Source organism: Myotis myotis, unplaced genomic scaffold (assembly GCF_014108235.1).
Source record: "Myotis myotis isolate mMyoMyo1 unplaced genomic scaffold, mMyoMyo1.p scaffold_m19_p_11, whole genome shotgun sequence".
In the NCBI taxonomy this organism is placed as follows: domain Eukaryota; kingdom Metazoa; phylum Chordata; class Mammalia; order Chiroptera; family Vespertilionidae; genus Myotis; species Myotis myotis.
In genome coordinates, this window is record NW_023416315.1 from 54,195,060 (window position 1) to 54,424,883 (window position 229,824).

The 229,824-nt window shown below is 49.9% G+C and overlaps 2 protein-coding genes and 1 long non-coding RNA gene across 8 annotated transcripts; 2 read left to right on the plus strand and 1 right to left on the minus strand.

Moving 5' to 3' along the window:
• The first annotated feature begins 3,192 nt into the window (after positions 1–3,192).
• Positions 3,193–4,572, plus strand: LOC118666633. Its single transcript, XR_004970993.1, has 2 exons — positions 3,193–3,277; positions 4,274–4,572. It is a non-coding gene; the product is annotated as an uncharacterized LOC118666633 (long non-coding RNA).
• Positions 4,573–5,150: 578 nt separating this feature from the next.
• HIPK2 (homeodomain interacting protein kinase 2) lies at positions 5,151–183,917 on the plus strand. Of its 4 annotated transcripts, none has more exons than XM_036329012.1 (15): positions 5,151–5,555; positions 61,541–62,624; positions 134,771–134,894; positions 135,149–135,268; positions 137,864–137,950; positions 139,715–139,899; positions 144,767–144,929; positions 148,275–148,482; positions 149,347–149,468; positions 153,917–154,059; positions 157,177–157,356; positions 160,485–160,766; positions 167,333–167,577; positions 171,766–171,926; positions 172,973–183,917. In XM_036329012.1, the coding sequence occupies exons 1-15, from the start codon at positions 5,537–5,539 to the stop codon at positions 173,624–173,626; spliced, it is 3,777 nt and encodes a 1,258-aa protein (XP_036184905.1). In that variant the 5' UTR covers positions 5,151–5,536; the 3' UTR covers positions 173,627–183,917. The 4 variants fall into 4 exon arrangements, with proteins under 4 accessions (XP_036184905.1, XP_036184906.1, XP_036184908.1 ...); XM_036329013.1 differs by having other exon boundaries at positions 148,356–148,482; XM_036329015.1 differs by having other exon boundaries at positions 5,152–5,555; positions 173,013–173,612.
• Positions 183,918–190,242: 6,325 nt separating this feature from the next.
• CLEC2L (C-type lectin domain family 2 member L) lies at positions 190,243–208,234 on the minus strand. 3 transcript variants are annotated; one of them, XR_004970991.1, is made up of 6 exons: positions 207,821–208,234; positions 198,827–198,964; positions 196,489–196,655; positions 195,612–195,712; positions 193,923–194,139; positions 190,243–191,531 (listed from the first exon to the last, which is right to left on the minus strand). XR_004970991.1 is itself a non-coding variant. In XM_036329073.1 (6 exons), exons 1-5 carry the CDS (start codon positions 208,008–208,010, stop codon positions 194,028–194,030), a joined length of 708 nt encoding a protein of 235 aa, XP_036184966.1. In that variant the 5' UTR covers positions 208,011–208,234; the 3' UTR covers positions 190,243–191,531; position 194,027. The 3 variants fall into 3 exon arrangements, 2 of the variants coding, with proteins under 2 accessions (XP_036184966.1, XP_036184967.1); XM_036329073.1 differs by having other exon boundaries at positions 194,027–194,139; XM_036329074.1 differs by having other exon boundaries at positions 194,027–194,139; positions 198,890–198,964; positions 207,821–208,232.
• Positions 208,235–229,824: the final 21,590 nt, after the last annotated feature.

Here is a 229,824-nt window from a genome sequence, read left to right on the forward strand (position 1 = left end):
TGTCCAGGTTTTCCTTCTCCCTCCCTCCCTGCCCTCACAGGAGGTCCTTTCTCCTCCCCGCATAATGTCCATCCCGGTGCTCCTCGGGGCTCTGTCTCAGCCCCGCTCCCTTCCCGCCCTCACACCCTCCTTCCGTGGTATGTCACTGTTGGCTTTAGAGCCTGCTCCCCCTCGGCTGCAGTCACCGGGGGAAGACAGATAGTCGTGCTCAACCTGCCAATTCATGACCAAAACATCTAAATTCATGTAAGTAACATTTCCACCTGTGTGATGTCAAGTATGTAGCTCAACTGAATGTCTTTTAAAAAAAAAAACAAAAAAAAAACCACGTATTTTTATTGATTTCAGAGTGGAAGGGAGATAGAAACATCAATGATGAGAATCATGGATCAGCTGCTTCCTGCATGCCCCCTACTGGGATCCAGGCCTGCAACCCGGGCATGTGCCCCTAACCAGAATCGAACCCAGACCCTTCAGTCCGCAGTCCGGCGCTCTATCCACTGAGCCAAACCAGCTGGGGCTTGACTGAATGTCTTTTACTGAAATGGAGCCGCACATAGGTAGGTACAGCTTTAGTCCGGGGTCTGAAGAGGAGGTGGGGCTTCTCTGGCGCCCTCTTCTCTGGAGGCCACTTTCAAGGTGTTTTCAGTTCACACGGGTGATCTTTCTTCATTTTAATATGTTTTTATTGATTGATTGATTTTTAGAGAGAGAGGAAGGGAGAGAGAGAGAGAGAAACATCAACCGGTCTCCTCCCACACAGGCCCCAACCAAGGATCAGGTCTGGAACCCAGGCATGTGCCCTGACTGGGAATCAAACCAGCAGCCTCCTGGGGCATGGGACCACGCTCAACCGACTGAGCTACCTGGCCAGGGCATGGTCTTTCTTTATGCTAATTCACCTTCTATGGGGTGCATTAGTTTGCTAGGGCTGCCATAATACAGCATCACAGAGTGCCTGGCTTCAACAACCGAAATTTAATTTCTCACAATTCCGGAAGCTAGAAGTCTGAGATCAAAGGACCAGCGGGCTTGGTTTCTTCTGAGGCCTCTCTCCCTGGCTTGAGGACGGCTGCCTTCACCCCATATCTTCACGTGGTCTCTCCTCTGTGTCTCCGAGTTCTAATTCTCTTCTTACAAGAACACCAGTTATATTGGATTAGCCTCACCCCCACCCCAATGACAGTTTAACTTAATTACCTCTTTAAAGAACCTACTTCCTAAAACAGTCACCTTCTGAGGCACTGGGGGCTAGGATTTTAGCATAGGAATTTTGAGAGCACAGAGGGGGGTGCCTGAGAGTGAAACTCATGGTGCATGGGACAGACTGGGGAATCTCAGAGGGAAGGGGGGGGGGGGGGGTGAGTGGGAAGAGATCAACCAAAGACCTATATGCATATATGCCCCATGGACACAGACAATAGGGTGGTGAAGGCCTTGGGGGGCTTGGGGGGTTATAAAGGGCAGGCTGAAAAAGGTCAATGTGGGGGAAAGGAGACATGTAATACTTTCAACAATAAAGATTGTTTAAAAAAGGAAAAGAAATCCATGGCTTGGCAGAAACTGGGCAAAGTTAGAGGCAACTATTGAACACTACTCAGTGCAGGTCCTGAGCTGAGGGACATCCAAACAAGAATGCCATGGGCCTGGCCCAGATGCTGCCAACCCAGCTGTGGGGACAGGGCACCTGTACAGAGGAGAGTCCGCCATCTAAGCCGAGGTATGCGCCATGGGACAGCAGCGGGTATGAAGGCAGCAACTGCTCTGGAAGCCTGGAGAAGAGGAGATAGACATCAATTGGATGATCATGGTCACTGGGAGGTCTTACTGATGATAATAACCACCTTTTATTGAACTTCTACTACCGGCCAGCGCTCCATACAAACTCTAATCTAATTCCGCCTCAGGGGCTGTGCGGGGAACTATACCACATTCCTTACATCAGGTTCCTAGTGTTTTGCTTGGCACAAGTGAGGTGCAATAAATGGCAGCTATCATTCATTCAACCAATGTTTGTGCACTGCCTACCACCTACCAGGCCGTGTGCTTACTGCTGGGGATATGATGACATGCAGGAGCAGCATGGGTTCTTCCCTGGCTGAGCTTACCGGTTAGAAGTGCACCGTCCAATTATGGTGGCCACTAGCCACACAGGACAATCAATTAAAAATGAAAAATTCAGTTCCTCAGTCACACTGGCCACATTTCGTGTGCTCAGCAGCCACAAGTTGTTACATTTCCAGCATGGCAGAAAGTTCTATTGTGCAGCACGGGAAAGGGGAAGAGAGATAATGCCTTTATGGTAAAGGTTGTGGACAAAAGAGAGGTGGGGTGGGGGTGGGGGTGTTCTATGGGAAGTAACCTCACAGGGTGAGCTGATCATAAATTTCTAACTGGGCTGGTCGTGGTGGGTAGTCACACCCAGACCTACATTTTTAGTGAAAGGTTTTAAGCCAGCCCTGTCCATTGTTCGTGTGCATCTAGGACAGGTTAACACACCTTTGAGATGCCAGAAGTAATACCCCAGGAAGAGGCATTCACCCTCAAGATGAGCACATAATCTTGTTAACTGTTAACTATCCTGTAATCCAAGCCCCGCCTAGCTTTCTCCCACCTCCATATCATCTTCCGTATGTTCCCTTCTTAATTTCAAATGCATGCAAGAAACTACAAAACTATTATTCTCCAAAGTATCTGGGATCTTGCTCCCCAGCATATGCCATCAGTTTGACTCAAATAAACTCGCAGAAAAGGCTTGGACATTTCTTACATTGACAAGGTTGTGATAGAGACTTTTAAGTACAAGAAAAGGACATTATCACTATTCTCACTATAACTGAGACACAGGAACTGAAGGTCTGAGAAGTTAAGCAATTTGACTAATTCACACAGCTACTATGCAAGAGCTGGGATCTGAACCCAAGTCTGTCCTAATCTCATGCTACCTTGGGCACAGGTAGAATCTGGTTAAAGAGCGAAGTTGGAGAAGGCACCATTGGTAGGAAAGTAGCAGCCTGGGCAAAGACAGAGGCCCAGATGGCCTAGGCTGGCAGAGGACCACGAGTAAACCAGTCTGGCTGGAGGGGCAGAGACGTGTTGAACTCATGTGCTTGGAAAGGTAAGTCAGGGCTTGCCTGCCTTGACTGAGAGCCAAGGAGCCAGTAACCTCAGCCCTGTGTGCAGAGGTTGAGTCCTTGGCACATGTGAGCAGGAGCCTGGCATGGGCAGAGCTGTGTCAGGAAGGTGGCGGTGCTTATGTGAACTGTGCTGAGACCAGGTAAGAGTGGCAGGGGGGGCAGAAAGGAAGGGATGAATGAATGGTGTGAAGCAAAGAGCACCAGAGTGGGAGCCAAGAGATGTGACCCTAAGACTTAATACTGTGTAACACTGGGCATTATATTTCATTTCTTTGGGCCTCATTTCTTCAATTTTAAAAGGGTAAGGCTGGTCCAGAGACCTGAATCCTGTCCTAGCAATGGTTTCTAGGAACCTGCAAATGTGAATGGCAGGCTAAGAGAAGCAGTAGGAAGAGTAGCATTGAATATGGGGACAAGGAAGATGGCAGCATCTAAGGCAGGGGTGGGCAAACTTTTTGACTCGAGGGCCACAATGGGTTCTTAGACTGGACTGGAGGGCCGGAACAAAAGCATGGATGGAGTGTTTGTGTGAACTAATATAAATTCAAAGTAAACATCATTACATAAAAGGGTACGGTCTTTTTTTTTTTTAGTTTTATTCATTTCAAACGGGAGTTTTATTCATTTCAAACGGCTGGTCTAAGGTCATCTTGATATGAATTGGGAATGATGTGCCATTAACAAAACTAGGATGCATGAAAGGGCTTGTCTTTTTTTTTTTTTTTTTTTGAGGCATTTGGGGAGGGTGGTCACAGGGTATGGAGGTTGGGAATGACAAGTGGTAGTGAAAATATAACGGGTTTGGTTTTAGGAAAATAGTGCCATATTAGAAATCATTATTATACACCCCCAAACATAGATTTTAAACTTTTTTCATCCATGACTTTCAGTATTAGGAAATACAATTACATCATAGTACAGTACTGTTGTCCAGTATATATAACTGAAACAAGAGATTTATGCAACCAGTTACCCTTACTAAGGGCAATGGATCCTAATTTTTTTTTATTCTGATACATTTCTTTTTTTAAAAAAGCTGATTGCCATCTACTTAATTTCTTTAATGATGGATTGTTGTCACGACCCACAGTTTCCAAAGCTCTGCCTAACAGGAGACGCCTCTTCTTAATTTGAAGGCCATGGCAGCGCGTCCTGTCACCAAATCCAGGAGGGCCTGCAGACGTGAACCTGGAGAGGCTCAGGGCTGGGGAGTTTGGAGGTTTCGTGGAAGGCTTGATGGGAGAAAGCAGAGGCCTGGGAAGGTTCCGCGGAGAAGGGCAGAGGCCTGGGAACGAGTCGGCGGGGACCGTCCAGGTGATGGCAGAGCCTGTAAGGCCCCTGTGGGCGTGAGACGACGTGGAAACCAGGTTCCCGCAGCCACCGCCGCGTGCTGCATTCCTTGCGCGTCCACGGAATGAATGGCTTCTGCATCTTTGACCTGCTATGGATTTCTTTTTATTATTTTTTTCTTTTCGTTTTCTCCTACGGATGTCAAGCTGCTCCACTCATCCTCCCTCCGAGGACGGCTGGCGCCCGCTCCTTCACTCATTCCCTCCACACCTCTGCCGGGGAGCGCCAACCAGGTGCGACGGAGGGAGACACCCCCTTCTAGTTTGCGCCCCCTCCCGCCCCAGGGCGCGCGCGCACACGCGCAAAGTTCTGGTTGCTCCCTTGGCCCGCCGGGTCCCCTCCGCCAGTCAAAATGGACCTGTGGGCACCCCTCGCCCTCCCGAGCCTCCTTCGCTCCCTTTAATCGCGGCGGCCCGGCCCGGCCCCGCCCCCGCCCGGCCCCGGCCCCGGCCCCGGCCCCGCCCCCGCCCGGCCCCGGCCCCGCCCCCGCCCCCGCCCGGCCCGCCGCTCTGCCCTCGGCTCGGCCTTCCCCGCCTCGCATCCGTGCCATCGGCGCTCGATTGCGCGCGGACTCCGCTCCCCGGCTCGCTCGCGCCCCGCCGCTCCCCGCCCCCCGGCCCCCGCCCCCCGCCCCTCCTCCCGGCTGCTCCCGCCCCTCCGCCTCCCGTGCAACTTTTGCCGAAGCCCCCACACACAGCCATGCTGAGCTGAGCTCCGGCCGGGGACTGGCCGCGCGCTGCCCGCCCCGGCTCCCGCCCCACCGCGGACCCGCTCGGGGGCCGCGGCCGCTCGGCCCCTCGGCCTCCGCCGCTGCGCCCCCCGGCCGCCCCGGAGCCCCGCGCAGGGCCCGGGCCGCGGCGGCGGCGGCGCCCGGCTCTCTCCCCCGGCGCCGGCCAAGTGAGGCGGTGATGCGGGCGCCAGCGGCCCCGGCTGCGCCGAGAGCGGAGACACAGGCTCAAGATGGCAGATTCCGACTGAGGCTGGGGGGGCCGAGCTCGCGCGCCGCGATCCCTTCTCCGTTGCCATGAATCGCGGACACCCCGGCCCCGATGGCCCCCGTGTACGAAGGTAAGGGGCGTCCGCCCGCCGACCGGCTCGCCCGCGGCCCCCGCAGCTTTGTTCTGCCCGCGGCCCCTCGCCGGGCAGCCCCCGGTCCGCAGCCCCGGCGCCCGGCCCCCGCGCCCCACCCCCGGGCTTCACCGGCTCGGACCCCTCCCCTCCATCCCCTCCCCTCCCCTCCATCCCCTCCCCTGCCCAGAAAACGGCCGGGATCCGGAATTTAACAGGATCTTATTTCCAGGGTGGAGGGGGCGGGGGTGCGAGGGTGGGCTACTGCCCGAAGAAAAGAAATGGGGAGGGGACGCCTGGAAAAGACGGATCCCGTGATTGTGCTTTTTATTTATTCGTAATAAATAAAGGTGATGGGTGTAGCTTTCGTCCCCCACCCCCCGAAGATTACCTTTAGGACGATCTCCTTTCCACTCCGTCCTCGCAGCTCCCTTTTCCATTTGTCTCCACTCCCACCCGCGCTCCTTTATCCTCCGCGAGCCTCGGGTTGGGGGGCCTGTGGGGTCGGAATGCGCGGGGCTAGGTGAGGAGAAGGGGGTCGGGAGGGAAAGTCCGGGTCGGACCCGGGCAGAACAATGAAACAGCCTGAAATCCCCCCGCATCGACGTGTGTAAAGAGAAAATGTAGTTTAGGTTTTCAAGTTGGGGAGGCGGCCAAGACGTCTTTCTGGACGGGTCCGGGTGTTCTGCGTGGCGCACCTTCACCTGGCGCTGGGTCATTTTGTCGGGTTCGACTGTCTTCAGGAAGAAAGAAAACGCAGGGCGAAAGCGCTTCGCTTCCCTGCCCTCCCTCCCTCTCGTTTTTCTTCCGTCAGTTCTGTCAGTTTCCAGCCAGAAATCAAACCAGAATCAACTAAGTTTTTTACACTTCGGTGTGTTTTTGTGTGCCTGTAGTGGGAGGGATTCTAGAACCAAGAGGGCCTGATTTTTCAATCTTTTCATCGTGAAAATGTTTTTCTCATGAAATCATTGGAATAGCAGCCTTTACATACTTTTAGCGGCAGTCCATCTGGCTTTCGTTCGGTTTTGTTCAGAGATTCAGTGGATGAAATGGCAAATGAGAGGGGAAGAGGTTTGTGTGAAGCAGAGAGGAGGGGTGAGGAGAGGCGATTTTAATCCTTCCATAAATCCAGAGAGCAGTGGTGGCGAGTGAAACAGGGAACGCATTAATAGTTTTATCTTTGTTGTAAGAGGCAGATTTAAAAAAAAAACCCACTTATCTGCAAAGAAAATCTGTTATTAGTTCCAAGGCTCCAAATGAATTAGGTTTCTGGGTGGAATAAAGTTACCAGTCAGGCCCTGGATAGCGAGGCTGTAAATAACCTATGGACTGTAAATATTTTTTTTCAGACTCTCTTGGAAACAAAGGGGCTGTTTAGAAGGCAACAGAGAGATGTTATTCCAGGGGCTTTCCTCTTTGATTCTGAAGAACACAAGGTCCATTTAACCATTCGACAAAACAAAACGAAATTTCTGATCACTCCACCACGCAGCATAGAAGGAGCCCGTGGCTCTGTGGCCTGCTAGGAGAACCCATGTTGGGCATTCATTGTTCGTCTGTGTCTCTGGGAGGGGGCTACCGTCAATGCTCCCACTGTCTATGGAGTGTTAAAATGAAACAATTTTCTCTTTATGAAGTACCTCCTTGAGACTCCCTCTGCTGGACACACCGGGTGAGCATTAGAGAAGGAACTTGGCATTGAATTCAGAACTACAGTAAACCGGCTGCTTTCCCTTTCACAGGGGCTGAGTGTGTGGGTTGGGATGTATTTTGTCAACTTTGTGGAAAGCCATCTTGGGAACGGCACTGTTCTCCTCCTGTTCCTTTCATTCTAAATCCATGTGGAATGTAGGCCCGACCCCTGGGGCTGAGCCTGGGCACTCCTGTTCACCCCAGATGCAGGACTGTGGGTGTGCAAGGTGTTATGGTTGAAGACTCACTAGGGACCTCAGAGGTCTCAGGAGTGCAGGTTTTGTTTGCAAGCCTTCCCTCCCTGTCCCAGGTGATCTCCCTGGTCACCGCTTTCAACCTGGGCTTCCCTCCGTCTTGTTTGTATGCTCTCTGAATTATTCCTAGGCTTTGTACGCTTTGATTCTTCAGTGTCTCTGTGCATCACTGTCATCCTTTTCCTAGTCTTCCTCTTCTCCCCTCCTCAACCAGTTCAGCATCCGTCTGCACACGTCCAGGGTCTTATTGAAAGAGTCTGTTGGTCACGCTCTGAAACAGACAGGTGACCTCCAGAGTCAAGGATTGTATCGCTGGAACCTCCACTCGCTGTGCTGAGTGCTTCTGAGACTCCAGTGACCTCCTTTTCCCTCCTTGGCGATACCTGCTGGATTCAGTGAGCCTGATTTTTACCAGATCCCGGTCAGAACACGAGGACTCCCTGTGTGTGTCCTGAAGGAGCAGGAATTTTCCCGTGGAATTCTCCAGGAAGAGTGATTTCTAGTAGTTTTTACGCTACTAAAAAATCGGGCCTGGGGTTCTTCTCAGGAGACAGGTGAAGGCGTTTCAGCTGTCATTCAGGAGAGTGCATTTGTTTAAATGGGGTGCAGTCGCCCCAAGCTGGGACATGGGCTGAAAACCCGGATGCACGAGGGGAGCATTCTGAGCTGCCCGATGTGTAGCGAGAAAGGCTGTCTTCCAAACAGGGCGTGTTTGCTAATGCGAGTTACTGGGTGGCGGAGTGTAATCAGTCTTCCACAATTTGCTTCTAAGGATAGGTTTATAAATAGCACATTAGTTTCCAGTGGCTCGGTCCTGATTAGGTTCAACTTCTTTAAAAAGGTTTGTTTTCTTTAGAAGGTTAAACATTTGCCTCACAATTGTTGGTTACTCCATCGACTTGCTTAGCAAGGCTTTTTTCAACATGTAGTGCAAAGGCCGACCGAAAAGATCTGTGTTGCCACAGGCTCTGAAGGAGAAGACCCTAAGTCCCAAGTTAGTTATGCTCTGCTGTACCTGAGAGGAGCCACGTTGACGACTTACACCAGTGGTTCTCAACCTTGGCTGCACAATAGAATCACCTGGGAATCTTTTTAAAAGCCTGATTTCTGGGCCTCATCCTCCGGAAATTCTGTTTGTTATGGGGTGAGGCCACAACATTAGTAACAAAGAAACAGAATTTCCGGAGGACGAGGCCCAGAAATCAGGATTTTAAAAAGATTCCCAGGGCCCTAACCGGTTTGGCTCAGTGGATAGAGCGTCGGCCTGCGGACTCAAGGGTCCCAGGTTCGATTCCGGTCAAGGGCATGTACCTTGGTTGCAGGCACATCCCCAGTGGGGGGTGTGCAGAAGGCAGCTGATTGATGTTTCTCTCTCATCGATGTTTCTAACTCTCTATCCCTCTCCCTTCCTCTCTGTAAAAAAATCAGTAACATATATTAAAAAAAAAAAAGATTCCCAGGTGATTCTAATGTGCAGCCAAGGTTGAGAACCACTGGCTTACACAGTCAGACTTCCCTAAAGTGTTGAAATCTATCATCGGATGGGCCTGAACACACCTACCAAGATGCCTACCAAGAAATGGGTTCTGAATCATCTTCCATTAAAATAATTTGATGACACATGTTCTGAAATATCTTTTCTTGTGTTTGTGTGTTACGTGTTTTAAATGAGTAAGTATAAATATTGTTTTCATTCTCCCCACATTTGAGCAGTGAATCAAGGCTCATTAATGTCACCTTAGTTCCGGGCAGTGGGTACAGTATCTGAATCAGAGGGAGCTAGCGTATGTCTCGGGAGGTGTTGCCGAACTTCTCACTTCTCACGAGTGGATGGAAAGTGCCTGGCTGTGGTGGGCATTTTCTCAGTGTGTGTTAAATCCCGCTATCTTTTGAGCTGCTTACAGGCATGATGACTCCAGGGAAAGAATAACCCACAGTTTAGAAAACCAATAATAGCAACATTTCAATTATTAATCTCCTGCCATTCCTTTTCCAGTTTGGGCACCAGCAACAATAAGCCCCCTCTGGCCACAGAAGAAAGAGCCCTTTTTGACCCCCTCTGTGACCTTCCCAGATCCGGGATTCCCACTGAGCTGCCGCTGGTTTCAGGTGGAGAGTTTCTCATCTGCAGAGGCACATTCTGTGCTACTTTAAAAACGAGGAGGCGAGCCTGCAGAACAGTTTCGAGGCTGCAGCTGTGCCTCCGGGAAAGCATCCCAAAGTCTGAAAGGTATGACCTTTGCCCTTCATCAAGATCCATGCCTGACCCAGGCAGCAGGCCAGGGCAGGAGGGCTGGCTTACCAAGGGCCTCCTCCCAGGGGAGGCCCCCACCCACCCACCCACCCACCCACGAGCCAGTGCCTGCAGGCTCACCTGCATGCCACATCATTTTCCTACAAAAGAAACTTGGTGCTTTAAGCACGCTTCAGCTGCTCGTAGTCTTCATATTTTATTCTGTATGTTCTCTCATTTCTCCCTTCCTTGTTCCTCTCATAGAAACCAGTCTTGGGGAACCACCTTCGAGGTTTAGGTGGAACAAAGTAGGGATGATCAAGAGGATATGATATGTGAACCTTTTTTTGTTCTCGGAACAGGTATTTTTTTATTGTTCTCCGAACAGATATTTTGCCAATGCTTTCTGGTAGTCTTATGTTGACAATTCAAGCACTTCAGGTTGCTGTCAAAGACAGGATTCAGAATAATGCGAGCTGACTGTAATAATCACCACAAAGTGTGAACCTGAAAGGCCCAAACTCGTAATGTCAGGTTCGTAATGTCAGTACCCTATTGGGGGAAAAAGAAAAAGGAAATTGAGAACCTGGAGTGAATAGGAGGGTCTTTATTTTTTCTCTAAAAGAAACGACATGCCTGAAGTTCACAGTGATAATTGTGACTCAGACCCCACTTAGTTTGTGCTATACTCTCTACCCGCAGACCCAAGAGGTGGGCACTGCCACCTTACTTTACAGGTAGGGCACTGCTTGAATGCATTCCTTCAACAGACATTTATGTGGGGTCCCTGTCCTCGAGGAGTTCAGCGGGTATGAGAAGTCAAAGTCAGGACTAAACAGGGACTCACCAGCCCACGGTCTGACTCCAGGTGCTTGTTTTCCTCGTGCGTAGGTGTGTGTGCCGGTTCATCATTTTCATCTGTTAATGTTTCTTAAGGTGTAAAGCAGGAGTGAGGAATGTCCAGTGCATGGGCCAGATACGGCTGGCCCTGCCAAGGCAGGAGGGGTGAGTTAATGAAATGTTTGACTAAATACAGCAGGCTAATTTTTAAGTTGGTGGTTTTGTATGGCCTGCAAGTGATGTTATAAATATCCAAAGGGCCCTTGGCAGAAAAAGGTTCCCCACCCCTGGTAGAAAGGGAAGATGCCATTTCCCTCTTTTCTCTTGAAATGTTTTCTTTATTTGGAATCAGAATTTATCACCGAATGTACAAAATACCTAGGACAGATTCCCTTAGAAATGACCACCTCTGATTTGCAGATTGCGTCCTCCTGTTTCATTACTTACCGTTTTATATCCTTATAAATGCAAATATATTTCAAATGCACACATGCTGCTTGGAGACTCTTAGTTTTTGGTATTTAGCATCCCAGGCTGTTGGGAACCGACCCTTGCATGATACGTGGCTGCCGGAAGATTAATTCCTGGCTTTGCTGCCTGGCTGAGGTCCTGCATTCCAGGTAGTTTGCGACACTTGTTGGTGGAGGTATGGATTGGTGGTCGCTCAGCAGATCACTCAGGCCAGGGGTTAAGGAGAAGAAAGCCCAGGCCTGCCTCTTGGGAGCTGGAGCCAGAGCAGGAGAGGACCTTGGGAGAAATATGAACATTCAGGAAGGTGAATGTTCTTGACTGAAATTATCAGGTTATCAGAAAAAAAAATTCCAGGAAAAGGCCACACTACTAACTCCCTCTGACCAATTCCAGGATTCTGTTAACCAGATTGTCAAGCAATTCCCAGCCTGAAACCTCGCCTGCTGTCCTCCAAACCTGTTTTCTTTTACTCGATTCCTTTCTCTAAAGCCTTTCCTACGCTTGAAGATAATAACTGCGTCTCTAGCTCTGTCCTCACAGGGCCTGTGTTGTGTTCTCTCCCTCCTGAAAGCTCCGGTTTCTCCACATTAAATACAAATGGTGGTGATCAGAACTGAATACAGGTCTTTAGTACTGGTCTCATTAGTACACTGTGTGCAAGAAAAATGACTTCAGGGTTCTTGCATCAGTGTGAGCCCCTGGAGGGCAAGAGCCAAATCTGATTCATCTTTGTATCCCCTACAGCAGCAGGGCAGTTCCTTAAACCCAGTAGGCGCTTCATAAATATTTGTTCAATTGACTTCCTTTAATATAGTACCTAAGTAATAACTGATAATCCCACCAGCCCTGGGTTGGTGACCTCTGGTTACCTTGCTTTCACCTCGGTCCTGAGTATTTTTCCTGTACTCATATCTAAGCATCCCTCACCCCAGATAATGCCGTCTTCTTGCTCTTTGAATCTAAGCTTCGTTACTTTGAATTTCACCCATCTACTTCCAGCTCTTAGTTTCCTCCTGCAGATCTGACAAACAGAATACAGAGGACATAAGTTTAAGAACGTGAACTACTCTTGAAAGAGGAGGAGAAGAGCACACAGAAGAATCTTAATGATTCAGCGTAACATCCATTCATCCAGACTTAAGACAGTCAGTCAAATTCTTTACAGATTTGGAGTCAGCTAAAGCCATACCTGTTTTACCAGGCTCTCTGCCGCAAGTGAGCTAGGTATCACGAGAGTGGTTACAAGTCAGACTGGCAGTGGGAGTTCCTCCCTCTGGTCTAAAGCCAGTGGAAAAGGCAAAAGACGTGACAGACAAAGCCATTCAACTTGGGATTCTCTAACGGATGACTTTGCATTAGAAAGTAAGCTAGTATAAAATAGTTGCCAACTTAAAAAAAAAAAAAAAAAGGAGAAAGCCTTTGAAATTGCAGAATCCAATTTTTTTTTTTTTTTTTTTTTTAAAAAAGGAGCAAGCCTTTAAAACTGCAAAATAATTTTGTGGTTTTATAGCCACTTATTTCTACACACAGCGCTGAACAGATTTGCAGTGTTTTAGCAATTCTTGCCTAACTTCTTTTGCTCTAGTAGGTTCTGGTTAATTAAATGCCACCGCGTTTGAGCAGAATTACTAGTAAGATTGATTCACTCTTGCATGTGCTAATGCTGCAGACGTTATAAAACCTTTGTTCTCACAATAAGAATGCAGTCTAATATATGAGTGGACAAGGACTCCCCCGACCCCCACCCCCGCTCCCTTCTCCACCCCAGGTTATGCTCTCCATCCTCAGTGAAGGATTGTGGAACTTGCCATCACATTGGGTGGAAAAAGCACTTTGGGTTCACGTAGTTACAGATTGCATCCTGATGAAATAAGGCTTGTTCCTGTATTTTTACCATTTTCCTCCATATCAATCAATATTACCTCCTTGGTTCAACCAATAGAATTGTTACAATGTAAAATGATTTTTCCAAGGGCTTAGCATAAGCAGAGGGATCCATCATGCCAGTTCTATATAGAACTTCTCATTTCATAGCATTAAAGGGGCACATTTCAATGGTATGTGTTCCTGGAATCCTGTTGAAAGTCACATGGTAAGGAAATTTGGAAAACTCTGGCTTGTTGCTATTGTGGAAATGTGTTCTTTTTTATTTTTTTATTTTTTTTCTCTAATGAGGAATTTATAGACTGACAAAAGCCAGCATGTAAATTCTTGAAATTATGCAGAAAGGCAGTAAATTACACCCTCCTGGAGAGTCCTCTGTAATGGCACCTACTCAAAGAACCTAGACTGACAGCAGGAGCTTCCGTGGGAAAGTCCATTTCAGAGGCACTATAACAGGTGAGGAGAGATGGAGACAGCACACATGCACATACACACGGCTTTACCCCCTGAACCACTTACATCTCCAGCTCCAGCACACTGTGGTTACTGTTATTCATTAAGCATGACCTGCACCATCAGGAAGAGATTAATCGATATTCATTAGATTCTGTTAACGGAGACTGGGAGGTTCTCTAATGTATTAGAGAAATGTGTCCATTAGAAAATGGCTAAAATAAAAAAATCTCTTTCATTTGATTATTCCATGACTTGTTCCAAAAAGGAGTTAAGGCCACTTTAAAGGGTTACGTTTCTGAAAGAAAGGGAATTAATTTATGTAGATCAGTTTTTGTGGTGCAGCTGATTTCCAATGAGGTCAGATAAATGAGGTGTTCCTATACAAAGAGACACAGCTCTTGTTCTGGTTTAACACGGTGAATAAGCAGAGGGCATGATGGAATTCATTTGCAGAGTAATTTTTGCTTGGCTGGAGTGGTAAGCACAAAATAGACCAGCAGATGAGAACACTGAGTGTTTGGGATCAGCTGTTGAAAGGTTTAAAGGGATTCTAATTCAAGAGACTTTTTATGGTGTAGAGGGAGAAGGGGACCAATATCATCAAAATCATACTTGAACAAGATAATTTTTCCTGGCCTGGCATTAATAGAAGGAATAAGGCAGCCAAGAGGGTGAGCCATGCTGGGAGGCCGTGAGGTGCGCTGGAAGGCGTGAGCATCGTGGCGATGGAACTGAGCAGCTGGAGGCACAGGAGAAAATGCACAGAGCACTTCTCAGCATGCCTGACCCGGGGGTTCAGTAAATATTTGTTCCTTTCACTCCCCTCCCCACCCCTTATGGTGGCGATACGGGGTCAGGGAAGCTTGCTGATGTTAGCTATAAGTGGTATTTCTTCTACAGAGCTGGTAGGCTTTCCCCCCAGGCCCGTAACAGGGTGCTGGGTCCCTTGCAGCCCACAGTGCCTCACTGAGCCCAGCCAGAGGGAGGATGTCCCCCTTGTCCAAGGAAAGCAAGGCCACACACGCTCAGCACCAGTGTTTAAAGGGTCTTCTGTTAGGAAGTTGTTCTTTATGCTTCCCTGAGAAAGTCACAGCTTGTCACCATGGACCACTTATTAACAAGGAAAAAAATCACGGAAGAGGAACCAATACCATCATGACATGAGCCACCGAACCACAGAGCCCTTTCAGTCACTGAGCGGCTTCCCAAGGTACCTGTGAGAGTCGTTCTTTCCATTGACATGACCAACAGTGGAGATCTGTCCTGTTCCAGGCATGACGTTCTGACCCCAAATTAGATCCTGTTGGTGTGCTCTGTCCAGAATAGTAAACTAAAGAAGTATTTGAACACACAGATACACACTAAGGGACGGGCTGGCCCTGACATTGGTGAGTCCTGGGACTGCAGTGTGAAACAAGGTTCCCAGTCTGCGACACACCAGTTCTCTCTGCCCCTGGTTGGGGTGTCCAATCTGTGGCCCTGGGGAAGGCCTGCTCAAGCCAGTGTGCACCCAGCGGCCCTGGGGAAGGCCTGGGAGTGGTTACGAGGCCTTTTGGGCTGGATTCCCAGGGACCCAGCATGGTAGGAATGGGCACACCTCCTGACTGGGGACTCCTCTCCCTTGGGGAGAGGTGTGGCTGGCACCTTGGAACTATGGGGTCCATGGTTGGGGCCCCTGATGCCCTCTTCTAAGGGTGGTGCTGAGGAGGGGGCTTCTTGCTGTGAGAACTTGAGCAACAGAGGCAACTTGAAATGCTTCCTGTTTATACAAGTCATGGCTGGTGATTGCTTCACTGGATACACTGCTCTGCCCCCTTTTCCCTCCTCAGCCTTGACCTTATACTTACGGTTGCTCCATAAAGCAGAGTTGATGAAACAGACCCATTTCCTGTTGCCTGCTCAGAAAAGCTCAATACATTTATGTTCCTCTCACAGTGAAACTCCGTGGAAAAGTGGTTCTCCAACCTGGCTGATTGTCAGTCACCTGGAGGGTTTGTTCAACCAGACCCCTGGCCCCGCCTTCAGTTTCCTGTCCTAGGTCTGGGGCGGAGCTTGAGAATTTGCATTTCTGATGGAGAGCCCCTGTTTTAGAGGAATGCACTTAGAGTGAAAAAGCAGGCAGTATTTCAAATCAGAAGGAGTTGTTTTTATTAAAGCTTTCCTGGCATTAGCTGCAGCTCAACTGCCTTTTGTGGCCTTGACTTCTTGAAGCCATAGGACATGGTACAGATCCAGCCTCCGGCCTTCCAGCCTCTGGCTCCAGGAGAGTGGAGACCCCAACTTCTCCAGGGCCTGTCGTAAATGCCGGATCTACTTTCTCTTCTTCTCCCAGAGCCAGTCAGTCTATAGTTCATCCATCATGGCCCTGGGTCCCAGAATAGAATGGGCAGATATCATACTCACAATAATGACATGTTATTATTAACTACCATAAAGAGCTCTGTGATTTTCTCTGTTTATAGGAGGGGAAATTGAGGCTTAGCGATATTAAATTACATGTCCAAGGTCTCATAAACAGTAGCTGGTAGAGCCTGGGCTTGAACCCACCTGATACCAAAGCATGCTCTCCTCTTGAGTGGCCGGTTGCCTTGCTCCCCACAGGTAAGTTACAGTGGTCTGTGCAGCATACAACGAGACACATGATTGGGATCCTTAGAGCAGGGGCTGCTGCGGTGGGCACTGATGGGGCTGGTGTGGTAATGTCACAAACACACGTTCCCTGAGGCCCTGCTGTCCCGTCTCTCTCCTCGTTGCCATACAGGATCACGCGAGAGTGAGTGCAAAGCACTGAGGCCAGTGGCTGGCACGTAGGAGGGGTTCCGTAAAGGGCAGCCAAGCCACGAACCCCCTTTGAGCAGCAAAACAGATACAGTATCTGAGGATAAGCTTCCTGAGACCTCTAAGGAAAAAAATGCCATGAAAAGATGCTAAGAGCTGATACTTCCCGAGCCCTGGCGATGGCAGTTCTGTTCTCAAGGTTCACGTATATTAATTCATCGAATCCTGTAGTGATGCCGCCAGGAGGACCTGCTGCAGTTCTGTGTTGCCGAGGCGCAGGGGGGTGCCACAGCTCACAGGGGGCAGAGCTGAGATTGGCCCCAGGCAGCCTGGATCCAGAGCTCAGACCCCTGACCACAGGCTCTAGCTACAAGGTGGAAAGTCTTCCCAACCCCTTCCTAGATGAGGGAGTGGAATGTGTAATATGCTCTTCTTTGGCTCTTCTCTAAATGTGTTCTTTGTTTCAATCAAAATCTGAATAAATGTTTCAGAATTCAAGAAACGGAGTCCTGCCGGTCTTAAAAGATAAGGACCTGGGCATAGAATAGTCAGGTTTGAAAGATGAAAAGTAGGAAAGGGGCGAGCTCTCTACCATGTGTTCCCACCAACTGTAAAGCTTCCGGTCTGGCCCAGATGGACAGAGCCCTCACTGAAGGGCCTGTGGTCTGCAGACCCTTAGTGCTGATGGAGGAGGTGCCTCGAAGCATCGGGGGGAGGAAACCTGATTTGACAAATGGGAAAGGGACTATGTGATAGCAACTTGAAAAATCTCAATGGGTATTTTCACCTCGCATCATCATACCAACATAAATTCTACATGATTAAAATGTTAAATTTAACAAGAGTCTGTTGAGCACATGAGATATTCCAGGGACTGTTCTATTTGCTGGGGGTTCAGCAATGAATGAAGCAGGTAAGAACCCTTACCCTGAAGCAGTGTGCATTTCAGTAGATAAAATAATCCATTGTTTTAAAAGCTCGAAATAAGTAGAGGTGGATCTTTATTAAACGTTCAGAGAAGTTGAAATGTCTAAGTTTAGACTCGGTAGAAGAAATCCCAGAGGAAAAACAAAAGTTTTTCAGTGTAGCGTTCCCCAAATGTTAAAGCTCTTGCTGTTATACTCATGAGTTATTCTCAGTGTTATTCCATGTAGTCTTAAGGGGTGTCTGACTTTTAGGGTAGGTTCTCCAAAGCATAATTACTGGATAGGGAGTGTGAACATTTATAGAGTTCTCTCCATATATAACCATATTACATTCCTCCCCGAGGTATTTCTATATTAAGTCAAACCACCTAGAAAGAGATTTAAATTCACCCATTGGTTCACTCAAGGAGCCCAGCTCCTCTTCACTCTCAGGCCTGGGCCCTCTCTTCCCTGAGGACGTGAGATTCCTAAGGGCTTTTGACACCATCTCTATGGTAGTGACTCCCAGCGTTACATTGTACCTAGACTTCTTTTCTGAGCTCCGGTCCTAAAGCCAACAGCCTGCTTGACATCTGTCTTTGGAAAGCTCACAGGCATCTCCGACTTAACACGCACAAAGAAAAAAACCTTGGTCAACTCTCTGAAATACACGTCTCCTCCATGACCCTTTACATCCATACATGGCATCGTCTTCCCCTCGTAGTGCACGTCAGAAACTCAAGAGTCATCCTTGAATCATTTCATTTCACATGTAATCCACCCCCAAATTGATTGATTCTGCGTCCTAAATATAGCGATTCTTGTTTTTCACTGTGGTTATGCTCTCTAAAGTCGCTACAAACACCGAATTAGCGAATACGGAACCATTGCTCCTAGGTTCGCTTCCTACAAGCCTTTGGTCATAGTTTCATCAGCTGATCCACACACAGCCTTATTTTATGTGTGTTTCTGGTTAAAGACCCCTTATTTAATCCACAGTTGATTCATGAACGTTGAACTCGAAGCCAATTCCACCGCAGCTCAGGCCTGAGTTAAGTTGTCTAGGACACGTATTTTTCCGTGAGGCACATCGCCGCTGATTTGTGCTTAGAAACACGAGGCAGCCCTTTAGCACTCTGCTTGGGGGTCATTTTTCAATCCTGAACAGCAATGTGATGGACATGGTACTAACTAGGCTGTGGAAAGTACACTTGCCCCGTGTATAGCAGAGCTCACAGGAGAGCAGAGCCTTGTGTGACCTCAGCTGGGAGCATGTGCATCAGGCAGCCCATGTCTCGCCACAGTTTGCACATGTCCACGAAGGGCTGAAGGCACCTTCTTTAGTATGTATTCTGAGCTTACAAACAAATTTCAGAGTCCGTGAACAATGAATGTCAACTGTATGTGGTGAACCTGTCCACCTCTCAACTGCCATCTGCTGGTCCAGTGGTCAGCAAACTCGTTACGTAAAGGGACAGATAGCAGGGATTGTAGGCTTTGTGGGCCAGATGGACTCTAGCAGTCACGTGGCTCTGCAGCTGTGGAAGCATACATGCATAAAAGTAGATAATGCATGAATGAGTTGGCAGGACTGTGTAGTAAAACTTTACAAAAACAGGCTTTGGGCTGGGTTGGCCCTCGGGCTGTAGTTTGGACCTGCCATAGCCCAGCCTAACCCACCGTAAGGTCTCATCTGACTGCCCTGACCTATCACCCACGTCCATTCTTGAGCCTTTAGCCTCTTTCCATGGTGATATTAAGTGTATTAGATCTGATAACTCCTACTATAGATGCCCAACTGTTTCCCCTCACACTGAATAAAATCCCAAATCCGGAACAGCGTGGCTACAGCACGGCCCCTGCATGCTCTCCAATGTCCTGGTAGCCGGCCTCCCCCTCTGCGCCCCATCCTGGCCTCCTCCAGGCCTGTGCTGTCTCCAGCCTGGCTCGCTACTACTCACTCTACCATCATAACCGAAATGTCACTTCCTCCAACGTAAGTTAGACACCCCTCTTCTGATCTCAGGACACCCTCCTTTCCCTTCATAACACGTAGAGTTTTGAGATACCATTTATTAGGGCTCATTTGCTTTTCCCCTGCCTCCCCCACTAGACCGCAAATTCTAAAGATAGGACCGTGTCTGTGTTCCCGTGTGGAGTTCAGAAAAACTGCAGACACTTCCCAAAACTTGTTAAGTGGGATGTTTGTACAATGTAGTTTTGCTTATACGGGTTTATGTCTGAAGCTACAATAGAGAAACCTGAAAGAGTCGCCATTTAGAGCATACAGTACATCTTCTAAAGTTGAGAGTGATGACTAAAGGGAAAAGCCATCCTGGTGAGTTTATAAATGGGTGTGAATGTGCGTCTTTATTGTCAAAGGGCCATTCTGCTAACAGCTCTATCTAGTTCCTTGTTTTCTCCCTGGGATTTGAATGCGGCCTTAAAGCACAGGTGAGGAACCTTTTTCTGCCAAGGGCCATACAAAATTACCAACTTAAAAATTAGCCTGCTGTATTTGGCCGAACATTTAATGAACTCACCCCTGATGCCTTGGCAGGGCCAGACGAAATGATTTCACAGGCCTTTACAGCCCATGGGCCGTACCTTCCCCACCCTGATAAAGCCTGTTAGCCTCCCTTTTCGCCTACGGGTCCTTTGCACATGGCTGGTCCGGTTTTCACACAGGGAATTGGGGCACTGTGTGCTTGAGGAGGAATTTTGGCACCGCTATATATTATTTCGGAGCGGGAGAGGGAGAGAAACATCAGTGATGAGAGAGAATCCATCCCTGGTGTGGGGCTCTCTTTTCTTCTCTTAAAAATTACCCTGTTGCAGCCTTAGCCGGTTTGGCTCAGTGGATAGAGCGTCAGCCTGTGGAACGAAGGATCCTGGGTTCCATTATGGCCAAGGGCACATGCCCAGATTGTGGGCTCGATCCCCAAGAGGGGGTGTGCAGGAGGCAGCCGATCAATGATTCTCTGTCATCATTGATGTTTCTATCCCCCTCTCCCTCTCCCTTTCTCTCTGAAATAAAAAAATATATTTTAAAAAATTTTTAAATAAAAATTACCCTGTTGCACCCCTTTTCTATGCATATATATATATATATATATACTAGGGGCCGGGTGCACTACATTCGTGCACTGGGTGGGGGAGGGGGGAGAGTGTCCCTCAGCCCAGCCTGCCCCCTCTCACATACTGGGAGCCCTCAGGCATTGACCCCCATCACCCTCCAATTGCAGGATCGGCCCCTTGCCCAGAGGCGTCAGGCCTGGGCAGGGGACCCTCATTTCCCCCCATCACTGGTTCTGCCCCCAGCCCAGGCCTGATGCCTCTGGCCCAGGCGTCAGGCCTGGGCAGGGGACCCCCAGACCCCTCCGATTGCTGGCTCTGCCCCTTGCCCAGGCCTGATGCCTCGGCCAGAGACGTAGACCCCCATCACCCTCCGATCGCCTGATCGGCCCCTTGCCCAGGCCTGACGCCTCTGCCAGAGGTGTCAGGCTTAGACAGGGGACCCCCATCTCCCCCCGATCACTGGCTCTGACCCCTGCCCAGGCCTGAGGCCTCTGGCCCAGGAATCATGCCTGGGCAGGGGACCCCCATCTCCCTCTGATCACTTGCTCCACCCCCCGCCCAAGCCTGACACCTCTGACCCAGGCTTCAGGCCTGGGCAAGGGGACCATCATATCCCCCCAATCCCCGGCTCCGCCCCCCCAGCTCCCCACGGTTGCAGGCTCCACCCCTGCCCAGGCCTAACGCCTCTGGCCTGGGCGTCAGGCCCGGGCAGCGGGGACCTGCAGCTGCAGCGGCCCCATGATCGTGGGCTCCGCTTTAGGCCCAGGCAAGGGACCCCTAGCTCCCGGGACTGCCAGCTTCGACCATGCCCAGCTCCCATCGCTGGCTCCACCCCTACTTCCTGCTATCACTGGCCAGGGCGGCAAAGGCGCCTGATTCTCCAATCATGGCTGGGGGGCAGGGCAAAGGCGGCCCCCCAGCTCTTAGCTCCCCCCTGGGTTTCAGATCACTGTCAGTGGCAGGGGGCTTCTTCCTGCTTTCCCTTTCGCCTCCCTGCATTGTGCCTACATATGCAAATTAACCGCCATCTTGTTGGCAGTTAACTGCCAATCTTAGTTGGCAGTTAATTTGCATATAGCCCTGATTAGCCAATGAAAAGGGTAGCGCCGTACGCCAATTACCATTTTTCTCTTTTATTAGTGTAGATATATATATATATGTACTTTTTCTTTTTTCTTCCCCCACCCCCCAAAGTGATATGCTTCCAACCTTGTATGTCATTAAGGGTCATCTCATTCCTTGTCTGTATTCAGATTTCTGTAATTGGCCCCCAAATGTTCTTGGAAGCCAGTTTGTTGAAATTGGTATCTCATCGAGGACCACGCAGTGCATCTGGCTGTAGCTTCCTTTTAGCCTCTGCACCCGGCACAGTCTCCGCTGCAGAAAAGCGCCGCTCGGCTGCCTGTGGAAGCTCGCACCTCCGGCTGAGTGGGGCCGCTGGCTTGGGGCGGTGCTGAGCGTCACCCCCATCGCCTGCACTGCCTGTAGCTAAAGGCTTGACTAGTAAGCTCATCATTTGGGGCTAGAATATCCCAGAGGTGACTGCACTTCACTCACCTCCCAGTGACTCACTATTAGTGAAGCTACAATGGACCCCCTGGCAGGCGATACCAGAAAGGGATCTGTGCGGTGTGACTGGCACAGCGACCATTTCCTGAATGGTGTCAGCACCAAATGTTAGTTCTTGCCTGAACTCCTGTGATCATCAAGTTTTGTGAAAAGATGTTTTTCTAATTCTTCCGTTTCTTGGCTAAAGTAGAGCTTTCCCTCATCTCTCGGGGCTGACTGATTACCGTGAAATAATAGTTCTAACTGGAAAGGCAGGATCTTTGCTAATGCTTTCCCTTTAATCATTAATTTTCAAAGTAAGGAATTGTGTAATAGCCATTTAAATAGTGAGAAATTAGTTTTTTCTTTTTTCTCATCATACAGCCATAGATTTTGTTAAAATTGATTTGGTGTGTTTTAATCGTTCATCTTTTTGTTACAAGTTCAGGCAGTGAGACCCCTTCAGCTAGCTCCTCGACCTTTCCTGTTAAATGGCTCGATTCCCCCGGTTGTCTTGGAGTTTTCCATGGTGTTGGACAATGGTATTAGAGACCACAGTCTGTAATTAGGGGTGGTGATTGCAGCAGAGGTGACTTCTTCCCAGGGAGTTTCAGTGGACAAAAGCAAGAAAATTTGCAGCATATTGTTGCAAATTAAGAGTCCGATGGACATGTCCGATGTAGTTGTTGTTTCCCTGTGCTTTCACTTCGTTCCCTCGTATCATTGTAGCTCCTTTCTCTATTACAGAAAACCTTCATTTCCTCTTTAACCTATAAATGTAAAAATCAAGTTTCAAAATACCAATATTTATATTACTATAAGTATTGAAACTGCGGAGAAAATTTAATACATCTTTGTTATTTTTATCTTGTCCTTAGCATGCACCCAGCTAAGGATATGTAATTAAAAACCTTGTTCTAAAGTCCCTAAAAATACATTCTTCCTCAGAGTGACTATGTCACCACTTTGACATATGGTTAGGCTCATATCTTTCAGTTTCTTTTCAGTGTAAAACATTTTTGTTGCTGTTAATCCTCACCCAAGATATTTTCTCCATTGATCTTTAGAGAGAGTGGAAGGGAGGAAGGGAAGGAGAAAGGTGGGGGAAAAGAGAGAAACGTGGTTGTGAAAGAGACACATTGATTGTTGTCTCCCGCACATACCCCAACCAGGGCTAGGGATTGAACCTGCAACCCAGGTACATGCCCTTGGCCAGCAACCCAAGCCTCAACCCTTCAATGCGTGGGCCAATACTCTATCCACTGAGCCAAACCGGCCAGGGCTAAGACATTTTTTAATTGAGTTTTTTAGAGATAGGTATTGCATTTACATGACTGAAAGGGCCAAACTATCAATGTAAGATCTAGATGACAGGTATATAGGAATTTGTTGTTATTCTCTCTACATTTCTTTATGTTCAAAAGTTAAAACAGCCCTAACCGGTTTGGCTCAGTGGATAGAGCGTCGGCCTGTGGACTGAAGGGTCCCAGGTTCCATTCCGGTCAAGGGCATATACCTTGGTTGCGGGCACATCCCCAGTAGGGGATGTGCAGGAGGCAGCTGATTGATGTTTCTCTCTCATCAATGTTTCTAACTCTCTATCCCTCTCCCTTCCTCTCTGTAAAAAATAAATAAAATATCTTTTAAAAAGTTAAAACAATTAAATGTAAACTATATATAAAGATAGCTGTAATTGCTCAGCTGGTATGGCTCAGTGGTTGAGCATTGACCCAGGAACCAAGAAGTCACCAGTTCAATTCCTGGTCAGGGCTCAATCCCCAGTAGGGGTGTTGCAGGAGGCAACCCATCGATGATGTTCCTTTCTCATCGATGTTTCTGTTTATCCCTCTCCCTTCCTCTCTCTCTAAAAATCAATAAAAACATTTTAAAAAAGATATCTGTAATGAAGTCTTGCCCTTTTTACTTTGTTCCTCCTAGATAATTATTTTTATTAGTGTCTTGCTTAACCCTTCGTGTCTTTCATTTTGCGGATTCTAAGTGTGTGTGTACTCTTATTCTCCTTTAATTATACAAAAGGTAGTATACTATATGTATTGTTTTACATCTTAACTTTTTTTCTTCTCTTAACAATATGTTTTAGAGCCCTCTCTATATTAGTTCATAGAGATTATCTTCAGTCTTTTTTATGGCCATAAAGTACTCCATTTTGTTGACATGCCATGGTTATAAATCATTAACATATTTTGGATTGTGTCCAGTTCTTTGCTCTTTACAAATCATCTGTAATGGCTAACCCTATATACAAGTCACTTCATACTCATGCTGGTGCATGCCTGTGATGGAATCCTGTAAGTGGGACTGTATGGTTAAAGGGTAAGTGTGTCTGTAATTTTTTACAGATATTGACAAATTCGACGTGTTAGGATTTGTGCCATAGCTTCTCATGCAAGCAGTCTGTTTACATGCCTATCTCCCAAGAGCACTGCTTCAAATCTATTGTCAAACTTTTGGATTCTTGTGGGTGGGTGAGATATGGTCTTTTGATGTAGTTTTAATTTATATTTATTATAAGTGAGCCTGAGCATCTTTTCGTTTGTTTAAATGTCATTTTATATTTATTTTTAGGTGAGCTTTATGTTTTGAACTTTATACATTTTCCTACTGTGTTGTTGGTCTTTTTCTTCTTTGTTTCTAAGAGCTCTTTATATATTGTCTGTAACATTAGCTGCAAATGTTTTTTCCCAGTTGGTCATGTATGTTTTGATTCACTTGTGATGGTGTCTTTTGCCCTTCAAAAGTCTATTTAATTTTGTATTTCACTTTATGTTTTTGGTTATGGCTTCTTTATGTTGAGTCAGAGTTAGAAAGACATTTCCTATTTCAAGGTTTTTAAGTTCCTTCTGGTACTTTTGTAATTTTATCTTTTCCATTTATATCTTGGTTCATTTGGTATTTATATCAGACTATGTTCTGAGGTTTGCAGCCAAATTTATATATTTCCAGTACTCAATTGTCCCAACACCATTTATGAAACACACAGTTTATGTTTTCCCGTAGGAGTTTATAATAAATTTCTGGGCTCTATATATTTTTCCACTGGTCAGTCTGTTGTTAATTATTGAGGTTTATATCTGAAAGGACTAGTTCTCCCTCATTGCTCTTCCTTTTCAGAGTTTTCCTGGCTATTCTCTTTGTGTGTTTTTCCGTATGAACTTTAGAATCAACATATCTTGATTTCAGAGAGAAACCTGTTGGTATTTCCATTGAGATCACATTGTATTTATAAATTACCCGGAAAAGTAACATTTACAAGGCTAAGTCTTCTTATCTAAGATCGTGTTTTCTTTTCATGTGTTCTTTTCTCAGTGTACTTTAAAGTTTTCTGTATATAGTTTATCTATCTCTTAAGTTTATGCTATAAATAGTCTTTCATTGTCTTCTGTTGGTTGTTTGTATAAAAGAAGACTGTTGATTTCCGTATGTATTTTTAACAGCTTTATTGAGATATGATTTAAAGTGTACTGTTCAGTGGTTTATGGAGATTCACAGAATTCTGCACTCATCACCACTATCTAATTTTACAGCATTTCATCACCCCACAAAGAAACCCCGGCCCATTAGTCGGCATCACCCAGTCCCACCCTCCCCTCCGTCAGGAGAAACCACTAGTTTCCTCCTGTTCTGGAACTTCGCATGAATGGGATCGTTTGTACCTGGCTTTTCTCACTTCGTGTTTCCAGGGTTCGCCCAGGAGCATGCGTCTTTCATCCTAGCCATCCTCGGGGGCTGAAGTGGTATCTCAGTGTGGTTGCCATCCTCGGGCTTCCATATGTATGTCATTTCCTTCTGCTGCCCACTCTGGCTAGATTTTATGAGGGCAGGAGTAGGCTTTTGATTCTAAATCTGTGGTGCTTACGGCAGTGCCTGGCAAAACTTGGTATTCAGTAAATGCTTAGTGAACGATTGATTGGCCTATTATAGGTCTAGGCCACCTCTACTTCTTAAAGTTAAAACGTGATTTATAAATCAATTTAATTCTAATTTTAATGTTATAAATTAATTTTTGTTTTACCCTGGGCAAAACCTAATTAGAGGGCACCTTCCCTTCCCCCCAGGAAAGTCATGTGTGGATCCAAAGTGCCAGATGATACGGCGTTTGTGACGATCTGCGTGACTTTTTCTTACCTTAGAATGAATGCCTGGGAATGGCTGGTACATGTCTAGGAGACTCGTTCTCTTTTTAGGAGGAGGATTTTAGACCCTAAATTTTATTGTTACTGAGACTACTTGGTAACATATATAAGAGAAATTAGGTAAAGGTGCTCTGGGTCTGGGAATATGGAGTTTGAATGAGATCGATCAACTTATACAGGTGTCCCCCAAAATGTATGCACACGCTAACAAAAGTATTCATTTCTCTAGATTCTTTTAAATTTTGAAAATGAACTATATGTTAATAAACACTGCCTTTATAATTATTCAAAATGTGTGTATACATTTTTTGGAGAATATATATTTGTAAGGTGGTTGTGTGAACAAAGATCACATTTAACAATAGAGAAAAGTGCTATCAATTAAGATTAGGGTCTCAAGCTAGCCTTAAAGAATACTTAAGAGAGCATAGAGGAAGCATATGTGAAGGCAAGGGGTATATGGGCTATCTCTGGACCTCTGCTCAGTTTTGCTGTGAACCTAAAACTGAAGAAATATGGCTCAGTGAGAAGTAGGATTTGTTGTACTGAAGATGACTTTGGAGACTCATGGGCTCAATATCTAAAGAAGCCTAGAAAAAGAGTCTTAATAAAATTTTTTAAAAAGAGAGCATATCTGAAATACATATATTTTATAGGAAGAGGGAAATAATTACATGTCAAAAAAATAATATTAAGAAATGATTATGTAGCTTTAAAGTCAGTATATGAAGAAGGCTATTTTAAATATAGAAGTAGCTGAGGGTGTGTGTGTGTGTGTGTGTGTGTGTGTGTGTGTGTGTGTGTAGGAGGCGTGGGCCCTGTCCAGAGATTTAGAGGCTGACAATACTGGATTTTTATATTGCCACCATTTTGTTCAAAATATGTGACTTTTAACATGATTATTACCCTTATGAGGCATGTCTGGGTTCAGGGAAGGAGGAAGAGTGAGAGGTTGATTCATCCACTGATTCGTTCCTTCCTTGGTGATGGAGTCAGATTGATTTCCCTAGTGTGTGGGCCTGAGAGATGGGGAAGGGAGAGCATGGTTCAAAGAATACGCATTTGCTGTAAGGAAACATTTGTCAGGAAGGAATTAATTAAGAATTGAACTGTACGAAATAGAAGCAATATCTGAAGGGCAGTTGGATTAAAGAATACAGGTAGCGGTGGATTCAGCTTGAACCGATGATTTAAAAGCCACTGGAAGCGCAGTTGATCCAGCTGTGGGAAGATGTGCTCATGCCGAATCCCTCCAGGCGGGCAGTCCTGGGGGACGGGTTCCTTCGGTCCCGGAGGGGTGCAGGATGAGCACCTTTTGCTGGGACTGCTGGACAGTCGGGTCCCGCAGAGCATGGATGGTTGGACGAGGTGACCTTCACAGTTTCTCCCCAGAGAATGGAGTAGTGCTGGTGTGCTGGAACGTCTGTTCCTCACCACCCGCAGGAGGCCTTGCCCCAGAGCAGGTGACAGCGTTCATGGAGCATCGACCATTTGTGCTTCTATCACGGGAGACTTCGGCAGAATCACTACCGCCTTAAACTGGCCCTGAAGTTAAAGGACGAGGCCTTGTGAACCGCACGGCCTCTCCCCAGCCTTCAGGTCAGGCCCCTGTCAGCAGCTTTCCCCGTGCTTCCGATGGGGGTCTCAGGAGAAGTAAACTCAGAAACCAGGACTGGGTCGTAAGCTGGAGCAGACAGCAGCTGGGCCTCAAGCTGGCCCCCTGTCCCCTGCGGCCCCCTACGGTCCCCCATAACCCTGCCCCCTCCCCCGCCCCCCCTGGGGTCCCCCATCCCCCTCCTCCCCCGCCCCCCTGCGGTCCCCCGTCCCCCTCCTCCCTAGCCCCCCTGCGGTTCCCCCCTCCCCATGCCCTCCCTCCCCTCCCCCCCCTGCCCTCTCTCCCCCACCCTCCCGCAGTCCCTGCCTGGCTCCGGGTGGCGCCTGTCCTTGAAGCCAGGTTGAAGCCAGCGGGCAGGGCACGGCCTTCCTGTTCCTTGGTTATTCAGTGCAACCTTTAGTCTAGGAAAAGTGCCAGTCTTCATTTACAAGAATCATATCTCCCTAAATGGGGCAATCTGCTTTAAATGCCTTCTCAACTGGCGCCTTCGCCATCTCACGATTGGCATAATTAAAGGAACAGGCTCACCTTTTAACTGCTTGTACAAGCTAGGTCAGGGTGGGTGGCTGGGGGCCACGTTGGTGTGTGTGTGTGTGTGTGTGTGTGTGTGTGTGTGTGTGTGAATTCGCGCACGCAAAGATCAGATTCTCGGATCAAATCCTCGAGCCCTCAAAGTGGTGATTTTCCGGAGTGCCAAGAGTCATAGGTATGCATAAGTTTACCTTTGCTTTTTCCCTATTGGATATTTTTAGAGCAAGCCTGGTTACAGTGATACACAGGATTTTGGGATCTTGCTGGGAGAAATGCATGCTGAGCCAAGAGAGATTCTTCTCTCTGCATGGTCCCCAGACGGAATTGACTTTATCACTCATGACACTTAGTGTCTTTCGCCTCTGCTGTTTCCCCCTTTCTCCTCCCGCACGGCCATCTCAGGTGAGCGCCATGGTGTTCTTCATCACCGAGTCGGCGCTGGTCTGCGAACCATATGACATGTAGGTCGTCTCCCGTGGTGGCTCGTCCTTTCTGCTTTCCAGGTCAGCTGACAAGCCAGCCCCTTTGATTAAGCTCCTTGGGAACCTGGATTTGCATTCCTACCTGCCGCTTGGTTAACCCAGACACTCCTCCCAGGGCATGTCTGTGGCTGCTGCTACCCTCGGTTCCATCAAGGCAGCCGCCGTTTCTGAGCGCTTCTCTCTCAAAAGTCAGTCTTTCAGCAGCATTTGAGGCCACTGTGTGTAAAGCCCTGGGGACAGAACAGAAAACACACCAGGCCTTCGGGAGCGTTTGAAGAGGGGCGGAGAACCTTGGACAGATGCCCGCCGCGCCCTCCCAAGCACAGATAAAGACGCCCTCTTGTAGGATGTGAACTTGGGGTTGACTTCCTGGTGGTGGGGACAGACTTGTGCGCATGTCCGCCTAGTGTGTCATCCAGGTCCCCTCTGTGACTTCAGCCTGAGCTGCCAGAGTTCAGCCTGCAGCCGTGGCATCGACTAATGTTGGCAGTTCAGGCGTTTTCGGGCTGGAAAGCCCCTCGCGTTTCAGCAGAGCAGGTGCGGCCAGTTCTCCATGTGCTTGGCAGAGTCTGTTGTTTTTGGTTCGTTCTGCCGTGAGGAAATACGGCTCAGCGAGAAATGGGATTTGCTTTGCAGAAGATGACTATGGAGAATCATGTCCTCAAAAAGCAAAAGAAACCTAAAGATATGGGTCCGGAGGGAGTATTGGGTGTAGCTGTCTAACCCCAGTAAGTTAGCGTTGGGTGCCTGGCTTTTTAGCAGTTCAGCAGCCAGGCGGAGCTGATGGTGCAGAGGGAGTGAGATGAGAGTGGAGGTGAGAAAATCGCATGCAGACACCGAGGAATGAGGAGGCTGACAGACGTCACACACCAGGAGGGACCATGCAGAACCCGGCAGTAGGAGCTGCTGGAATATAAAAGAACATACTTTGTTTTTCCGTGTGCGAGACCGATTGGAGAATAAGAGCTCTCTGACGCATTACATTCCAGGTGTCTCCAGGACATCTACGCAAGTGTCCTTGAGGTGCAAGAGGAGCAGACTCAGAGCGGGAAATAACTGGCATTGGGGGCAGAGCAAGCGGGGAGGCAGGGAGGACGGAGCCGGAGCCGCAGCGCGGCTTGCACTTCAGTCCCTGTTCAGCCAAAGGAAGCTGTGTCTGTGCGGGAGGGGGTGGGTGAGTGGCGGTTGGAGAACATTTGAAAGAGTTTCTGCGTGTGTGCGTGTGTGCCCATGCGTGTCTGGTGTCCAGGAGAAAAGGCAACATTGTTAGAAAAGGCAACACTGTTGCCTATCTGAGAACAGTTGCAATTCAGGGTGGAAACAGTTTTACCTGGTCCAGAGAATATACAAAGTATACTTTTGAAATGGGCTAGTAGCAAGCTTTCCTGCCTCCCTCTCCCTTTCTTCTGTGTTCTTTTGCGGATGCACAGGAGCTATACGTATAAAGTGGTGGAAAATATAGTTCAGAATAGCACTTATCAGAGGTTAACCTTTGAGCCCTCCTGTAGTTCAGGAGAGGATCTGGGCAGCTGCATTTTTGTGGAGTGTTTTCAGGAGCATTTGAGTTCTACCTCCTTCAGGCCTTTGTCATTTCTCATTAATCCTTATATCTCTCAAAGTGTGCAGTTCAGTGCCTAGCACCTAACAGTGGTAAAATTAATATGTGTGGTTGACCCAGCAGAAATACATGTTCCTTCATCCATCCATCCATCCATCCATCCATCCATCCATCCATCCATCCATCCAGTCAAACAAGGCAACCTTCACCAAACACCCCCAGCTGTTCACTTCCTTCTTATAGGTAGAACTGGTAACATGCCCAGCTCAGAGCAGTTCCTCCCAACACAGGAAGTCATTAGCTCAGACTAATCAGGGATCAGGAGAGTCAAGAGGGGGAAGGTGGGAGGCGGTTGGAGGTGGTGTTGGGGGTGACATCTGAACCAACTCGGGGTTCTGCCAGAGGAGGCAGGAATGGCTATTAGGAAGGCAACTTTGTCTGCTTCAACATGTTAATTTTTTTACGTTTTTACTCTGTATCATTTTTAAAACTATAGCATATTGGCTACATTTGCAATGGTAATTATTTTAATTGAGTTCTAGTCAATCAATTATTTATACCTCACCTTGTTCTATAAATTATGATTTATTTTATGGTGTAAGCACTTATATTACAATAACCAATACAGTACAAAGGGATTTAAGAACCAGACCAGGAAAATGCAAATAAATATAAAAAAGTTCAGAGCCGGGAGGAAAAGAATCTACAGATACAAAGACAGCGAGACCCCACATGACTTCATCCGAGCTTCACATTGAATCTGGAGCTTCCTGGGATCACAGGGGAGGGGATGTGGTCACTTCAGTAATTCTTGCTCCAGAGGAGGCACACCAAGTCCTCAAGAGAAGCAGTGTTTTCGTTCTTTTCGATTAAATTTCCTTTTACCTAGGAAGACTGCGTGGTGTTGCAAGCAGGGTGCTCAACAGCCCCAGAGCCAATGGAAACTGGTTCCTACAGCCTTTCCCACAGCAGTCCTCCTTGGAACCTGAAGGCAAAACATCAGAGTGCAACGCAGAACGGGATTGTCCAGAGGCCGGAACGACAGGTCTAAGCACTTAGCTTTCTGCTGGTGTGGTTGGCTGCAGCGCTAGAACCCAAACACCAGAACTGCTGATCTGCCTGTGCACCAGGCAGTCTTTACAGCCGTTATTTCCGTTAGCTGGCGCATGTGTGTATGCGGGTGTGGGCAGGCGTGTGTGTGCCCGCACACCCGCATGTACTCATGTACTACTGCGGGTCTAGGAAGAGGCAGTTGGAGGTTCTGTCCCATGGCCCGCCATCGTGTGTCGTATTGTCGCTCACTGACGGGCATTAGAATTGACCTGGTACGGTTGACACCATCTGTAGAAATTAAGGGCTCTGTTTGAAACGCTCACAAAGGAGAGTTCTATTTTTGTAAATAGGATAATTGGGTGGAAAACTGTGCTAATATCTGTCTTTATTTAACCACTCCCAGGGACAAAGCCTCTGTTAAAACCACCAGGCCATACCAAGAAACCAGCACTTACCCAGCGACAGTGCCATCCATATGCGGGCTAAGCAGTGAGAAGGAGTGGGGGCGTCAAGGGCCAGACCATCCCGGTCCATGTTACTGTCCCGAGTGTGTGAGCAGAGGTGAGAATGAGCAGGTGGACAGAGGCAGGCAGTGTGGAGAGGGGAGTGGTCGCTGACACGGGCACCAGCTGCCAGGGGTGCTACGTGGGGAGAGGTCCTAGAAGAGGATTTGGGGACATGTCAAATGAGATTGTGTCCTGATAGAAGTGACATTTATTCTAAATGACCGTGGACAACTTGTCCCTGTGCAGATTAGAGGCGTGATCGGCGGCAGCACAGCACGGATTGCTATACAGTGTGTACAGTACCAGAGGAGGGGGGAGGGGGGGAAGCAGAGGGAACAAGCATTTATAGAGCTCCTACTGTGTACAGGCATATCACGAAATGGTTAGGAGTGTGGCTTTACAATCAAAGAGGCCTGACTCTAGGATCTAAATGCACGTTTCCTCATTCAGGAATGGGGACAATGAAGGTACCTTACCCCACATTCGCTGGGAGGTGTCAGAACAGCATCGGCGCTCAGTCAGTGTTAGTTACTGGAATGGTGGCCACCAGTCGGTCTGTCTTAACATACTGTGAGGTGACTCTCATGCTCCCCATTTTACAGATAGGTAAACTGAGGCCTAAGGAGGTTAGCTACCTTGTCCAGTATCTTCCATCTGGTTAGTGTCAAAGCTGGGATTCCAACCAGGTTTTCAGGCCCTGGAGCCTGTTGGTGGGTCTCGGTCCCACGCTGCCTGCATTTACCGTTAACGCTCTGGTACCTGCTAACTCCGACGCGGGCTGTGGCGCCTTCTGGGTGCTCTGTGCTGGCGGACAGCTTTCTGCGTGATGAGCTCGGGCAGCGATTGGTATGGCGATTGGGAGGCCCAGCCTCTGTGTTAGGGAGTCTGGTCTGGGGGTGTTTTCCCATTTGCGTCTGCCATGCTGCCTGGAGACCATCCCTGTGCGAGGAGGGGTTCGGCCAGGCCAGCGTGGAGGACTTCGCCCTGTATCTCGTGAGCGTGTCTGCTGTGACAGTTTTCCTCTTGCACTTCCTTTAACATCAAGGTTTTTGGTTTGGGGTCTGGACCTCGTTAATCTAGTACAGTGGCCTGAAGTGACTGGGTGTGTAATGGAAATAGCCTTATGTGGTCTACGCTTCTGCTGGGGTCACCACCTGCTCCCACAAGCTGAGTAGCCAGTGGCTCCTCACAGATCTTTTCATATTAATGGAATAATGGAGGACAGATGGCGCGCCAGGAGGACGGCTTTGAGGGCCTCTTAGGGGTTGAATTGTGTGCTCTCCCTCTCCCCCTTGCTCCCCCCCCCCGCCCCCCCCACCCCCCCCGCCAAGCTTATATGTTGGTGCCCTAACCTCCAGTACCTCAGAATGTGACCTTATTTGGATATAGGGCCACTGCAGATATAATTACATAGTTCAAATGAGTTCATGCTGACGTGGGACCCTAGTCCCTTATGACCGGTGTCTTTATAGAAGGGGAAACATGGACACAGACACGCACACAGAACTTCATGTGAAGATGAAGCCAGAGACCGGGGTAATGCACCTACAATCCATGGAACACAGAAGCTGGGGAAGAGCAGGGGACCCATTCTCCCTCCCAGCCTCAGAAGGCACCCTCCTGAAGACACCTCAATCTTGAACTTGTAGCCTCCAGGCGTGTGGGCTAAAGCATTTCTGTGTGCCACCCGCTTCTGGTGTGTGGCACAGCAGCAAACTAACGCGGGGCTCACGGAGACATGGTGGCTCATCCCCCCCGACGAGAAGCGAGAGTCACTGGCAAGCTCTGGCCCGGGTTCCGCTCGCCCGTGGGGGGTGCACGGGAGGCTGAGAGCAGGCGGCGGGAGGGCGAGGAGCAGCACAGGCGAGCAGACCCACCTGGGAGGAAGGGGAGCGTGGAAGGGATGCTGCTCTGAGCGACTGTCCACCCGGGTTCCTCAGGGACAGCATCTGCCCATTGGGATTGGGAATCTGTTTTGTGCAGGACCACAAGGTAACTTACAAAGGAAAAGCCGCCGGCAAGTTTAACTTCCCCCGTCTAGAACCTTCTGTCCTGAGGATAATGTTCTGAGCTTCTCTCTCCCAATGGCAGCCACTCGCTGCATGGAGTCGTTAAGCCTCGGAAAATGGCTGGTGCAGCTGGGGAACTTCGTTTTTAATGTTTTAATTTAACTTTAATCGCCACTTGTGGCAAACGGCCACTGCATTGGACCCTGGATCTAGAGCACAAGGACAGCAGTGTGCTTGGGCCCAAGGGGAACATGGTGTGCTCCCCTCCCCCCCCACCCCCAAACTTACACGTTGGTGTCCTAACCTCCAGGACCTCAGAATGTGACCTTATTTGCATTAGGGCCATTGCAGATATAATGACAGTTAAAATGAGTTCATACTGATGTGGGACCCTAGACCAGGGGTGGGCAAACTTTTTGACTCGAGGGCCACAATGGGTTCTTAGACTGGACCGGAGGGCCGGAACAAAAGCATGGATGGAGTGTTTGTGTGAACTAATATAAATTCAAAGTAAACATCATTACATAAAAGGGTATGGTCTTTTTTTTTTTTTTTTTTAGTTTTATTCATTTCAAACGGGCCGGATCCGGCCCACGGGCCGTAGTTTGCCCACGGCTGCCCTAGACCCTTATGACCAGTGTCCTTATAGAGGGGGAAACAGGGACACACACACACACACACACACACACGCACGCGCAGAGGTGCCGGGGTTTTGACTGAGCGTGGGCGGCCGGGCACCTGGTCCCCTGGATTTGCTAGTGCGCATGTACGTGCCCTTGTCCTCGGCTAAAACGGGGCTCTGGGGGGAGCAGGAGTGAAGTGACGCAAGCAGGATTTCCTAGGCGTTTTACTAAAAAGATGCACCCTGCGGGCTTTGTTGGCCATTGCTTGTCGGAGCCCGGATTGTCCAAGTTCAGTGGTCAGGAGGGAGCTGGGGCCAATGGTGATGTGAGGAGGGAGTGGGGAGCCGGGTCTGTGGGTCCCTTGGCTGCGGGGACACTCAGGGGTGTGTGCTGGCCCCGGGGCACCCGCGGGGCCTTGAGTCCCAATGTCAGGAGCATGGGACGCCCAGGTTAGACGCCTTCTTTGAAGGCAGGAGGGTCGCCTGGGGGATGTTTTGTCCCAGAGGTGGTTGTAAATGCTGCTGGAGCCCAAGCCCGAGGAGTGGCCAGAGGAGGCTGTTTGGAGCGCACGGGGGAAGGGAGCACCGTTGGGCACTATTGGCTCCAGTTTCACGCTGCGGAAGAGCAAGTCCCTGAGACTGTTTTGGCCAGCCCGGGACAAATGACCCTTGTCACTGTGTCCCCACCGACTCTGGCGCAGTGGCCCCTATAATTTAGAATTGGTTTCTTTTTCCAGCTCTACTTAGTTATCATTCTGATTTCTCAGAGAAGTAAATGGCTCAGCAAGTCTTAGGATTTTTCTAAACCCTGAGGCGAGCGAGGGGTGTGGGGCTGAGCCCTTTGTGTCAGCTTGGTGTCTGCCCCTCCGTGCCCCCTCCGTGCCCCCTCCGTGCCCCCTCCGTCCGCATGCAGGGCTCTCCCCGGTGCTGGGCTCTCCCCGGTGCAGGGCGTGTCCTGGGAGGAAGCAGCGATTCCGGAGCTGAGCGGTGAGCAGGCGGGTGTTGGCCTGAGTTCTGGGTCTCCGAAGGCAGGGGTTTCAGGTGAGAAGAGAGGTTGAGGGAAGCCTGCTTGTCCACCTTCAGCACATCTGGTAGCTCTCCACGTGCATGGCCCGCCTCCTGCTCGGGACGTGGGGACACCGATGAGAGCGAGCGCTAATAGTGGCTAACGCTCTGTGGATCGCATTACAGTGTGGAAGCCCATTGAAGCATGAGGCTCCCTTCTCCAAAAACTTAGAAACCCATCGCAGAGGAACTTAAACCAAGTAGCACCATGGCAGGCGATTCAAGGTAATACGTGACGACCCCCATCAGGAGGGACAGAGAGAAGCCCGAGGTCCCGAGTGACCGGGTCTCTGTTTGGTCTGGTCTGGAAGGATGGCCCTGGCCTGTACGGAGCCTGAGGCTGCTGCAGGCGGTGGTGCGGGAGGCACGCGGGGGCAGTGGGTGGCTACCTTGGAATGCCTGGAACACGTTACAGGTCACAGGTTTTTCCATTTGAATGTAATTATTGGATGTGGTGGCTGGTAGTGGCCGTCAGCAGATGGAGAGTTCAGAGGAACTGCGCTGAAATAATGAATAATTTGCAGGAGCCCGGTGTCAGCGTGCCTTCTCGTTCCAGCAGAATCCACGCAAAGAGCAGCTCACAGCCCATCTGCTCTGCTCGTCCTGGCTCCGGCTCTGATCTAATAACCTCCCTGCGACCGGTCCGGGTGACCTCTTCATCCATCCACCCCCTTCCCCCTTTCTTCCATGTGTCAAGCGTCTCGGCTGCTGCTTGCGGGGAAGGACATAACTAGTGGGTGGGGTTGGCCTGGGTTCAGCGAGCATGTTCTGAGTCTAGGACAGGACCTCAGGGAGTGTGCGAAGGATGAGGTGGATTCTAGCCCCCAAGTTCACGAGGACTTAGACCAGTGGGCCCTGGAGACTTCCGTGGAGAGGGAAAGTGTGTGGAAGGTAAGTAGGGCATCTAGCCCCGACCCCTGGGAGAATGGTGATGAAAGTGCAGTCATGGGGGAAGGGGGGGACAGGAGGAGGAGGAGGTTTGTGGGGTGGGGAACAGGGTAGTGACTTCAATTTGAGACAGACATCCCTGTGGAGACATTAAGCAGGCGTTCAGAAGACCTCCAACGTAGAGGACTCAGCACCCCGTAGTGACAGTGGGGATTCTTCTGGCCTCAGCTGTCCTTCCCTCCCCGGCTCCAGTGGTCCCCGTAGAGTCATTTCCTATGAGGGAGAGTTTCTCCGCCGCCTCCTCGTCCTGGAACGCCAAACCCAGAGCTCAGTAGTTCAGAAGCTCTGAGGGTCCTTGGGACAGTGGCACCCTGTGGGACTCTCAGAGCATTGCGGAGGCGGGAGAGGAATTTGGGGACCTGCAGGGCGTGGGAGTGTCACTGTGAGTGATCTCCTGGCTGGGCTGGGCCGGCTGGAGGCTGGCATTTGAAGGTTGGTGACCACCCGCTGACCTCAGTGCCCCAACTACGGGAGCCCCACCCGCCTTTTGATTCCGTGCTCATGGCAGTGCTTGTCTCTGTAACACGCGAGGGGCCAGTGTCCCCACCAGCCCAGCCGCCTTGGTTGGGCAGGTCGGTGGCCTGCCGTGAAGCGCCACTTGGTCATCTGGACACAGCAGGACCTTGCTAGATGCCCGTTAGCGTGACTTCGAACACCAGCGTTTTATGTCAGTGAGTGGCTCTCTGTCCAGGGAGTGCTGTTTTCCCACAGAAACCATTCTTCAGTTGCTAGCCTCTTGGCAAGAACGGGTGGTGAGGGGGCAGTGTGGCCTCTGGGGGCAGCGCCCCGAGTTGAAATCCTCTCTCACGCCAGGCCAGTTGTGTGGCTCTGGGCAGCCAGCTAGTCCCTGCTAATCCTCCTGTCCTCGCCTGTAAAAAGGGGATGAGAATATGCATTTCATGGATGATGATATGTATCAAGCATCTACCACTGTGCCGTTTTTTTAGACAATTTTTTGAGATATAATCCCATAAGTTTTGCCCTTCTGAAGGGTACAATTTATTGGGTTTTTGTATATTCACAGAATTGTGCAATAATTACTACTGTCTAATCCCAGAACATTTCCCTCACCCCCAGACCCCATATCCATTGGCAGTCACTCCCTGTTGCCACCCCCCCCCCCCAACCCCACCTCCCCCGGCCATTCTCTAATGACTAACGGTGATGAGCATTTTTCTTGTGCTTATTGGCCATCTGTATCTCCTTTGGAGAAATGTCTATTCAAATTCTTTGCTCATTTTAAAAGCGAGGTTATTTGTCTCTTTATTGTTGAGCTGTAAGAATCCTTAGTATAGTCTGGATACTGTGCCTGGCTTTTCTACAGGCAGCGACCAGTGTGAGCTTCTGCTCCCGGGTTTCTCCCAGACGCCTGCATCGCCTTTCAGGAGGCCTCTAGAGCTCATTGCCCGGCACGGAACCCCCAGTGCCCTGAGTTCTAAGCCCTTACATCTTGGCCAGAGCTCTTAGCACAGGGCCCTGAGCCATTCTGATCTTGCAGCCCAAGTCTGGGGCAGAATCCATGGGGGCAGTGGTGATTTCTAAGTCTTGGTTTTTCCAGAGGGAGGACTTGGGGGTAATTATGCAGCTTTCTTTTTCTTTTTCTTTTTCTTTTTCTTTTTCTTTTTCTTTTTCTTTTTCTTTTTTCTGCTGCTGCTGCACCAGGATATCCTCCATCCTGGTCTGCGGGCACCTGGATGGGGGGCTGAGGGCGTTGGCTTCTTTCCACAGTGCCACTGCCAAGATGAGTAACATATTTTCCAAGAGTGATCTGGCACTTCTAAGTCATATATTAAAATGCCCCAAGGAAAATCATGGATCTATTTTAAAGGAGAAGGACGTTTTATGGGAAACCCTCGAAGCTACTTGGAAGACCTGGAAAGTGTTCTGTTCTGAGGCCTTGCTCAGTGTCGCTCTGTACTTTGCTGCCCCTTGGTCCTTGCGGGCGGCATCCTGTCTCCATCCCTCCCACCTGGTGTGTATAACCTCCCTCAGGGTCAGCAGGTCTCCTGCCCTCCCAGAAGCCTGCCAGCAGCACCTCTGTAGGTCGAGCCTCTTCCTGCCCAGGAGGGTGGGGAGGTGCCTGCAGAGAAGTGAAGGCTTGGGCCAGGCAGGCTGGACCGCCCACTAGAGAGCCATCCCCACGCATCTGTGAAACAGTCAAGCCACCAACCTGCCCGAAAGACTGGGCCTTTTCTTCTGTGTGGATTTCAAGGATCATGGACAGATATGTTTATTCTTCATCTTAAGCCAGTCAAGGCAGTTTAAAATCTCTTAAAAAAAAAAAATTATATATATATATATACTAATTTTAGAGAGAAAGGGAGAGGGAGAGAGAGATAGAAACATCAGTGATGAGAAAGAATTATTGATCAGCTGCCTCCTGCACGCCCCACACTGGGTATTGAGCCTGAAACCTGGGCATGTGCCCCGACCAGGAATTGAGCCCTGACCTCCTGGTCCATAGGTCGAGGCTCAGCCACTGAGCCACGTCGTGGAGCTGCATCCCTTGGTGCCCAGGGAAACTTGTTTGGAGGACAACGCCAGCCCGGTGGCATTCGGCTGGTGCTTACTTGTCTTTAAAGGGCAGGAGGCACCTCTCGGTGTTTTCTACAGAAGTGAGTGTCCGCAGTGCAGCTCCCTCTGGCTCCTGTTGCTCCTCTGACCGTGCGGACCTGCCTCTCCCCGGCCGCCGTCTTGATTTCCTGGGAAAGCCCGGCTCCTTTGGTCTGTGATGGAGCAGCGAGTCACCACAGGACTTCTGTCTTCTCTGCAGAAGTCTTCCTCGCCTCGCCAACCCATCACCCGTCCTCAGACGTGCTTGTGTGGCTTTGCAGTGTGTACCCCCGCCTGGGAGTTCAGTCCAGGGCCCTCACAGGAAGCTCAGCCATGCGTTCCCCACCAGCTCGCAGGGGCCACCTGCTGATCCAGGCACCAGTTGCATCGGTGGTGGGCCTGGCTGCTTTCCTGGGCGCCAGTCCATGCCCGTCTCAGCCCTCGCTCTGGAACGTGTCGGACTCACAGGCGACAGGCCCCGCAGGACCAGCCTCTTTGATATCTTCCTCGTCTGGTTGCTCCCCGATTGCTCGGGGCCCTCGCCCTTTCCAGGTTCTCGCTGCCAGTTTCTCGCGGGCGCGATTAGGAGCACAGTCCGTGGACGTTGGTAACTCGACCCGAGGCTTGACCAGCAGCGCAGACAGCTTCGCCGTGGCGAGGGGACAGTCGGAGGGGGTGCCAGCTTGCACCCTGAGGCAGCTGCGTGCGCACAGAGAGCCTCTTCATCTGGCACCAGTGGGCACTGCCAGACCTCGTCTGCCATGCCAGGTGCTGGCTCGTTCTCCGGGACGACGCGAGGCTAAGCATGCGGCTGGCACCGAGCAAGTCACAGCTTCTCTCATTTATTTACCTCGAGTCAAACAAACCCTGCCTCCCGCTTTGGATGTAGACGCTGGTGCTTCACAGAACGGCAGAAGGGCTGCCGTTTCACAGAGCGGCCCTCTGGGCTCGGACTGGGACCACTGTGTGGTGCGACTCTCGGGGACTTCAGGAGATCACGCAGGAAAACAGCACGGTGGCTTCTCAAAGCGTTACACCTGGCATTACCCCCCCAGCCCCAAGCAGTTCCTCTCTTAGGTCTTCACCCAACAGAAACGCAAACATTTGTCCACACAGACTCTTGCACAGGATTTTGTAGTGGCCTTGTTCATAACAGCCAAAAAATAGAAACAACTCCAATGTCCACCAGCTAATGAGAGAATAAACTGGCCCGGCCGGCGTGGTGTAGTGGCTCAGCATCAACCTGTAAACCAGGAGGTCACGGTTCAGTTCCCAGTCAGGGCACATGCCCAGGTTGCTAGCTGGATCCCCAGGGTAGGGCGTGCAGGAGGCAGCCGATCAATGATTCTCTCTCATCATTGATGTTTCTATCTCTCCCTCTCCCTTCCTCTCTGAAGTCAATAAAAATACTTTTTTTTAAAAAAAAAAAATAGGAAGGATAAACTAACGTGCTGTAGCCATTCCATGGAATATTATTTGGCAATAAAAAGGAATCAAATGCTAGCACATGCTGCACGTGAATGAGCCTTGAAAAAAGTGTTAAGTGGAAGAAGCCAGACACAGAAGGCCACATGTTGTATGATACACTGTTTACATGGAACGTCCGGAACAGGCCAGTCCATGGAGACAGAGAGTAGGTTAGTGGTTGCAGGGGCTGAGGGGAGGAAGAATGAATGAGGAGTGGCCCCTGAGGGTGCGGGATGATGAAAACATTTCGGAATTAGTGATGATGATCTTACACGTCTGAATATATTCAAGACCACTGAACTGTACTTTTTTTTTTAAAGCTTTTTTAAAAAATATATTTTTATTGACTTCAGAGAGGAAGGGAGAGGGAGAGAGAGAGAGAGAGAGAAACATCATGATGAGAGAGAATCATTGATCGGCTGCCTCCTGCACGTCCCACACTGGGGATCGAGCCAGCAGCCTGGGCATGTGTCCTGACCAGGAATCAAACCGTGATCTCCTGGTTCATAGGTCGACGCTCAACCCCTGAGCCACGTCGGCCGGGCTGAACTGTACATTTTTAAAGGACGGCCTTATGGTATGTGAATTATATGTCGATGCAGCTGTTGTTGAAAAACTGCCCTGAACTTGCCATTGCAGTTGAGTCCTTCGTGGGCATGTGCCGGCTCTCGGGGCCAAGGGGCGGAGGTGGGAAGGCCGTGGTGGGAGGATCCCGCCACTGGAAAGAAGCACCACGTGGTGGGTTAGGAGGAGAAGGGCTCTGGAGACACGGGGAGTGTTCTGTGGGATCCACAGCGTTTGTTCAAATTTTTGGAATGCCTTGAACTGCCTAGTTCCAAACCCTTACCTACAAATAAGTTCCAGGAGGACCCTGTTAGATTTCATTGATTAGCAAATAAATGTTCACCCACGTGCATTTAAAAAAAAAAGGATTTTATTTGGGAATAATTGTAAACTTACTGATAATTTACAAAAATTAAAATGATACAAAGACTAGCTCCGCACCTGTGACCCAGATCCACGGGTCAGCATTCGACCCCGTCGGCTTTCTCATGTGCAAGCACTGGCCTGCACACTCTCACTTTCACCCTCTTCTTCTTCTTGCAGGCGTGTGTAGATATGTGATTTGAGGGTAAGTTATCAAGGTCATGGCCGTTCTGCACCACCCTATGTAACAGCCACTAGCCACAAGTGGCTGTTTAAATTAAAATGAAGTCAAGTGTAACAGCCGGTTCCTCATTCACACGCGCCACGCGCCACGGTAGCCACCTGGGTGCCTGTGGCGAGTATGTTGGTCAGAAGAGGTTACAGAGCATTTCCAATACCCACGGAGTTCTGGGGGGCCCTGCTGGCCCCCAAGTACTTCCCTGTGTTTCCTCGGAACAGGGTGCACTCCCACGTAACACAGCACAGTTCCCAACCTTAGAGGGTTTCACACTGATCAGTACTTGTACCGAGCCCACCGTTCACACGCCGGTGCTGTCCGTTGGCCGAGGACTGTTCTCGTTTCTTCTGGAATGAGGTCTTCAGTCCTGTTTGTGGCCCAAGTCAGCTTGGCTTGTGCTCAGAGGAAGTGTCTGGACTAAAGGCTGTCAAGCTTTGAGGCTGTCCCTTCCGTGTGGCCCTTCTCTCCGCAGACCCGAATCCTTTCCCCAGCGCGGCTTCCCCGCCTTCTGCACTGTCATTGATTTGGTCTCCGGGCAGCTGTGGCTCTGCTCTTCAATCAGCAGGAAAGATTTCCTGTAAGAAAACAGAAACTGGCCGCCCCAGCAACAGCACTATTTTTCTTTGTTGTGATAACTTTTCCCAGGTTTTAGCCCGCAACTAAAAAAGGCTTGTCTTGCTCCTCATTGGCTTCTGTTTTATGGCCGAGTCGTGGCCCCGTAGCCCTGAATCACACCATGTGGTCCAGGACCAGTGGGGCCTGTGTGGTGGGGCCGGGCCTGCAGGGCCCTGGGCTGCCCGTCCGCACACAGTCCCGGGCGCTGGGACTGGCCGTCGCTGGCCACTTCCTCCGGTCCAGGGCACATGCCGGCTCCTGGCGATTTTCAACCACGCTCTCTCTGAATGGAGAGAGGAGAAATGGGGAAATTGCAGCGGTTCCTACTGTGAACTAACCGGTGTTAGAGCTCTTCCTCCAGGGGTCCCTGTGACTGAATGGGATTTTGTGGCATAAGTAAGTGTGCAAAGCAGGTTCCTGGGTGGCTGACTTCACTTCTGCTACCTCCTCCACCCCCACCCCCACCCCCCCAAAAAAAGTTGTTAGCATTTTGTGGGAGTAAAAGCTGGGAAACAAGAAATCAACAGCCTTATTATTTTACCTTCCTTATGTTTCCATTTGTCCCTTAGAATGTATTCTTACACTTGCTCCTCCATTTATTTTGAGTCTCCCTCTCTCAGAGGAGAAAAATACTCAGCAAGGTAAGAGTCACCAAAGACCTCGGAGGGAAGCCTGTATGAGCCATAGGTTTGGAGCCAAGAAAGGGAGATGGGTTCCTGCGGAGAAAGGAAACAGCTGGTAGCTTCATCTTCTGCTCAGCTGAAAAGGCGTGGAAAGGGTGTGGCTTTCAGGTCAAGGCCACGAGGTGAGCAGCAGAGCCCTGTGTGCTGGACGGGCAGACAGTCCGCCCTTCACCACCTTTTTGAGAACTGCCGCACTGGGTCCGCTTGGCTCAGCTGAGTGAATCGAGGGTGTTCGATGCTGGCAGAAGGACCAGAGCGCGGCCACTGCATCCGGCCATCAGAATGACCACGTGAACCCGGTGCTCTCCGTGAACCTCGTACACGTGACAGCGGGCACCCTCCTTGGCCAAATGGTTTTGATTGGCCCTGGGCCTCTGTAAGGGTAGCTGTGTGTTCACTCCAGGGGTGCAGGTCTCTGTCCCAGCTTCAGGGAACCAGCCTGAGAGCTGATTGAGTTTCACGTGACCTCTGGCCTTGGAGGGAAACTCACTGAGAATCAGGCCGGCTGGCGGGGCTTTACCAGCCTGTGTCCTCTGCTATCTGAGTTCCCTCGGGGCAGCACTGTGGCCACTGGTCACTGCCGTGTCCGAGCTCTTTCCAGCGGCAGAGTTCCACGCCCCCAGGACGTGCCTTCCTCTGCTACTCCAAGCCAGCGAGGCCACCAAAAAGGACCGGCCTTCTCGCTCTGTCACCTGCCGCCGTGACTTCCACGTTGTCATGGACTCATGTCTTGCCCTCTCTCTTCCCCCATCCGTGGCCAAGGGCTTCAGCTCGCTCCTTTCGTCTCTTGTCTGTGGCCTTGCTTTACATTCCCACCTTTCACTCGGGTTCTTAACATCTCACAGATGCTCCTCCGAGGCGGGCGGGCAGCCGAGGCCCTCGGAAGCCAGGCGGATCCCCTCCTCCCTCCTGAACCTCCTGCGACTCCTGGCTGCTGCCTGGTAAAACCGACAGCATCGCTGAAATGGGGACCAGGCAGGGCAGGCCCTTCCTTCTCTCCTGCCTCCAGCCTGTCTCTCCAGACGCTCCCCTCCCGTAGGAGCCCTCGCAGTCGGCGTCCTTACTCTTTCTTGTGTTCCATTCCCCTTCCGATGGGTTCAGTCCTGTGTTCTCAAGTTGTTAAGTTTTTATATCGTATGTGCCAACTGCTTGCTACTTCAGGCCCTGTGGAGAGTATGTCTTATAAATCCCAAGTAAATGGATCTGGCCCCTGATGCTGGCGCATGTTCGTGTCTGCTGCCTCTGTGCTCCAGCTCACCCCTCCTTCCTCTCGGGGTGCCCTCTCCTGGCTCCACCCACCCTCAGGGTCTGCAGCAGTCGATCGCTCATGGCAGTTACAACTGCCTTATGTGGTCAGTCATCTTTTCTCCTGTCACCCACCTCGCGTGTTGGCCTCTTGGAAAGCAGACAGTACTGGTTTTCACGGTGCCCGTCGCCTTCCCTCACCTCTCGGGGTGGAGCTTGAACCCAGCAGTGTTTCCGGATCTCACCATGGCCTCGGGAATCCTCAGTTTGGCAGAGCTGGGAATTTGACTCATAAATTCATCAAGGACTATTAGGCTCCGCAGGACGGGTTCATAGTAACTTATCTGGAAGAAGACCGACCGATGGGTCAATCCGAGTCGTTCAGAGAGAGATCACCAGCATCCCCGAGAGGCCAGGGCATTTCCTCCTTAAGCAGAAGGTCCTTTCTGGAACCCCAGCCAGGGATCCGGAGTTGCTTATTGAGCACAGGATTTGAATAATCGGCATTATATGCCCTGAGCTGGAATCTGCTGGGGATCAAGCCCGCAACCGGGGCGTGTGCCCTTGACCAGAATGGAACCCAGGATCCTTCACTCTGATGCTCTATCCCCTGAGCCAAACCAGCCAGGGCAGCATTATATGCTTTTAATGATACCTATAAATTATAAAAACATTCTCTGCTCTAGGGGTGGTATTCTCTAAAGAACCCAAATCAGGCATCTAGAGTGAAATACCCTCTTAACAACGAAACATCTCAGGCTCTACGTCATAGACCACTAAGACAGCTCACTTGTCATCGAATCATCGGCCCTCTTTGTTTGGGTATGTTCAGCATTTTATGGTGCCCCAGTTTATTACATTCTCACTAATTACACTTTAGACTGATCATGTTTGAGTCATAAATAAGGGCATCTAAAATCCTGGTTTGGTAATTTCTGAGGACTCCCTCTCTTAGGACCTGCAGATCTCTATTTACCAGTCAGTGCAACTCAGCATCCCACTCAGGAGATGACACATGCCGTGCTCAGCTCCAGGCGTCTCGATCTAAACCCCGTGCCAGTAAGGAGTCCAGAATAGTGTTTGTTCCCATTCACATTAGTGGGACCCTGGGTGTGTGAGCTGAGCTATTTTTAAGCCCATTGCTGACTTCAGTGATAAAGAGGGGACAGAATGTGCCGGGCCAGGCTGTGCGCTTACCGTGAGCCATCCACGGTTGTCATGATGTCAGAACTCGAGTATTCTTCACCAAGAGCATCACGTTGCATCACGCACCTGGGCGCAGGGCGCGAAAGGCCCGTTTTTCTCAGAGAGATCAGCAGCCTGGGGCATAAGCTGGCTCTCCCAGTTAGGGCGCCGAGGCCTGAATGCAGCAGCACTGAATCCATACTGTCAGTTTGAAGAGCAGCTTCCCATTTGAGTCACCAGAAGGTCATTTGTCTCCAGGTTTCCAAGGCAAACAAAAGGCATTTGTGGCAGACGAGCCTTACCTCCCACGGGTGCAGGGGAGCTCGCGGGCGGGGGTTGGGGTGGGCACCCCGGAGGCCACTAAGGGCGGTGAGGACCAGAGCTGCTCCAGCCCTGGGCACGGGGAGTGGTGAAGCGTCCTCACAGGGCACGGAGGTGAGGCCTAAATGTGGAGGCTGGGGACGGAACCATTGAGAATTTTTAAAGCCGCCTCTAAAGGTGTGCGCCCTGGCTCGGGGGTGAGCATGCTGAGCACTGAAACATAATTCCATGCAACCTCCTTAATCCAGACCATTGAGGAGGGCCGCTCTAAGGACGGGGCAGCGCTGGTTAGGACGGGCCACGTCACAGGGCCGCCACCAACAATCCCCACCTCTCAGACAACCAAGGTTTGTCTCACATTCTTGCTGCCTGCCCCCACCCCCGCCCCCGCCACTGGGGTCTCTGCTCCTTGTCACCCTCAGTCCGTGTCCAGCAAAGGAGCCCCCAGCCCTGTTAGTGCAGCAGGAGAGGCTCCAGGCGGCTAAGTGCACTGGCCTGAGAAGTCTCCTCCCAGGAAGCGCGCTTCCCACCCATTCTTATCAGATGGCCGAGACCAGCCCGAGCTGCTGGGCTTGGGCTACTTGCGTCATAGAAGGGTTTTCAAAGTGAAGGGCTCCCGACAGTTGATGTGGGAATACAGAAAACTGTAGAATGTGTATATTTTATCCATTCTTTTACATTTTCTATTTTCGTGTTTTTAGCAAACACTCTATAGTACTAAAGTAGAACATATACAATGTATTTAAAATAAATATCACATGTATTCGTAGCGTTCTGTTTGTTTGTTTTACTGATTAAGAGCACAATCAAAAAAGCTGAGGTCATAGTTCATACAGTAGATAGAAGTCGGCAGTGAGCATGTTGTACTTAGAAACCGGGTCCAGTTGTGACCAAGGGTGGTGCTTTGGGTTAAAATGGTACATGGAACAGAAATGTGTATGTTTTCATGGTTAAGTGCATTTAAAAGAGAGTTTGTCTGTAAGTGACTCAGGGCGCAAAAATGTCCTCAGAGCAGACCAAAGAGCCCACTTTATTTATTTTTTAATATATTTTATTGATTTTTTACAGAGAGGAAGGGAGAGAGATAGAGAGTTAGAAACATCGATGAGAGAGAAACATCCATCAGCTGCCTCCTGCACACACCCCACTGGGGATGTGCCTGCAACCAAGGTACATGCCCCTGACCGGAATTGAACCTGGGACCCTTCAGTCCGCAGGCCAACGCTCTATCCACTGAGCCAAACCGGTCAGGGCCAAAGAGCCCACTTTAATATGCACAGCTGACAATGGACCACACGGCATTGCCAAGGTCGCCGTCTGTGCCAACTGGTTTCCACATCCACAAGATCCGCACACAAATCCCTACTCAAATACCGTCAATGAGACCGAGTTGCGTTCTTACTGCACTTCATCGCTACACACATCACGGCGTCACTTCGTCACTCTGTGCTCCCAATGCAGTTTCACTTGCTGTTTTCTCCCTTGTCTCCATCTTTGCTTTTTCCTTTCCTTCCTCCCCTCCCCCCTCCCCCCTACCTCCCCGCCCTGCTTTCCACACAGCGCCCCCCAACCCCATAACCCCCCCCAGCCTTTCCCCCATCCCTCCCGCTTTTCTTCCTCTGCCTTCCCCCTCCTTTACCCTGGGGGGGCGGGGCACTTCCTGATCCTTTCCCAAGGTAATCTCTAATTGAGTTTTGTCAGATGTCAGTTAAAGGCAACTGCGAGCAGTGAAAAAACCCTCCAGGGAACAAGGCGCTGTAATGTAGAGTTACTGTTGTAAACAGCAGGTGCCATTTAAATCAAGAAAGGATGGAAGACGGCTTTCAGGGGAGGATGGAATGAATCCGACTTGGAGAGAGCCCAGGGGACCGGGACCGGAGGCACGGGCATCGCTGGTCTGCCCAGCGTCTCTCCCCGAGTTTCCTTTGCGGGTGGAAGACCCCCCAGCAGGGGAATGTGTGGGAAATAGGCACCCGCGAGTGAAGGCCGCGAGCAGGGGCCGCTGAGAGCAGCGTGCCGGCGGTGGGCCTTTGTCCTGCTTCTTTGTGTCACCGAGCAGTTGGGACCGGAAAGGGCAGGTCTGAGGAGGGCCATCCCGGGACTCCTTGCCGTTGCTGGAGCTGGAGCTGGAGCTGGAGCTGGTGAGGACAGACAGCTCTCAGTTGCCTCCCTCCGATCACGGTGAGCAGATACATTTGCATAAAGAGAGGAGGTGTCAGCAGCCTGGCAGGAGTTGGAACCGAGGCACGGAGTCAGGGGTGCTTCCATGGCTCTGCAACCCAGAGGCGGCGCACACAAAGGCTGCAGGGCAGCCTGCCATTTGGCCCGCGCGGCTCCGCGATGGTTATAAATACTTTATCACAGCTGGAGCACAAACACGTCTTTTCAATGAAATACATCCTGAATTATATTAGTGTCTTAGTTTCCGCGGGCTACGGTAGCAAAGGGCCACAGACGGGGTGGCTTACAGCACAGACCGTATTCCCGCGCAGTCCCGGAGGCTGGAAGTGCAGAGTCCAGCTGGCCCGGCCGCACTCACACTCTGGGGAGAATCCTTTCCCTCTTCTTCTCAGCTTCCCGTGGCTCCCGGCTCTCCTTGGCTTCCAGCGGCATCACCGTCTCTGCCTCTGTTGTTGCGTGGACTTCTCTCCTGTGTCTCTGCCTTTCCTCCTCTTCTTATAAGGACACCGGTCATACTGGATTAAGACCCCCTGAATGGCCCTGACTGGCGTGCTCAGTGGTAAGAGCATTGGCCCACGAATTGAAGGGTCTTGGGTTCAATTCCAGTCAAGGGCACCACATACCTAGGTTTCAGGTTCCCTACCCCAGTTGGGGCGTGTGCAGGAAGCAACCAATTGATGTGGCTCTTTTTTTTTTTTTATTGCTAAAAGTATTACAAAGGGTATTACATATGTGTCCTTTTTTTTCCCCTGCCCTGTGGCTCTTAATTAGATGTTTTTCTCTCTCTCCCTCTGCCCCCTCTCTTCCACTCTCTCTAAAATCAATGGAAAAAATATCCCCCAGTGAGGATTAACTTAAAAAAAAAAAAAAAAGGACCCACTGAATGGCTTTCTTTTAACTTGATTACATCTACAAAGACCCTATTTCCAAATAAAGTCAGTTCACAGGTACTGGAGTTAGAACGCCAACCTATCTTGAGGGGACGCATAGTAAAATAATTTACATATCTGTTGGTGAAGAAGAGAGCTGGTAGTGGCAGAGAGTACAGCAGGTTTCCGGCTCTGACTCTGAGTGTGCAAACATTGCTGAAGCAGAACCCTGAGTGAGCTCAAGTGACAAATCAGTTGTGGGCTGGGCATGGGACTGGGGAAGCATTATGTAAAACATATTTCACTTTACCAATGTAAAAATAGCTAGTTCTTTTCTGAATAAAAAAGAAAAAACCTACCAGACTTTTTGTCTTGATTTGGACTTTTCTTTCTTCTTTTTTTTCTTCTTCTTTTTTTTTTTTTGTAAGAGAGAGAGAGAGAGAGAGAGAGAGAGAGAGAGAGAGAGAGAGAGAGGGAGAGAAACATCAATTGATTGCCTCCCACACCCAGGGATTGAACCCACAACCTGGTATGTGCCCTGACTGGGAATTGAACCTGCCACCTTGTGGTTGGTGTACAGGACGATGCTCCAAATAACTGAGCCACACCGGCCAGAGCTTGATTTGAACTTTATAAACGGATAGGAAATTTCAATCTGAGGCTTACCTGGCACTGCCAGACACCCATCCTCTCTGACCAGCTCAGCTTTTTGAGGTTGTCAGTAATGATCTGAAACGGTAGTGGGCGGAGGGGGGTTGGTGGGCCAATGACGGGGAGTGGCCGAAAGACTCGGGGACAGTGCTTTTGAAAAGATTTGTGACTCAAACACCTGAAAATTAATCCTGTTGAAACTTTAACTGCCTTCTTTAATCATTTCAGGGACAAAGTGAGTGGCCTTCTAGATCTTTGAAAAATGTGGATTTCAGTGGAATCCCTGTGGGCTGAAGCCAGAAGGATGGCTGGGTTTGTTTTTATAAGTTTGTGGGTGTTCGCCTTTTTCATCCCACCACGTTTGTTTATAAGGTTCTTTTCTTGAGATCCTCCCTTAGCAGGAAAATGCCAAGTTGAAAAATGTAACAGGCTTCACGGCCTTTGGAATCAAAGGGCAATGAAAAAGAGAATTGGGGTGCACGTGAGAAAAGGGGGATCCGAGCCTCTTTTTTTAACACAAACCTCCTAACCTCCCCCGTCCCATGCCAGCCCCCCAGGACTCGTTTTGAGCTTCCTCACGTGCTACTTGAGAAGCGTTTGACACCCTCAGAATCAGAACTAGAAGCTGCTTCGCTCCTTCCCACTGGCTGTTATTAATACATCAGCGCCTTTGTGTGTATTAGCTGCCTGCCTGCATGGCATCTCCAGAAGTCCTGTAAAGTAAAATTATGCAGAATTTAATTTAAAATAATCATTTTGCTTTTGCTTGTTTCCATATGTGACTAATTGAAATGCCCTCCTAGGTCCTTGAGGCAAGATAGAGGGAAATCACAAAATGAAATGTCTTATCTCCACAGAGGGAAACATGCAGACAGTTCTTTTTTGGAATATCATGAACTGTATACCCTGAGAAAATTATGCTTTAGTAAAATGCTTCAGTTTCCTTATACCTATTGTCATGGGTTCAATTGTGCCCCCCCCTCCCACCTCCACCCCCCAAAAAACAACACCGCTCATATGTTGAAGTCCTAACCCAGTACCTCAGACTGTGGCCTTATTTGGAGACGGTCTTTACAGAGGTCACCAAGTTACAGCGAGGTCGCGAGGGCGCCCTAATTCAGTAAGACTGGTGTCCTTATAACAAGGGGAGACTCGGGCACAGGCACATACGTTGAGGGAAGCCCAGGTACAGAGAGACACGGAGAAGATGGCCATGGAGAGGCCCCTTCCTCGCAGCCTCAGAAAGCGCCAGCCCTGCCCACACCTCGATTTTGCACTTCCAGCCTCTAGAACCTCGAGACAACTTCGGTTGTTTAAGCCACCCAGGCTGGTACCTACTGCACCTGCGTTTAGAAGGTTGTGTCTTTTTTTTTTTTTTTAATAAATAATTAAGATTCTTAGTTAATGCAGCTACTGTTTCACAGAGGAGTTTTTGAGTTGTTTTGCTTTCATGGATCCCACCAATTCCCTGGAGAAAAAAAAAACAAACCTGAAAATCACGGGTGTCATATTGGCGTCACTGGGGACCTCACCGGAGTCGCATTGGATTGGTGCTGTCCGCCATGTTTAGGAACGCTTGGTAAGGTGGCCCCCGATCATCAGCTTGGGAACTCCATGTGCTTAGCTACTTCAGTGAAAGGCTGGCTCACCGGGGAGGCTTATGGCAGGCACTGGAGAGAGGCCCGAGGCTGTTCTGGGTGAGGGCAGCAACTTTCAGAAGGAGAAGCAATCCTGAACACGGGGAGGCGCTGGTTTCAGTGAACAACGGGCCGGTAGGTCGAGAATATGTGGGGAATTTGCAAATGGTAGGACACGGATGTTTTCTCAATTGAAAGAGAAAAAAATACAGTTTATGGTAGCATTTGCACATTCAAGAAAGATGACGCCAAAGGCTTTGAAAGCCCTTAAGGGAGTCACATTTCTTGGAAGAGCAGGAGGCATAACGTGACGCATTGGTTTCTCTTCCCAGGAGCTCCCCCCGTCTGTCTCTCCCCCGGATCCTGTGGGAAAGGGGGGGCTCCTGGGTTATTCCCAGCCAGGCCCAGCCGCTCCTCCTCCTGTGTTCATTCTCCGGGATCAGTTCCTTCATTGTGCTTATCATCATCTTGTCCTCGACCTTCCCTGTGACCACCCTGTCCTCCCCGTGCTATTTGACGTCGCTGCCCCAAGGATCACTTCCGTTGCCATCTGCTCTGCTTTCTGCACCGTTTCTCCCGGGAAACAGCTAGCCCACGTGGGGCTCCGTTTTCACCTAGGTGCTGCCGCCCGCCCTCAGGTCGGCGTCTCCAGCGTGACCTCTCGCCCCGCATCCTGTCCTGGTTTTCGTCTTGGCACACAGAACCCTTCCTCCGCGTTGTTAGTGACGCCTCAAATGAGGCCTGTCCCAAACCGAACTCTGCCCCCTGGACAGCCGGCTCTGCTCGCCCCGGCGGCACTTCCCCTCTCAGCCTCTGGGAGGTGAACCTTTGAGTTGAGGTTTTGTACTTTTGCTTCTTTTTCTCTCTTTTTGATTTCTTTGTCTCTCTGACCTGCTCGTCTGTGTCGAACACTAATTCTGGCGCTGCCCTTTGTCTGTGGCATTATGAGTGGACTGGCTCAGGGTCACCTTGCCCTCTCCCCATCTGATTAATCCTGTGCAAGCTTAGCTGATCCTATTGATTTTCATCCTCTTTTCAAAATGGTTTATCTTCATTCAGGATTCGGCGCAAGTGGGAGCTGGATGCTGACTGTCAGTGACCAGCGGCTCCTGACACTTTCACTTTGGTAAATGAAGCAGCTCCTTGCCTCCTGTCAGTATAAATAGTTGGACACAATGTTTCAACCTGGATATCCTGCCAATGTTTGGAATTCAGCTTGTTGAAACCTGTTCCGTTATCCCTCACCGCCCCCCCCCACCCCCACCCCCACCCCGAGATGGACAAGGTTTTAATACCAGTTCCCATCTTCCCTAGCGCCCTCCGTGGAAGCCCACTCCTTCCAGTCCCCGGACATGCTCGGTTCCTGTCTCCTTCGCCCTTGCATCCCATCTGTCAGCCTTTGCTCCTCGGCAAAGTCTTCTGTTTCTGCTGCTTCCTTTCTGCTTCCTCAGGCAGTGCCCTAGTCCGGACCCTCCTCCCTCACCCCTGGCTGCTGTGAAGCCGCAGCCTCCTACTCAAGGCCAGTCCCTGTCCATGTGCCACTATGCACCAGTGAGGGAAGTGTACCTCTTTAAGGAGGTGAATTTCTTCTGTTTAACAACTTTGATTGGTTATGTTTCTCAAATGTCATCATAACCAGAGGATGCAGAAGTGAGAGCGGACTGTGGGTGCCCGTTGTGGGTGCCCGTTATTGACCAGGTGGTGTCCAGTTGGGGTGCCCACACCTCAGATCTGCCTCTTCTCACATATCAGCTTCTGTGTCTCTTGGCCATTATTGCACCTGACTCCCTGTTCTCGTCTGAGAAACTAGAGAATAAAGAAGAAGAAGGGTGAACAGCACAGACGTGGGAGTCAGTCAGACTAGGAGTAGCCGAGTGGCCTGGGACAAAGCATGTCATCTCCCACAACTCCACTTCCTTACCCATTAGAGAGCTACAACTTGTTGTTCATTGTGTTAGATGACACTCAGTAAGACCCCAGGGAGTGAAAGTGGGTCGCTTTAGTGGTAGGGCTTCACTCCAGCTGCTTTGACTATTCAATAATTACTTCTAGAAGAATCGACGTATCGGGAGGTAGTAATTCTGGGTAAGTGGGCTCTTGGCGCACAGTATAGACGGGTGGTTAATAGCTTTGCACCTGTGATTGCATTACTGCTGTGTAAATGCCCCTGAGCTGTGGCTCCCAGCAAAGCCTATGCTTCCTCAGGACAGAGGCCCTTGTGGAGGCTGTCCCCACCCCATCCCCTGCTCACACCCAGTGAGCAGGATCCAGAATACTCTCGTGCCTTTCAAAATATACCCATCTCTTTTTTTTTAATCCATTGGTTTTTTGTTTGCTTTTTTAGAGAGAGTGGAAGGCAGGGGGAGAGACAGAGGGAGAGAAACATTGATATGAAAGAGATACATTGATTAGTTGCCTCCCGCACGCTCCCCGACCTGGGGCCGGGATCAAGCCTGCATCCGAGGTACATGCTTCAGTCAGACACTGTATCCACTGAGCCAAACCAGCTAGGGCTATCCCCCATCTTTCTGATCACAGCTCTAACCCTGGTTCCTCCGTAAACCCTTGCCTAACCCCAACCCATAGTGATTCCTGCCTCTGAACTCTTCTCGCGTTTACTTTGGCAACTTGCTTATGTTGCTTAGACTTGCCAGTTGTCCCTTTTAATTTGCAAGGAACTTGGCAATCCCATGAGATTTAAGCTCTTTTAGAGCAGTGCCGATGTCTTAAATGTCTTTGTTTCCTTTTGTGCCCAACCCCAGTCTTTTTTATTTAGAGAACCCTTGATGCAATCAATAGTATTGTCATTATTGACAAAAGAATTCTGTAGAGCTTGCGGTTGATCCTAACCTGTGTGCCGGTGGAATATACTATATATGTAACATTACACAACTAGTGGACTTTTATTGAAAATGGTAGCAAAGCCCCATAGACATTTGCTATACAGTATTTTGGAAATGTGTCATTTAGAAATGGTGTAATCTGAAATGATCTTTGCACTACTTATGAAATATAAACTTGACAAAATGATAGTGATTATCATTAAAATTTTAATGAATATTGTCTCGTATGCCAGTGAAGACATTTTTTTCTAGTATTTTTTAACCCCCAAAGGCATCAAATTAATCATGTTTTACTGGTTACTCAATGGTTATACAGAGTAACCCTTTTCAGATGTTTAAAAATGTCCATTCAGATGTGTATTTCTAATATTCACATACATTTGACATTTCTTTTGTATGTTCTATGATTTTGTTATGTCTGATGTGCATAATGTGATAGATAAGACAGATATGACATTGCGTTGGGTATGGAAATTAATTCTTCCTTTGAATTCTTGATCACAAAAAAAAAGAAAGATCTGTAGCTTCTATCAGATACTCATTTTTCAGCAGAAGTGTGTGTCTGATGGATTTTAGGCAGTGGGAGAGTTGGTACCTCTTAAACTAAGGTGTTCATGGTTGTGTTCCCTTTAATAAATGTAACTGGATTCTGAGTGATAATCTATTTCATACCTGCCAAACCAAAATTAAATTTTATATACTGATAAAAACGGTGCCACTGTTTTACTTATAATTCCTTCCCTCAAGCTTTGATAGAATTCAGTGAAATCGAATTCAATTTAATTTTTTGAAATCAGAGTTGAACCCTCACTCATCCCTGTAGTTTCACCAGGGTCCGATCTTCCAGGAGATAATTTGGAGTGGTGAAACGGAAAGAAAAGGCACTCAGATGTGAAGCAACTTTTCAGTTTATCTAGTTGTGAAATATAAAGTTATGAAGAAACAAAGCAAAAGAACTAAATAAGCCAACCCTTCAGTAAATGACTTTTTTTTTTTAAACAGAGTTAAGACTTCAGTAAAATCATGAAGATTTTTAGTTACTTTTTTAAGTGGAAAAATTTATTCTCAACTCTAGAAAAATGAATTTTTCATTAAACCATTAAGACAAACAGGAACATAGACTGTTCTGGGTCAGGATCCGGTTTGTTCACTTATCATAGGAGCCTACACCCAGCACTGACTTCCTAGCTTTCAAACGAGGACCCTTGTGAGAAGGGAAGTTCAGAGGATGCTCTTACCACCTGAATCGGCACAAACAGGGTGATTCCAGACAGTCCCTGACGAAGTTAGGTGTGGGCTTATCCCATCCGTAATCATCTGGTGTGGCTCAGGTGGTTGAACGTTGTCCCTGTGCACCGAAAGGTCGTAGGTTCGATTCCCAGTCAGGGCACAGGCCCAGGATTCGGACTGGATCCCCTAGGGGGTGTGCAGGAGGCAGCCGATAAAATGTTCTGCTCTTCTCACATCCAGTAGAATGTTCTGTTCTTCTCACATCGATGTTTCTCTCTCTCTAAACATAAATAAACTAGTCTTTAAAAAAAAAAACAAAAAAAAAACTGGGCCCAGAGCCTGGTGTGTATTAGATGCTCAAGATTTTAAAATCTGTGGAATCATGAGAATCATGGGCCATCGGGCTTGAACTCAAGTGTAATAGCATTTTATGGACATAAATGGCATCTATGATAAAGTTTAGAAGGTAAATATTTAAAAATCAGTTCTTTGAAATGCAGACTTACTTACATTTTTTAAAGCAAAATGAGCATTTGAATAAAGTAGCCAAAAGGAGGTCAGTTGTCCTCATTGCCTTTAGCATCCGGGCTATTAAAATGCGCCCTAAGTAACTGGGGAAACTGAATTTGTTTGGGGCACAAAAGAGACCGTCTGTTGTCTTTGTGGTAATAAGAAATGACTTCTTATAAATAACGGGCTTTAGTTCTGCTAACTGAAGGATATATTTTAATATCAATTTTATAGGAGCTGTTTTTCACTTGCCACATGCAAGGAGGAATATATTGCATATGGTTGTATAAGTTGTCTTAAATTTTAATAAGTATCTTTTTTTTTTTTTTAATATATTTTATTGATTTCTTACAGAGAGGAAGGGAGAGAGACAGAGAGTCAGAAACATCGATGAGAGAGAATCATTGATCAGCCGCCTCCTGCACATCTCCCACTGGGGATATGCCCGAAACCCAGGCACATGCCCTTGACCGGAATCGAACCTGGGACCTCCCAGTCCGCAGGCCGACGCTCTGTCCACTGAGCCAAACCGGCTTCGGCAATAAGTATCTTTTTAAATGCTTTTTACTGATCATTTTTATAACATCCTCATAAACTTGTATCAGTGACATTAAAAGGCATGTAAGGCCCCGATGTATATCTGACATTCAGGGGTCTAATTTTGACCCGCGTCAAACATGAGTAGCAAGGCGATATGCAGCCTTTAGAAGCTTTAGTTCTAGATCGTCGGGACTTGCTGAGTGCAAATAGGAACGTCTTGCCAGGTGCTACCTTGGGAGGCTACGTAAGCTTTTGTGTCCAAGTCTGGGTCTGGGGACCCCTTTGGAAGCAGGTGTGAGGATCGCAGGTTTACCCTGCAGTGACTCTCCGGATACTTCGCACCACTCGCGCCCCATGGGCTCAAAACCCCCCTCACTGTTGGCTTGTAGCCTCCCGTTGTTCCCTCAAAGAAGAGCAAATCCACTGTCCTCCAACGACAGCCCGTGAGGAAGGGCAGCGATGACCTACAAAACAACTGAGATTCTGCCAGAGGACCAAACTGAAAGTGTGCATAAGCCCTTGGCTTTCCAGAAAAGAAAATGGACAGGGAAGGAGGGGAGCAGGCCTTACAGAGCTTGGAGGCCAACACAGGAATGGGAGTGGGGAGCAGAAAGGTGCCCCCTCCTGGAGCCCAGCGCTGGGGTCTGAGAAACAAAGTGAAAGATGCGGGCTTGACTCACGGCGCTTATTCCAGAAAAACACTCTCAAGGAGCGATGTTCGGAAATACCTTTGATTGTTGCCGTGAGATTATCTTAGGATTAAGCTATGCAACCACCAGTAGTGTTTTATCCCTTATAAGGTATATTAGAGATTTTTAAATAATAACAGTAATAATAATAATTTGTTTCCTAGACCAAAAGGCCTCTGCTACAGAATAATGGTAATGAGACTGTATTACCAAACTTCCAGTTGTTAGAGAAGTCGGCTGTGGGATTTAGCATACAGCATGGTGACTACAATGAATAATACTTGAAAGTTGCAGAGAGAGTAGGTCTTAAATGTTCTAACCACCACCAAAAAAAGAGAGAGGTAATTATGTGAGTTAATGGATGTATTAACTAACCTTATCGTGATCATCAATCCACAATATATACATGTATGTAAATATATACAAATCGTCACACTGGGCACTTTAAACTTACACAATGTCATGTCAGTTACATCTCAGTCAAGCCGGAAAGAATCAGGCTGCGTCGGAATGAATTGTGTCTAGTTCTTGGAACGGTAGCTGTTGACCTTATCAAAGGAGCAATGGGACCGCATGAGGCCAGGCCAGGGTCTAAGGCAGCCAGTGGTGAAGGGCACTTCCAGCCATGCAGGGCCTCTCCGCTGCTGGCATCTGTCCCCGGACGTAGCCAATGATGATTTCCACAATTTTATGACCCTTGGCCGTCATCCCAATAAGTCATAAGCCATCTTCTTCCCGTCTGTAAAATTCCACTTCTACACCCTGGCCTTTCCACCAAAATCTTTTTGAAACAGTCAAAATAGAGCCACATCTCCTTTATGTAACTTCAGCATATTCTCCTACTGCAGCCCTGACTGACACGGCCCCCTCCCCCTCCCCCTCCCCCTCCCCCTCCCCCTCCCCCTCCCCCTCCCCCTCCCCCTCCCCCTCCCCCTCCCCCTCCCCCTCCCCCTCCCCCTGAAGTACTTGTGGTTGAGGAGTAAGGGGCAAGCTAGATGCCAAAGGATAAAGAAAACGCTTATTTGCGTTGCCTCTTCAGTGGGTGAGTTAGTTACTAAAAGCCAAGGGATTGGTCATTTCTATATTAGATACATCATCTAGAACCGTATGGATATTTAATACTGGTAAATAGAGAAAATCATTTTCTGTGTTATTATAGAATTAGGGGGAGGTTGACTTGAACAAAAAGAGCAGTGGGAAGAAACAGGTCAAGCACAGGTTCTGAAGAAGCAAACCGAAATAGTCCTGTGAGCGGAAGGAGGCACAGAGAAGTGTAGTCATATCACACATATTGGAGTTCAGGATCCAGACAAGTAAAGAGGCCTCTGTCAGATCTAGGGGATCAGGCTCCAGGTAGGGTTCAGAGCAGGTGTAGGGAAGTCAGAGCATGTCCAGGGAGAGTACAGGCAGAACCTGAATGCTGACTGTCCTGAGTTTTTGAAATGTCTTGCTTAGGATGAAAAGGTTTTAGCAGGTTTTTCCGTACTTCCCGGAGAAGTGCGTCCAGGTTCAATAAGTGCTTGTGACTCTGTAGCCAGAGCTAAGCTCGCTCTTGGAGACCAGGCCAGTTAGAGAACTTTCTCCTATCAACTGCGTGCCTACCATGTATCATAAACTCAGCTCAGTGCTGGGGAAACCACAACGAAGTATTAGGTATGAACTGTAGTTCTTGCCCTCAGAATCTAGCCTGGTTATGAAAACAGGACCTAAATGTGTAAAAAGTTAAGCAGCACGAAAGATAAATGGTTCAATCCAATAAGACAAGAGAGTTTGCAGGGCAGAAATGCATTTTGTGACCAAATGGGTGGTACATATGGTAGATGCCATAGGAAGGGAGAGCTGAGAGTAACCACTGTGGCTTGGCAAGGTCTGGGAAAGGGAGGGATCTGAATTGTCTTGTCTTTAGATAAGTTGAGAGAAATAGTGAAGTCGTGCCAGATGGAGGAATGGTGTAAAAGTGTGGAGGTAGGAAGTTTGAGAGGCATTTAAAAACAGTAAAACAGCTTAATTAGAGTTGAAGATTGAGGAAGGTTAATAGTTGGAGATGAAGCCAACAGGTAGTTGAAATAAAAATGTGATGATGCTGAGTGAAAGAGTCCTCAACTTTATCTTCTAGACACGAAAAAGTCATTAAGAGTTTTTGGACAGAGGAGTGACATGCTTAGAAAAATCCTGGGCAAGTTAGTCTGGTGGCTGAATATGGCAAATCAGAAGAAGAAAGATCGCTCAGAAAAAGCAGGTGTCTATGTTCGCTTTAATTCTACTAGAAAGTGGTAAATGTTTTAACTATGAAATAGCAACAAGAACAGAAATAAAGAGATGGATGTAAGAGACATTTTGAAGAAGGAGAGGGTAATAAAACTTAGCACCTTCTTCTTGTCCATGGAGGCAAAGAAGAATCATCAAAGGTAAATGCATAGTTTTGGAACCAAGTGACTAGAAGACTATTTTATGAACAGAAATGGGGATGACAGGTTGGAGGGTGAGGTGGCTACATTTTTAAGGAAAGATAATGAGTTGACCTTTAGATGATAGTCTTTGATGAAGCAGGAGGCAGAGATATATTACTGGAAGGTACAAGGGAGAGCCTCGCCTGTGCTAAACGTGTGGGGGTCGCCTGCGTAGAGATGACTGTTCTACCTGTTTGAATGGATTCTATCTTCTAGAGAGAGAAGAGTCAAAATGTTGGAGATGCCAGCATTTTAAAGGAGGAAGCGGAAAGAAGCCACCCCGTGCGCAGCGTGCAGTGAGATAGGGAGGAGGCGACAGATTCGAGTAGACGCAGATAAGAGCATCAAGAAGGAAGCCCGGTCAGCAGTATCAGATGTTGCAGAGAGGTCACCGAGAAAGGCTAGGGACTGAAGAAAGGCCACTGGGTTAGGCAGGAAGTCATTTATCTCTAGGACAGTCTCACAGGGTGTGTATGTGGGGTGGCGGGGAAGTGGATTAAGGACGGAGCCTTAAAGAGCAGGGGTCTAGCGCTGATTACAGGTGAGAAGAAAGAACAAAGCAAAGGGGGGAATATGGCGATCACTCCCCTTGCCTTCCAAGTTGGGAATGTGTATGTGACACACGAGAAGACAGAAGACAGAGATTAAGCCACTGATTCATTAAGGACTTGGATCCCATCAACAGGAAGAAATTAAAAGTTGTAGGAGAAAGAGAGGACAGTGGAGGGAATGGGGTTCAAGAGAAATCGGAAAGGGTGAATCATGAGAACAGGGGAACTTTGGAAGTCGGAAAGGAGACACCTCTTCCCCTGAGACGGAGAGGAGAGAGTGGAGGATGGGTGTAGACCAGCCGTGGGCAAACTACGGCCTGCAGGCCGGATCCAGCCGTTTGAAATGAATAAAACTAAAAAAAATTGAAAAAAAAGACCGTACCCTTTTATGTAATGATGTTTACTTTGAATTTATATTAGTTCACACAAACACTCCAACCATGCTTTTGTTCCGGCCCTCCGGTCCAGTTTAAGAACCCATTGTGGCCCTTGAGTCAAAAAGTTTGCCCACCCAGGTTTTGAAAGGAAGAGAATAAAGGTGGAAAGCAAACTGCTGACCTTAGGCTTCTGGACAAAGTGGAAGGTGGGTGGCCTGCTGAGAGAGAGGCTGGACTAGGGTGATGGGCAATGGGGCGAAAATGAAAATGTTAAATACCACTCTGGGTAACATGAGGGGGTCAGAGAAATGCGGACATCAGGATGGCTGAACACCAACAGTGCTTGATAGGAAACCCACTTATAAGAGATGTTAATGACTGCAGCTTAGAAGATGGCACTGTGTTTTTCTACTGTCACCTTTAAGAACTTATTCTTGCCCTAGCTGGTTTGGCTCAATGGATAGAGCGTCGGCCTTCAGACTGAAGGGTCCCAGGTTCGATTCTGGCCAAGGGCACATGTTTGGGTTGCGGGCTTGATCCCCAGGATGGGGCGTGCAGGAGGCAGCCAATCAGTGATTCTCTCTCATCATTGATGTTTCTATCTCTCTCCCTCTCCCTTCCTCTCTAAAATCAATAAAATATATTTTAAAAAAAATAACTTATTCTTCCTCATTGTCTTATTTTTCCTAATACATTTTCTATGAATTTTTTTTATTTCTACTATCACCATAATTATAACTTGCACAACTATTCCAGAGTTATGCTGAGGTTATCTAAATTGTGGGTGAGATGTTGGTCTGGAATAATACTTTCTAGATGAATTAATTTATTGATATATGCATTTAGCAGAAAAAGTTAGTGACTGAAACCCACGAATTATATTACCCACTTGCCCCAAAAGGTTGTTATAATGCTTTAGACTATCTAAATGCAAACGCTGAACCAACTGCTTATCTACTCAACCCTATAGAATTCATCTAAGAGTAACTTAAGAATAAGATCCCAGGGGTAATTATGGATCTTCCAGAAGCTAGCAGGTCTTGAGTGGTTCCATGATTGGACCTTTGTGGGAAGATGTTTCTTCATATGGCTGAACCAGACACTCAGGGACTCGGACAAAGAGTAACTGACCATGGAGGACAACACACATAACAATTGCATAACAATACACCCTTCAGTTTTGCTGGGATTGCAACCAGTGAGAATTGAGGAAGAATTCATTTCTATCACAAACATTTTTTGTAATATATATAATGAACAAAGTCCTGACATTCAAATTCTGTGTCTCCATCTTAAATATGTTCCTGACTCTGTCAGTCTCCCACCTCCTGGTGGTGTCAGGTAGAACAACAAACTGCTTGGCCCCACAAACTGAGTGACCAGATGTGCTTCTGGAGGGAATAGATTCACCTCTGCAACCTTGTGTGAGTTGGGGGACACGTTCTATAGCCCCAGCCACTGCTTAGAACGGAAATGAATCTGCTGAGTTTATTCATGCGATGGCAACTAAATATTAATTTTCTCCTTTCTGTCTCTTGTAGGTATGGCCTCACATGTGCAAGTTTTCTCCCCTCACACCCTTCAATCAAGTGCCTTCTGTAGTGTGAAGAAATTGAAAGTAGAGCCGAGTTCCAACTGGGACATGACTGGGTACGGCTCCCACAGCAAAGTGTATAGCCAGAGCAAGAACGTGCCACCTTCTCAGCCAGCCACCACAACCGTCAGCACCTCCTTGCCCATCCCGAACCCAAGCCTACCTTACGAGCAGACCATCATCTTCCCAGGAAGCACCGGGCACATAGTGGTCACATCAGCAAGCAGCACTTCTGTCACTGGGCAAGTCCTCGGCGGACCACATAACCTAATGCGTCGAAGCACTGTGAGCCTCCTTGACACCTACCAAAAATGCGGACTCAAGCGTAAGAGTGAGGAGATTGAGAACACAAGCAGCGTGCAGATCATCGAAGAGCATCCACCCATGATTCAGAATAATGCCAGCGGGGCCACTGTAGCCACTGCCACCACTTCGACTGCCACCTCCAAAAACAGTGGCTCCAACAGTGAAGGCGACTATCAGCTGGTCCAGCATGAGGTGCTGTGCTCCATGACCAACACGTACGAAGTTTTAGAGTTCCTGGGCCGAGGGACGTTTGGGCAAGTGGTCAAGTGCTGGAAAAGGGGCACCAATGAAATTGTGGCCATCAAGATCCTGAAGAACCACCCGTCCTATGCCCGGCAAGGTCAGATCGAAGTGAGCATCCTGGCCCGCCTGAGCACAGAGAGTGCTGACGACTACAACTTTGTCCGGGCCTACGAGTGCTTCCAGCACAAGAATCACACGTGCTTGGTCTTTGAGATGCTGGAGCAGAACCTCTATGACTTTCTGAAGCAGAACAAGTTTAGTCCCTTGCCCCTCAAGTACATTCGCCCAGTCCTCCAGCAGGTAGCCACAGCCCTGATGAAGCTGAAGAGCCTGGGTCTTATCCATGCAGACCTCAAACCAGAAAACATCATGCTGGTGGATCCGTCCAGACAACCATACCGAGTGAAGGTCATCGACTTTGGGTCAGCCAGTCACGTGTCCAAGGCTGTGTGTTCCACCTACTTGCAGTCCAGATACTACAGGTAAGACCCTCTGCACTGAGACCGGAGATGCCGGCTGCCGGGGGCAGCCACAGGGAATGTGCAGTGCTAGTCACTGCGGGGGAGACAACTTTCTATGCCTGCAGTGCTGCCTTCTGGTGAGCAGAACTTAGTCAGGAAATCGGGACGTGTGCACATGGGAATGGTGATTGGAAGCCATGTAGAAGGGAGCCAGGTAAGGTTCTTGGCACACACGTTCAGAGTTGGAAAGGGCTCCTGGGGGGTGCGGTGAAGAGCAGATGCAGAGCAGGGTCCTCATGGATCCAGACATGGGTGGAGGAGAGGGGGGGACGTGCATTATTGAAGTCACTGTGGCAAGAACATGCAAGATTCGCATCGGAGACAAGGAGGACCCCTTCCTGGCCAGAGCAGAGCATCTGGGGGTCGTGGGAGCTGGGATTGAAAGGATAAGTTGGGGCAGGATTGTCTTAAATACCAGACTAAGAGGATGCAACTGTGTCCTTAACGATGGAGCAAGCACTAAGCGTTACAGCAGCAGGGGGTAACAGGACGAACATGAAGCTCTGAGAAGGTGGCATTTACATGTCCATGTTTGAGGGATCGAAGGAGGGACAGATGCCTCGGGCCCGTTGGCTTGCTCCTGGCGAGAGAAGGCCAAGTTTTGGGTCAGGATGATGGGAAGATGGGGGGAGAATTGTAGGGAAGGGCAAAGCTTTCATTCCTTCACTTACTCCACAAGGAGACTTCACTGCTCACCTGAGCCAGCCTCCGTGCTGGTGCCGGAATCTTGGGGTCTCCAGCATGCTGGTTCCCACCCTGGCTACACAGTAAAATCACCCCAAGACTTTTAAAAGTAACCCAACTTGGGTCCCAATCTCCACAAACTGAATCCACATCTTTTTGGGGATCCCACTGCCCAGCCAGGGTTGAAACCCGGTGCTGCAGGGTGGAGGGTGGGGGACGGGACCAGATGAGAGCACTGGCTTTGGAGTGAGAAGCCTGGCTTGACCCTGATCCCTGCACTGACTAAGCTGTGGGACCTGGGCTTGCTGCCTCATTTCCCCGGGACTCCACTCCCTCACCTGTACACTCGGGAAATCGGTCACCAGCCCGTGGGGTTGTTGGGATGGTGGCACGTGGTGACACAGCTCCGTGGTGGGCGCAGGAAGGAGTGGGTGAGGGGGACAGGACGGGCTGTTCTGTGGCGGTGGTGAGGGGCTGTGCCTGGAGTGATGTTGAACAGTCCAGTGAAGGTGGAAGGTGCCAGGAAACAAAACCAAACTCCCATGAGAAGATAGGGCTGACGGCCCTGTCAGAACCCCAGGCTCATCTTTGACGCCGCACTTCCTTCCCGGCCACAGAGAAACGGCTGGAACGCAAGCGAGAGCCGGTGGGTGGCACGTTGGCATCACCTGGACCTCACCGGCCAGCTCCCCTTGTTACTGATGCACTGACCTTCGGGCCAGTCCCTGCACCCAGCCCTCAGCCTGCAGCCTGCAGCCTCGTGCCTAGCCTGCAAGGCAGGGTCCCCCACGCGCCCCCCTCACCTTCCTCACCTCCTGACTCGGGTCTCTAGACCCCTCACCTGTGCTATTCGTCTCCCCGCCTAGGCCCACCCTCCCCTTAGGAGGCATTTCCTGAGCTACAGCAGCTCCCTTTCGAGGCCCCTGGTCCGTCCTTCCCACCATTCCTCCCCCCTCAGTGCAGGTGCGAGCATCTCCCGGGAGGAGCGGGCTTGCCGCTGCCTCCTGCTCACTCCCTTCCTGTCCGCTCCCTCTGCTCTGGAGCAGGCGATCCTCATCACAGCCGAGGCCCCTGGGCTTGAAGGGAGAGGGGGGACCCCGTGTGTCCCTGGGGGCGGGGGTGAAGGAGGGCGGGCCAGCGCGGGTTCTCTGAAAGCAGCGCGGTGGCGTCATTGCGGTCACCATGGCTCCCGCTGCCGAGGTCGCTGAGCCGTTAGGTGGCCGGTTCAGCGTGCCACAGGCTGCTGCTTGCTGGGGCCCGGCCTGAACTGAGGGTGAACGGCGGGCTGCTCGGCTTTTATGATTTAGCTATACCCGGTGTTTTCAGTGAACAGAACGGGCTTTATTCGAGTTACTGAAAAGTGAGCATGGCCGCCTGTGAAGACTTTAACCAGCGCCACTTGACAGGCAGTGCACACTCAGGGCAAAGCCTGACGAACCCATGCGTTGGCTTTGGGATCCTCAGGCGCTCTCTCTTCTCACCCTGTGTCCATGTGACGCTTCCCGCCCTGTCCCAAGATGGGCGCTGTTTTACTTTGCTTGTCTGTCTGCGCCTCGTGCCCTGTACCTGGGACCCCCACTCGGGAAATCGGGGGCAGGAGGGACATCTCCGGGGGTGGTGAAGGCCTGCTGGCTGATGCTCCTCTCCTCTCTCTGCCCCCACTTTCCACCTCTGCCCCACTCCCTCCCAGGCGCCCTGGTGCCGCATCCCCTGCCTTTCCCCTCAGTGGCTGTTGCCCAGCATTCTGAGGAGGAGAACCTCTTCTTCGTGGTTGCTTTGGCCTAAAGAGCAAGTGTCCACCCTTCTGGTCCTCATGCCCCTCACCCTCATCATGCCCAGCTCTGGTTCCAAGGGCACAGCCCAGCCTTTCTGCTTGAAATGATGCTATGTCTCTGAATTGGTCACTGTGTCCTATTCCTCCATTCTGTGCCCCCCCCCCCCCCCCCCCCCCGCCCCGGGCCCTCGTCTGAGCCCCAGGGTAGCTGCCGAGAGTTTCAGGACAGTCTCTGCTATGTCTGCACAGTCCTGGCTGTGGGACAGCCAAGTCTGGGCCACATTTATCAAGTTGGTTTTCCCTGATTGCCTGGCCTCTTATGGGGGAGAGGGGTGGGGTGGGGTGGAGCACTTCAGTTGTCCATTGTTAATCTGCATCTTAAGAGAATGTGCCTGTGCTTGAGCTGCCTGGGGTAGAGCTGCCTGGGGGAAGGTGCCTTATGCTACGGATCCAAGCAGACACCAGGGCTTGGTTTCCCAGGATCCCCCATGTCTGAGCTGGGTGCACCCTCTCTCCCCCCATACCTCTCACTTTCAAAGGGGAGAGCATTTCCGTGTCCCTCCCTGTTTTACATGGGACAGTATCAAGCGTCTGGTCCCTGCCTAGTGATGTGGAAACAGTGGATATAAAGAGAGGTTCCTGTCCGCAGCCTGGGGCACCTGGACAAGCAGGTGGGGCGGAGGGAGTGAACTGTTTCCCTACCTGTTAGCCATTTGCGTGGCCGAGGTTGGGGGCATCTTGCTGTAGGTATTCTGTCAGGCAAGCCTGGTTGTGTGTAAAAAAAACAAAGGCTGCATTTTTAGTTTTTTAAGTTGATGCCTGGGGATCGTCTTCCAATTTGAAGGTCAGTTACAGGGTTAAGTGTCATCGCCCTGGTTCTCAAGCTTTATTATGCACAAGAATCACCTGGAGAGCTTGTTAAAAACAGATTTCTGCCAAGGTCCTGCCCCAAACCCAGGGCACCAGCCTCTCCAGACGGAGTGTCCCCTGAGAAAGCGCGCACACACACACACACACACAGAACTGAAGGTGAGGTGGTCTGCCTTAGGCCACTGTTTGAGGAACACTGCTCAGGGGAGGAAGGGTTTTCTCAGTGGTGTCACCTTTCAGGTGTTCTCCCTAAGGAAGGAGGTGTAGGTGATCCTGTTTGTCACCTCACCTTGGAAGCCCTCGCCATTTCCCTATTTGACTCTGCATTGGTGCCAGTTATGTTTTTGGAACAGAGACAGTACATTGATATATATATTTTTTTAAATATTCTTGTCTAGCCCAGCCGGCATGGCTCAGTGGTTGAGCGTTGACCTATGAACCAGGAGGTCACGGTTTCCAGTCAGTGCACATGCCCGGGTTGCAGGCTCGATCCCCAGTGTGGGCATGCAGGAAGCAGCCAACCAATGATTCTTTCTTATCATTGATGTTTCTATCTCTCTCTCCCTCTCCCTTCCTCTCTGAAAGCAATAAAAAATATTTTTTAAAAAGTACTCTTGTCTAGTATACTTAATTTGAAGTACTTATGATCATTACTAGGACACACCCCCCCCCCCAAAAAAAAATGGGCATCAAAATTTAGGACATAAAAAATGGCCAGCAACCTACTTTTTCATAATAATCTAACCTTTCTGTCTGACTCTCTTGCTTGCAGAGACTATCTTCAAGTTGATTCCATGGTTGTTTTAGGTGGGGGTGGAGATATATAATTCAGTTCAGTTCATCTGATGTCCATTGGGTTCCTACTGTGTGTCCTGTGGTAGATCTACTGCAGGGTACGAGATAAGGCATGAGCTCTGACCTTGAGGCGTGTACGCTCTCTCTGTGGAGGTTAAAGACACGAGCAGACTGCCTAGAGTCTAATTCGGATGTTTTGATATTGCAAATGTTTGATCAGGTCATTCAGCAGATATTCATTGAGACTCTAGGGAACCAATGATGAGGAAACCAGTTAAAGAATTCAAAGTCAAGGATAGATTTTGCAAGATGGGTCAATAGGGAAGGGTTATAGAGCAAGAGCTACATTGAGGTAGGTCTTAAAGGAAATGCGAGATGGGGTTGGGGGACCTGGGAGCCAGAAGATTGGAATAAATAAGGGAATACGGGAAATGGTGAGACCTGGAAGGAGTTGAAGGCTTGAGCTGGAAAACAGGGGTTAGGTGGGTGATGTCTGACCATGGCGCTTTTGATGAAGGCTTGAGGAGCTTGGATTTAACAAGGAGTAATTTCATGAAGTTAAGGATATTAATGAGGTTAATCGATTGGAATGGAAAAAACAAAAAGACATTAGGGCCGAAACCGGTTTGGCTCAGTGGATAGAGCGTCGGCCTGCGGACTGAAGGGTCCCGGGTTCGATTCCGGTCAAGGGCATGTACCTGGGTTGCGGGCACATCCCCAGTAGGGGGTGTGCAGGAGGCAGCTGATCGATGTTTCTCTCTCATCGATGTTTCTAACTCTCTATCTCTCTCTCTTCCTCTCTGTAAAAAATCAATAAAATATATTAAAAAAAAAAAGACATTAGGGAGAATTCAGAGGCTAGGAGGCAATAAAAGTAGTTATTCGGGAATAAAGGGAAGAGGCCCTAGATTATAATGGGAGACCCCCCCCTCCCCCCACCTCAAGAATAAATGTGAACACTTAGTCCTTTTAACTGTTCTGTACTGTGATTACAGGGGTGGCCTAGAGGGAATCTTTGTTTGTTTTGCTGTCTTTTGTTTGTTGAGAAAAGTTCTGAAGCTCTGTCACTTCAGGACCTGGTTTTGGATCCCACCTCAGCCACTGAGTAACAGGCTCTGCGGAGTCGGGCGACTTTAGTTGCAATCCTGGCCCTGTGTGTCCCCAGCGAACTGTTCCACTGAGTCATTATCCACACGCCTGCATCTGGACCCCATTATGACTGGGCTGTGTTTATGAGACAGTTGGCCAGGGTTCAGTCTGTGGCCAGAGGACAGTTTTCTCTCCTGCGGGTTGACCTTGGCCTCATTATCCAGACTGGGAACCATCCGTGATCTCTTCCCCATCAACAGGGCACATGGCATATTCCAGAATGGTTAGCAGGCGGACCTCTCTTTATTGCGCTCCACTTTATTGCGCTACACAGATGTTGCAGTTTTTACAAATTGAAGGCAAGAGCAGAAAAAATGACAACTCTCATTATTACTACACTCACTTTATTGCAGTGGTCTGGAACCAAATCTGCAGTATCTCCAAGGTGTACCTGTATTCTAAGTCACTTCAAAAGAGGGGCATAGCTTTATAAAGCCGTATGGTAGTTTTAAAAACTGCATAGCTTGTGCAGATTATCTATATACATAAAAGCCTAAGCAACTGAACAACCTGTCGACCGGTCGCTATGACGCGCACTGACAACCAGGGGGCAGACGCTCAATGCAGGAGCTGCCCCCTGGTGGTCAGTGCGCTCCCACAGCCAATCTTCCATGACCCCACCCCACCCCCCACCCCGCCTGCCAGGCCCCATCGGCCCCTCCCCCCTGGCCAACCTCCCATGGACCTGATTGGACCCAATCACAGGCCAGGCAGAGGGACTCCACCTGTGCACAAATTTGTGCACCAGGCCTCTAGTAAAGTATAAAGGGTGACTGACTAGAACAGTGGTTCTCAACCTTGGCTGCACATTAGAATCACCTGGGAATCTTTTTAAAAGCCTGATTACTGGGCCTCATCCTCTGGAAATTCTATTTCTTTGTTATGGGGTAGGGCCACAACATTAGTAACAAAGAAACAGAATTTCCGGAGGATGAGGCCCAGAAATCAGGATTTTAAAAAGATTCCCAGGTGATTCTAATGTGCAGCCAAGGTTGAGAACCACTGGACTAGAAGTTCGGTTTGATTCAAAAGACCTGAAAGTTAGATAATCCATTGCAGCTGTTAACTTTTAAGTTGGAAGCTCTGCATGTATTTGAGTGTATCTCTGCCCAGGTGCTCCAGTCCTCCCTCTCTCTCTCTCTCTCTCTCTCTCTCTCTCTCTCTCTCTCTCTCATAACACAGTGTAAACCCACACATGACATACACAGGCATAGGTGTAGGTGTACTTGTGAGCACGTTGGTGACAGAAGCCAACACTCAGTTCTAACAGATGCTGACCACGTGGAGGGAGGCACACAGACACATGCAACAAACATACATACATGGAAGGACACACACGCACCACTTCAGAGACATTGAAATACCTTCATGCCTTCACACGTCACATGAGCCAACCTGAGGTCCCCAGAGACCAAGGGCCCAGGTTCAGAAGTGTTAATGCCCCAGAAACTTGGCCCAATTTTCTGCCTTGCTGCCCTGCTGCCAACTACATGGCCCCAAACCTGAGGACGGTAGGGCTGGAACCACTCTTTGGCTCAAGGCATAAACTAGTGGTTTTCAAAGTGCGATCCCAGGACCCTCCTGTCCAGAGCCACCAGGTGCTGGTTAAAAATGGAGATCCCTGGGTCGCAAAACAAATCTAAGGAACAGGCTCTCTGGGGTGGAGCAGGGACTTTTAAACAAGCTCTGCAGCTAATTCTTTCCCGTTTTCACGTTATTGGGGTATGATGGGCATACAAGAAGCTGTGGGTATTTAACGTGAACACTTGGTGAGCTTGGAGATAGGTGAATATCCATGAAATCATCACCACAATCTATGCCTTAAATAGAGCCATCATCTCCAGAAGTTTCCTCCTACCCTATTCATCATTGTCGTTGTCATCACCATCACCATCATCTTTATCATCTTCTTCTTCACCATCCTATCCTCTGAGAACTGTTGCTCCAAAAGGCTTGGATTCCAAGTCCATCACCCACGGGGGTGAACTGAATGCCACGGCGGGTGAAGTGGGGCCACTGGTGGCAGCCTGGCTTCAAGCTGTTGACCTTTCTTCTGGGTGGTGGGTAGCCCCTCTGGGGGTCAGCTGTTACTTGTGGTCCGACCCTTTATGCCCCATTGGTGGTGACAGTGAAGATCAAAAATAATTGGTGAGCCCGGCTGGTGTAGCTCAGCGGTTGAGCGTCAACCCAGGAACCAAGAGGCCACTGGTTCGATTCCCGGTCAGGGCACATGCCTGGAATTCAGGCTCGATCTCCTGTGGGAGGCATGCAGGAGGCAGCTGATCGATGATGTTTCTCTCTCATCAATGTTTCTATCTGTCTATTCCTCTCCCTTCCTCTCTCTCTGAAAAAAAAAAAAATCATAGTTGGCGAGTGCACTGAGAGGTCATGTGGGTGGGTGAACTGGCCAGTGGGTGGTCTGAGAAGGGCGGAGTTGGGGAGGAGAGCAGATGAACACGAGGGGAGACATAAGTATACACTCCTTTCCGCATAATTCACAGTTGATGTGGCCCCTTCTGCTAAGTAGCTATTGAACTCTCCCTGTGGCCACAGCTGCTTTTGGAGCTATAATCCTCATTTATGCATCGAACGAGTAATTTTTTTAATTCCGAAGATATGCCAGGCGCTGTGCTTTGTGCTGAGGTTTCTAGAAATGAGTAGGCGTGCCCTGGGCTGTGCAGTTCTGCCCCAAAGCTGTAATGGAATGAGCGGTCCCCGGGGAGCCGGCAGCTGGGCGTGTCGGCCTCTGCTGTCCTCTCGTTAAACTGAGAAGGCAGAGCATGGCATCCTTGAATGGCTTTGCCCGTTCTCCCTGGCTCTTTGGGCCACGTGTGTATCCTACGTCCTGGGTGCTCTCCCTCCTGCCCTTGCTTCTCCATGACAGCGGGTCTCTGCATCACCCTGGCACATGCCAACTACATGCCCAAACCTGTTTGGCCATCCTTTCCCCTCCCTCACTGAGCTCCCCAGAGGAGAAGTGAGCGGCCAGCACAGCTTTTCTGAGCTGGTGAAGTTCCCCTTCTCCCTCAGCCCCATCGGCTGCTGGCTCACCGGGTCTCAAAGCCGATGGAGGATCATGGCTGCTGGCGTTGGTATCGGGGTATGGCCCTGGTTCCTGCACAGAGATGGAGATGGTGACATTGTGGCAGTGATTGTCTGAGGTTGGGTGTCCCCAAAAAAAGAGCCTGACACAGGGCTTGGGTACAGGTGTCTATTTGAGAGAAGATTTCCTGAAGCAGGAATAAGGGAAGGGGGGCTGCTCCAGTCTACCTCCAAGGGCATCGTGCCCCGAAGGGTGGGGGACTGAGGGCCCTCGAGCAAGCGTGTTAACTCTCCCATGCCTGTGCGAGAGCCGAGCCGTGTGGGAGCTGGGGTAGGGGGTGGGGAGGCTGGAGCAGACTCGGGGAGCCTGTGGGGCAGAAAGCAGGGTGCAGTGGCCACAGGACAGACCCTGAAACCAGAGTGACAGTGGCATGCGTTTCCGGAGGCCTTAGAGCGAGAGCGTCAGCACTGTGCCGGGCATCCGTGTTTGTCCGCCCACCCAATCACACGTGACACATGCGGCCCTGCAGATGGGAAGGGGGTCAAGGGGAAATGCCATCCTGGGCAGATTTAAGGACTGTAGGCTCCGAATTCAGAGATGACCTTTGGTTTGGGGGAGGTTGGGGTCTGACATAAAAGGTAGCAATAATAAATCTTGCCTCTGCCCCACCCTCCTTTTTTATCTGGCTGGCCTGCCAGCGAGAGCGGGATTAGGCTGGGCTCTGAGGGAGAATGCCCGAGCGGGGGCCAGAGGGCCCGGAATGTGCGTTTGTCCGAAACGGGAGGGAGGTGGAGTGAACTGCTCTTCTCCTGTTGTAGACGCCGTTCCCCAAGGCTCCTCTGTGGAATGAGTGCATGACTAACTGGCGGAATGAATGAATGAGTGAAAGAATGGGTGAATGAATGAATGAATGGTGCCAGTGGCCTCATCTGTTTATAGCTTAACTCACACTGTCACACACCAGAAACTCTCACATGGTCGGTTTCCTGTAGTCTCGCACACAAGTCCTTCCTCTGTTCACCACAACCTTGGGCACATGGCACCTGGCATCTCAGAACCCCGGGTCCTCCGGGCCCGACCATCAGCCTCTTGGGGAGCATATACATCTCGCCAAAAATGTTCATTCTCGTCTTTTCACCTGTGAGATTTCAATTTAAAACCTGAAGACAGCTGACTCGGCATTTAGCAGATTAGTTCCCCGAAATCAGCCAACACCTGTCATGTCCCATTCTCCCTTTTCAGGAGATGAGAAGTGACTTCCCGGCACAGAGCAGGGCTGAGCGCAGGAAGCCCCGACCAGCAGCCTTGAGGGCCTCTGGCCTCTCATCTGCTTTTCTGCTTTCGAGACCGTGGACATGCTAGACGTGTGCCCTGTAACTCTGTACTCATGAGCACAGATCTCCCACAGAGAATAGGGCTGGCTGCACTGCCCCCCGTGTGCCTGGCACACGGAAGCGCTCAGTAAATGGTAGCTGCCGTTATCACTTTTACTGCTGCTGCTGCCGTTGTCATTGTTCTTATCACCAGGACTATATGTGGCAGACACACCTGGGCTTGAATTCCAGATTCGTTGCTTTATAGCTGTGTGACTTCAAGCAAGTTCCCAAACCTCTCTGAGGCTCTTTGCTCTCTTATGACAGCAGTTCCTGGGTTGTTATAAGGATTCAATGAGCTCAGCACGTGTGCATGACTCACCTGTGTGCTCCTTGCCCGGCACACAGCCTGTGTGTCGTTAACAACCATCGTGCTTGCCCTGGGCTCCCTTCACACTTTGTGTGCCTGTGGCTTAGCATTTCTTTTATTTGGCCTGGTATCATTATTCGCCGCCGACACCCCCAGCATTCCCAAGCTTCTTGGGATCATGTTTCATTTCTTTTTCATCTCGGTAGACACATGGAGGCCCAGCACTGTACTTCAGGCTCATGAGGGTCCACGTGTTTGGAGTGAGTTTAATGAGTTTCCTCCGGTGTCAGGAGGGATGGGGTCCAGCCCAGCAGAGAAGGGGTTCACACCTGAGGAGAAGGGGACCTCTCTCCCCTGGGTTGGGAGGGCGATGTGGGGAGAAAGGCCGCAGCCGGCCAGGCACACTGCAAGTTTCACGGTGAAGTCTGTGCTCTTGGGCTGGCACAGAGGTCTCAGGAGAGTGGGAGGCCGTGCCCTGGAAGCCTCCTGCAGTGACATGGCGTTTGATACCCGCCGTGGCTTCCTGCATCCACCCCATCTCTGCCACATCAGAAGGGTCAAGGCGCCAGGACTGGAGTGATACTGAAGGCTCTCTGCAAAGGCTCCCCTGAAGGCAGCGTATGTCGGTGTGCACTGCACATGTGATGTGTGTGTTGTTGTATGATGTTTGTGTTGGGTGTGTGAGTATGTGTTGGATATGTGTGTTATGTGCGTGTGTGGTGGATGTGGGGGTGTGTTCATTTGCAGCAGGTCGACTGGTCCCTAAGCTCCCGCATTTGGAGCCCCTTCTGCTCCTGAGTCATGTGACTGGGAAGTGTTCCCTCTAGGCGACAACCTTATTTATGTAAATGTTGACCACAAAAAAAGGGGGGGAGGGTTGGCCAGAACATGAGGTACAAACTCATGTTAGTGCCAGTTTGCCATCCGGTGACCTCCAGCGGAGTCCTCGTCCCTTTGTAAATTTGAACTTATGTTGGCAAATAAAAATGCACAGAGTGTGACCCCCTAGAATGCAAATAGCTCTGGCACCGAGAGTCAGATGTTCTCACTGTGAACGCCGGATGTCTCCCTAAGTGGCAGCCAGGTGATCCTGGGGCGAGGGGGCTGCTCTGTCCTGATTGTGGTCACACAAATCTACACATCGCCTGACATTCATAAAACTCACATCAGAAAATTAAATTAGCCCTTGCCTGTGTGGCTTCATGGGTTGAGCATTGCCCCATGCAGTGAAAGGTCGCTGGTTCAGTTCCCGGTCAGGGCACATAGCTAGGTTGTGGGTTGGATCCCTAGTCAGGGTGTGTACAGGAGGCAGCCGATCAATGTTTCTCTCTCACATTGATGTTTCTCTCTCTTTTCCTCTCCCTTCCCCTCTCTCTAAAGTCAATAAAAACATATTTTAAAAATAAATACATAAATCTATGGTGGTCTTATCTTTAAAAATTAAATTAAAAGAATCTTTTTAATTTGAAATCTGTTTACCCCTAAAGACCTCTAAGGAAATTGTTGATAATATTAAATCCTTAAGCCTTATCTTGCCTAGTTTTCCTTCCTGTTTTTGTTTTGCTGTGTGGCATTTGGGTAAAAGAGATATCTTTGTCCATCCTGTAACAGGATGGCCAGCGGGTAACAATCACTTCTGGAAACAGCTCGGCAGGGGAACCAATGGAAACCAGTCTGAGAATAACCAGCTGCTGGTGACGGAAATACTGCTATCAGGCAGCTTCTTTACTCTACATGCTGTTTCACTGTGTAGGTCACGAACTTGTCCTCTGAAAGTTAGGGGCAGCAACCATTAGAAACAGAGATATGACAAACTGTTACCTCTGACACACCAGGACTTTGGAATTCCAGAAAAGAAGAGTAAGTCTGTGTGGAGTTGCGCATCTAGCCTTTTCGTGCCTACAAGGTCCTGCCCTTGGCTCTGACATTGTCATAGTATGGCCAGCACTCATGTATGAAACCAGATAGTTTTTCCAAAACCAGCCTTTCCCTGCAGCCAGTCTCCCATGCAAGAGGATTTTCATGGTTATCACAGAGAAGTAGCTGGTTTTGCAGGAATAGGATGCAATAGGTTTGTTCTCAGTGATGGGCCATGGAGAGGGGCCCCTGCATCGGCAGCTAGATGAGGCAGTTCCCAACAGAATGACCGAGGCCATGCACCCCAGTAACTGGGCTGTGGCCCAAGCGCAAGCTGGGCACAGAGCCACCTTCCTCCCTCTCCCTCCCCACTGACAGGAGCTTGAACTTCTTTCCTTGGAAGAAGCAAGGCGGTCCGCAGCCTGAGACTGTCACTCCACAGAGTCCTCTGCAGATCTGAGCTCATGGCCACATCACCGTGTGGGCCTCGCCACTGACCCACCCATCGTGGACTCGGGCTGCGCTCTCTGCGTTCCTTCTGAGGAGCGTTGAGACTGCCTGTCCTTGCTCTTAAATGCCCCCCCTCCTTTCTCAGGAGACTCTCCCCGGAACCCCTCCCCTGACTCTGCTGCTTCCACTGTCTCTGCTCGGGCTCCCACATCCCGGTTTCTAACTGGAGTTCAAAGTCCTGATCTGCAGGCCCCAGCCTTCCCCTCACCCCACGTGGCTCAGCACCCAGCCTGCCAGGAGCCCGCTCTGCTCCTCGGCTTAGGGTGCCCCCCCCCACCCCGCCCACATCCCAAATCCAGCCCTGCCCCACTCACGTGCCCAGTTTGCCACAACCAGAAGTGATTTCTTCTCCTTCAGAATATTTGGACTTGGTGTAATCTGTCTTGTTAGTCATTCATTCATCCATTTGCTCTCCACGGAAATTGTACACTTCCTGGGGTGCCATCAACCAGTCTCACGGTGAGCTGACATGACTGGCCGCCACCAGCTTAATCTAGGGAAGGGGCATGGAGACAGAGGCCTGGGTCTCAGCACCCGCCAGCTGGGTAACAGGATGAGTCTCAGCCTCCCAGAGGTGCTGTTTCCTCAGCTCACTGGTCAGATGGCCTTCCACACCAGGACCTTGGCCACCGCGAGGGTCTGCTGAGCTTGAAGCACGTGCTCAGCTTCACGTAGCCCCTCCGTGTCCTGTGCATAGTGGGGACCGTAAATATATTAGTGTTTCTTGCCATGACCTGCGGCCCCCCCTTTTCTATATCTGGCTTTTTCTTTTTCTCCTCTTCCTTACACCTGTTTGCATTCCCAAGGTTCTCCCAAGCTAATCCAGGTGGACACATCAGCAGGAGATGAGAAGCCTCCAGGCATCGCTGTACTAACACACCAGGGGGACACCGTTAAGCAAACATTTGGCTTTCAGAATGTTGCCAGTTAATTGCTTTACTGTCATATGCCAAGGCTGCCCCTGCAAGAAATGTATTTGTGTGTGACTCCCAATTTGGGGCCATGCAGATCCAAATGAGGTTTCTGCTGGCGCTGACAGAACCAGTAAGGTTTAAGATAGATTTTTTCTCTGAGAAATGTGCCATTAAAATGTTTTCCAATGTTTTATGTTTAGATTCTGTGTCATGGTTTGTATAGAAAGCCCATATCTTCCTCTCATTGCTTTGTTTCCGACACTGTTTTCGGCGAGCGATATCACACACCTACCTCGGGTGTGACCCTGCAGATGCCCCCGGCCACCACCCCTGTTTTGGGGGCTTGTGCGGCAGCCTCTTTGGAAAGAACAGCTTGTGGGCACACCCATTTGGGAGAAAGTCTCAGGAACGTGAAGGCACCAAAGAAATTAGCAGAGGTGCCAAGTGGCCACAACCCCCTCCTGTGAGGGGGAATAATGTCCAGAAAGTCCCACATGAGAAACAAATTAAGAAGCAAGATCCTGTTTAGGCCGACATTGGTGGGAGGTTTAACTGTAGAAATGCAGATTTCAGAAAATGAAGTGTATACTCACCCACAGGAAATAGCCATTTAGTAAGTTGGGTGCATAGCTCTCTATGTGAACTGAACGGAAGTTTGAACTAGTATTTGCCGGGGCCTTTGGTTACTATGGTGACACCTTTGGAGTGTTCCAGGAGCTGGCTTTATGTGGCTATCATTGTGTCTGAGTGTAGATCCTGCAGCATCTCACTGTGTGGTCAGTGCCTTGCCTGGAATCACCCATGTGCTAATGACCAAGCCATGAATGCAGCCTGTGTGTCCCACTCTGTCCAGGCGACTTCTGACCCCTGCGGAAAGCTAGGGGCATCGAGGACCCTGGGCTGAGGCGAAATCCCGAGAATGCAGAGGGATAGCCTCTAGTCTAGCCAGTGGTTCTCAACCTTCTGGCCCTTTAAATACAGTTCCTCATGTTGTGACCCAACCATAAAATTATTTTCGTTGCTACTTCATAACTGTAAGGTTGCTACTGTTATGAATCGTAATGTAAATATCTGATATGCAGGATGGTCTTAGGCGACCCCTGTGAAAGGGTGGTTCGACCGCCAAAGGGGTCGCGACCCACAGGTCGAGAACCACTGCAGCCCCTCTGGACAGGCCCAGGAATGTGTTTGATCTAAGCAGTCGCCTGTCTGTCCTCCTGCCTCCCACCCTCACACAGAGGGCGCCCAGCAAGTGTTGCCCCTCGTGCTGGGAGGCCCTGCTCGGTTCTGCACAGACACGATTTGCATACCAGTCCGTTTTGCATGTTGCTCCCTCTCTCCCTGTCGGGGTGGGAGTGCAACATGGCGGCCTCCACGTGCTGGACAGCCCTGTGGCTGCGCCCCCTCGGAAACGCAGAGGCTGTGGCAGACCCGGCGGCGTGGACGCACAGCCTCAGTGCACACGTGTGTTGTGTGTCGGCGGGGCTGCCGCACCTCTGCGCATGCCCCGCCGGCTGGGCCCGCAGCGGATTCAGGCACGGTTAGCCTGAACCCCAAGAGCTTACCCCTAAAAACAAAAAGGTTGGATGCAGGTAACTGCCATGCCAGGTGGAGAGCAATCCGTTCACAGGCTCACTGAAGTTCAAGCGCTCCGCAACCTTAGAACAGGGTGGTCGCCCGGTGCGCGGCGCGGAGGGACCCGAGTGGGGCGCAGCCAAGCCCAGCGCAGGCCCTGCCTTGCCCTGCCCTCTGGCCGCAGGCTGTGCACTAAGTCGGACTTCTTGCTGCGGAAGGAACGCACGCTCAGCCTAAGCCTGGTCGAGTTCGCCCGGTGCTAGAGAGGAAGCGGGGAGGGCCAATGCATATTCAGGGTATTCCGCTTTCCATCGGGCAAGACCCACCACGCCTAAAGACTTTCCATTTTGCCTGCACACTGTGAGAATGGCTGGATGTGTTTTGCCACAGAAATTGAACATGTTTGAGGAAACATGACAACATTGCCTTTCATAGCAGGCGGAGGGGAGCTCTTCTGCGGGAGATGTGCCCCCCACAGCCCTCGGGAAATGAGCCGGTGCCTGGGCTGGCGAGGGAGGTGGAGGATCCGGCTCTTCTCTTCGCGTCTCCCTGTCACAGTGCTTGCTGCCCACCCCCCGCGCCAACAGAGCCCGGCACCCGCATCCTTAAGGCAGGACATTGAATCTGATCGAGATGGGCTGTGGGCCTCAGTGGTCTTCGCCGGTTATTGTCTTTCTTATCACACCCGGCCTTCGGGTCTCACTCAGCTTCCTTTCTCTCTCCGTCAGTGTTGGGCCGCTCCGCTGTCCACGCGTCTCTCCCTCTCCCTCGTCTGCTGTAAATCTTGCTGCATTTCAAAGCTGTACTTACGCTCCCTTGCATTTGAGGGACTCTGGGACTTACGTTTGTTTTGTAATTGTGTCCTGGGTTTTAGTCCCGGGCAACGAGCTAGATTGTCAGTGTCTGTGTGGCCCTGGTGGTTAACATATTCTCCATACTGGATGGTGGGGTTGGAGGATTAGAGATTTCACAAGGCCTGTGAAAGGAAAGCTATTATATAAATCCCCTAAGCTTCTTATGAGCCACAAAGGCCAGCATTAATGAAAATCATTTCAGGAATTTTTTTTTTTTTCATAAATTTGCTGTATTTAAAAGAACTTTGTCAGGAACCTTTATACATTGCTGGTGCAGCCTCCCGTGGAAAACAGTAGTATGGTGGTTCCTCAAAAAATTAAACATAAAATCACCCCATAACCCAGCAAGTTCACTCCCAAAAGAATTGAAAACAGGGACTCGAACAAATACTTGTGCGTTTATTGCAGTGGTATTCACAGCAGTCAAAAGGCGGAAACCGCTCACCTGTCCATCCGTGGGTGGATATTTAACAAATTGTGGCCGATCCATACAGTGGGATATTAGTCAGCCATCAAGAGGAATGAAGTGCTGACACATGCTACAGTGTGGATGCACATTCACAGCACGTGCTGAGTGAAAGAAGCCAGGCACAAAAGATCACATGTGTGATTCTCTGTATATGGAACATCCAGGACAGATGAAGCCATAAAGACAAAATGCAGAGATTGGTGGGATTGCTGGGTGGGGGAAGGGTTCTGTTCCGAGTGAGAGAAAAGCTTTGGAAGTAGATAGAGGTGGTGGTTGCATAACCACGTGAATGAACTGGATGCCACCGAATAGTTCGCTTCAAAGTGGTTCATTTATGTTATGTGAATTTCACCCCAACAAATTAAATTTTAGAAGGAGAAGGAACTTTTCCAGGCTGAGAAGTTGGCCTGGGATGAGATTTCCCTGGGCATGGAGATTCAGGCCCTTTTTGCCTTATTTGTAATGGGACCTAGAATTGTTTAAAATGCCAGCTAGACTGTCAGTAGCTTTGAGAGCTGTATTGGTGTTAGTAGCTATAAGAGCTGATTTAAAAATCCCTACAGAAGCAAAATTTTTAGGATGATTTATACTTTCCTGGTGCTAGGGTAAAACAGTAAAGACATTTTCCCCCTGGATTTGAAAAGAAAGAACAACTTTCTCCTAGCCTTCCTTGAGGCCCTGGTGTGTAAAAGCGAAGGTTGTGTTGCTCTGATGAGCATGATAACACCTGAATAGCAGGTGCAATGTGTGCAATGAGCCAGGCATTCCCAGAGCCCGGCCGGCCGCCTCTGTGGCGCAGTGTGCTCTCCCCCTTACCCTCCTCCCCACCCCACCCCTTCTTCCTCTGTCTCATAAGAGACACTAAACTTTGTCTGGGGGGGGGGGGGAGGAGGGTAATATTTATGGTATTTTAGTATTTCTAAAGTATATGGTACAGTTGATTTCAGAGTTGGCACAGCTGAGCTAAAATTCAGCAGCTCACTGACTGTGTGTCCTTGGGCAAGTTACTTAACCTTTGTGATCCCTGCATCAGGGGTAATCACACTGTCTTATGAAATTCACATATGCAGTGCCTTGCCCGTGGAAACGCAGAGAAACACTAACCTCTCTGAAGAGGAAATGCTGTGGAAGTGTGTCCCCTGTAGGGTGTCACCACCTGGGAGACGCCGAGTGTTCCCTTCAGTCTCGTGTTCGACTCCCCCTCACCCGTTTCACCCTCCGTTACATCTGTGCCCCTCTGTGCCACACCCTTTCTTTGCCCCACCTTTAGAGGAAGTGCAGAGTACCTGGGTTTTGTTTGTTTTCTTGGACCATCTTCTCTAATCAGTGAAGACTGCGTTTCCCCTCCCCCACCCCTGGATTGCCACATAGACAATTATACTTGATCTCCTCCCCACCCCCACACCCCTCCTCCCGCCTTTAGATGAGATAACTTTGCATATTACCACAGAGGTATTTACATATTGGCTTTTTCCTCCTACTGTCAACAAAACCAGCCAAAGTTCGGCAAGCATTATGGGACCCATGGCCTTCCGGGCGCCCTCTCCTTGCCGAGCGGCCTGTTGGTCTGCAGCCCACTCCCCTCTGCCAGTTCTCCCAGGGCTCAAACGTTCACAGTGTGTCTGCCCTTCTCCTAATCTTGAGTTGTTAGTACTTTTCTCTCCCCCTTCTCTCTCGGGAAACATGTTTTGGACCCTGTTATAAGCAAGGCAGCGTGCCACACGAATCCAGAATGGGCCTGGCCTCGGGGAGGATCCAGCACGGAAAATTAGCCACCACAGGGATCACAGTTAAGCTGGGTTAAGTGGGACAAGACTGCATTAAACTCTGTTTTCGTAGCCATTTTATTCCCCAGCCATGATCCGGGATAATTTGTCCCAAACATTCCTTGCAGAGTGTAATTCATGGCTGTGTGTGATCTCCCTCTCCCACAGTTCTCTCTCGAGGGCGCGTGCCTTGGCCTCCGGGAGGGTGTGGCCAGCTGCTGGTCCTGGGCATCTTCATAGAAGAGCAGAGTTTGTCCTGGGTCTTCACTCTCCTCTGGCCCCTGGGAAAACTTCTTCATGTCCTCAGCTCAGAAGGGTTTCTCCCGGCAGCACTGGCGCCAGGCCATGGGTTGGCGTATCAGCCCCTGCTGGTTGGGGTGGCCCATCAGCCCCTGCTGGTTGGGGTGGCCCCAGGAGGCGGTGGTGTGGTGGGTCCCCCAAGGCCACCCCCAGCCGGCACCGGCATGAAAGGTGGCTCCCCACCTCTTGGTGGCCGTGCAGTTATATTTAGCTCTTGGCCTGCGCCCGGGAGCCGCCCGCTGTGGGGGGCACTTTGATGGCGAGGACCACTGTCCTGAGACCCGGCTGCAGGCCGCCTCCTCTTCTGATGATGGAGCACACGTGGCTGCTGCCGGTGGGGTTCAGTATGAATATTAATACACCGTATTTCACTTTTATTACTTTTTTATTGGGTTCTCATGGAGATGGTGCTTGTGAGTGAAGTCCATGCACTGAGCTATAGTATAGACAACAGACGGGCGTTTTGTCTTCTTGACAAAACAGCCAACCTCGCAGCTGGGCAGGGGTACACTTGGGAGCAGCGAGCTGGGGGACGTGCCAGCCACCAGGGCAGGCCGTAGAAAAGGGGTGAACCGGTGACTGTTCGGTTGTCTCTGTCACCCAAGGCAGATACAGGCCATCGTCCAGCAGTTTTGCAGGGAGTTTCTCAGGGGACAGCAGCCCGCCCCCTGCCCAGGGGATGCCCAGCCCGGGGTTGGCATGGAGCTTTGCCTCCCCCCCACTCACCGCGCCGCTGAGCCCTCGTCCTCCACCTTCTCTGCTCATCCAACACCTTCCCACCAAACCAAAGCGGACCCTCCCCGCCCCATTCGTACTTTTCACCACCCGCGCCTGATCTTGTGTGACCATGAACGGCCCTGGAAGGTGCCGGAATGATCAGATGTGTCCAGACCTGGCATGGGCCCTTTAGACCCAGGTCACCAGGACGGAGCTGCCACGTGACTCCAGAGGCAGGAGGTGGTCCTGCCGGGGAGGACACCCTGTGGGGCTCTGCGGTGAGTGTGGCGGGATGTGTCCGGGTCAGCCCATGACCTTTGCGGTGGAGGGGGTGTTTCTCACGGGGCTGGGTGACAGCACCTCATCTTGTCACGGCTGGAGTCTGTGGGGCGCGTGAGTGCCTGTGTCTCTGGGAGAGTGGAGCGTGGCTGTGTGAGAGTCGTAGGGGGCAGATTTAACGGAATATGTTTGTTTCATGAGTCAGGAAGATCAAATGGATTTCTGCTAACTTGAAATTAAATCGTCTACTTCAGCCAGGTCAAAAGAGAAACCTGAGAAACCCACAGTACTGCCTAATGCAGGACGCTTAGACTGGCCATCTGGATTATTTACTGAATACGGGGAAAGTATGTTCCTGCTTTTTCAGCTCCAGACTTTTTTCTCAGTTTAGGAATAATTCAAGGAAAAACTGCATTCTTTTTTAAAAAATATATTTTTATTGTTTTCAGAGAGGAAAGAAGAGGGAGAGAGAGATACAAATATCAATGATGAGAGAGAATCATTAACTGGCTGCCTCCTGCACACCCCACACTAGAGATCGAGCCGGCAACTCAGGCATGTGCCCCAACGGGGAATTGAACTGTGACCTCCTGGTTCGTAGGTTGACACTCAACCACCGAGCCATGCCAGCCAGGCGAGACTGCACTCTTTATGCACATAGAAGTTGCTCATGTTTAGAGTTGGGTCATCGCTCCTTGCACGTGTTCAGTTTGCAGCAAGCATTTATTGAGTGCCTACTGCGTGCTGGATACTGCACCTCAGTACTCTGATGAATGTAGGTGTTTTTATAAATGTTCTATGTGTCACACGATATTGGAGAATAAAGAATATCCTATGTGTATAAGTTTTCCAAGTGATGAAATGTGTCCATTTCAACACCATACAATCAAACCTTGGTTCGCCAATGTCTTCCATCTTGAACAATTCGATTCTCGACCAACCTGTTCATAGAAAAAAAATGTCTGGGTTGTTTTAGACCTGACAACCCATTCATGCTGATACCTCAGCATGACAAAAAGGGTCTCTCGGGCAACAACAAAGGAGAGAATGCTTTTGTTGCTGGCAAAACCCACAGATTAGCACAATTTTAAAACATAAAGAGGCCATCAAGAGTGTTAATATTGCTGAGGGTGTGAAAGTGCTCACAAAACAACAATCCCAGGCCATTGAAAAGTAGAGAAACTGTTGACTGGATAAATGAAAAGCAGTGAGCAGGTGAAAGTATTTCAGAGGCAGTGACATATGAAAAATTCATTGAAGGCTGGTAGAGGGTGGTTCGATAAACTTAAGAAATGTACAGATTAAACAGTACATTAGATTACACTGTATCTAAGAAAGGCTAAAACAGGGAATCATTAGGAATCTACAACAGATTGATTCCATTTACATTATTTCTGATGGGAAAAAATGATTCGGTTTTTTAACGAATTGCTTCTCGAACAGCCTTCCAGAATGAATTAAGTTCAAGAAACAAGGTTCCACTGTACTTTAAATGTTTTCATTTTTCTGGGCAGAAATCAACAAGAAGTCACCATCACACCCACTGCCTCCTGATACAGAGTGGAGGGCACAGGGAGATGACTCTGACATTTCATAGCCATGGCCCCACCTTTAACCCTTGCGACAGCCATCATTATCCCCACTTAGTAGATGAGAAAATTGAGTCTTAGAAAACCAGTTGCCAAGTGACACGTGGCTAGTACATGGATTCAAACCACATGTGTCCCACTCCCAAACACACGCTCCTTCCACCCAAGGGTGCCCTCTCTGCACCTGAGCCTTTTCTCCATCCCTCAGGTTACCAGCATGGGTGTGATGAAATGTGTCCAACTACAGAGGCGCACTTGTGCATTCTATTTAGGTGTTTAATTCTCTTTGCTCCAAAGTTAACAGGCTCCTGTTATCTATATTCATTGAGTTTTTAAAAGAATAACTAGAGCTGCTGTTTATTAAGTGCCTATTATGTGCCAGGAACATTACATACATTATCTCTATTCTGCAGAACTCCAGTAGCTATAGATAGTACCCTCGTTTGATAGCTGACGAAACGAGTTCAGAGAGGTTCAGGAAACTGCCAGTGATCGCCTGACCACCAAGCGGCACGGCCGGTGTTTCTACCTCCAGAGCTTTCACGTCTTCTCATACTACTTGACCTCTGGTCCTCTCGGGGTTCAGCCACCCCTGCCCCCCTTCCCAGGCGATGTTCTAATCTGTTCATGACTGCGGAGTCAGGTAACCAGACTTGTTAGAGGTAATGAAAAAATACTGGCGCAGGAGCCAAAGGACCTGGATTCCAGCGTCAGGCTGCACATGTGACCTTGAGCAGGTCACTGACGCCTGGATTTCAGAACTGTAAGCCCCTAGTCCCGCTTCCCTGCCTGCGCTGGGCGTTCATCCCAAGTGTAGGAGAATCTGTATGCTCCATCCACACTCTGTGCACAGACTGGATTATGTTCAGTACCTATGGACACAACTTGTATTTTTTCTGATGTAGATAGATATTCTTGTAATTCATATATTGAAAAACATTACTTGGCTGCTATAGTTTGTTGGCATTTTGTATTTTCTCAGTTGGAAAATAATTATAAAAGTACAATTCCTATCACGTGGTCTGACGCCCCCCCACCCCCCCTCGGTTTTAAAGAGAGGACAGAGTTGTACTTAATGTCCAGGCCACAGTCCCCACCACAGGGAGAGGCCGGCCCTGCACACCTTAATAGGCTTGCTGTGCACGTCCAGGATGTGGAAACACTGGGCAGGGGGCACAGAGCCAGCTCCACGCCGGTGTCTGTGTGAATCAGGCTCCCCCAGAGGGCCTGGCGCTTTGTCCGTGCCAGCGTTCATGAACTTGGTGCGTGGACCCGAGGACGTCTATTTGTGGTGCACAGAGGGTTTTGGAGTTTACTTCCAGGTGTTCTAAATTATGTTCAGGTAGTTGTTGATGCCAAAGAAATGAGCTCCAAATGCTATTAAATTTATAAATCTCTTCTGAAAGGAATATACTGTTTCAGACACTTGGTAATTAGAAATTGCACTGGGATTGGTCATTTTACTGAGCGCTGGCTTATTTTAAAAAAAATTTAAGTGTCTGTTTGTAGCTATGCATGTTGGCACTTTAAAAGCCTTTCTCCTTTCTTAAATTTGATTTTTTAATATAATATTTTTTTAAATTTCTCTTTTTCTATAACCTGATTATGATAGATTGAGTACCTTCTCTGAAAGAAGAAAAAAGTGTACCATGTGGTTTATTTCTATTTCTAAGAACATCTGGATTTGTTTCATGGAACACAGTTCTTAATTCATTATTTGTTTTTAATATATGAGCATAATTTTATACTTTACGGAGCACGATCATGTATACGGTTTCGTTTAATCGCCAGACCAGCTCCGTTTCAGCCCCACTCACACATGTGAAAGCTGAGAGCCTGCCCTGCCGGGGACGCAGAGCCAGGAAGGAGCCGAGCCAGCCGTCCCGGCCCCGGCCAGCTCTCCTGACTCCGGCTTCCATTTAAGCCCTGCTCCTCGTACATAAATTGTGTTCCATACGGTAGTGCCAGGTCAGAGTTTAAATAATTTCAAGCACTGTATTGCTACTGGGGGAGGGGGAATCTTAAAAACTCGGGGCACGCCTCGATCCATTTGTTCTCTCGAGTACTGTTGTCTTATGGTACGAAAAGAGGACATTAGCCCTAACTGGTTTGGCTCACTGGATAGAGCATCGGCCAGCAGACTGAAGGGTCCCAGGTTCAATTCCGGTCAAGGGCATGTACCTTGGTTGCAGGCACATCCCCAGTAGGGGATGTGCAAGAGGCAGCTGATCAATGTTTCTCTCTCATCGATGTTTCTAACTCTCTATCCCTCTCCCTTCCTCTCTGTAAAAAATCAATAAAATAATTTTTAAAAAAAGAAAGAAAAGAGGACATTAGTTCGCTGGCACTCCCTCCACACACGAAGGCTGAACTTTGTTCATTGTAATGGTCGAGGGCTCGTCCCAGTGCCAAATGACCAGAACTGCAAGGTCATTGGCTGCTCGGTGTTATCAGCAGCAGTGCCAGATGTTTGCACAATAGAAGCCATAGAACCATAGGACTGTAACCGGGCTCTCCGCTAGCCACATGTATCGCCAGCGCCAGCCTGTGATAGGAAGGAGGGCAGCTTCCTTTTGTCTAAAGGGAGCCTTTCCCACAGAATCCCAGCAGTGTGGCGCCGAGCGCGATCGTGGTGATGATCTAATCTCACCTCCCTCAGTGCGGAGCCTGCTCAACACATTATGTCCAGGTCCTCGGCCAGGTGCTGGGAGGAGCTGAAGGAGCTGTTTGAAGGCCTGAGTGGCCGAGATTGGCCAGCTTGGTAGGGGCCGGGCATTCACAGAGGGCCTGCCTCGTGTCCCTGCTCTTGCCCCTCGTCCAGTGAGCAAGACCAGACCCAGGACCAGCTCTCCTGACTCCGTGTCCAGTGCTCATGACACAAACCAGAGGCAAGTGGGCCTTGGGTTGATGTGATCCCCATTCTTTTTGTTGTTGTTGTTTTTTAAGAGAGAGAAACATCGATGTGAGAACAGAACATTGATAGGCTGCTTCTTGCACACTCCCTACTGGGACCCAGCCGGTAACCTGGGCATGTGCTCTGCTGGCGGAATCCAACCGGCAACCTGTCCTTTCAGGTCACATGATGACTCTCAGCCAACTGAGCCACACCCTCGAGGGCAGTCTCCATTCTTTAAACAGGACAGACCACAGCGCACTCCAGTCTCTGGGGTCCTCTGGGCTCCTTTCCAAGTACTTGCTCTGTCGCCCCTTTAAACCCTTTGTTTCTGCTGCTCCATTTCTCGGGTACCAGGCATTGGGCCCCCCATGCTGCCTCTGTCCCTGTCCCCGTCAGGGAAGCTCTCAGGGTTACATACTCATTTCTCCCATCTTTTCCTCCTCATCTTTTTCTAACTTCAGAGTGAGAAATCTCTAGATCCCAATTAGTCCTGACTCTTCTCTAGCAACGTTCCATCGTAACTTCGGAGTTCTGAGCCGCATGATCAGTTGTCAGCCAGACATTCCCCTCGGACCAGCTGGGAGCTGGTGACGGGCAGCGATGGGCAGGTTCGTACAGGCTCTTTAAATGAGAAACATTTCTGAACAGCTCCCTGCCACACTTAGGCACCTGCATCAGTGCAGCTAATACGTATAAATGGCATTGTGGGAAATAATTCTGGGCTGTTTCACAGGAAATACTTACTTTCATTCCAAATTGGATAGCGAGCCAATTCTTTCTCATAAGAGAATAAGTAACGTAAGTTAAACCTTAAGGTCTTAATCCTGAGAACTGCAAGATTTCCTTGCGTGCGTGAACTTTGTTGAGTTAGGGAGCCCCATTAACCCAACAGAATGCGATCACTTTTCTCTGATTGCACGCGCCCGACTTGGCACGCCTTCCCCTGCAGCCGAGCAGCCTCCCTGACGAAGTCCACGGTGTCCGCAGCTCTAGGAGAGGAGGCCACAGGGTCAGGGCTGCTTTTACGCCCCAGGCAAATGCGGCACGCAGGCCTCTCCAGGCTGCAGCGGGATCAGTCCTCAGCTATTGCTCCGCTCGCCAGCTGGCAATTAGGAATATTTCCATTTTGAGAATCTCTCTCCATTTGCCTTGTGAATATTGGGGTTTGACTTGCAATGACACCATAAGACATGAACTCCTAATAAAACTGAAAGCAGCATTGCGGTATATTTTAATACATAAAGCTCCTGAAGTTCCCCTGGGGTCTTTCGCTAACACTTTTTTCAGGTTCTGGGCTGGGAACAGGCAGGATGCTCCCTGTAAAGAACATGAGTGTTTGTAAGTTAGCCGTCTGGGTGTTGGTTAGGTGGGAGGAGGGAAAGTGACTTTGCATGGCAATTCATCTCTGCTGTTTAACACAGTAGTCACTGGAGACATACGATTGATACACAAATATCATCCCATACCACGGTTTTCAGGGAACATTTGATGCTAAAGTCGTAGGCTGTCGTGAAAGGTAAATAGGCCAGCCCTCTGAGATATTTACCTGTGGCTGGTGTCAGACACAACCCCAGCGTGGGCCTTGGAAGAGAACCAGGTGGCAGCCCTCAGCTCCCACCTTCTGGCCCTGACATCTGGCCCAGACTCCAGAGGTGAGAGAGTAAGAGGCCAGTTCTTCCAGACCTTCCGGTCTTCTAGCCTGTGGCTGCTCAGCTGCTTCTGACATTCTGAAGTCAGGCTATCCTTCCCTGACGATCACCACCAGGTAGCAGAGCCATGGAGGAGCTGGAGAGGGTAGCGTAGAGAAGCTGAGGAGCCTGCAGAGCCAAGAGAGAGGGGCAGAGGGTCCCCAAGATGAGAGAGTCATCAGCACCAGACTCACATGGGTCAAGAAGAAGCAGGATCTCAACCAAGCCAAGGTTCCTAGGACAGCAAGAAGGACGGAGCCTGTGTATTCACATGTGTGCATGCGTGTGTGTGTGTGTGTGTGTGTGTGTGTGTGTGTGCACGCGCGCATACATGGTGGCCTCCTGGACTGTCCCTCCAGCCCAGTGGGCCATCTGTGTGCAGGCCATGGCTGTGTCGCACAGTAGGTCGGGGTGACAAGCACCCCTGTTGCTCTAGAACTGTGGTCAGCAAACTGCGGCTCATGAGCCACAGGCGGCTCTTTGGCCCCTTGAATGTGGCTCTTCCTAAGCCTTAGGAGTACCCTAATTAAGTTAATAACAATGTACCTACCTATATAGTTTAAGTTGAAAAAATTTGACTCTCAAAAGAAATTTCGATCATTGTACTGTTGATATTTGGCTCTGTTGGCTAATGAGTTTGCCGACCACTGCTCTAGAACAAGGGCAGCCGGACGCCTGGATGTGCTCAAGCTCAGCGTCCAGAGCTTGTCCAGCAAGGACCCCAGATCTGGTTCTCCCCAGAGATCCTTGCCCTCTCTGTGAGAAAGTGTTTCATCTCGATCTAGATTTTTCTCCCTCCCACCCACCCTCCGGCCCCCAGACTGCTTCAGAACATTATTGAGCACCCGGCTGAGCTGTTTGAGCCAGAATGTTGTTTATTTTAGGGGCAGGACAGGCTGCTATGAGGCCCACCCTGTACTGGTTGAGGTTGGCAAGTTTAGAATCCAGGAGGCTGGTGTTTCCTCCAGGCACTGGCACACTGGCCCTGATGAGGGGTGGCTGGCAGTGGACTTGACACATGGAACGGATTGAGACATTTACAACCAAAATGCTTAAGTAACATTAAATGCTCTGTGCTCGGCACATTTGTCCATCTTCTTTACCCACGTTATCTCGTATCCCACGCACCTAGCCATGCCTGGCATATCATGAGTAATAAATAAGTTGTTGAATGTCACAGAGTAATTGTAAAAAGTAGCAGGCATTAAAGTTTTGAAAAATATTTCATCACTAGTCATTTACCTTTCATCCTTATCATTGACAGCCTGGCTAAACCAAGGTGAGCAGAACACTTTTTCTTTATCCACTTCCTCCTCCTCTTCTGCGAATGGCCCCAGGCCTTTGGGTGGTTTGGCCTCCGAAGCTCTTTCATTTGCTCATCGCCTGTTTCACCTCCCCGATGGGAACTGTGACCTCCTGAAGCAACAGTTTCATAGGCCGGGTGGTCTCACTGTGCCCTCCTGCTGGAGAGAAGGGAAGAACCTTTATCTTTATATAGATATTGATTTTTTTTTTAAATTTTAAACCTCCTACCCCCAGCTGTTTAGAATTATTACCGGCGTTTTCATGAGTCAACATTTAGTTATAATCATTTCCGTTGCAGCAGCTCTAACTCGGGGCCTGTTGTACACTTGTCTCTCAGTAGAGCTGTTATTTGGATTTTGAAAGATGTGTGTTTTACTGTAGAACATTATTTTTTTGTATTTTTTAATAGTTCTTTATTGTTGGAAGTATTACATATGTCCCCCTTTTTCCCCATTGACCCCCTCCAGCCTGCCCCCACTCCCCACCCCAGGCCTTCACCATCCTATTGTCTGTGTCCATAGAACATTATTTTTTAAAGAGTTAACCAAAATGTAACTTTTTTGAGTAGAGTTGAACTTAAATCTCTTCATGGTCATTCTTAACCCTCACCAAGTTGCCACCCCCAGACCTAAACCACAAGGGTCTGGAGAAGACCTACCTTCATTCCTTACATTTTCCCAACCCTGACATTAATTCAAAAGCAAGAATAGTGCCTGCTAAGGTCTTGAAATGATACTGTATTGGTGACATGAATTGTTAAAATGTTTAAAATATTTACATACTTACCATGTTTAAAAACTATTTGTATACCCATGTTCATAACAGCGTTATTCACAGTAGCAAAAAGCTGGAGGCAACCCACGTATCCATCAGCAATGAATGGATAAACAAAATGTGGTATATACCGACAATGCAATGTTATTCAGCCTTAAAAGGAAGGAAATTCTGATACATGCTACAACACGGGAGAACCTTGAGTACATTATACCAGTATAATAAGTCAGTCGCAAAAAGGACAAATATTGTGTGATTCCTCTTATATGAGGTATTTAGAGTAATCAAATTCATTAAGACAGAAAGAATAATGGATGGCAGGTGCTGACGGGAGCGTGAGGGGTTATTGTTTAATGCAGTGGTTCTCAACCTTGGCTGCACATTAGAATCACCTGGGAATCTTTTTAAAATCCTGATTTCTGGGCCTCATCCTCCGGAAATTCTGTTTCTTTGTTACTAATGTTGTGGCCCCACCCCATAACAAAGAAACAGAATTTCCCGAGGATGGGGCCCAGAAATCAGGATTTAAAAAAGATTCCCAGGTGATTCTAATGTGCAGCCAAGGTTGAGAACCACTGGTTTAATGGATACCCAACTGTGACCTACCCACCAAAAGGACCCAGAGGTGGTCAGGTGCACAGCTGGGGGCGAAAGATTCCCGTCGGAGGTAGCATCCAAACTGGGCCCCAGGGAAGTAGAGTTGGCATCTCCCTACTTGCTGCCCCAACAGAACCCTCATTTTGACACCTTATTTTTCATGTGTGTTTATAGATCTGGTTACCTAGGTGAGTAGTTTCTTTAGGAAACTCATCTAGAGATAGGTGTTACTTAATGTCTCTGGTGCCAAGCACAATGCGTGACTCACTGTAGGACCCCAGGAGATAATGAATGAGTGAATGAACAAATAAATGAATGAATGAATGAATGAATGAATGAATGAACATACGTAGTGATTGATGAGACTGGAGAGCTGACATGCCCTGAACGATAAAGGCCTGGAGTGCCACGAGCGTTGAGCCAATTGGCAGTAGAGGGTGATTTCCTTCCAGGGTGGACGCTGAGGCAGTAGCCACTTCAGTTGGTGCCCTCCCGCGTGCCTCAGCATCGCCAGGCTCTGTACCTAAAGGGGCGTGAGCTGTGTGCCATCACAGAGGCAGCAAATTAAGGGAAGGAACCAGACCTGAAAGATGCAGTTGTGATTCTTGGGCTAGAAAGAGCAGAACCCACTCAGGCCAAACCACTGTGGTCTGGGGCAACTCCAGGCTTAGAGAGAGACCGTCCTGGGAGTGGGGCCCTGGGTCACTGGATGAAGAAATGCTGGGAGATGCCCGCTCAGAGGACTGAGTCCCGGCCTTCCGCTCCCAGAGTGCAGGCTGCTGCGTGGAAAGTGCAGGCTATTGCATGGAGAATGCAGGCTGCATGCTGAGGCTGCCTTGAAGAGAACCCTTCTCCCTAGAGAACCAGGAAGAGCTCAGGAAGGCCTTTAAATGTGCTCCCTGGTAGTAGCCACAACATTCTCGATTTTCTTTAAAACGAGCTTCATTTGGATTTACAGAGCATGAGACTCTTTCCTTACATGGGCTTGAGCAACCCTTGGAGATCATTTCTCATAGTTGCCTCTTGACTGTCCACACTAATGGGGAGGGGAGAGGAGGGGAAAAGAGGGGAGGGGAGGGGACGGGAGGGGAGGGTGGGGCAAGGAGCTCAGAATGCTAACGGCAGAGAGCTTTTGGCTGTGGAAATGGATTTGTGCTTCTGTTTATAGGGGGAGGTGCCTGGTGTTCTGTAAATTAACCACAAAATTTTGAAATCAGCTGTTATTTATGACAACTGGGACCTGAAAGACAAGATGGCTTCCTCCCCTCCCCCACTCACCTCCATCCTGTCCCAGTCTCACTGGGGATGACAGCACCCTTCCTTCATCAAAACCAAGGAGGAGAGAATGACAAGCTAAGCCAGAGAGCACTTCACAAGTTCTATATTGTGGCAGTTAAGACACTGACCCAGTTAAAACTTCTGGGCTCCGCCAGAGAGCTGCCTTTACCGGCCTTTCCTGTACATTTATATTAGGAAAGTTTGTTACCAGCTCCCCAAAGTGCAAGGTCTGCCCAGAATAGAGGTTGCAGAGTGGCTGTGTCATACACTGACTCAGTGTGGTCTTATCATACAGTGAGTCAACGACAGGCCAGCGGAAGGGTGGTCATGGCATCGTGCTGTTCTCCACGGGACAGTCCTGGGCAGGCCCCCCCGGTGGGGGTGCTGTGTGACTCAGTGGCCCTGAGGTCCTGAGCCCGTGACAGGCTGGAGACACAGCCTGAGGAGCTGGGCTTCCAGGACACAGAGCCACCTCAGGCTTACGTGGCCCTGTTCCCACATGGCAGGGCCGTGCCCTACTCGTCCTGGACGGGAAGTTCGGGAAGCACATCTGAACACACACGTGCCTTCTGAGGACTCTTGGTCGAGTCCTTTATATATAAAGCGCTTTGCCACAGTGGAGGCGTTTCTCCTCACCAGCTCGGGATACAATCCTGAGTAATCTGTTCCTGGGGACATTCAATACCCACGTCTGTCACGGTCTGTGCTTTTGAAAACATCCCTCGCGCCCACAAAAGCCTTCATAAAGCAGCATCCCCTCGATGCTCAGGGCACCTGTGGGCAGGGCAGTCACTCGCGCCGTCAGTTTCATGTTAGGAACCTAAGCCCGCGTTTGTGAGACGTCCAAGTGCTCTGCCCAGGGACCGGCTTGCTAGTTGTTTGGGCACCAGCTAACCTGGGGTATAAATCAGGGTTCCCGTGGGGAGGAGGCCCTCTGGAGGCGGGCCCTCGGGAAGAGGAAGAGGGGGAGCCCGTGGAACCCCACACACAGCCCTGGGGCAGAGGGGACCTTCTTTGTCCGGAGTGGTTTGAAAATGCTAAACTTCACTAAATTCTGCTTAAAAGCCAGGGGCATTCTTCAGAGATCCTTTTACCCCGAGAAACTTCGGTGTTCACCCCCGCTCCCCTGCCGGCTCACACCCCATGCACTGTGCTGTGGCATCATCTCCAGAAAGCTTTGCTCCCCGGGGTTCTGGCTTTGGGGATGGAGAAGAGCTAATGCCCGTGGCAAAATGATTCTTGATGAAGGCGTCCGAGGTGTTCAATGTTTATTTTCAGCCGAGTGTTCTACTTCTGAGAGGTAAAAAAACAAACGTGTTTTCATGCACAGCCTTTTGCTAGTCAACGTGTGGGGGTCTTTGGGTGTTTTGATTCGACCCTGCAGCAGCCAACTAACAAAATGCAATCCTGAGATGAGCTGACAAGGATGCAGAAGTGAACAAATAAACAAAAAGCCATGTTAATTTCAAGCTTCAGTAGGAGAACAAAAAGAAGTCTTAACATGCGCTGAATGACAAATAATGACTGGCCAGGAATTTTTATGCTTCTAACAAGGTTTTGTAAGCTCTCGTGGAATTTCCACCCAGCAGAGGCAGCATAATTATAACTAGCAGTGCCCCGTGAAGGGGGTTTGATAGGTGGTTTAATTTAAAGATCGGTACCTGCACGTACATGGTGTTCCTAAGCCGAGTCCATAGCCGCATTCACACTTCTCTCATCCGCTCAGAGTAGCCCCATCGCCTTAGTGAATCCTCAGACTTGCTTTTACACTAAATGAACAGCACTTCACCTGGCTACTAGGATGGTCACAGAGTTGTTTTGCTGTTGTTGTTTAATATATGTGCCAAATATATATATATATGTATGCCAGCCTCTCGCTCATATTCATTCCGTTTCTTTCCCCATCCTGTTCTTCAGAGATCCCTTCTCTCGCCTTAACATAGTACTTTACACATCGAGAAGTTTGAAGGTTCTAGAATTTGTAATCATGTGTCAGGTAGACATAAGGCACTATTAATTTAAATTTCCTTTCATTGAATTTAGTAATGTTCAGGAGTACCCACTGCGTGCCAGGAAGGGCATGAGGTATGGTGTAAAAACAGAAGCGTGTGAGTTTCACTGTAGGAAGTTTGCCAGGGCGACCGTCATTCTCCTAAAGGTACCTTCCGCCTGTCCGTAGACCCCACTGGATTATAATGCTCACACTCAGGAGCCTGCCTTCCACGTCGCATCCCCAGCCCTTGGCAGGTGCTGGGCACCAGTGGGGACAGAGGCCTGCTGCAGGGGCTGGTTGGGAGAGCAGGAAAGGTGTGGGGTGGAGGGGCCTGTGAGGTGGGCAGAAGAAAGTGTATGACTTTGTCCGTCAGAAGTGAGTGTGAAGAAACTGGTCTTTGGCTGGAAGGCCCAAAGGGAGGGGACAGCCAAGGGTTCACCTCAGGGTCCCTGTGAAGGGGGTCCACAAACCTTGTCCCGCGGGCCAGCCGCATCCCCTGGTTTCCCAGGTGTCAGTGGCCACTTCTGTGCTCTGTCAACAGAGGTGAGTAACTGCAGCATAGAGCCTGCTAAGCCAAAAATATTTATTATCTATCCCTTTATAAAAAGACTGCTGCCCTCTGCCTAGAGGGTAACGAGGATGAATGCAGTTACCTGAGGACCTTTTGTACTGTGAAGGTGGTGCTCAGTCCACTTGGTCAGGGGACTGACCTGATGGGGGGTGTGGTTTCAGAAAGTTAATGTGGGAGTGATTCATATTGGGGAAGGGGCCGGGTATAGAGACCAGTCAGGAGCTTCCAAGCATCACTGAGGAAAGCACATAATTGTGAGTCCTTTTTTTCTTATTTTTAATTCTTTATTGTTGAAAGTATTACGCATGTCTCCTTTTTCCCCCATTGACCTCTCCCTGCCCGCTCCCACCCCCAGCACATGCCCTCAACCCCCCCCCCCCCCCCCCGCTACTCTCTGTGTCCATTGGTTATGCTTATATGCATGCATACAAGTCCTTTGGTTCATCTCTTACCCCCAGCCTCCCCTGCCCTCCCTCTGAGGTTTGATGGTCTGTTTGATGCTTCTCTGTCTCTGGATCTATTTTAGTTCATCAGTGTATGTTGTTCATTATATTCCACAAATGAGTGAGATCATGTGATACTTACCTTTCTCAGACTAACTTACTTCACTTAGCATAATGCTCTCCAGGTCCATCCAAACTGTTGCAAATGGTAAGAGTTCTTTCTTTTTTATAGTAGCATAGTATTCCATTGTGTAGATGTACCACAGTTTTCTAATCCACTCACTGATGGGCACTTAGGCTGTTTCCAAATCTACGAGTTGGCTTAGCAGACTTTGTCTGCTAGAAACTGTCTCCTCGTTCTTATCACTAGCTTGGGGGTCCACCTTCAGTTCCTTCCAGAAAACTCAAGCCAACCCCACCCACTGGTTACACCCTTACTTCTAGAGTTGTTTGTATGTCGATGAGTGTTCTATCTCACAACCTGAGGCCTATCTCAGTTCCCGGACGCCAGCCACACCTCTCTCAGTGGTTAGAGTAATATTCTGAACATAACTAGTCCTTTCAAAATGTTTGGTGATGACACAGTCACTGAGCAAGATGTGAGGTTGGGGAAAACATCCCCTAACTCATTCTATAAATTAGTCAGAATACATCAGGCTAATAATTGTAGGAGCACGCATCTGTCTGTCTGATGCACCCACATTCATCAGATAAAACAGTCAAGCCCACATCAGTCATTTTGGTACAATAAAACTAAAATTAGACACAGTGCAAATACAGTCAAGGCAAGAGCATTTATTCCGATGTTAGTTTTAAAGCTGATAGTGGCAGATGCTGGAGCATCTGGACTTGAAGGGCAGTTCAGTTAGAGAGTCTTACAGAGAGAGCCTGGTGGAGGGAGGGAAGGTCATGGCGGGGGCTGGAGCCTCGAGTTCAGCCCTGGCACCTCTTTCTCATCGTGACCCGAAGGCCTATCAAGGGTATGAAATGCCAACATTTTGGAAATACAGATCTGGTTTTCCTTAGTAATATTCATTAATGACCTAAATCAAGGGAGAATCTCCTACTTAATGAAGTAATTAATTTGCTCTGGGAATTGATGTTGAAAACAGAAGACTAACTGATTAATATGATTAATCACTGTGTTCATTTGTCTTCCTTGAAAGGAGCCACTATTGGGCTGCACCAGGTTTGGTGCTGGGGGCTGGGCTCGATCATGCTGCTGGAGTCGTTGTTACCCTTCTCCACACTCATGGCGTTGCTGTCCCTGTGCTGCTCTTCCTACTCCACCCACAAAGGCCCTTCCTTAGCACTGTCTCTCTCAAACCTCCTTCCTTCGGGCTCAGCTTACATCTCACCCTCCAGATGGACCCGGGCCATCTCCACCTCCTTTCTTTGTCATCATTTTACCTAATCAATACCATATCATGTAGCATTTCATTTTCTTATTGCTTTATGTGGGGGATCATGGAAAAGGATTAAAATATCAAAAACAAAAATCTCCCCTCATTTTGTGTAGTGTGAAATCGGACCTCGCTGAGCTGATGAGCGGACTCCGGATGGGCGCAGCGCTGAGGATCAGAGGAGAGAGTGTAGGGAAGTCCTTATAACCTGGCATGCCACACGACTTTTAGCTATTGCATCATTATTGTCTTTGGCTCTCTATAGCTTAGCATCTCTGCGACGTTTATAGTTAATATCTACAAGACAAGTTTTTGAACATCCTGTGCTAATGGGCTTTGCCCTGTGCAAAACAATGTGCTGGAAATAAACAGGCTCCTCCAGGTTCCCTATTCCCATTGTAGATGGAAGGGTAGAGAAGACCCACTTGACACAGTGTGAGAATTCAGGTGGTAAACACCTGGGCCAGCTCAGCCTGTGTCTCTCCCTCCCCCAGAGGCTGAGAAGGGGCCTCCCCAGCCCCGGAGCCCCCACACAGACGGCCTGACAGACCTCTGGCTCCTGAGACTTCCCCAACACTCATCTTCCAGCATTTCGTCTTCCAAAAGGAAGCCAGGCCTGTCGGGGCTGCTGCTCAGAGGGGGATTTGGCGGTCTTCAGAAGCACTGGCGGCTGCCTTTTCCTCTCTGTGGGAGAGAGAGAACTGACAGTCTGAATGAGAGCGAGACTACATCCCTGTGGAGGTCAGAGCCTGCCACTACTGTCTTCGTGTGTTGCTAGCCAACGTGCTCCTGTTTGTTTCCAAACTCACAGTCTTTCCTTCTCCTGCATTCTCTGTCCATGGACCCCAGGGCTGGTGGGATAACTGGAGGTTTTTACTATCATTCAGTGGCCAGCCTCTTCCTACCCCACCCCACTCCCTTTTTGTTTTGTTTTCATTTTTAGAAAATGTTCTAACCACTGCTTTTCTCATCACCACTGTTCTAACCACTGGGACTTTCTGTTCCAGGCAGATTTATTGCTATTAAAATATTTGTCTTTATTGTTGCAGATGATAAATTTTGCTTTGTGGGCTTTGTTCCAACTTGCATTATTTTTTTGCAAGGATACTGAGTAAGTTATAAAATATTAGATCATACCACGACTGAGAATAGTACCCGTGTAAATTCCTTACAAATATAATAGGCGTTAAAGATGAGGTAGTACAAGTGTAAATTCTTAATAAATATAGTAGGAGTTCAAGTTGCGGTAGCCCACGGTGATGAAATAAATGGTGATTCTGGTTTAATGAGCTTAATTAGTCCCCAGGATTAATAAAAATTTTGCTTTTAATTACTGTTTTGAAGTCCTCATGTTCTGAAGTCAGGACTTGAACTGACCTTTTTTACAGTAGTTAATGGTTAGAACTTTCCCAGTTGTTCTTATAAACTTGACTGGTCTTCCCTATCAAAGATATTTTATAATTTCATGCCAGTTTAAATAAATGTAAATCAGTAAGTCAGAAGCTAATCAATTCTATTAACATTCAAGCATTAGGAGAGAATATGAATTTCATGAAGGCAGGGATATTTAGAGGGGCTGCACCTATATTATTCATTGTATCATCTCTAGCATCTGAAACAATGCCCAGCAGGGGGTCACTTTGTAAATTATATAATTGTCTAACCACTCTGCTGTACACCTGAAACTAATATAAAACAATATTAAATATCAACTGTAATTGGGGGGAAAAGGCAGTGATCCCTAAGACATGAAAATGTGTTAGCTTCCTAATGCCACTGCAATAACTTACCACAAACTCAGTAGCTTAAAACAAAAAATAAAACAATGCCCAGCATACATCATGGTCACAAGCTAAATAGTGAATAATGAATAAAGGAATGAATGATGGAATGAACTATAGACAAACTATAAGAAATCAATAAAAATTTTTATAAAAATCCAGAACAATGTATTTTAATGTTAAAATTCAAATGTCTCAGTGTCAGCTACAACTATAAATAGTAAACCAACGGGAATACTTAAAAATTTTGGCATTGCCCATCTGGACTATCGCATTCAATGCCTAGGAGTTTGGCAATGCCCATTTCTAATAAATGCACTGAAGTCAGGAGACTTCATTAAAACTTAACTCTCAGCTAAAAGAACTTTAAGAGAGTGTAATCCATTTTGGCACACAGATCACATAAATAGTTCTCAATCGGCTTTAATTTTCTGATCTGCATTCAGCAGTGTTTGTATAGAGACTGGCATGACGAGGGGTGCCTACCAATCACAATATTAGAGAAAATGTCACACTAGCGGTTCTTTTCAAGTAAGTCTATAAATACAAAGTTCACCAGTGTTGTTTTCTGTAAACCTGTCTTTGGTATAATTACTATTTCTTTTAATTATTCTACCTTTTACTTTTATAATCTGTTATTAGTGTTTGACGGGCCAATTTTCTCGTCACTGAATTACAGCTGTAATACTTTGTTTTCAAGTATCATAAAACTACCTTAATGTTCTTTCCGTTGCAGATTACTCTTTTGGTTCACTGTCTTAAATTGTGGGGTTTAAAAGTGTTATTTTTCAAGTTCTAATCAAAACTAGAAGATATTTAAATTTGGCTGAAAAAAATCCATGTAAATATAGGGCCATCTCTCTCTTCCTTTGTTGCAGTCAACAGGAATGACCAATAATTTCATGATGTTGTGCTTTCCACACAAGGAGCCTGGTGGAGGGCGTCCGAAATCTTCATTCAGGGCACAGACCCAGGGAGGGGGCCCCAGCCCTGACGTGAAAGGTGCCCGCTTGTGGAAGCACAGCCTTGTATGACTTCTGAACCTTGTCAGGCCGGTCTCTCAACCCAATCATGAGAGTTGGAAATGGTTCACTTTTATTGTATCACTTCTCACTTGCCAAATGTCTGAGAGCAATCTGAGAGTAATTTAAACTAAATCTTTAGTGGATCTAGTGACAAATAAATTTAACCTGTTAATTGTGCTATGTTTTGCTCTGTCTCGGCCTCTCCACACATATGAGGTTAAAATGATGGGAGTTACAGAAGTAAATGAAGCTTGATCATCCCAGTGCAAAATGCAGCTTTGGGTATGCCTGTGCCTGGCTGTGGTGTTGACCTCATTGCCATGTGACTGCCATCAATAGCTCTTTATACTTCATCCATTTCCTCTAAAAGCCATACTAACACATTTATGTTTGTGGACTTCCCCCACCACCTCCCACCCCTCCGCCACCATCGCATTTAAGGTCGTTTAGCATTATTGAAGTTTTTTGTGAGATATAATCTGCTTGATTATTCTAGGTTTCATCTCTTTAATTTTTTGGTGACTGATAGTATTGTTGCTCGTGAACCAATTTAGTGAGACCTAGGAATTTCCCATTTCATTTATGTGGTCTCACGGTCATCTCTCCATTTGCCAAATTTCACCCGTGTAAGAACTATACTCAGCAGATAATTTTTGGAGATCCTGTTACTGTCTTGTTTTCTTTCTCACAAAGGAGTCTTGATGTTGCCTCTGTCTTTAATTATGTGGAACCACAGCAGGGCTATCTCCCTTGTTGGGTTTTATCTTCCCTGCCAGATCACCAACTTCTCCAAGTGAGAGATCCTGGCTTCCATTTATGGCTCATCCTTGTACATGTCTTAAAAGCAGGCTGATTACACAGTGGCCCGCTGGTCTAGAGGTAGATTGCAGCCCCTTGGGTGGGAAGAGGGCTCTGGGATTCTTCCAGAAAGGTCACTCCGTACCCAGGACGGGAAGCCCTCAATGTTTGATGTAGCTGTTAGCTGAAGGGATTTTACTCAAAGGAAGGGATTTTAAGGCCGGTCCTTGGTTTTGTTGTTTTTGATAAGAAAATTGAATTGGCCCTTTTGTAAATTTACCGCCTTACAGAAGGCACAGGTTAGAGTGACCCTGCTTCTTGAATTCTTTAGTTATTTTATTATTTAAAAAATATCTTGACATTTGAGAGGCATATAGACAAAAGCCAATCAATATAAATAGTTACATTTAGAGAAATAAAAGACTGTCATCAGCTCTTTTTTACTTTACCATTTTTGTAAATATATTTTTATTGATTTCATAGAGGAAGGGGGAGGGAGAGAGAGAGAGAAATATCAATGATGAGAAGGAATCATTGATTGGCTGCCTTATGCATGCCCCCCAGTGGGGATCAAGCCCCCAACCCTAGCATGTGCCCTTGACCAGAATCAAATCTGGGACCCTTCAGCCGCAGGCCGACGCTCTATCCATTGAGCCAGACCAGCGAGGGCACTTTACCATTTTAATCACTTGAATTCCAAGCTGGATTTTGCTTCAGCCAAATAGATCAGCTAATACTCAGTCTAATGTGCAATTTTAACGTTAACCAGGCAGGCCCAGAAAATCTGAATAGTATTTGCACTTCTCATCACAAAATTAATGCCATTAAGCCCTAATTTGTTCGTTTCTTCTAGTCAATCTAGAAGAAATACATGTGATGAAACACATTTATCAGTGCTTCCAGTGGGAGAGGGCTCACCAGACACCTAAGTAAATAAAGCGTAAGTCATGTCTGTTGCCCACAACATTTAACAGTAATCAGACTTATTTGGTTAATATTGAGGTTACCTAACTATTGTTGCATAAGATATTGTTGATTTTTATTGATGTGTATCACATGCAAATAAATGCTTTCTTCCTGCTTACTAAAAGGTAACCCAAAGTAAAATAGAATGCTTTTACTACTTAATACATATGAAACCAGATTGTCCTATTGTATAAAGGAAATTAACCAGTGTGGTTTTTTCCTGGGACTGTGGCAAATTTTTTTTTAAAGAGCTCATTCTTTGTTGTTGTTTTATTATAAAAGCCAACAAGTCGATGCCATTTCTGAAATGGCAGTCACTATTTTAGGATCCTGCAGCAGTGACTCAGCACAGAGGTGGAGCAAAAATTATAAAATTAAATTTAAAACTAGTTTATTTATGCAATCCTTCTAAAGGTCAATTTAACAAGTCATATCAGCAGCCATAAATATTCTTATATATATTTTTAAAAATATATATTTATGGTTTTCAGAGAGCAAGGAAGAGGGAGAGATAAATAGAAACATCAATGATAAGAGAGAATAATTGATTGGCTACTTCCTGCACAACTCCCATTGGGGATTGAGCCCACAACCTGGGCATGTGCCCTTACCCAGAATTGAACCCAGGACCCTTCAGTCCACAGACGGACTCTCTATCCACTGAGCCAAACCAGCTAGGGTCTTATATTTTTTTCCTTGATACCTTGTTCCTTAAAACAAAAAGTAATTTATTTATTTTCTTTTTTATGTTTTTTTTGCATTTTATTTTTTTAATTTTTTTTCTTTATGGATTAAGGTATTACATATGTGCCCATTGCCCCCCCCCCCCCCCACACACACACACACACACACACACTCATGCCCTCACCCCCCTGGTGTCTGTGTCCACTGGTTAGGTTTATATGCATGCATACAAGTCCTTTGGTTGACCTCTCCCCCTTACCCCCACCCTCCCCTACCTTCCCTCTGAGGTTTGATGGTCTGATCGATGCTTCTCTGTCTCTGGATCTGTTTTTGTTCATCAGTTTATGTTGTTCACTATATTCCACAAATGAGTGAGATCATGTGATATTTATCTTTCTCTGACTGGCTTATTTCGCTTAGCATAATGCTCTCCAGTTCCATCCATGTTGTTGCAAATGGTAAGAATTCCTTCTTTTTTACTGAAGCATGGTATTCCATTGTGTAGATGTACCACAGTTTTTTAATCCACTCATCTGCTGATGGGCACTTAGGCTGTTTCCAAATCTTAGCAATGGTAAATTGTGCTGCTATGAACATAGGGGTGCATATATCCTTTCTGATTGGTGTTTCTGTTTTCTTGGGATATATTCCTAGAAGTGGGATCACTGGGTCAAATGGGAGTTCCATTTTTAGTTTTTTGAGGAAACTCCATACTGTTCTCCACAGTGGCTGCACCAGTCTGCATTCCCACCAGCAGTGCATGAGGGTTCCTTTTTCTCCACATCCTCACCAGCACTTGTCGTTTGTTGATTTGTTGATGATAGCCACTCTGACAGGTATGAGATGGTACCTCATTGTTGTTTTGATTTGCATCTCTCGGATGATTAGTGACTTTGAGCATGTTTTCATATGTCTCTTGGCTTTCTGAATGTCCTCTTTTGAAAAGTGTCTACTTAGGTCCTTTGCCCATTTTTTTATTGGATTGTTTATCTTCCTTTTGTTAAGTTGTATGAGTTCGCTGTAAATGTTGGAGATTAAACCCTTATCAGTGATAACATTGGCAAATATATTCTTCCGTGCAGTGGGCTTTCTTATTGTTTTGTTGATGGTTTCTTTTGTTGTACAGAAGCTTTTATTTTGATGTAGTCCCATTTGTTTATTTTCTCTTTAGTTTCCATTAGTAATTTATTTTTTTAAAGCTGTATACATATCTATGGTTATCCAACTATTGCTTCTAAATATTGATTAGGCACAACCAAAACCAGCACTTAGCAATGAAGAATAAAAGTTTGAAAAACAGAATATTAATAGTTGGTACTCTGGATTGTAAGTATAAAGACCAAAAGTAGCCTTAGCCAGGTACTCAGTTGTTAGAGCATTGTCTCCATACTTCAAGGTTTTGGGATCCATCCCCAGTCAGGGCATATACAAGAAGCAACCAATGAGTGCATAAATAAGTGCAACAACAAATTAATGTTTCTCTCTCTCTTTCTTGCTCTCGCTCTAAAATCAATAAATCAATAAATATTTTAAAAAGAAAAAAGAGCAAAAGTATATGAGAATAAGCTGTGAAGTGACAAAAGAACACAAATTGTACATGTACTAAGAGTATAACTATATAATATAAAGATCTAAATGAGCCCTGGCCAGTGTGGCTCAGTTGGCTAGAGTGTTGCCTCTTACACTGAAGGGTGGTGGGTTGGATTCCAGATCAGGGCACATGCCCGGTGTTTCAGGTTCGATCCCCGGTCAGGGAGCATGTGGGAGGCAACTGATTGGTGTTTCTTTCTTGCATTGATGTTTCTCTCTCTCTTATCCTTCCTCTCTCTGAAAATCAATGGAAAGATGTCCTTGAGTGAGGACTTAAAAAAAATAAAATGAAAAATTATTGTGTTAGAGTAGGAAAATGGGTTTCTTATTTAGTTTTTTTATATTGTTGCAAAGTTGTCTACTATATTTTCCGAACGTACTTTGTTACAAAGCACTGCAGGAGGAACAGAAGGGATCCATCAGTAACCGCATGTCATGTCACCAAGCAGAAGGTGTGTCAACAATGTTTAACAAAGAAGGACACCGTGTGTGGCGTCCTGAAAGAATGACTGCACCTTCTCAGAGACCCTCACCAACTCCCAGAAAGTCATGCACCCGTGGGGACAGTTCATTCTGTGGTGTCTTATCTGTCTAGTTAAAACCTCAAGGAAGAAGATGACATTTGCCAGGACACAACTGGCATTTGGCCACCTGACCTTTGACTTTTAGAAGTACCAGAGGGTCCTTAATGGTTCCAGCGAGTCTTGGGTTTTCTGTGTTATCACAGCGACGACCTCCCTCGTGAGGGCGGGCCACAGCCAGCCCTCTTCTTCCCACCTTAGAAGCCAGAGCCCATGGTCACTAGGTTGCTAGTTAAAGAATAGCTTGGCATTCCCACCCCATTTCTTTTTAAAAAATATATTTTTATTGATTTCAGAGAGGAAAGGAGAGGGAGAGAGAGATAGAAACATCAATGATGAGAGAAAATCATCGATCAGCTGCCTCCTGCACACCCCACACTGGGAATCGAGCCCACAAACCTGGACATGTGCCCTGACCGGGAATCGAATTATGACCTCCTGGTTCATAGGCCGACACTCAACCACTGAGCCATGCCAGCTGGGTCCCACCCATTTAAAACTCTGATTTAATGAGTACCCTTCTTGACTTTTGTATTAAAGTAGAGAAGTTCCAAACAGGTAAAAGTTTTGCTCTTTATGTGTACCAGGAAATTATTTTGAAAAATCACAGCCTTCAGAAACATGCTTACCATGCCTTCTCTATCTTTTTCTTTATATATTTTGGATTGGGCATTATTGCTAGCCTTATAGAAATTGGCTTCTGGCCCTAGCTGGTTTGGCTCAGTAGATAGAGCGTTGGCCTGCAAACGCTCTGAAGGTCCTGGGTTTGATTCCGGTCAAGAGCATATTCCCAGGTTGTGGGCTCAATCCCCAGTGTGGGGCATGCAGGAGGCAACCTATCAATGATTCTCATCATTGATGTTTCTATCACTCTGTCCCTCTCCCTTCCGCTCTGAAATCAATAAAGATATATTTAAAAAAAAAAAAAGAAATTGGCTTCTGGCTCCTAATAGTCACTGCCCATCATCAGGCCTATCAAGTAATTGCAATCTTGAAAGCACCATCTGGGCATCTCCATAATAATAAAATAAAATAAAGGAAAATTTTTAAAACCTGCTCACTGATTTTAAAGAGCTCACAGTCTAGCTGGAAACGACTGAGGAACGTTCTCAGAGCCTGGGGAGGACAGGCACCCCATAGGCATTTGCACAGAACCGCATGCAGGTGATCTGAACAAATAAGTGACAGGGTCCGAGTAACTTAGCAGATGGCCCTGGGCGCCCCAGGTGGAGTGCCTGCACGTAAGAGAAAGTTGAGTACCAGGTGCTAATTTAAAGGGGATGCGTTTGGTAATGTGAGGAGAATAAAGAACAGTTGTAGATCTTGGCAAGTGGGCGATAGAATAAAAATGGTGACTGTGCAGTGGATTGAATGATGAATGTGGCCGGGAGGCTAAGGACAGGAGTGCAGCCAGGAGAACTGGGTCAGCCTGCATAGCCGGGGCGTCTGCTGGGAGGATGGGAGGCGCAGCAAAGGCAGAGGCACGGAAGAGGAGTCTGCTGGGTTTTGTAAAGTACTGGATGTGAGATAAGGAGGAAGGCAACTCAGGAAAGAGCCGAAAGGAATGTTAAGCCTTGGAAACCGCTGTTAGGGTGGTGTTGGTGATAAGCTGGGGACAGGGTCCCTGTGATATCAGAGAAGGGATTCCGAGCTGCCTGTGTTGTAAATACCAGTAGGATATTCCTGTGGGCAATGGAGGGATAGGATTCAGGAGCAGTTAGGACCAGAGATTACATCTGTCCACGTTTTGTGCGTTGGATGCGTTAATATGCAGAAGGAAAGCAGCTGACAGTCAAGGGGAGGGTTATGTTAACGGGGGCGGGGGGGGGCGGGGCAGCACAGAAATCCAGGGCCCAGGGTGGCCTCAGACCCCCTTCCCGACCAGCAGGGCAGACTCTGGCTGTCCTCCTAAGGGACACAGCAGTGAGGACCGGGGCCACCTTGTAGGAACGGAGGAGAGAGTGTGCAGGACCAGGGCTCGTTGGGGTAGTTGCGAAAGGAGGACAGGAGAAGCAGGTGGCAGGGGAAAGGTTGAAGAGGAGAACAGGGTGACTGCGGGGAGGGGTATTTTCAGTTCAGAAGTCGGGGTGGTCAGGGATGAAGGAGGGTGGCACTGAAGCAAGTGAGCACGTGTGAGGAGGGGGTCCTCGTGGAAACAGCCTGATGGGCCCCACACGCTTCAGTCTGGCTGTGACACCCGCTGGAGAGGGCGCGAAAAGAAGACGCTCTTGGATGCGCCTGAAACGAAGATCAAGCGGCGAGAGAACCCAGGAGGCAGAGTTCCAGAGGTTTCTAGGCTTGTGGCTTCTCATCCATTACTTTGTCTCTAGGCTTCATGGGATGGGAAGTCCTAATCTCACAAGGTTACATTTCACTCCACAGTCTAATCGAATTGAACTTTTACATGCTTTTTGGTTGTTTGTTTGTTTCTAATGTCTCAGGAACCCAGTTTTACCTGAAGCTATTATTTAAAATTTGTTTGGTCCCTAAGCATATAAATAGCATTAAGACCAGCCCTGCCTGAGGCCTCCCCTCGCCCATCAGTTAGTTTATGGTTCATATGCCCTTTAGCTAAAGAACTTTCGATAGAGTCTGTCTGAAATGAACCTCAGGCAGCTGAGGAAGCCATGCAGTCCTCCCGCTCCAAGCGGCAGCCCCGTGGCTCTACAGCTCCGCTCTTGCCGCCGCTGTGAGTGTAAATTCCATCAGAGCTAAAGAGAGAGCTCCTCTTGGGCATCTCAGTCCAGTCTTCCAGGTCGTAAAGGCCATTATTCTGTGAATCCACAACTGGGAACATGTCAGGGAATTCTCTCTAACGAAGGCAAAGGTCAGTAGGGACCAGAATTGAGAGAAAAAGCTTCATGGAGAAGGGGGCTTGAGCTGCACCTTGAAGGTCATGTAGGAATTAGCAGGGCAGAAAGCAGGGAGAGTTTGTGGGCTGAGGGAGGTGTTCGCAGAAAGGAGGGCAGCTGGTAGCAGACAGCAGGGTGTGGAGGCCGGGTGGATGGTGGGCCAGGTGACAGGGGGCCCTGATGCTCGGGGAGAAGACTTACCATAGTGCACAGGGGAGAGCTGGGGGAAGGCTTGCAGGAGCCCTGCTAAGAACCCGAGGGCAAACTGGTCATTCATTTCCAGGAAGATTCTGATCGGAGTATTTGGCAAGGGGTTTATAAGAAACTACAGGGCGATCACAAGGTGCCCCTGTGACTTGTCTGAGAAAGAGCATGCCAGGTGGATCCCATTTATGTTCTTCACGGCATTCTTGGAGGGACTGATCTGCAGGGGGAGATAACGGGCAAATCCTTATCTTTCAATAGTGCTTTTCTGGTAAAAGTGCATTCTAAATGTTAGAATTTGACAAACGTTTGAAATTCCTGGAGTGAGATGGAGAAATGCAGACTGGACAGTGGTGGGGTTGGGTGGGTTTTAGCAGTGGGGAGGCCACACTCCAAGAGCCTGGATTAAAGAACAGTTCCCCCTCGAGCAGTGGTTCTCAACCTTCCTAATGCCGCGACCCTTTAATACAGCGCCTCATGTTGTGGTGACCCCCAACCATAAAATTATTTTCATTGCTACTTCATCACTGTAATTTTGCTACTGTTATGAACCGTAATGTAAATATCTGATATGCAGGATGTATTTTCATTGTTACAAACTGAACATAATTAAAGCATAGTGATGAATCACAAAAACCATATGTAATTATATATGTGTTTTCCGATGGTTTTAGGCGACCCCTGTGAAAGGGTTGTTCGACCCCCAAAGGGGTCGCGACCCCCAGGTTGAGGACCGCTGCCCTAGAGGAAGTCTCATAGCATGTCACAGGATGCTTTCTGTGAGAGTGAATTCAGTGAAGACATAAAAGGCTTGTTTACAGAGATCGTGGGTCACATAAACTTTGGGAGAATAACTAAGTTCCTGGATGATAGAATCAACATTGAAAACGATCACAATAGGACAGAAGCCTGAGCCAAGATAACCATGTAACATTAGTAAGAATGATAGAGTCTTAGCATGGATTTTTTTTCTTTTTTTTTAAGAATCAGTTAATGGCCCTAGCCAGTTTGGCTCAGTGGATAGAACATCAACCTGCGGACTGAAGGGTCCCAGGTTCAATTCCAGTCAAGGACACATGCCCGGGTTGTGAGCTTAATCCCCAGTGGGGGGCGTGCAGGAGGCAGCCGATCAATGATTGTCTCTCATTATTGATGTTTCTATCTCTCTCTCCCTCTCTCTTCCTCTCTGAAACCAATAATGGAAAAAATGTGAATTAATTGTAGAGCCTATTAAGAGACTTGGGAAGGGGGAAGGTTTGGGAGGAGAGAGTCATATAAGGAGGAGTGGTCAAAAGGATGCCATCTTAGGACAGAGTAAGAAAAACATTGTATTTAGAAAAGGAAGGTAATGGTCTCATTTTATCATAATTTAGTCATGTTACATCTGGGACATTTTATGTTGACTTTATGGGGGACTGCAGTTTTACTTTCGGTGAAGGGTGGTGGTTGAAGAATCTGGGATGTTTAGCATGGAGACGAAGCACCTCAAGGTTCATGATAACTCTGCACATGTGTTGAGGGTCGCCGTGTTGAAGTCGCACGGGTAGATCTCTCCAGTGGACACCCTTAGGGAGCTCTAAGGTAAGCAGATTTTGACTGGCGAGCAACTCATCAGCGGAGGATTAAGCAGAGGTTCAATGGACAGCTGTCAGGGGTTCTGAAGGAGAGCCTCTTATATTGAATCCAGACGTGTATGTACGTCATGGTTTCTAAGTGTGGATTATCCAGTCGTGTGCTGGAGCTGGCTTGTACCAGCTCTCAGGAGCCGATTGTTAAGTAATCAGGAATTTTGCAAGCTAGTAGTTAAACGGTTGGTGGCTTAAAACTGGCCACGGGGGCAGTATTTATACCACAGAAGTCCCCAGCCAGCGTCAGCGCCCCAGCACGCCACCGCTATTGTCCAGAATAAAGAGTGTCTGTGGGAAGCCGGAGTCCTCTGGATGTGAGAGCACAGACCGGGAAAGGGGACGTCCATGTTTCTTTCCCGGCATTGTACGCAGGTCCTCCTGGTGCTCACAGCGCTTTCTATCTCCTGCCAAGATCTGGGGCCTGGCCGTTTCTCTGTCACCGGATCTGCCAGGGAAACTCGGCTGTCTTCTGTTTCTTGGAATAATTCTTTCCTTGTTATGTATCTAGACTGGCTAGCCTGTGCAGAAGGTGCCTCTCAGTCCGTTCTCAGCCGAAAGAGCTGTGCATTACAGATGAATTCAACCACTGACGTAGGATTTGGAAACGCCTGGGCTGTTGAGAACATGTGATTACAGGTGCAGGTCCAACTCATGAGCATAATGAAGCCTGCAGGCCACATGGCAACAGCAGCCCCCGTCATGGGGCTGTAGTGCGTTGACCTCAGATCAGCCTTTGTCCCAGTGCCTGGTGGACATAGAGCAAACAGTGATTTCAATCCTGTTTATCGCTCATTTTATTTTTAAAGAGAGGATTTCACTAAAGTCTGAATCATAATGTGTAGGGGGAAAGCCAATGTCCTGTGGTAGACGTGATAGGCAAATTCAGCTGAGGGCATGCAAATTCTATTTGAGTTTGTTCTGAGGCTCTAGGTGAAAGCTTGTGTTGTTTTCACTTGTCTGACATGTCTACTATGTCCCGTTTGAAACCCCAAAGGCTTTTGTATTTTCGCCAATGCTGCCTTGTCCCCACTCCCTCCCCTCTGTGGGTTTCCCAGGAGACAAGAGCACCCGTGACTGGTAGGCTCTGCCCAGATAGGAGCTTCTGTAGCTGTGGGGAGCCCTTCCGGTAAAGTTTGCATTGCCAGCCAGTGAACTGTTTGTATTTAATAAAAAGTTTCCTTGTCAAAATAACCCTTCCAAAGGTGAATTTTGAACTCTAGATCTCAATATTCAAATTATAAATAAGGAAGTTGAAGTATAAGTGTTGGCTTTAGTATGCAGTGATGTGAAGCTGTAAACAGGTCTATTTTAGAGGAAACTAAACTAAGTAAAGAAGAACTATATCCTGTATGATGATGGAGTGTGAAAAGGGTTCAGAAAGAATTGAATAAAGGAAGAAAAAGGCAAGGCAGCAAGGAAGGAAGGGCAGAAAGGATACAGAATACAGCTCTAGCCAACCCCCAGTTCCCAGGCTAGTGACACCCTTTGCAGGAATGCCAAGGGCAGGGAATGAGGAGAAAATAGGAGTCCTACTGTGAAGCTATAAAATGACATTGGACAGGCTGATTTTAACCTGATATCTGACTCAAGACACTAGGACCAGGGAAGAACCTCACTGTAGACTTACAAAAGCTACAGCTGCAGCCTGGGGCCAGAGCTGGGTCTCAAGGTCTGGAGAAATTAGGCAAAAGGAAGAACTTGCTAAAGATTGCTTATGACTTGACCGAGTACAGAAAGAACTGACTGCTGTTCAATTGCGCAGTTAAATCCTCAGCCGCAGGAGACGCATGCGGGTACCTGAGCGTGCTCACTGAGGAGAGTTTGGTGTGAACGGCCTGATTGTGATGCGCGGCAGGGAAAATGTGTGGGCGAAGGATACTCCCCGGAAAGAAGTAGGGCAGTGGAGGAAGTGTGGACAAGGGCATAGAATAGAGACTGAGTTCATTAAGGTAATGCTCTTCAGTAAAGAAAGTCCTTCCCTCGGTGGCAGCAAAGAAACGGGCGGCCAGTTGTTTCGGTCAGCCACATACTGATGCGTTAGTGAGAAATATGTCCACCAGTCAGCATCTAGCCTTCTCCAGCCAGGGTTCCCGGGAGAATTAGCCCGCCTGCCCTAAGACATCCATGTGTATAACCAATCCGTTTCTCTCCTGGACGCCTGGGGTGCTGCTGTGTCGTTAGCTACTGTTCTGTGGTTCAGAGGAAGAGCCCTCCTTGAGAAAGGCTGGCAGTCCCATGACCAAGACTGGCCTTCCAAATAAAGAGAGCAACCGCTTAGCCACCTGCTGGGTTCTGCCTGAGGGAGACTGCAGGAGGCAGCTGGAATCACGGACACTCCACTCGGAATTAGGAGTGGGCACAGCGAGGTCTTATTCCACTTTGTAAGCACCTCCCAGCTTTGCTCTATGCATAGGAAGGCTGATGGTCTCGCCCTGGCCGGTGGGCTCAGTGGTTAGAGAGTTTGGCTGCAATAGAAGAGATGCTGGTTCAATTCCCAGTCTAGGGCACCTAGCTGGGTTGCAGGTTCCATCCCCAGCCCCAGTTGGGGCGTGTGCCAGATACAGCCAATCGATTTGTCTCTCTCACAACTTAGTTTCTATAAAGAAAAGTTTGTTTTTGCTTTTCCCTTTCTTGTGGAAATTAACCCATGAAAGTAACTCAGTGGAATTGGAAACTTCTGGTTCATCATCACGTAATAGCCTGGTCATTTGTAGAGCAAACATTGAATGACCGAGTGAGTGAATTAAGCTTATGATTAAGTCTTTCACATAGATTGACACTCAGTTGATCCCAATATATAAGGTGACCGGGTAGGAATTACCAATCTAATGGGTGAGTAACCTTGGGCACATAAGCACTTAAGTGACTCAACCAGAAACACAAAAAGGTAAGTGCAAAGCAGGTGTAGAACCCAAGTCTCTCTGGTCACTAATCCAGAACTCTTAAAGAGCATCTGGAAGAAGAGTGGCCACTTGCATGGTATGAGACACACTCAGCCAACCAGCAGTGTTTTGCTGAGCATCTGTTATATAATAACACTGGTCAGTGATGTGGGCGTCCTCGAAAAGAAGATGCCATAGTATGTCATCAAGAAGCTTACGGCTTAATTGGGGAGATCAAACTGCTACAAGTTTAATGGAAGGTGAGTGAAGGAAAAGAAGAGAGTTCTAGAATGAACCAAAGAAGTTCCTGGCGGGGGGTGGGGGGGGGGATGAATTTCAGGCAGAGACAAGATGATGTAACCAGAGGCCAACACGAGCGAGGATCTAGGGAGCAGGGGATTGTGGCCAGGGATCATTTGATTGAAGGCAGGATGCTCAGTCCTTGTCTGTATGAGAGATGAGGAAGCTGGAGGTGAGGGCTGAAGCTCAGCATAGCTGAGGCCTGGGATTTGGACCAGTAAAGTGAAAACTCAAATAGACAAGGTCTGAGGGAACATTCGGGTCAAGCCCAGCATGATCATGGTCTGTGATGCAAAGGCAAACGTTGTCTGGCAGAAGACCCCCTTGTGGAGTGGCAGCGGGCGGGGTGGGCAGAGCGCAGTCTGGGGCTGGTCACTGAGCAGAAGCCCGGAGGGGGGGCTCGTGGAGGGACTGCTAACGGGGGTGGGGGTGGGTAGAACTCAACTCTGAGGATGTTTGACTTTGAATAGAAAAGGGAAAAAGGCATTTCAGATGGAGAAAGCAACCCACACGAAAGTGTGGAGTAAGAAGTCAGGGTCTGAAAGAAGAGGAAGCTATGAATTGAACTGAGAGAACCACACTGGGATAAAGTGGTGGGAATGGCTGCTCTGGGGCCTGGGAAGCAATTAGAATTTGGATTTCATGTGATAAGCAAATTGCTTCTGGAGAAAGGAATTGCTGTGATGAAAGCAGTTTTAGAAACCAAGTGGGGCCGATGTCTGTAGATGGGATTGGGAAGGGGGAGAGATTCGAGGCAGAGGAACCAGGCAGGAGACTGTCCGTACTCTGAGCCAGGCCATGGGAGTGGTGACACTGAGAATGAAGAGGCAAGGGGACTGTGAGGTACATTCCAAAGAGAAAGCAGAGCCTGGAGAGGTAAGGGAAGATGTGATGGGCAAAGGTGACTCCAGAGGGCCCCCATTTGGGAGATGAAAATAATGGTTCTACTGAGATCACTGGGGTGATTTGCAAAGGAACCCCATTTTGGAGGGGGGAGGTCATAGACAGTTTGAGGCATCCAAGTAAAGATACTTCATCAGCCTTGAGAACTGGAATCTGGAACCCAAGGGAGTGTGGGACGGGGCTGCAGCTGGCTGGCTGCTCACACCTGGCAGCGAATGAGTCCCCGAGGTAAGGGAGTGAGAGAAGGACGGGAGATGTCAGCAGGGAGCCAGCAGAACACAGTCTAGACCCAAGGGGTTTGAACGTGAGTTGGACATCAACAGAGGGTGTGTTACCAAAGGGAGAGGGGTCTAGGGACGGAAACGGAGGAGTAGGCCATGGTCTCCGGAGAAGGAAGCGGGTCAGCGGTGGTTTGTCAGAGCAGAGTCTCTGATTTCTGTGGGACTCAACCAGCATGAAGTGATCACTTTGGCCCCATGCCTGCCTCCCTGCCTGGACTTCACTGCGCTCCTGGTTCTCAGGGGCCTGTCAGGAGAGCGCTCTCTCTTCGAAAACGATAATCAGTGGGTAGCTATGTTTCTAAAGTACAAACCCAATCGTACGTTTTAAATCGGAGTTGTGGGTTACTTTGGAAATGAAGGAAGGTTGTGTAGACTACATGGGAGCCATCTGTCTGTCAGTCAGCGGAGAGAATAAGAGAGCAGTAATGAGGGAGGGGGAGGGGAAGGAGCTCAGGGAAGGGAGGAAAGAAAAAGGAAGTGAGGCGTTTGGAGCAAAAGCAAAGACCTTGCAATGTGGGGTAAGGGGAAGCCACTCCTTCTCCAGCAGAGCGGCCCCATGAACTCCTACAACCTCCTTTGCGCTGTAACTTGCAGCTTAATTTATGATAAATCTTTCCTTCATTCCAAAGGGGAAATTAATATTTGCTTATTTATCATAACTTGCTTCATTTGCTCTTGATTTGTTTGCCTTCTGAGTACTTCCCTCCACTCTGTCCCTGCTTTGCATCTGCTGTGACTGTGGTCCCTTAACTGCCTGTGGTTGCTGCTGTTAACTCGCTACCTTCTGGGCACTTCGAATGCAGTAACTTGATCATCAGTATGTCAGCTCCAAGCTGAGGACCCTCATTCCTAAGGGCCTTCTCATCCGAGTGAGTTCCTCCAGCCCCTCGGTCCACAGTCCCTCCTGCAAACGAGTCCTCTCCCATGGCTCCTGCTGCCTGTCCCTGTGGCGGCACGTGATCAGAAGGAAAGCATTAATAGAATCCTCGAATCATGGTGTTGGCAAGAAACCTAGAAACCACCCCACTCAACCTCCCACTCACAGGGAATCCCGTCAGCAGCTTTTGTTTAACTTATTTTGATAGCTTTTCTCTTGGCTTAAACTGTTCCCAAAATAAATATCGGGTGGGTGATCCAGGGAGTGGTTCGAGGGTTGAGATTAGCAGGAGTATCAAGATGAGCAAGCTTTTTAAAAATATCGGAATTGTGTTGGACTTAGAAGAAGCCGCATCGCCCCGCCGCGTTTTCGCTCTCACTAATCGCTGCCCCCGCTCCACGGAGGCCTCCCTGGGGGCCTTTGTCGGGGAGGCCCCGTGGGAGCAGAGCACAGACTCTGCAGCCTCAGCCCCTGCAGCCTCAGCCCAGGCCCCAGCGACTGCAAGGACCCCCCTCCTTCCTAAGTGCACTGGGCGTTCCTAGGGGTGTGTTTTTAATGGCGTTTCACTCACAGCTTCATCCGTGGATCCTGTGCCATTAAACCTGCGTGAACCCACCTGGGCCCATCAGGCCTCGTGCCCTGAGGACCCCGTTTTGCATCTCTGTCACTTGTGCACATACATAACACTCGCTGCACGCGGCCTTGGGGGCGGGAGCGTGGTCGGGGAGCACCAGCCCGTGCAGGTGGAGGAGCTTTGCTGATGCAACGTGAGACGTGGCGACTTCCAGCCACCAGGTCGGGGAGGCCCAGGCCCTGCTCTTGAAGCTGTGGTCGCTTCTTTCCTTTCTCACAGCTCCCCTCTCAGTGGCCGTCTCTCATAGGTCTGTGTGTCGGACCCTCACGGAGTGGTGGCAGCGTGGGGGGCGTGACTTGTCCCATAAACTCTCTGCGCTCACTGTCCACAACGTTTAACAGTCCCCAGCACCGTCTCTTCCGGTCACTCACGGCTGGAGACAAACGCCCTTGTATCTGCACTTTCCTACTGAAGGAACCAAAAACCAGTGATTGTCTCCCCTCGGGCCGGGCACCAGCAGCACAGACGTAGCGATCGCTGCGCTGGTCTCACGGCCCCATCAGGCCGCCCAGCCCTTGCGCCTTCCTGCTCTCCTCGCGGGCCCTGTGCTCTGCTGCTCACCTTGCGTGCACTGATTTCTGGCCTGCGGGCCTCCTCCTCCTCTGGACTCCCTACGGTGTGTCCATCCCCGATGGTCGTAGTAAACCCCACCTTTCTGAGTTCTCCTCTGTTCTCCCCAGCCTGGAATGAGTCCACTGCAGTCCACTAGCGTTTAAACTCCATCTTTTCTATTCATTGCCAAGTACTCAGTGCTCAGTGCTGAATAAACCTTTGCCGACTGAAACAGTGATTGCTCTCCGTCAGCTTAGCCAGCATCTGACATGGTCACCAGACACTAAACTTCTTCTTCTTCTTTTTAATATATCTTTATTGAGTTCAGAGAGGAAGGGAGAGTGAGAGAGAGAGAGATAGAAACATCAATGATGAGAGAGAATCATTGATTGGCTGCCTCCTACATGACCCCTACTAGGGATTGAGCCTGCAACCCAGGCATATGCCCTTGATGAGGAATCGAACCGTGATCTCCTGGTTCATAGGTTGACACCCAACCACGGAGCCACACCAGCCAGGCACCTCAGCTTCTTGAGAAAAGGAACTATGACTTCGTATCTCTAATGGAGACTTGAACACACACAGGAGCTCAATAAATATTGGAGACTGCGTTTACTACACAATCACTCAGTGAGGTCCCGTGGGGTGGGGTGTGGTGGGGTGGGGAGGCAGGACACTCTTTCTCCTGCTCTTGTAGCATAAAACCACCTTGGGCAGCATGTTAAGCAGACCAAGGCCCCCTTCCTCCCACCCAGCCTTGACTATTTAGAAAGATTATCTTTAAAAGCACAATGCTGTAAACATTACGTTTTTCTTCTAAAAATTTGCGAAGGACTACATAGAATTGCCCAAGAATCAGTTATCCAGTGGTTGGCTAGGTAATTCCTGAGTAAGCCACTCTGAAAACTGATTATAATCCTGTTTCAAATGGAGAGTTGGGAGAAGGCCAAAAAAGGGTATATTATTGTATCTTGTAGGAGGGAAGAATCCAGCAGATACTCACTGAGTTATGGCGCCAGAGCCTTCCTTTCTCCTGTTATTATAAATTATTGTTATGGGAGAAAGCCAGCTCAGCAGAGTGGGACTCCAGCATTGCACTTCCTCTCCGCTGAGGTCTTATATAACGAAGACCTTCACGCACAAACATTGCGTGAACTTAACATGGCAGCTCTCCAATTAAACCTCACGCTGTCCAGTGCAGAGTGGAGTAACTGTTTCATCCTCCTTATTTTTTGTTTGTTTGTTTGTTAATCCTCACCTGAGGATATTTTTCCATTGGTTTTTAGAGTGAGTGGAAAGGAGGGGGAGAGACAGAGAGAAACATCGATGTGAGAGAGACACATCAATTGGTTGCCTCCTGGGTTGAGCCTGCAACCGAGGTATGTGCCCTTGACTGGAATTGAACCCGGGACCCCTCAGTCCCCAGGCCGATGCTCTTTCTACTACACCAACCGGGAAGGGCTTCCTTATTAGCCCTAAGGTGTCCCTGGCTGCTGGGGCAGCTACTGACTAAAGCTTTTTTGTTTAACGAAAGGAAACTAGGTTGAGGTTTACACCCCTCAAAAGTCTCCAACACAGAGCTGGAAACAGCACTCCTGCGTAGCTGCTCTGCCTGGCTTCCTGCCTCCGGCCTCGCTTCTAGGGTAACAGACCCAAAGGCTGCAGGGCCAAGGCAGGTGGCACCAGGTGCACCATCTGAGGGGGCAGGGACTCAGTCTGAGTTAATTGTTATCAGGAACAAATGTGTAGTTGCCAGAGCTTTTGATTTTCAAGAGAAGCTGGAGATCTAAACCTTTAGGAAACATTGCCTGGTTTCTAATGTTAATAAGTCATTTTAAAAATTCTTAAACTCTCTGCAGACCAGTCTGTGTCTCTGCGTTGGGTGCTTCCTGTGGGATACAGTTTGCAACTTCTGTTCCCTCCCTTCAGGCCTTCCTGCCTTTGGGTGTTTGAAAGCCCCCTCAGGCATCATTTTCACTGTGACACCCACCTTTTCAAGGGGGGTGTAGTTAATTCACATCCGGCATGTCTGTCCCTCAGGGAAGGGACCAGATGGCGTGTAGGGTACCTGGCAGGACTCAACTAAGACTTGTCGAAAGAACGAGTCTTCAATGTCTTCTGCACGATCCCTCCTCTCTTAGAGATATGCCCACATGTGGGCATTAGTTCTGTGTCGCTGCATAACAAATGGCCTCAAAACTCCTGGCTTAAAACACAACGAGCCTGTATCACCCGCAGTTTCTGTGGACTGGGAGCTTGGGAGCAACTCGGCTGGAAAGTTCTGCTTACGTTCCCTCCTGAGGCTGCAGTGAGCCTCGGTGGGACTGCATCGGCGGGACTGCATTGTCCCAGGACCTGCCTGGGCTGGAGGGTCTCCCCAGGTGGCTCGCTCTCATGGCGGCAAGCTGGCGTTGGGATTAGCAGGAGTCCTCAGTCCCTTGTCATAGGACTGCCTGCGTGTCCTCCCCACAAGGACCCTGGCTTCTCCCAGAGCAAGTGATCAGAGAGAGAGCGGGACCCAGCCCAGCGTCCCCTACCTACTCTCAGGAGTCATTTCTGCAGTATCCTCTTGGTTACGCAGGTTTGCCCGTTGGGTGTGGAAGGAGACCATTTGGGGGCTGCTGTCCCAGCTGTGCTCACAACAGACCCTCGGTCAGTCCTGTTTAAACAAATGGCCCAACACTGAGAGGAGTTTTCCCAAAAACCTCAAGGGAGTAACATCTATGTCATAGTGATTCGTACCTAACAGGCATGCTGTATACTGTTGCGTTCTTGAGCTCAGTTCAGAAATTAAATATCCTATGATGATAGACCATCTCACAACTGTCTTCCCTACACAGGTCTAAATCATTTTTTAAAAATAAATGTAACAGTTTTACCGGTATCATCTCATAGAATGCACCATCTGCTTTTCAAGGAACCTTTCCATCATTGCTTACCTCTGTCTGCTTCCTGGGCGCTCCTCGTTCTCACAAGATGACACTTCTCCTCCGAACCTAATGCTTTTTAAAAGATTTCCAAGGAAAATTCCAAGGAATAGCCTCATGGACAAAGAGGAGTGTCCCCTTTGATATGTATTTTTAAAAATTGATTTGAGAGGGAGAAACATTGCTTTGTTGTTCCACTTATATATGCAGTCGTTGGTTGAGTCTTGTATGTGCCCTGACCAGGGATCGAACCCACAGTCTTAGTGTATCAGGATGACACGAACCAACTCAGCTACCCGATATATATTAATATATCCCTTTGATATGTTAATAGCACTTGTGGAGACAGCCCCCAGAGATTCCCGGGGCCCTCTGGCCAGTTGACCAGGCGTTAGGGAGAGGGTCACTCCAGTTCCTGCAATGGTGTCCATTTCTGGTACCCACTTTCCAGCCTCCCCACCCCAACTCAAACAGCACCGGAGTGGGCACTGCTGGTGCTTACAGACACACACACACACACACACACACACACACACACACCCCTCGCCCTTCAAGACCACTCTTAATCTCATTTTAACCAGATTTCACCTGAATAAAAATGTTAAGGGGAAGGAAAGGTGCCCCAGTGTGATTTCCCTTAGGGAAATTTCCACTGGTAGCTCGTTCTTATTTGTTCAATAAACAAAACCTTAGACTGGGAACTGAAGGTCAAACAAGCAGAACCCACGTGGAACATTTGCCTGCGCACCTGGGGCAGGGGCCAGCGTCACCCCGCCCACGCCGCCGTGGCGGTGGTCACCGAGTCGGGGTGCTGGTAAGTGGAGATGAAATGTATAATTCATAAGGCCGAGGTGGCGTGCGGTCTGTGGAGGGGGGGTGGTGATTACAGAATTGAGAAATGAGGCTGCACTGCGTAAGTAACCTTTCTAGGTTAGAGGCTGCTGTGATAGACGGCCCCGCATTGTTCTCTTTCTGACCTTTGTCTGAACTTCCCCTTAGAAGAACAGAGGAAATACAGTTCTGCCTTTTCCCATATTGTTTTTGAATAATACCTTTAGATGCCAGCTTTTCGCTTTTCTGTTCTTCCGTTTGGGGTTTTGCTTCCCCGCATCCCCACTCCCCTGAGCTTTGCTGCTTCCCCTAGAAAAATCTGGTTGCTAATTACTTTATCCCAGTGTTAATGGGAAATACAGAGGCTACACAAATATTTGTCCATATTGAACACAGGATGCATGGGGGAAAAAAATACCCCTGCCACTCCCTCCCCTCCATCTGCCCTCCCCTGCCCGGCCCAGGAAGGCAGTCCTGAGAATGGTCCTCGATAGGGATGCAGGCGGCGATGAGAGTGTGTGGGATGCGGCTGTTCAGTAGGAGGGGTGGCAGGACCAGTGACGAGCCTGAGCTCTGCCCAACAGTCATTTTAGCCAGACGTTAAGGTGCACGCAGGAATGACGCTCTCAAACATTTAAGCTATTGATGCAGTCCCAGGGGCGGAAATAACAAGGCTGGGAAATGTGAGCCAGGTCTTTCATCAGCCTTCTCCTCTGTGCAACTCAAAATACGCAGTCTTGTACCTTCCATATTCCCCTCCATCCCATTGGCTTCCGGGTCTGAGCCTAAGTCCCCGGTGATGGCCAGAACTTTGGGCTCTGTGATCGTCTGAAGTTTCAGCCCTTAGAACAGTGGTTCTCAACTTTCCTAATGCCGCAACCCTTTAATACAGTTCCTCATATTGTGGTGACCCCCAATTTATTGTTACAAATTGAACATAATTAAAGCATAGTGATTAACCACAAAAACAGTATATAATTATATATGTGTTTTCCGATGGTCTTAGGCGACCCCTGTGAAAGGGTCGTTCGACCCCCCCAAAGGGGTCGCGACCCGCAGGTTGAGAACCTCTGCCTTAGAAGGTCAGGGAACCCGAAGAGGGAGGAGCGGAGACCTCAGGTTGACCTCCACACAAGTAGGCATCGCTACAGAGCCAGGCAGGATTGCTTCGGTCACTCGCAACGCTGCTTCCAGAGTTAAATCTTTGGGTTACTTAGGGTGGTTTTGTTTCTTGAAAAACAGCCCCTTTTTGAGGCTGAATGAAAGGGGTCTAGACAGCTGTGTGTCAGAGCCTTGCAAACTGGGACAGTCCACGCCGGCTCCAGTTGGTGGGTGGGTGCTGGCGAGGCACCTGCGGCCACCGTGGGCCGCACACAGGCCGCTGAGCGCGTCCCTGGGCAGCACGTGTCACTTCTTCTTTCTCCTCGAGGGACTCTGATCTCCGGGGGCTCGGGGCCAGCCGAGGTCTGTGCACACAGAGACCGCGTCACGGGCCTGGCACTCCGCGAGGCAAGCCCGACAAGCCGCCGCTCAGCTACTTACATTTCAAAACTTTCGTTCTTCGGCAGAAAAAAGACTGAGCTCTTCGCACCAATCATCACAGCCATTCTTTCAGACATCCAATTCACTGCTTGTGGCTGTTTGTACTTGAATTTTTTTTAATTTATTTAAATATATTTTTTTATTTTCAAAAATCTCCCTAGCTGCCTCCTCTCTTCCACACTCCACTCATTTCTCCCTCCAACTCCAGATAATTTCTTATCTTTCACCCCCTCCAGCCATGCATCATTTTTTAAGGAGACAAATTTCCTATGTCAAGCTTCTTCCATGAAAAATAGAGTTTGCCCTGGCCAGTGGGCTCAGCGGTTAGGACATCAGCCTGCAGGATCCCCAGCCTGGCCCAGGCACGTGCAGGAGGCAACCAGTCAATGTGTCTCTCTCACATCATGTTTCTCTTTCTCCTTCCCTCCCTCCATTTCTACTCTCTCTAAAACTCTATGGGGGGGTGGGGGGGGAAGTATCCTCCGGTGAGGCTTAACAAAAGAGAAAATAAAGTAAATAGAGCTTTATCAGTTTCTATTCAGATGTCTCCTGGGAACCCCTCTTATCAGAGAAGAACTAGAAAGAGGCTGCCTGCTCCTCCCCCTTCTCTTTCTTTAAAAATAAATATGTGCATCCATGAATAAATGAGCCACTTCTTCCTCAGACAGTCAGTTCTGTGCCCGTCTGGGCGTTGAGCACAGTGCTCGGTAGGACGGCAGAGGGGCCCACCGCCTCCTCCACGTCCTGGGTGTGGAGCGTGGCGCGGGGTCCGCGGTGCTGCGCGGGGGGCAGAGAGGACCATGCAGGGCCCGCCGCCTCGAGACGCTTCCGCTCCGGGAGAAGCTGATTACAGGCTATCCTCAAGTTTTAAAACAATAACTATCAGTGCAAGGATGAGTGAAAGAGCTGAATCGCCCGCAGATAAGTTGCAGACACAGAATAACAGGGAGCCTGAGTCCGGGAAGGGCTCTGGAGGGGACGACAGCCAGAGAGGATGCCTGGGGCGCCCGGGGCATCCAGGGGCCTCATCCTGACCTCTCAGCCCCTCACTCTGCTCCCAGCACGTAAGTCCCTCCTTTCTCTCTCTCTCTCTCTCTACTTTACCTCTTGAGTTCCAGCCGACAGCTCGCGATTCCACGCGCTGGGTAGCTCACTGGCTGGAGTAGTGTTCGGTGCACAAGAGAACAAAATGAACTTTAATCTCTTTTGCTGAAGGCTGCTCCATTCCAGAGGCATGCGCGCGCGAGAGTCCCGGCTCCTGGATCATGAAGAGGCCTCATTGTTAGGATGAGAAAAGCAGACTGTGGGGAGAGGGGGCAGGGAGTCCTCGTCCGAGGACAGCTGGCGCCCTCCGCTGACAGAAACCCCCGGGCTCTGCTCCGCAGTTTGTGTTGGATTCCTCACCGAGTGGGACAGCTGTCCCCAGTGGGGCCCACCTGTGTCCCACGGGAGGGAAGGTTCAGCCCCTTTCAGAGCCTGTAGGCTGCACATCAGCGCCCCCTCGTGGGAGCTGTAAAGAGCCAGCTGAGTTTTTCCTCCACCGCCCAAATACCAGGCAGCAAACATGGGTTGTGTTGTTGTTTTTCCAGCCCCTTTAGGAAAAGGAAAAATTGAATGTTGGAAGGTTTTCCCTAAATAAGCTGCCCTTGGCCGGAGAGCTGGAATGTATGCCCATTTTGTTTGGCAAACGCTCCGTTCCTAAGTCGTGCTGGAACAAACACCAGCCCCCCGGGAGCTCCCTCCGTGCCCTGAGCACGGCAGGTCCTAACGGCCGTGGCTAAGTCCTGCTGTAGAACTGGGCGAAGGACGTGTCCTCAGGTTCGATCTGGAAAAGGAAGGCTATGGGCACTTCCCCCAGCGCAAGGCCAGCCTCTCACCTGGCTCCTCTCACCCGCACACCTGCCTGCTGGGTCAGAGCCGGCGCCATCGCCAGGGTGGCTCCGGGCTTGACTTGAAAACTTGCTTAGGCAGCGTATCAGTGGGCTTCAGCTCTCCGTTCTCAGTAATTCTCTACCAGCAGCACAACACAGGCAGGGAGGCCTCTGAGGACCTAGGAGTATCCCTGTGGCTGCTGGAAATTCACCCTCCTGCGTGTTTGGGCCTTTACTCACTGGGTTCTTTCTCGTAGCTGGGGTTTCTGGCTTCTGCTCTCTTAATTGTATGTCTCCAGTCGGTGACACCGCATGCGTAAGCAGGTCCCCATCTTCAGTCCCAGACCATCAGCCATGGAGAGTGGGTGCCTCGTGAGTGAGGCCTCAGCCACACAAGGAGGCGGGTTGTGAGGAAAGGAAGTGCCCTGAGGATGAGCCTTGTTCCTGTTACCGTCCACTTGCTAGGAGCTGGGAGCTCCGGGGCCTGCCCAGTGCAAGAAGCAGCAGGACCCTTCAGCCTTGTGTTGGTTCATTCACTCATCCCACAAACACTTTTGAGTACTCGCTCTGCAGACCAGTCAAAGCTAAATGTTCACCAACTGGAAGTATTACATTTAAATCAATCAAGTTGCACATAAGTAAGTGATGTTACCTTCTTAGTGTGCTTTTGTGTGGGATGGAGGCTGAGCGCTGAATTAATTGGTTGGCGTGAAAGAGGCCAGCCTTTTCCCCGCCTGACGTCTCATGCTCACTCCGTGGGTAGGTAACACATCACGGCTCTGAACATACCAGACTCCCTCCGGATGCAGAGAGAAGAGGAGTGGGCTCGGGAAGCTGAAAGGTGACAGCGAGACTTGGCCAGGCCCTCCTGGCATCGGCAGGCTTCCCGGGGAAGTCCTAGATGCACAGTTTCAACCCTCAGTTGCAGTCAACAGAATAACAACAAAGCAGAAGGGAACAGTCAGCCAGAGGAACTGAAAAGGATGTGTGAGGCTTTGTCTCCCGCCCCGCCAGCCAGTGGGTCGTGTTCCAGCTCCAGGCCTTGGTGCGGAGCCCATTTCAGCTGGAGGTTCCATCGAACCCATGTGCTCAGGGGCCTCCAACGGGCAGAGTGGCCGGGCCCAGCTGGAGCTTGGGGTCCCCATCACCAATGTGCGCACACACACAGGGGCAAGCGCAGGTCACACCGCATGCTGGAGGGAGGGGGATGGGGTAGGGCGGAACATGGGAGGGGCTTTGCGATGCCCACCCTATTCTGTTTCTTCGCCTTCTGGTCATTGTTTTCTGATGTGATTCGACTCTAATGTGTTTTTGCTTTGTGCACTTATTTGTGTGTGTGCTTTCACAATAACAAATAAAGAGTAGCCCTAACCGGTTTGACTCAGTGGATAGAGCGTCGGCCTGCGGACTAAAGGGTCCCAGGTTCGATTCCAGTCAAGGGCATGTACCTTGGTTGCGGGCACATTCTCAGTAGGGGGTGTGCAGGAGGCAGATTGATGCTTCTCTCTCATTGATGTTTCTAACTCTCTATCCCTCTCCCTTCCTCTCTGTAAAAAATCAATAAAATATATTTTTAAAAAGTAATAATAAAGATTTAAAAATCCTTTTAAAAGAACTGGGAACAGGGTATGTGTAAAAAGAATCGCTGGCCCTAGCTGGTTTGGCTCAGTGGATAGAGTGTCGGATAGAGTGAAGGATCCCCAGTTCATTTCCGGCCAAGGGCACATGTCTGGCTTGCAGGCTCAATCCCCAATAGGGAGTGTGCAGGAGGCAGCCGATCAATGATTCTCTCTCATCATTGATGTTTCCATCTCTCTCTCCCTCTCCCCATATGTAGATACGTGCAGAAAACCGTGATTCCGTTTCCGTGGCTGACAGGGCTTTCACAGTCATTTACTGAGCATGTACTTTGGCAAAAATGACGAGCATAAAACCTGGTACTACTGCAGTCCTGTGGGGTGTTGGGAAGCAAGACCAGGCTTTGTCCCGCACCCTGGGCTTCAGGGTAAAGGCACCAGGGACCAGACTGGGAGATACAGAGCCACCGGGCTGGGGACAGGCAAAGTAGGCGTTGCACACATCCAGAAGGGGGGATTGATTATAGGATAGGGTGAGCATCTTCAAAATGGCCCATTGTGGAGTCCAGGCTGGTTCTTCCCAGAACGCTTCTCTTTAACATTTACTAGGAATTTATTGACTAGCATCAGACTATGCTCTGGACATCTTAGAACTGGTTTCCAGTTTACACCAACATCCTTAGAAGCCTTTGGACACTCTAGGCAGGTAAGTTCTAGATCCAACCTTGTTTTCTTATATAAATAAGGAAGTTAGATTTTGTTAATATATTTTATTGATTTTTTACAGAGAGGAAGGGAGAGGGATAGAGAGTCAGAAACATCGATGAGAGAGAAACATCGATCAGCTGCCTTCTGCACACTCCCCACTGGGGATGTGCCCGCAACCAAGGAACATGCCCTTGACCGGAATCAAACTTGGGACCCTTGAGTCCGCAGGCCGACACTCTACCCACTGAGCCAAACCGGCTAGGGCATAAATAAGGAAGTTAGATTTTGACACTGCACTTTGGGGTGGCTACATTCAGTTAAATATATTTAAAAATCTAAACCTATCTATATGCATACCAGGAAAGTCATGTTCGGAGCCAAGATGTTCGTTGCCGATATAAATCAAAAAGCACCTGCCACTCCGCAGATGGCCCGACGAGTGGAGGAAGCCGACTTCCTCCCTCTGGGACACCGTCCAAGGGCGGCTGGAGAATGATGTCAACATCTAGGCCAAACTGTGGTTACATATACCCAACCTTCCAGGTGGCTGCAGAGATTCGTTCTGACATTTGGAGGATTTCTGTTGGTGATAGACACTCAGTTACAACAGGATTACCAGGGAGGGTCTCGAATGACCTCACCCGCACAGCTTTACGGTCACCCGCCATGGCCCTGAGGTAGAGCTTCCGGAACATCCCCGCGATTTTGCTGCGTGTGTGACGTCAAGCTGGAACTACCCGCGGCCCGAGTTGGGTGTCTTTCCTGGCTCTTCTTTTTTTTTTTTTTTTTTTTTAAATATATTTTATTGATTTTTTACAGAGAGGAAAGGAGAGAGATAGTTAGAAACATTGATGAGAGAGAAACATCGATCAGCCGCCTCCTGCACATCTCCTACTGGGGATGTGCCCACAACCCAGGTACATGCCCTGACCGGAATCGAACCTGGGACCCTTCAGTCCATAGGCCGACGCTCTGTCCACTGAGCCAAACCGGTTTCAGCTCCTGGCTCTTCTTTGACAGCAGAGCCTGGCTCCTCTGTCACAGCCCTCGCTCCACCACGGGCCATCTTCCACTTATTATGGGGCAAAAACACCCTTCTGGGGAGTGTGACTAGAGATCTTAGGTCCACAGTGTTTGTTTAGGCCACACAAGGACAGTCTCCTTGTCCCCTCGGCTCAGGGCAGCTAACAGGAAGTGGGCTCCAGGTCAACCTCACTCTGTATCTCACTCTGTACCAATAACTCCAGCCCAGGGTCCCTTTGTCCTTCTCATCTACCCAGCACCCCAGGCAAAGACTGAGCTATTTCTCTTTTATCTCTTTTATCAAATCTCAGGCTGGCCTTGGATTGTCCAAGCCCCAGTCAATATTTACATCTCCACTTGGACCTTCCTGGGTCCACAGACATGGTATGAATCCGCCTTTTAGGGACGCTGCTCCCCATTTTCCTGGCAGCCTGCCGGCGGTCACAGGGTGTGTTCTCTCGCCATTGGCTGCCTCAGTGCCCTCCAGCACGCTCCCTCCAGGCTGTCTTCTGTCCGGATCCTTCTGGCTTTGGGTCCATTTTCCCTGAAATGGCCTCCTCCGAGTCCTCAGGTTTCTGCTGTTTCCCAGGCCCCGTGTTGCTGTGACGCAACCCCTTGCCTCTCACTCCGGGTCACCAGCTCAAAGAGGGGCTTGGCTCCTGTCAGCATTTCCAAATCTGCTATTTTTTTTCCCCCAGCGGAACCAAACATAAGATTTAACAAGCCATCTGAAACGCAATTTACATTTCAATTGCTTCTGCCCCAGCCATACCGAGGTTCCTTTCAATCTACATATATTTGTGAGAACGGGCTTTCCCACTGCAGTTCAATGCGAGCGCACCTTATAATACCGGTGATTATAAAATCCCACGGGCTAATAGAGTGTCTTGCTTCCGAGGAGTTCAAACCGCTTTATAATTCTACCCACCGTAATGTATCTTCATAAACTGCTGTAGAGACAAGAAAAAAAGCAAGATTAATAATCACATCTCATAGATGGTGAAATAAAAAGTCGGAGGAATTGGGTAACATTTTTCCAGAAATGCAGGCCTTCCTGTGCTCTCCGATTGGTGTTGCGGATTGATGGCCCACGCTGGGAGTGGCTGGGAGCCTTGCCCTCGTTTTACTAGTATTAGCGTAGCGTGCGGTGATCGCGACAGTGACTCTGGTCTTCTGCGTGGCGGGGGGGGGGGGGGGGGGGGCATGGGGGAGCAGGAGAATGAAAGGGGATGCCGAGTCAGGGCCGCGCTTGCCTGGGCCAGGAGGGCGTGGGGGGCTGTGGACAGGTGGCTTCCTTTCTAAAGCTGGGTGGTAGGTACTGGGTGCTTGGTTGTTGGTTATCAATCGTCATCCCTTCTTATATAAATAATTGAAACAGAAAGTGTTTAATGTGTATGCTTTAATATATTTAAACAGAGTTGTGCTAATGTTTCAACATGTATAGAGGAAAATAGACTTTAAAAATGATGGTCTTGCCCGGCCAGTGTGGCTCAGTGATTAGAGTGTCAGACTGCGCACCAAAGAGTCACAGGTTCTACCCTGGCCAAGGGCACATCCCTCAGTTGCAGGCGTGATCCCCAGCCCTGATTGGGATGCATGCGGGAAGCAGCCAATCTCTGTCTCTCTCTTTCTCTCTTGCTCTTCCCACCCCCTCCCTTCCACTCTCTCTAAAAATCAATGGGGGAAAAATCCTCAGGCCGTGGCCAGTGTAGCCAAGTGGTTAGATTGTCAGCCCTCTCACTGAGGGGCCTTGGGTTCAATTCCTGGTCAAGAGCCAGTACTTGGGCTGCAGGTTTGATCCCTGGCCCCAGTTGGGATGCGTGCAGGAGGCAACCAATCCATGTGTCTCTCTCATATTGATGTTTCTCTCTCTCTCTCCCCCTCCCTCTTTCCCTCCCACTCTCTCAAAAATCAATGGGAAAATGTCCTCAAGTAAGGATTAACAGAAAATAAATAAAAATCCTCAGGTGAGGATTTTTTTTTTTAATGATGCTCTTTACATAATTGTGACATGGACTTAGAGGTATCGTAGATAAGTGATTTAGTATTTGTTGATAGCCTGCTCCGTGCCCAGCCCTGGGCTGGGAGCTTCCTACGCGCTCTGTGTAATTTCATCCCCATCGCAGCATCAGGAAGCAGGTGGACAGCTGGAAGGTGAGAGCGCTGGAGTCTCCCCGTGACCCGGGGCCCCTGAGCGTGTGTTCCCACTCAACTTTGAGGGCTCCCCTCAAAGTCGGGGTCGCTGCCCCACAGGGTCAGTGCCCCACAGGATCCCATGACCAGGACAGGATCTGGAAATGCCCTGTCAGCTACACACACCATCGGGAGAGCTAGTGGAGTGACACATCAAAGCTTCAATAATTAATGTGTTGGAAATGGCAACTGTTTATTGTCAGTCCCTCTCTCTCTTAGCTGCAGCTTTTGTCTGATACTTCATGCATGTTTAAAGCATTTTTTATGTCCCGAAACAGCAATGAGGAAACTGTAAGATGAGTCTGTGGGTTGGCGAATGAAGGATGAGTCATTAACAGAACCTGGGCCACTCTGAGCCCAATGGGCAGGCTGTTTCTCAGGCCAGCAGTCCTACCTGCTGCGGAACCGAACTAGGAACAGAAACAGCCCCATGGAAGAAACCAGAATGTGACTGGATTTTTTTAAACCAGGCGAACTTTGCAACAGAAAGGACAAGGAGTCTGCCTCTTGTCATAGGAAGTGTTGCCAAGGAGATGGGGCCAGCTTCAGGGTTGAAACAGAAAGATTCGTTTTTTCTACAAAATGAATCTGCCCCAGGCACTGTGCTAGGTGCTGGAGGTCAGCAGTGATGTGTGTGTGTTTGTGGCGGGGCAGGGGAGGGGGGCGCGGGCAGGGGAAGGCATGCACTCATCTTGCCCTGTGCCTGCAGGCCACCCCCACATGTCCGCTCCCCAAGACTCAACTCAGAACTTCTCCTAGGAAGCCCTCCCTGCTTTGTCTCTCCTACCCCCGTTAGTCCCTTCTTCATGTGCTGGGCACACACTTGGCATCTTGTATGTTCGCTGTTGACACGCTGTTGCCTCCAACTAGATGGTGAACTCCTGGACACGCCTTAGGGTCTGGTTTGGTTTTCAGTGTTCACCCAACACAGTGCCTGGCCATAGTAGATGCTTGGGAAACGGAGGTGGCATATTCGAATACATGAGTGAGTGAGTAGAGCTTGAACCAATTCAGGCTTCAGAATAACCACTGGTAAGAATGGTGCTTCGTCACTGCAGAGTAAATACGCCTTAGCGACCATACAATAGCATGTGCTTCACGTGCGCTGAACAAGAGGCAGATTGTGGACTTGACCTTGAACCGCCGGGAGCTCAGAGCCCATGGACCAGCAGAGCAGGGGACCTGGCCTCTGACAGGTCACAGCAGAATGGTCTTCAGTCCCCCAGGGATTGCTGGGGGCCAGATGGAGAAGTGCCTTCCTTCCCTACGGGCTCCTGGCCTGGGTGTTGAGCAGACACTTGCAGAGCACCTGCTGTGGCCAAAGGAAGGATGGAAGGCTAGTGAGGCCCAGCCCTGCCCTTCAAAGGGTTTCGCAGGGTCAGATATGCGGACATGTATTTAGAACAGCAGGTGCTCAGTTAGTACTTACTGAACTGACCTGGTTATTCATGTTGTATCTTCATCGCCCTGTGCACCAGCACAGAGAAGGTAAGCAGCGTGTGTTAGTGTTAGAAAGGAGGGAGGGGGACACGCTATATCAGAAACATGATCAGTGCAGAGAAAAGGACACTCCTTGTGGGTGAGGGAGAGTTTCAGGGTAGATTGGAAAAGGTTGAAACCAAAGGCAAGAAACCAGGAGGGGTTACCAGAGAGGCCGGATTGAAGGGGCCGGGTCAAGCTCGTAGCCGTGGGAGCTGAGTGGAGAGTTAAGAAGAGAGAGGCTCCAGAGGGCTAGCTCTCAGAGACCTTTAGCCCACAGTCCCGACCCTCCATTATCCTGGCGCCACGTCCCACCCCCCAGCTGCTCTCTTTGGCTTTTCGCTGTAATTCTTTGGGGAGCCGCCCACAGGTAGGCGTGCTCTGACCTCAGCGCTCGCCCTGCTGCGGGCGCCCTGCCCAGGTGAGCGTCCTGCACGCTCATGCCCGCCTCTGGGTCCACTGTCCTGGGGTCCCCGCCAGCATGGAGGCCACTCCTCCTCAGGCTGAACCCTGCCCCCTCGTGCCCAGGCTCCCACTCCTTCATGACCCTTCACCCCTTCTACTCTCCTCTGTTTGTGCTGCCGCGGAACTTTCCATCTGAAACCCCTATCTTAGCACTCTCTTACATTTAATAAGGGTTTATTCAATCGGCGAGCCCTTATTGATTGAGTGGCCACTAAATGCCAGGCACTGTGCTGCCCTCGTGGACTTAGCAGGGGAAAGAGAGGGGAAGCAGGTTATTGGGAAAGTGCTGGAAGTGACATTTATGGCGGTGTGGATGGAAACCGACTGGTGTCGAGGGAGGCCTGTCTGTGGCGGTGACAATTAAGCTGAGGTTTGAAGGATGAGAAGGAAGGAGGCAGCCGTCTGAGAGCCAGCAAGAGAGCATTGGAGGCAGAAGCAGCACCATCGCGTGAAGGCTCTGGGTCAGCAGTGGCTTAGGTATTCTTGAGAATGAAGGGAAACAGACTGGACTGGAGCTCTTTGAACGAGGAGAGCGAATCAAAATGACAGCAGAGAGCTGGGCAGGGTCCCGGTCATGGAGGTCCCTGTGGGCCATGGGAGGGATTCGATTTCCTTCTGGGTTGGGACCCTTTGAAGGGCTTAAAGCCAAGGAAGATGTGACGTGTTCACTCTGGCAGCTAGTAGAGAGTGGACTGGAGGGAGGAAACACCAGGTAGGAAGCTCCAGGTGAGACGGGGCGGCCAGGGCCAGAGCTGTGGCAGCAGAGGTGGGGGGCCACGGGCCAATTCAAGATGTACTTCGGAGCTGGGCTTTCTGATGGATTGGGTGGGGATGGGGAGGGGGAGAGAGAGGAATCAGAGACCATCCCCATGAGTGGCGGGCGCGGTGAGGGTGGTGATTGCATTTAGTGAAACAGGAGGGCAGAGGCAGGGATATGTTGAGGGGCAGCAGGGGAAGAGTTCTCCCTTAAGCACACGAAGTCTGAGCCGATTGTGAGACGTTCCCGTGGAGATGTCAGGCCATCAGAACATAAATCTGGAGCTGAGAAAGGTTCAGGTTGGATACAGACGTTTGGAAATACAAATGGAATTTATGCCCTAGCTGGTTTGGCTCAGTGGATAGAGCATCAGTCTGCAGACTGAAGGGTCCCAGGTTCAGTTCCGGTCAAGGGCACATGGCCGGGTTGCAGGCTCCATCCCCCATTGGGGATGTGCAGGAGGCAGCTGATCAATTATTCTCTCTCATAACTGATGTGTCTATTTCTCTCTCCCTCTTCCTTCCTCGCTGAAATCAATAAAAATATATTTTTAAATATTAAAAAAAAACCACACACACACACACAAATGGAATTTAAACCTGTGGGTGTGGGTACGATTACTATACCTGTTTCCTAGGGCCATGGAAATTGTTCCACAAAATGCATGACTTGGAGCAACAGATAGTTATTTTCTGGAGGCTAGAAGTCCAAAATCACGGTGGTGGCTGGGACATCTCCCCTCTGGGGCCTGTAGGGGAGGACCCTTCCTTGCCTTTTCCAGCTCTGGTGGCTCCAGATATCCCTTGACTTGTGGCAGCATGACTCCTGTCCCTGCGTCCGCCCTCCCATGGCTGTCTTCCCTCTGTGCCTCTGCCCAGATTTCCTGCTTCTTATGAGGACACCAGTTATATTGGACTAGGGGCCCAGCCTACTCCAGTGAGACATCCTCTTACTAATTACATGTTCAGTAACCCCATTCCCAAATAAGGTCATGTTCTAAGGCAGCGGTTCTCAACCTGTGGGTCGCGACCCCTTTGGGGGTCGAACGACCCTTTCACAGGGGTCGCCTAAGACAATCGAAAAACACATATATAATTACATATTGTTTTTGTGATTAATCACTATGCTTTAATTATGTTCAGTTTGTAACAATGAAAATACATCCTGCACATCAAATATTTACATTACAATTCATAACAGTAGCAAAATTCAAGTTATGAAGTAGCAACGAAAATAATTTTATGGTTGGGGGTCACCACAACATGAGGAACTGTATTAAAGGGTCACGGCATTAGGAAGGTTGAAAACCACTGTTCTAAGGGATTTCAACACGTCTTTTGGGAGACACACAATTTATCCCATGACAATCTCTGGAGCAAGGATGAAAAGAGAAAAGAAGGGGTCCTCGGACTTTGCCGTCTTGTAGCAGTCAGATAGAGGACAAGTCAGCACAGAATATGGACAGGCCACCCACAGAGAGGCAGGATGGGTGTGGGAGGGAATGGTGGACTCTGTGAAAGAAATTCAGCTCTTGGTCACAGGGCTGAGAAGTTGACCGATGGAAGTGACAGCGTGGTCACTGCTGATCTTGGCCAGCGCAGCACCGGAGTGGAGCAGAGGGCGGGAGCCCAACTGGAGGAGGTGAGAAGATGGTGGGAGGCAAAGCCATGGAAAAGGCAGTTCACTCTTAGAGATTTGGCTTTGGAAGGAGAACAGAGAAATAGGGCAGCAGCTGCCAGGAGAAGAAGGGATTAAGGAAGGCTTTGTTTTGTTTTTGGTGTGTTTTGTTCTTGTGTTTGTGCTTTTTTTTTTTTAAAGGGAGATGCTAGAGCAGGTTTACGTGCTTGAATTAGCTCTAGCTTCGTGTTGTGTGTTTACATTGTGTGTGTTTTGTATTCAGTTTTCGTTATCACGTGTGTTCTCACGTTGCCTCCCAGCATTGAGGCCCCTCAGGGGCAGGACTGTGCCCTCTATTTCTCTCGTCTTCCAACTGTCTCTAGCCTGACACTCATTCATTATGGTCATGGCAAGAAAAATATCCTGTACACAGCCTGGCACCACGAACAGCTGTTCTTTCATTTTCTAATGGAAAAAGGACTAACAGTGATTTCCACAGGCGCTGTTCGTGAAACGTCAGCTGACAAAATCCTTGTCTGGTGTTCTCGCCAGAGAACATCTATGAGGTGCCCTTTGCAAGACAGGCTCATCTGTTAGGTTCTGCCTGGCACATCCTCAGGGAACAGAAACTGGGAAATGGGTTGCTTAGGGCCATGAGAACAGTGGATTGACCTCCTAGGAAGAGCAGCCCCATGGTCACGTCCAGAGATGCCCAATGAAACCAGACCAGCCTGTTCTTCAGATCCACCAGGAGACGGGAGTGTCTGGCCACCGAGGGCAAAGGCACAGGTGACAGGAATAGGGGGCAGGTGCAGAAATGCGTGCTCTGGAGTCAGCAGCCTGCAGAGGAGGGCTCCACACCACACCGGGACTCTTCTCCCAGGAAGGCGCCTGAGCCTGCGTGCGAAGGGAGCAGGCAGGCACACCTGACTCTATCACAGCGAGGCAGACACCTCTTGTCAAACGTGTCATCTTTTCTCTAATGTTCTTTTCAGAGACTGCTTCTTTTCTAAGGGATGTGGGTTTTTAAACCATCTCTAAAGAGACTGCATGACTAGAGGCAGCCTGCAATAATCCCATCAATTGCATGCAATGGTCAGGTGGCTCGGAAGCCCTGGTGTGTGGGGGCACGCTGGACACAGTGACCGAGGCCGATGTGGGATCGAAGGCCCCGTGACACAGGACAGACCAGCAGTGACCTAAAACCATCACAGGCACCCCCGGGCATCAGTGCCAGAGGACAGGAGCGGCCTGCCATGGTCACACAAATGGTCACCACCAGGACTGCAGGAGACCAGGACTAGAGAGGGGCCAGGTGCTGGCAAAAGATGCCCGGGAGTGAGGGGACAGGGACAGGACAGGACCATGAAGGAGTCCCGAGGCAGCTCACCCGCCTCCACAATAACTACCTCCTGGGAAGTCCAGCCTTGCATTGTGGGAAAAGCATGTCTTGCAGCCCAGACGAGGGCTGTGGCTCTCTACCAGCGCCCAGCACACAAACTCCTTTTTACATGTGAACAATCAAGACTTTGTAATAAGACGCTTTGGTTTTGGTTGCTCATACTGTTATCTGGATGAAAAAGATGAGCAATGAGAGCAAATGTAGAGGAGCAAGGCGGGGAGGTGCTGTGAGTGGGGAAAATCAGCTCCCAATGGCAAGGCAAGTGGAGGGGGTCTTGATCACGCCCTTCCTCCCAGCCCCCTCGCCCCCTCCCGCTGCGGGAAGGGTAGGAGAGCAGCACTTTCTTCATCGCTTCATCAGGTGGACATTTCTGGAGGAAACAGAAGTTGGGCTAATGTGGGTCATGAACAGCGGAGTGCCTTGAGCCACATCTTAGAAACAAACACAAGCTGCGTTCGTATCTCATGCTTTGAACTTGGTTTTCTCCAAAATGAACCCCTACCTACTTATGGCAGATTCTTAGAAAAGAAGATGCATTGTGCCCTCTGCCTCTGGTGACTGACTGGGTGAGATGTTCTCTGAGCTCCGGTGCCCTTCTCCAGAAGCTCAGCCCGCACCTCACAGCAGCGGGGGAGAGTGGACTTCTGACTGGCATCAGACTGTGCACCCATGAACATGGCTCTGTAACTGTGATATTAGAGAACTTTTAAAAAACTTTTATTTGTTGATTTGAGAGAGAAAGAGGGAGAATCATCCATTTGTTATTCCACTTATTGATGCATCCATTGGTTAATGTTCGTAGGTGCCCTGACCCGGGATCCAACCTGCAAGCTTGTATCAGGACAACGCTCTAACCGACTGAGCTACCCTGCCAGGGACAGTGAACTTTGTAGAAGCTAATGAAAAAAAACAGTACTTCCTAGGGAAAGTGGGATACAAACTCCTAAGAAAGGGATTGTTGGCATGGACGAATATTATAGTTTACCCCATTATTCTGGGGAGGGCTCTTGTTTTATATGATATATTATTGAAAATAGAATGCCTGTATTTCAGAATTCCTTTGTAAAACCTGGGTGTTCTGTAGACATTGGTTGCCCGAGTTTTCTTACAAAGGAAGGCTCCTGCATGTCTCTGAAGTGGCTCTTAGCTCCTCTGGTGGGAGTGGGATGGTGATGGAGTCAGCAGTTTGGTTCCCTCTGGGTCTTTTCTGGAGCCACAGAGCAGCCAGGGCCGGGCTCCCTGCTCACGGGAGGACCGAGCTGAGGTGGGAGGCGTCACTGCCACGCAGTGTGGGAACCTCAGGCCCTGGGGGTTCACGGATAGGGTTTTATGTAGAGTTCATGTTGAAGTAGCTCCTGCATTTCTAAACTGCTAATGCTTTCTTCCACTCTGCTTTCTTAGGGCCCCTGAGATCATCCTTGGTTTACCATTCTGTGAGGCGATTGACATGTGGTCCCTGGGCTGCGTCATCGCGGAGCTGTTCCTGGGCTGGCCGCTCTACCCAGGCGCCTCAGAGTACGACCAGGTGGGTCCAGGCCGCACAGGTGTTCATTTAGGACAGGACACTCGGGCGAGGTTATGGGGTTTATGTCGTCTCCCAAGCCCTGCTTCCCTCAACCTTGCTTTTCTCTCTATGTTCTTCTTTCTTTCCCCTTTTTCATTTTTCACTTCTTTCTTTCCCTATAACATTGTCTTTTTCTCAAAGGCACTAAAGCCATTCCTATACCACATGCAAGGTGACAGGAAACGCTCTGACCTCATTCTCCTCTTTTCTTGCAGATTCGGTATATTTCACAAACACAGGGTTTGCCAGCTGAATATTTATTAAGCGCAGGGACAAAGACAACTAGGTTTTTCAACCGTGACACGGACTCGCCGTATCCTTTGTGGAGGCTGAAGGTAGGAAGAGCGTCCCCTCCATCCCTCACCAAGGCCCAGCATTCAGGGGAAAGGGTGGGGCGGTTCGTGGGGAGCTTTTGACAGCAGCCCCCATGGGGGAGGGCTGTTGTGATAGGTGGTGTGGATGAGTTTCAATGTTCAAAAGCACCACTTTGCTTGGCTGCTGCCACCTGCAAAGCTCAAGTCCCAGCTCCGACTGCTCAACTCCCAGGATTTAATGAGGTGAACCCCGATGACCTGTCTGGTTTGTGTAAAGAGAGGAACGCACCACCCCCTGCCATAAAGGAGCTCCCCGCCCAGAGGGAGACCGAGCACGTGCCCCCCATGTACGTGCCATGTAAGTGGGGACCTTGAACCCTGCCTGTGGCGAGGGCCCCAGAGGAGCTTTTGAGCTGGGCCCTAAGGATGAGGAGGGTTTCCCGCCCAGGAAACAGCCCCGGCAGCCACACCTCCGCAGCCCCAAGGAGGGTCTGTTGGTCCAGCCGGCAGGTGCTGCCACTCACCGTTGCACACCAGGAACTCGGGTGGTTTTGCTTCAACAAAAACATGTTTTGCTTTCACTTTTACTGTGCCTCGTAGTTAAAAATTAACGTAATTTCCTGGGAGGGAGAAAAGAATGCTAGTCTTCAGTGTTTTATGTTCATTTTAGGTGCTTCCTTTTTTGCAAGAGAGTGGGCGGGTGTTTTTATTTTGTTTGGTTTTTGACAGAAACCACAGCCAAATTCTAATATGATTTAAAGATAATGTGTGGAACCTAATGAACAAAGTAAACAAAACAGAAACAGACGCATAGATAAAGAAAACAGACTTGCCGGAACCGGTTTGGCTCAGTGGATGGAGCGTCGGCCTGCGGACTGAAAGGTCCCGGGTTCGATTCCGGTCGGGGGCATGTGCCTGGGTTGCGGGCACGTCCCCAGTGGGAGATGTGCAGGAGGCGGCTGATCGGTGTTTCTCTCTCGTCGATGTTTCTGACTCTCTATCTCTCTCCCTTCCTCTCTGTAAAAAATCAATAAAATATTAAAAAAAAAAAAAAAAAAAAAAAAAAGAAAACAGACTGGCAGCTGTCAGGGGAGGGGGATTGGGAGCTGGGGAAATAGTGAAGGGATTAAGCAAAAAAAGAAAAACACTTACATGCCCTGGCTGGTTTGGCTCAGTGGACAGTGTTTGCCTGCGGACTGAAGGGTCCCGGGTTCAATTCCGTTCAAGGGCACATACCGGGGTTGTGGGCTCGATCCCCAGTAGGGAGTGTGCAGGAGGCAGCCAATCAATGATTGTCTCTCATCATTAATGTTTCTATCTCTCCCTCCCTCTCCCTTCCTCTCTGAAATCAATAAAAAAAAAAAAAAATATATATATATATATATATATATATATATTTAAAAGAAAACTTACAGACACAGACAAACAGTATGGTGATTATCAGAGGGGAAGAAGGGTGAGGGGAAATAGACTTGACTTTGAATGGTGAGCACAGAATACAATACACAGGGGATGTGTTATAGAATGTACTCTTGAAACTTGTATTTTATTAGCCAATGTTACCCTGATAAATTCAATAAAAATAAATAAAATAAAGGTCATGTGTGGCCAAGAGTCACAAAAGATTTAGAAGAGGGATCTGGGAGCTAAGCGAGCACTCTTGGTCTGTTGGTGGGAGGGCTGGCATTTGGTGGCTGTGAGGTGAGCGGCTCAAGGTCAGTCCAGTAAAAAGAGTCCTGGTGGCGGAGAATGAGGCCAGACGGGCAGGCTTCATGTCCATATCTCAGGTAAGAGCCTCGGTCCTACTTGTCCCCAGGGTCGAAGCCTAGATCTTAGCTGCTCCACGTGTGCTGTCCCGGAATGAGATTTCGAGGTTTACTTACCTGAGATCCATGGATGAGCAAAAACACACACACACACACACACAACAAACGAACAAAAAAACAGTAGCACATAGTCATTGGAAACAGCGGCTGCCTAGACCAAAGCCAATGGGGACCTGTTCGAGTGTGCCCGGCCCCAGACGGAGGGGCGGCAGAGAACAGCCCAGAGCCTACTGCTGCCTCCTGGCCATGTGACCTTGGCAAGCTCCTTACGCTTTCTATTCCTGTTTCTCCCTCAGGAAATGGGTCGGTAATCATCCTGCCTAAGATGGTTGTAAAGTGTCTTAAATGAGTTCATGTGCTTTATAATAGTGCCTGGCACGTAGGGAGAGCTATATGCATAAACATTTGATAAAAAATTAAATTAAATTTTAAAAATGTGTGGAAGGGCCCTCTGCTTTTCCACATGTGGAACCTTACCGTATCCCTTAAAGTAGGGGGAAATGTGGGGTTTTCATGGATACTGCATTCCTTGTTCATCTTGGAATCCTCCAGACCTGACTCAGAGCAGGCCCCTACCAGGTGTTGGTGGGAAGGAAGGAAGAGAGATGAGTGAGTGTGGAGGATGAAGAGGGAGAGTAATTAATGTGCAGGTCACTTTAAGAGGAATCAAAGTCTCCTTCTCTAAAAGGTGGGAAAAGACCCTCCATGAGAAACAGAGGGTAGTGGTTTTAAGTCACAGTGACCAGGAAATAATTCACATTACCAATCGGCTTTTGCCTCTCTTGACCAGACACCAGATGACCATGAAGCAGAGACGGGGATTAAGTCAAAAGAAGCAAGAAAGTACATTTTCAACTGTTTAGATGACATGGCCCAGGTAAGCTCCATGGGCGAGCATGCAATGTCAGCCCTTAAAAACCAAGCACAGCAAGGCTTCTGCAAGAGCAATATAGGGCGGTGAGTAGAAATCCACATTACTCAACTGCCGTGGTTGACCTTGACCTCATGACCTGCCAGCCTGAGTAAGACTAGCAATGGGTTTGTGGGACATCGTTAAAGCCTTACACCAGCTCTTGAAAAATAGCTTCAGTTTATTGGTTCCCATTTGCGAGATAGTCCTGGCCAATCTCACTGGCGTTTTCATGAGAAGAATTTAAGCCCATTAGTACATTTGAGCTTAATGCCCTTGACTCAGTGTTCGTTCCTAAGGGCTGCCGTAACAAGGTACCACAAACTGGGGGGCTTAAGACAATGGGCATTTGTTCTCTAGAAGCTAGAAGTTTCAAATCAAAGCACCAACTGGCCATGCTCCCTCTAAGGGCTCTGGGAAGAAACTGTCCCATGCCTCTCTGCTGGCTTCTGGTGGCCCCTGGGTGGAGCCAGTGTCAACGCATCCCCAATCTCTGTCTCCTTCTTCATATGGCTTCATCCTGTGTTTCCTCTGGTCTCTGCATCTAAATCTCCCTCTTCTTTATCTTTTAAAGACACCAGTCATTGGACTTAAGGCCCACCCTATTCCAGTTTGGCCTCATTTTAACTGGATCACATCTGCAAAGACTCTCTTTCCAAATAAGGTCACATTCACAGGTGCCAGGCATTAGGGCTTAAACATTCTTTTGCAAGGACACAATTCCATGCTTCACACTCAGTCTCTCTCAGCTCACTTGGAGGGGCCACGGGCTCTCACTTTTGTGCCCAGAGAAAGTGCTAGAACTTCAGCTATCCTTAGTGTAAAGAGTAGTCTCAAATCAGGGCAACCCAAAGTGAATTTTTCTTAAAAGCATGAGAAGTAAAGCTAGAGATCAATAAACATTCAGCACCCCTCTTACGGAAGACAAGTGTAACCCAAAATCATGACGCCGAATAGAGTATCCTTGTCAGTTGATTAGCAGCTTAGATTGTCTTAGAAAACAGAAATTGCTTTCCAGAGCATGTCTTGGAAAACGTAGAAAGCACCACAAAACAAGTCTCTTAAAGGCTATGCTAGTAGAGACTTGATCTGGGAGGAAAAATCCTATTCAAACACCCTGCTTGTCTAGCAGATGTGACCCAGTGAACACAGGGACTGAAATGATCCGGCCCTAACTCAGGGAGCTACAGAGGACGACACACTGTAGATATAGGAGCAGGGCACTTAGGCCCCAGCATTTCCCTCCAAAGGTTAAATACATAAACCTTTTGCATCTTATTTTGTACTGCGTGGTTGTTTTTAATTGTGGTAAAAACAACATAGCACAAAATTTACCATTTCAGCATTTTCAACTGTACAGTTCAGTAGTATTAAGTTCATTTACACTGTTCTACAACCAATCTTCAGAGTTCTTTTCATCTTGTGGTTCTTTTCCATGAGGTGTGATGTGAGGCGCATTTTGATTTAACTGATTATAGCAAGAGGGTGCACATCCTGTCACTTATGTATGTCGCAGGTACCGGCAGCGACCGCCCCTTCCCCATGCGTGGCCTCCCTCTGCCTTTCCTGCAGAGAGCCCTGCCACATCCTGTGGGCGGCAGTGACATGTGGCGGTGCCTTCAAAGGGCAGACACCGCCCTGTAGGAATTGAGAGGTCGGATGGAGTTGCAGAGCAGAAAGGAGTCAAGGAGGCACAGCGGGGTCTTGGTAACCTGTCCTCCTTGCTTCCAGGTGAACATGACCACAGACTTGGAAGGGAGTGACATGCTGGTGGAAAAGGCAGACCGGCGGGAGTTCATCGACCTGTTAAAGAAGATGCTGACCATCGATGCTGATAAGAGAATCACTCCGATCGAAACCCTGAACCACCCCTTTGTCACCATGACACACTTACTCGACTTTCCCCATAGCACACAGTAGGTGTCCTGCTCCGTGCTCTATACAAGGGCTCAGCAACTTTTTCTTTAAAGCCCCATTGTGAATGTTTTAGGCTTTGCAGCCAAGTGGTCTCTGTTGCAATCAGCTCTGCCATTGTAGCTGAAAGCAGATGCAGACAAGACATAAACAAATGAGTGAGGCTGCATCCCAGTAAAACATTATTATAAAAACAGGTGGCGGAGCCTCGGCAAGTCCAGGGCTGGGTGGGCCGGACTCTGGGTGTCTCTGCATGGAGGGAAATGCTCAAATAGGCAGGGTCCACAAAGCAAAGCCACTCTCAGTGCCAGAGGTCACTCCCAGACCCTTCCGGAAAGAACTCTGTCTAGTTTGGATTTGGGTTCATTCATTCATTCATTCAGCGTGCTGTGTGCTATGCCAGCTGCTGGGGTACAGTGGGGGGCAAAGCAGATGGGTCCCCTTCCCAGTCTAGGGGAGAGAAAGGTACGAAACTAGTGATGCCCAAATAACCAGGCTGATATCAGGGCAAATATAAGGTGTGATGAGACCAAGTGACAAGGGAGCCTCACTTGGGACAGGGCAGGAAGTGAGTGCAGAAGGATGAGTGAGAGGTAACTGATGGGAAGGCTGGCGAGGGCGGAAAGGGTATTGCTTGTGGGGACACTCGCCATGGACAGGACCAAGCCCAAGAGCTGGAGGACAGTGGGAGAGCTGAGGCCCCAGGACCAGACGGGACGAGCCTTCCTTGTACAGGATTTTGGTCTTGATCCTAAGAGCAATGGGGAGTCGTCGAAGGACCTGTAGAAGGAACTGGCTGATTAAAGTGTCAAGTCCATGAGTCCTGAAGACATGGCCATCACATTGGCAGCTTGGAAGTTGTTGGTGACTTAGAGCTGTTTCAGTGGATGATAGAAGCAGAAACCAGCTTAGCCAGTTGAAAGCCTGAATGGGAGGTGAAGAAATAAACAGGATCCTTTCAAGAAGGGAGACTGTGAAAGGGGTGGGAAGAAATGGAGAGGTGCCCGGGGAGGGCCCAAGGGGACTTTAGGAAGAGACTTGAGCAATTGAAAATGCTGATTGGAAGTGTCTGGTACTAAGTGAGAAACTAAAGATAAAAGATGCTCAGAAGAGAAGTTTCCTGAGACGGTGGAAGGGGCTGGGAATCAGAGCACAGGTGGAGGACTAGGCCAGTGTCACCGTGGATGAAGGAGGGTGCAGACGTTGGCTGGAGTGCTGGGTTAGCAGAGGAAAGTTGAGGGAGCTCTTCAGACAGTTGCCTTCTCTTGTTGAGAGCAAGGTGTTTAGGTAGGAGAGTTTAGGTAGTTGGAGCAGAAGGTGGCAGAGAAAATTGAACAGAGAAATACAGTGGAATTGTTGAGCATGGAGGTTGGACATGAAGAGTAGGATGTAACTGAACTCCCCAGGTGAAGGCATGGAGAAAAGAGAGGGTTGGGTTCATCCAGGTTGGAGTTTTGTCAGGCTACTAAGAGAAAGAGAGATTGACAGACTCGTGATGTTGGAATAGAGCATTGTAATCCCAATGGGTGGCTATGGGACCTTAGCTGAAAAGGAGAGGAAGATGAGAAGGTCCAGAGACACTGAACAATCTAATCAACTCAGACTGGCTATTTTAGTTATTGTCAGATGAACCAGATGGGTGACAATGTGGCTGGGGGACGGGGTACTTGAATGTGTGGCCTGGGGGAGTGGAGCAGTATCAGGTTTGATAGTCCAAAGAACCCACAGCCAGCACTGAGCCCCGGGGTGAGACGTAACTGAGAAGCCAGGGTGTCCGGCAGGTAATCCGTGTGTCCCTTGAAGAGTCCCTCGGTGGCAGGGCACGTGTTAAGTGGAAGACTGGGTCAGAGGCACAGGCCCAGTGAGTGAGGGCGAGAGAAAAGGCCGTGGCAAGAGAATGGGAGAAGGAACTAGTTTTCAGAGTCTGCAATAGCAAATACCACTGAGGGGCCAAGGGGCTTAAAAAGCAGAAATTTGTTTTCTTACAATTCTAGAAGTCCAAGATCAAGGGGTTTGGCAGAGCTGGTTTCTTCTAAGGCCTCTCTCCTTGGCTTGTAGATGGCTGTCTCCTCCCTGTGTTCTCACATGGTCTTCCTTCCTCCTCAATATGAACTGGACTAGGGCCCAGCCTACTGACCCCATTTTACCTCTTTAAACATCCCATCTCCAAATTCAGTCACATTCTCAAGTACAGGGGTTAGAACTTTAACATACGAATTTGGGGGGAAGGGCACAGTTCAATTCATAACACAGGGTAACCAGGGATATCACTTCAGCCACTCAACCCAGAGGTATGTGGGATGAAAGTCACATCCCTGGACGTCTGCAGGGAGAAGCAATGTGCTCACAGCGCCGGATTAGAGAGGCTCAGGGGAAAGGGGAAATGTGTGAGAAGAGGCTGGGGAAGAGAGACATTCGCAGATCATGGCTGACCTGCCATGACAAGACTCATATTGGGCTGAATCTCAGGCTGGACTTGACCTTAGCCAGCCTACAAGAAGTGACTGGTGGTGCCCGCCACAGACGGCACATCCTCTAATTTCAATTCTGTTCTTTATCAGTTGATGTTAAGCAAGTCAAATCTCATTACAACAAACAGTGAGTCTTTAATTTAGAACCATGTTTAAAACAACCGAACTCCAATACAAAGAAAGAACCTGGACCCATCCCTTGCAAACTCTTGTTATGGTACTTGTCCTGTCTCTGGGTGTGGTAGGAGTGCTTCAGGGGGGTGTCATTTGGTCCCACAGAGAGAAGCCAGACTTAGTGATTTACTGAATAGGCCCCCAAAAGATCACTTTATATTCAGGGTGAAGTGGGGTGACTGAGAAAGAGCTATGGCTAGGAGACAGAGGGGTGCTCTCCAGAGGATTCGCATTTGCCATCTGTCAGTGGGACAATCACCCACATAAAGTCAGAGTCACGGCTGCATGGCCACAGGGTCCTGTCCATCTCTGGGTTCCGTGAGGAAGCAGCACTGGTGCTTCACTGTACTTGGTGAAGACAAAGCGGGGAGACCACGAGCATCAGCTTCAAATTCAGAACTTGGTGTGGGTCCCAAGAGGACCACTGACAATTTATAACTCAGAAAATGGGCCTCAGAAGGAAAAGCAGGTCTTTGAGCACACCGAGGCTCCCTGAGAGTAGGCCTAATCCCTAAGGGCCCCTAGAACTTGCTGGGAAGACCAGAAGAACTCCAGGGCGAGAAGAACCCTCCAGGCCCGCCCTGCTGTAGACCCCACCTTTGGGACTGGGCCAGAGCTGCCCCAACATCTAGACTGAGAAGTGAAAGAGACCCACCTATTTCTCCATACCAGGATTCTACTGCACAAGTTCCTTAAAAACGAGTCTCATAGAAGTAACCCAAAGTGCAACTGCCAGGCCATTTCAGTTAGAAAATTCTGAGTCTAAAAGCTTTTGGTTGAATTGTCACAAAATTATTGAGTGCTTTCCATACATTCCAAAGGGAATATAAAACCTATATTTTTATTCCTTCAGCCTCTATAGGGAAGCACTTAGTGGTGTGTTTGGTATTTAGCAGATGCTCAGAACGTGCTGGCCTTACCAGCATTATTAGCTTTTTTAGCTATTGGTTACTGTAGGATGCGTTTTCCTTTCTCTCCAGGGCCTGCAGTCAGTAGATGATTTTGTGTGCATTGTGTGGCCAATGTAAGTAATTCTTAACTCCGAGAGCAGGAGGAGTCTCTGGCATGTCTGAGACAGTTTGGAGCATCTTTTATGGGAAGGATGTTGTGGGCTGGCCCACAAGCACCTGCTTGGCCCAAAACATAGCTTACCTAGAGAATGCAGAAACAGTATTACCTTTGTAATCTTAAAATAGTAGAAAATTATCATATTTATATTCAGTTATTACATTATAATTAAATAAGTATTTAAAACTGAACTTTAAATGCTGTTTTATTTGGAATATTAGCATTTGAGGAAAAGTAAGGTTAATTAGAAGAAGACACAAACTGAGAAACAAGGTATAAGTTCTGAAGAACACTTTATGGTGGACTTTCACGAACTTGGTTGCACTTATATTTCAAGAGGATGTATATGTATATGTATATGTATATGTATATGTATATGTATATGTATATGTATATGTATATGTATATGTATATGTTAAGATTGCCAGTAATTAGCTCTTGACCTTGGCAGATTACCTGTCCTCTCTAAACCTCATCTTTACTCCGAAAAGAGGGGCATCGCTCATCTCTCCTTCTCGTGGTTGTTGTAGGACTGAGTGCAAGAATGTTGCACACAACTACCACAGCTCTCTGTCACTGTCAGCCACTATTACTAATTATTAATATCATTACAGTTCTCATTACATGCCCAATTCCGGTGCGGAGAAAGTGGGTAACAGGGTCATGATACTGGGTTGGCCAGTTCCTTGGCTGTCCCCTAGATGGCGCTGGTGCCCCAGACTCGCTGGGAAGGATTAGCGCAAGGAGTTGTCTTTGTGGAAGGTGGCAGCAGGTCATGCATGAGAACTTAAGCGTTTGTTTATGGGCCAGAAAGCATACTGGAAGCTGAGAATGAGCAGGGAAGGTGGAGACAGATCAGCGATATGAGGAAAATGCAGCGAGAGCCATCAGGTCTGTTGTGCTGTGGAGAACCGTTACCTATGCAGGCTGGGGAGAACAGGCAGTAAGACAGGGTAAAACTTACCTAAATAATGTTAACTGTACAAACACAGACTTTACATGAGAAATCCAGAAAATTTAGGCCTAAAGTTTCCCCACTTGTCTTGTTTACTAGATTAACTGTTCTCTCCTTTTCTCTCGCCATTTTCTCCCTTTTATCCCATGCTACCCTCTTCTCTTTCCCTTATACCTCTGTCTCTGCCTTTCTCATGTACAGCGTCAAATCATGTTTCCAGAACATGGAGATTTGCAAGCGTCGGGTGAATATGTATGACACCGTGAACCAGAGCAAAACCCCTTTCATCACTCACGTGGCCCCCAGCACATCCACCAACCTGACCATGACCTTCAACAACCAGCTGAACACTGTCCACAACCAGGTAAGTGGGGAGCAGAGAAGGCCGGCGGGGCGGACAGCAGCAGGAACTGTATTTCCCCAGCCAACCCAGTCAGAAGACAGAATTCCTCTACTGTCACATTCAACCCTGTAAGAAGGTGTTTGCGTCAAGGTTATTTCCTTTGATTCCCGGCGCTCTTTCTGTCTACTGGGGGGCCCATTGAACAAGTTGTATGCAACTCACTAAGGAAGTTGTTTCTGAGATGGTACCTCTTACCACTTCTCTCTGTCCTGATGTAGGAATAAGGTAAAGGAGATGCTACGATCCTTGTCCGGCTTCTGGTAAAGAGTTCTGAACTGGGACACTGACAGTCATCCAGTTCGGGCCCCTCCTCCTTGTCCCCAGACAGCTGTGTCCACGTGATCTCCTTCCAGGACAGAGGAAACCTGTCCTTTCTCCAAGTCATGGGGAAAATCAAGTCAGTCTGTCATCAGAATTCCAGCACCTGGAACTGAAAGGGACCAGGAAGCTAAGGTTTTCTTCCCATAGATGTCCAACCTTTCACAGAAAATTAGCAGAATCTAGCACCTAACATGCTGCTTAAAATATGGATGACACCAGGAAATATTTATTGACTGAATAATCTCCTGGCCCTACCTCAGGCGGTCTCTGGTGTCTAAGAGACTTTTACTTCTGTCTTCCAGTGTGACCAGTTCCCCAAAGAGTCTCCCTAGATTTTTTCAGTTTTAATATCAATCTGCAGTGACAACACTCCTGTGTGTGTATACTCACATGCGCGCACACGCATGCCTCCAGAAGAGAGGCTGTACTTCCCAGCCTAGCCTCTCTCCCTCTGCCTAAACTCTAGGAGAGGACACCCAGCATCTGCTGCCCCTGGGGGCCACTGGTGTTCTGAACGCTCTCCTGAGCGGGAAGACCTAAAGCTCGCCTAGGCCTTAGCGTGCAAAGAAACAAACATTCCCTCCCAGCACCTAGCCCAGCCCTCAGCCTAAGGCATCCACAGCCAGACAGGTGAGGTCCTCGACAAAATCTCACCCTGGTTTTGTCCTTCCTCACCAGAACCCCACCACAGTGCGTAGATTGATCTGGCTGGTGCCAAGAGCACGCAGAGCAGAGGGAGATCAATTTAGAAGGGAAGGTTGGCCAAACCCAGGGAAAGAGGGAGTGCGGGACCAGAGTGCATAGACGGTGTCCATTAGGCAGTAATTGGAGACTTCGGTGGGGGCCGGGGGGTTACATGCACAAAGTAGTCTTTTGGAAAGACCGCTCTAGCCTCTTGCCCAACAAGAATTGGAAGAGAAGAAGTGGAGGCCAGAACATCTCTGGTCAGAGCTTCCCAGTCCCAGGCATCCCTCTCCTGCGGGAGAGGACCTCCACTGGGGAAGTAGCGATTGACGAGAGTCAGTGGGTTCCAGGGACATTTTGAAGGAAGAAGCAGCAAGCCTAGTGGCTGACCAGAAGGTGGGACAGTTGAGGATACTGGTGCCCCAAAGAGGGAAGCCCAAGGCTCCAAGACCTGCAGAGAGTCTGGACTTGGACGTGTGGAGTCTGAGCAGAGGGTGGGAATTATGTCTGTGGGGAAGCCTCCCAGAGAGATGGGGACTTGCAGAGAACCAAGAGGAAACACAAGGCACGTCATCAGTAACAGAACGTGGACACTGGCCCACACGTGTTGCACTCTCTCCCCTCACACTACCTGGAGGCCAACCATGTGGTGCTGCACAGATACTTAACATTACAATGTGTATCTTAAAATGCAAACGTGCATCACATCACTTAGTAATTACCCTCAAACAAATAAATGTGCTTTGCACTGAAAGGCAGCATAAAATCTAGGTATAAAAAAATATGTAAAATGAGACTTTACCCTTTTTATCAAATTTGACACAAATACATACCCTTCTTGTAATTCTGTTCTTGTACGTGTCCAAGATGTCCTTGTGATTCTTTACTCCTTATTCTTTGGTCCTTGTAACCCCTGGTGGCCAACCCTCTTGTAAGCAATGGTGACTTTGAAGCCATTGGTAACCTCCACCTACCATGCTGACGATCAGTGTGAATAAAGCTAAGATGGGGTAAAATTGGACAATTCCCAATTTAGAAGTTATTTTCCTTCTGCCTCCCTGCTTCACATACAAGTTCGACGTCAAATGATGTTGCTTTCTGAAAGAGAAAGGAGAGAGGACATAATTTCAAAATTGCTCTAGCCCAGCCGTGGGCAAACTACGGCCCGCGGGCCGGATCCGGCCCATTTGAAATGAATAAAACTATTGAAAAAAAAAGACCGTACCCTTTTATGTAATGATGTTTACTTTGAATTTATATTAGTTCACACAAACACTCCATCCATGCTTTTGTTCCGGCCCTCCGGTCCAGTTTAAGAACTCATTGTGGCCCTTGAGTCAAAAAGTTTGCCCACCCCGACAGTCTAACCTATCTCCACTTCAATTCTCTTGACCTAACATCTTTTCTCTCTCAGTGTGCCTCTCCCTCTCTGTTTGTGTAGCGCAGTGATGGCAAACCTTTTGAGCTCGGCGTGTCAGCATTTTGAAAAACCCTAACTTAACTCTGGTGCCGTGTCACATATAGAAATGTTTTTATATTTGCAACCATAGTGAAACAAAGACTTATATTTTTGATATTTATTTTATATATTTAAATGCCATTTAACAAAGAAAAATCAACAAAAAAAAATGAGTTCACGTGTCACCTCTGACACGCGTGTCAGAGGTTCGCCATCACTGGTTTAGCGTATTTCTTTGCAGTAACTGCTGTGCGGCCATCTGAGGGTCTCTGTAACCAGTGCTGCCCCCAGCCCTCTCCAGGCATGTGTGCCCTGGGCCTGCAGGTGCCTCTTCCTGGGCTGTACCCTCAGGTCCATGTATGTGCACCCCAAGCCCCTCAAGTGTGGGACAGAGCAGGGGTTCAGCGTGCCCCTGTCACTATGTTCCAGGGCAGAACCCAAGGAATCCAGGAATCCTAAACTCAAACCTGGCTTTCCACGGTGTTTTGAAGATATGTTTGCCACAGTGGAGGGCAGAACATAAATCATCTCTAGTCTGATTTTTAACTTTGTAGTGTTTAGACATGTGGACTGGGAGCATCGTTTGCTCTCTTGCCTGGGCCCCACAAACATCAAGAACAGTATACCAAAGGTGACGTCACGTGGCTGCAGCCACCTGCTTCTCCTTGAGACTTTCCAACCGAATTTCCACTCCCCTCTATTTCTGCTTCTTTGCCCTTGGTTTTTGTTTGTTTGTTCTTCTTTGAGTTCATTTATTTGACTTAGATTCGTGTTTCCCAACCTGCCACCACCCTCATTTTTTATTTTTTTTTATTTTTGTTTAATCCCCATCATTCCTTTAGGCTCCCACCTCCACCAGTGCCACTATTTCCTTAGCCAATCCCGAGGTCTCCATACTAAACTACCAATCTGCACTCTACCAGCCCTCAGCGGCATCCATGGCTGCGGTGGCCCAGCGGAGCATGCCCCTGCAGGCGGGAACAGCCCAGATTTGTGCCCGGCCGGACCCCTTCCAGCAAGCTCTCATCGTGTGTCCTCCCGGCTTCCAAGGTAAGGGTGAGCAGACACCACCTCTCACTGCTTCTGACCGGACCACCTCAGGGGCTCTGACACCGCAGGGCTCTGTCATGCCAACTTCCCTGGCGTAAGGCCCTCTTCATTGCTTTCCATGGGCACTGGCATCCCTGAACTGTGGCCAGCCGAGAAACAGTGGGACTGTTATTCTCACCACCTGCCAGTGATTTGTCCCGGAATGACTGTCTTTAAATAAGCACACTGTTGTGCTCCCATTGTCATGCTGGTATCAGCTCTTGGACACCTCACATGAAATATCCTCCGTGTGGCTCATCTGTGCCAATCCCTGACTGCCAAGGCAGCCAGTTCTCATGAAAAACAGACATCCCAGGCTACCCCTGCTGATTCTTCAGCCATACGCCCAACACACTCCTCCTGGAGCCTCTATGAAGCTAGAGTTGACCACGTACTTGGCTACAGTTTACACAGAAAGCCCAGGAATCTGTTGTGGCAAGCCCCACAGGGGCAAGCATGTGTCGGGCCCAGTTTCAGAGTCAGGGCCACTCCAGATGGACTCCTCTGTTCCCTCCCCACACCGGCTGTGACGTAGTGACGCACACGTGTCTTCCTGTCAGAAGCACGTTTTCCTGTTGTGACTTGTCAGCATAACATTCCACTTTTGGCTTTACAGACTCCTTGATTTCACTTCTAGTCTTTTAACCCATTCAAGGTTGTTTTTTTTGCTTTTGGTTTCTAATTTAAGTTAGAAACGAAAGGGGAGAGTCCTAAGGACCAGGCAATGCCTGGAGGGGACCGGCGTGGAGAGGAGGGGAGAGCTGTCTTCCGCCAGCTTGCTCGCATCACTCAACCCCTCTCTCCCTCGCCCACTGTCTGGAGCAGGGCTGCAGGCCTCTCCCTCGAAGCATGCTGGCTATTCCGTGCGAATGGAAAATGCTGTTCCCATCGTCACTCAAGCCCCAGGAGCTCAGCCTCTTCAGATCCAACCAGGTCTGCTTGCCCAGGTAATTCTCTCTTTATGATTCCCCGTATTGCCATTATCCCTGTTAATGTTTTCCACAAAAGAGATGTACCTCTGCTAATTCCCTCCCTGGCAATGAATTAGGTGCTTCGAGTCATTAGAATATCTCTGTAATATTCTGCATGATGCCCGAGTGAATTATCTTCCTAAGTGCCTAGCTTACAATTCCAAGAAGAAATTTAGACAGAGGGAGAATCTAGGGAGATTATTATTGTGTCTTTGTAATGCACATTAATATAGGAGACCCAGGTTTTAATCCTAACTCTACTAATAACTCTCTGTGACTCTACTAATAACTCTCATCGAACATTTCTTTGCCCCAAATTTCCTTCTTGTAAAATAGAAATTATTTTTTAGAGCCAAATAAGCCTTGGAGGTGATTTATTTTATAGTTGAAACAGGGTTACAGAAGCAGTGAGCTGGAACCTTCCTTCTCTGTTCATATATGTGCTCTGATGGTAGAATGAGATCATGGAGGTGAAAGTGATGAAAATTTGTAAAGTGTTATGGAAATTTAAGGTAACACAGTGATACAACGGTCATAGTAATGACACGAACTTTAATAACAGATACATCATCATTATGCCAGGTTCTTTAGTTATGTTTTATTTAAGCCCCACAACACAATAAGATATTTGCCGCCTTTTGACAACAATGGAAGATGAGGCACAATCACTGGCACAACGTCACATAGCAATTAGGTAACGGAACCAGGACACAAACCCCAGAAGTATGACACCAGCATCTGTATTTACCCCCATGCTAGACTGCTTCCATGTGATCATTTCCGTTGTTGCTGCGAGGACAGCTTGACCCCAGTGTTGTTGAAGCACCTTTATTTTTATTTTGTTTTTTTCCATCACCATTTATCCCCTCTATGCCCTCTTCCACCCACCCCCATAAGCACCTTTAAATAAGGCAGGTTCCCAAAGGCTTTTCTCAAAGCGTTTCCAAAAACACTTTATGGTGTCCTTTGTTTAATAGAAGTTTGCGGTTTTCATGTTAGTGTAGTCAAGTTGCATAGTTGTTTGGGGCTCTCTATTCCATTCCATTGGCCTAATATCCTATTGTCTTAACTGTTCTAATTATAATATGTCTTGGTATCTAGTAGGGATCGCATTCCTCCAAATTTCCTTGTCTATGCTTGTCCCTTCACTTTTCCATGTGAATTTAAAGATTACTCCTACATAAAAATTTTAGTCCCACACACAAAAAAAGTGTTGGTTTGTATTTCTTGAACTTGACTAAAATTTATATTTACTTTAGGAACTGACAGTTTAATAAGATTAAGGATTAAGTCATTCCATCCCTGAATATGGTACAACTGTATATGTTACCTTTTATTCCTTTCATTAGAGTTTTCTTTTGTTGGAATATTCCTAAATATTTTATAGTTTTTGTTGTCATTAATAATTTCATTCACTATATATTTTAATTATTTGTCTTTGGTGTATAGGAATATACTGATTTTGGTCTATTGAGTTTATCTAAACTCTGTTTAGTTCTGATTGTTTCTATGGATACCCTTGGATTTTCTATGTGGACTATCTTTGTATTTGCATATGATAGTTTTGTTTCTTCCTTTACAATCCTTATACCTTTTATTTTTTGTTCTCCTATCACTGTTCTGACAGCACCTCCAAAACAATATTTAATAAGTGTTGATATTGGGCATGCTTAACTTTAAAGGAAATTCTTTTAGCTGTTTGCCATTTGGTATTTTGTTTAGGATAGTTGATAAAGACACTTTATCAAGTTCGCTAATTTTTAATGAAATAATACCAAATGTTCTTCCTGCATCTGTTGAAATACTCACATTTTTGTTCCTTAATCTGTTAATGTAGCAAGTTGCTTAATAGATTTGCAGTGTTCAACTATCCTGTGTTTCCGAGATAAACTTTATTTGATCATGTTGTGTTTGATATGTTTGTATGCTTTCCAATACTGGATTGTTTGTAAATACTGTAGTTAGTACTTTTGCATCTGTGTTCATAAGTAAGAAATGGCATGTAATTTCTTTCTCTTAGAGAATCCTTATTTGATTTGGGCATCAAGGTTTCCCTAGCCTCATAAAATATGTTGATTATTACCTCTTCTTCTGTTTTCTGAAACAGCTTGGTTAAGGTTGATATTAACCATCCTTCATCTCTTTGTTGTTCCAAATTCATACTGCAAGTGACCACTGACACCAGCTCCTAGAGCAGTGATGGCGAACCTATGACATGCGTGTGAGAGGTGACACGCGAACTCATTTTTTTTGGTTGATTTTTCTTTGTTAAATGGCATTTAAACATATAAAATAAATATCAAAAATATAAGTCTTTGTTTTACTATGGTTGCAAATATTAAAAAATTTCTATATGTGACACGGCACCAGAGTTAAGTTAGGGTTTTTCAAAATGCTGACACGCCGAGCTCAAAAGATTCGCCATCACTGTCCTATAGGCAAAGTCTTATCTTTTGGGTCATTATAAACAGAGAACCTTCTATATTTAAAGCAGGCCTTCTAGTCCTGCCTCTCGCACTAGTCCTCATAGCTTCCTTCTGTTTGCACAGTTTGGTAGCAGGGCATTCAGAAAAGGCCAAGGTAGATCAAGAGAAAGAACTATAGCTCATTCCAAAGCAAAGTAGCTTGTTCGTACTTTATCTGAGTAGCAGAAATCCAGGCCAGTCTCCCAATGCTACTCCTCTGTAAGCCAAAATCTAGAGATTCACATGCATATTAAAGGGTACTTTTAATCCTCTTTTTGTGTTTGCACAGTTAACCCTTGTAAGCCCAGAACTATCTCTGAAAGAAATTACATTAGCATCTCTTTTTTTAAATATTTTTTATTGATATTTAGAAACAGAGGGAGGGAGAGGGAAGAGAGAGATAGAAACATCCATGATGAGAGAGAATCATGGATCGGCTGCCTCCTGCACGCCCCCCACTGGGGATCGAGCCCGCAACCTGGGCATGTGCCCTTGACCGGGAAACGAACCCAGGACCCTTCAGTCTGCAGGTCGACGCTCTATCCACAGAGCCAAACCAGCCAGGGCTACATTAGCATCTCTTATTAGCTAATATAGACATTCTTCACTGTTCAGTTTTGTGGAAACCAACAGGCTCAGCATCCATCTTTAGTCATAGCAAAGGAGAGTTTTACCTTTTGCTCACATGGAAAAGGGTCCCTAGAGTATTATAAATCTCCAAGTGGATTTAACCTAAAGCTGTCATTGGGAAAGTGAACAAAAAGCGTGTGTGTGTGTGTGTGTGTGTGTTAATTGCTACAGTGTATATAACAGGGAACTGCTGGAAACCAGTTGAATGTTCATTTGTAGGAGATTTGTTAAATTCGTGTGTGCATAAAATGGAACACCATGCATTAAAAAGGACAAGGTAGACTAGTGCGTCTTCACATGCAAAGAGTTCTAAAATCTACGAAGTAAAAAATTCCTACCCTATCCAGTGTCATGTTGGGTCTTTTGTTTGTTGGTTGCTTTTTAGTTTTTTCTCTGCTTGTCACTTAATCCCTGCCAATATGTTAGCCTGTTACAGTGGAGCTCTCCCCTAAATATTTTTAAATGGTCCCTTCAAAGGACAAAAATAAGCTATCTTATAAAAATGAGTATGATAACTATAAGGAAAAGCAATAATTAAACGTTTAAACTGATGCCTTCATTTTTCTCTGGGTAAATTTCTAGGTTTCAGGCAGAAGCCCTCCAAATACTATTAATTACTTTAAATATATTCAGAAAATTGGCATCATTCTTCTTATCTAAATATTTAAACCTTTTCAAGGATTTGATTTGTGCAAGTTTAGAGAGGGTGTCTTTCAAATCCATTCCTCATGTTAGTTTTGTTTGCTTTGCCCTTTTCCTCCCCACCTCCCAGCAGCATCACGTCCTTAAAGGGAACAGACCCTCTGTGGCACCCTGAGGATGTGTGCGTAGAAGGAAAGGGTGTGATCTTGCGCCCTCCTTTCAGAGACATGAGAGTGATCTTTACGGATTGCCTTAACAATAATGCTGTTTTGATACTGCCTAAAAGCTGCGGTCACCTCTATGCTCCCAAACCCCTACCCAGAGCTAACATCTTGACCACCATCATGGTGAGTGAGTAGGTAAAGGTGGAGAGATGGGAAGTACAGTTCTTGATTGAGACAGAACTTAATTTATGTCACTCTTCAAATGGCAGGATCCAAAACCCACTTTCACTAGCGAGGCTGGAACAGAAACTCAGAGCCCTCCAACATGTGGAGATGTCTGCTTGCCTGATCCTTGTAGACTCTGTCCTTGCAATAATAAGTTTTTTACATTCTTCTAGCCGATCAAAGACCAGGTCTCCTCTTTTACACCTATCATAGGGTCTAGCATACTGAGTGTTTGGATCATGCAAATTGATCCTGTGATTAACAAACATGCTGATTGCAAACATCCTTCGCTCTACAGCAGGCCTGGCCAAGTGGGACCCAGCAGATCCTGCTTCCGCCGGCGTGGCAGCAGCTGACTGGAGTGGCCACCCACACATCAGTGCAGCATGCGACTGTGATTCCTGAGACCATGGCAGGCACCCAGCAGTTGGCCGACTGGAGGTAAGCAGGAAAGCTGGTGTGTCTGGCCTGGGAGGCAGGTCCACCATGGACCCTGAAAGCTGCTGCTCTGGCCTGTACCTGAATTCCTGGTTCACATATAATTTTTTAAATTAAGAAGACTATTATGTGGAATATGACTATAATGTAAGGAGATGTAATTTTTAAATAAGTGTGCCAGGAAACAAGAAAATCAGCTTCATTACTTTATGGTCAGTTATCACTTTTGACCCAAAATTCAGTGACATCATTTAATCACCAGTATAATTCACGACACTTGGCTCCGGATGATTTTTTGTTTCTCAGAATTAAATTCCACTCCCAAAAATCGAAGATTTATCACCAGTGAAAGAATGCAGAAGAGAGTCCCCAAGGTTCCTCAGCGATTCTAGGAAGTGTTCTCAGGGTGTTTTGCGATGTGGACACATTGGAGCCTTCTCAGTTCTCCCAGGGGAAGGCTTGACAGAACAGGATTTATTTCAAATGGTAGACTCTGCTGAGTGTGGCTTTCGGTTAATAGTTAAGCTCGAAGTCCGCTCTCCACGGACCCCAGCAGCATCCGGCTAGCAGCCACCAGCACGCCACCCCAGCATCTGTTTTCAGAACATACCCCACCCCACTCTCTGACTTCCTCACCACACCATCCCAGCACCACCACATGCCCCCCTTCACCAGCGCAGAGCCACATGGCAACCCCTCCCACGTTGTCCCCAGCTTCCCATCCCCCATGAGAGATAGTTTGGGCTGTTTCCCATTCGGCCCAAACACTGGGGCAGGTCATACCCCTCCCCTCTGACAGGCTCCATACCGGCCATGTGGCCTCCCCCACAGTTCCCTCTCTGACCTAAAAGACTATTGCGAATGAACAGCTCTCAGTAAAACGTAGAGAAATATAGAGATACAAGCCCCCAGTCAAGCCTCAACTACAGGTTCCTCCACTCCTCATTTAATTTTCTGACTCGTGAAGAGAGTACATAGGCTCTTTCCCACAGCCGCACCCACTTCTCACTGACTACACCTCCCCTAAGAACACCCCCACTCATTAGAAATACTTTCAAACCAGGTAAAACGGGATTCAGTTCTGGCTCTGCATGACCTGGGCAAGCTACTTAACCTCTATGAGCCTCAGTTTCTTCTTCCGTAGAGTGGGTATAACAATCCTCACAGGATTGTTAGAGGCTGAAATTAAAATACAAAGCACTTGACCTGTATTTAATATGTACCATACCAATGCCTGATACATGACGGGCGATAAATAAATCTGTCCTCCCTTCCCCCGTTGGCATCGGTTCATGCTCAGAAAGACCATCTTCCCTCTCCAGCTCATTAGGAACAACCACCAAATGGGAAGCTGTTTGACCAGTTGTTCTTCCTCACCCCTTTTTCTCCTAAAAGACCACATATATATTGTACTCTTTTTTGTTTTCCCATTATCAGCATTATAGTTCATTTCATTTCAGCAATACTCACATATTCACTGATCCATGCGTATTCTCTTATTCCTCATCCCTCCTCTTACCTGGTTACGGCAGAAAACACTGAAAGCCTGCACTCTTTCTTTCTCCATTTCATGCGTAGACCAAAGAACATCCATAATCATGGCTAATAAACAAAAGACAAGTACCAGTACTAGAGCCTGTATCAATGGAAAAAGAGAACCGTGTCTGTAGAAGAAATAGCAAAAACAAAATAAAGAAGCTATAACATCAGTTTCTAAAACCCCTGTAAAGGTTCAAAAGACATTATCAAATCTCTACAAAAGTGTCTCCCTCTTCTTTTTTTTCTATTCATTTCCCCCAAGTTGCAAAGATAAATTTTACAATATTTTAAAAATTCAAATGAATTATCTTATAGCTTTTAATTTTGTTTATGTATTAAGTGGGCTTTTATGGGCAAGCCTCTGAATTAATCACCACTTTCAAAATTTCTGTGGGAAAACAAGTCTTTGAGCTCCATACAACCCAGATCATAAGAGCTTTTGAAACATAACCCATTTTCAAGATAATGGCTACCAGCATTACTATCAGCATGTATGGCTGTTATTTATCTTGATTTAATTCCAAGTTCTCTCTATACACACACACACACACACACACACACACACACACACACAGTGGCCAGATTATTATGACCACCCCATCAGTACAATGAAGTGAATTAGTTATGCAAATAATAATAATAATAATAAAACCTTGAGAGTATTTGCTTAGGACGTTTTCAATATTCAGTATTTTTGGAAGTGTCAGGGAAGTACTGATGGGGTGGTCATAATTATCTGGCCACTCAGTGTATGTATATAGGCAACCTTCAGTTGCTCTCATTGTTCATTCGGCATGTAATAAATTCATCAGCCCTTACCTGCCTGAACACTGAGCTGGCCACTGAGAGAATTCAATAGCATGTTAACACTCAACATCAAACACAATGGCTGCCAGTCTGCAGCGTTTGCCACATAAACTGCAATGTCCTCACGGATAAGAGGGCATCACTGCCACACCCCGCCTGCCTCGCAGAGTGGCCAGCCCACTGAAGGCCGTGTGTAAGTTCCGTGGAAGTTGGAGGGAATGTGTATCTGCTCTCCCGGGACCTGGGCTGAGCCTGCGTACTTGGCATTCATTCTTCCTCTTTCTTACCAAGTGGGGTTCCTGCCCCTCCTTTGGAACAGCCCTGACACTTCCCTGCCCGGGAAACTCACCTGATGAGCTCACTGGGTGAGGCTCATCCCTTCACTAGCCCACAGCCAGCAACACAACCAATTTGGGGGGTTAATTTGCCTTCTAACTGGGGAGGATACTTTATCTTAAAAAAGAAGCCCTGGCCGGCTTAGCTCAGTGGATAGAGTGTCAGCCTGCGGACTGAAGGGTCCCGGGTTCAATTCCGGTCAAGGGCACATGCCTGGGTTGCAGGCTCGATCCTCAGTGGGGGGCGTGCAGGAGGCAGCTGATCCATGATTCTCTCTCATCATTGATGTTTCTCTCTCTCTCTCTCCTCCCTTCCTCTCTGAAACCAATAAAGAAATATATTTTAAAAATAAATAAAATCCCTTTAAAAAAAAGAAGAAGAAGAAGCCCTGTGTTTGTAAAACCAATAAAAAGCCTTGTTTTCCCATCTCTCTTTCAGGAACACGCACGCTCACGGCAGCCATTACAATCCCATCATGCAGCAGCCCGCGCTCTTGACTGGTCACGTGACCCTCCCAGCAGCCCAGCCCTTAAATGTGGGCGTGGCCCACGTGATGCGGCAGCAGCCAACCAGCACCACCTCCTCCCGGAAGAGCAAGCAGCACCAGTCGTCTGCGAGGTGGGTGGGGCGTGGGCCCGGCGGTGAGAAACCTCTGGGCGGGCGTCGGGGCATCGCCTGGCGCCAGGAGTGGCGGAGACACGGTAACCGCGTGGCCGCACGGCGCTGGGAGGGAGGCGCGCTCTCAGGTCTGGTCTGCGCGGGTCGGCCCTCCGGGCACCCGGCACCCCACGCGGCACCCCCGCGGGCCGGGCTCAGGTTGAGTGCCAGGCCCTGAGCCATTCCGTCCCCCTTCACTTCTCTGGAAAACGCTCAGGCTCGCCTCTGAAATTGCACTTTGGAAACAATAACTTTTCTTTAAAATGTGCTTTTTTTTCCCCCTGGAAATCTAAGGTGAGAAATTGAAGTTATTTAGCTGTTCAGGGTAAGCAGTAACTTGATTAATCCTAGAATTAGCCGGAACAGCCATCTTGCCGGTCCCTGTAAACCCGGTCTCATCCCGGGGACTCCAAAGTCAAGGCTGGCGAAAGGCCACATGCTGTGATTCTGTATACATGGTGCCCCCCTCACCCCCACCCCACCCCCAGCTGGTGTTATGAGACTCATTGCTAGTGCATTTCAAGACACACTTTAATTATAAGGGCAGTGTTTATTTAAAACATTGCAGCTGTCAGCTGTTGGAGTGTGTATACATTTTCGGGGGGACACCCTGTATATATGGCCTTTGGAAAAGGCGAAACTGGAGACGGAGATCAGCTCGGGAGTTGCCGGGGAGGAGGGCAGGAGGGGAGGGGCTGACAGGGAAGGATCATGAGGGGACTTTTAGGGGGATGAAAATAACAAAGAGTTTTCCAAACAAGATCGAAATCAAGATGGTGCCGCTGCAGAATTACCTGCATTTCTCCCTGGTGGCACTGAGGTCGCCGTACCCAGTTGCTTATTTGGTAAAAGGCGAAAGATTTATGCGATCTGAAGAGAAACCAGAGTATCCAGTTGCTTATTTGGGATGGGTTAATCAAGAGAGGTCCAGTATATGAAATGGCTAAAAGTTTGGCCTCCTACTTCCTCATATAGCCAGGCGCCAGAAAGTAGCCCTGCCTTTTACGTACCCATTCAGAAATTAATCCAAGAGCTCACTCCCTCAAGTTGTCACCTTTCAAGATTTCTTAGTTGGGTGCTGCTGACAACTCAGGGAGATTCACCTCAGATCAGTGGCAGCCATCCAGGACACTTGAGTCTGGCAGCCCTGTGACAACCCCTGTCGTTATTAGATCAGGCGGCAGAAACGGCCACCATCTCAGTCCTCACACTGCGTGCCCAGCCATGGGCCAGCACGCACAAATCTGGTCTGACCCAGAGCTGACCTGAGCATCACCGACAGAAGAACCCTTTGCTTCCCAAACTTCACAAGTCCTTCCCTGGTGCCTGCTCCCCACGCAGCTGGTGTTATGAGACTCATTGCTTCTGCATTTCAAGAGCAATATGATTATAGTGAAAGTTATGTATTTGCCTATTTTTTAGACCACTGCTTTGGCAGAACAGCCTGAAAGACCAGGATGCTCTCCCTTGTTGGGTGGTGCAGCGAGGCATACTTCTCTTTAATAATGCCCACTGGAGGTATTTTAACCACTGACGTAGTGAAACGTAATCTCAAAATTGTAACATGTTACCAGTAACAAGTAGTATGGCAAGTACAAACAATAGAACCATCTTATCAGTAAAAAATATTCCCAGCCCCCAAAAAGGAGCAAGCATCTTATCTGATACCAACTAAATAGAAAATTAAATAGATCTACCTTTACAAATTCTCATCTTACGGCCACCCCGTTAGCTAGAAGGTGCTAGAATCTCTAAGGACGTATCAGAGTCTTCAGTTTCATTATAGGTTGGCTTTGTCTCAAGGATTGATGGAGAAGAGGGGGAAAGTAAGGGAATTTTCCCCTAAAGTTACCAGAAACTACATTGGCTAATTTGTTGTTGTTAATCCTCACCTGAGGATATTTTTCCATTGTTTTGTGTGTGTTTTTTCTAGAGATGGTGAACAGGAGAGACAGAGAGAGAAACATCAGTGTGAGAGAGACATATTAATTGGTTCCCTCCCTCACATGCCCTGACCAGGGCTGGGGATTGAGCCTGCAACTGAGGCATTTGCCCTTGACTGGAATCAAAACCCAGACCCTTCAGTCAGGCCAATGCTCTATCCACTGAGCCAAACCAGATGGAGCTACATTGGCTAATTTGATAAGGAATTTTAAGTAAATCAAAATCAATATTAAAAGGTCCCTCTTTAAGCATACTTTTTCCTCTTGCACTTTTCCGAATTTTTCATTACAGTTGAAACAGACTGGTAAGCTTCCTATGAGGTTCAGTGTCTAAATCCAGAAGAATCTTTTTTGGAAATAAGAATGATAGGCCCTGGCTGGCTAGCTCAGTTAGTTAGAGCGTCATCCCAATACACCTAGCTTACAGGGCACATATAAGAATCAACCAATGAACCCATAAAGATGTAGAACATCGATCTCTCTCACCCTCTATCTAAAAAAAAAAAAAAAAAAAAAAAAAAAAATTCATTTAAAAACATTATACACACACGGATGCTTTCATGGTCATGTCCCTTTCCCAGAGAAAGCAGGAGGGAGAGCTAACCGCCAATATTCGATCCATTAGATTCAGAAACTCCTAAGAAATCAGTGCTTTAGTTTATTAAATGGTAAACCAGCTATCAGTGAGGAAACCAAAGCTTTATGTGTCAAATTTCTTCCACCTCTCTCCCAAAGAAGACCTAAATACATTTGGGAGGATGACAGGATGGAGCTCGGGAAGTCAGGCCTGGACCCTGAAGACAGGGCTGTGTTGGGGCAGACACCCCTTAAATCCTGGGCATTAAATGTGACTCCACAAGATCAGCCCAGTCCATGGGCACAATCCCTCCTGTCCTCAGCCCTGGCTGTTCCCTTTGTCCTGCTGGGAGCAGGCACATGGAGCCAAACCAGAGCCCCGAGGAGGCAGGCTGCTGTCCCCTCTGTGTAGCGGCTGCCGCTTCTGCAGTGACAGGTGAAGTCCAAGTGCCCTGGCCTCTGACTTTTCTATGGAGATCTGGCAAAGCTGGGACTTCTGGGCAGTTTGCTCCTAGGAAGATGCTCTGGGCTGACCTTCCTCCCTGAGTGTGTGTGGCTTTGTCCTTACAGAAACGTCTCCACCTGTGAGGTGTCCTCCTCTCAGGCCCTCAGCTCCCCTCAGCGGTCCAAGCGCGTCAAGGAGAACACGCCGCCCCGCTGCGCCCTGGTGCACAGCAGCCCGGCCTGCAGCTCCTCTGTCACATGCGGCTGGGGCGACGGCGCCTCCAGCACCACCAGGGAGAGGCAGCGGCAGACCATTGTCATTCCAGACACACCCAGCCCCACGGTCAGCGTCATCACCATCAGCAGCGACACGGACGAGGAGGAGGAACAGAAGCACGCTCCCACCAGGTGAGACGCGTCACCGTCAGACTCCCAGAAAGGACCAGGACAGCTCGTCTGGGCCACTTTCCATCATCAAACATGAAGGTCCCTCTCTCCTGGCCCCCAAATTGTGGTTTCACCCTGCCCTAGAGCCCTGACGTGATTTCAGGGGACTGTCTAACAGACTTTCCATAACTGTTTAAAGCCAAAATAATTCGGAATCCCTTGAGAATTAAAAAATAGTTATGGGCCCTATTCATTTGGGAGACTTGAGACCGTAAAAACCAGACACAGGATGCCAGTGTATTTCAATCCCTGTAAGCTTACAAAGCTCTGTCTGCCTCAGGCTATTGAATTTATTTCCCGTTGGTCGAAATATTTCTCCAATATCGCCTTGGCTCTCTCAGAATTCGAAATAATTGTCCAATTAATCAGAAATTTCCCTGTGTCTGATTAACCCAATCTTTCAAACTGCCAGTTGGCTCTTACCCAGAGAGCATTGCTGTTTATTCCAAGTAGTGAGAACTCATTTCACTCTCCATGCGCTCCCAGGAAGAGGGAAGAAATATTTAATACAGTACTTGCACGACTATTAGCCCTGGCGCCAGAGCCTCTTTTCCTGCCCCTCTGGCACAGTCGGTCCCCTGGCTCTCTGCACCCCACTGGCCTCAGGATCATATAGATCCCAAGCTTCATGACCCCAGCCTGCTGGCTCCTCACATGAGGACTGAGGGCTAGGGAAGGGAGGCCTGCTCCCAAGCCCAGCACTGCCAGTCAGCACGCATCCCACAGCTGGATACGAAGCTTAACATCCGCCTGTAGGCCTGAATTATTAATTTCTGATTGGATATAATGCCACTAATTAGTCATCACAAATCGTTTTGGTCAGAAAATAAATTCCCACACTTGAGATCACTGTGAAATGTACAGATAGGGTGATTGAAGCATTCTTGCTATAGTTCTCAGTGCTTTGCTGTTTCATGGGAGGGCTGGTGTCTGTCTGAGTGTCGTCTTTTCTGTTTAATGGCTCAGCCTGCTGTTCAGTGTGTCTCAAGGAATGTAACGGAGCACTTCCGGTCCTCGCATCACCCCAGGGGCCAGAGGGGCCTTGGTGTCAGGGGTGCCAGGCACCGTGCTTCACTCCCCACCTGCCTACTCCAGGACTGGCCTCAGTTTCCTTTCTGATAGAGCCCTGAGTTGAGTCAGTACTCCGTTGTCCCCAGAGCCTCATGCCCCTCAGCCCCCAGCCTGAGGGGCTCAGGTGGTTCCTTTACAAAGAGAAAGGCTCTTCCCAGCCCCAGCCTGGCCCCGGCCTGTAGCAGCCTGGCCACACATAGCTTTCGGCACAAGACGGGCCCAACAGCCTGACCCAGCCCTTCGCCACAACCAGGAAAAAGCAGAAGCCACTTAAAACCCTGACAATTGACGAGACTAGAATGTCATTTCTGAAGAATGAGATTTGAGTTGACACAGACTCTGGACACATAAAAATAGTCAAATTCATAGAATCAAGGAGTCGACTCTTGATGGCCAGGGGCTGTCGGTAGGGAAATGGGGACTTGGTAATCAATGGGCATAAGTTGTATCTGAGCAAGATGAATCCAGTCTAGAGATCTGCACAACATTGCACAGTAGTCAACAATACTTAAATTTTATTAGGAGGGTAGGTCTCGTGTTAAATATTCTTATCACAATAAAACTTAAAAAATAAATAAAGTTAAGACCATGCTCTGTCACCAAAAAAACAGAGAGAATGCTGGCTCTTGGTTCAAATCTGACTCTGTCCCTAACTAGCCATGTGACCTTGAACAAGCAAGTGACCTAAGCTCTCCACATCTGAAGTTCATGGTTCTTAAAACTAGAGTTGGAATATTCTTTCTCGCTGTGAGCGTTAGAGGAGACAACACACGGGAAGCACTTTGAACAGTCGTTGTGCCCCCAGTAAATGTTACCTAGTCTTTGTAATCAGTGTCATCGTGATAGAAGAGGAGTGTTTTTCACATGTAGCATTGACTGTGGAGTCAGAGGAGTGAAGTAAGCCATGGAAGGTTTATTGGTGGAGATGAGTTTTGACCCTGGTCTTGAAGGATGGAATTGACCGGGACTGGCAAATAGAAATCAGGAACGCATTCCAGGCAGGGCCCTGCAGGCAGGGCTCGCAGGTTTGTATCTGACCTTGCCGCAGTGTTTTCTCCACTGGGGCTGGTTTCTTTACTGCTTATCTCCTTATTTCTTTTCATCATTTTAAAATGATGAAAATCATCTATTGCCATGACAACACAATGCAATTGTGAACTCTGGTGGCTTTGTTCTTTTATTCAGAAATGATGTTCTATTAAGGCCATTAAGCAAATATTTTTCATTCTACTCTGTCTGTCTCCCTCCCTCCCTCTCTCTCTCTTCCATTAACCAATTCATAATGGGATTGATTAGCGATCAATAATAATTAGACACTATCCTGGAATGAATCCCAGTAGAATCAGTGCATACGCGCCTAAAGAATCCATAGTAATAATGCATGCTCATTTTTAAGATGACTCATTTAGTAGCTTCCCATTTGTTCTCTAATCTGCATAGTATAATCAGGGAGAACACAGATATTTCTAACAATAGGAGAGATTAAAAACAGCTATCAGGACTGACTGGTGTTGCTAAGTGGTTAGAGCTACAGCTGTGCACCAAAGGGTTGTAGGTTCGATTCCCGGTCAAGGGCACATACCTGGGTTGTGGGTTCACTCCTTACCCCCACCCTCCAGTTGGGGCGAATGCTGGAGGCAGCCAGTTGATGTGTCTGTCTCACATCAATGTCTGTCTGTCTGTCTGTCTCTCTCTATCTCTCTCTCTCTCTCTCTCTCTTTCTTCCCCTCCCTTCCTTTCACTCTCTCTGAGAAGCAATGAAAAAAATATCCTCAAGTGGGGACTAACAAAAAATAAAATGAAAAAGTATCAAATAAATTCACCTCTTCCAAACCTGTCTTGTGTAGATCCAAGAAAGTAAAGAATTACCCTTAGACTGTATTGCACTTATTTGCTCATTAGGCAGAGGGGCCTCCCAGCTCCTGTAAAAGGGAGGAGACTCATTAGCTTAGAGAGGCTTTATCCCACACTCCTGGATAGAAATCGAGACACGGACAGCCAGATTCTTCAGCCTCTCTGGTGGGAAGGTTCACACCACGAGGACATGGCCCTAGCTTCTCACAGGTCACCTGGACCAAGCTGCCAGGTGTTCTAGACTTGCAGAACGCCATCCCGAGTGACAGCACGCTCACTGATGCATGAAGTGTATGTTCAGACAGTTCAGTTGTCAGAAAATTCTTACTCATATTGAGCTGAAACTTCTCCACAATTTCCAAATTTGAGTGAAGACTTTGAAATATGTCCAAGGTCACACCAACATCCAGGCCACTGTCCAAGGTCACAACAGTGGGCAGCAGAGCAGGAACTAGACACCACTCTCGGGACACAGCTGGGAGCCAGCCCTGTCTTCATGTGGGGCCACCACCCCAGACACACTTTCAGCAGAACCCGTCACGCAGAACTGGCTCTGATGGAGCTGAGAGCAAAGGCAGGGCAGCGCCGCCTCCCAGCATCCCCCAGGAGCTGGGAGCTTGATTCGGTGCGGGGTGGGGTGGGGTTCCCTTTAATAGCATATTTCTACACAACAGACACTCACAGACTGGTGGGTTTCCCTTTGCCCAGCCCCACCCACCACAGAAAACCAGTGCAGGTCTCCCTGGTCTTGGTCTTTTTGAAGCAGCTCACCCTCTTTCCGGGTTCCCTCCTCCTGATGCCACAGCTTCCACAATGTCCACTGCTCATGACTCCTGCTCCCGACTTCAGAGGTTCGGGGATCTTTCCTGCTGCCCCACTTTCTGATTCTTGGGCCCGATCTCAGTGCCATACCCACCCTTTTTTGTTTCTGAATAAGCATATAGACTTTTTAAAAATGGAGATATAGTTCGCATGCCATACAAATCACTCACTTAAAGTATATAATTCAGTGGTTTGGGAATTTTACATTAATTTTTTTAATTGTGATAAAAAAAATTTGCCGTTTATGTTTAAGCATACACTTCAGTGACATTAAATACATTCACAGTGTGTGCAGCCACAACCACTGTCTATTTCCAGAACTTTTCCATGACCCCAGGCACACTCTGTACCCATTAAGCGGCAACTCCTGTTCCTCCCTCCCCCAGCCCCTGGTCACCTCTATCTGTCTATGAATTTGCTTATTCTAGGTACTCATGTAAGTGGAATAATACAGCATCTGTCCTTCTATGTCTGGCTCATTCCACTTAGCACAATATTTCAAGGTTAATCCGTACTGTAGCGTGTATCAGAACTTTATTCACTTTTATGGCTGAACAGTATTCCATTACATACCACATTTTGTTTACTCATCTTTTGATGGGCACGGGTTATTTTCACCTTTAGATTGTATATTTTCTCCTCTCAGCCATTAGGAATAATGCTACTATGAACATTGGCATTCATGTATCTCTTTGAGTTCCTTTGTGTACGTGCCTGAGAGTGGAATTGCTGGTCACATGGACACTCTTTAATTTTTTGAGGAACAAGCATATGGATTTTTTGCATTTAAACTGTTATAAGTGGGAGGGGTAGATCTTTATTAAATAAAATGTATCTATTTTATCAAAACTAATGTGAAGAGCAATAAATGCATGTTCATTCCTCACCTTCTCTTGAGTTCTTGATGGTTATCATCGGCACAACCCATTTGACCGTTCATGGTGGGAGGCTTTGTGACATCCACTCTGCTCTTCAGCTGGTTACTTTAAAACTTCTACCCTTTACCTTGCCGTGCTTTGGTACAGGCCCGCGCTGTTTTGATCTTTTGGGCACACATACATGTGTTGTATGTTGGTGTACAGGAATTCCTGTAGCACCTAGCATGGGCCTTCTAGATACCGAACTGGTGAGTTTCAATTTCCTTCGTGTCCGGCGAGTCTGCGCCTTGGTAGAACTCACTGTGCCTAGGTATGTCTTTGGCAGGCCTGTTTTCACACGTTACATGAGGGGACACAGCTCATAATAATAGCAGCTACTCTTATAGAGGACCCGCTTGGTGCCGCGCACTATTCGAAGCATTTTCCTTGTATTTCCTCACCTAATTCTCCAAATAAGCCTATAATATAGCTACAGTTATTAGTTAGCCACCTTTTACTGATAAGGAGACTGAAGCACTCAGAGGTTGAAAAGCTGCCTGAGGCCCCACCCCCACCCCCACCCCCCCCAGCAAGTGCTGGTGTTAGACATCTGGCTGCAGGTCCCTGTTCTCACCCGGACACAGCTGGGGAGGGAGCCTGCTTCCCTGAACCAGGACAGTGTGCAGCCCCTAGAGGAATCATCGGGCCCAGAGGTCATAGTGTCCAGAGCAGGGGCCACGCAGGTCACACGCAGTCACTGCCCAGCCCCTCCCTTCTGCCGGGCTGCCTGGGCCTCCTGAGTTGGCCCACTTCTCTGCTGCCCTTAGGAGGCAGAGAGCGACCTTGGAAAGGGGCTGGCCTGTGGCCGGCCTGTGACCTTGGCCAAGACATCCGTGATTGTCTGTCCCCATCAGGCCTCTATAAATACCAGCTTCTCTTAGCAAATCCATTGGAAACTGACCATCTTACTTAGGCAACGGATATTTCTCAAAAATAGATGATCAATATATAAAAATAGATGAAAACCCATTTTTGAACTCTTCACAATAAACAACAAATTTTATATGCATCATCCCACCAGCCTCTCACTGAGTTTGGAGGCAGAAAGAACTGGTTCCCAGAGTAACCACACAAACATAAATGTCTCAGAAAAAGTGCTGGCCAAGAGCCATCCATTGCCAGTTCCTCCTGTCGGCATGTTGAGTTTCAGGATGAAGAGCAGGGTCCAGAGCAGCTCCCCACTAGGCATCCCCCCGGTGAGCCCCTCTGACCTCACCTGGACACAGTGCTGTCCCCTCCCCGATTCGAGGGCCAGGCTCCCCGAGAAGGGGACTCAGAGGTCCTGGGTGTGGGCACCACAGCCATCCCCGCAGCTCTCTCCCAGCAGAGAGGTTGCCGATGGTGTGAAGTCAGCTCCGATGGCTTTCTCAGCACGTCTGAACCGTGTGTGGGATCAGCCCCCGCACCTCCCTTTCTCCATCCGTCTCTGCGTCCCGGCTGCTCCTGGGTGTTCCCGTCCCTCCTGCCTAAGTTCACTGCATCTCCAGGCCCGAGCCTCGCTGTGCTCTCCCTTCCCGGTGGGGGCGTTCTCCCACACGGGCCTGGGGTTCTGGGGTTCTGGGCTTTGCTTGCTCAGACGTCCCTTTCTGGTGGCTCAGGGGTGTTGCTGCACCAGGGAGAGCCCAGGCCCTCCCGAAGCTTCTCACTCCCACCTTCCAGAAGCGCCTGTGGGCCCAGCTCTGGCCCTCTCTCAGGTCTTCATGTGACAGGTGACACTCGTGTGCCCTACCTCCCCGCGAGGGCAATGCAGCAGGAGTCCCATCCACTGCCCCGGCACCAAGGGGGGCTCTTCACACGGCCGCCGGCCTGACCTGCTGGCTGGTGTCTCACCTCCCAGTTCTGATTTGCCCTGTCCCTTTCCAGCACTGTCTCCAAGCAGAGGAAAAACGTCATCAGCTGTGTCACGGTCCACGACTCTCCGTACTCCGACTCCTCCAGCAACACCAGCCCCTACTCCGTGCAGCACCGCACTGGGCACAACACCAACGCCTTCGACACCAAAGGGAGCCTGGAGAGCCACTGCACTGGGAACCCCCGGACCATCATCGTGCCCCCCCTGAAGACCCAGGCCAGTGACGTGCTGGTGGAATGTGACAGCCTGGTGCCAGGTAACTCAGGGCCCGGGCAGGTGACCTCGCTGGAGAAGGCCTTGCGCTCTGCTGCTAGCAGTTTTGTTGCGTGAGGGCTGACAAGGGCCGGGTTACTACAGATTTTGCTCAGTCACTAAGGGAGGATTCTGCTAAACATCACGTTGTATAAGCAGCATTTTCATTTTTTAATTCTGTAATTAGTACCCAGATGAGTATTTCAGTGAGGACCTCGGCCGGTAGCAGCACCCTCTGGCCATGACCACAGGAACCTATAGGCAAACAGCTCACCCAGGAGGCAGGGTCCTCATACTTTGCTGCTCAGACGCCGTCAGATTGTTTACAACTGTATCCATCACACATCACCAGTTTCAGTATTTGCCACGGGTGTTATTCCTGCCGTGTTGTGTGTTGATCATAACTTAAGTACTTTAAATGCCTTTGTCAACACCTCGAGGCTGCAGCTTGGACTCATTTAATCCATGGAGATGCTGCCCGGCTGTCACCCCAGGCGGCCAAGCTGCCTTCCCCTCTGTAGGAAACTCTTCCCTGGACCGCCATCGCGTGGCTGGATTTCATCTCGGGAGTAGACGGGTGGAGTAAGGAGTTGACAGAGAGAAAGCTCTGAAAACCAGATTTTAAGCCTGAGTAAAACAAACGCAGACAGCCGCCATGTTTATTTGGCTTTGCTCTCAGGAACTGTCCCCCAAGAGCTCTCCATTCCAGAATTATCCCGTTTGGGCACTCCTAAGGTTTCTCACACGAGAGCCAGTGCACCATGCTAACATCCAGGAGAGTGAAGGAGTCTTTCTCCTGTAAAATGGGAGAAGTGTGCCCAGCCGGTGTGGCTCAGTGGTTGAGCATCGACCTATGAACCAGGAAGTCATGGTTCGATTCCGGTCAGGTTGTGGGCTCAGTCCCCAGTAGGGGACATGCAGGAGGCAGCTGATCAGTAATTCTCTCTCATCATTGATGTTTCTCTCTCCCTCTCCCTTCCTCTCTGAAATCAATAAAAATATATATTTTTAAAAAATAATAAAATGGGAGACGTGTGAGAGAGAGAACCTGGGAAAAGGAACCCAGTGCTGGGAAGATCTTTAGGAAAAGAAACACTTAAAAGTTGAGAATCTGGAAATTGTCTCCTTAACTCTTTACTTGCCCCCCACAAGTCCACAGGAAGCCCTGCACATCCCAGGTTAAAGTTTGCAGCCTAATGCGCGCGGCTTGGTGAGGGCGCTCCTGCTCAATTAACACACATTCTTGGGATTGGAGTTGAAATCCTGAAGAAAGATTGGCCTTTCATGGAGCCAGCAGGGAAGGAAATAGTTCTCCCTCGTCAGCAATCCAAAATCCAAACAACCAGATTTTAAGCTCACAGCAAACTCAGTTGGCAGTAAAAACCTGGCCTGGCCCAGCCAGAGGCTGTTCATTTGTGTCATAGTCGTATGTGTGCTGCTTTGGGAAGTGTCCCTGTGTTTTGTGGCAGAAATATTCATGTGTTTGGCGGGAGGGTGGTGTCGAGGCTCCTCTGGGGGTGACCTAATATATTGACTATGTACCAAATTACCTTCCTAAAATCGGAAATTTTGAATTTGAAAACTGACCCCAGGGATATGAGATAGGGGGCTGTAGACCTACAGGGTGAGACACTGAGGTTTGTAAATCAAGGACGTTTGTATTCCCAGACAACTCTGGGGATTCTATAACAGTAATGATACTTAAACATACGCAATAGCCCAGCTGGTGTGGCTCAGTGATTGAGTGTTGACCTATGAACCAGGAGGTCGCGGTTCGATTCCCGGTCACAGCACATACCTGGGTTGCAGGCTCTATCCCTGGTATGGGGTATGCAGGAGGCAGCCGATCGATGATTCTCTCTCATCATTGATTTTTCTATCCCTCTCTCCCTCTCCCTTCCGCTCTGAAATCAATAAAAATATATTTTTTAAAAAATAAAAAAGTAGTTAGCCGAAACCGGTTTGGCTCAGTGGATAGAGCGTCGGCCTGCGGACTGAAGGGTCCCAGGTTCGATTCCGGTCAAGGGCATGTACCTGGGTTGCGGGCACTTCCCCAGTGGGGGATGTGCAGGAGGCAGCTGATCGATGTTTCTCTCTCATCGATGTTTCTGGCTCTCTGTCTCTCTCCCTTCCTCTCTGTAGAAAATCAATAAAATATATAAAAAAAATAAAAAAATAAAAAAAATAAAAATAAAAATAAAAAAGTAGTTAAAAAAAAAACACGTGATAATGGCCCTGGCCAGTGTGCTCAGTGGTTAGAACACCAGCCTGTGCCCTGAGGGTTTCGGCTCAATTCCTGGTCAAGAACATGTACCTGGGTAGTTGGGGTTGATCCCCAGCCCCAGTTGGGGTACTTTTGGGAGGCAACCAATCAATGTTTCTCTGTCTCTCTGTTTCTCTCCTTCCCTCCCCTTCTCCCTCCCTGCCTTCTCTCTCTAAGGATCAATGGGAAAATATCCTCTGGTGAGGATTAACAACAACAAAAAAACATAATGTGTCTAAGAGTTGGCTCAAGATAGACCTTATGCAGATTATGTAGGAATTGATTTTTTCTCAAGAAGCCAATGCTAAATTTCTCTTGCCCTTTTTTTATGTTTTTGTTTTTTGTTAATCCTCACCCAAGGATATTTTCCATTGATTTTTAGAGGGAGTGGAAGGGAGGGGAAGAGACAGAGAGAGAGAGAGAGAGAGAGAGAGAGAGAGAGAGAGAGAAGGACCATCGATGTGAGAGACATTGTCTGGTTGCCTCCCGCACACACCCTGACTGGGCCTGGAGATGGAGCCTGCAACCGCGGTGCTTGCCCTTGAAGGGAATCAAATCCGGGACCCTTCATTCTACAGACCGATGCCTAACCACGGAGCAGAACCAGCTAGGGCTCCCTAGGCCTTTTAACACAAGGTGGATGGTGCCTAGGAGGGCGGCCAGATGTCCAGGTCGAATATCCCAGCTCTGAGCTTTGTCGGCCGTGGTGCCGGCGCCGCTCTGGGAGGGGACGTGGTGGCGAAAGTTACTGAAACTCTAAGACCACCCAGTGCAGCCCCCTCGCACAGACAGGTGAGGAAGCCGAGGGCCAGCCTCGCCCAGCATAGCTCAGCAGCGTCCTGGTCCTGCCGCCAGAGGCCAGCTCTGCGGGGCCCGCATGACGCCTGTGGAGCTACACTAGCCATGTCCATCGGCAGCCCCTGAGCACTCCCACTGCATTCCCCAAGGACGGGTCATGTCTGAAAAACAGAAACGGTTGCCTGAATAGCTGAGAATCTCAAGAATATGTCCAACAAACATGAGAAAAATGGAAGGTCCTTCTCGGTGAGCTGCTGGTTCTAAAGCAACCAGTGCCGCTGCCTCCAGAAGCCCCGTGGTGTCGTCTCTTACAGAGACTCCTGTTCCCCTGAGGACCTGCTGCGCAGTCTTCCCAGTGGCAGGCGAGAGGCAGGCAGGACCTCATCCTGGTGCCTGCCCTCGTTCTCAGTACTCAGTGCCCTTGGCTGCAGAACCTCCTGGGCGGGGAAGCCAGGAAAGCAGCTGGCCCACACCAGCCAAGGCGCACGCTGGCGGCAGCCACCCCTGGAGCTCCAGCCGCTGACCCAGGACACAGGCTGTGTGGGTGACAGTCCATCTCCCACAGCTCGTCGTCCCTCCTGTGTTCTCAGCCACGGGGTTTCTCTCCCAGCCTCTCCGGTCTCTCGGGCTAGTTAGGTTCTTTGGAAAGCAACAGTGCGAACTCTGTGAGAACATATTGGAGCAGTGGTTCTCAACCTTCCTAATGCTGCGACCCTTTAATACAGTTCCTCATGTTGTGGTGACCCCCATTTCATTGTTACAAACTGAACATAATTGAAGCATAGTGATTAATCACAAAAACAGTATGTAATTATATATGTGTTTTCCGATGGTCTTAGGCAACCCCTGTCAAAGGGTCGTTCAGCCACCAAAGGGGTCGCGGCCCACAGGTTGAGAACCGCTGTGTTGGAGGGATGCGAGGCTCAGGGAGAATTCAGCAACTAGGTTCGAGGTGGGGCCAGAGCCACAACTCCTGGGACCTGGGCCGGTCTCACCCGGGCCTGGGGCAGTGAGACTGGTTTGTGATTGGCCAGATCCGAAACGGTCCCTTCCTGGAAGACCCCCGTTGGCCCAAGAGGGGGAGCCGAGGACCCGGGACTGACCTGTGACCTGTTTCTCCTCCCGACACAGTCAACACCAGTCACCACTCGTCCTCCTACAAGTCCAAGTCCTCCAGCAACGTGACCTCCACCAGCGGCCACTCTTCAGGGAGCTCGTCGGGAGCCGTCGCCTTCCGGCAGCAGCGGCCGGGGCCACATTTCCAGCAGCAGCAGCCGCTCAACCTCAGCCAGGTAAGCCCGGCGCTTCTCACTGCCCCTCCAGTGGGGGCGGAAGGTGCCCTGACCGGCCACTGGTGTTTGCTTCCCTCCGAGGGTCACCCTTGGGCAAGCTGGTGCCACTGGTTCAGGGAGAGCTGGCCGGAAGCAGGGCGACCTGTGTAGTGTCATGTGGCTCCGAGTGGCATGTGCCAGCGCTTGTTAGGATGGCCCACAGCTCGCCAGTGTCGCCCAGCACAGGGGGCACCGCTGCGTGCCGCAGAGGAGGCCACGCCCCGAGCCCGGGCCACACGGCCGAGGTTTGGGGAAGGTGGGACATAAATAAAGCAGAGCCTCGGAGGGCAGAGCCAGCCTGTGCGTAAAGGGCCAGCTCGGTGCAGAGCAGACCCGGGCCTGTTTCCTGAGGAGCCACGAGGTGAGACAAAGGGGCTTGTGCTCAGGAAGCCCCGTGCGCTGTGCTGGGCCTGGGCCGTGAACTGAGGCCGCATCTGTCACCAGGACTGAGAATGCCCCGGTAAGAGAGGGCTGGCACATGTGTCTGCTACAACGGCAGACAGCAGAGGTCTGAGAGGGCCTGCATTTTAGAGAACAAGATCTCACAGGAAGATCTGTGACCTGTAACAGCAGTGGCTTTGTCTGTGTGTCAGCCAGCCTGGGGGACACTGGGCACGGCCTCCTTTCTCAGTCCCGGCTAATTTACTGCCGCACCCTCCAGAGGTGTCTTCTGTCACTCCCACTGCTGTGGCCTACTCTCCCTCCCCTCCCCTTCTCCTCTCCTCCTCCTCTCCTCCTTTCTCTCCCCCCTCTTCCCCCTTCTCATCTCTCTTCTCTCTCCCCTCTCTCTCTCTCCTTCCCTCCTCTCCATTCTCACTTCCCCCTCCCCTTGTCCCTCCTCCCCACTTCTTTCTCTCCTCCCCTCCTTACATCCCTCTTCCTCCCTCCTTTCCTCTTCCTCCTCCCTATCCTCACTTCCCCCTCCCTCCCTCTCCCTCCTCCTCCTCCTCTATCCCTCTCCCTCCTCCCCCTCCTCACTTCCCCCTCCTCCTCTCCCGTGTGTCCAGCCCCCAGTGCAGCCCTCTCCTGGTGCTTCTCCTTGTCCAGGCTCAGCAGCACATCACTGCAGACCGCACCGGGAGCCACCGCCGGCAGCAGGCCTACATCACTCCCACGATGGCCCAGGCTCCGTACTCCTTCCCGCACAACAGCCCCAGCCACGGCACTGTGCACCCCCACCTGGCTGCCGCCGCCGCTGCCCACCTCCCCACCCAGCCCCACCTCTACACCTACACGGCGCCCGCGGCCCTGGGCTCCACCGGCACCGTGGCCCACCTGGTGGCCTCCCAAGGCTCGGCACGCCACACCGTGCAGCACACTGCCTACCCGGCCAGCATCGTCCACCAGGTCCCCGTGAGCATGGGCCCCCGGGTCCTGCCCTCGCCCACCATCCACCCGAGTCAGTATCCAGCCCAGTTTGCCCACCAGACCTACATCAGCGCCTCTCCAGCCTCCACCGTCTACACTGGGTACCCACTGAGCCCCGCCAAGGTCAACCAGTACCCGTACATATAGACACTGGGAGGGGGCACGGGCAAGGGCGGAGCTGGGCGTCTGGCACTGAAGACCCGCACAGCAGCAGTACAGGGGGCGGGGCGGGGACACTGCTGACACTTGAACTAGGAAGTGGGAGGACTGAGCAGAGAAGAGGACATTTTTAAAAAAAGAAGGGATTCAGGAGGGGATCTATGCTTTTTATTTTAAAAAGAAAAAGAAAAAAAAGAAAACGTCGGTAACAAAAACACAGCTCATGAACCCATTCTGCACCAAACTGGAAAGGAGAAGAGAGAGCGATGGAAGATTCCGGAAGGGGGGCCAGTTTCTGAAGAACTTTATCTATGAACTTTTCAGAGGTTATTTTCATATGGCAGCAAGTGACATTTAAGAACTTGCTGTCAGGGACACCTGATATGGAAATCCAATAGGTTTTTCATGGTTGAACATGAGAATTAGGGATTTTTCCAGAACTCTAAAGGGTCAACAGCCCTAGAGGTCAGGCCGCTGTGGCCTGATGTGGTGGGTTGGGCTGTTCAGGCTCCTTGGGGGGAAGGGGGTGGCCAGGCCCAGGAAGCCCTCCCCCGAGGGCATGTGTTCTCTTCCCGAGCTCTCTGGATAAATCCCTAAGAAAGTTACTCCTCAAATGTCATTCATAATGTTTGTTCCAAAATTTAGGTTTTTCTTTCTGAAGATTTATTTTCTCTTTGAATCAATCCCTAGTCGCATAGCAGGGCTGGCGGGCGTTGCCGACACCCGGTGGAATGTAGCATTCTGCACCCGTTTCTCTTTGTGTTCAACTCCCGTGATACCAATGGACTATCCTCAGTGTAACTGCACAACAGTGATAGGCACAGGCATGTAACCAATGTGGTGGCCCAGGCGTGAGCGCGAGCGCGCCTGTGCGTCCTGGGCGGGCCAGGCTCCCTCCTGACTTGACATCATTCCCTCCTAGTGCCTTACGGAACCAGAGCGCGAGGGTTTCCTTCCACGGTCCTCCAAGCAGCTGGCGGGCGAGTCGGAGCATCTCGGCACTTTTGTGCTGTTGAAACATTTTACTCTGGTCTTTCCTCTTTTTGTTTTTAAATTTTAATTTAATCTAATTTTAGTACCTGTTTTCTATCTATGGCTGTTTGCTGGCAGAGGGGTGTCAGGGAGCTGGCAAGGCCGGAGAGCCCCCGGATGTTGAGATGTGGGGTGGATGGTGCGGGTGGACCTGGTGGGCGTGATGTTTTAGATGACTGTATTTGGACAGAGCAGGAGTGACTCCCCACCCCTTGCAGCCCCCCTCCCCCCCACCCCCCTACACCCCCGATCTACCTGTATGGTTGCTCTGCCATTTGTGGGGCCAGAGGTCCCTCTGTGTTGCAGGAACACTGGCCTTGCAAGTGGCTGACTCCTTCCTGGTGTGGAAAGGACAGAGGAGAGGAGGCCGCCAGCCGCCTGCCACCTCCAGGCCAGCACACTTCCTGCCGCCTCTGTGGGCCGGAGCGCAGGCCTGGTCCTCAGCCGGGTGCTCTCACCTCCCCCAGGCCTCACTGTCGCACCACCCCTCTCCTCTGGACCCTTCCCTCTGCAGACAACCACCAGCCTGTGCTCACTGCGGTCTCTCCCTCATTACCTGGGCCTGCCCACGGCACCACTTGGTTTTGGTTTTTGAGGGTCTGGTGGGCAGAAGGCAGGGGGACATTTATTGGGGTGACCAGGAGGCCTTCAGCCACCCCTTGGAGGCCCCTCCCGCCGCCAGTTAGGTTTCCAAAGAAATTGCCCTTTGCCCTCTTTGCACCTTTGATACATTCTGGACGTTTCTCAGGCTTGAACTGCTGGAGGCAGGTGGGGTCTCTGTTCACAGCAACTCACACTCATGAGGGTTAGGAGACTGTGTGGTCATAGTGAGGCTTTAAAGGGAGGCCCTAAATGTCGGCTCTCCACGCTGAGTCCTTAACTGAGCCCAACGCCGCGTTCCCAAGGTGCAGAGAGGCCGCTCCGTCCTCGTCCTCGTCCCCCTCCCTCCCTACCTACCTCCCTCCTTCCCTCCACAGTCTCCCTTAAAGATCTGCTGTGAAAGGTGTTTTTATAGTGACATCCGACCTAATTCAGTGAGGAAGCCAAACCTTTACCTTAGCTCTTAGCTGTGAAATGTGAACTAACTCTGGAAATTTCCCCTCCCGACCACAAGTCCTACTTACCTTACAAAGAGATCCCATTTATCCAGGCCTTAGGCCGGAAGGAAGGAAGGAAGGACGCTATGACTTTCGAGGGCAGACAACCCCGGGGCCCAGCAGGATCCATAGTCTGTCTGATGTGGGGAGTGCGTCCTTCTGAGACGACAGGAGACGGCCAGTCAGTGGGAGTAGTGGGGCGGGGGGGGGGGGGTGAAGTTGGAGGCCACGCCAGCCTGGAAGGCCCAACTCTGGCACAGATGGCAGCGGCGCCTCACTGGCCTTACTGTAGCGTCCTGGGCCTCGCCCAGTGCGCGCCCAACCCTCGCGCCCTCTGACCTTTCCAGAAAAGACAACCAGCCTTCCATTTGAAGCAGATGACTCTGTCTACCACGTCAACTTTCACCTGACACTTCTTTCCTTTTCTTCCAGACCAGGAATGAAAGGTCCATGCTGCTCATAAAGATAATATTATTGTACTAATTATTTTGATTATTATCAGTGTAATTATTATCATTATCATCATGTGGATATTTTAGTTGGGGTTTGAAATGCACACTTATTCCATGTATCTTTGTGTTTTCTCTTTAATATTTAAACTTATTTGATTATATCTGTGAGTATCTGAGTAGACAGGAAGGACATACAGATGTCCAGTTTTGTCAGACAAAGGAATTGGGTGAACTGTTTGTCATCTCTTCCACTGAGAGCTGTCAAGGAAAGATCCCCCACAGAACCAGAGTGAAGAATCAGGCCTTTCCTCTGCGCAGCCTGGGCACTGACCACACCGGCCGCGCATGCTGAGCCCTGAGCGTGGGCCTCCACCAGGCCCTGCGCTTCTGAACCCGGCTGCCCAGATCCTGGCCTGCTCACACCCGCCATGTACCTGTCCCGCCAAAAGATCCCCCTGCCAGAGCTGATGCAGCCCCTCCCAGGCGCCCCCTTTCCCGTCGGTGCACCAGGAGGGTGGCTCAGAGACCACTGTCCCTCCTGGAAGCCCAAGTAAGGCTGCCGGGCAGGCAGGACCCTCCCCTGGAAACTGCCGCCTCCCCCTCCCCCTCCCCCCTCCCCCCACGCTGCCCACTTCCTCAGTCTGGCCCTGCCCCCAGGACATCTCAGCTTGCAATCCTAAGGACAAACTAGTGAGCCAAAAAGGGTGGAGGGATGCTAGGAGGCCAGAGGACACTGACACGCCCAGCAGCTGCGCACACTGCGGCCAGGGTGAGGTCATTGGCCCACAGTGCCCTGATTTTTCCATCAGCAAGGTGTACACACACTGCCCACAGACCCAGAAACTTCAGCCCCGGATGAAGAAAGGGTTGAAATGCCAGCTTCCCTGAAAGGGCGGGGGGTGGGGGGGCAGCTGGGAGATGGGCAGGACCCAGTCCCGCAGACACTCAGCAAATGTTAGCACGCTCCCCTAGTCCCCGCCTGCCTTCCTCCTTCAGTCCCCAGCACAGCTGTGGAATCAGAAACCCCCAGTGGGAGGTGCCAACCTCTGCATGTGCTCCTTGGCACTTGCCTGCATCTCCCATCCCGTCCTCCAACTGAGTCACCCTAGCAAATGGGATGAGCAAAAGGCTGCCCATCCCTAGGCCCAAGCTCTCAAGTAGAGGAGTGTCAACCTAGTCCTACTTAGACCTCAAGTACCATAACCTAGAGCATCATCTGTTCAATAATTGGCTTCATCCTTCTTTGCTGAGGAAACGTCGTAAGAGTGAGAGGGGAAATGTAAAAAGACAGGCAAGGGAGACTGCCGTGGGAGCCAGGGAGCCGCAGGTCCACACGCTCCCGCACTGGGCCTCGCCGGCCCTCCGGGATGTTTGCACCCGTGTCTCTGCGCTTAGGGCCTCTTTCGTGATGATTGGGCTGTTTCCAAGGGAAGGGGTGAGCAGGCCGATGGGTGGGAGAGTCTGAGGCTTGATGCCAATTACTTTTGTGAAAGAGCATGGGGTTGATCGATTCAGAGGGACAAGGAGGGTGGGGGCCCGCCGGCGGTGGTCTCTCAGACCGGCTTTGCATCCAGGCCTTCCTGGCGCTGAGTGGCTTGCAGGCCGTGGGAGCCAGCTAGCAGTCCCCTTCACCCCGGGAGACAACCCGCCCAGACACCGGGCTGCTGGGTGTGCGGAGGGAAGGCGAGGTCGGCGCAGCTGCTAACGGCTGCTTTCCCTCGACCAGGCCTGTAGAATTGCAGACACTCGGTTTTGAACAAGCTTGTGGTGGAGGATTGGGGTGTGAGAGTGAGTGAGTGAGTGAGTGGAGCAGACTTTCTTGGAAACTGGAGGAAGGAGATGAGGAGGCTTGAGGAGCTATTACTGATGGGCTGTGGGGGGTGAAACGCCGTGTCCACGGGCTGACCCAGCTTTCGTCCGGACTCTGTCTGGTGCTGGGGGCAGGGCAGGATGTGGGGCTCTGGGACAGAAAACAGGAGAAAAAACCAGGTAGCAGAGAAAATTCAACAGAGAGGCGAGGTTTCCTGCCGCGGCCTTGCCGGGACCTCACAGCGCCAGCGTAAGAGCTTTGCCACAAAGCATTCCCGCCCTGGGGACTTGGTGTGCTTCTGGTCCACCCGGTCTGTCTTTTCTCTCTGGTGTGTCGTACAGACTACATGGGGAACCCTCAAAAGGAAGCAGGCCAGAGTTGTCCTTACCAAATTGGAAAGGAAGGTGTAACTGTTCCTTTCTTTAGCCAAAGAACCCTTCTCGGAGACACCTCCACACGGACAGCATGGTGGCATTCCTGTCTTTCCTCTCGGGGCAATAATGACTTCGTTCGTGATGCAATTCCATTTGTCTTTCTCTTTCCTCTGTATCCTGACTTTCTGTTGTTACATTGATTTCAAAGCTGTACTCACCTTTTCAGAGAAGTAGATCAGTAACCCTAACGCTGCTGCTACTGGGGGGCTGGAGACACCACGTGACTATGTGAGCTGAACTGGCCTCGTGTCACCAGGGGTCCGACCGGGCAGACCTGCCGGGAAGTTCAGCTGCGTTTGGGGGTTGGATGTGCAGGAGCCGGGCTCTGATGCCTTTGGACTCTCACTTCTAATCTCCACAGACTAGTCCGTAAAATCTCAGCCAGGCTACTAGAGAACTGAAGATGGTGAAATGACTTAAATGCAACAGAGACTTTCAAAGACCATTGGCGCCTTGCTCACTAGCATCACCCCACCTGGCAGAGGCTTCTCACCTCATTCCTGCAGCTCCAGGCCAGCTCTTCCCTTCAGACCCAGTTGACGCAGAAGGGACCCTCCGTAGGGCACGCTCTCAGAATACCTGCCCCAGAGGGACCCTCCTGGGTGCCCCCAACTCAACTCCCGCAAGTCTCCGAGAGCCCCCAATCTCAAGAATATTAGATTGACTCTCTCATTTCTTCTCAAAACCTGCAATGTCCCTCAGCTAACAGCCAGCATTTGTTGAATGCCTTCAGCACTCCAGGCCCCAGGCAAGCCCTGTGAGGGTGACCTCATGGCGCCCTCAGAGCCACCCCATGTACGACGCCCCCTTTACTGATGGGGGGTGGTGAGGAAGCTGATGTTCTAACAAAGAAAGAGTAGCATGTGCTAACGAAAATAAAATAAAATAGTGGTCTGAAATTGCCACATTTCTAGTGAAATTTTTGTTAAGGAGGCCTTGGCTGAGATAGGATTTTTAATTAACAGCCTCATATTTCTGACCATTTAATGGTACTCCCATCAATTGTGTGCCAAACACTGTGCTAAACACGGCTCATCCGTGAGCTTGTTTATCCTGGTCTTCAGAATAACGATGAAATCAGCAATAGGCATCCGTTACAGAGGAGGCAGCTGCCAGGGTCACCCGGCTAGGAGGGAGCGGGCCTTGGACCCAGGTCTCAGCGGCCGGCCTCGGTGCCTCCCATGTTTAAATGCAAAGGAAGGCCTTGGGGTGTCCCGCGCTGTGGCTCACATGCATGGGCCTCGGCAGCAGGTCTGCGTGGAGAGGGCGTCCGCATTGGAGGCGAGCAGAGGGGCAGCGGTAGCTTGGCTTCGGAGAGAATCGTAGGGGTGTTTCTTTTGATTCGGAATAGAATGTGTTTCAGGTCCCTTTCCAGTGTGCCAACTGGTCTAGTACTGCTGCTGCCACAAACTCCTGAGAGAGAAAAGGGGAAAAAAAAAATTCTTCTTTAAAAAAAAACAATTTTTTTCTTGCTTATAGTTAATTCTAGAAAGGCAATACTAAAGCTATATATATATATTTTTCCAACGTGCTATTTTTGACTGCACTGATAAACATCATGACAAGTCTGGTCTCATAACCGACCCACTCTTCAGCTCTGGGTAGAACCAGGGACGGGGCTCACACCGAGTTTGTAAATATTGTGCGGGTCTGGTGTCCAGGAACTTTTTCCTTTGTTTAAAAAAGACATAGAAGAAGGAGAAAGACGATTTTTAGAAAGAGGATCAAAATAAGGTTTTGTTTCGAGGCAGCCTTCCCGAAGCAGCGGGCGCAGTGGTGTGTGAACGGAGGGAAACTACAGGGAGGGAGAGGCTCTTGCCGCGGTCCGAGATTGCTAGCAACACAGAGCGTGTTTATTTTGGTTGAAAGGTGACAAGAATTTAGAAGTACTTTGGGACTCAATTTTTAATTTTTTAGAAAATTCTTATTTGTTATGAAACATCTCCTCAGTTGTTTTGGGTGGGCGTTCTTTGTTTTGTTTCTTTTTTATTTTAAAAACGTCTTTATTGGCTGGCTCCAGGCTTGTCGGCCTAAACTCTTGGGTAGTTGACACAAGTTCTGGAGTCCTCTAGAACTTGAACTCCATTGGAAGCAAACCCAACTCATTGGCATTCGATCCTGGTTGGTTTCGGTAGGCGTGCTGGAATTCTGACGGAGCACCGAAAGGTTTTTCTAAAGAAGGTTTTAGATACATTATCTTACACTAACTGTGACCTAATGGCAATAATACCTCAACTGTGGGCATTCATCCTGGTTTTAGCCTCTTTTGAAGTCATGTAGCTGGCCTGCTCTTGGGATTTAGAAGACTGTGAACTCTGTGGGCTTGAGTGAATTCCGAAAATAGCTGACCTTCACGACGAAAATTAAACCGAGGGAGAGCTGATTCTCTGTCTGTTGTAATCAAATGTGATGTTCAAATGCACATGTTAAGTCTCTATGTTCTTAGCTACTGTAAAACGCTGTTAGCCTTCTAAGACAGCGAGAGAGTCACATTTTAAATGCGTACACTAAATAATTGACCGTGGATGCTGAAGCATATTTCTGGCTACATTTTATAGTTAAAGTGTTTTATAGTTTACATTTAAACTGGTACTTTAAAAAAAACACACACAAAAAAACACTTCTGTTTATAACTGACATCTTCAGACCCCAGCGAGCGGCCCCTCCAGTTGGAAGCCGCGCCCCCAAGGCAGGTGTCCCACCCATGCTGTTGTGTTGTGTAGCACTGCCCTCCATGTTACGGTTTCCATGGGAACGAGAGAGAATGTGAAAGGGTTTCCAGGTTCGGTCCACAGCCTGGGCCAGATGCGAAGACCTCGTGCCATGTTATATCAGCCCTTCGAGGCCTTGACATCTCAGAAGAGGCAGAGAGAACAGCCACCTGGTTTGTTGACTGTCTTGATTTGAATGTTTAACTTATTAATGATCCACTGACATCCAGTCACTAGGCAGTAGGAGACACTGGGATCCAGGGAGCCCGGAAGTGCAGCTGCTGTTTCTGGGCCCCCTGGCGACATTCTGCTGGGGTTTTCAGGGGAGGCCATCCATCCCTATGCCTATACTCATTGCCTAGGTTGGCCATATCTGCTGTCATCGAGTCCTTTTCTCCGTTGACACAAAATAAATGCAAAAGGATGTGTTGACTCTGTTAAACTTGGATTTGAGGCCTAGGTCAGTGGGAGGGGGGCCTGGATCCTTCCTAGAGATTGTGAGTCTGCTGAGCAGGAGGGGCTGGGGACTGAGGGGCCCCTGAGGCCCATTGAAGGAGAGGTCAGACCTGAAGGTGAGAGACTTCAGCGTGAGGCCCTGTCCTGCAGGAACAGACCGGCAGCTGTGGGTTCTGTTGAGTGAGGAGGACCTACTGTGAACTAAAGGGCATTCCTTTAGCAGATGAGACCTTGAAAACCGCAGACACCTGGGACCAGGGAGCTGTTTGTGGTGGTGTTTTTAAAACGCATTTGCTTTTTCCCTGTGAACTCTGTTGACAGTATGTTCTTATTTCAGGCTTTTGTTAGAAATCTTATTGTAAAATATTTTTCATCTCGTCCCTTCTAGTTATATGCCCGCTTTCCTCCAATTGGTTTCCCCTTTGCTTTAATTAACCAAATGAGTTTTATGTCATTGTCTTTGGGTGTTAACCATTTTTTAAAAACTAGAGGTATAGAAATTGGCTTTTTTTTAAGTAACTTTACTGTATCTGAAAAAGGGCTCTGCCATTGCTCACTAGTTTCCTTTCAACCAGTCACCACACGAGCCTCTCCCCGCACCGCCTACCCCACTGGTGTCGTGTCACTGTCCCCGTGGCCACCCCGGCCTCTGCCCTGCTGTCGCCACAGCCCCACGGCCAGGCACCCGCCTCCCAGGACGCTCTCTCAAGAGCCAGGAAGAAGGGCCCCCTTAGCCTTGCGAGGGGTGGTCTTGCCTCCCTGTGAGTGGCCTGCTTGGTCGAAGGGGCAATGGACTTATCATTATTTTAATAGTTTGGCTCAGGTTATGAGGACTTGGGAAGGAAAAGTGGTTTGACCATGCCCATTCTTTGTAGCTTTCTGTGACTGATGAATGGAACATAGTGTCCCCCCCCACCCCTCCCTTCCCAGCAGGCATCCCTGTTGGCGATGCCTCCACGTGGCATGGTTTCCCTCCCCGCCCCCCACGCGCCTCACTCGTATTACTGCTCATTTCCTCGTAGCTTTCCCAGGGCACAATCATTTCTCGCCCCAAAGCAACTCCTCATCCTCTGTGTGCATCTTCTTAACCAAATGAAGTAGACCAGGAAGACATACTTTGGGGCATCAGAATTTCTAGTTTAGTAGAGAATCACTGTGTAGATAGAGAGGTTGTTATGTATGTTTGTGTGTATATGTATATATATACATCAAACCAAATGGCGGGTAGGAGAAGCATAGCTTTACGGAGGAGGAGGTGGAGGAGGAGGAGCTTTTAGAAGTTTGAGTCAGCCCCAGGCTGCACTTGCCACACCTGGGTTGAGGCGTCACAGCTCGCCACAGTGGAGGCAGGGGCCCTGAGCGTACCACCGCTCTCTAGGTCCCCAGGGTCAAGGGCATAGATGAGTGAGGGAGGCAACAAATCAGAATGACTGGAATTTTCCATCTCGATTTGCTTTGACCACATGTATTGAGCTGCCGTCTCTGGTATTATATCACGTTTCCAAAAATGGTATCCATTAGGGTAGAAAGAGAACGGATCTGTAGAAATGTTTACCTTTCAACTGCCCGTGAATTTAGGACACTCTGGATGGAAGGCTCACGCCCCAGAATAAGAACAGGGAAGAGGAGACCAGGTGACGCGGGTCACCAGTCCAAGCGACGTGGCTCCCTCCCCAAGGTCATCTCGTCCAGATCTTTCTCTTCCAGGTCATCTCAGCTCAATAACCCTATGGAAGCCCTGGTCTGTTGTGTTCCTTCACTGTACTGTTTCTGTAATAAGAAGTGTTAATCCACGTTAATCTTTGTGAAAATTATTGCGTGCAACAGTATTTTCTCGTGTACCTCCCTTTCCTACGTGAATTGTCCCACTTTCCTTTTTTATTTATAAATGTCTACTTTTTTTAAAGACAAACCAATGTGTCGTAGGCCTCTATGTAACCGACTCCTTAGTCTCATATTATAGGTATGTTATAAGAATGGATATTTTACTTGGCTTTAGAATGTTTTACAAGAAAAATAATTCTTAACTGATCAAGTCCTTGCTACTAAAATGCTTGTGTTTTTCATCATGACGTCGTGTGCTTCTAAATTAATAATCATTTTCGTTGTAGAAAAATGGAGTGAATTTATATTAGTCTTGGAAACTAATAATAGCATTGTAAATTTATGAGATGATTTTAACAGAAAAAAATTATAGAAGAATATAGTTATTTTAATTGTAATATTACTAACTGTAGGGTGAGCAGGGGGTCCCGTGTGGTGAACTATGTTATAGCTTGTTACTCACAGTTTCTTTTTGATCATTTTTTCGGTCTCTGAGGTGAAACGAGTTATTAATTAAAATTTGTAAACTCACATATGCATATTGTATATGTGTAGCGATGTAATCACACTTTGTCTTGGAATTACATTAAACTGTTTGGAATCACTGTCCATGGGCCTGGCGCACTCATTTCTTCTGGAACCAGACCCGTCACGGGGCTAAAGAGGTTACTGCTACGAGTAGCAGCCTTCAGAAGTATTTAGCCCTTCGAAAGTATTTAATACATCTGAACACGTTTATAACCCAGCGCTGCATTTGAAATTCGTCAAGATGCTGGCCGGTGTGGCCCAGTTGTTTGGGTGTCATCCTGTGCACTGAGAGGTGGCCAGTTCAATTTCCGGTCAGGGCAGGGCACATGCCCAGGTTGCAGGCTTGATCCCCAGTAGGGGGCGTGCAGAGGCAGCCAATCAGTGATTCTCATCGATATTTCTCTCTCCTCTTTTCCTCTCTTTGAAATCAATAAAGACTTTTTTTTTTTTTTTAATTTTGCCAAGATGCCCGTGTGTGGCTGTGGAGGGGCCTCACTTGCCTGCCCCTGAGGTCTCCCAGCTCCCTTCCCTCCTCTTAGCCATTTCAACCCCGTCCACTTCCAAACCCATCCCAGAGGCCTTGCTGTCATCGCCGTCCTAAGAGCTTTCCAGGGTGCGTGCAGGGTGCAGCCTCCCTCTGCACCCACGTCCTGCCCTTCCCCAGACGTCCATGCTCCTCGCTGAACTGCTCACCTGGGTCCTCCCTAGGAGCCCCAACTGGAGCCATGAGCTCCCCAGCCCCCTCCTGGCCACCTCGGGAAGCACAAGCAACTCCTCCTCCGCCTCCAGTGTGGCTTCTCATCACTCCAACATGTTCATGGTGAAATACACATAACACCAAAGTTACCACTTTAAAGTGTACAGTTGGTGGCGTTAGTACATGCATCACCACTATGTATTTCTAGAACTTTCACCATCCCAAACAGAAGCTCTGAACCCATTAAAGAACAACCTCCCAGCCCTTGGCAAACACCTTTCCCCTTTCCGCCTCTGGATTTGCCTATTCCGGCTACGTCACGTAAGTGGACACATATACTCTTTGCCCTTTTTCTGGCTTGTTTCACTTAACAATGCTTTCAGCGTCTCTCATGTATCAGAATGTCCTTGTGAGGCTGAGTAACGTTGCACTGTGTGCACCACGTTCTGTTCATCTGTTGATGGATGAGGGAGTTGTGCCCACTGTCTTGCAAACAGTGCTGCCGTGAGCACTAGCATGCACGCACCTAGTCTTGCTCTCCATTCTTTTGGATACACGCCTAGGAGTGCAGTCGCTGGGCTGTATGGTGAGTCTTAACTTGGCCACAGCAGCTCCACCATCTTACATCCCCACCAGGAACGCACGAGGGCTCCTCGCTGACAGCCATCATGGCCTCTGTTGCCAGTGTCCAGGGCCCTCAGGACTGCCAGGCTCCTGGCCCCCATCCTCTGTGCCTCCTGGGCTCACATGAGGCCCACCCACCTTCTCACCTGGACCCGCAGCTCCCTGCTGTACCCTCAGCTCCCTGCTGTACCCTCAGCTCCCTGCTGCACCCTCAGCTCCCTGCTGTACCCGCAGCTCCCTGCTGTACCCTCAGCTCCCTGCTGTACCCGCAGCTCCCTGCTGCACCCTCAGCTCCCTGCTGTACCCTCAGCTCCCTGCTGCACCCTCAGCTCCCTGCTGTACCCACTTGCTGTGGACAGAGTCAGCTATCTACCTCTCTGCTCCTACACCCAGGCTCCCAGAGCTTCTGGGAAGGCCTCCCACCCTGCGCACCTGGTCAGCCTGCCAGGTGCTCCCAGCTCCCTCCTGGCTAACGGGACCGCCCACTCTCTCCAAGCCCCCACCTGGCACTCTCAGTGGAGGAATCAGAGGAATCCAGGTGGCCACCGGCTCCCTCGGCCCCGCCCTCCCACAAGGCTGTGCAGGTCTCTCCCTCAGCCGCAGGAGGAAGGCCCTGCGCCCACCTCGCCCCTCTGCACCCGAGTGCGCTCTTGTCTAGCCTCCTCTCCCTGCTTTGGAGCCCATGCCCTTCGAGAACCAGCTGCTTATCTCCGGGAAGGTTGCCCTCGGGCTCCTGATGAGGTAGGTGCTTTTTGTCTACATTCCCAGTCTCCGCCCGCCCCCCCCTCGCCCCCCGTATAATTGCCATTTTACCACATTGTCAGGCTTCTCTGCTGATTTCCTTCCCCCAAAACCACAAAACCCTCCCGGGAAGGATCTCTCTTTCACCTCTTTCTAGGGCGCCTGTTACAACGCCAGGCAGAGCGGGTGGTCAGTAAACATTTGGATAAGTGGACAAACCACTCAGCCCATTTTCATGCCCCAATCAACCCTCGTTTCCACTCCACATTCTGTGTCTCCTAGAATTCAGGTGAGACCAATGGAACCCAAAATACAGTATTCGAATGTGGGTTAAATCCGGTTGAGCCAATCCAAGTTCCATAAAAATCCAGGCAAAAGACTTGGACAAAACTCTTCTATCAAACTGCTTTTTACACTGTGAATGTGTCCGGGGAACACAGCCACGGGCGTGGAGAGATGAGAGGACGCCGGGGAATGCAGGGCAGCTGTGCGGAAGGGTCTCGCCAAAAGGACTTTGGAAAATGATTTAAATCTAAAGTGAGCCCAGCTGGCGTGGCTGAGTGGTTGAGCGTCAACCTATGAACCAGGAGGTCACGGTTGGATTCCCCGATCAGGGCACATGCTGGGTTGCTGGCTTCAACCCCAATAGGGGGCGTGCAGGAGGCAGCCAATCAATGATTCTCGCTCATCAATGATGTTTCTCTTTCCCTCTCCCTTCCTCTCTGAAATCAATTTTTAAAAAATTATTTTTTTTAATCTAAAGTGAGAGACTTACTGCCTCCAATGTGCTCCCTTGGGCATAGCTGGTCCTGGGTGGCAAGGCTTAGGTTGTCCAAGTTACTCTCCCAGTGAAGAGCAGGAAGCAGACTCCTAGGTCCATAACAAGGCCTATTTCCTGGCTGAGCCAGGAGCCCGGAGGAGGGCCCCCCCCCCCCCCCCAGCAATTGGATGGTGCTCTCTGCCCGGCAGCCAGCTTGGGACCCTGCCCAGGGGCTTCTGCCTTCGAGGGACGAGGTCCTGCATCACCACGCTCCCAGGCCCTGTCAGTGTCCTCTGAAGAGACTGACTGCCGCCTCAGCTTCCCTTGCACTGGCTGGCTCTGCGTGAGGGTGGGACAGGGCAGGGTCCAGCAACACCCCTATCCTCACTCTGTAGGGAAGAGACAGACCTCAAGGTGAGAGGATCTAATTCCATTGTTAGATGCTCATCTGTAGGAGAGACCTAGTCCCTCCCACTGAGACCCCGCCATCAGCAGCACTTCCGAACGACTCTGGGCCACAGGCAGCTTGGAGAGAAGCCACTGGACGTCTGCTTTCATGTCTGTTACGGCCTGTGTCAGTGTCTTCCTACATTTCATTGCACTGGCTCTCTGAGAACCTTCGTCCATTGCAGACTAAGCCCGTGGATGGGCAGCTTGGAAGAGGGCAATTTTCCCATCGGGAGATAAAGGGCCAGGACCAGAGGGAAAGGGGTTGCTTGGAGGAGGCCCTTCTGAGCGGGAGAGGCTGTGCTGAGCGAGTGAAGCCGAGGAGGGAAGGCGGTTCGATGGCCAGGGATGCCAGTGGGCTGTGAAGGCAGGATATTCCGGTTCAGTCCCAGGAACTGAGCCGGGAAATCACTTAACCTCTCACGCCTCAGCTTTCTTATCTGTGAAATGCGGGAAGACTATCTGGACCTTCCACAGAGGTTTATATTTCCTGGATTTCTTTGCAGATAATTATGGCCAGAACTGACCCCTAAAAAAGCTCTCGGTCACTTATCCACACGCGTGTCCCTCTGTTTCTAGCCAGATGTGGAAGGTCTGAAGCAGGGGTCCTCAAACTTTTTAAACAGGGGGCCAGTTCACTGTCCCTCAGACCGTTGGAGGGCCGGACTATAGTTTAAAAAAAAACTATGAACAAATTCCTATGCACACTGCACATACCTTATTTTGAAGTAAAAAAACAAAACGGGAACAAATACAATATTTGTATTTGCATGTGGCCCGCGGGCCGTAGTTTGAGGACCCAAGGACTCTGAGAGCCCCGAGAGCGGTGGGGCCACCACATGGCAGAAGCCCAGGTGGCTGTCCCCTAGCAAAGCCACGCTGGATAAAACCACAAAGAGCAAGGGATACATCTTTCAATTATATTTAAGCCACTGAAATGTTAGGATTGTTTATTATTGTGATTAGCCTATCTTCTTATTACCTTCTTTAACTTTAGCTCTCATGTGGGTTGAGTAGGGTAGCAGAGTATGCTAGTTTCTAGAACAAGCATGTCAAACTCGCGGCCCATGGCTGCATGCAGCCCACAATGAATATTTCTGTGGCCCAGCCAATATAACGGTATGTAAAACGTTTTAATAAAAATTATGTAACTTGCCGTAACCGGTTTGGCTCAGTGGATAGAGCGTCGGCCTGCGGACTGAAAGGTCCCAGGTTCGATTCCGGTCAAGGGCATGTACCTGGGTTGCGGGCACATCCCCAGTAGGAGGTGTGCAGGAGGCAGCTGATCGATGTTTCTCTCTCATCGATGTTTCTAACTCTCTATCTCTCTCCCTTCCTCTCTGTAAAAAATCAATAAAATATATTTTTTTAAAAAATTACTTAATTTTATAATATCCTGTTATACATAATTATTAATAACGAACTACAACATTTGCTAATGACTGATTACTATAATCGTGTTGCATTCATTTCCCTTACCATTTCTCTCCACTAATACTAACAGCGAATATTTTAGCAGCCGATTGCCACGTCATTAGTCTTGTACTGACTTGTTTGGTGTGCGCAACAGGAAATATTTCGCTTTTGGAGAACAAGAAAAATAGGTTTATTTGCGTAACACTTATTAATTTGTGCAGTTATGCAGTGTCTAGTAAGTTAATGTTCAAGAAAAAAATATTACTTTTATTAAAATGTTCTATTTTATGTTAATGATGACTCATTTATTTCAGCCCTTTGTATTCAGCATGTCTCTATCGAAATATACCTACGTTTCTATGAAAATCGAAGCCTTTGTTTTTTTGCGGCCCACATAAACTTAAACCTTGTTTATTTGGCCCGTGTTAGCCTTTGAGTTTGACATGCTTGTTCTAGAACAATGCCCCAATTGCAGAGGTTTAACAAAATAAAGGTCTTCTAGCCTGTAGCCCTGACTAACGCAGGTCAGCGATGGGAGCAGCTTGGCTCCATCCAGGGCTTTGAATGGAGAGGGGCCCACAGAATGTGGGTGGCGATGTCACAGGGAGGCCTGCCACGGACCAAGACTTTTCACTATCTTTTCCTTCCGGCACCTGGAAGGATTGCATTTCTCGGTCTTTCTGAAGTTAGGTGTTCAAGCTTTTTTTTTTTTTTTTTTTAATTTTATTGATTTTTTTACAGAGAGGAAGGGAGAGGGACAGAGAGTTAGAAACCTCGATGAGAGAGAAACATCGATCAGCTGCCTCCCGCACACTCCCCACTGGGGATGTACCCGCAACCAAGGTACATGCCCTTGACCAGAATCGAACCCGAGACCCTTCAGTCCAAAGACCGACGCTCTATCCACTGAGCCAAACCGGTCAGGGCTCAAGCTTTGCCTTTAATCAAGGAAAGGTTTCAGGAGTCCGAGTCATTTCCAGGTGGAAGCATTTGGGAAGCAATGCACGCTTCCCCGGTTCTCCCTCCCCCTAACAGTGATTGGTTGGTTTGGAGGAAGGCATCCTGACCTGCTAAGGCAAGGTGGCAGGCAGGTCTCGGAGCCCTGTCAGCGTCTGCAGCACGCTGTGTCGGTGAGAGACAGCCTCCGAGAATATGGTTTCTTATTAAGCACTTACTGTGGACCAGGCACTGCGCTACGTGAGCGAGCACTTCGTGTGTGAACTGCATAGCACAATGTCTGGCCCTAACAGGTTCTTACTAGTAATTAGTGTTAATTGTACTGTTATTCCAATTTTGTCTTAGAATTGTATGTATTCGCTCACATGGGTCCTATGCTCTAGACTCTGGTCCAGAATGGATGTCACCGGGTGGGTGAGTATCTTGCTTATTTTTTTTCTCAAAAACATCTGAAAGTTTTCCTCGTTTGTGGCCCTGGAACGGGAAATGCAGGTTCCAGGGCCAGAGACAGCATGGCATAGAGCAGGGGTGGGGAGCCTTTCTTCTGCCCAGGGCCACTTGGATATTCATAACATCCTTCACAGGCCATACAAAGTTATCAACTTAAAAATTAGCCTGCTGTATGCGGTCAAACACTTAACTCACCCCCAACGCCTGGGCAGGGCCAGACCACAGACTTTCTCAGGTCTTGTACGGCCGGGGGGCAGGATGCTCCCCACCCCTGGTGTAGAGGAAAGGGAACTTGAACTAGAAGCCAAGATCAGTTTAGTTCAACACACATTTATTGAGCACCTTCTGTATGTACCAGGCGCCAGAAAAACAGAAAAGTGTGCGAGGGGACCCCTGACCTCTAGGAGCTTAATTTCCACGCGGGTGGCCAACAAGTACACAAATACACAAAGCATGACACATGCAGTGATGAGAGAATAAACAGGGAACAGGAGCGCCACATGGCCTGGTCCAGCTCTGCCACTAGCTGTGTGACCTTGGACGTGTCACTTAACCTCTCTGGGCCTCATGGGGTCGATCATGTCTAACCCCTGAAATCCTAACGTCCATGATTCTCAAAACCCTATTAGGTAGGCAGGGCAGGCATGATTCTAGTTGACAGAGGTGAAGCCTGGGGTCAGAGAGGTTCGGCACAGTGGGCTGAACTCCACAACTGCTTGTTGGGATGAGCTGGCCCCTGACTGGCCCAGGGCAGGGCTTGGGAGCCAGGCCCAGTGTGTGTCCACTCCCTGCTGCCTTAGCAGAGAGGTGGGATCTCAGGTGGGGGTGGCAGGGGGCTTCCTGGATGCCCGTTTCAATCTCATACTCCGAGCCTGGAGCTGGCTACAGAGCAGGAAGGGGAGAGAGGCAGCTGCCTCCTTCCCCTCCTCCCCTCCCACTGCTGTCAGCTCTCAGCGGGCAGTGGCCATTTCTAGAAACCAGGTCTCAGCTGTGATGTTAATTAGGGCTCTATCCCAGGGGTCACAGGGACCTTCAGCAGCCAGCCCCTCCCTGATGGAAACTCCCCAAACCTGGTCCCCCTCACAGCGGGCTCCTCATGAGGCTGCGTGAATGAGGCAAAGGACATTTTGGAGACTGAGGCAGCCCTCCCTCCGTGCCCCTGTGCTTCCAGGCCACCCCCACCCCGCCCACCCAGCGTGTGCATGAGCTGGTCTGATTGAAGCAGAACAAGGTCAAGAGTCCGTCTCTGCTGGGCCTCCAAAAACCATGCCATGCCATGCCCACCAAGGCCAAATACGTGTCTTCTGACGCTGGGCCCGCGCTCTCCCACCGTGGGAATCGGTTGGTGATGCTGTGTACACTGTCACGGACAGTCATCTTCGAGTGCGCGTTTGTACATCCCAGAGGCCAGGGCACACAAAGCCTGCTCCCGGGCTTTATAATCAGGTGCAGGAGGGTCAGGTCATGAGGAGACGTCACGGAGGGCAAGGTGACAGGCGCCGTGTGAAGGCTCCGTGTGAAGAGCTGGGGGTGCCGGGGAGAGGGCGTGGTCCCTCGGGGCTGCTGCGTCCCGGAGGCCTGGCAGGGAGGCTGGCGCTGGGCCCTGAGGAGACACGGAAGTCATTACTAGCAACCCCCACTCTGGGCCTCGGACATCTCCCCAGGGCGCCCTTCTCCATCGTGGGCTCACAGGGACACCCCCTCCCTCCCCAGGCTGGCTGGCTGGGCAGGGACACTCGTGCCATGCAAGTGCCTCCCCAGGAGCCCTGTGGGGATGGTCCGGGCTCTGCCCCTGCCCCCACCACCTCCGAGCTGTGTGTACGAGCCGGCCCTTTTCCTCTCTGAGCCGTCTCCTCCAGTGGAGGGTGCGGACCTTGCAGGGTGTGGATTAACTAAGCAAACGCTAGAAACTCGTTAGCACAGCACCGAACGCCACCGCCCCAACGTGTCCTCCTTAAAAAGCCCTCCCTGTCACCCCCCATCTTCCCAAGGGACGTCTGCCTGCTCCAGCCTCCCCAGGCACCCTGCCGGCTCCAAGGGACTGGGCTCTGGGTTCAAATGGGCCGAGGAAGGAGGGGCTCCGCGCTAAGCTTACTTGGTGCTTCCCCCCGTGGCCGCCAGGAGCACAGCACCAGGCTCCGCCGCCCAGCAAACCCGGTGGACTCGGCGGGGAGGGTAGTGGGGGCGCTCGGCCGGTTACAGCCCTTGGCAGGTTGTCTATATTTCTGGACGGGCCACGCCAGGGTTTGGTTTTGTTTCTGCCTTGTGTTTCCTCCCCCGGTAGGAACCAGAGAGGAAAACTTACAACACTGGTGAGCGGAGTCAGGGCTCCTTTTGCTAAACTGATTAGAACTGTCGTGTGGCCCCAGGACAAACCCAAGGTCAGGAGAGCCTAGTCACCAGGTGCCTCCAAAGCTGGAGCAGGCCTTGCAGAGTCGAATCGCCAGGGTCCGCGGCCCCTGTCCCACGGCCTCCTTCCCAGCCCTCCTGTTGCCGGTTCCTCCTGCCTGAGCCCCAGCGCAGGACGAGAGCACTCAACTCAGCTCTCCTGCTGGCCTTGGGCCGGCCCGGGTAGAGCTTTGTCCCTGTGGCCTTGCCTGCCTCGGGCGTTTCAGTGATTACTAAGTGAGGTGCCTCGTGGAAAGCAAGGCACTAGGCTTTGGAGCCTCGCTGTCTTTGAGGGGAGGGCACTGAGACCCCGGACCTGAGCATGACTGAGGTGAGCGTGAGAGGACCCCCCCCCCCCCCGCCCGCAGGAGCAGCTGGCCAGTCCTCAGCCTGAGCCTGCAGCCCCTCAACACGTCCCCGCAGGCGCTGGGAGGGGGTGGGCTTCCTGCCGCCCCCACAGGCCCACCACCGCCCTGAATTCCCTTAACCTCGTATTGTACACCCAGTCCCCCTCTGGCGCCCCAATAATGACAAGTACAGAACCACAGAATACCCATGTTTTACTAGAAAGCAGGCAGAGGCCAGCAAAACCAAGCTGACAGCGTTGTCTGAAACCCAGCAGTGAAGGACTGAGCGGAGCAGAGCTGGACCTGGTTTCCCCTGAGCTGTTTTCTGAAAATGGGCCAGGACCCAGTTCACACAGGCAGCTCCCAGGCAGCCGCCCACGTGACGCCAGCCAGGGGCACCGAGAGGTGGCTGGGGCGGCCTGGGCCCCACGGCCAGCTGCTCTACCCTTCGGGGGGGGGGGGCACTGGTGGACCTGCCACCCCCCCATCCCCTCTGCCTCCCCCTCCCCTCCCCCGCCCAGGCAGACCAAGGGCCGGAAGGGGCCACAGGACCTGCACAAACTCGGATCAGGCCCAACACAAACATATCTCTACCCCGTGGCTAATCCTCCCCGAGGCAGCATAAACCGTCCCTGGGCTACGTTCCAGAACATTCTGTTTCCTCTGCTCCCAGTGTGCTCCCTGGGGGATAAAGCCGTTGATCCCCGTGCCTGGCATGGTGTCTGGCGTGTGGTGGGTGTGAATAAACACTCCTCGTGTTGAGCTGAACAGTAACGAGGAGCCAGAGGGAGCCCACCCTGCCCCTAAGAATAACTCGGGGCCTGCAGAGCAAAGCGGTGCCCTCAGGCCCCCTGCCACCCGCCAAGCTAGGTCAAGTGGGCTTGACGTGCCCCCTCCCACGGGCACCCAGAGCCCCGGAGCCAACAGCAGCCGACTCCTCTGGATGCCGGTCATCTCTCTATTCCATCGGAGTCGCCACGCAGCAGGGCCTCCGGAGCAGCGGCCGAACAAGGCGAGGAGGACGGGTGTGCAGGACCCAGGCCAGGAAAGCCCTGCCTCCCAGCCTCCCCAGCAGCCACGAGAGAAATGACCTGGGGGCGTGGGGAGGGGGCTACGCAGTGTGTCAGTGCCAGGGCCGCCGGAGGAAGGAAGGTTCCAGGGTGGGGCGGGGACAGGGGGCTGGTTAGGTGCTAACGGTGGGCTCTGTGCTTGTGTTTGGGGCGGGACGGGCCCTACCCTCCTGAGCCCATGGGATTCACCTGCTGAGCCACAGGACCGGCCTGGGGCCAAGGAGACCAGGGCTCATGGGCCTGGGAGAGGGTCCTGGGCGGAGCCTGGGGCGGGTGGGCCTGGCCTGACCCACCTCACGTGTAGGCCATCTTGCTGCACACCCAGGGCCGCGTCATCAGACACTCCGTCGACACCAGCCTGGTGGGCTCCACGAAGACGCACTCCCCCAGGCCCGCGATGGCGAATCTGTGGCCAGGAGAGAAGACCGGCGCTCAACCTGTGGTGTCTGCCCCGCCCCGACCACCGCCCAGGACATCCAGCCCCAAGACCTTCCTAACGGGCTTCCCATTGCCTCCCTGCTCCCGGCACCGGGCTCCAGCCCCCCCCAGACACCGGTGTCTGTCTGTCCCCACGCCCCCCAGGTCAGCTCCTGAACAGGGTCCCCTGGCACAGAAGAGCTGGGGGGAGAGGAGCTGACTTAAAGGACCTCACAGGTCAGGGGGGGACCCCAGTCCCTGCAATGTTTAACACTGGGGCTGCTGCCCAGGAAACCGGACGTCATCCATGGGCCTGTGCGGGAGGGTTCTCCTCGCCGGAAATCGGTCCTTCATGGTCCACGGTTTCTTCTGTTCACCCTGACCTGAGCCCCTGCCAAGCCTGGAGCTGGGGTCCCGAAAGAGCTGGTGTTAGGACCCCGAGAGGGAGCGTGGGGGCAGGACCACCTCAGTGTCAGGGAAACACGCCCCCAAGGCCCATGGCTGCCAGGTGGTCAGCATGTGGGGTCCCATCTCCAGGGCTCTCCCAGCCTCTGGGAGCAGGAAGCTTCCAGAAGGGGGTAAGGGGACAAAGTGTAAGACTTCTCAGCAGTGCTAGGAGCTGATCTGAGATGGGAGCAGGAAAGGGAAGGAGGGGAAAAGGAAGAGGTGGTGAGGAGAGGCAGGTGCAGCAATGGAGGGGACGGGCAGGAACTGTCATCCAGCTGCTTGCCCCTGGAGGCTGCTGGGACGGAGGGGAACCTCCTCGGCCTCCGAGGGAAGGAGGCTGGGGACCTGGGGGCAGGCGTGGTCCTCAGCAGCAGTGCCCGCCCCCCACCTCCTCGCGGCCTGTTCCTCCAGCCATAAGGTCTGGACTGAAAGCCGGGGTTCAGTCCCTCATTCCCTGCACTTCTCTAACCTAGACGGCCCCCACACACCTGTCACCACCCTCATTGCCCCAATCATACACCCCATCACCCGTGACTACTGCCACCATCACCCCACAAACCAGTGCCTGGCGCCTCGCCCTTCACACACTCACTCCCACACGTGGGTCTCACAGATAATACACCACCCACACCCCAGCAGGGTCTCTAACGCTCACAGTGTCAGTGTTTGGGTGGCATGTGACTTCCCCGAGCAGAGGCCCCTCTCCACCCTCCCTGTGGCCAGGTGTGGTGTGCCCTGGCCAGCACAGGGGGACGTCCAGGCACGGACCCCTCCTCCCTCCCACGGGGCTGACCCGCACAGCCCTGCGGACAGGCCCTGCAGACCAGGGAGTCACAGGGTGGCAGCAGGAGGCGCGATGGAGCAGAGCGATGTCGTTAAGGGGTTGTCACACCCGCTGAACCTCGGGGAGCTCTACTAGCACAGCACCGGGCGGTCCCCTCGGGAGGTGCGGGGCAGTGAGGCCCTGCCCGGGCTAAGCTCAGGGCAGAGGACGAAGACGAAGCCTCAGCTCACGTGTCGGGGTCAAAGGGCTCCCCGTTGACCCAGTGGAACTCGTCCCCGACTCTGCGAAGGCCAATCCAGGGCTCCCTCCGCGTGAACTTGAACATAAATTCCTGCACCAAGGAAAGAGGAAGGCTCAGTCAGGTGTGGTCACCTGACTGCTCAGGGCTCCCAAGATATACAGACGCCGAGCGGGGCACCTAACTGCACCCAGAGGTGAGGCCGAGGGTCAGAGCGTGCCCTGCACTCACACTGACCCCCCAGCCGCCGCCTGCAGTGGCCCCTCGGGGACCCGGCTCTGGGGCCTGCCCCCGGCCCAGGAACCCTGGCACAAGGTTGGTGCCCTGGCTCAGCAGCCCAGGTGCCAGCTCCCCGAGTCGCAGGAAGCCTGGGCTCGCCCAGCCCACTTCGTAGGCACCTGGGACAACCTCAGCGCCCAGGGCTATCGTCCCTCTACCTACATCCTCTGGCCTTTCTCTGCCTTTCGCATCCCCCCACACCCTGCACCCACATCCCCACACCCTGCACCCATCTCCAGCACAGCCCACAGACATCCTGTTTCTCCCACGTGTCTGTGGATAAAACCGTGTTGGAGGTGACACAAGAGCTCTGGTCCCAGTTGGACTAGGAGATGCGATGTGATTTCTTAGGGGCACTGGTCACTTGTCATTCCTACGTGACAATACCGTGCTGAGCTCAGCAACCCAGCCTGCGGCGACATAGCTGGCCTTGACCACAGCCGTGGACACGCCACCCCTGGGCCTGCAGACCCTGAGGGGCCCGCCTGCACACGCTGGCTGTGCGGCGGCTGGGGGGGGGGGGCGCCTCTGGAAACACGTCACCAAGTCCCAGGGCGGGGTCCCCGAGGGCCCCCCCACCCAGCGCTCACCAGCTCCTTGGGGCTCTGAATCACGGCCAGCGCGGCCTCGTGGGTGTGGCAGTACTGCCGGCCGGTGTTCCAGTCCCTCGGCTCCTCGGAGAAGAAGTAGCACTTCCTGCCGTAGAGCAGCCAGTCCTCCGGGCAGGGCGCCTCACACTTGATGCAGCCCTTGGAAGCTGCGGGAAGAGAGGGTCAGCATCACAGGGCGCCCGGCCCACATAACCCCCGCGGCTCCCCCACCAGCCCCGCCTGGTGCCCCGCACGGACATGGCTCAGGTGAGCACCTCACAGCGCCTGGCAGGGAGAAGGTGGGTGGCTAAATGCAGCACAAAGAGGAATTTGGGAGGTCTTCGGGACACCGGGGGGGGGGGGGGGGGGGGGGGCACGTGGCAGGTTAGCTCCTGGGTTAAGACCACCTCTCTCTCTCTGACCTCTTCAGGGCATGGGACCCCAGACACTCCGATTCAGAAGGGACGTGTCCTCTCTCCAGCCTGGGTGGCACCCGCCCGCTGGCTCGGGGGGGGGGGGGGGGGGGCCTGGCCAGGGCCCATTAGCTAACGAGGCAGCCTTTCCCCACTGACTGCTGGAAGCGTTTCTCCGGTTCTGAGTGCCCACCTGCCCTCCTGTGACCTAGACCTGCTGGCCCGCGATCTGCCTCTGGATGGCCCAGAGCAAAGCCGTCGCCGTCGAGCGCCCACTTGAAGGACAGCAGCCTCCCTCTCGAGGCTTAGACACGGCCTCTCCTCCAGACCCTTCTCCATCCTGCCTGGCTCACCACAGGGTGCCCGCCTGTCACAGCGCGGCCTCCCATCAGACAGGAAGCTCGGATGGGCCCCGCCCCCAGCCACAGCGATCACCACGCTGCCTTCCAGCTGCTGTGGGCTCCCGGCCTGCAGACCGCGTCAGAGAGGAGTCTGTGGGCGTGTGCACACGCGCACTGTTCTGGGAAGGAAGCCCAGAGCGTCCGTCAGTCTCAAAGGGCCTCCTTGCCAAGAGGAATGAAGCCATGCGCTGATCGTTTTCATATGATCTCTCTCCAAGTGGGGTCTCCCCAGGGGCCAGAACACGTATAAATCAATTTCAAACCCAAATGAAGGGTCTTACATGTATTTCTCCCACGTTTATCTCATTCATGTTGGCTCCTCTGAGTTTTTAAAGATACACATTAATCTTGATTTTTTTTTCTCGTCTGTCACATTCAACATCCCTCTTTGGATTGTATCACCTACACATTCTATAAGCATATATTTTGTTTGTTTTCATACAAATGATTGATGAAATGTAGACCGGACAGAGCCAAGACAGGCCGATGGCGCTCCCGCCCGCAGGGATCCCAGCCACGCGGACACCGGTTAACCGGCGCACACTGCACGCCTGCTCCGCGCTGCAGGTCCCCTCGGGACTACTGGCCCTGGGGTGGCTGCATGTCTGCTGCCTTCCCACAAGGATCTCTGAAGAGACCTCACTGAAACCACACTCTGCTGCTTTACACGTTTCCCCGACCCCCCAGCAAGCCAAGAGGAGCCTGATTTAATTTGCAGTAACTATTCCAGGTGAACCAAGCTGCCGCCAGCGGTCACCAGGCTCTTCTCTAAACACACCTCCCTGCTTATCGTGCACACCTGGAGGCGAGGGTTTGCTAAGGGCTGGTGTTATCAGTGGGTGTTTTTGCCCACTTGGAAGTGCCCACCTCTGGCTTTATGGTGCGTCTCAAAGATTAAAGACAAATCACTTTGCAAACCCTTCGGGCCCCACGACATACGTTGCCTTGAGTCCATTAAAAGCAGCCAAATTCCCTGGTGGCTGCCCATAGTGACAGGGCCGTTGGTCTTCCATCCCTCCCCTCTCAGGCCCACGCAGCCCTCCTGTGGCTCAGGCCCCACTCCCTGGGCTGTTCTGTTCCCTCTGCCTCCTGGAGGGAGGCCCCATTCATTCATCAGGGTCTGGCACCCGTGTTTCCCCCTCTGGGACCCCCCCCCTCCCCGCAGGAACACCGCTATATTTGCACAAGGGAGATAACATCTTTTTTTTTAATCCCTAGTACTTCGCCCAGGGCCTAGCACACAGCAGGCTCTATGAATGTCCCGTGAATGAATGAATGTGATCTTTAAAGGCCCTTGTCCCAAACTCATCTCCAAGAAGCACTGCCCGCCTAACCCCCCTGGAGTTTGCTCTGAGTCCTCATGGCAGCTCCACTTTCCCGCATCGCTTAGTAAAGGGGACTTGTAGAGTCGACGTGTGAAACGAGTATTTTAAGCTAAAATCACCTCTAGAACTAACACTGGGTTTGCTATTTACTTTGTCCCCCATAGAATTTGTGGTACACCAGGAACTTCTGTTGACCTACTTAGACACGCTTCTGAGGAGGTGGTACACTGAACCGCATAAATGCCCCGACATCCATGCTCACCCAAGATGCTCATCACCACCAGGATGGCGAACAGGAGGACGGCAATGGCTCCGAGCAGGAGGCGGGTGGTGGTGTCTGAGGAGAAGAAAAAGGGTTCAATTCCAGGCCACCCACTCACCACCAATCGCCACAGCCAGCCCCACGTCCCAGGAGTGAGGAACTCGGGTGGGGCCAGCCGTCTGGGCGGTCACACGCGCTCCTGGGGATTCTGATCTCACTCAGGCCTGAGAGGGGCTGTTCCAGAGCCCAGCCCTGACTCCCGCGTTCCCCTGCGGGATCGCCCTCCCTCCAGAGCTCCGCACCTGAACTCCTCTGTGGCCCGAAGAGTTTTTTGTGTGTGTTTTTTTAACATATTTTTATTGATTGCAGAGAGGAAGGGAGAGAGAGAGAGAAACATTAATGATGACAGAGAATCATCAATTGGCTGCCTCCAGCACACTCCCAACTGGGGATAGAGCCCGAAACCTGGGCATGTGCCCCAACTGGAAATCGAACCGTGACTTTCTGATTCATAGGTCAATAGAGCTTTCTAATCTTTAATTTCTTGCTGTTTCTCTATGTCCCTGTTCAGCCACACAGACTCATTGAAATGACCCAGCCCACCCTCCCAGCCCTGTGGCTGGGTCTTTGCTCCCAAAGCAAAGCGAGGTCTTGAAATCTGCCCACGTCTACCCTCTTTTTCTTAAAAAAAAAAATATATGTTTTTATTGATTCCAGGGAGAGAAACATCGATGAGAGAGAAACATGGATGGGGCTGCCTCCTGCACCCCCCCACTGGGGATTGAGCCCACAACCAGGGCATGTGCCCTGAGGGGGAATTGAACCAGAGACCTCTTGGTTTATCGGTCGATGCTCAACCACTGAGCCACACTGGCCGAGCATACACTTTCTGCCATATATATATATATATAAAATTGATTTTTTACAGAGAAGAAGGGAGAGGGATAGTTAGAAACATTGATCAGCTGCCTCCTGCACACTTCCTGCTGGGTATGTGCCTGTAACCAAGGTACATGCCCTTGACCGGAATCGAACCTGGGACCCTTGAGTCCACAGGCCGATGCTCTATCCACTGAGCCAAACCGGTTAGGGCCGTCCGCCCTCTTGACAAAACCTTTCCTGCTCCTCTGGCTTCTCCCTTTTAAAAAAATTTTGTATTTTTTTTTTTTTTACCACTTAAATTTTTCTTTTATATTTAATGAAAGAAACATTTTAGACTTTAAACATAGGGTCTTTTAAAGTTTATTTATTGTGATAAAACATACATAACATAAAAAATGCCATTTTAACAATTTTTAAGTGTACAATTAGTGGCATTAATTGCATAGCCAATAGTGTGCAACCATCCCCACTGTCCGTTTGCAAAGGTTTTCCATCACCACAAATAGAAACTCCGTACCAATTAAGCATTAACTCCCCATTCCCACCTCCCCCAGAGCCTGGTAACCTCTAACCTACTTTCCATCTCTGAATTTGACTATTCTAGATATTTCATTTAAGTAGAATCATACAATATTTGTTCTTTTGTGTCTGACTTATTTAATACTGCATAATGATTTCAAGATTCATCCATGTTGTAGCATCCATGTTGTATCAGAATTTCGTTCTTTTTTATGGCTGAATAATAGTCTATTATATGAATACATACACTTTGTTTATCCATTCATTTGTTGATTGACACTTGGGTTGTTTCCACTTTTTGTCTATTGTGAATAATGCTGCAATAAACATTGACATACAAGTATCTGCTTGAGTCCCTGTTTTCAGTTCTTTTGGGTAAACACTTAGGAGCAGAATTGCTGGGTCATATGGTAATTTTATGGGTAACTTTTTGAGGAACCACCAGACTGTTTTCACAGAGGCTGCACCATTTTACTTTCCCACCAGCAATGCACAAGTGTCCTAGTGTCTCCACCACCTTGCCAACACTTGCTAGTTTCCTTTTTTAATTATTATTATAGCCATCCTAGTAGTGAGAACTCCCTTTTTTATTTTTAAGCAATTTTTTAAAACCAACGGTATGAATGAACATAGCTGGAAGCAGCACCTCCACAGATGGGTGCTGGTCTGTACACCGTGATTCCTCCATGATGAGATGAGCACCAAAACTGAGAAGCACCTAGAACTTTCACAGCAGTTTAACATGCCGTGACACCCCCAGCAGGGTCATGTTTCTAGTAATTCACTTGTGTTGTCCTTACAAAGGCTTGAGAAATGCTGGGCCTCCTGGACCAATGTTTTGTTTCTCTCTCTTCTCCCTCTCCCTTATCCAATATCTCTTTGCCTTCTTGCTCTACTTCCTGGAAGATTTTTTTCAACTTTACCTTCCTACCCTTGGTTGAATTTTTTCATTTCTACGATTATTTTCAATCTCCAAAGTTTTTTGTTTGTTTTTGGCTTAGAGGCTGCTGTTCTCTGAATATTCCTCTTAAAACACCCTGCTCTTACTTTAGTGATGCAACCCTTCCTCTCAGCTGTCTGAGGGTATTACTGGGGAGGCGGGGGGAGTAGAAAGTCGCTGTGTCCCCCAACGTGTTGTTTTTTTTCTGCTTATTAGAGCCCTGGTTATTCGTCCCTGGTTAAGGCAGGAGGACTAGAGAGTTCGCCGGTGCCCCTGAGACCATGGGAGGGGCTTGGTAGCTGTGTGTTGGGGGGAGGAGGGCGGGGGGTTCACAGCAGCTGGTCCAGCTGGGCTGACCCTCCAGGCTCCGCACTGACCTCCTTGGGCTTCTTCCTCTCGGGTGGGTCGGTCCCTGGAGAAGGCTTTTCTGTTTTCTCTCTGGAGGGACTTGGCCAGGAGCTGCGACTGGGAGGCTGCACTGCACGTTCGCTATGTAAACGTCACCTTAACTGCTTGTTCTCTAATGTGTTGGTGTTAGAGGCCCTCTCCCCCTAGACTTGCCCTCGGCTCCTGCCGGGGCTGGAAAGCTGTACAGAGTGGGCCAGGGCCGGGGGTCTAAATCCTCCTAAAGGAACGATCCACAGTCCTGTTTCCAACCACCGCGATGACCGTGCCCCCATCCCTGGGTCACTTGGGTGGGTCCTCTGCCGGTGCAGTCAGGTCCCTCTCGTTGCTCCCCAGCTCCCAAGTGTACTGCTATCGTGGCCTCTCCGGTTCCTGTGGGCCTTGTGGCCTTTTGAACATTCCTTTACTGCTGCAGGAGCGGGCTTCAGAAAGGAAAGAGTAAATGCACGTGTTCAGGCTGCCACCTTCCTCTGAAAGTCCAGCAAACATTTTGGAGTCCTTCCTATGAGCAAGGTTGATGCTGGCAGGTGACCAGGAGTCCAGAGGCGGGTGGCTCCAGGCTCGGTGAGATGGGGAGCTCCCCCTGCCCCCCAGGGCTGGGCTTTCTGTGTCTGCTCTGTCTCCCCACGGGCAGCCTGTCATCGGGCGGCTCCCCCTGCAGGACAGCTGCCTGTCGCCACCGGGCTGTATGTATCCTGCCTCTCCACCCTCTTCTCTAATGCTGGCTGTGTAACCCTTTGTGCATGGAGGATCAGAGCAGGGTGTCTTAACCCATCTCGCCTGGGTTCAAATCCCGGCTCTGCCACTTTCTAGATGACTGAGTAGCTTGGCAAAGTTACTTTGCTTCTATTTACTTCATTTTCCTCATCTATAAAAATGAAGTAATAGTAGTATCTGCCTCTTAGGATTTTACGAGAATTCAAATGTATGGCACATAGAACAATGTCTGATATGGAAGCTACTTCAATAGTCAGAGATATGATGATGATTATGGTGATGGTGGTGATGATGGTGATGATGGTGGTGGTGGTGGTGGTGGTGATGGTGGTGGTGATGGTGGTGGTGATGATGGTGATGGAGATGATGGTGATGGAGATGATGATGATGGTGATGATGATGGTGGTGGTGGTGGTGGCAATGGTGATGATGATGATGATCGTGGTGGTGGTGATGATGATGGTGATGGTGATGGTGATGGTGGTGGTGGTGGTGATGGTGGTGGTGATGGTAATGGTGATGATGATGGTGATGGTGGTGGTGATGGTGATGGTGATGGTGATGGTGATGGTGGTGGTGGTGGTGGTGGTGATGGTGGTGGTGGTGGTGGTGGTGGTGATGGTGATGGTGATGGTGATGGTGATGGTGGTGGTGATGGTGGTGGTGGATGGTGATGGTGATGGTGATGGTGGTGGTGGTGGTGGTGGTGATGGTGGTGGTGGTGGTGGTGGTGGTGATGGTGATGGTGATGGTGATGGTGATGGTGGTGGTGATGGTGGTGGTGATGGTGATGGTGATGATGATGGTGGTGGTGATGATGATGGTGATGGTGATGGTGATGGTGATGGTGGTGGTGATGGTGATGGTGGTGGTGGTGGTGGTGGTGGATGGTGATGGTGATGGTGATGGTGATGGTGGTGGTGGTGGTGATGGTGATGGTGGTGGTGGTGATGGTGGTGGTGGTGGTGATGGTGATGGTGGTGATGGTGATGGTGATGGTGATGGTGATGGTGATGGTGATGATGGTGATGATGGTGATGGTGATGATGGTGGTGGTGGTGGTGGTGGTGGTGGTAGTAATAAGCCCATGGGCTCCTTTAGGGTAAGAGCTGTGTTCTACTTGCCTTTGGAGTCCCTGTAACAGGGCTAAGCCACTGCCTTGCATGTCACAGAGCACCCACGGGCACAGGGGAACTTAGCTACACTGAATGGCAATGTCCTTCGTCAGCCTAAAACTGAAGTGAGTTTGTAGGAAAGGACGCAGGTGCACCTGCTCTCTGGGAAAGGGGCATCTGTGTGTCTCCGACATCACCAGAACCAAGGAGTCCCACTCCCTCCTGGGAAAACAGCTCTGGACGCCGCCCTGAGGACACAGAGAGTTCATGTGAGGGAGCCTGCCTCGCACAGGACGGTTCTGCTGGACAATCCAAGACAACGTTGTACTCATTTCCCACGGCTGATGTGACAAAGTACCACACACTAGGTGGCTTAAAACACCAGGAATGTATTGTCGCTCAGTCTGGAGGCCAGAAGCCCACAGTCAAGGTGTCAGCAGGGCCGTGCTCCCTCTGAAACCTGGTGGCTCCTTCCAGCTTCTGGTGGTGTGCTGGCGATCTCGAGGGTTCCTTGGCTCGCAGACGGATCACTCCCATCTCTGCCTTCACTGTCACATGGCTGTCTCCAATGGGATCTTCGTCTTCATGTGACTGTCTTCTTATAAGGACACCAGTCACATTGGATTAGGAGACCACCCTACCCCTGTATGCCCACATCTTAACTAATACCTGCAATGCCCATATTTCCAAATAAAGTCATATTCTGAGGTTCTGGGGGTGAGGACTTCAACATATCTCTTTGGGGGATACGATTCAAGCCATAAGCAAATGTCTAACTCAGCAATCCTTCCTTCAGTGCAATGGCCTTTATTGGGGTGCAGTTTATTTATGTTTATGAATGTATATGACTTCGCCTAATGTTAGAGGAACAACTGAAAAACAAGCTGGCTTCCAAGCCCCGACAAATCTCCCATCACCCGCACACCTACAGCCCCCAAGAGCCTCACAGCGGAGTCTCTGAGCTGTCAGGGCCACAACCTGGCGAGCATAATCTTGACTGTTCAAAACTATCCAATGTAGAGTTTGGTAATTTTTAAGTTTTTAAGAGGCTTTGCTAAATGCATGTGTGGTTTGGATCAGGAAGTTGTGGGTTTATGCATAATCAAGGAACTTTCAACATTAAAAATTCAGAATTGGTGAGCACTGAAAAATCTATGGCCTGAGATTTGCAGAATCACTCTGTCCCCCCTCCCGTGCCCCAGTCCCCTTCCCCCACTCCCACCCCCAAGGCCAGATACATCCCCATCTCAGATCACCTCCAGTCTCTCCAGAACCCAGGCCAGAGCTCTGGGTCACCTTTTCCAGCCTCCCTCCTAAGGCTGGAGTGGAAGGGAAGGTTAACATCCACAGAGAGAGAAGATTTGATCAAGAAGTTCCGACTGGCTTTCTATTTATAAAGCTAATTGTTGGTCTAAGGAAAGTCTTGAAGACCTGGGCTCTATTCCCAACCATGGGACTTAAGAAACTCTCCGTTTCACGTTAACCCTTCTGTGCTGGAGGTGGCAGGTCGTCTGAGGAGCTTGAAGAGGAGAGTGAGTTGCGCCCAAAGCACAATTTGTTTCTGTCGAATTCGCCTCACCACGCCCAAGGTGCTTGGTCCTCGAGGTCCGTGTAAGAGCTTTCACTGGACCCTATGGCAAACCCGACAGAGGTTTCATGTGTGAGCAACCAACACGTGTCCTTGGGCAACACACATGGCTGCTCTGAGTCTGTTTCCTCCTCTATCAACTAGAGATGACACTCACCAAGCCCCTGCAAGGGGAGAAATGAGGATCAAATGAGACAGCTGCTGGGACAGCCTGCAGCAAAGTGTCCGGCATGTAGTAGGTGTCTGTTTAGCTCATGGCAAAAAAGGAGCACAGGTCCCCTGAGTGTTCAACTTGGTCAAGTCAAGAAGTCTCCAGTTTTTTTCCAGATGTGCTTGTCTAAGCAGAAGCTACAAAACCCTTGGACCCCAGAAGTGGCAGACCCCTCACCCATCACGGGTGCGGCCAGTGTCCACGGACTGGGCCCATTACATGGACTCCAGTTTGGGGTGGGGAGTGGACTCAAGATTAGCAGACCAGCAGTCAAAGGATTTTAATTGAGCTCCCCTTCGGGACTCCCCACGTCTAGGGAGGAGCACCTGGGCCCACACCCCAGCACCTGTCTGTGTAGCCCGAAGAGGCAGAAATTATCATCTAGCTTGGCAGATGAGGAAATTGAGGCTCACACAAGTTCAAAAACCTGATAACCCGGGGTTTGGGTTAACCTGACTCCAGACACATCAGGCTGCCTCAGCCCCAGTCCTGTGACTGTTCAAGGGCAGGTGTGTTCCCAGTGCCCAGCGCTGTGTCTGGACTATGTGGGCACCCCATCAATGTTTGTGCAAGGAGCGGGCGAGGGAACAGCTGTGGGAGAGCAGTGCACTAAAGGCTGGCCCTGGGCCTACACGGCAGCACCCTGGAGAGCACCCAGCCTGGTCCTCAAGCTCCCCTCTTCTGACAGGAGATGGGGCACCCAGGGAGCACCCAGGAGACCCTCAGAGGACTGGCGGGGGTGGGGAGGCCCCTCACAGGGACTCAGACTGCGGATCCTAAAACACCTGTGGGAAAGTCCATAGGCCCCAGATGCTGAGCCCCCAGGGACCATAGGCATCAAGGGAGGGGCTGATGCTGGGGGAGCCGCTGGAGGAGGCAGTGCCAGAGGGAGCATGAGACACAGAGACAGGCCAGGTAGGGAGCCAGACCAGGACACGGAGACAAGGCTGGGCAGAAAGTAAGGCACTAAGCAGGGAGTGGGCTCCCCAGGGGCTGGAAGACCCAGTGTCTCAAGAGAGATGCTGGGCTATTTCCTGCCTCACTTACAGGTGGTTGGCCCAGCCACAGCTGGGAGTAGGAAGCAGAGGTAAGCTCCAAGCATTGAAGGAGACCGCGCCACCCTGAAATGACCCTAACCATTGGGGGTTAGAGTTAGCTTGGGACAGACCCTGCAGAAATCTTGCAAATGAATGAATGAATGAAGAAATACAGGCAAGAGGAGTGAACAACTACAGGAAATACGGTAGGCAGGAGGGAAGCGGAGAGGGGAGGGTCACAGGCAAATCCAGCAATGCTACCACCTGGAGACTATTTCAGAGAGAGAGGTTTGCCCGCCGCGATCCCACTCAGCTCTCCTCAGCCTGCAGCTCCAAGAGCCAACATCTTTGCCTCCTTTGTCCCAAATCACCACCCAGGCACCAGCCTTCCCCTCCAGAGTCTGCACCCCCGTTCACCAGCCTTCGGGCCAAACACTGACATGTAGATCCCCACCTCCCGCTCCTCCACAAGCCACTTGCCCTGCCAGGTGCTGGTTATGGTCTGCGCGCCCCACCCCACCACTGCCCACTTTCCTCACTGACCTGGTCTAGGTCTAACCCCCCTTCGACACCGCTGCTTTTCCAAGAACAAACCCACTGTCTCACTCTGTGCTTTAAATCTCTCTATGGCTCCTTCAGACAAAGTTCAAGCTCTTTGGCTCCGTCCTCCAGGCTCATCCCTCCCGGCCCCTCCCCATTCCTGGTGTTCATGAGTTCAGTTCCCCACAAGGGACAGGCTGGCTCTGGCCACCTGGCCCCTGACCATGTCACTCCTTGCGCCTGGCAGCCCTCCTCCTCCTCCCCAGTCTCCTGAGAGGCCACCTACCCCAGGAAGCTCTCCTTTCTGACTCGCCCTCCCTAAGGGCTGGGTGAGCCGGACTCTGGGCTTCCCCGGGTACCGCTGCCCGGGCCTCGCCCTGGAACTGGGTGTGGGGTGTGTGAGAAGCCTCCTGAAGGCAGGTCCTCGGTCCTGCCAACTCCGGCGTCTCCACGGCACACGGCACCAGTGGCCAACACAAGTTTTCTAGAACTCATGAGCATGGAATCTGTTTTCCACCTGGCTCACCGGCCCTGGGCCAGCCAGGGTCCTCCTCCACCTCTCCCTCCCGAGTGGCCGGTCCCCACCAGGTGCCCCCTGACAATGGCAACACCTCTGGGGCCTACAGCTTCCCTCGCTTTGCCCAAAGCATTTCCACTGCCACCGACAGTCAAGCACCCCTCCTGCCCCCAGGCGAGGACCAGACACTCAGGAGGAAGCTGAGGCTCCGGGTGTGGAGCCTGCTCCCAAGGTCAGAGTGAGTGAGCGGCAGACAGGGTCCAGGCTGTACCTATGGGTGGTCCCCAGTTACCCCCTCTCCCCCCAGCGTGTCATCTAATTGCCCCAAGCCAACCCCCCGTTTTCCAGAGTCCCGCTCGCCGCCCCACCCCCACCCCCTTACGGGACACCAGCCAAGGTGACTCTCCGCGCCTTCCCGGTCCCCGGTCCCGGGTCAGGGCATGAGGCCGCTGCACCTTACCCTCCAAGGCCGCCTTCCAGCTGGTGCTGCCCTCGTAGCCGGAGCCCGATCGCCGCAGCAGCCCCTCGGGGCCGCGGGCCTCCGCCTCCGCCGGCGAGCGCGGCCTGGGCGCGGTGGGGGCGGGCGCGGGGCGGGCGGCGGGGGGCGGCGGCGGCCGGGCCCGCGCGGGGGGCTCTCGGGCCGGCTCCATGCCCGGCGCTCCGCCCCGCCGCGCCCGCGCTCCTGCGCCCGGGTGCGGGGCCCAGCCCCACGCGCACTCGGCGCTCCGCGTGCCCTGCGGGCCCCCCAGGCCGACCTCGGCGGGCGAGGCCGCGGCTCGCAGGCAGGGGCTCGGCCGGCTCCCCGCGGCCCGCTGCGCCCGGTGGCCGCTGCCCGGCACTCGCCTGCCCTGCGCGCCGCAGCCTCCGCGCACCGCGGGCGGGAGGGCGGGGAGGAGCCGGGAGGGCGCGCCGGGGGGTGGGGAGGAGCAGGGACACCCCGCCCGCAGCCGGGCCGCGGCCGGAGACCAGGTGCTGCCGACGGGGAGCGAGGATCCTAACCCGGGACACCTGGCTTCGCAGCCAGCCCCGCCCCAGCCTCCTTCCCGTTCGGCTCCATCAAAACGGATGAGAAGTTTCGGGGCCGGAGCGGCTCTACGGTGAGGGGCTTTCCTCAGGGCTGTCCCGGCGCCTGAGCAGAGGGCGCGGCTGGGACTTGGCCCCGACCCTTGACAGAGGAAGGTGCGGGGGTTGGAGGGGACCCGGGGAGCAGCACTTCAGACTCGGTAACATTGCACCAAGCACCAGGAACTTTTATGAATCCGCTGACGAGCCCTCGCCGGTTTGGCGCAGTGGATAGAGCGTCGGCCTGCGGACTGAAGGGTCCCGGGTTCGAATCATGTCAAGGACACATGCTGGGGTTTCGGTCGATTCCCAGTGCGGGGTGTGCAGGAGGCAGCTGATCAATGGTTCCCTCTCATCATTGATGTTTCTCTCTCTCCCCCTCTCCCTTCCTCTCTGAAATTAATAAAAATACGTATTTTTAAAGATAATAAAAATAAATAAAATTAGCGGACAACAGCCCCGGTTTAGATTGAGAACTGGAATTAAAGAGGCCAAGGGCAATTCTGAAGGCGGCACCATCAAGTGTGTGGGTGGCCGCTCTCATGCGCCCAGGCCCGGGCTCCTTCCCCACCCCCCACTCCTTCCCGGCTCAGCCTCGCCTCCAGCTGCAGGCCTCCAGCCCTGAACTTCTCACCTGTTTCCTATCTCATCTGTGGCTCCTGGTCCTCAGCTCCTCCTGCTCTCTCCCCGCACATCCAACCACCCATCAACAACGAGGAATTCTCCCTTTTAACGTCGGGTCGGCCCATTTCTTTCTGTTCCTACAGCCACTGGCCGAGTGCAAACCAATTTCATCTATCTGACCACAGCAGCAGCCTCATAAGGTGTCGTCAACTCTTCTTCCCTCAAATCCAGCCCCTCTGTCTGGGCACCAAGGGATCTTCCTAAAGTGAAAACCTCACCAGTGTCTGGGCTCCCTCTGCCTGTGGGTTACCAGGCTGCAAAGTCCCTCAGGGTCCTAGTCCTGCTGGCATTTCAGGCTCCATCTCCTCTACCCCTTCTCTGCTGGCCCCGGACACACCCCACTGTTCTGTCTTTCCTCCGGTCTTTGAACACTCTCCCCTCTGCCCCAAACACGTTTCCTCCTGGGCCTTCTCAACCCTCCCTGCAGCCCCTGGAATCCCTGTTTGCCTCTCTAACTTCCGCTAATGCTGCAGATTGCACATCCTAGGACACTGCATTCATTCAATTAGGGGCAGCAGACAATAAGAGAAAACCCCAGTAACAGCGGCTAAAGTAGGAAAAAGTTGACTTTTTCTCTCATAAAAGAAGTCTGGCCCTGGTTGGTTTGGCTCAGTGGATGGAATATCGGCCTGCGGACTGAAGGGTCCTGGGTTTAATTCCTGTCAAGGGCACGTGCCTGGGTTGCGGGCTCAATCCCCAGTGAGGGGCATGGAGGAGGCAGCTGACCAATGATTCTCTCTCATCACTGACCTTTCTATCTCACTCTCCGTCTCCCTTCCTCTCTGAAATATATAGATAGATAGATAGATAGATAGATAGATATAGATAGATAGATAGATAGATAGATAGAGATATAGATATAGATATATTTTAAGTCTGGAGGTGGTCAGTTCAGGACTGAGTTGAGAGCTCAGAGGTCTTCAGAGACCCAGGCTCCTCTCTTTCTGCTCATCATCCCTAGCATGTACATCCATCTTCAAGATTCCCTCATAGTCACAATATGGCCACTGTAGTTCCAGCCATCTCACCTGGTACCAGAGCTTTTCTGGAAACCCAGCAACTTCCTCTTATCGCTCACTGACCGCTTCTATCAGCCAGGAAGTCTGGGGAGCGTGGGGTGTTTAGGGAGAGTCATTGCCACTCCCCCAAATGCAGAGATCTGTTAAGCAAGGAGGGGAGAAGGGATCCCATGCTCAACCAACAGTTTCTACATCAAAAGCTTCTGTGACTCAAGACTGTGTCTAGCACCTGTCCTTTGGGTTCCTAGGACAGCCTCTCCCTTTCCAACCATAGCCCAGACCACACCCTGTTGTCACTGCTCATCTCCCCAGCCAGATGGTCAGCTGCGTGGGGGCAGGCACTGCGATATCCCCTGCCTCTACCCACTGGTTGGAACACAGGACCTAAAGCTCCAGATGTGGTCACATCGACATACGGAAGCATCTAAGGCATCGGAGCAGGGCATGTCCTGATCGCCACATGCTTCAGAAACAGCAACTGTGGAATCAGGTGCAAGGCTGAGGGTGGCAGGACAGGGAGGAGGCTCCTGCAGTAACCAGTGGAGCTAAGCAGTAACAACACGTAGTACCTAAGCCCTGGTGGTGGCCCTGACCTTAGCAGCATCCCAGGGGCTGATCCGCAGCCCTGAGGACCTGATCAGCGGTAAGGACTGAGCTCCCAGAGTCCTCACGTGCCCTTATGGGCTTCCCTGCTCCCACCAAAGCTTCCTGGGATCACTTCCCAGACAAACTGCTTGCACTTAATCCCCAGGCCAGGGTCTGCTCTGGTGAAACCCCAGCTAAGACAATGGCAATCGGGGCTGTCTACTAGTAAATCGAAGGGGCTGCTGCAGTCACCAAGAGAGGCTAGAGGGTGAAACCCCCCCAGGCACCCTGCCCTGCCTCTGAGAGAGCACACAGTTTTTGAGCTGGCCCTCCTCGGGCATGTGGGTGGCAAGGCTGTGGCCGCTGTGCCCTAGGAGCAAGCAGCCTGTGCTGCCCACCTGGTGGGCACTCAGTTTCGTCTGACGAGGGTGGAGCAGGAACCAAATCCTCTGCTATCAGATCCTTTGGTTCTTCCACGAGACACCAAAATTTCCCAGGGAACCCCAGATCACATAACTGGTAAGGAGGCCTAACAGATACTTGATCAGAGTTGGGGTATGCTCTCCCAGCTTAAGAAGCAGAGGTCTGGGAACAGCTCACACTTTCCCTGGCCAGCACCACCCTTCCCTTTGTCCGCTGGGCATGGTTTTTCACCACTTTCCGACGCACCTCATGCCCCTTTCTCTAGATGGCTCCATCCCAGGTAAACCCGTGTGACCCTGTCTCAGGATATTGACTCAGTCTCCTTTTCTTAGAGTTGGGTAATAAGAATTCATTCATTCAAAGGAAAAATACCAACATTCCTTTTTCTAGTCTTTCCCCCCCCCCCTTTTTTTATTAATATCCTCACCCAAGGATATTTTTCCATTGATTTTTAGAAAGAGTGGAAGGGAGAGAGAAACATTGATGTGAGAGAGACACATCAATTGGTTGCCTCCCACACCTCCCCCACGCCCCACACCCCACACCTCCCCCGACTGGGGCCAGGGATGGAGCCCGCAACCAAGGAACGTGCCCTTGACCGGAATCAAACCCATGACCCTTCAGTCTGCGGAGCCAAGCCAGCTAGGGCACCTTTTCTTCTTTTAAATCAACTTAATTTTAACTTTAGGTCACCATCCCATTTGGTGAGAGAAAATCCCGTCTCCGATTTTTAAAAACGTTTTGATTGTGATAAAATTTATGTAACAAAATGCACCGCTCTATTTGAAGTCACATTGCAGTGTCTTCTAATGTGGCTCACCATGTCGTGCAGCCGTCACCACTATCTAAGTCCAGAATGTTTCCATCACCCTAAAAGAAACCCGGCGCCCACCAGGCGGTCCCTCCCCACCCCCCTCCCCAGCCCCTGGCAACCACTAGTCTGCTTCCTGTCTCTATGGCTTTGCTTATGCTGGACAGTCCATAAAAGCGGGATCACACAGTATGTGGTCTTTTGTGACGGCTCCTTCACTTGGCATCTTCTCCAGGGTCACCCTTGCTGTAGCCTGTGTCAGTCCTCCACCCCTTTCACCTCAGTCCATTTTGAGGGTCCCTGCCCTTCCCAGGTTGCATGAGAACCCCAAGCTTTAAGAGGGAAGTCCCGGATGACACCTATTGTCAAATCAGCATGTCCCTCGGAGCCCACGGGTCCTGCTTCCTGCCTTTCATGGGATATGGGGTCTTGGATGGTGCTGAGATTCTGGGGCCAGAGTCCTGCCCTCCTGGCCACGCTGTCCTGTGGCCACCTCCAAGGGCTACCATGGAGTGGTGGGGGGCCCGACTGCCCGGAGGAGCCCCAGCCTCTCAGGCCTTCCCAGGCAGGGGCTCCCCCTCTCACGTCCCCACCTCCCCAAGCCCCCCTCCCACCCCCCTCCCTCTGCAGGACGCCCTGTCATCTCTTCAGTGGGCCTAGGTTTTTAGTACAGATCAGCTTTAATTTCAGGCTGCTTTGCTCTCTGTGTCCCCCCTCCTCCCCACCCCCTCCCAAGTCCTTTAGGCAAAGGGATACAAAGCCTGGTGATTTGCTTACAATTAGGAAATATGTAGAGAGACAAACACACATTTTATTACAATACCTTCTCCTGCCGCCTGCCAAGTTTGGTGGGTAGACCCAAGCTCTTCATCATTTCCCTGTGGGCCCTGAGCAGTTTGGGAAGGTTGTTAGTGTCAACTGAGCTTGGAGGGCACAGAGTTGTAAACTCCAGTCTCCAGGGACCAGGTCGCAGGAAGGAGTGGATCCCATGGGTGGGGCTGAGGAGGCCCCTCGCTGAGGCCGGCGGTCCCTGCCAAGCGGGAATGCTGCTCCACCTTAGCAGCACTGCCTCGTTTTCCAAAGGAGCTGGAAATCTGCGTTATGTGGAACTCTGTAATTTTTAATGCTGGCAAATAATTCACATTTTTAATAGAAAACACCGTGTAACACCAAAAGGCAGGCAACCACAATACACGCAGACACCTGCAGGGTGCCGTCCATCTCTGAGCTACCGCTGACAATGCATCTGAGTCAGAGTGTCAGGGACCCAGTTGAGCACAAGATGTCACAGCCCTTGGGGAAAAGGGTCATTGGATGAGAACCTCCAAGTCAAACACCCCCATATAGCCAGGCCTTCATTAGCTGGCCTGCTTCCCCCACCAGGAAGGGAACATGCTCACTGCTCCTTAGGTGAGGGAGGGAGGGAGGGGGTTGTTATGGGATGGGCAGGCGCTGAGCTGGGAGGGTGTCAGGAAAGAATCTCCATGTGGATGAGGCCTTCACCTACATACAGGTGATGGGCTCCTCCGCTCACTCCTCTGGGCTGGGTTTACAAGGTCGCATTGCCACCCCCTCCCCCCAGACTGGCACACCCCGGGAGTCAATGAGCTCACCTGAAACCTGCAACCAAATCGCACGTGACCGTGGGAACCAGGAGGTCTCAGCTCTTGGCAGAAGAGGGCTAGAAAGAGACGATTTGTAATAACGATGATAAATCACTTTACTGCCCATAAGTGAATGAAGTGGGAAAATTATGAAGCAGAGGGCGAGCCAGTGCCTGTCCAGACAAGGAGAAGAAAACCTAAGTGCTGGTAGTAGAATGTATTTTATTAGGCGGTTGTAGTTTGGCATAGTCTCCCTCACAGAGCCTGTTCTTGGCTGTCAACAGTCAAATTCTCATTGCCAAGTGCGCGTGAGTATCACAGTATGACTCACTACTCAGCTGGGAGCCACGGGGTCTGCAAGGTCCTTCTTCCTGGGCCTCGAGAAGACACTGTCCTTTTTGTGGAACGGGGAGGGGGTCCATCTATTGAAGAAATGCCTCTCCACTGGGGCGAAGCCGTCCTCTGTCAAGTTCACCTGTGCTTCTCTCTGGACCATGGCTCGTCTTGCTAGAATATGTCTCCCCAGCAGGGAAGGACCACTCCTCTGTCCCATCCTTTTTGCTACACGTTCCTGGGGATGTGATTCGTCTTCTGCTGGTTCCCATCAGCCCCTTCTCAGGCCAGGTGACCACGCCGAATCTCTCTCATGCGCAGCCCAATCTTTATACTCAGCCCGTATTTGGGACCCCAAGTAGTGCGCAGAAATAGATTGTCCGAAGCAGAAATAAGGAGTGTCATCAAAACACGTTGGCCAAGAGATGTCCCAGTCTCGGAGCCAACTGGGAGACACGTCGCCAGTGCCACTGTGGCCCAGGGAATGAGCGCACATTGAAGAGGACTGCGGTGAACAGTCTCGGAAGCGCAAATCATTTTGCATAGTCAGTGTTTCCCCCAACTGCTCCCAGATTGTCCTCAGGAGGGGAGTCCATGGGAGTTAAAGGCTGAGAGTGAAGACAGGGGTGGGCAAGCGTGGCAGCTTTTCAATCCCATGTCCACTTTTCCGCACCCAGGCTGAGGCACAGCTGCTGCTGGGGGGCGGGGGGGGGGGCAGGAAGGGGGCAGCAGGAGCTGCAGGAAGCCAACACCAGCCTTTGGAGCCAGAGCCCAGGCCTCTAACTATGCAGTTCCCTTAGGATGTCAGGCCTTTGGCTCCCCAATGCAGTGGTGTAGTAACAGAGCCACTGACTGCCCCCGTCACAGTCCTGGCTCTGCCCCTTTGTTTATTTAACTTCCTCAGGCCTTTCTTTGCCTCATCTGTAAACCAGCACCTTCCTCAGAGGGTTGTTAAGAGTGGCAAATTCATATATGTAGAGTTCATACATGGATAATGTCATTATTCTCCTGATCCCACCTCCTCTCTTCCTGGTTTCTGCCCCTCAGCCTTTGCTCTCTGTAACTCCAGCTCATGGAAGAAAATTCAGCTTCTCCACTGTGGCTTGACCAGACTCAGCCATGCTGGGCCGCAGGCCACGGCAGAAAGAAGGGACATCTCTGAAAAAAAACTGTATTTTCTTCCTTCTGCGTATGTGCTTTTTAACTTGTAGGAAATTATACATAACATAAAATGTACCACCTTCACCATTTTTAAGTGTACGGTGTTGTACAGCCATCACCACCATCCATCTCCTGAACTGTCATCTTGCAAAACGGGGGCTCTGGACCCATTAAACAACGGCTCCGTATTCCCCTCTCCCCCCGCCCCTGGCAGCCTCTGCCCTACTTTCTCTCCCTGTGAATTCGACTAGTCTAGATAAGGCTTATAAGTAGAATAATCCAGTGTTTTTCTTCTTGTGACTGACATTTAGCTTAGCATAATGTCATCAAGTTGCATCCACGTTGTACTATCCACGTCATAATCTCCTGTTCATTTCCTTCATGTATGATCTTACTGAAAACAACAGACAAGCTCATCAACTGTTACTTAGCCTCCTGACTCCCAGCGCCGAAAAACACTTAGTCTGAGGAACAACAATGTAATTCGTTGCTTCAAGACTGCATAACAAGGATGGCCAATTTATAGCCAAGAGGAGATGGGTGTCCATCTTGAGTTGGCTCAGTCAATTCTCTTATTTTCTAGTTTTTATTTACTGATTGAGAGAGAGAGAGGGAGGGAGAGAGAGAGAGATAGCATTCCCTTGTTCCACCTATTAATGTATTCATGGGTTGATTCTGGTATATGCCCTGACTGGGGATTGAACCCTCAACCTTGGTATATCAGCACATGCTCTTCAGTCAATTTTGTATTCCATGGTCACTAGCAAGCCCCCATTCTTGATGCCAGTTTCTGTACCAGGACTCTGGCATCAAGAGTACCTACAGGATACTCACAGAAAGCCCTACCCACAATGGCTCATGTAACTGAAAATTCAGGTGGAGAGGGAAGGCTCCAGGTATAAGCTGAACCAGACTCTTAAACTATGTCATCAAGATAGGCACTGGAGAACCAAGATGGCGGCATAGGTTAACGCCGGAGTTTGCTGCCTTGAACAACTACTTCAAAAGTGAAACCAAAAAACGGAAGGGACATCACCCAGAACCACAGGAACACTGGCTGAGTGGAAGTCCTACAACTAGGAGGAAAGAGAAACGCATACGGACACTCAGAGGAGGCACAGTGCTGAAGTCAAATTCTGAGGTGCGGAGTGCGCGGAGCGGGCTGGCGGCGGAGGGCTCGGTTGGCGTTTTCAAACAGGAGGGAGTCGCAGACTCTGAGCTCCAGATCCGGGCGAGTCTTTAGGGACCCAGACTCAAACGGGAGAAGCGGGACTGTCTGGCTTCGGTCAGAGCGAGTGCAGCTTTCTCTCTGAGCTTTGCAGCGGGTGCTGGGACTCAGAGAGGCAGAGCCCCTGGGGACAGGACTGAGAGCCGCCATAACTGCTCTCTCCGGCCCACCCTGTTGATCCTGTGCGACCCGCCCCGCCCAAGCCCTGCACACAGGCATTTGCCGGATAGCCTCAGGCAAAGGCTAGATTAGCACCTCCCTAGAGGACAGAAGTTCTCTCACTGCTGACACAGCTGATTCTCACAGCCACTTGGCCTGGAGGTCAAACCCTCCCTGGAATTAGCTACAACAATCAAGATTTAACTATACGACTGCGCACAAAGACCACTAGGGGGTGCACCAAGGAAGCATAACAAAATGCGGAGACAAAGAAACAGGACAAAATTGTCAATGGAAGATATAGAGTTCAGAACCACACTTCTAAGGTCTCTCAAGAACTGTTTAGAAGCCGCCGATAAACTTAATGAGATCTACAAGAAAACTAATAAGACCCTCGATCTTATATTGGGGAACCAACTAGAAATTAAGCATACACGGACTGAAATAACGAATATTATACAGACTCCCGACAGCAGACCAGAGGAGCGCAAGAATCAAGTCAATGATTTGAAATGCGAGGAAGCAAAAAACACCCAACCGGAAAAGCAAAATGAAAAAAGAATCCAAAAATGCGAGGATAGTGTAAGGAGCCTCTGGGACAGCTTCAAGCGTACCAACATCAGAATTATAGGGGTGCCAGAAGATGAGAGAGACCAAGATATTGAAAACCTATTTGAAGAAATAATGACAGAAAACTTCCCCCACCTGGTGAAAGAAATGGACTTACAGGTCCAAGAAGCGCGGAGAACCCCAAAGAAAAGGAATCCAAAGAGGACCACACCAAGACACATCATAATTAAAATGCCAAGAGCAAAAGACAAAGAGAAAATCTTAAAAGCAGCAAGAGAAAGAAACTCAGTTACATACAAGGGAATACCCATACGACTGTCAGCTGATTTCTCAACAGAAACTTTGCAGGCCAGAAGGGAGTGGCAAGAAATATTCAGGGACATAGAAAGGGAATGGACTGACTATTCCTGGGGGGGAAGGGGTGTGGGAGATGCGGGAAGAGACTGGACAAAAATCGTGCACCTATGGATGAGGACAGTGGGTGGGGAGTGAGGGCAGAGGGTGGGGCGGGAACTGGGAGGAGGGGAGTTATGGGGGGAAAAAAAAGAGGAACAAATGTAATAATCTGAACAATAAAGATTTAATTAAAAAAAAAAAAAAGATAGGCACTGGCTCTCTCATAATTTGTCTCTGCTCTTCTCCACTTTGCCTTCATTCTCAGACTCCATTTAATGGAAAATGCCCAGGACTGCCCCTTCCCAGGTGCAGAGCCTGCAGAAGAGAGCTCCTATTCCCTTCATAGGTCAGTCCTGGCCCTGACTGCATTGTCCCCACCCTGTCCCTGTGTCCATCCCTGAACCAATGACTGTGGTAAAGGTCTGAGTCGTAGGTCCATGCCTGGAGTTGGCTCAGGGTCACCCCCTCCCAAAACATGGGACTGAGAGTGGAGAAATACAGGCTCCTGCTGCCGGAAGAAAGGGGACTGGCTGCTGGTCAAGAAAGAACAGCAAATGTTCGCCATATATACCTGGGAAGAGTGAAAGCAGCCCTTTGAAAATAACAGAGTGCATCTGCCTCTGCTGATCTGAAACATCTCCAAGATAAAGGGGCAGAAGTGCATGCAGAACGAGTGTCTGTGTGCGTCTACCGAGAGGTGTGGATGGGAGCCCAGCCTCTTGGTTCCTGGGTGAGAGACCACCAGGCCCCACTCATCACAAAGGCAAGTGCCTGGGTACTGGCTCTGAGAGTAAAAGGGCAAACCTGTTTAGGACTTCCTGACGGAACCACAATCTGCAGTCAAGAAAAGCCAGCCCTGGCCCTGACTGGTGTGGCTCAGTGGATAGAGCACTGGCCTTCGGACTGCAGGATCTCAGGTTTGATTCTGGTCAAGGGCACATGCCCAGGTTGTGGGCTCCATCACCAGTAGGTGGTGTGGAGGAGGCAGCCAATCAATGATTCCCTCTCATCATTGATGTTTCTATCTCTCTCTCCCTCTCCCTTCCTCTCTGAAATCAGTAAAAAAATATTTTTAAAGAAAAGAAAAGCCAGTCCTGGCCCAGAGACGGACTTCTGGAGGAGAATGGCATCTCAGTAATAACCCTGTCCTAACCGCTGTGTCTGCATTAGCCCTCTCCCTAAGGGTAGCAGGACCTGCAAGGGACAAGGGACGGAAAACAGCTCCACCTGAAGGAAAAACCCCATATCGACAAAAATAAACACAGATGCTCTAATTACAAAACGAATACATAGGCTGTTTTCATGCAAACTATATATACATTTTTAAAACAACTTTTCTTTAAGTTTGGTATATTATACTAGTACTAGAGGCCCGGTGCACAAAAATTTGTGCACTCGGCGGGGAGGGGGGGTCCCTCAGCCCGGCCAGTGCCCTCTCGCAGTCTGGGACCCCTCGGGAGATAACGACCTGCTGGCTTAGGCCTGCTCCCGGGTGGCAGAGGGCAGGCTCAATCCCTAGGTGCAGCCCTTGGTCGGGCTCAGAGCAGGGCCGATTGGGGAGTTGGGGCGCCGCCCCCTGTCATACACAGAGCAAGGCGGATTGGGAGGTTGGGATGCCACCCTCAATCACGCTCAGGGTAGGGCCAATTGGGGGGTTGGGGCACTGCCCCTTGTCACACTCAAGGCAGGGTCGATGGGGAGGTTGCGGCGCCACCCCCTGTCACGCACGGAGCAGGGCCAATCAGGGGGTTGGGGAGCTCCCCCCTATCACGCACAGAGCAGGGCTGATCAGGGGGTTGAGGAGCTCCCCCCTGTCACTCACAGAGTAGGGCCGATAGGGGAGTTGGGGCACCGCCCTCTATCACCCACAGAGCAGGGCCCATCAGGGGGTTGGGGCGCCGCCACTGTCACACTCAGGGCAGGGCCGATGGGGAGGTTATAGCTCTACCCCATCACACACAGAGCAGGGCCCATCGGGGGAGGGGGGGTTGGGGCGCCGCCACTGTCACACTCAGGGCAGGGCCAATGGGGAGGTTATGGCTCTACCCCGTCACACACAGAGCAGGGCCCATGGGGGGGGGGGGGGGGAATGCCACACCATGTCACACACAGAGCCGCAGGGCGATCAGGGGGTTGGGGAGCTCCTCCCTATCAGGCACAGAGCAGGGCTGATCAGGGGGTTGGGGCGCCTTCCCCTGTCAGGAACAGAGCAGGGCCGATAGGGAGGTTGTGGCCCCACCCCTTGTCACACACAGAGCCGCAGGGCGATCAGGGGGTTTGGGCGCTGCCCCCTGTCACACTGATCCCAGTGCCGGGAGGCCTCTTGGCTCCACTGATCCTGGTGCTGGGAGGCATATTACCCTTTTACTATATAGGATAGAGGCCTGGTGCACGGGTGGGGGCCGGCTGGTTTGCCCTGAAGGGTGTCCTGGATCAGGGTGGGGGTCCCGCTTGGGTGCCTGGCCAGTCTGGATGAGGGGGTGATGGCTGTTTGCAGCTGGTCACACACCCTTCAGGGTGGGGGTCCCCACTGGGGTGCCTGGCCAGTCTGGGTGAGGGGCTGAGGGCTGTTTTCAGGCTGGCAGGTGACTGAAGCTCCCAACTGCTCCTTTTTTTCTTTTTTTTAAATTCTGGGCCAGCTTTAGCTCTGGCTCCAGCTCTGAGGCCTCAGCTGCTGAAAGCAGGTATCTGGTTTGTTTGAGTTCTATAATCGAAACACTGTATCAACTCCAGCTCTGAGATCCCTGCTGGCTGAAAGCAGGTTTCTGGGGTTTTGTTTAGCTTCTATATTTGTAACAATGTTTCAAACTGCAAGCTCAGCAGGCGGGGAACGTTGGAGTCCTCCATCACTGAAGCAAGCAAGCCTCATGTTCGCTTCAAGCTGCCTGGCTGCCGGCCGCCATCTTGGCTGGCAATTAATTTGCATATCGCCCTGATTAGCCAATGGGAAGGGTAGCGGATGTACGGCTAATTACCATGTTTCTCTTTTATTAGATAGAATGTGCTTCTAAGCACTTTTTGAGTATACTTAAATACTTGTTTTTTAAACAAAACTGGAGTTAATACAGTGAGTGTTGTAAGAATAAGCAGTTTCCTGTAGAACTAAAACTATTTCCACTTTGAATGGAATAAAAATACAGCCTTTTTTTTTTTTTTAACATCCGTACATCCGTTGGTTTGGCTTTGGAACCCAAGAGGGGAGCAAGTGTCTCTGAAGCCCCGCCCACCATCATTCTTTCTCTGTTGATGACCCACAGGCGGCACCGACAGCCCGGGAGCGCCCCCACCTGGCGTCCTGGGCAGAGGGTCCGGCCCCTGGGCCCGCATATTTGCGGGGCAGAGTGCACTGACGTCAGCTGAGGGCTAATCGCGTTGCAGAAATGTCGCTAACCATGCCCTGTTCGCGCCTCGTTACACTCATCCGCACGCAGAACCTTGGCTTTGGGGCTGTGGCCTGCGCAGCAGTTCCACGAGCTGCCAAGCGCATTTCGAGACGCCGAATTAATTGCCTTCGGATCCTGCGGCTCGCGCGCTGCTCCCTGCGCACCGGCGCCCCCTTGGCCGTGGCCTTGAGCCCGGGGGCTGTGCCTCCGAGGCCCCCGGCCCTCCGGCGGGTGTTCTCTTCCCCTCCCTCAAGGCTCAAGTCCTTGTCCCAACAGGTGCCCCATCCCGCGGCGAAGTGCCACTTGCTTCTGCGCACAGCCTGAGCTCCGGGGAGGGGGTCGGGGTCGGGTCCCCTGCCCTGGGCCAGGGGAGGAACTGCCCTCCGGAACCGCCCCCTGCCCCCATCCCTGGGCTGGCGGACAGGAAAGCAGCGCCCCTTTGTTCAGCCTCGCTAGTCCTGATCCTTCGAGGCACCCCGCCTGGGCGAAGGTCCGCGGTCCGCGGTTCCCGGGGCCTTAGGCGGCCCGGCGTGGCGGCGGCCTGTGCCCGTGGCTTTGCCTTTACAGGGTCGCCATCTAGTGGCAGCGAGTCAGACGGCTACCTTCTGACCGGAAGGCGTCTAGCGGGCAACTTTGGAAGGCTCTGGTTTGGGGGGACAAGGAGGGGCAGCCCTCTGGTGGGGAGCGGGCCCAATTCCAGACCATGTTGGGGGGAGGACTGGTGACCCCCTCCACAGAGGAAGGGCGTTCTGTCCCAAACATCGCCACGGGCCTCCTGTTGGCAGTACCCTCCTCCTTTCAAAGCCGGAAGCCTGTGACCCCCCTGACCTTGGTTCTGGGAGCCCCCATTAGGCGTAAGACCTGTCTGTAAGGCTGCTGGCTTAGGAAACCCCACTATTTGTTGGGGGTCAGTAAGGTGTTCTGGGAGACAGTGCACCTGTTATCGACCCTGGAGACAGAGAGGGGAGGGCAGGCTCCCAGCTTCCTGGAACCGTCTCCCCAAGAGCTACCCCCCATCCCAACCGCTCCAGGCACAGACCCAAGGAGCAGGTATGTTCCGCAGCTCAGCAAACATTCAGGCCAGGTGAGTCGCCTCTCCCCCTTCAGACACCCCTAATCTTTACGAGGGGTTTTCCTGCAGCCCCCACATTGGCCTCACGGAGGGAAAGCATCACCCCTTCTAAGGGGATAACGTCTCTCCACAAGCACTCGGCTCCCAAAGGGGATCACCTCCTCCCTCCCGTGGTCTGACATTGAGGTGAGGGGAGGGGAAGAAGGTTCTCAATAGGCACCGCCCATACGCCCGGCAGCTAGCTCCGCCTGCATGCTGGGGTTCCCGGCACTGGGAATAGAAGTCGGGGCACTTAGCACCTTACCCATCGCTCTGGGCTTTTGCTGCCATTCATGGGCGACCGGACAAACCCCCCACCCATGTGGGACAAGAGTGTGGCTAGAAAGAGAAGCAGATGCAACCTGAGGAGAGATCAAGCAATCAGCTGCCCTGTATGTTTATGTAAGTCACACGGGGAGCCTGCCCTGGGGCACCATTGGGAGCTGGAAATCTACCCTTATCTGGCAGGGGGCTGTGTGCTGGAGGAAGGGGTGCACCTTTCAAATTCACCTGCTCTCTGCGAGCAGGGCCTGAGTCTTTCAGGCTGTGCTGCTAATTCTCACAAAGGCACAGACGGGACCCCGTTGCTGCCTGCGGGGAGTGCCCAGACCCTCCTTGGAGAAAAGGCTCCTGCCCGGAGCCCCAGCCCAGGTCTCCTCGGCTTCTGTGGGCCCCGGCTCACTTCTGTATTCATTTGCTGGGGTGGCTGTAACAAAGTACCACAGACTAGGTGGCTTGAACAACAGAGCTTATGGTCTCACAGTTCTGGAGTCTGAAGTCCAAGATCAAGGTCTCGGCAGAATTGGTTCCTGCCGAGGGCTGTACGGGAGGATCTGTTCCATGCCTCTCCCTGAGCTTCTGCTGGTTTGGGGGCCATTCTTCGGTTTGTAGACACATCACCCCAATTTGCCTTCCTTCACAGGAAGCTCTCCCTGTGTGTGTGTGTCCAAATTTCCCCTTTTTCTAAGGACCCAGTATTTTGGGTTAGGGCCCACCCTAATGACCTCACCTTAACTAATCACATCTGCAGTGATTCTATCTCCAAGTGAGGTCGCATTAGGGGGAGTCAGGGGTTAGGACTCCAATATATGTATGGAGAGGGGGGTATACAAATCAACCCTCAGGAAGATCCCCAAAGAAGATAGCACTACAACCCTCATCTTCTACCCATTGCCATGGTGACAAGAGAGATGCTGGAGGGACAGGGGAAGTTCAGCTCATAAATGCTATTAGCTTTTTTTCTTTCTCTGTGCAGTTTTGTCTCAAGATTGTGTCTGATCTCCGGGTAACCAATAAAATCTCTAAGAGACAAACAAGCCAGACAGTCTCTAATTTATGTGTCATCCCAGACCACAAAGGAGAGGGAGGTTTCAAACAGACCAGAGAAACACGGGTCTGTGGAAGGCCTGGCTGACCCAGTCAGTGTGAGCTGTCATAGACTTGCAGGAGGTTGCCCCTTCAGGCTTGAAAGTATAAGCTTTCTTAATCATCACGATGAAGGCCTCCCTGAAGTTAACAATAGCGTAAATGCCTGTTCTAGTTTACATAATTTGCTTGCAGGACTGTTACAGTTCTGGCTGGAACTCAGTGCTTAATTCTTGAGCAACGTGGCCAAATTGGCTCCCATGCTACCTGAGCCATGGTTTTCAAGTCTGTTCCGTATAAAAGTCATCCAGAATCCCAGTTTGGGAACCCGATGAGACAGGTAAAAACACAGAGCAATCAGTGAGCCAGCTGGTTAGAGCTTCACCCCACAGAACAGGAGCTCTTCCATCACTGCTCATGGGTGGGCTTCAGGGGATCTGTGACCCTGAAAACTGAAAACTGCAAAATGTATACTTATATTTTACTAGGGAGAGGGCTCCCAGCTTTCGTTAGAGTCACAAAGGGATCCATACAAAAAACGATTAAGAGTTACTACCCCGAAAACTCCCATTCACTAACAGGTCTTTATGGTAAAACAGTAAATTCAATTTTCTTCCCAAGTGTAGAAGTTCATCATGAAATTTAGAATTGTTAGCAATGGGAGCAAGACCTTTCCACTTGATAATGGTTAATCCCCCAATCTGGGCCGTGGCACGCCTGTCCAGGTTATGTATGGAGATTTACAGTTGAGATGTGCAGGCTAGGTTCTTACGGTCACAAACGGCATGTGATGTGGTCCCTGGTGGCCTGGGGTCTCGGGTGGGCCCCCAGGAATAGAAGTGTCTATTTCTTTAGGGAGAAGGGTGGACCTTGATGGAGTCCATGAACTTGGTCCAAGATTGTGAGAGATGTAAGACACTTCCTCCAGCAGTTTGCCGTTATGGAAGGCTTTCGTTTATGTCAGCCGGAGCTGAATGGCAGACAACTTCTGCTTGGCCACAGGATACACAGTGTGCATAATTAGGACAAAAACGGGTCCAACTCACTTCTCTCTCTCTCTCTCTCTCTCCCTCTCTCTCATTTTCCCACTGGTTTGATCCTCATCCACCAGGGTCCAGCAGAGGTTCTCTTGACCAGGGTGTGCGTTCAAGTGCAGGCTGTGAACTCCTAAGCCCAAGGAGTGCCACACACCTAGACTCTGAGGGCTGAGCATCCCTGAGGGGAGCACCTCACCAGCCCTCTCCTGACAGCAGTAAAGTAACAAACCTGATGAGTAGGATTAGTCTGATTTAAAGTCAGCCATCTTTCCAGCATGATACTATATACAGAGAACCCTAAAGATTGCACCAAAAACTACTAGAACTGGTCAATGAATTCAGTCAAGTACCAGGATACAAAATTAATATTAACAAACTGGTTTCATTTTATACACCAACAATGAACTATCAGAAAGAGGAATTAAGAAAGCAATCCCGCCAAAACCGGTTTGGCTCAGTGGATAGAGCGTCGGCCTGCAGACTGAAAGGTCCCAGGTTCGATTCCGGTCAAGGACATGTACCTGGGTTGCGGGCACATCCCCAGTGGGGGATGTGCAGGAGGCAGCTGATTGATGTTTCTCTCTTATCGGTGTTTCTAGCTCTCTATCTCTCTCCCTTCCTCTCTGTAAAAAATAAATAAAATATATTTAAAAAAAAAAAAGAAAGCAATCCCATTAACAATTGCATCAAAAAAATGAAATACCACCCTGACCGGTTTGGCTCAGTGGATAGAGCGTCGGCCTGCGGACTCCAGGGTCCCAGGTTCGATTCCGGTCAAGGGCATGTACCTTGGTTGCGGGCACATCCCCAGTGGGGAGTGTGCAGGAGGCAGCTGATCGATGTTTCTAACTCTCTATCCCTCTCCCTTCCTCTCTGTAAAAAATCAATAAAATATATTTTTAAAAAAAAAAGACTCAGTTGGCAGACACTTAGGTTTAAAAAAAAAAAAATGAAATACCTAGGAATAAATTTAACCAAGGAGGTAAAAGACCTGTACTCAGAAATTATAAAATCTTGAAAAAAGAAATTGAAGAAGTTACAAATGAATAGAAGCATATACTGTGTTCATGGATAGGAAGACCTGACATCGTTAAAATGTCCATACTACCCAAAGCAATCCATGGATCCAATGCAATCCCTATCACGATACCAATGTCATTTATCACAGAACTAGAACAAATAATTCTAAAATTAATATGGAACCACAAAAGACCCCAAATAGCCACAGCAATATTGAGAAAGAGGAGCAAAGATGGAGGGATCACAATACATGATATCACTATAGTACAAGGCTGTAGTAGTTAAAACAGCATGACACTGGCATAAAAACTGACATATAGACCAATGGAACAGAAGAGAAAGCCCAGAAATAATCGTAAACCTACATGGTCAGTTAATCTATGACAAAGGAAGCAAGACTATTCAATAGGGTAAAGACAATCTATTCAATAAATGGCACTGGGAAAACTGGATACATGCAAAAATAATGTAAACTAGACCACCTTCTTACATCATATACAATAAACTTAAATGTATTAAAGACTTAAATGTAAGACCTGAAACCATAAAACTCCTAGAAGAAAACATAGACAGTAAACTCTGACATTTCTTTTAATAAAAACGTTTCTGATATATATCCTCCGGCTAGGGAAAGAAAAGCAAAAAACAACAAATGGGACCACATCAAACTAAAGAGTTTTTGCACAGCAAAGGAAACCATCAACAAAATGAAAAGACAGCCTATGGAATGGGAGAAGATATTCACTAATAATAAAGGGTTAATATCCAAAACTTTCAAAGAACACATACAACTCAATACCAAAAACCCCCACCACAACAATCCAATTAAAAAATGAAAAGATGTTCAACATCACTAATCATCAGAGAAATTCGAATTAAAACGGCAATGAGGTACCACCTCACACCTGTCAGAATGGTTATCATCAATAAATCAACAAACAGCGAGTGTTGGAGAGGATGTAGAGAAATGGGAACCCTCGTGCACTGTTGGTGGGGTTGCAAATTGGTGCAACCCCTATGGAAAACAGTATGGAGGTTCCTCGGAAAATTAAAAATAAAACTCCCTTATGACTCAGCAATTCCACTTTTGGGTATATATCTGAAGAAATCTAGAGCACTAATTCAAAAGTATACATGCACCCCTATGTTCATTGCAGTGTTATTTACAATAGCCAAGATATGGAAGCAATCAATTGACCAGACAAGCCATCAATAGACAATTGGATAAAGAAGATGTGGTTCATATATACAATGGAATATTACTCAGCCATAAAGAATGAAATCTTACCATTTGTGACAACATGGATGGACTTTAAGGGTATTATGTTAAGTAAAATAAGTCATACAGGGAAAGACAAATACTATATGATTTCACTTATATGTAGAATCTAAAAAACAAAATAAACAAAACAAAAACAGAATCCTAGATACAGAGAACAAATTGAGGGTTGCCAGAGGGGAGGGGGGTTAGGGGACTTGGTGAAAAACACGAAGGGATTAAATACAAATTGGTAGTTAAAAAATAGTATTCAGCAAAGTTTCTGAAATGAATAAAAATATATTTAAAGAAAATAGTACAGCATAGAGAATATAATCAATAATCCTATATAATAAAAGCCTAATATGCTAAGTGTCCAACCGTCCATTCAACTGTTCAATCAGTCGCTATGATGTGCACTAACCATGAGGGGCAGACGCTCCGAACAGTAGGTTAGCTTGCTGCTGGGGTCTGGCCGATCAGACACCAGGCTGTCTGCTCACACACGTTAGCTATGCTCACAATCCTAGCGCACTGCAGTCTACAGGAATGAATTCTAGGGGTGGAGCTCCCAGCAAGTCTGTGTTTTGACTTGCAGAGAGCAGCAGCTGATGACTCCGGGAGATGGTTTTCTGCCTGTTAGGGCTCTTCCTTAAGTCTCCTTGGGTGAGCATGCAGGTACCCAGGTGGAATGTTTTCTCAATCCCTGTTGCAGCATGGGAGTGGCTGGAGGGACTTGAAAGTGAAGCCTAATTGGCTAGGTAATGGGGTTGGCGCCTCCATCGTGGCCCCAGCCATGACTTGCATGGACCAGACACACCAGGATCTGGAAATGCAGCCTCTAGGGAACCCAGATAGGGGAGCGAGATGCAGGAAAGAGGGAGAAGAGACATGTTTGGGAGGCAGAGACACATGAAGGCAGCTTGACTTTCCCATCCTAGAGTCACGTGGTCTGGCAGGTTACCCCACCTCCCTGACTCTCACTTTCCTCACCTGTAACGTAGGCATTTTCATGCCTTCCTCACAGTTAATAGGAAGAGGAAACAGACATAACAGCCAAATGCAATGTATGAGACTTGATTAGATCCTGGTTTGAAAAAATTGGAGAAATTTAAATATGACTTGTACATATCATCTAGCATGGACTAATTGCTCATTCCTTGGTGTGAGAATGACACTGTACTTAGGTAGAAACATGTGTTCATAGAACATACATGCTGAGTATTTAAGGGTGAAATTTCCCCAGGTCTGCAGTCCATGCAAATGTTTCATGGAAATAACCACAAAAGTATATTTGCATGAAGATAAAGACAAAGCAAATATGGTGAAATGCTAACTGCTGAGTCTAGGTGGAGGGTATTCAAGTGTTTTTATTCTTTTAATTTTTCTTTCTTCCATTGATTTTTAGAGAGAGTGGAAGGGAAGGGGAGAGACAGAGAGAGAGAAACACTGATGTGAGAGAGAGACACATCGATTGGTTGTCTCCCGCATGCACCCAGACCAGGGCCAGGGATCAAGCCTGCAATCGGGGTACGGCCCTGGACCGGAATCAAACCCAGGACCCTTCAGTCCAAGGGCCAGTGCTCTATCCATTGAGCCAAACTGGCTAGGGCTCCTTTCATTTTTCTTAATGCTTCATATCTGTCAAATAAAAATTGAGGGAGAGAAATAATAAAGACAAGGTATGTCAAGCACGCTGTTCAGCAGTTTTTATTTCACAAATATTCACTGAGCCACGGGGGTGACCAGCAAGAACCAGGGATGGGCATGCCAGATACCATTCTGTTCTGGGGCTACAGTAATGCTTTCTAGCATTTAATGCCAGCGACAAACATTAAATAACAAGACGCATATGTGCACAGGTGGCTGAAAACAGTGCTGAGCGCTATGAAGACAGTCCCCAGGTGAGGGACGGGGGCTGGGGGTGAGCGTGCCATCCTGGCTTGGGTGCCCCTGAGTCTCTGAGCAGATGGAATGTGAGGATGGACTGACCGTGCCCGGGAGCTGGCCATGCAGAAACCCCCATCCTCCTCGTTATCTGTGTCCAGGGGCCCTAGAAGTTTCCAAATGCCAGGGGTGGGCATGTTTGTTTCCTCTTTGGAGCAGCCAGCCATGGTTTAGTTTATGCTCTTAGAACGCTTTGGGCTGTTTAGACAGGCCAGATACCATCACCTCCCTGGACCGGTGAACCCTGGTTCCTACTGAATCACTTCCTGGAACCAGCTGGTGACCTGGAGGAGGCCCAGTGGCCCTCCACACAGCCCTGAGGCTGGCAAAGACCCTTCTCATAACACAGTTAACAAATGAAAAGAACTTCAACCTCATTTATAATTAAAAAATGCAAGTTGAGCCATAACCGGTTTGGCTCAGTGGATAGAGCATCGGCCTGCGGACTGAAGGGTCCCAGGTTCGATTCTGGTCAAGGGCATGTACCTTGTTGCAGGCACATCCTCAGTAGGAGATGTGCAGGAGGCAGCTGATCGATGTTTCTAACTCTCTATCCCTCTCCCTTCCTCTCTGTAAAAAAATCAATAAAATATATTTTTTTTAAAATGCAAGTTGAAATTTCATATTTTCACCCACCAGATTGGGAAAGACTAAGAGACTGATAATTTCAAGTGCTGATGAGGCTGTGGGGAGCCACCCGCTCTCTTGTGAGTAATTGGGTCATTGTGGCATTGTCCGTCGGAGCACCCTTTGGCTGAGCAGTTCCATTTTAATTAATCTATTCTGAAAATAGCTTCAGAGATGTGATTTTTTTTTTAATGTGCAAGGATGGTCACTGAATTATAACTGTGGCATTTGCAGCATTGCAGCAATTATGTCACCAATGGAAACAGCTCGAATGTGCACCGGAGGGAGACGGCTTAAATAAACTAGGTCTAGGTTACATGTCATTGTGAGGGAAGTTTTGGAAATAAAAAATATCTACATATCATCACAATAGAGGTCAGGGTGTGCATAGAGAAAGAGCCAGGAGAGTGTACACCCAAACATTCGTAATGGAGGTCTCTGGGGCATGAAGTACTGGGGGCCTTCACTTTGCACAGTGTGCATTTCTGTAATATTTAACTTCTGAATCACGGGCATGTATTGCTGGTGTGGTAGAAAGGGGGTTTTAAAGTGAGAGGGAAGGATGGAGGAAAGGACTGCAGTACTTACTTGTTCTTTTTGGCTAGCCAGGGTCCGGATCCCCTGGACACATTTGGGCGATTCACCTGCGTTAGGGTTCACCACCATGGAAGTTGTAAATGG

Bases quoted from the DNA above. Each gene is read 5' to 3' on its own strand.
- HIPK2 (XM_036329012.1), top strand. The intron at 62,625-134,770 runs GTAAGACCCTCT...CTGCTTTCTTAG, and splicing joins TTGCAGTCCAGATACTACAG to GGCCCCTGAGATCATCCTTG. The intron at 148,483-149,346 runs GTAAGGGTGAGC...TGTCTGGAGCAG, and splicing joins GTGTCCTCCCGGCTTCCAAG to GGCTGCAGGCCTCTCCCTCG.
- CLEC2L (XM_036329073.1), bottom strand. From the start codon at position 208,010: ATGGAGCCGGCCCGAGAGCCCCCCGCGCGGGCCCGGCCGCCGCCGCCC. The intron at 195,713-196,488 runs GTGAGCGCTGGG...TCCTTGGTGCAG, and splicing joins TTCAGAGCCCCAAGGAGCTG to GAATTTATGTTCAAGTTCAC. The intron at 194,140-195,611 runs GTGAGCTGAGGC...TCCTGGCCACAG, and splicing joins GAGCCCTTTGACCCCGACAC to ATTCGCCATCGCGGGCCTGG.